A 288,358-nucleotide genomic window follows, 5' to 3' on the forward strand; every position below is an offset into this window, starting at 1 on the left:
TGATAAGCTACTGCTTATTAGTTACACATCACTGGAAGTATGCATCACCCAATGTTTACCCCTGTTCGAATATGCATCGCTATCCTTCAGATGGATACAGAACCATTATGCAATCACTACACAATGAGGAAAAGAGATAAACTACTACTTGTGAAAACAAGAGCTATACAGATCTGGCTAAACTTTATAATGACGTAGAAAAATAACATACATGCCTATGACGGCTTACAGTCGTGTATCCAACAATGTACTAAAATGTTTTCGTAAAACTAATTTTGAATTACGTTTTTGGATCGAGACACCACATTACGTTCAGTTACACCACAACGATGATAGTAGGAAGAGCCCTTATGTGTAGTCAGGAGTATACCAAATTAAGTATGGGGTTATAATAATAAATGGTATAGGGATGTGGAACTGTATTTAAAGATGATCTGTGCCTCTATTGTAATAAGACAGCTTTCGGTGGACACTTTGTGGAATGCAAACAATGTACAGATATTAAACTAGAAATATTAGGGGGTGAGAAAGTGGCACTAGGTAAATGTATTAGAAGAAATTGAAATTAACAGATGCATGATGCGGGATCTCGAAACTTTGCTGAATGATCAGAATGGTTACTACCAGAATTGCTTGATTCAATCCTTCAGTGCGTTATACCATGATGTATGATATAGTAGGTGGCTCTGTTGGAGCATGTGGGATGATGTGCCCTGGTGTACAGAGAACTTCGAAAACGTACACAGTAACATTGACGAAGTGAGTACTACAACAGCACAACGCCCAGTAGATGACCATAATGTCACCTTATTTTATTATAAATTACTTTTAACAGCTTCAATATTAAGTCATATGCCTTGTTTCATCATAGATATTTCCTTCACAAGTGGTTTACGGTAACGCTCACTTTTTATCAAAGACAACGTATTATAACAAGTGAATACGATTTTATTCCTCTAACCATTTTTATGTATATATTATTATGTACAAATTTATAGAATTTTCATTTGTGATTTTAACTTAGAGGGAAAGACCTTTGTATGCATAATGATCATATTATGATATGACAGTCGCTGTAGAATGCATATATATGTTTCACGTATCCTTAATAGAAAAATAAATATGATTTCATGCATATAGCAAAATAGTTTATTAGTATTAGATTTTAACTAATGCAAATAATAATAGAAATACGTTATTTTTATTACTATGAGTATCATATTAATAAATGTGGGATTTTAATTACTTCTGCCTTTTTATGAAGTCTACAAATATAGCTTGTCTATAATAATTAACATAAATACCACATTTTATCTATTTTCCGCGTCTCCTCACGAATGTGTGTTGCTTTATGTGAGAGGAACATGTATGCATATTTCTTATACCACTTTACATAAGGTACAGTGAGCATGTAACTGAAGTTTTTCAGATTGTAACGATATTATTTGGGGACTATTGTCATGTCAGAAGATGGAATTCAATATAATGAATCTGGAAATTTGAATATTTCTAGTAATTAGTGGCGATCCTGACACCTTAACTTATGTAAATCATTAAAAGAACTCACCTTTCTATTACACACTATGTCAGTCCTTAACGAAAGATGACATAAGACATCCATAGAGACGATCTTTGACTGTTCTGCTGCCAGCGCATTCTCCAGACCTATTTTATTCCACCCAGACCTGTGATTTTGCCATGACAGAAGCGGTGCAGCAGTAACGTCAACACGCCGTCACCACGTGCATCAGCACTACCACCGAACACTACACAATCCCTGTTCCGACACACGTATTTTTTAATAATGTTTACCTTCTCGCCTGTTGCTACAACAATGCAATTTTCAGTTTCCTTATAAACAGTAGCAGTGATAATACCAACGATACCACTAGCACTGTCATCTATACCAAACAATGCACCGTGAGCTACACCAACTGCAACGTAATCACCAGAATCACTACCAAAGTTGACGCCAACAGCAGAACTACCGCCACCATTAACACCGTCACCAGTGCATGACCGCCAACCACTTACACCACCACCCCTACGACATGGTCAGTTTCACTGGTTTCCGACTAGAGTAGAACGACCTAGTGGCATCTATGATCCCAAAAGTCGCATCCCACCACTGAAGAAAACCTGGCGGACACAACAGCATGTACACATTAATCAAATCAGATACAAAAAATTCAAAGCAGAATTGCAAGGGGAGAGAATGCAGATGAGTCACGCGTCCATAACCAAATCATCGTCGTGGCCAAGCCCACCGCCAAGTTCCCACTCCTGCCCAGTCTGATTTTCACCTCATCAAATCTCCCTACTCATTAAATAATTATTACCAGGTACTGAACTGTTTATCCACCTTAGTTCTCCCCAGACATACTTCTTTAAAGTTAATAAACGCACAACAGCAGTGTGACACCCTCTTCGCCAATATCTTGTCTACACAAAAGCTTACACAGTACCCTCAACCAACAACACATCCATACCTTCATTATAAATTAATCTTTCATCAATCTCACCATATCGTCACATTGTCTCCCTACAGTCTGACAACGATCAGTTGGAACGTCCATTGGTTACCTTAAACACATTTCATTTCAGCATTCCACCCTTTCGCTTAGTAACTTGCAACATTATTTGTCTTGCATCACCTATCTACATCCAGTCCCTTGGCTGTCCCAATATTCACACTAAATCCTTCCTTCCTTATATTATTACCACTCCATTCCCACCTCCACACAGATTTCACCCCAGGAAAATTTTGCCAAGAGCGCATAGCATAGTTACCGGTCTCAAGACCACATTCGTTCCCATCTCATCAAACCTATAGTCATGGTTCTTGTTCTTACATATTCAGTTTAGATCCAAAACCAAAGATCAGCAAAATGGGCATCCATCTAGAGGGGAGAAGGCTGCTGAAATTTTCGTATCATACTGAAATATTTCAATGGCATGTTGTGAAAAACGGTGTACTTTCTTGAGAATGTTTTTGGAGATCTGGATAGTTAGCGAATTACTAAAAATGACGTTCGTATTTACACATGTTAGTTTCCTTATATCTGGAACTTCACTATCCAGTTAATTGTGGAACATCCACTGACTTGAGGTGGATGGCAGGAGGATGTATAATACCAGGCTTCCTGTCATTGCAAGTCGGTTCGACCGATATCTCTTCCAGATCACGCGAAAGCCCCTGAGATGAAATCTATGTATCCTATTTGTTAAGAGCCTCATGTCTCATGCCAAATGAAACTTTCAAACCATACTGTTCTTGTCTCACTGAAACCCTGCAGTGTAAGTTCTACATTCCAGGTATCGGTTCTCTCACGCACATTTATCGAAATCCATTTCCTTGAAGAAATGCTTTAGTAAATGCAATAACATTATCTGATGCCATCACTAACACCATCACTGCGTTACACATATCTTGATTATTTCATTAGCATACGGAAAGGTTGAAGAGTTGTAATCATACCTAATACGAGGACCATAAATAAGTAAATAAAAGAGACCACTCAACATCCATCTTCTTACAATATAATCCACAATTGCTCATTGTGAAGGAGCTCATCAAGTATGTAGCAACGAACCACTACATATGTTCCTACCACTCCACGTGTACATTAGAACGTACGTTTCCTCTCTTATAATTTATCAGTACAGTAATGTGAGGTCATGGATTTTATTGCATTTCTTCCCAATATTTGACGCCATTTTAAGTTGGAGTAAGGATAATGTGATCGCCATCTTGTCAGTCTCGTCTCATAACTCTTAGTTGAATGACGATGTGATATTACTCAGTGGGAGAATGTAGAGGTAGTAATGAAAGTTATTGACGCCAACGTTTTGCACTTAACGTAAATTTTGTAGTAGTGTGTTTTTAATAAAAACTAGTGACTAACATATCGTTGACTTAGTATTCATTTTGCCAATTATTAGAAACTAAAACCAAAAATTAACTGTGTTCGTAGTGTAACGTCGGAAAAAATTTTGTTTCCGTGTGTTCGTGAATACAACTTTGAGATTATGAAACAGTCGTACAAAGATATACCAACAAATGTATAAGTGGAGTCTCCGAGGCAGTTGCTGTGCGCTGCACACAGCTGCTTCGAGTGTCTACTAAGGTCTCTATTGCAATGCTTCTTCATAGCTCTAGAGTAGACTATTGTTTCCACTTACATGAGCTTGGCAAATGAAAGCTGTCGTAAGTGCTACCAGGTGTGAAGATTCATTTAAGTTGGCTCGACTGTAGGAGTGTCATAGTAGTAAATAATAAATGTGCTATTACTTCACGTATGATGCATAATTTGTTTTTCGTGCATCTCAGTGTTTATAGTAGTAGAAATGGTGGTGGTAGTAGTAGTAGTAGTAGTAGTAGTAGTAGTAGTAGCAGTAGCTTTATTGATCTGTAGATATCTTTTTACAGGGATATAGGACATTTCAAAGTATTTACAGATTTAGACCAATTTAATATAAGGTAGTTCGTATACACATACATTTACAGACTTGTAGTTAGAGACATCCATTAGTTTACTCTTGGTATGCAATACTTACTTTACAAATAGCTTATTAAGTTATGTAATGCCACGCTACTTACTCATATCTTACTATCAGTATACGTCACTGCACACATTATACACACATTGTTTCATAACATTTCACTCACTATAGCCACAGACACACACACACACAGGTAATTTGTGGGCTATTTTCTGTACTGAAACTTCCCATTTGCTATCCCGAAACACTGAGTCAGCCCCCCTCTATAATGAGTGAGATGTTGAGCTCAGAAAGAGGAAGAGCTGTTAGTACTGTGCCATGCATAGCTTGGGGGTAAATTTTTCAAGAAAGGGAAGAAAGAAGGAAAATTACATGTGTGAAGATGTTGTGCGGAATGTTAGATGTTTTATAATCATTACGATGTATTCTTCTCGGGTTATCAGCCAAGTGGCGGGGTCTTCTTGTCGCATCGTTTCAATGAGTTTTGTAGCCATCATTTTCTGGCCAGAAGATGATGGGTACGAAACTCACTGAAACGTTGCGACAAGACGAAGCGACCTCTTGGCTGATAACCCGAGAAGAATTCATCAGTGGAACACGCCGAGAAAGAGTGCAATCGTATGTACATAATCATTATTATTATTCTTATTTATTTGTATGATTTTTTTTACTTTGGTAAATATAAGGTAATTCGTATACACATACATTTACAGGCTTGTAGTTAATAATAATAATAATGATTATGTACATACGATTGCACTCTTTTTCGGCGTGTTCCACTGATGAATTCTTCTCGGGTTATCAGCCGAGAGGTCGCTTCGTCTTGTCACAACTTTTCAGTGAGTTTCGTACCCATCATCTACTCTGTTTTATGTAAATAATCCTTCAGTGTATAAAATGTATTGCATAACAGGTACTTTTTAACTGCCTGTTTGAATAAGTGTGTTTTGGCAATTTCTTTATCCTTTTTTGGTAATCTGTTGTACTATTTTATCCCTTGGTAGAAAATGCTGTTTTGAAATTTATGTTTATTTTTCTAGGTAAATGTAAGTTTTGTCTATCTCTTGTTGCTTGGTCATGGACAGATCTGTTTGTGCAGTAAATACCAAAGTCATTTTTGATTTGTACAACTGACTGGTAAACGTATTCACATGGAACAGTTAAAATTCCCAGTGTTTTAACACATCTTTACAATGAGCTCAACTACTATTTTTGGTTATTATTCTTACGGCTTTTTTCCTGGAGTTTGAAAATTGTGTTCACAATTTGTGCATTTGTTCTCAAAAAGATAATGCCATAGCTATGAATAATATGTAACTAAAGACACTGTATATAACACACTGATAAGATTCCAAGGGCATAACATGTTGATCACATTCTGTTTGCAAGTACCTATGCGTGTTCACACCACAGCATCTGAGAATCAACATTCATTCGTAGAAATTTTGCATTTGTTACACAGTGTATAGAGGTGCCATCTACATTTAATTTAACATTGCCATTATCCCTCTTCAAACTGAAATTCATTGCATTAGTTTTCTTTATGTTCAATGCCCTTTATTGCTTGTAAACATGTCGCAAACTTTTTGATTCATTTGCTTTCTATGGAGGGAGTTCTCTTCTTTTCTCAGTGACTATAATATTGCTGTCATCGGGGAACAGAATTTTTTCACCATAAGTAACACTACTGGGACCGAGCTAGGTGGCGCTGTGGTTAGCACACTGGACTCGCATTCGGGAGGACGACGTTTCAATCCCGCGTCCGGCAATTCTGATTTAGGTTTTCTGTGACTTCCCTAGATCACTTCAGGCGAATGCGGGGATGGTTCCTTTGAAAGGGCACGGCCGATTTCCTTCCCCATCCTTCCCTAATCCGAGCTTGTGCTCCGTCTCTAATGACCTCGTTGTCGACGGGACGTTAAACACTAATCTCCTCCTCCTAACACTACTGAGAAAGCCATTGATGTACATTGGGAGTAGTGTTGGTCCTAATATGCTACCTTGCGGAACCCCTATATTCATGTATTTGTGTTGTGATAAAATGCATTACTAAATGTTTGGATCTATTCAGAGTATGTGTTTACTCAACTCTTTCTACCCTCTCTCCTAGGTATGATCAACACCAGTCATTATCTACCCCTCTCATTCCAAATCCTTCTATTTTATGTAATAGAATCTTGTGGTCAACTGTACCAAAGGCCTTAGAAAGTTACAAAAATATGTCTGTGACACATTCATCTTTGTCGAGAGCATCATGTACGACTTCTGTGAATTCTACTACTATGCTGACTCCATATATTTACACCTTTCAAAACCAAATCGTGATTTTGTTAAAAGATTCTATATACTTGGGTAATTCATTAATCTGTGTTTTATAATTGCTTGTATTATTTTTGAGAATGGTGACAGCAGGGATATGGGATATAACTTTTTGTATGTCTTCTACATTATCTTTCTTAAGCAAAGGTACATCTCTTGCCTGTTTTAACTGCTCTGGAAATGATCCTCATGTGAAGGACTCATTTATTATATTTGTTCAGGACCTTGTATAATCTCTATGCATTGTTTCAGTAGACACATTGGAGCTCACCATCTGCAGCATCTTCGATAGAGCCGTCTGTGGTCCTTTGGTGCAGAGCCGAGTAGAGGACCTGAATCAGAGGAAAAGGCGGTTCTGTGACCATGTAGACTGCAGATTCCGTGACTTGCGCCATCGGGTGGTGGGTTTCCGGGTCCCGCTTAATAGGTCAGGAGTCCACTACACACATGACGTGGATATACGGGTAGCGGAGGATGAGTGGAAGGCACTAGGCGGTATTTTAGGTTAGAGTATGTCAGGGAACCACCGAAGGGGCGTCATTCTAAAAGTGGGCAGATAAAACACAGTAAGGTAGTTGTAGAAATGATTGGTATTGTATTTGTAAACTGTCGTACCTGTGCTGGGAAAGAACCAGAGGGCCAAGACCTAATAGAATGCAGTGAGGCTCAAATAGTTGTAAGTACAGATAGCTGGCTAAAGCCGGAAATAAGTTCATCCGAAATGTTTTCAAACGATCTAACAGTGTTCAGAAAGGATAGATTAAATACAGTTAGTGGTGGAGTATTAATTGCTCTCAGAGGTAGTTTGCATTGAAACGAAACTGAAATAGTTACTTCGTGTGAAATAGTATGGGTAGAGGTTATGCCTGACATCGGACTAAACAATTAATTGGATCGTTTTACCAAACCCCCGACTCAGAAAATAATATTTGCTGAACAGTTCAAAGAAAACTTGAGTCTCATTTCAAATAAGTACCCCGCTCATACAATTACTGTTGGTGGTGGCTTCAATCTACCCTCGATATGTGGGAAAAATTACACGTTTAAAGCCGGCGGCAGGCATAAAACGTAATCCGAAATTATACTGAATGCTTTCTCAGAAATTTATTTTGAACAATTAGTTCATGAGGCCACTCGATGCGTAAATGATTGCGAAAGCATACTTGACCTTTTAGCAACAAATAATCCTGGACAGATAGTGAGTACTGTGACGAATACAGGGATTAGCGACCACAAGGCAGTTGCTGCTACCATGAATACCGTAACACGTGCAACAACCATCAAAAAGAAACGCAAGGTGCATCTATTTAGAAAACTGATAAAAGTGCTCTTAACGCCATTTTAAGAGACAGCCTCCTCTCCTTCCAATCTGATCGTGTAAGTGCAGAAAAGTTGTGCAATGTTTTTAAAGAGATAATATCGACAGCAATTGAGAGATATACACCACATAAATTAATAAGTGATTGTACTGATCCCCCATGGTACAAAAAACGGGTCAGATCGTTGTTGCAGAAGCAACGAAAAACGCATGCACAATTTAGAAGAACGCAATATCCCCAAGATTGTCAAAGTTTTACAGAAGTTCGTAATATAGCGCGTACTTCAATGCGAGATGCTTTTAATAATTACCACAACGAAATTCTGTATCTAAATCTGGCAGAGGATCCAAAGAGAGTCTGGTGATACATATAGCACACCAGTGGCAAGATGGCACTCAAAACCTTCACTACGCGATAACCACGCTGAAGTCACTGATGACAGTGCCACTAGAGCAGAGTTATTACATAAGGTTTTCCGAAAGTCCTTCACCAAAGAAGACGAAGTATATATTCCTGAATTCCAATCAAGAACAACTGCCAAGATGAGAAACATAGAAGTAGACATCATCGGTGTAACAAAGCAGCTAAAATCACTTAATAAATCCAAGGCCTCCGGTCCAGATTGTATACCAGTCAGATTCCTCTCAGAGTATGCTGATAAAATAGCTCCATATTTAGCAATTATATACAACCAATCGCTCACAGAAACATCCGTACCTAAAGACTGGAAAATTGATCAAGTCACACCAATACCCCAAAAGGGAAGTAGGAGTAATCTCCTGAATTACAGGTCTATATCACTAACGTCGATTTGCAGTAGGGTTTTTGAACATATACTGTATTCGAACATTATGAAGTAAACCGAAGAAAACGATTTATCGAACGTAGTCAGCACGGATTCAGAAAATATCGTTCTTGTGAAACCCAACTAGCTCTTTCTACTCATGAAGTAATAAGTACTATCGACAGGGGATGTCAAATTGATTCCATATTTTTACGTTTCCAGAAGGCTTTCGAGACCGTTCCTCAGAAGCATCTTCTAACCAAACTTCGTGTCTATGGAGTATTGCCTCAGGTGTGCGACTGGATTCGTGATTTCCTGTCGGAAAGTTCACAGTTCGTAGTAATAAACAGAGAGTCATCGAGTAAAACAGAAGTTATATCCGGCACTCCACAAGGAAGTTTTATAGGCCCTCTATTTTCCCCGATCTATATTAACGTCATAGGAGACAATCTGAGTAGCCGTCTTAGATCGTTTGCAGATGATGCTGTCATTTACCGTCTTGTAAAGTCATCAGATGATCAAAGCGACTTGCAAAATGATTTACATAAGATATCTGTAAGGTGCGAAACGTGGCAATTGACCCTGAATAAAGAAAAGTGTGAAGTTATTCACATGAGTACTAAAAGAAATCAGCTAAATTTCGATTACGCGATAAATCAAACAAAACTGAAGGCTGTAAATTCAGCTAAATACTTAGGCATTACAATCACAAACAACCTAAGTTGTAACGATCACTTAGATAATATTGTGGGTAGAGCTGACCAAAGACTGCGATTCAATGGCAGAACACTTACAATGTCCGACAGGTCTACTAAAGAGACTCCTTACACCACGCTTGTCCCCCCTATTCAGTAGTATTGCTGTGCGGTGTGGGAAGACATCGAAAAAGTACAAAGAAGGGCAGCTCGTTTTGTACTATCGAGAAATAGGGGGGATAGTGTCACAGACATGATATGTGAATTGGAGTGGCAGTCATTAAAACAAAGGTGTCTTTCGTTGCGACGGGATGTTCTCATGAAATTTCAACCGCCAGTTTTCTCCTCCGATTGCGAAATATTATCTTGCCACCCACTCACATTGGAAGAAATGATCATCACGATAAAATAAGAGAAATCAGGGCTCGTACAGAAAAAATTAAGTGCCCGTGCTCGTTTTTCCACGTGCCGTTCGAGAGTGGAACGGTAGAGACACAGTTTGAAGTTGGTTTATTGAACCCTCTGCTATTCATTTTATTGTGAATAGCAGAGTAATCACGTAGATGTAGATGTACTTCATCTATAGCTACTGACTTTTTATATTTTAGTTTTTGAACTGATTTATTGACTTCATCTTCTGTGGTTGCAAGCAACATCATTGTATTTAGTGCAACATTATTTATTTTATTTCTTTTGGGGAATTTTTGCTGTAGCTTCTCTGCTATGCATGAAAAATGATGGTCTACATAGTTTGCTAAGTGTGTGTATCATTTATTACTTTATCCCACTCCCTTAACAGTATGCAAGGAGCTCAACTTCTATGAATAGTATTTTATTTTTTATTAATTGCATGTTTTGATGGAGGATTGTTAAGTCTGTGAAATGCCCCATGTTGCACTTACACTTATTTTTCTTTGTAGCAATTTGTATGTGTGATAGAGTGTTAAATACTGTCTTGTGCGTGATTGTTTCAGTATTTTTTAAACTTCTGGAGATACATTTTAGACAGAGGAACCTGTTGTCTGGATTTATCCTAATAAAGACTTACTTTTCCTACCTATGACTACAGGTATTTGACCACATGTGGCCCAAAATCCATCCCCTATACTTTCATGAATCAATTGTACCAATCTTCTCTTCCCAGGACTGGTTACGTGTAGGACATGCCTAGTGAAATCCCACCTGTTGATATTCCCACGGGTACCAGAGAAACATGAGCAAAGTTGGATGCCCTCAGAGCCATCTCTAACCCTACATTGATTCGCCTCAAAACTCCATCAAGGTGTGTTCGATCATGACGCTGGAACAGCTCAACAAAGTGTACGCTGGTGCCTTAAGTCAGGAAAGCTATCTTGTCCAGGTCACCACCTACGTCATATGCCCCATTCCTGTCACCCTGTTTCTCGCCCCACCCACTGTCACTACATCCTCCTCTTTCGTAAAGTCCTTACAAAAGGACCCTAGATCCTCTGTCACATGGCTTAGCCCTGCATTTGGCTTGAAGATACTGCTGGCCTGATACACTTCCCTTAAACTTTGCTATACATGAGACCCTACACCTCGCCAATGGCTACTACCTAGCAGCAGCACTTTCTTCTTCCTAACAATGTACTTTCCTAGGCTCTTGGCTGCGGTTGAAATGTGCTGCACATTTCCTGCTTCTCGCTCCACCTGAGGCTCTTCTCCACTTAACTCTGGCAGTAGTTGATACCTATTTTTGGTGTTCATGATAAAACTGTCAGATCGCGTTCTCTTTCTTCCTAACCTCCGACCAGCGGCCAGTTCCCAAACACTGTTCTACGCCATATCTCCCCTGATCCTTGCGTGTTGCTTCCTTGCTTCGTCTTCTGAGCCTGTAGGGCACAGATTTTCCTTTCCTGCTCCCCAATCAAAATGTTCCTACTGCATACTCTACAGTTCCAGGAGAGAGCCTCTTCTGTTCTCCCTACATTCTCCCCACTGCATCCCCCCCCTCCCCCCAGTGAAAATATTTCCTACAAATTTGGCAACATATCCCTCTAATCACTACCCTATAACATTTGCCACATTCCTCACCCATTGTCAGTTTCGAGAGAATAATTAAGCTTAAGGGATGTTTTAAATTTGACGAGGACCCAAGATTGCCTGTATGTAAACAAAAAAGACACAAGAGTCTTATGTGTGGTTGTTGTTTTATTACTGATTTAGAGATACAGTGACAGAAGAATGAAGTAATAATTACTTCCTTTTAAAGAATTTACGTTATCAAGCGTATTTGGTTAGGTTTTTAAACGTTTATAATTCGGAAAATGTAGGTCTAGATCGAGTCTATCTAACCAGTAAACAAAACGAAATGTGTTTGTTAAATACGATTTAGAAAGTTTTAATTGCACTTATATTGCGACAATAGACACTGATGAAACTAGTAACTGTCTTTTTTAACGAATTTTGCACTATCAAGAACACTTCAATAGAATTTTTGTGTTTATGTCACGGGAAATTTCTGATTATGTCTCGATTATCGGGACTTCGTGTAACAAGAAGTTTTTTCAAGAACAAGCTCTGCTAGGACGCTAATATTCAGTTGTGTGACAATAACGGACACTACTGCAAGTATACGAAACTAAGAAAATTTAAATTTGACACTATTTCCTCTTAAAGAAGTTCTTTTAGCGGGCGATGAAAGTACCTGTGATCTCACTCGGCGGCCATCTTGCATGACTGACGTATCTTTCCACGTACCAACTATGATATATCTGTGTAGGTACATTCAGTGGCATAAGAGGATACTGTCTGTGAAAAATGTCGCGAATACAGTAGCAAAGAAGTAATAAAGGTAAACATCATGCATGATCCAGCAGTTTTCTACAAATTTCAGTGGTTATGACGTCCTATCACCTGATATACGCGTATAAATGATATAATTAACTGTAGCATGGTTCATCCCATTATAGTTTACATCGTTGGAGATGAAACCACATCTAGAAATTTTTCATTATAGAACATGTAAATAAAGGGACTTTGGGCTGTAGGTGGTCGACCTGAAAATACTTCATAGTCTGTCGAGGGATACCGAAACGTCGAAAGGAAGAATATAGAAGTTGGCTCATATTTTTTGTTCCTATAATGAATACTCACGTAGGAATAATTTTGTTTTTATTAAACGTCATAGATCTTCTGAACATATGTAATCTTGAAAAAAATGGCCAATGTACCGTCAGAGCTGATGATACTTACCGTTTGCACGATGTTGGGATTAATTTCAAGCGTTAATTTTGTACTGTATCAACTCTATGAGACAGGAGACCTTCTATACCAGTACTCTTAGAGTTTTTCCTTTGAACAGTTCCTCGTTATGTAGAATTATATCTCTTCTTTTTCTGAGAAAATACCAAAAGTATTCAGCAACTTGACCGCCTACATTAAAGAGTACGTAAAGTGATTATCTAGAAAATTATTAACAGTGAGGAATACAAATTTGGATAAGAAAGTAAACGATGAAATTAAACACGGGAACCTTGGTAAAGTTCGGAAAATCTCGTAAGTATTTCATTCAGTAGTGAGCGCTGAAGTAACTCTGACGAGTAAAGCAAGAGAATCTTTCAATTAGGCGAGCAATGTTAACATTAATGTCGGCCTTCTTCGTCTGAGTTGTACAGTCACAGGTCAATGTGGAAAGAGAGGATCCCATGATACAGCCATCTGAGGGCAGCCTGACGTCGATAGCGAGACAGAAATTTACCAATCTGATTAGAAATGTGTCACATTTGTCCGCTCTTTTTAGCACTGCATCAAGCATAATCATCCCTATTTTCTGATCAAACCCAACTTTCCACAATATAATCAAATACAGCACCCACCCTATACATCTTAAGAAACAAAACTAATAATTAATTTTGGCAAACAGTACATGTATCGATCAATTTTTGTAGACAGAGTTCATCAATTAAACAGAACTTCAAAGACCAAAAGTATTCTACTAACTATCATATTCAGTTCGGTCCAATTAGAATATTATTTTCTCAAATAGTGGCGCACACAGCAATCACAAAAGACGATTATAGCACCACTTTAATAAACGAAGAAATTATCACGAAATTTTATAAGAATAATATCGATTTTCTAAAATCTGGTATGTTGTGACGAGTGGACATATGTCACAAAGCGATCAACCTTCAATAACGACTGTGCTGTATATTGCATCAGAGTGAGCTTGACACGGAGTAATAATCAGATATCATCAGTCAACACTTCCGGGCTAAGTTGCCGTGGTCGATCTGTAGAACTTCTTCTCCCTGACGTTTCGTTCTCAACTACGGAGAACATATTCCGAGGTGAGTCAACAACTGGCTGCTAGGAGCTGGGGCCGCCGCTTATGTGGATATCGTAGGGGGCGCCACCACACGTCACGTGGCGTCGATGTGCAGCTATCTCTGGCTATCGTCTGTTCTCTCGATTGCAGGCAATCGATTGTCACGTGATTCACGCAATGTCGACCGCCATACATTATCCAATTTTAATCCTTCTTCTTTACGATTAAAATTGTATTGATGTTTGTGGATTTCAATTGCCTCTCTATACATACGTGTATAATAGTGCGACGTCCTCGCTAGCACGCTTGTTTCACCAAATTTTATTTCGTGATTTCCATCCTTAAAAACATTTTCCGCTACTGCCGATTTGTCGATATGTCCCAAGCGACAGTTTCTTTTGTGCTCCGTCAACTGTGTATTGATGCTTCTTTTTGTAGTTCCTATATAAACTCTGCCACAACTACACGGAATTTTATATACCCCTGGGGTGGCTAGGGGGTGACGAGCATCTTTTGTTGATCTTAGACTTTCACTAATTTTCTTAGTAGGTCTAAAAATGGCCTCTACCTGAAACTTGGCTAGTACTTTGCCAATGCGATCCGTGATATTTTGGATGAACGGAAGAAATACTTTTCCAGCTGATGGTTGTTGCTGTCTCCTATTTTAAGGCATTTTTCTATTTGAGTGAATTGCTCGGTTAATCTCGTTTTTCGTATAACCATTTTTCGAAAAGGCCATTCGTAAATGATTTAGTTCTTGTAAGTAGCCTGGTTCACAAATATTATTGGCCCTATCCACAAGTGTTTTTATGACCCCCCTCTTTTGCCTAGGGTGGTGGTTTGAGTTCTTATGGAGGTAGCGATCAGTATGTGTACCTTTCCTGTAGACCTTATGGCCTAAGGTCCCATCCCCCCGTTTGATAACTGATACATGTAGTAGCGGAACATGTTGCATCAATCACGTGACAATCGATTGCCTGCAATCGAGTGAACAGACGACAGCCAGAGATAGCTGCACATCGACGCCACGTGACGTGTGGTGGCGCCCCCTACGATATCCATATAAGCGGCGGCCCCAGCTCTTAGCAGCCAGTCGTTGACTCACCTCGGAAGATGTTCTTCGTAGTTGAGAACGAAACGTCAGTGAGGTGAAGTTCTACGGATCGACCACGGCAAGTTAGCCCGGAAGTGTTTACTAATGAAGACGCCGGCCGTGAAAGCCTACATGGAATGATTCGACGCTTCTGCGGGGAGGAAATGTCAACTAGGGTACGACGACTGGAGAACCTACGCAAGAAGAAAGGTCAACAACTTTGCTCACTCACTTTTCTGGTACGCTGTCGTGATACCGGTATAGTTTCCAAGTTTTTAAAAGTGGGAAGAATGTTTCATTCGGCACAAGCTAACCGTATTTACTCTCGTATGGAACTGGCATTACTACGTGAGCGGATACATCAGACACGACGAGCACTGGCGGTATGTGATGGTCAACTGCTAAATCTTCTTTTACTTATTAGCAATACTATGCAGTTTTGTCATTGGAACAAAGTGGACAGTTTAACATTTAGATCTATGGAGATTAGTGCAGAAGTGTCTTCCAATAGGCAGAAGGAGAAGTTTGATCGTCTACAAGAGGGTCGACAGGAAACACCGATTCCAAACAATTCCCAAACGGTTATTAATTTATCGGAAAAAGAATTGTCTAAGGAAGAACTTTCTGTTCTGTCTAAAGGAGGGAATTTTGCAATAACTCCATCCAAGATTCCTATGTAGGACATAATTGCTAATATAGAGGCAGGAATTCTTCAGTTACCATCATATTCTGCTGATGAAATTAGAATGGAAACCTCCAGGATATTACGCAAAGCTAAGCCACCCAGCAGCAATCTGTCTCAAGGGGAAACGAAGGCATTGCGGGAGATCAATGCAGACAAGAATGTTATTATAGTTGCCGCTGACAAGGGAAATGTTACTGTTTTAGTGAATACTGAGGATTATCACAAGAAGATCAGTGATCTCCTGGAACCCAGCACATACAAGAAGTTGGAAAAGGATCCCACAACGAATGTGCTGAATGCCACCAATCGTCTGATAAAACAGTCTTCCATTCCTACAGAAGTTACAAATTATCTTTGTAAAACGGAGGCTTATCCACCGAGATTATATGGATTACCAAAGATACATAAACCTGATGTTCCTTTGAGACCAATAGTCAGCGCAATTGGAGCTCCTACCCAAGAACTAGCCAGACACCTTGCCTCTTTGTTACAACCTTACATAGGCAAAACTGAGATATTAAAAACACTACATATCATTGAGAAATTGAGGGAAATTACTGTCGGTCCTAATGACATCCTTGTCAGTTTTGATATAGTGTCTTTGTTCACGATGGTTCCAGTTGATGAAGCTCTCCCCCATATAGCCTATATGTTCCCTACTAATATAGTAGGCTTGTTCGAACACTGTCTATCCTCGACCTATTTTCAGTACAATGGTGAATTTTATTAACAGATCGATGGGGTAGCCATGGGAAGCCCCCTAAGTCCAGCAATTGCGAATTTATTCATGGAATATTTTGAACATCAAGCACTGCAGTCGGCCAAAAAAAGCCCCTCGAAGTGGTATCGGTATGTGGATGATACCTTTGTAATATGGAATCATGAGGAAGAAGACTTGAATGATTTCCTGGTACACTTAAATAGCATCAACCCAAAGATTAAATTTACTATGGAGAAGGAGAAGAATGGACAACTTAACTTCTTGGATGTATCAGTTATCAAACGGGCGGATGGGACCTTAGGCCATAAGGTCTACAGGAAAGGTACACATACTGATCGCTACCTCCATAAGAACTCAAACCACCACCCTAGGCAAAAGAGGGGGGTCATAAAAACACTAGTGGATAGGGCCAATAATATTTGTGAACCAGGCTGCTTACAAGAACTTAATCATTTACGAATGGCCTTTTCGAAAAATGGTTATACGAAAAACGAGATTAACCGAGCACGTCATCCAAATAGAAAAATGCCTTAAAATAGGAGACAGCAACAACCATCAGCTGGAAAAGTATTTCTTCCGTTCATCCAAAATATCACGGATCGCACTGGCAAAGTACTAGCCAAGTTTCAGGTAGAGACCATTTTTAGACCTACTAAGAAAATTATTGAAAGTCTAAGATCAACAAAAGATGCTCGTCACCCCCTAGCCACCCCAGGGGTATATAAAATTCCGTGTAGTTGTGGCAGGGTTTATATAGGAACTACAAAAAGAAGCATCAATACACGGTTGACGGAGCACAAAAGAAACTGTCGCTTGGGACATATCGACAAATCGGCAGTAGCGGAACATGTTTTTAAGGATGGAGATAACGAAATAAAATTTGGTGAAACAAGCGTGCTAGCGAGGACGTCGCACTATTATACACGTATGTGTAGAGAAGCAATTGAAATCCACAAACGTCAATACAATTTTAATCGTAAAGAAGAAGGATTAAAATTGGATAAGATATGGCGGTCGACATTGCATGAATCACGTGACAATCGATTGCCTGCAATCGAGAGAACAGACGATAGCCAGAGATAGCTGCGCATCGACGCCACGTGACGTGTGGCGGCGCCCCCTACGATATCCATATAAGCGGCGGCCCCAGCTCCTAGCAGCCAGTCGTTGACTCACCTGGGAATATGTTCTCCGCAGTTGAGAACGAAACGTTAGGGAGAAGAAGTTCTACAGATCGACCACGGCAACTTACCACGGAAGTGTTTACTGATGAAGACGCCGCCCGTGAAAGCCTACATGGAATGAATAATCAGATATATCCACTACTCCACTATTTTTCCATTTTATTCACATGATACTAGTTATATGAAAAGCTGATGGTAAAACTCTTCTTCTTGTTTCAGTTCACAGCAATGTTGGAAGTACACTGCACATCTACTAAAATCGATTGTAATAACTATGAGTCCACTTTCTTACGATAGTTGCATACTTGTACAGCAAATTATATCAATAGAAAATAGTTTTGATTCATTGCCATTGTCGAAGAATGTTTATTCTTTCCTTTAAAATAACTGCACAATAAAGAATTTCTTCAGCGATTATAATTTAACCACTAAAGGACAAGCCACTGTATAGCCTGGTCGGAGATCATACTACTCAATCTTGTATCTCTCCATTCGTAGGCGTTACTTTTCCCTAACGTTGTATCATCAAACAAGATGTTGGCGTATGATATAATAGTGTGTACACTCAAGACCGTTCCACTGTAATTCAGATGTTGGTCAACGACATACTTTCCTTTATGGCGAAACCCAAGACCTCTCTCGCTCTCTCTCTCTCTCTCTCTCTCTCTCTCTCTCTCTCTGTCACTCACACACACACACACACACACACACACACACACACATACATACATACATACTTATACTAATATTGCTATTTAGCATCATCTACTGCTAAGAACATAAAAGTCTGCTAAACATTCATGTTTCGATCTGTAAACGAACAGTGGAAATTCATCCAAAATACTTTGACGTGTCTAGGCTTTCTTCTACTCTAGTTGCACTACTAAATATATTACCAGCTGCTAAATGCAAGAGTACCTACACCTGCGCTGAAGATCGAAGTGATGGAAGTCGCAGACCACCAGCCACTAATGGTTCAAAATATGGTGCAGGACAACGGTAGATTATTGAAATCTAAAATATATGAAATCACTCTGCTTCTAGCCACATCGTGTATTAGTAGAAAGACAACGATATGTTTTATATAAAGTGTTAACTCTGGGAACATTTTGTGTGAGATAAATACAAATAAGAGATCGAAGAGAAATAATAGAAAATTCACACTAATTAGCAAGATTTTTAAACGTTTTCTTCTCTGAGACTGCGACGAAGTAGCTGCAAAATATTCCTTGAAACACGTGTAGCCCCCACAGTGAGTTACACTCCACGGAGAACGATGTTTTCCACAAGAGAGATTGAAGTCAGGAAGACAATAACCAGTTAAGAAATAAGAGGTCCGCTTTCATAGGTTAGGGTCAAGTCTCCATCCTAAAGGAATGCATAAAAAGCATACAAGCTTAGTTCAGATATTTTCCCAGAGTACTGAAAAGCGTGCATGAGTTGTGCCATTACTAAGGAAATGTAATACAGATTGCACTGTACAGAACTGACCAGTTTTATTATTGTCGTTATTCTCAAATATAATTGAATCACTCATGAAAGAGAGACTTATGGCTTACATAAATAAATATAGCTTGGTACTCGAAGCACAATAATCGAAGAGGGAGAAGTACAATATCAGCCATTACAGTGTTGAATTGAAGCTCTTGAGAAGGATGGCTTGGTTACACGCATATTTTTAACATGACCATGGCTTTTGACGCTGTTGGCCGTGAAATACTCCTAAATAAGCTAGAAGCGAAATGTATTACATGAACAGTCAGAGAGTGATTCATGTCTTACCTGGAAAGCAGGATGCAGAGATCACAAATTTAATGAAGCAATTTTCAGACGGGAAACGTATTAACATAGGTGTTCCTCAGCGCAGTGTATTGGACACACTTCTGTTCTTTATATACATATCAATGACTTTCCACACAGAATAGGACATGGAGAAAAAGTTCTCATTGAAGATGACAGAAACAACACTGTCAATTATAAGTACCAGAACTCCAATTAGAGAAATCAAATGAAACCCTCATGGATGTTTACTACCGAGTAGTACGTAATAAATTAACCTTAAGCATTAAAAATGTAATATACACTTCAGCATTAGGAGAGGAAACAACTGTCACATTAACAATAGGTGGTAAAACTATAGACTTTGTAACAAGCATAAAGTTAATAGGCGTGAAAATTGATTGTCATTTACCATGAAATGAGCACACAGAGACATTGGCAAAAAATGTTTTTACATGTTGTGCCCTTATACTTTTTTCTTTTGCTTAGAAAAGGTAATGCCATATGATGCATTCAAATTCTAGCAATAGGATTCTTTTCTCGGGATCGAAGTCACAAAAATTGGACGCAGTATTAAACGGCAGAAGAGAGCCGTGAGAATGATAGCTAGAAATAGTAGTGGGGCTCATTGTAAAGAGCAATTTAAATAAATGGTCATCCTTCTTGCTCCAAGTGAGTAGATCTATCAGTCCATGATGTAGGGGAAAATATTACCAAATATTTCACTAATAGTTCTATAATTAATCATGGTCAAGAGCCAGTTTGGACTCACATACAACAAGGAAAAACCGACGTAATCAAGGAATAAACTTGTGTAATAAATTTACAAAGGAAATGAAAAATATTACTAAAATACATCTGTTTAAAAAATCAGCTAAATCATTCTTCATACATGAATTATACTACACAGTTAAAGATCAGTTAGAAGGCTCAGAGTAGAGGAAAGTAAGGAAAGGAGATAACTAAAACACGAATCACATATGGGGATGATGATTCAGTTTTTCAAATGGATTGAGGAGCGTAGTCGAATAAGTACGGACATTGAGTCAATTTTCTGAATACACTAGAGTTTTTGCAAACGTCTCAGCATATCTTCACAGTAGTGCATACCCTGTGCGGTCGGAAAGGAAACGGAACTACGTTTTATGTCACGTTTTGCCTGAAACAATGTGTGTGTAACTCAAGAAACATTGCACATTGGTAACAAACAGAACCTCCCCCCATGAACTATGGACCTTGCCGTTGGTGGGGAGGCTTGCGTGCCTCAACGATACGGATAGCCGTACCGTAGGTGCAACGACAAAGGAGAGGTATTTGTTGAGAGGCCAGACAAACGTTTGGTTCCTCAAGAGGGGCAGCAGCCTTTTCAGTAGTTGCAGGGTCAACAGTCTGGATGACTGACTGATCTGGCCTTGTAACACTAACCAATAAGGCCTTGCTGTTCTGGTACTGTGAAGGCTGAAAGCAAGGGGAAACTACAGCAGTAATTTTTCCCGAGGACATGCAGCTTTGCTGTATGATTAAATGTTGATGGCGTCCTCTTGGGTAAAATATTCCGGAGGTAAAATAGCCCCCCAATCGGATCTCCGGGAGAGGACTACTCAAGAGGACGTCGTTATCAGGAGAAAGAAAACTGGCGTTCTACGGATCGGAGCATGGAACGTCAGATCCCTTAATCGGGCAGGTAGGTTAGAAAATTTAAAAAGGGAAATGGATAGGTTAAAGTTAGATATAGTGGGAATTAGTGAAGTTCGGTGGCAGGAGAAACAAGACTTTTGGTCAGGTGAACATAGGGTTATAAATACAAAATCAAATAGGGGTAATGCAGGAGTAGGTTTAATAATGAATAAAAAAATAGCAGTACTTGTAAGCTACTACAAACAGCATAGTAAACGCATTATTGTGGCCAAGATAGACACGAAGCCCACGCCTACTACAGTTGTACGAGCTTATATGCCAACAAGCTCTGCAGATGACGAAAAATTGATGAAATGTATGATGAGATAAAAGAAATTATTCAGGTAGTGAAGGGAGACGAAAATTTTATAGTCATGGGTGACTGGAATGCGAGAGTAGGAAAAGGGATAGATGGGAACATAGTAGGTGAATAAGCATTGGGGCTAAGAAATGAAAGAGGAAGCCATCTGGTAGAATTTTGCACAGAGCATAACTTAATTAGAGCTAACACTTGATTCAAGAATCATGAAAGAAGGTTGTACACATGGAATAACCCTGGAGATACTAGAATGTATCAAATAGATTATATAATGGTAAGACAGAGATTTAGGAATCATGTTTTAAACTGTCCAGGGGCAGATGTGGACTCTGACCACAATCTATTGGTTATGAACTGTAGATTAAAACTGAAGAAACTGCGAAAAGTAGGAATTTAAGGAGATGGGGCCGGGATAAACTGAAAGAACCGGAGGTTGTACAGAGTTTCAGGGAGAGCATAAGGGAACAACTGACAGGAATGGGGGAAAGAAATACAGTAGAAGCAGAATGGGTATCTTTGAGTGATGAAATAGTGAAGGCAGCAGAGGATCAAATAGGTAAAAAGACGAGGGCTAGTAGAAACCCTTGGGCAACAGAAGAAATACTGAATTTAATTAACGAAAGGAGAAAATATAAAAATGCAGTAAATGAAGCAGGCAAAAAGGAATACAAACGTCTCAAAATTGAGATCGACAGGAGGTGCAAAATGGCTAAGCAGGGATGGCTAGAGGACAAATGTAAGCATGTAGAGGCTTATCTCACTAGGGGTAAGATAGATACTGCCTACAGGAAAATTAAAGAGACCTTTGGAGAAAGGAGAACCACTTGCATGGATATCAAGAGCTATGGTGGGAACCCAGTTCCAAGGAAAGTAGGGAGAGCACAAAGGTGGAAGGAGTATATAGAGGGTCTATACAAGGGCGATGTACTTGAGGTCAATATTATGGAAATGGAAGAGGATGTGGATGAAGATGAAATGGGCAATATGATACTGCGTGAAGAGTTTGACAGAGCACTGAAAGTCCTGAGTCGAAACGAGGCCCCCAGAGTGGACAACATTCCATTAGAACTACTGACAGCCTTGGGAGAGCCAGTCCTGACAAAATTTTACCATCTGGTGAGCACGAAGTGTGAGACGGGTGATATTCCTTCAGACTTCAAGAAGAATATAATAATTCCAATCCCAAAGAAAGCAGGTGCTGAGAGATGTGAAAATTACCGAACTATCAGTTTAATAAGTCGCAGCTGCAAAATACTAACGCGAATTCTTTGCAGACGAGTGAAAAAACTGATAGAAACCGACATCAGGGAAGATCAGTTTGGATTCCGTAGAAATGTTGGAACACGTGAGGCAATACAGACCCTACTACTTATCTTAGAAGAAAGATTAAGGAAAGGCAAACCTACGTATCTAGCATTTGTGGACTTAGAGAAAGCTTTTGACAATGTTGACTGAAATACACTCTTTCAAATTCTGAAGGTGGCAGGGGTAAAATACAGGGAGCGAAATGCTACTTACATTTTGTACAGAAAACAGATGGCAATTATAAGAGTCGAGGGGTATGAAAGGGAAGCAGTGGTTGGGAAGGGAGTGAGACAGGGTTTTAGCCTATCCCCGATGTTATTCAATCTGTATATTGAGCAAGCAATAAAGGAAACGAAAGAAAAGTTCGGAGTAGGTTTTAAAATGCATGGAGAAGAAATAAAAACCTGGACATTGTAATTCTGTCAGAGACAGCAAAGGACTTGAAGGAGCAGTTGAACGGAATGGACAGTGTCTTGAAAGGAGGGTATAAGATGAACATCAACAACAACAAAACGAGGATAATGGAATGTAGTCGAATTAAGTCGGGTGATGCTGAGGGAATTAGATTGGGAAATGAGATACTTAAAGGAGTAAAGGAGTTTTGCTATTTGGGGAGCAAAATAACTGATGATGGTCGAAGTAGAGAGGATATAAAATGTAGACTGGAAATGGCAAGGAAAGTGTTTCTGAAGAAGAGAAATTCGTTAACATCGAGTATAGATTTAAGTGTCAGGAATTCGTTTCTGAAAGTATTTGTATGGAGTGTAGCTATGTATGGAAGTGAAACGTGGACGATAAATAGTTTAGACAAGAAGAGAACAGAAGCTTTCGAAATGTGGTGCCAGAGAAAAATGCTGAAGATTAGATGGGTAGATCACATAACTAATGAAGAGGTACTGAATAGAATTGAGGAGAAGAGGAACTTGTGGCACAACTTGACTAGAAGAAGGGATCGGTTGGTAGGACATGTTCTGAGACATCGAGGGATCACCAATTTAGTATTGGAGAGCAGCGTGGAGGGTAAAAATCGTAGAGGGAGACCAAGAGATAAATACACTAAGTAGATTCCGAAGGATGTTGGCTGCGGTAGATATTGGGAGATTAATAAACTTGCATAGGATATAGTAGCATGGAGAGGTGCCTCAAACCAATCTCAGGACTGAAGACCACAACAACAACAGCCAACAGAATGGAACACTGCAGCTGTTAATACTGATATATTCGGAAGGATAAGGTTGATCTGTCTGGCTTACTCGATCTGAGGTTTCCGTGATTTTCCTAAACTACTAAGGCAAATGTCGGGACGGTTCCTTAATCAAGGCCACGGGCAACTACCTGTCTTATCCTCATAGACCTCGTCGCTTACACATGGAAAGCTCGTTACGTGTTCTGTGTGTTGTATATTTTGAGTTATCGATTTGTATTTTATTATTTTATTACCTTGACATTTCCTACATCGTTCCGAGATGAGCCCTCGATGAAAAAAGACGATAAATAATTTAAAAAATGCAGCACTTTTTGATTTACTGACAAGAAATGACGAGGAAATGAATTTTTAAGCGATGTGGGACCGTATGAGAAGATTTGGCGGTATTACGCACATGTTTGTTATTGCGAGTTGGCCCTGGGTATACAGCAGAAACGTGTCAATTGAAGAGCAGTTTCGAGAGTGTTTACAAGTAAGCGGGACAGTGCCGCAAGAGACGAAGTCTCTTTCATCCCCCATGATGGTTACGGTCAGAGAGTCTCCGATTCTACAGGGATTTCTTATCTATTGCTTTTAAACTCCATGAGAAAGATAAGATCACAGGTCTTAACACTAAGTAGCAAGACCCTGAACACACTTATACAGGTGCTGTGGGGAATTGAAAGAAATGACGTATGGTTCGAATTGTCACACTGTCCACATCGTTGGCAATATCTGGTTTCCACCTATCCCATTACCTATTGAAATTTGTAAAATGAAATGCTTTGTGTTATATGAAGTGGTTATGCATATTTTGCAAAGTTTCTAGTAACCCGCTGAATGGGAAAAACGTTGAAAAAACTGCCTCAATCTGAAGAATGTATCGATAAACAAATAAATACAATTTTCATTATTGAACCAAGAAATATTTAGCTTCTGCTAGAAATACCAGACAATGTAATCTAAATATCTAACATGTTTTAATGAGCTACTCTTCCGGTAAACTCTGTTGTATAAAGTTCTAACAAACGACTGTCAAAATTTTAGCTAATGTGAGGAAAATGAACTAATACTCTGATTCTGGCATTTTAACGTTGGTAAGAATATTTTCTTAAGTATCCCTCAATATCTGGGCAGTTACACGTAGAACTGAAGCTCCGTCATATAGAAACTGGTGACTGCAGTTGAGAAGTAATTATCTGTAGAGGAAGGTAAGGTGTTTGGAAGTCTTACATTACGTGTTTCTCTATATGGAAAGTTTTTTCCTGTAGATATAGCTTATTTTTTATTTATAAATCAGTTTCGTTGCAATTACATCATTATTGATACGTATAGTTTTCTGCCACATATATTGATAATGCAGTATAAAGCATGTTAATGTACGGTTCTCTTTTATAGGTCGTCTTAGGTTTAAGGAAGGGCTAGTTCACGAAGGAAGCCATTCTTATAGTTAGGGAGAAAATAATGGGGTTTCTTAACCCAAGAAAACTATTCATGTACTTAGCAGAACGTTTCATCGGTTAAGTAAATAACCTGATCTTCCTTCAGCTGTTGTGGCATGCGTTATGCTAAAAATTTGATTGTGAACGGAACAGTTACTTATTCGTTAACTAGTGTTGGAAGAAATATTGTACGGATACACCAAGCGTGACTGCCGACGCAAGAGCTGTCAGTTATTAGAATTCATCTGCATATTCCTTTAAAGTGGAATGAAGTTGGAAGAGCTTGGGCAAATATTATTCGCAAATGTTTCAAAGCTGTGCTTCATTATTTTGTTATTGAAAACTGTGTATGCTTTTCAAGTAAGTAAGTAAGTTTGACGGCAGTGTTGACTTCCATCTCCGCCTTTCCTTTGTCTGCTTTGCATTACATTTTTAGATAAATCCATATTCAACTAAGAATAAATACTCCCAAGTACTGAAACCAGATTCGATGTCGTCCACTCGTAATTTCATTATAGTATACTATGAAGGTGGTGTTATGTAACGAATTGTATAAGCTAGAGAAAAATGTATAGCAGTAAACCACAAATTTTCTGTATGTTGCCGAAGTGCCATTTTCTTATCCTCCAGTGGTACTCAAAATTTTCACTGCACAAAAAAAAAAAAAAAAAAAAAAAAAAAAAAAAAAAAAAAAAAAAAAAAAAAAAGATCGAATAAAGGAGGACACCAGTTCTTTTCAGACTGCGTAGTATGAAACGATGTGTGACTGTTCTTACATTTAAGAAGGGGACACATATTTACGTTTTGAGACGTATAATTGCTGCTCAGTATCCAAGTTGTTCGACATCGTATTTTGTGTTCGGCTCAACTGAAGGATACTTCACAAACATTCGCCTCTTGGAAGCTCTGTAACAGAAGTGTAACATACTTTCTTATTCCATCTTTAAGTTATGGCGTTTACTTTTTATATGCTGAAGTATTTCCCTGATATTATAAAAGTTACTGCCGAAAATTTAGGTTTCGCCAGATGTAAAAACATGTTCAAAGGTAAAACAAGGTCGTGCATCTACGAACAAATATTCTATTGCAATTTAAAAGCATTGTAATCGAGAAGACTTTGACAGTACTGTATTAAGTCGTCTATGCATTACATTAATATTTTATTACACAACAGTGATAAGTGAGGTTAGATGAAGACGTATTTTTAAAAATCAGTTACAACTGAAATACACTTTAAACTGGAACTATTGGAAACAAAAATTTCCATTTTCAAGACATGTAAAACAGTACAGACATTAAAGAAACTCAGTAAATTTGGAAATATTTTATTTACCGTAACGTTCGGAAATTGGAGAACTGACTATTTATACCAAACAGCAATAATATTCAGGCTTAAATATGTACATCTACATATATACCCAGCAACCCACAGTAGTGTCTCGCTAAAAGTGCGCCCAAAGCATCTTCCTAATACTTGTATGCTGATCGAACATATCAGTCGGAAATCTAGCAGCATACCTCTTAATTGCCTGTATGCCTTCCTTTAATACGACCTGGTAGGGATCCAAACACACGAACAATACTCAAGAATAGGTCGCAATAACTTTCTATCAGCTGTCTTCTTTATGTGGGTAAAAATCAAAGAAGTGGACCTGCTATTTACACAGCTTTCATACTACAACTACACTTTTCAAAAAAAGAGGCTTAGGATCAATGGAGAACCCAGTGGCACATATCGCTGTAGGCAAAGGGCCTTTTGTTCACATCAGTTAAGCGTGCTATAAAAACAAAACCGTAGCACAGTGATAAAAATCTCCCAAAGAAGTAAGTAACATCTACAATTAGATTCTCCCACATGTGCCGAACATCGAGAAGACAACAGACATCTGAATCATATGATCAGGACGGATTGGATGTGTGTCTGCAGTGTACTAACGCAGGAGGAGCTAGCCACTGTTCGCGAACAGTTGAACGTGCTGATGGCCGCGTCAGCCGTCTTCAGGCTGCTGCCTCGGAGTGTAGCGCCCGTGGGGAATCTAGTGCATCGCATGGTACACCCCAGGTGTCACATGCTTCACCCACGGTCCCTGCTATCGAGACATCTTCGCGGGTACCGGGCGCGGTTGGGCCACCCTCTCCCCAAGGGGAGTGGCGGGTTCAGCGGTGTTCGCGTCGCACGAGGCGGAGGGTCAATGTGGAGGCTGGCCGTGTGGCGTCGCCCACTCTGCCTGTGAGTGGACATGTGGCCGCTCCTTCAGCAAGGTCCGAGCTGGCACACGGGGGGAGGGGTTTATTAGTGATTGGGAGCTCCAATGTAAGGCGGGTGATGGAAGCCCTTAGGGAAAGAGCGGAAAGGTCGGGGAAGAAGGCCAGTGTTCACTTTGTCTGCTTGCTGGAAGTCTCATCCGAGATGTGGAGGAGGCCCTGCCGGCCGCGATAGAGAGCACTGGGTGCACCTGACTGCAAATTGTTGCTCGTACTGCCACCAATAACTCCTGCTGTCTGGGTTCAGAGGTCATCCTCAGTTCATATAGTCGGTTGGCGGAGGTGGTGAAGACGGAAAGCCTCGCTCGTGGGTGGAGTCTGAGCTAACTATTTGTGGTATCGTTTCCAGAACCGATCGCGGTCCTCTGGTTTGGAGCCGAAAGGAAGGCTTAAACCAGAGGCTCAGACGATTCTGCGGAGGTCTGGGGTGCAAATTTCTCGACCTCCGCTATCGGGCGGAGAAATGTAGGGTCCCCCTGAATAGGTCAGGCGTGCACTACACGCAGGAAGCGGCTGCAAGGGTAGCGGAATACGTGTGGAGTGCACATGTGGGATATTTAGGTTAGAGATTCCTTCCCTAGGCCCGACAACACGCCTCCTGAGACGCGACAAGGTAGTAGTAGGCAAAATGCAACAGGGAATAATAACATTAATGTGGTAATAGTAAAATGCAGAAGCGTCTATAGAAAGGTCCCAGAGCTGCTCTCATTAATAAACGGTCACAACGCCCACATAGTACTAGGGACGGAAAGTTGGCTGAAACCAGATGTAAACAGTAATGAAATTCTAAACTCAGACTGGATTGCATACCGCAGAGACAGGCTGGACAGTGAACGGGGATGCGTGTTATTAGCGATAAAAAGTGCAATAGTATCGAAGGAAATTTACGGATATCCGTAATGTGGAATAAATTGAGTGAAGGTCACGGTTAAGGCAGGCTCAAACATGGCACCTGAAGGAAGGAGAATACTTCGAGTAGATTTCCCGACAATGTTATAGTTCTGGGTGGAGATTTTAATTTACCTGATATAGACTGGGAGACTCAAACGTTTATAACGGGTGACAGAGACAAAGAATCCAGTGAAATATTGTAAGTGCATTATCTGAAAACTACCTTGAGCAGTTAAACAGAGGAACGACTCGTGGCGACAACATACAAGACGTTCTGGTGACAAACAGACCCGAACTATTTGAAACAGTTAAAGCAGAACAGGAATCAGCGATCATAAAGCGGTTACTGCATCCATGATTTCAGCCGTAAATATAAATATTAAAAAAGGTAGGAAGTAACAAAAACCATATTTCAGAGTACTTGACAGCTCAACACAAAAGTTTTGTCTCAAGTACAGATAGCGTTGAGGATCAGTGGACAAAGTTCAGAACCATCGTACAATATGCATTAGATGAGTATGTGCCAAGAAAGATCGCAAGAGATGGAAAAGAGCCACCGTGGTACAATAAGCAAGCTAGGAAACTGGTGCGGAAGCAAAGGGAACTTCACAGCAAACATAAACATAGCTAAAGCCTTGCAGACAAACAAAAATTACACGAAGAGAAATGTAGTGTGAGGAGGGCCATGCGAGAGTCGTTCAACGAATTCGAAAGTAATGTTCTATGTACTGACATGGCAGAAAATCATAAGATATTATGGTCTTATGCCAAAGCGGTAGGGGGATCAAAACAAAATGTCCAGACACTCTGTGACCAAAATGGTACTGAAACAGAGATGACAGACGAAAGGCCGAAATACTAAATATCTTTTTCCAAAGCTGTTTCACAGAGGAAGACTGCACTGTAGTTCCTTCTCTAGATTGTCGCACAGATGACAAAATCGTAGATATCGAAATAGATGACAGAGGGATGGAAAAACAATAAAAATCGCTCAAAAGAGGAGAGGCCACTGGACCTGATAAGTTACCAGTTCGATTTTACACAGAGTACGAGAAGGAACTTGTGTGTGTGTGTGTGTGTGTGTGTGTGTGTGTGTGTGTGTGTGTGTGTGGAGAGGAGTGGGGGGGGAGGGGGGTAGGTGTACTTTATGCCACCTTTTGAAAATATTGTCATCTAATCATCTATGTTATATTTAATTTTTTTTAAATTGTTGTTCACACGAATTCTTCTACTAGATTCCACAAATGTTTTATATTATTGAGTTGAATATAACCGCAAAATTTCTGTGTCAGAAGATATCGCCTTCCCTAGTGAAGCTTCAGGACCTTACTTACATATCAATCTCTCTTTAAAAAATACGTTGTGAATAATAGTCGACAACAAGTTATGAATATCGTAATTTTAAAATTTTATTTATAGTGTTCATAAAGTACTACCAACTTGGTAGTACTCATTATTGAAAGTGCGTTGACATTACTAAGAGAGTGCTGTAACAATTTTTCAGGATCTGGAGCTTATTTATGCCTCAAAGCCTGTTTAAAATGTATATTGTTAATACAAGCCAACAACAATTAACGAATGTTGTTTGTATGAGGTTTTTTGTGGGCGCGTGTAAAGCACCCCAACCCCTCTGTCTTGTCGTCTTTGGTAATGCTCGTTATGGACAACACGTTCGTATTACTAGGCTTAATTACGTGAGCTTAAAATGGGGGGAAAGGGGCCTTAGAAATGTCACCTATTTAAAAAATGGGGATGGGGGAGGGCACTGAAAAGCTCATATGAACTTTTTAATCCAGGGAATATAAATTACTACCTTAGCGCCCGCTGATTCGCGGGTGTAAACTGTATGGTCTGCAAATATGTTTTTCGTTTTCTCTAATCGAATTTTTGTGATCTTCTCATAATGCCACACCTAAGCTTTTCACACTAATTGAGACCACAGACTGATTGTCTTTTCCGAATATACTTCTGACCATAACCGATTCAGGTAGCTGGATTCCAAGGTTTTGGTTAATCATGCCTTTTGAGTCCTTGTGGTGTTATTTCCATAGAAATTAATGTTTCCTAATCCATATTTCCTTATAGCTAACCGACAAATGAAATACCAATTATCAGAGATTCTGTTTAATTTCTTTTAAATGAAATATTTTACTACAAATTTGCATCTCCTATTTCGCCCCCTTAGAGGTTGAATTTCCTAAAACAGTGAACCACGGAATTTTTTATATTTATAACAAAGAAGGCAAATAAAAATTTTCATAGATCTAGCTCTGAAAATCTCATAAAACTTTTCATCCCCTGAGTCACTTCCTTAGGGCGCTGAATTTCCAAAAACACTGACGTACGTATTACCTTTATTTCTGACTGAGAAACCCATATCAGTTTTCGTAGTTCAAAACTGTCTTAACAGTGACATATATTCGAAAAGCTTTTCACCTCGTTTTTCACTCTCTTAGGAGTGGAATTTCGAACAATCGCTCCTTAGTTGCTGTCTACACTAGAAGATCAACATATTTTACAAATTGCAAGTTTCTGCCCTTAGCGGTTTCGGTTGGCTGATGATGAGTCAGTGAATCAGTCAGGCACTATTTTACCGGCTTATGGGATGAATTTCCGAAAACAGGCAAACATGCTTTTTTTTTAACTTTCTGACCGACAGTTCAAATACCAGTTTTCACAGAGGAAGCTTTAAAATCACTTGAGTAGTTCTTTATAGTCTCACCAACTATTACATCCTCCTAGGTGTCGAATTTCTAAAAATGCTGAAGCACATAATTCTGTATATCTGCCTTAAAAATGCCTGAGTAGTGGCATTTTATCATAAAACCTTTCACACTCTCTTTCATCGTCATAGAGATGGAATACCACTAAACGCCTTCTTAAACGGCGCCTACAATACAAGCTCAACACCCTCTGCAAATATCAAGCTGCTGTCCTATGTGGCATGGGCTGAGCGAGTCACTCAGTCAGGACATCACTTATTAGATATAGAGGTGGTAACGAATAACGTTTTCTTTTATATACTCAATATGAAAGCAAGGACCAGTCCTTGGAATGACCTCTCTGTGCCTTACACGTGTAGTATCTACACGTGTAAGGGATTCCCTAATGAGAATCAGTTGTCTCGTAAGTATCAGATTTCATTCCTGAAGTTCCCTGACGTGCCGATCGAAATCACTGTGTGTCAGTTAGTGAAGTATTCAAGATGTTTTAAAACGCACAGAAAGCCGATGTTGTTGTGTTGAACATGAATTTGTGTGAAAACTTCTATAATGTGTATGTTTAGCTTCATGCATAAAGTCGAAACAAATTTGCCGTACGTCTACTGCTGTCTGTCTCTTTTGATTTATGATCATTCTATCCATAACAGATGCGGCCTGTACTGTGTATGTGTGTGTGTGTGCGAAGATGAAAAGTGGTCGGCGCTGCATACAACCCCGTGAGCAACTGTGGTCAGGGTTCGACCATCACATGTCGTCACCCATCGGGAAGAGGATCTTTTGTGCGCCATGGGCGATAGGCTGGGAATGTCAGGTGCCCAATAATCACAACAGAGGAAGCACATGAATACCCATGGAGTGAATGAACAGTTAGGGAAGGTGATGTAGCAGTTTATCTTAATTTTACTTATTTGCAGAACCATTTGGCAACTCTCAAGATAACTCGACATAATTAAACTAGTTGTAGTAAACCAAAAACACACTTTTAGTTTTAACCCCAGTATCATAGAAAAACTTAGAACATACACTGAGGTGACAAAAGTCATGAGACACTTCCTAATATGACGTCAGACTTCCTTTTCCTCGGCGTAGTGCAGCAATTCGACGTGACAAGGACCCAAGAAGACATTAGAAGAACCCTGCAGAAGTATTGAGCCATACTGCCTCTATAGCTGTCCATAACTGCGAAAGCGTTGTCAGTACAGAAGTTACTGCACGAACTGAGCTCTCGATTACGTCCCATAAATGTTCACGTCGGGCTATCTGGGTGGCAAATCCATTCGCTCGAAACGTCCAGAATGTTATTCAAACCAAGCGCGAACACCTGCAATACGGTGATATGGTGCATTGTCATGCATAAAAATTCCATCGTTGTTCGGAAGTGCATTAATAGCTGCCAATGGTCTCCTAGTAGCTGAACACAACCTGGCTCCAGTGCATTCCATGTAAACACAATCCACACCATTATGGAGCCACCACCAGTTTGCACAATGCCTTATTGACAACTTGGGTGCATGGCTTCGTGGGGTCTGCGCCACACCCGAGTCCCACTATCATCTCTTACCAAATGAATTGAGGACTAATCTGACTACGCCACGGTTTTCCAGCGGTCTAGGGTCCAACCGATATGGTCACGAGCCCAAGAGAGGCACTGAAGGCGATATCGTGTTGCCAGAAAAGGCACAAGTATGTCGTTAATGACAAATTTCGCCGCACTCTCCTACAGGATATGTTAGTCGTACATCCCACATTGATTTCCACAGTTATTCCACGCAGTGTGTCTTCTGTGTTAGCGCTAACGAGTCTACGCAATCGCCGCTGCTCTCGATCGTTAAATGAAGGTCGTCGGCTACTGCATTGTCCGTGGTGAGAGGTAATGCCTGAAGTTTGGTTTTCTCTGCCCACTCTTGACACTGCGAATCGCTAAATACTGAATGCCCTGACGATTTCCGAAATCGAATCTCCCATGGGTCGTAGCTCCAAACATCATTGTGGGTTCAAAGATTGTTAATTGCCGTTGTGCGCCCATAATCACATCGCAAAGTTTTCCGTCTGAATCATCTAAGTACAAAGGACACTTTCCCCAATGCACTGCCCTTTTGTACCGTGTATAGGCGATAGTACCACGATATGTACACTCCTGGAAATTGAAATAAGAACACCGTGAATTCATTGTCCCAGGAAGGGGAAACTTTATTGACACATTCCTGGGGTCAGATACATCACATGATCACACTGACAGAACCACAGGCACATAGACACAGGCAACAGAGCATGCACAATGTCGGCACTAGTACAGTCTATATCCACCTTTCGCAGGAATGCAGGCTGCTATTCTCCCATGGAGACGATCGTAGAGATGCTGGATGTAGTCCTGTGGAACGGCTTGCCATGCCATTTCCACCTGGCGCCTCAGTTGGACCAGCGTTCGTGCTGGACGTGCAGACCGCGTGAGACGACGCTTCATCCAGTCCCAAACATGCTCAATGGGGGACAGATCCGGAGATCTTGCTGGCCAGGGTAGTTGACTTACACCTTCTAGAGCACGTTGGGTGGCACGGGATACATGCGGACGTCCATTGTCTTGTTGGAACAGCAAGTTCCCTTGCCGGTCTAGGAATGGTAGAACGATGGGTTCGATGACGGTTTGGATGTACCGTGCACTATTCAGTGTCCCCTCGACGATCACCAGTGGTGTACGGCCAGTGTAGGAGATCGCTCCCCACACCATGATGCCGGGTGTTGGCCCTGTGTGCCTCGGTCGTATGCAGTCCTGATTGTGGCGCTCACCTGCACGGCGCCAAACACGCATACGACCATCATTGGCACCAAGGCAGAAGCGACTCTCATCGCTGAAGACGACACGTCTCCATTCGTCCCTCCATCCACGCCTGTCGCGACACCACTGGAGGCGGGCTGCACGATGTTGGGGCGTGAGCGGAAGACGGCCTAACGGTGTGCGGGACCGTAGCCCAGCTTCATGGAGACGGTTGCGAATGGTCCTCGCCGATACCCCAGGAGCAACAGTGTCCCTAATTTGCTGGGAAGTGGCGGTGCGGTCCCCTACGGCACTGCGTAGGATCCTACGGTCTTGGCGTGCATCCGTGCGTCGCTGCGGTCCGGTCCCAGGTCGACGGGCACGTGCACCTTCCGCCGACCACTGGCGACAACATCGATGTACTGTGGAGACCTCACGCCCCACGTGTTGAGCAATTCGGCAATTCGGCGGTACGTCCACCCGGCCTCCCGCATGCCCACTATACGCCCTCGCTCAAAGTCCGTCAACTGAACATACGGTTCACGTCCACGCTGTCGCGGCATGCTACCAATGTTAAAGACTGCGATGGAGCTCTGTATGCCACGGCAAACTGGCTGACACTGACGGCGGCGGTGCACAAATGCTGCGCAGCTAGCGCCATTCGACGGCCAACACCGCGGTTCCTGGTGTGTCCGCTGTGCCGTGCGTGTGATCATTGCTTGTACAGCCCTCTCGCAGTGTCCGGAGCAAGTATGGTGGGTCTGACACACCGGTGTCAATGTGTTCTTTTTTCCATTTCCAGGAGTGTATATGTGAATATCGCTCGGTTTCACCTCTGTGTAAAATATATGCTTTAGGTATTTTAATAAAATCTCATACATTTTAATTATTTAGTAAATTTAGTTCAAATCTCACGTGATGGGTAGGGGTGGAGTGTAGCACCACATATCACTAAGTCTCACCAAGGACGGGGATGATTGGGTCCAAATTAAAAAAAAAGGCCTCCTGCAATTTATGGGCGTTCCTTTGGGACATATACTCGGCAGGAAATCGGAACCTGTGTGTAACAAGACACGTAAAGCTAAATGACTTTGTTCCATTGCACCACAGTCCAAGTTTTATGGCTTTTCGGCTACATGTTTTCGTCGAATGTGCATTTGCATCGCTGACGAGTGGTTTTGTAATTCCAGCTCTCCCTGAAGTTCCTTGCTTGTGGAGCTCCCTTCGTGTTGTTTTGGAGCTGACGGAGTGCGCGGGAACTACATACATTTCCGCAATGAATTTCGCAGCTGTTATTTTTCGTCACGATCCTCCTCAATGACTGCCCGTCACGATCCCTCAACAAAACCTTCCGACTACGTTCTGATTTAGAGGATAATTGCTTTAAGATAAATAAGAAGTGGATGTGGTGCATAGTGGAAAAACAAACAATTTGGATACATTGGTTAAGGAGCACCCTTTATATAAGCCCCAACAGTGTGCCAAAGTTCGAAATTATGTAATCCCGATGTGATTTTCTCACAGCTATGAAGAATACTGTCCTGATCACGAATGACAATTGCAGGAAAATGAGGATAAAACACTACTGGCCATTAAAATTGGTACACCACGAAGATGACGTGCTACAGACGCGAAATTTATCTGACAGGAAGAGGATGCTGTGATATGCAAATGATTAGCTTTTCAGAGCATTCACACAACGCTGGCGCCGGTGGCGACACCACAACGTGCTGACATGAGGAAAGTTTCCAAGCGATTTCTCATACACAAACAGCAGTTTACCGGCGTTGCCTGGTGAAACGTTGTTGTGATGCCTCGTGTAAGGAGGAGAAATGCGTACCATCGCGTCTCCGACTTTGATAAAGGTCGGATTGTAGCCTATCGCGATTGCGGTTTATCGTATCGCGACATCGCTGCTCGCGTCGGTCGAGATCCAATGACTGTTAGCAGAATATGGAATCGGTGGGTTCAGGAGGGTAATACAGAACGCCGTGCTGGACCCCAACGGCCTCGTATCACTAGCAGTCGAGATGACAGCCATCTTATCCGCATGGCTGTAACGGATCGTACAGCCATGTCTCGATCCCTGAGTCAACCGATGGGGACGTTTGCAAGACAACAACCATCTGTACGAACAGTTCGATGACGTTTGCAGCAGCATGGACTATCAGCTCGGAGACCATAGCTGCGGTTACCCTTGAGGGGGAGTCTGCGATGGTGTACTCAACGACGAACCTGGGTACACGAATGGCAGAACGTCATTTTTCGGATGAATCCAGGTTCTGTTGACACCATCATGATGGTCGCATCCGTGTTTGGCGACATCGCGGTGAACGCACATTGGAAGCGTGCATTCGTCATCGCCATACTGGCGTATCACCCGGCGTGATGGTATGGGGTTCCATTGGTTACACGTCTCGGTCATCTCTTGTTTGCATTCACGGCACTTTGAACAGTAGACGCTATATTTCACATATGTTACTACCAGTGGCTCTACCGTTCACTCGATCCCTGCGAAACCCTACATTTCAGCAGGATAATGCACGACCGCATGATCCAGGTCCCTTACAGGCCAATATGGACACAGAAAATTTTCGACTGCTGCCGTAGCCGGCACATTCTCCAGATCTGTCACCAATTGAAAACGTCTGGTCAATGGTGGCCGAGCAACTGGCTCGTCACAAAACACCAGTCACTACTCTTGATGAACTGTGGTATCGTGTTGAAGCTGCATGGGCAGCTGTACCTGTACACGCCATCCAATCTCTGTTTGACTCAATGCCCAGGCGTATCATGGCCGTTACTACGGCCGGAGTTGGTTGTTCTGGGTACTAATTACTCTGGAACTATGTACCCAAACTGCATGAAAATGTAATCACATATCAGTTCTAGTATAATATATTTGTCCAATGAATACCCGTTTATCATATGCATTTCTTCTTGGTGTAGCAATTTTAATGGTCAGTAGTGTTTAAAGACACCATGTGTGATCAAATACAACAGCTCAATGTATTGGATTTGTTAGAATCTCCATTTGTGTTCAAGCTTGTATTTCTCGCTGTGATTCCATATATTTGTTCAAAACCTCGTACATTAAACCAATTTTAGCCCATAGACTACACCAGTAAGAAGAAGATTCCATAGCCACAATTCTGCCAGTTTTACCTCAAGCAATGCCTCCATCATGATAAAGTGGTTAATGGCAATGGGTCTTGAGCACATGAGTGAGTATGTAGGACAACGACAAGTCTCATCTTACGGTGTCTGTTATCAGAATCTTAAGTGGACGGGATCTGCACGCCCTCAGTTCTGTGGACTGGTCAGTGCCTCTCCCGAGGAACATCAAAGCTGAAATCGCATCAGAGAGTCGAGAGGAGGAGGTCGACACCTCTAACTACGTTCACACTATCCGAGGCAAGCTGATTTGCAACTTGTAGCGAGAAACCTGTAATTAGCTTATGCCAGGGAAGGGCGGGCGCCAGCCCCTCGGTTTACAAGCAACCACAGCCAAGTTTCCCTTAGCAGCTAAGAGACGATTTTCCCCAACCGGAGCCCACATTCACACTTAGGGCTTAGTACCACCAAGTTACTTGGAACGACGCGAGCTGCGCCCAGAGCGGGGTGTTTCAGACTCGTAGAGAACCGTAGCGTTTGCCATCCTGTTGCTTTTCACTGCAGGCAATTACATATTATGTTGCGCTAGTTGCAGCTGTTTTCCACTGGTTACCAATAATAGTAGCATAGCAGTAGATGGAAAATCGGTTTTCACTTCACGTCATGACGCACTCACATGCAGTGTTTAGCATATTCAGTCAGACGGGAAAAAACCACAACACCAAGAAGGAGTTGTGCGACATAAACGAAAGTTTGTTGGCGTGTTTTGCGTCTGAAAGGTGATGTCTGTTCAGATGTCAAGCCAGTTGTGTAAGAGTGGTACTAGTAGCGGCATCATGGGAATTAAAATCAGGTTTACGCTACGAACGCTTTGTAACGGTCGAGAGCATCAGTTACCTTTGATATCGGACGTTGTGAGTCGATGTTAGTCAAGAAAGGTGACAAAGGCGACATTATCAGCACCTCCCCGGGTTTGAATGACGTCGTGTAATAGCGCTGCCAGAAGCTTGATATCCCTTCAGCTGGGAGGAGCACACCACAGAACTGCAGAAACGTCTTAACAAATCTGTATTTGCAATTCGAGTGTTAGCAGACACAGGCGACATAAAAATGAAAAAGCTTGCATACTTTGCCTACTTTCAATCCATAATGTCATATGATATAACATTTCTGGGTAACTCTTCAAGTCAAACAAAAGTTTTCAGAGTCCAAATGCGTGTAATACGTATTAATTGTGGAGTAAATTCACGGGCGTCCTGTAGAAACCTCTTCAAAGAACTGGGTATACTAACTACTGCCTCTCAGTATATTTGTCCTAAATAATATATCTCTTTTTCCAACAAACAGCTCAGTTCATACCTACAATACCAGGAACAAAAATGATCTGCACAAGGACTTAAAAGCACTTACTTTAGTTCAAAAAGGGGTCCACTACTCAAGAACACTCATCTTCAATAATTTGCTAGCAAACGTAAAAAATTTAGTTACAAATAAAGATCAGTTTAAAAAAGGCCTGAAAGACTTACTAGTGGCCAACTCCTTCTACTCCATTGACGAATTTTTTAATAGAAGCTAATGATGTATTGTATATACTCATACTACTAGTATTGTTATTTCAGCTTAAAAAAAAGTGACATGTTCCACATCCACGAGGATCCCCTCAGTACGGATCTATGGAAGGAAAAACTAATCTAATTTAATGTAATCTAATTTAATCCTTATGTGACACTGCTGAAAGCTTGGCCATTGTACATGATCGCTGACAGCGGTGATCGCGGCAATGTACGGTCGCAAGAAGAGCTGGCTCCGGACGGCCACGTGGCACTACCGAGAGAGAAGACCATATTGCTCAAAGTATGCTCTGGCACATCATACTGCATCTACAAATCTGAGCAGCAGTTGGCACCAACGTGAGACAACGAACTGCTGCAGATCGATTACTTCAAGGACAGCTCCGAGCCAGAAGCAGTGTAGCGTGCATCCCACTGACCCAGAGCCACCGTCATTTTCGATTTCAGAAGTGTTAAGCCGGAGCTCATTGGAGGGCAGGGTGGAGGTCTGTTGTGTTTTTGATGAAAGCTGATTCTATCTCGGTGACAGTATTGGCCGTGTGGTGGTTAGGAGGGGCACCGTGAAGGTCGTGCAAACAATCTGCCTGCACCTGAAGTTTCTGGTGCGATTTCGTATGACACCAGAAGAACTCTCGCAGTCATCCAAGGCACCCTGACTGGATAGCTGTTGGTCAGTCTTGTGATTCGAGGTGTTGTGCTGCCATTCACGAACAGCAATCCAGCTAGTGTTTTCCAACAGGATAATTCTCTCTTAAATGCGGCTATTGTATGTCAAAATGCTCGACAGACTTCCAACACGTTCCAGAATGAGATTTTCACTCTGCAGCGGAGTGTGCGCTGATATGAAACTTCCTGGCAGATTAAAACTGTATGCCGGACCGAGACTCTAACTCGAGACCTTTCCCTTTCGCGGGCAAGTGCTCTACCAACTGAGTTACCCAAGCTCGACTCACGCGCCGTCCTCACAGCTTTACTTCTGCTGGTACCTCGTCTTCTACCTTCCAAACTTTATCAAAGCTCTCCTGCGAACCTTGCAGAAATATCACTCCTGAAAGAAAGGATATTGCGGAGACATGGCTTAGCCAAAGCCTTGGGGATGTTTCCAGAATGAGATTTTCACTCTGCAGCGGAGTGTGCGCTGATATGAGACTTCCTGGGAGATTAAAACTGTGTGCCGGAACGAGACTCAAAATCGGGACCTTTGCCTTTCGCGGGCAAGTGCTCTACCAGGAGAGCTTCCGCAATTTTTGGAAGGTAGGAGACGAGGTACTGGCAGAAGTAAAGCTGTGAGAGCGGGGCGTGAGTCGTGCTTGGGTAGCTCAGTTGGTAGAGGACTTTCCCGCGAAAAGCAAAGGTCCCGAGTTCGAGTCTCGCTCGGGCACACAGTTTTAATCTGCCAGGAAGTTTCATTCAAACACGTTGCTTGGCCTGCTCGATTTGCAGATCTCTCTCCAATCGAGCACGTATAGCACATCATCAGACAACAAATCCAGCTTCTTTCTTGATCGGCGCTAACCGACCCTGTATTGATCGACAAGTGCAACAAGCATCCTAACTACTGCCATCGATACCTGCATGACACAATGCATGCACGTTTGCGTCGCTTGCATTCAGTATTCTGGCGATTATTAATATACCTCCAATTCACATTTGCAGTGGCTCATATCGAACATTAACCTGTAACCTTGCAGAGTTGATCACTTAGACACGTTACCTAAACAAATGCATTGCCGAAATTTCATTATTGTGCATTAATTATTGTTTGGTGTTGCGATATTTTAGGTCAGTGTAAATACACTATCAAAGAAACTATGTTTCTTCTTAAATCATTTTTGCAAACCGTAATATCAGTCGCGTAGTATAATCTGAAATATCTTTATAATGAGGAGCTCTATGAACATAAGGTGCATAGATCGTGACAGGGATCAAAGTGGTACCGCACCCATCATTTTGTCGAAAATTGACATGCTGAGCCGGTGCCTGCGTGCTAATACAGTTTAATCTTGCAATCAAGGAAAAAATTCATTTGCCACTTTTTATGTCATCGTTGATTAAAATCGAACACCGGTGTCACCAGGTTAAACAGGATGCTCACGATTTAAATTGCATTTAGCTGTCGATATATGTCATGTTTGCTTTTTCGTTGTGGCGAAAAGCCATAGATGTGGTAGCGCTGTCTGAAATCAGCGTCTTTGTACAGTGCTGTTGATTGTCTCTTGAAGTCCATATTTCAGCGATTTGTGAGTAGGGTTCAGAACTTTTCTAAATTTTAATGATACAGTCAGAGCAAAGCACCGTACACCCGTCAGTACTCACATGGCAGAAATATTTATCCTGAGGAATATTTGCAACAGCGGAAGGCAACCGCGATCGTAAGTGCACCAGAAACTAAATCCAGAAGCAAAATGTAAACCTTATTAGCCGTCTGACAACGATCGTACTGGCTTAAAACTTTATTAAAAGTGTTATTAACAGTAGATTCACGGTGTTTCTACTTTATTTGAAGTATTAAACTCTGTACCACATTGTCGGAGCTATTATTACCGTGGTGACTAAGACTGCAGTGACGTTATATTGCATCATACTAGTGTTATGTGAGCAAAAGTATTGGCCAAGTGCGAGTAAGACCAGTGCTCTCGTGGTACCGTACAAACTTAATTCTGTATATAGACAGTTCATCCATCCCGGGAATCAGAAATCTGGACGATTTGTGTCTGTTATCGACACTGATACTGGCAAGATATCAGTTCGGGAATTCCAAGACTTTCGAGACTTTCAGTTTCAAGTCTGAAGTCGGATAACAAATGACAAACATGTTTTGAGTGTACTGTAAAACTTCGCTTCCTGCTGAATTTCATATTCAATGTCAACGAGAAGTACCCTACAGGTTTCAACAAGTCAATTTTCGCATATCAAAGTACGTTACATGAATGGCGGTACCTTTTGAATGCTCTGACTTAGAAGCTACAATTCTTTACAGCACCAAGGGAACGCAGACGTAAGTTTTAAATTGACACGTGTTTTCGTTCCTGAGAACAAGGGGTATTAACGGACGGACAGGTTTATAGTCGGACAGTAGATGAGAAAAAGGTATATTTTTCTAGGTCGCAATTACAAACTAACAATTTCCGGAAGTTTTATTTTACCTTTACTGTAGAAGCTTGCTGTTTGCCAAATTTAATTATTCTATGTCAGCTGGAAGTACCGTACAAGTTTTGATGAGTGGGTTTCCGAGTATCAAAATACGTGGCATAAACATGTTTTGACTGCGCTTACTTAGAAGCTTACATTTACTACACCGCCACATCGCAGTTATATGTCGATAACTGTAACAGCTTTGAGGACAGCTCTTTCTCCGCCGTAACGAGGGAGTTGGGAGAGATACTGCTGGAGAGAGTAGGTTCCACTGGCAGAACACAGTGGTGCAAGCTGATTACAAACCTCTACTGCACTCACAACAGCAGGAGGACGTTATCTACAGTAAAGAACTTATCCAACAACCCGCCCGCTTAGCCGTGCGCTATAAGGCACGGCTTCCCGGGCGGGAAGGAGCCCCTGGTCCCCGGCACGATTCCGACCGGCGGTCTTGTGTCGAGGTCCGGTGAGCCGGCCAGTCTGTGGATGGCTTTTAGGCGGTTTTCCATCTGCCTCGGCGAATGCGGGCTGGTTCCCCTTATTTCGCCTCAGCGGAGACGGAGCCTCTCAGTCGTTTCTAGGCCCACGGTTAACATACAACAACATACTTACCCAACGACCCTAATGAACCTGTACGATTTAACAACGTCACCAGAATTGAAATCATTCATCAACTTCTACTTAACAGGAGGTGGAGCGGGAAGCGTCTGAAGACTGTTGATAAGGTAACACGCGGTAGAAAATCAGAAACTGACAGCACAGCAGCCCCTTCGCAGCAGAATGAATCACGAATGGTATCCGAGCTCTGAAAGATGGCAAAGCTGTTGCGGTACACAGAGTACATGTAGAATTCGTAAAACACCTCGGGAAAATAGATGTTGATTAGCTTCACCAAATGTTCAACATCTTCCAGGAAACTTTCGACTAAAAATAAAAAAAAAAAAAAAAACCAAGGTTTAAATGGCTCTGAGCAATATGGAACTTAACATCTGAGGTAATCAGTCCCCTAGATGTAGAACTACTTAAACCCAACTAACCTAAAGACATCACACACATCCATGCCCGATGCAGGATTCGAACCTGCGACCGTAGCAGCAGCGCGGTTCCACGTTGAAGCGCCTAGAACCCCTCGGTCACAGCGGCCGTCCAGGATTTGCACCTCATTTATTTTTGCCAATATTTTGGCCCTCTCTACCCAGCATAAGACATTTGGAGGCATTGAAACTAACTTTATTCTGCTGTTGACGACATGGCCATATATTACGAGGTCAACAACCTGAAGCCGTATATAAGCAAAACAGTAGTTAGCGCTTTCCATCTCCGTAAGAAATATGATAACTACAGGTTAGAAGTCTCATGGCTGGGAACTTCTACGAGTTACAGCTCTACCCCTAAAAACCTCAGGTTTACTCTTGATAGGAGGCCGACATTAAGTGATGTTGTGACAGTGTCAGAATGAAGGTCGCCTTAAAAAATCTCAAATGCACAGGCTGGGAGGAAGCCCACATATACTTCGGACGTTGGTTCCAGCCTTGTGTTACTCAGCATGGGAATCCTGCCACTCGAAACAGGTTAATATTGCTCTTCGCCAAACTTGTCGTTAGGTGAAGGATGCCTGACACCAACGCCCGACGAGAAAATAGAGTTCCTGGATGGAAAAGCCCCATCCGATATCCGGCCATATTAACAGCGAAATTCGAAGGGGCAGAGTCAACAGTAATGATAGGCCCACTCTTCATGCGCATGAATCTGATGCTCGATGTTTCCGAAGCAGAAAAGGCTTCAAGTACCTCCCTCTTAGTGAATTCAAAGGCGGAAGAGAGACATCAACGCTGGCAGCAGAGAGCTAAAAGTGACTGGATGTTACAAAAAGAGGAGTGTCCCCGGACCATGGCCAATATGGAGATTACTTAATCGTCTTAGCGTCGGTAATTAAAACTGCCGTGTTAAAATGGGGACTCTGCTATAACCAAGATCTGTCCTGGGCTTTTGGTGTTGAGCAGACGATGATCCATTTCATTCACTGTCCTGTTTACACTGTCTGAGTGTCGTGAAGCAAGAGGATCTGGCATCAGAAGCGCAGAAAAAGTGGTGAGGCACTACACTTGATTTAAACGTTTGTCATTGACACGTTAAGAAGAAGAAGAAGAACTATATCGCTAGTGGACTATACACGTGACTATAAGCCACATATCTTAACTTGACTCGTCTACACGTTTCAGAGAAAAAATGGGTCTTGGCAAACGGATGGGCAGTCAGGTTACAAAATGACAAAATATTAATTTCCGTGTGAGATACATACAATTTAACAGTTTTCTGTTTTTTCCTTCACTTGTACTGCTTAACCTGTCTTGTTGCCTAATTTCATGATTCTGTGCCAAAGGCAAGTATCCAATAGGTTTGGATGAGTGAGTTTGCAGTATGAAACTATGTAAAACACACAGCCGCATCTTTTGATTACTTTGACTTAGAAGGTTACACTTACTACAACGCCAAGTGACCTAAGATCTAAATAAGTAGCATTAATTTCAACTTGATACGTTCATTCGTTGCTGAGAAAAGGGAAACTTTACTGATGGACGTACCCAGTCGAATAGCAAATGACAAATTTTTTTCGTGTGACATAAATACAAATTAAGCATTTTCAGAATTTTTCCTTTAGTTGTACTGTGAAACCTTGCTTTTTCCGAAATTTAATGACTCAACGAGAAACATCCTACAAGTTTTCACCGAGTTTTCGAGTATCAAAGTACGTGACATGAATGGCCGTAACTTTTGACTGCAATGACCTAGAAGGACCGGTTTTTTTACATCATCCAGTGGTCGTATTTCTTAGTATCTTACATAAATATTATCTTGATACGTTCACCCGTTCCACAAGAAAATCGTTTTTAACTGTTGGACAGGCAAACAGGCAGATAGACAAGAAAGTGATGCTATAAGGGTTCCGGTTTTACCTATTGATGCGTGAAACGCTGAAAAAAGCGGGAGCGCACTCATTGCTGTTCTATATCCCGTCGAAAGAGACGCTGTGGGAGACAATTCCCGTGTAAAGAGAGGACGATGCAGCACGTCAGCTTTGATCTTGCCAAAGAAAACATTTCCGCATCGTCTCGATCAATGTAGAAAACCAAAGAGAGCCTGAACGAGGTTTTGTCGCAGGGTGATTCGAACCTTGCTCATCTTGACTATGAGCCCGTTGTGCTCACCACTCCAGCTCCTCGTTCGACGTATGTAGTGAGGTCTGCAGCAAGAATTAATGCTGAATGTTTGAAACAGTGAGTAAAGTTGCTGGGAACATGGAATGTACAAGAGGGATATTAACACAGTGTTAAGAAGGTAACCCCTTACACCAACCAGAACGCTGCAATCTTAAGAATCTCGTACCACTCAATTAACCTACTTGTATAGATGAATGAAAGGAAAAAACAGAATGACCACTAATTTCACAACGGCGGAATCTCACTGCTGGACTTGTCCCACGAAGCACAAGTGGCGGACGGAAATATGAGAACACCAAAAACACAACGTGTTACCATGCCTAATACATTGTAGGATATATGTTGGAATTCGGAACAACTTCCATTCGTCCAGGACACATTCACCATCCTTCTGTCACTTTCCATAGATGCTGTAGCACCTGAATAGTCTATTGCCATCACCTTTTCAGACATGCTCTTTCCCAGCACCAGGCCATAACTATCTGCCCTTTGACAAAGTCCCTTCCGTCAGTGAATTTCCGCACTGGTGGACCATATCGTCATGTTCTTTACTTTCCTTAGCGCGTTATGTGCCCTGGTGGCATTCAGTTTTGCATCTGGCTTTGGCTACATTATTTTGTCTCTTCATCGTATTATAATACTGTAACCTCAAGTTTAGTGTTATGTAAATGAAGCATTACAGATTTCTCCAAATTAGACAACAAACTTCCAATTTTTTTGTGTTGACACAAGAACTTTTGCTTATTAAACAAAGCTCGCTTGACAAATAAATTACCCCACGTCCTTTAAAAACAATTATTTGAGTGTTTGCCGCATATTTTCACTTTTTTTTCTGGTGCCATAATCGGCCGTTCCCGAGAAACTTCATAACGCATCGCAGTTTGTGAAACATTGTTTTGGACGAGAGGACTGTTGACTTTATGTGTATGAGGATCTATCATTTCCTGTCCTAATTATTTCGCAAAAATTCAAATTAGTTTACCTTAATGGTAGTTGGGATCTTGTTATGAAACAAGTGTAGCCCATAAAAAGATAAAATACCGTCTCCTCACAAGTGTATTACAAGTGTAGAGAAGTACATCACTTCAGTCACTTCTGGTCTACAGGAAAAAAATGGCTCTGAGCACTATGGGACTTAACATCTGAGGTCATCAGTCCCCTAGAACTTAGAACTACTTAAACCTAACTAACCTAAGGACATCACACACATCCATGCCCGAGGCAGGATTCGAACCTGTGACCGTTGCGGTCGCGCGGTTCCAGACTGTAGCGACAAGAACCGCTCGTCCACTCCGGCCGGACTGTCAAAATGTAACTAACATCAAATGACGGGCATAAATTTCTCTGATTTTGCAAGCCTTCATTCCAAAAACGTTCAAATGTGTGTGAAATCTTATGGGACTTAACTGCTAAGGTCATCAGTCCCTAAGCTTACACGCTAGTTAACCTAAATTATCCTAAGGACAAACACACACACCCATTCCCGAGGGATGACTCGAACTTCGGCCGGGATCAGGCGCACGGTCCATGACTGCAGCGCCCTATACCGCTCGGCTAATTCCGCGCACAAGCCTTCACTGTTGGTTGAATTTCGGTTCTGTATAGTCTCAACGTTGCCCCTGATATACTCTTATCCTCGACTATGTCTTGAAATATCGGAAGTCTTCTGAAAAAATCTATTCATTGTGATATTTCTTACATACCGATAAATTCCTTCTTGTTTTTACTGTAGCATAAGCAACACTAGTTTACTTTGTCAAAAAATGGTTCAAATGGCTCTTAACTCTATGGGAGTTAACATCTGAGGTCGTCAGTCTCCTATAACTTAGAACTAATTAAACCTAATTAACCTAAGGACATCACACACATCCATGCCCAAGGCAGGATTCAAACCTGCGACCGTAGCAGTCGCGCGGTTCCGCACTGAAACGCATAGAACCACTCGGCCACCGCGGGCGGCTTTACTTTGTCAGATCGGACAGATTTTCCAGCCTATGGTTTATGAAGTCAAAAGTTCGATTAAGATAAATGTTTTATTTCTGTATTCGTATCGTTTACTGGGAATACACGGAATAAACTAGCAGCAGACACTGAAAGGAACTTCTTCCTATATTCAAAATACAGGGTGAGTTACTAACTGTTGCTACCTAGAGTAACTCCGAAAGTATGACAGTAGCTGAAACGTTTGTGGTTGACAAATGTTGCATGGGACCACGAGGGTCATAACATGACGTAGGTTTTTTGTTGCTGGGTGGGGTCGCAACAGAGATATGTAGATCAACTTTGTTTTTATAAATGGGATTCTTTAGGTTGGTACTTATTTTCTGATAGCGGCTATCGAGACGAATCCAATGATGTGTAACAGTAAGGTCTTTGAAGCTCAATGAAGTTCCAAAAGGTGGCATGAACATCCATTTACAGAAGGTGTTCGAAGTGATGACCATTGGTATCAATGCAGAGCTGCAGTCTTCTTATCACGGATTGAGTGGCATTCCTTATCCCTTCAACACTTATCGAAGAACATGCTCTGACAATTCTCTCCCATATTACGTGCAAATAGTAAATATTCACCGAATACGACGTATCCATCTAACGCGCCACAGACATGTGAGCACCATTCGACGGTGTCGCAATACAACACTAACAGAAACGGTAAGAATAGTATATTTGATTCAAGAGAAGGTGGATGACGTATTCCTTCGAAGAGCAAGTCGATATGCTTCTCATTTACGGAGAAAGCCAGCGAAATTTAGTGAGAGCTAGAGACTTATGCGCGCAAAGATGTCCTCAACATACTCATCCTACACGACGTACATTTAAATATGTGTATGATAAATTGAGAACAACTGGATCTTTAACGCTCGGAAACATATCATGCAAAGGAAAGTTACTAACGAGGAAACGGTAATTGGTACTCTTACCACTGTGGTTCGAGATCCACTTGTTAGTTCGCGTCAAACATCAAGGTAATCTGGTATGAGCCGGAGTATTGTTGTTCGTGTTCTGCATCGCCATAAATATCATCTTTACCACCTGTCTCCACCAACAATTAACTGGTACGGATTGTATGCGTCACATTGAGTTCTGCTGAAGGGCTCATTTTCAGATTCAGAGGGATGGCACTGTTGTGTCTAGACAAGACAGCCTAGACACAATGAGAGGAAGCCGAAAGGCAGGCGCTTAAACTCACGCAGGCTGGCGTGACGTCTGAAACAGGATACGTAATGAATGCTATAAAGAAAAGTACATAGCTTCTGGAATACTTAACTTTAATCCACAATTGGTGAACATTGGTCTTGTTGATACAGTATTATCACCTCAATATAACTTGGTGATGGCGCCTTGCTAGGTCGTAGCAATTGACTTAGCTGAAGGCTATGCTAACTATCGTCTCGGCTAATGAGAGCGTATTTGTCAGTGTGGCGTCGCTAGCAAAGTCGGCTGTACAACTGGGGCGAGTGCTAGTACGTCTCTCTAGACCTGCCGTGTGGTGGCGCTCGGTCTGCGATCACTGACAGTGGCGACACGCGGGTCCGACGTATACTACCGGACCGCGGTCGATTTAAAAGCTACCACCTAGCAAGTGTGATGTCTGGCGGTGACACCACAGGCACGACTTAGGGATTTGATTTTATTTACTGACGAGGCTACATTCACGAACCATGGAATTGTTAATTTGCAAAACATGCGTTATTGGGCAACTGCAAATCCATGTTGGCTGCGGAAAATTGCACACCAGAAACCGTGGTCGTTGAATGTATGGTGCGGGATTCTGGAGGACAGAACTGTAGGTCCCTATTTCATCGAAGGACATCATAATGGTAGGAAGTACACCACATGCCTGCAGGAAACATTAGGTCTGTTACTGGAGGAATGTGTTATCAACGCGATGGGTGTACGGCATATTTTTCGCTGATGGCTAGAAATGAGTTGCAGAGACAAATCCCAAATTGTTGGATTCGACGCGGAGGAGATGTGTCGCGGTCGGCTCGTTCGCCAGACTTGACGCCTCTGGATTTTTTATGTTGGGATTCGTAAAATACATTGTTTATAAAGACGTTCCAACAACACCTGAAGATATGCGACAGAGAATTGTCAGAGAATGTGCTTCGAAAAGTGCTGAAATGATAAGGAATACTACTCAGTCCATGATAAGAAAATTGCAGCACTGCATTGATACCAATGGTCATAACTTTGAACACCTTCTATAAATGGACGTTCATGCCACCTTTTTGACCCTCGTTGAGCTTCGAAGACCTTACTGTTCCATATCATTGGATTCGTCTCGATAGCCGCTACCAGAAAATAAGTAGCAAACTACAGCATCCCATTTTAGAAACAAAGTTGACCTTCATATCTCTGAAGCAACAACACCTAGCAACAAAAAAAACCAACGTCATATTATGGCCACCGTTGTCCCATGCAACTTTTGTCTCACTAACTTTTCAGCTCATATCATACTTTCGGAGTTATTCTTGGTGGCAATAGTTAGTGACTCACCCCGTATATTCAATTATTCCTAAATTCAAAATTTTATGAGGTCGCAAATTCTCTGGTCTTTTCTATGAAAATTTTCTAAATATAGTGCAATGGTACCGAGATGTTGGTCTCGCTCCTGGGCATATTGAACCATTTGTCATCGACCATCTACATCTACGTGACTAAATAGCCGTGCCTGGCAAATAATTCCTCCAACCACCTTCAAGCTATTACTCTAGCGTTTCGCTCTCAAACAGCTCGTGGGAAAAACGAACGCTTAAATCTTTTTGTGCGTACTCTGATTTATCTTATTTTATTATTATGATCATTACTCCTCCTTATGTTGGTGGATGGCAACAAACTCTTTTCGCATTTTCGAAATTTATGAGAAGATCCTGCAGCAACGAAAATCGCCTTTGTTTTAATGATTGCCACTCCAACGCAAGTATCATATCCGCAACACTTTCTCCCTTATTTCACGATAATGCAATAGGAGCTGCCCTTCTTTGAACTTTTTTAGTATCAGTCCTGTCCATTACGGATCCCAGAAAACTCTAGAAGACGACGCAGAAGCGTCACTTTAGTAGACCTGTTGAATTTTCTGCCAATGAATCACAGTCTTTGGTTCCATATTCCACTACATGATCGTTCCAAGTTCAGTTATTCGTGACTGTAATTCCTAAGTATTTAATTAATTTGGCCGGCTTCAGATTTGTGTGATTTATCGTGTAAATGAATATGGCAGATTCCTTTTAGTACTCATTTTTCGTTAGTTAGAGTCAACTGCCACTTTTTGCACCATACATATATGTAGACCATATTATTTCGCTAATGTTTTTGATCGTCTGATGACTTTACAAGAAGATAAATAACAGAATGATCTGCAAACAATGTAAGTGGGCTGCTCAGATTGTCTCCTAAATTCTTTATATAGATCTGTAAGAGTATAGGGCCGATAATACATCCTTGGGAAACGCCAGATATTATTTCCATTTTAATTGATGACTTTCCGTCAGTAAATACGAACTGTGACATTCCTGAGAAGAAACAGATCGCACACCTCCCCATTCTACACGCGGTCAGCACACTCAATGATACTACGTGTACTGTGCGAGTGTATGACCAGCAGTCATTCCTCTCCAGGTGACGCTGCTGTCGTCTCGACGGGTTTTTATGGGTAGTAAGTCGGTGGTCGTAATGATCGTTTCATCTAAAAGGTCAAAAAGACCCTGGTCACACATTAAACATATTGGATAGCAAAATTAGTAAAAATGGTTAATGTGACTTACAACAAAGAGAGTTCCTCTTGAAGAAATTCAGTTGTGTTTCCAAAGCTCACACTGCACATAAACAGAAATCAACTAATTTTAAGACACTTTACTGATGAAACGAAAGAGTGGACGGCTCTTATAAGACCCTTGTTATCCACCAAAGAGCTCGTACTGGTTTTTTGTTGTGACTGAGACATATGAAAAAGGAAGGGAGGATAGTAAAGCTGGTGCCAAAGTACAACCCCAATGACTCTACTGTCGCCAACTGGGTAGATGAGCGTGTAACCATTGGATAGCTTCTTGCTCAGCAGAATGTCACAACATTTAAGGAGGGGACAGGGGCGTTTCCACCTTGAGTCCAATGTGAGTCATGATCAAGCAGGGCCGTCGAGTTCGTTGCCTACTTGCAGGGGCTTCAAAGTTGACTAAGGGAAGGGGGTCATATGGTGACAACACACGAATGTTGTCACGTGTTAGAACCAGAAACTTCTATAAATAGCCATCACAAGAGCTAGGCTGGAACCAAGGGTTCACTGCAGACAGCCATACCAAAAACACTGATACTTAAAGAGAAACTGGCATTCTCAGTAAATTACGAAACAAGTAGAGATACAGAGTGGTGGTCAACTTGCTGTTACTCCCTAAGCTAAATATAGCCACAGCATTGCAGATATTGTTGGGGAAACCAGTGAGAAATTACTGCGCCAACGAGGCAACCGAGGAGAGTGGTTGAAATTTCTTCTTACAGCTTCGAGATTCGAAGATCCCTTGGAGCAATACATCGTAGCTCCTTCCCCCAAAACTTACTCTTGCCGCATTAAAACGACGACGATTTATTTCTGGCGTCAATATATATCTCTGTCCAACGTAATAAACACAAAACTGTAACGAGACCTTAGGTGGAAAGTGCCTGGAGCTGACAACCATTGGCGTCTTCCGAACGCGCCATCTATTACAACCGCTGACGTCCGAATAAGGGGAATATAGCCGAGTCGGCCGCATAGGGTGTATTATGATCTCGGAATAACATGACCTTACTAAACCTCCGAAGTACAAAATAGTGCATCTGCCAACTACTGAGAAATGCAGTGTTCAGCTTTTACCTCCTGGCACACAGAAATCAGATAATGACTTCGTATTCACAGTTTTCCCATTCCGTCTAGGAGCCAACCGATGCTATTAAGAACGTTTTCTTAATGAATTTGCCTCTTTGAATAAGGACCCATCCAGATTTACGTCAGATGTTAACGATTACCGCTGTGCTGCAGAATGTGCTAAGTTTTCTCATTATGACCGAGAACCGTGCGATGGCACGTATCGGTGGTCTTTACAATCACCTACACTGACCAGCCAGAACATTATGAGCACCGATCTGTTATCGATATACACTCGTTCACGCGATAGCAGCGTCACATGGCGACGAATGACTGCAAGTCAGAAACAAGCACGGTGTATGTAGTATCAATGAGCGTGCTGTCCGTGTGTAGAATGGAGAAACCGCGCAATCTGTGTTTGACCCAGGGTAGAGTGTAATGGACAGTAGTCTCGGTACGAGCATTTCGGAAACCCCACGATTTGTCAGGTGTTCGAGGAGTGTTGTGGTGAGTGTCGTCAACAAGTGGCGAAACTAAGGTGAAACCACGTCCATACTTTTCGGGGTTTAGTGTCCATCTCTCATTACAGATGTTGGACGTCATAGGCTGGGTACACAGATAAAACAGGGCAGGTGGCAAAATGTGGCATAACTAACGTCATATTTAAATGCTGGGCAGAGTACAATCGAGTCAGAACGCACAGTGCACCGAAAACTCCTAACGACTAACATCTGCTGTCGGCGAACCACGCTTGTGCCAATTTTAACACCACGACATCGCCAACTACGAATGTAATGGGCACGTGACCATCGGCAGTGGACGAAGGCGGAGTGGCAGAGGGTTGCATGGCCTACTGAATCTCGATACGTTATTCATCATGACGATATGGGACGCGAATCTGTCGTCTTCCGAGTGAACAGGTCGTTGACATCTGCACTGCGCGTCGGGGACAAACTGGTGGCGGTTCCATTACGCTCTGGGAACATCTACGCTGACATCCATGGATCCAGCAGAGCTCGTGCGTATCGGGCAAGCAGTATCGTACACTGGCTACAGATCACGTTCACCCCTTCACGACGATCACGCTCCCCGAGGGCCGAGGCATTTTTCAATAAGATTAAGCACATGACACTAGGTCAGGTGTGATGGAGTGGTTCGAGGAACACAATGGCGTGTGTGTAAACGTGGTGCCAACTGCCTTCAGCGACCTACTAAGTCCTCATTGCTTCCGTGCCACGTCGTGCCACCGCTGTTATCCGTGACAAATGTGGACATACTGGCTAAGAAGTAGGTGGCTATTCAGCGTACCTCTGCTAAGCGCGAAGAGAGAATTCCCTGGCCTGCCTACAGGTGGCATAGGCGGTGAAGACGAGTGAAGCGGCTCTGCAGATTCCATTAAGGAAATATGGGACTGCAGGGGGTATGATCAGTTTTTCTCGTTCCTTCTGGCTGGTGCAACACTGGAAGACGCCTTGGGTGGTGACTGTAAGGCCACGTGTCGGCATTGCATCCACGTTTGTGTTGATCGAACACTCCATAGGTGTACTGACGGTTCTTAGTGTCGAACTAGCACAGTATTTCGGCGTTCAATCATGCCGCCATCGTCAGGTGCCTGACAAAGTGAGCGCCTGAGGGCGCCCTGCCGAGAGCCGGTCCGTCCGCGATCCGCGCTGCGACTCCGCGTCGGGTGTCGCTGAGACGTTAGCGTCGGCGTCTGTAATAGCGTTTATGTAAGTTCTCTGTCCGTCGTGATGGCCAGATCGATTTGTTTGCTGAGAGTCTTCTTATTTAAACTCAGTACTGCTTCCCAAACGTTGCTAAGGCTATAACCACTATATCAGTTGATAAGATTGTCCGTGGTCTCTAACTACGCTGTCCCAGTAATTAGAACTCTGTACCAAGGACCTGGTACGGGCGTACTCCGTCACGTGATTCTCGGAAAAACAGTACTCTGCGTCTGCTGACTGTTGGAATACGTCTGTTGAATGTGCCTCTGGTGTTCTCGGCAATAATCTTCGAAGAAGCGCGCAGTCTGTCCAATATATGTCTTCTAACATCAAATGGAATCTGATATATGCCGGCCTCCCGCAGTCAGAGATCATCATTGATGCTTCCCAATAATACTATTGTTTTATTGGGCGAGCAAAAGACATGTTGTACTCGGTGCACCAGTGTACGGTATAAAATCACTGGCTCGCTCTTCCTCCATGACTCCTTCCGTCTCCTCAGCCTGTGCTACCGTAATGGTTTTTTTTTTTTTGGAAATACAGTCCTGAGGTGCTCTAGCTCCTGGGGCAGACTCTCTGCGTCTCAAATGTGTGCGCCCTGTGTACTACTCCTGGTAAATAACGAAACAACGTCAGAATTCACACTGATATCTGAGATTGTCACCCTGAAGTTGTCGAGAGGTTTTCAAAATCCACAGAATTGCTAACTTGATTTGCCCACAGAAGTTCTTAGTCTTTCCATCAGGTATTTTGCCAGCAGATACGTAGGTGCCCTATGTTGCTGATAATGAGGCACAACAGTATTCCATCTTTGTGAACTTTAGGGAGAAAATAAAGTCTTAGCGCTACACGTCCTTGAGGTAACAGTTTCCTGACGACCCCCTCTTGTAAATCCGCCTTCGTGAGAAGAGCCGTAGTCTTGTTCTCAACCTCCTTTGTTAGCTGTGGCGCCATTGAATTAGTAGGCTGTTCTATCTGGCGTCACTGGCTTAGGTGAAGAATCGACTATCCATCTTGTGGCTCCATTGCCAATATCTATGAGGTAAAGTTGGTATCTGTGGGTTATGTCCTTAGAATGTCTTTGCTATATACGGGGTTCGCTGGCGCGAGAGAGAGGCACAAAGTTTTGGAATTGGCGGTACCGTCGCGACTAGAAGTGGTCATAAGGTCCGAGTGGCCGAAGCCACGAGCTGAGCGAGGAGGCCCTGCACATAGCGAAGATACCGGAGTACTTCATCGGGCTCAGCGTCGACTACAAGCAGCATGCCGACGTCCCGTCGGTTGATTGGCGACATTCATGTCGGACGATCGCTCGTGTCGTGGCTGCCCTCTTCTAGCTGGCTTACGTTGGCACCACTCAGTAACCGCAGCGACTCACAGTGGATCGATGGAACTGCTTGCTGATAATGAGGAGTGACATTTGTAATCCTCGTGGTGAATTGTTTCAATGTCTACCTACCCTCCTTATTATTTTCTGGTTTGTACCCTACCCTCAAAGTTTTGTTTGGTTGGCTCGTTGGTGGTGAATATAGGTGGTAGTATTGTAACAAGAAACTAGTCGTCGTTGGAAAATTTGTCCCGCTATTACATTGCCTTTCCTTTCTGGTTCATACCCGATCATTAATGTTCTAATTAATCAACTCGTGATCGCAAATACAGCCGGAACAATTGTCCTAAGGCGCAGATAGCTGTTAAAAAAAGAGGGACCTTGTGGTTAGATTTAACCGTTAATCGGTTCAATTCATTGATTGTAATTGTATTTCACAGTAATTAGTCATAATCTCAACAACCTGTTGTACTAAGATGTTCGTTTCTGTGTTTGAAAGAGTGGGTCATTATTGATGTATTTCACCTGGATATTGTGGTTCCATCGAGCGAGTTCTCTTACAATAAGTGTTCACAACTAATGTATTAAGACGTTCCTTCAGAGCGGTCTTAATAACTGACAATCAGTTTAACTTTGAAAATATTAATAGCCAACTGTCACCAGGGTTCTTGTCAAAATTAAATTGTCAGAAAGAACGGGTTGGGATCCAGTCGCGCCTTGGTTGCCAATCGAAATTAAGAGGTTGGTTCTTTGAGGTAAGCTTTATAATTGTCATATTGTTTGCTAATCACTTTAAACTTTAGGCACAGTTGCGCATCTTAACCCCTAACCTTTCGACATGCAGCTTGCAAATTCAAACTTAAGTCATCTGTTTTGAGTAACTGAATCACTCTTGTCATCAGTGGTGCTTATACAATTTTCATGTGTTGCAGAATGGCTTTAATAAGACAGACTGTGTTCAGCGCTGTAGTAAACACCACTCTTTCATCCGATAATGGACGGGCTGCAGGTCCGGCCGTCTTGTAATCACTGTCATATTGTTTGGTATCCTGGAATGCAGCACTTCAGTATTCTTTTGCAAAGATTAAAATCTTATTCAATTTAAGGTTTAAGGTCAAAAGAATTTTGCAACTTTGTTCATTTTGTTAAAAAAAAATTATGGTTAAATGATTCGACTATCTGTAAAACACAGTTATATTGTTAAATAAACAGGTTGTTTGAAAAGAAAGTTATATTGGTGGGTCCTCCCTTCCACCTTCTCCTTAATTCCTGTAGCCACCACGTATCACTTTGTTTGGTCGGCGTTGATTTCGTGTAGTAGTAGTCATCTAGCAGGCTCTGCACCTGTAAAAAACAACAGTAACTTTGCTTTTGTCGGCAGGTAAGACGACAATCCCAGGGAACTCTCCCAGGTCCTGATTAACCATCCGCTCCCTGCTGGTAATGTTCGACTTCGTACGCTTAGCTCTCGTCAGAGTACGGCAGGTGTTACGACGTGCTTTTTCAGCTGCTTCAGGTGATAGCCACGCGGCAACTTTTTCAATTGCACTAACGATGTCTGCAATCCGTGTGGGAAAAATGTCAGTTTCCTTCAACCAAATGGAAACCCACACATTTTCTCCTTTATGTGTTTGACACGTTCGTCATCCAGCCCCATGCAAGGGACGAACTCCCTTACTTCCTTACACATCTGAACCCCATACACCCCAACATCAAATTCACTGTGGAAACCGAAGCAGAAGGAAGACGTAATTGCGTGCAGAGAGCTGCCACCTCTGTCCGCAGACGAAAGGGGTACTGAAAACACTACTACACGAGGTGCGCACCGTTTCCGAAGCAAAGAGTCCAAACCAGGAGCTGGAACTCCTCAGTACCGTGTCCCGAAAAAACGGGTTCCAGAATGGAATGTTAGGCGTGCTCTCCACCCCACCACAACCGTAAAGCTTGTCGAAATGGAAGAAGTCGTGACGGAAGACGCAGCTAGTAGTGCCTTTATAGCATGCACTGGCGCACTATCAGGAAAAATTGGGCTTGTACCGAAGCAGCACCGAGTGAAACCTGTCTTTTGACCGCCCAATAAAACACGAGCATTATTGAGAAGGATCAATGATGATCTCGGTTTGTGGGTTGCCGGTGTATGGGTCAAATGGCTCTGAGCACTATGGGACTTAACTACTGTGGTCATCAGTCCCCTAGAACTTAGAACTACTTAAACCTAACTAACATAAGGACATCACACACATCCATGCCCGAGGCGGTATTCGAACCTGCGACCGTAGCGGTCACGCGGTTCCAGACTGTAGCGCCTATAACCGCACGGCCACTCCGGCCTGCCGGTGTATGCCAGATTACATGTGGGTGTCAGATGACATATATTGGTCAGACAGTGCGTATCGTCGAAGAACAAAAATGGTTCAAATGGCTCTGAGCACTATGGGACTCAACTGCTGTGGTCATCAGTCCCCTACAACTCAGAACTACTTAAACCTAACTAACCTAAGGACAGCACACACATCCATGCCCGAGGCAGGATTCGAACCTGCGACCGCAGCAGTCGCAAGGTTCCGGACTGCGCGCCTAGAACCGCGAGACCACCGCGGCCGGCGTCGAAGAACGTTGGCGAGAACACAAGAGGCACAATCGAGTGTGGTATCCCATTAAGTCAGCGAACGTAGAGCACTGTTGGTCCAAGAATCACGCGTTGGACTACGAACGTACCAGGATCTTGGTACAGAGTTCTAAGCACTGGGAGAACGTCGATAGAGAAGCCACAAAAAATCGCACCAGGGACGTACTAATATACCGAGATTGCTGCTATAATCTTAGCAAAGCTTGGGAACCATCACTGAGCTTAAGTAAGAACACTCCAAGCTAAGAAAACGACCTGGCGACCAGGGCGGACAGAGAACTTACATCAACGATATCACAGACAACTATGCTAGCGTCAAACTACCAGCTCACGGCCGCTGACCCGGACCGCGGAAGGAATGGCTGGCGGGGAATAGGAGCTCAGCGAACTTGACGATGGTGACATGTCGGATCGCTGAAATATTGTGCCCGGTGGACTCTATGAATCCTCAGTACATCCGTGGATCCGTGGACAGATACTCCAGGAGAAACTGAGAAATCACGATTATGTTGCTGCTCAGGCTGCCCTGCTTATGTGGGATTGTTTCTCAGTGAGGAAGGCAGCCTGACTTCACTGATACTGGTGTACGTGCATAAGTTTGTGGAATGCGTACCTACCGAGAAAACTGCAAAGTGAGTGGTCTGTGAACTTTAAGCTTTCTCTGTGACGGAGACGGTTAGTGATGCTGATTTATAATGTTTTGTCGTGACATACATTTTTGACCACCGTCGAGGGAATAATAATAGGGCGAGCTTGAATATCGAGTGCCAAACTTTGCAAAGAAAAAATCTGTAGTTGGGCCTTTATGATAGTACTACTATTCACTGTCCGCAGCTCGTGGTCTCGCGGTAGCGTTCTCGCTTCCCAAGCACAGGGTCCCGGGTTCGATTCCCGGCGGGGTCAGGCATTTTCACCTGCCTCGAGATGACTGGGTGTTGTTGTCTTCATCATCATCATTCATCCTTCCTACGGATGGAGGAAGGCAATGGCAAACTACTTACACTAGGACTTTGCCTAGTACGGCGGTGCAGGTCTTCCGCATCGCTCCCCTACTCTCCGTTAAGGAGTATGGAGCATCATCATTATTATTCACTGTACTATGGTAAAAGTGTTGTTCGGTATCATCCGGGTGGTTCATTCATTTAAAAGTTTTGTGTACTATCTCAATGTATAAGAACTTGTCCGGATTTGTATTTAGTTTTTCTCTTTTTTTTAAATTTTGTAGTTTACGAGCATTGATGACTGAAAGCTTCCGGCATATGCAGTCACCCTCATTCTGCTAACGGACTTGTCAGAGGGCGCGGAGGAGAGGACGGAGGTTCTAAAATGATTTAAAAAATGTAAGCAACACAATTATTTTTATCAGTGTTATTTCCTCCTCTCGTCAAAAAGAACTATGTCAGCTAAACACGTACACACACACACACACGCACATTATGTTTATGGCAAGTGTTACAATGGTACGGAGACTGGACAGAAATATGGGAACAACCAGAGAAACCCATGCGTATATGAGATGAACGACACCTGAGCAATAACACCAGTTTGTTGCAGGTTAATTCATGGTGAGACGACTGAACTGTGTCGTTGTGCATGCGGAACTAAGTGACTTCGAACGTGGGCAAATTGGTGGTTCCCGTATGGTGGGTACTTACGTAACAAATGTGGCCGAAGTGTTTCGTGTTTCACGCGGTACCGTATGAAAGATATACACCGCATACACGGAAGAGAAAAAAATCATTTGGTAAGCACATGAAAGTGTGTGTTGTGTGGCAATGATAAACAGTCATTGCAGACGATTATCAAAATAAATAAAATGGACGACAGCTGCAAAAGTCACCGCAGAACGGAATATCGTATTCGAGAATTGCAGGGTGACTTGGAATTCCTAAATCACTCACCAGTGATGCAAATGACCGTAACAAAGAAACGTAGTGCTGAACCAATGGAACCTGGACTATGCAGCAGTAGAAGAAAGTTATTTCGTTGGATGAGTCTTGTTTCACACTGTTACCCACTTCTGGCCGAGTTTATATACGAAGAGTAAAACATGGCGTGGGTTTTGTGATGATATGGGCAGCTATGTTGTGGTATTCCGCGAGCCCAGTGGTTACTGTGGAAGGTCCCATTACTGCCAAGTATTATGTGACCATTTTGGCTGGTCAGTTCCATCCCGTGTTTCAATAATGGTTCCCCAGAGGTGACCCTGTGTTCCACGACGGCAGACCCCATGACCACATACACCGCATCGTTCAGGAATGGCCGCTACATTCAGCATACCTCAATATCATTCAGCCCTGGTGGTTCACCTTGACGAAAAGGATGCGTGATAGCTATCAACGTCCAACATCATTGCCAGTATTTGCCTCTATTTTGCAGGAATAAAGATGCAAGATTCCTTTGAAACCACACAGCACTCGTATTTATCCATTTTGACATGACTGAAAGCGGTTTTGAATATCAACGAGTTTTTGATACCATATTATGCATGGTAATGTTTCGTGCTTTTGTTTGTTTCATGTATCTATATCTCCATTTATGAAATACGTGAAGGTATTCACATTTCGATGGTTCATAGAGTGGTCAGCATTTGGAGTTCTTAGAAATTTTCAATAACCCTTAATTTTAGCAAGTGCAAGTTGTCGCTAGCTTTAATCGTAAATATGTGTCCAAGTGATGCTGAATGTTATTCTCTTTAATTGAAGAGAAATCTTAACTTCTCAGTAACCTTCAAATCGTGAGATACCCCCTTAATTTTTATGTATGCAATTAGTGAATTTACTCATGGTACTTCTGTTGCCTGTGTCTGCGGTCACTTTCAGAAGTCAAACTAATAATCAAATTAACTAATTTAATGAGATTGAACCTTGAATTTCTGTGCATCCATGTATCACCACAATAACATAAAAGCAGTGAATATTTGAAGGAGAATGAATGAGAACAGTGTCGTATTGAAATTTACAAAAAAAGGCAAGTTTTTATTAATCCTTTTATAACTACAGCGAGCTGAGAAATATTACAAAAAATATGAGAAACACAAATCTGAAGAAGGATGGTGCTTGATTGTCAAACCAATCAATGGGTTGGAACATACAAATTCTCCCTAGAACTAATCCCTTTCACTACGTAATCTGACTTTATTTACATGAATCCACCGTGAGGCTCAAGTCTACACAAATGGAATCACCTACGAGCAAGTACACCACAAACTATGATTCACGTAGAACCGGGAGCTGTGAATACCACTTAATAACCCTAAGCCGGTGCAACAATATTTTACCCTTTCATCTTGATTGAGGCAGCGTTATGGATCAGGAGTTGAGCGCTTTGGCAGCTTTAATTTTCTGATGCGTCCACGGAAATTCGCAAACTACGCGGACTAGCGTTCTGATTATTATAATGAGGGAAACCTTCGTATTATAGCCATGAGACCCAGCATATTTCGAAGTGAGGTGCACCCTTTCACTGGTCTGGCAGATCCAATTTGACTCAGCGGTACGACACTGTGTTCTGGAATAGTCAAACGTAAGACAGCCGACTCAGGACGAATAAGTTCACCCTCGTGACACACGACGTGCCCGAGACGATGAGATTGTATTAAGTCCCACTGTTGTTACAGTTGAAAACTGCCACTGGCTTTTATTACTCCGCAAGTTACAGAAGACAAATCTGACCCACTACCGAAAGACCTGGCGTTCTTCACCAGGGAAAGATCGGAAGACGAAGAAAGCAAAGAATCACCACCACTTTCCACCAAGCCCCGCTACAGGAGCAGAATTAGTAAAAAGTAAATTGCCTCGACATTGTAGTATACAAACCAATCAAACTATGCTAGACGCATTGAATCTCCCCTCTTGACTTTTCTGTTGGCCATGTAGCCAAGCTAGACACAGCACTTCGTTTCCCACGCTGGGGGAGCAAGCCTCTGCTTTGCATATCCTGAGAGGAGCCAATCAGTGACTCAAAACCAAGATTTTAGTATAGGGAGAGAGTGTCACAGAAAGGATGGGCATCATTAAAAGAAATGCGTTTTTCATTGCGACGGAATCTTCTCACGAAACTCCAATCACTAACTTTCTCCTCCGAATGCGAAAATATTTTGTTGATACCGACCTACATAGGGAGAAGCGATCACCACGATAAAATAAGGGAAATCAGAGCTCGTACGGAAAGATATACGTGTTCGTTCTTTCTGCGCGCTATAGATTGGAATAATAGAAAATTGTGAAGGAGGCTCGATGAACCCTCTGCCAGGCACTTAAATCTTAAATGTGATTTGCAGAGTATCCATGTAGATGGAGAGTTCTAATTTTTCCAGGCTGACCATTCCCAGCTTCTGAATGAAGGCTGTTAAGCTTCCCAGACAGTCGTGCCCACGTGTTTTTGCTGTTCGCTAAAAAAAAAAAATAATAAAAAAAAACTTCAGGGCGTCAATGTAGTTACATTCTTGCCGCTACTAAACACATGCATCAGCTGCTCTTTCCATATCGTCCGATCTGCCCAACGTTTGTACAAAAGCTCAGATTACAGCAGTCGTAGTTAAATGGCTAACGCCACCCACTTACCGCCAACTGGCTACCTTCGTAATGACTGTCACCTGCCCCAGGTAACAGGTTTTGCGACCCGGAGCCCTCTTTCTCTGACCCTAAAAGGTTAAGCGCAAATTGAGATGCGTATAGCACGTGTGACGTGACACGACACTACAGCGCGACACGCGCGTTCCACACGTGTCGCGCGGGTCCGAGGCATATTGAGACGTATACACTTACTTTGATCAGGAGGCTGATAAATAGCATGGTGTAGCGTGCTTCTGAGTGAGTGAAAACAAAAAAATAAGCATATATTGAGTTGATGGTTTGAAGCTTTAGAAGCCGTTCCCGAGAAAATTACGTTTTCTTTTGCATTTGTCCCTAAATCTCAGAAACCACTTCTAATAGAGTATTCAAATTTTCAGGGAGTAATAACTTACATACCCTGAGTCTACTGAACTAAAAGAACATCATGTTACGTACAGTTAAAATTATTTAGGATAACTTACAAGTACACTTACTTTGTACGCCCTGGTTGGTGACGCTCTGTCCTGACAGCAACGAAGCGCGCACACTGTAATATTTCTCAAACGATTTTACAGAAACTATTGAGTAGAAATATTTCATTTTTGCCTTGCTTGTAGCCTTATATGTCAGCTTCATGGCGAAGTGGCCATAATCTCGGTAAGGGTTTCACTTATTGTGGTATACACATTTTAGTGAGACGCTACGAAAAGTTTGCAATGAAAAATAGGGATCACTGTGATTTTGCATTTGGTGCGTATTACACCATATGTTGCTGCGTATGAAATGTAGCCAACATGTTGAATTTTTCTTTAGACTTAGGAGGAAGTCCCTATCTGCCTCCGACGTTGATAAAATGGATCCCATGAAGCGCTCACTATCTATATGAAGCCAGTGAGAATGAAATATTCACAACATCTCTCATATCTCCTAAATCACTCGAGACATCGACAGGAGAGTTTTTTGCCAATTCGTAAACAAACGGAACTTTCTTCTCTATGTCGATATACCAGTAGCTATTTTTTCGCTCCAGTCACCGTAATTTTTTAAGAGTTATCGACAGCTAGTGGAACAAGGGTTGCCTAGTATGAAAATAATCATGAATTTTCTTCTCTTATGTTACTGCAAGCCGACAGTATGAGGTTTTTCGTAAGCTATTGAGATGTTTGATTGCCAATTACTTGTTTCATGAGACACTCTGTTTCAGAATTCTGTCGCAGTAGCTACTGCGAGATGATTTTGTGCAAATTACACTGTGGTTTGGCAAAGGAAGTACAATTAAACCTGTCAACAAGAGAAATATGGCTGTTACTTATAAATGGTGAGGCTTCTTCGAATGAGAAAAAGTTAACAATTCACACACAAGTAAATTGCCAATTCTGTTGGAATTTTGGTAGAATCCCCGTAACGCATCGTATTTCTAACACTGAACGACTGGAGTGGAAACTTACCAAAGGATTTTATTCCTTCTCCTGATGTGAGCAGTATTAAAATAATGACGACCATTCCCTTCAGGTGGAATGATATGCCAGATGTCAGATGCCAGATGCTGGTTACTCAACTACCGCTTGCCAAACTGACAATGTGTGATTCGCGAATAAAACAGTTGTTACGGAGAAAAATAAGCAATTGATATGCGCAGAACACAATGGTCAGTGCATTGTCAGCAGCTGAGCATAATGCGCGCGAAAGGATGCGGGAGGTAGCCATGTGTGCCTTGTGAGCGGGAGTTCGGAAAACATTGTCGTGAAAGTAGAGCTGCCTTTGTCAGCTGTAAACTGAAAACTATTACGTACTAACGAAAAGAGATGGAGCGCTTAAACAGGGAAAAAGGGAACATTACTCAGTGATAATAAAAGTCCGTGTACAGTAAGGTCGTATTTTTGGGATGGGTAATACTTCCACTGCCCATACGCGCCATGCCGAAGTGAAGATACGGCAGGACTGCCTTCCCGCTCTCCGCCTCACCCCTCCCGCAGAGCTCGCGTGGCGCGCGGCGCTAGGAACTGTGCCGCAACCAAAACGCCGCGCGACCTGGCGCAGGCGCCTGTCACGTCCCAATCGCGTCGCGTCGCAGTTTGCGTGGCCCAATTGGAACCTTTGAAGTTACAAAATGCGAGTTGCTCTGCGTCGTGCCACACGCGCTATATGTGTCTCAATTTTCGCCTACCCTTAGGCCGCGTCCTTCGTAAGCGACAGAAGCGACCGACAGCGCGCTACAGTTTGAGACGAAGGAAAAACACCACCGTAGGTATGGTTACAGCTGTCCTTACGTGGGCGACGTCCCCGGCACTGCCTGTTCTCTGTTACAACTAGCGAAGTTTGAATTCAAACGTGTTTGAATCTTTTGACTGCTGCTTGCGCGACAGTGAGAGCGACAGCCACGTGTCTTCTAGGCAAAGCAGTGGAGCGGCCGTGACGGCAGCCATGAAATACTTATCATCCGATTTTAAATAAAATATTCGGTGAAAAAATTTTATTCTTCCCCATCTTATAGCTTGATATATGTGCTCGATCAAGATCTGAATTTATTTTCGTTACTCGTCATAGTTACTGTGCTGCAGGAAACTGAGTACATGGCAGCACGAAATTTGTAAGCAACTGCAGAGATAAAGTCACATTGCATAGACTTTCTGTATAGTTCGTTTAAGGCCATACATTATTGCGTATGAAATGTAACCAACAAATCTAAATTGTATTTATAGTTCAGACAGGATTGATGTCACTTTTCATTCTTGAGATACTGGCTGTTGTATCCGCGGGGACGGGTCGCTTGCGGCGCATCTGCATTCTTTGCTGCGTTTTAGCAATCAAGTGGTAATAAAAATCGTCGCACTTGTGACTCATAAAAGGTTCGAGATATCGTAACGACATTTTTTGGAAATGACAGTACGCAGAAAGGACTATTTTATCGTATGTTTAACACTTGATACGGTTTTGAAAACGCATGAGCCGAGCGAAAACAAGACTCCATATAAATTACACCGTGAAGTTTAGTCAGAATTTTCATAGCCCAACGAAGAGAGGGAAGCAGGCAAACGGACTATCAAAGTGATCAGTGTGAGGTCTAGTTCTGATGAAAATATTAAACTGCCTGAAAGTAATCAGCTCAGTTAAGGAAAACTTAATTAATAAGGTGAAGAAAAATTGAGATATTTCACGAAAAGATGCAGCCAAGCTATGTAAATGAAGCGTCAAATAATTTATCTGTTCAAGGACCAGCAATTTTGCGAGTAAGAAGATACACTGGATCGGTATTTAAATGTCAAAATGGCTTTCGTCGAATCAAGTACGAAAGTGAGGATTTTTGTGAACAAAATACATTAGGAAGGCAAACGAAGAGTCAGTATGAACATGCTATCTGAATAGAACTTAAAAATAAAAAATGAAAGATATCGGTCATGTATTTTTTTGTGGCGGCGTTCGTAGCGACAAGCAATTCGCTGTAGAAACGGCTTACGAAGTCACCGCCACACTTTTAATAGCGGGCCGACCGGTCCGCTGGAACAGTGAACAGAAAGATGAAAACCCAAACACTCTGATTAAATAAAAGTCGGCACTTATCTTTATTAACGAAGATACAGCAACACAGTAGTGAACTCCGTGTCTACAGAAATCTGTCTAGTTCGAGTCGGAGCGGCTAGGTCAGCGTCGGCTGATGACAAACAACAACTCTGCTGCGATGAACACACAACTGACTAGCAAGTACACAATTCGGTGGCGAGTATACAACTGAGCGGCGAATACAGAACTGGCCTAGCGCTCGCGACTCCAGCGCTTAAGAAACCAGAAGCCAGCGGTGGCGCGCGCAGACTTGCGGCGATTTCCTGTCTCGCTGGCGCTGCTTATGCGGACGGCGTCCGGACTTTGATGCTGCCAACCTTTTGGCAGCGGGCTCGGGTGGCATTACTGGCTAGGATATAACATATTTTGTGAAATAGTTAGTGTAAAAGAAATAAGTAGATCAGAGAAATGTTGTATATACCTTTGAATGACGCTCGAAATTATGAAAAGGAAATGAAGTACTTCAAACGTTTCCCTAGTATTTTTTATTTCATACTTTTAGACAAATCATGTCACAAAACGTTTGACTATCTCTTCAAACATTTTGTGTGCTTTACTTTTACACACTATTTGGATTAACTGAAACGCTTGGCCTTGACACTGACTGCTGATGAATTACGTTCGCAACATCAAATATCTCTAAAATTTCATGGTTGTTTATTGTAATTTATTATGAATTTAACGTCTGTGATACACCACGGTAAGTGTGTAAAAAGTTAAAGATCAGTTACTTTGGAAAGACCTTACAAATATACTTAGCGATTCAGTGCAATCATTATGCATAAAACATACAGAATTGTACCTGAGTCAGTTGAAATAATAGAAGTAGCCGGGATCGAACCTAGTTCCTTATGTTTAAGGTAGTCAGTAATTCTTCCTCATCTATCGGCTGTTAATAGTTCCTGATATTGTACAAAACATGCGTCTTTAATTTATTGATTAGATAGTCGAATGCTCCTCTGCTCATTCATTCGTATTCGAAAAATTTGTCTGCTGATCGTCAAATAGTTGATGAAATAAATTGTTGAATTCTCCATGAAGATTCCTCCATATGTAAATTCCATGCACAGCATTCTTTTCGCTTTGTTTTCCTAAGTAAAGATAATTTTGTACGCTTACTCTCCAGCTACCGTATTCTACAGTTTAGGGGAGCCATTTTATAGAAACAGTTATTCTGCTCTAAGCAACTATCTTATAGCGCGAGACGGTCGCTCGCACGCAGGACACCCTAGCTTTCCGCCCAATGCTGTTGCTCGTTGCTGGAGTGTCGCATATCCAGGCGTCTCTCGCTGTCTGTCCCTTCTGACGCTTATGTGTGACACGGAGTAAGTGGAAAGAGGGAAATACCATGGCCCAAGGTCCCTCTGCAGGTACAATCCAAAGAGCGCACTTTCCACAATCAAGCGCACAGCCATGTCGCTGGATTCAGCATTTATGTCCCTACATCCATCTTTCTGTTCTCTGCCGCCTCCACATGCAGTTATACGAACATTCTGCCCAAAATTTACTCATGTAAAAAAGTCATAAACAACACATACCAAATGTAGCACTGGGGAACACAGAGATCAGGACCTAAAATATGAGTATTAATGACTGACAGTGTTGTTAAAGTGAGAGAGTGGCATGCCACCTCTCAGAAGCACCAGTTTACGGGGCAACGGGGCCCACCGCTGCGTATTGAAAATTTGTTCTAGAAGTAATCCGTCAGGTTGCTGTTACGTCACGACTGCACAGTATAGTTTCTTGCTGGACAGATAGCCCCTCAAGGTATGCAGCAGAATTTCTGCGAAGTTTAGGTGTGAGATGAGGTATTGACAGAAGTCCCTCTTGGGGACAATGCAGATCATTTTTCCTGGTGATTGTCAATACCCACGCAGCGGAACTCTTAGTCCTCATTTTATGATCTTGTATTAATCACTTATCATCTTTAATCGAATGTGGCAATTTCCTGGGAATGACGGTTACAAATTTTCCATCATTACCCCTAAGTAAGGAGTGATGACCATCGTGTCCACTGACGATCATTTGCAATGGAGAGTGCAGTCCATAAGCATTCTAAATTTAAGAGCCATAGTGTGGTCATCTTGTCAGTCTTTGTTTGGATGTCGACCGAGATTGAAAAAAAAACATATTACAGATCGCAATTAATTGTCCGTTTTATTGCTTTGCCGGCCGTGGTGGCCGAGGGGTTCTAGGCGCTACAGTCTGGAACCGCTAGAACGTTACGGTCGCAGGTTCGAATCCTGCCTCGAGCATGGGTGTGTGTGATTTCCTTAGGTTAGTTAGGTTTAAGTAGTTCTAAGTTCTAGGGGACTGATGACCTCAGAAGTTAAGTCCCATAGTGCTCAGAGCCATTTGAACCATTTTTTTATTACTTCTTCTGCCACACTAACGATTACACGGCGTGAGGATAAGCCCTACGTCGCGCTACACAGATGTTTACTTAGAATTTTAAGCACATTACTCTTTAATAGCTCTCTAAAGTACCGGAGGGAACTAGGAAATGCCGTTAAGGTCCTAGACCCGATGAAGGGAAACTCCTGATCTACACCTCCATGACGTAGAGAGTGGGCAACGTCACTTCATGTGGTGGCTAACGTAGACAGTGACCGAGGGATGACCGAGATAAGTCATCACGTCAGCATTGCTGGACAGGACACCCTCTTGCCCTGAAAATGAGGAACCATTTCCAAAGGTGGAAGAGCCAGCTGATGGTCAACGGCATAGCATGTGGAAGGCAACGGGAAACCACCACATTAAAGACCCACGGTTATCCCAAGCATCAGCAGTAAACCATGTCAGTATCTTCTGTAAAATTTTACAGAGATAAAATAGTCTCCCAATCGAATCACTGGGTGGGGACTGCAAAATATACAGTCAACGTGAAGGAAAAGAATCCCAATTTTAACACAGCCACTTGGAATGTGAGAACACTGCTTCAGTGTAGCAAGCTAGAAAATGTAAAACTTTAAATGGAACGACTGGAAATCGATATCCTAGGCTTATCGGAGTTGAGATGGCCCCAACCACGTGATTTATGGTCTGGAGAATACAGTGTCATTCACACCGGAACTGACCAAGATATACCAGGAATTTTGAGGAAAAACTATAGCTCACGTGTCAAGGGATATGTGCAATATAGCTCTCGGATAATACCAGGCAGGCCGGCCGGAGTGGCCGTGCGGTTCTAGGCGCTACAGTCTGGAACCGAGCGACCGCTACGGTCGCAGGTTCGAATCCTGCCTCGGGCATGGATGTGTGTGATGTCCTTAGGTTAATTAGGTTTAATTAGTTCTAAGTTCTAGGTGACTGGTGACCTCAGAAGTTAAGTCGCATAGTGCTCAGAGCCATTTAGTACTAGGCAAACTGGGAACTAAACCAAAGGACACTGTGATAATACAAATATACAAGCCAACATCCAAAGAAGAAGATGCAGTCATTGACGAAATATACGAAGAAATAAGTAATGCGATGGGAAATGTTAAGGGAGATGAGAAACTGATTGCCATGGGGGACTGGAACGCGATTGTGGGTGAAGAACCGGTAGAAGGAATTGTTGGCAAATATGGACTTGGAAGAAGAAATGAAAAAGGAGATCGACTAATCGAGTTCTGCTCGAGGCACTAATTAGTTATTGCAAACACACTTTTCCAACATCACAAACAAAAAAGATACACATGGAAGGTCACTGAAGACCTGAGGAGACAACAGATTGATTACACTGTAGTGAAAGCACGTTTTAGGAGCCAGATAAAAGACTGCAGGAGCTATCCAACTGCAGACATAGGCAGTAATCATAACCTGGTCCTAATGAAAAGTTCACTGAAATTCAAACGTTTGAAGAAGAAGCGAGTAAAACCTAAATGGGAACTAGAAAAACTGAAAACTGAGGGACTGGCAAAACGCTATGCTCATGAAACAGACCACATAGGTAAAAATTTCAACACGGTGGAGTAAATTAAGACTGGGATCAAACTAAATCTATTATATACAAAGCAGCAGAAATGATAGTTGGAAGAACTGAACCCAAAAACAAGAGGAAATGGATTACAGCAGATGTTATTGAGCTTATAGAAAACAGGAGATTATACAGAAATGCAACTGATGAAGAAGGAAAAGCTGAATACAGAATACCAAGGAGTTAAGTTAATAGAGAAGCTAGGAAAGCAAAAGCAAATTGTCTTGAAGAAATGTGCAGGGAAGTGGAAGAAAATATGCAAAACGAAAGAACTGATTTAGCCTACAAACAGCAAATCAAATTTTTAACAAACGTAAAACAACACTCTCAGGCACGATAAAAAATAAAGAGGGAAAAATGCTGTTTGGTGAAGACATGGTGAAGAGATGGAAAGAATACATAGAGGAGTTGTATTGTATGCTGGAACACCACTTTCGGAGGAAGTAATACGAAGAGAATAGCAAGTAGACGAAGATGATAAGGGCGATGACATTCTGCAAGGAGAATTTGACAGAGCTATAATCGAACTACGGGACAACAGAGCGACTGGTATTGAGGACATCCCTGCAGAACTAATAAACAATGCTGGTGACAGCATGAAAATGATGCTGCTTAGACTTGTTAGGTCCATCTATAACACAGGAGAGTTACCGACAGACTTCCGGAAATGTATCATTGTTCCTATATCAAAGAACGCAGCATCTACAAAATGTGAACAGTACCGAACTCTAAGCCTAATATCACATGCATCAAAAATTCTCATGAAAATAGTTCTAAAGAGAATTGAAGAGAAGATGGAGGATATGCTGAGTGAAGATCAGTTTGGTTTTAGAAGGGGACTGAGAACAAGAGAGGCAATTCCGGCACTGAGACTCGTTATCGAAAAGTAATTACAGAAAAATAAACCAACTTATATTGGCTTTGTAGACATGGAAAAGGCATTTGATAACGTTATCTGGCAAGAGATGTTCAGAGTGCTGAGGAAAAGTGGAATAAAGTACAAAGACATCCGTGTGATACTCAGTTTCCATAAGAATGTGGTGACAGTGATTAGCAACTGTCACCAGGAACAGGAAGCAAATATTAGAAAAGGGGTAAGACAAGTATGTGCTCTCTCTCCTCTTACATTCAATGCTTACATCCAGGAAGCTATAGACCAAGTTCGAGAAACTACTGAGGTGGGGATCAAAATTTAATGGGCAGAAGATAGACATGCTACGTTATGCAGATTATATTGCTATAGTAACGGAGACAAAAGAAGATCTAGAGGAAGTCCTCAGAACAATGGAAAAAATTCTATGCAATCAGTATGGAATGAGAATAAACAATGTGTCGTATCGATAGCCACGATGTCACGGCGTAAATACAAGTTCATAAGTTGGTACTACTAGACGCCAACGACAGCGCCCTCTAGCAGGCGCTGTTGAGATCTATGAGCTCCGTTCCAGGTTACCCCCATTTGATGAAGAGCAGATGGCCGGGACACTTCCCTTCAGCTTCGCATCTACGTACAAAGTTGTGTTTGCCTCTGTAAATATTCATGCACCAGTAAACCACATTTACTCACTCGCAGTATCGATGTGTATTACCTTTTCCTGCTCCTATCCACGCGCCGCCTTCGATGCGGGATACAAAAGTATGCAGTACAGGAGCAGAATATGAAACTCTGAGAATGAGAATTGGAAGAGAGGAGCTGGAAGTGACGAGGAATTTACTCCCATGGGCAGCAAAATCACAAAGGATAGTAGAAGTAGGAAAGAAATTGCGAGCAGAATACAAAAGGCCAATACTGCATTTAATCGGAGAAGGAACTTACTCACCAGCAACAACATCAGTCTGAAAATTAGGAAGCATATCATGAAAGGTCTCGTTTGGAGTGTGGCCCTATACGGAAGTGAAACTTGGACAATTGGAAGAGAAAAGAGAAGATGGCTAGAGGCCTTGGGTATGTGGTGCTATAGAAGGATGATGAAGATCAGCTGGAGAGACAAAGTAACAAATGAAGAGGTACTTAGAAGAGTACAGGAAACCAGATCTCTGTGGAGGTATATCCAAACAAGGAGAGACAAACTTGTAGGGCACATCCTACGACACAACAACATCATTAGAACAATAGCAGAAGGAGCTATTGAGGGGAGGAATCGGCGGGGGCGACCAAAGGATCATGAATGACGTTGTATACACACAAACGTGGAAATGAGGAAGAAGACAGACAGAAGAGAGGAATGGCGCTCTGTTGCAAACCAACCTCAGGGTTGAACACTAAAAGAGACTCTTTTAATTGTTGAATAAAGCCTCACATTCAGGACTTAGATCTTACTCTATAATGTGACCATCACCGGCCTAAAAGTAAATAAATAAAAATTAAAAACTGAAAAGGGCAAAGTTTATCGTTTGTAAATGCTACAGAAAATTTGAAATATCTTTTAGCAGGCTGGGAATCAGATGTGGAAATGAGTCAGACCCAAGCTTAGGAAGGAAATAGGTGAAGAAATCAAATGGTTCAAATGGCTCTGAGCACTATGGGACTTAACATCTATGGTCATCAGTCCCCTAGAACTTAGAACTACTTAAACCTAACTAACCTAAGGACAGCACACAACACCCAGCCATCACGAGGCAGAGAAAATCCCTGACCCCGCCGGGAATCGAACCCGGGAACCCGGGAGTGGGAAGCGAGAACGCTACCGGACGACCACGAGATGCGGGCGAAATAGGTGTAGCTACAGTGTGATTAAAGATGGATGGAATTCAAGAAGTATCCACTTAAACCTCCCATCAGAGCAGTTTCTCATCCGCAAGGAACAGCTATTTTGAAATTAGAGGACTGACCAAGACGAAGTAGATAAAACCAAAGGAAATAAAGTATTTATGAAAGCAGAACACGGAAGACATGAATACGACGTTGAAAGTTCGATTGCCACTTTTGGCAACGTTCAGATATCTTGTCTAAATCATTTTACGACGGGTTTCGATTTTCTGATGACTTTACCTAGAAGTTCTGCAACTAATGTAAGTGGGCTGTTTAGACTGTCTCCTAAATTTTTGTATTGATTACGGACAGCAGAGGTCCTATAGCAATTTCTTGAGGAACGCCGGATATCACTTTTGTTTTACTTGATGACTATCCGTCAATTACTACGAACTGTGGCCTTCCTGAAAGAAAATCACGAATCCAGAAGCAGAGTTGAGACGATACTCCATAGGCACGCGATTATATTAAAAGTTGTTTGTGAATAACAATGTCAAAATCTTTCTGTAAATCTAGAACCAATATAAGATCCTCTACTCTTTCGATAACACTCATCACTTCATGCTAATATAAAGCCAGTTGTGTGCTCAGCAACGATACTATCTGAATTCGTAACGTTTGGACACAGTAATGTTCTGAAAGGCACCTAATTATTATGTAAGCTGCAATGTAAAATTTTAGTTTATTATTGTATGGTATTGAATCGTATGTTAACCGGGGCCCTAGAAACGACGGAGATGCTCCGTCCCCGCCGCAGCCGCAGTGGTCCACAACCCCAAGACCCACCCGACTCAGACGATATAGTTGCTGAACAGTTTAAAGAAAATTTGAGTCTCATTTCAATATATATCAATATATATCAACTAAATTAAGAAGTGATGGTGCCGATCCCCCATGGTACACAAAACGGGTTAGATCGCTGTTGTAGAATCAACGATAAAAGCACGCCAAATTTAAAAGAACGCAAAATCTCCAAGATTGGCAATGTTTTGTATAAGTTCGAAATACAGTGCGTACTTCAATCCGAGGTGCTTTTAATAATATCCACAACGAAACCCTATATCGGAATCTGGCATAAAACGCAAAGAGATTCTGGCCATACATATTGCACACTAGTGGTTCAAATGGCTTTGAGCCCGCCGGTGTGGCCGTGCGGTTCTAGGCGTTTCAGTCTGGAACCGCGTGACCGCTACGGTCTCAGGTTGGAATCCTGCCTCGGGCATGGATGTGTGTGATGTCCTTAGGTTAGTTAGGTTGAAGTACTTCTAAGTTCTAGGGGACTGATGACCACAGATGTTAAGTCCCATAGTGCTCAGAGCCATTTGAACCATTTTTGAATGGCTCTGAGCACTATGGGACTTAACATCTGTGGTCATCAATCCCCTAGAACTTAGAACTACTTAAACCTAACTAACTTAAGGACATCACGCACATCCATTCCCGAGGCAGGATTCGAACCTGCGACCGTAGCGGTCGCACGGTCCCCGACTGAAGCGCCTGGAACAGCTCGGCCACATCGGCCGGCCGCAACGGAAAACGCCTTTGTTTTGATGATTGCCACTTCTCTTCACGCATCATGACTGTGGCACTATTTCCTCTCTTTCGTGATAAAACAAAACAAACTGCCATTGCTTAAATTTTTTCGATGTCATCCGTCGGTCCCGCCTGATGCGGATCCCACACCGCACAGCAGTACTCCAGGACAAAGCGGACAAGCGTGGTGTAAGCAGTCTCGTTAGTAGACCTGTTGCACCATCCAAGTGTTATGGCAGTGAATCGTAGTCTTGGGTTTGCTCTACCCACAAAATTATCTAAGTGATCGTTCCAATCTAGGTTTAAGTAAGTATGAGGGTTATTCGGAAAGTAAGGAACGATAGGTCGCGAAATGGAAACCACAGCGAATATCCTGTGAAGTTTTGCACAGGTGAGTTGGGCAGTGTTTCTAGTATGCCCGTCAATCTCGGTGCGTCGGTCTTTTTAGTTCTGAGCACACAGGGAGCATATAAAGATAATACGTAGAATAATAGTGTCTCCCGCTAAGTACGAGGGGTTGGTGAGAAATTTCGGCTGAAGCTATGCAGCCAAAATTACATAACTATCGTGCGTTTTCTTCTTCAAGACAATTCTCAGCCGCATTCTGCAGGGGCAATGAAGATGCTCCTGCATCGTTTTCCATTTGAAATGTTTGATTACCCACAATACAGCCCGTATTTGTCTCCCTCTGAGTTTCGTCTCTCCTTACATGAACCGCTGGCTATGAAGACAACGTTTTGGCACAGACAACGAGCTGTAGGCCAGCGTAGAGAAGTGGCGGAAAGCACTGGCGGCTGCCTTCTATAACGAGGGTATCGCATAGTTGGAACAACGCTACGACAAACGTCTAAGTCGGATCCGCGACTATTAAGATAAGTAGCTGGAAGTTGTAGCTAACACTTGCAAATAAAACAGTTTTGATTTTCACTGTGCTTTCCATTTCGCGAACTATCGTTTCTTACTTTCCGAATAGGCTTCATATTTAGTTGAATTTGCAGCCTTCAGATTTGTGTGACTTACCGCGTAATCGAAATTTAGCGGGTATCTTTTACTACATACGTGAATAAAGTCACACTTTTCTTTATTCAGGTTCAATTCCCACGTTTCGCACCATACAGATATCATATCTAAATCATTTTGTATTTCGTTTTGGTCGTATGACGACAAGACGGTAAATGAGAACATCATCTGCAAACAGTCTAAGAGGGCTACTGAGATTGTCTCCTTTGTCGTTAATATAGATCAGGAACAACAGAGGGCCTGTAACACTTCCTTGCGGAACGCCGGATATTACTTCTGTTTTACTCGATAAATTTCCGTCTAATGCTACGTACTGTGGCCTTTCTGACAGGAAATCACGAATCCAGTCGCATAACTGAGGTGATACTCCGTAGGCACGCAGTTTGCTTAGATGATCCTTGTGAGGAACGGTGTCTAAAAAGTTCTACAAATCTAAAAATGTGGAATCAATTTGACATCCCCTGTCGGTAGCATTACTTCATGCGTATAAAGAGCTAGTAGTGTTTCACAAGAGCGATATTTTCTGAATCCGTGCTATGTCTCAATACATCGTTTTCTTCGAGGCAATTCATGATGTTCGAACACAAAATATGTTCCAAAACCGTTCTGCAAATCGACGTTAGTGATGTGGGCCTATAATTCAGCGGATTACTTCTATTTCCGTTTTTGGGTATTGGTGTGAAATGAGTAATTTTCCAGTCTTTAGGTACGGATCTCTCGATGAGCGAGCGGTTGTATATAATTTGTAAATATGGAGCTATTGTATCAGCATACTCTGAGAAGAACCTGACTATTATCTAATCTGAACCGGAAGCCTTGCCATCATTAAGTGATTTAAGCTGCTTTGCTACACCGAGGATATCTACCTCTATGTTTCTCATATTACCTGTTGTACTTGATTGGAATTTAGGAATGTTTACTTCGTCTTCTTTGGCGAAGGAGTTTCGGAAAACCGTGTTTCACAACTCTGCTTTAATGTCACTGTCATTAGTGACTTCAACGTTGTTACCGCCAAGTGAAGGTACTGATTGCGTCTTGCCACTAGTGTGCTGTCGCCCGTTGTGGTCGAGCGGTTCTAGGCGCTTCAGTCTGGAACCGAGCGACCGCGGACATGAATGAGTGTGGTGTCCTCCTTAGGTTAGTTAGGTTTAAGTAGTTCTGAGTTCTAGGGGACTGATGACCTCAGATGTTAAGTCCCATAGTGCTCAGAGCCACTTTCTTTTTCTTTTTTTTTTTCGTTGCGACGAGATCTTCTCGTGAAATTTCAATCACCAGCTTTCTCTTCCGATTGCGAAAACATTCGGTGGACAGCCACCTACATAGCGAGAAATGATCATCACGATAAAATAAGAGAAATCAGCTCTCGCACAGAAAAATTCAAGTGCTCGTTTTTCCCCGCGCGCCGTTCGAGAGTGGAACGGGGGAAGACAGCTTGAATGTGGTTCATTGAAATCTCTGCCAGGCACTTTATTGTGAACAGAAGTGTAATCACGTAGGTGTAGATGTTATCGGAACCACTTACGATTCAACTAACCTAAATAATTTTCGGATAGTGGATTTACTACAACTGTATGCCTAGCGCCGATTTCAAACAAGTATTTTCGTCAATGTATTTAAAGTAGATTGGATACACCACCAACTATACATGTGTGAGTCGGCTACCTGTCAATATGAGACGGAAATTTTCATTGAAGACTAAAGCACATATATTGTCTTAACAGGCAGGTCGGTAACAGGAACCAGTTATTAATTTACGAGATATCTATATTAGGTCACAGCAGCTATCTACTTCAGTTTCATTCAAAGATAAACTACGTCTAACAGCAACAAACACGCCACTACTAACTGAATTTAATCTATCGTTTCTGAAAATCACAAGTCCTTGACAAAACGGCTCAATTGATATCTGGCTTTACCCTGCTATCAGTACCTATTATTACGTTTGTTTCAATGCTTTCTATGAGCACCTGGAGATCTGAATCTTCTTAAGATAACTGGAAAAATCTAGGATGACAAACAGTATCCTCAACGACAGCATGAACAACTGCATGTTGACTTGCGGGCATTTCACCGGTCTCATTTTCATCGTCTTGATGTCATTATTATATCCGTGTGTGTATCTGTATATCCAGGTGGCAGAGTAGTTCAGCGATGACACACACAGTTGACGCCACGGCTCCTTTCCACAAATTTTTTCGTATATTCCACTTACTGTGCTGATCTTCCAATTCTTCTTGTTTCACCGTTTGTCTAGAATTATATCATTACTCAATCTGTTTATGATGTATACCTCTTCCCTTCGGTTACAAGAAGCGTAGTACAGCAGGCACGTACAGTTACACCTCGGTTCCTACACTTTTTTTTATTTACTATTTCGTTTACTAAGTGGAATCACCTGATACCGTGTTCTCCACAGGACCGGCATCACAGATTACTGGATGAATAAAGAAAGAGGCCATTAAACTGCTGTGTGATTTTCATGCGCATAAATTTACATATGCAGGCTACGCGTGTTCTGCATGGACACTGCCTTCGCGTCCTTGCCATGCACGGTTCGCCAAAGCGTGTTGCGCCCTCGGAGCACCACACAACATCGTACAGGCCGCCGGTGTGTGCATTTTTCACATTTGTCACCGCCAACAGCTGCGCGCGCCATCCGCTTTGAGTGACACTTGTTCAGTCGTCGCTATTTTCAGGGAGCATATGCGATGAGTTTCAACCGCCACTGGTTGTATGTCGTTCCCACGGTCGGTCGATGAGTTTGTGACTCAACGAACGTCGAATCAGACTCCACGGACCATTTTGATCTACCTGTGTTGGTCAACGCTACTTAGTAATTCTTTTTTAACAACATTCATATTTAATGCCCTAATTTTCTGTTCTTCAGTTAATAATTACACTTCGAGGCTTTGGTCACTTATCATATGAAATTATTGAACTATCGAGGTTTGTGGCAGCTACCTCTGGGTTCAGATCATTGCGAGAGGTAGCCCGCTTTGCCCACCCCGACTACCGAGGAGGGGATATTGCGGATGTCGTAAAGATAATGTTTTTCTTTGCCCTGCGTCTTTTCTTTTTTTATCTTTACAAGTAGATGCTAGAGTCAAGGTATCGGAAAAGCAGTAAGGGAAAAGAGATAAAGTTATCTCTGGAATAGATACACTGGACTAATGCATTGAACATAAACGGCTCTTCCCACTGTGACATGGAACTAAGTTTTACACACAAATGTGGAAGCGCTGACGTCACTGCTCCTGGCACAGAACAGTACAGCAGATCCACGTCTAACAAGCAGAGCAATGAGTTCCTGTGAATCCTAAACATATTGAAGGTCAGCTACTCCGACGCATTTACAGACTGACTGCTTGATTAGCAAAGGAAACGTTAGAGTTCCGGAAACGTCGATTTGTATTCATGAAAATTTCTGTAGCAATGAACTGGAATGGGCAAACGCAGTTTCTCCAAGTACAGTAATGAATAAGGTGGTGGTAGTTAGTGTTTAACGTCCTGTCGACAACGAGGTCATTAGAAACGGAGCGCAAGCTCGGGTTAGGGAAGGATTGGGAAGGAAATCGGCCGTGCCCTTCGAAAGGAACCATCCCGGCATTTGCCTGAAAAATGAATGAGGCTCTTTCTGTACTTTTAAAATCTTTAGTTTGAAATTTATTACTTACACCGATGTCGCTGTGAAGTTCCGTTTCTTTGGTATGACAGCAAATTTCTCTGAATTCCTTTGGCAAAAAATGATGCATAGGTTTTATTCTTACGTCATATTTGAGAGCCCTCTACAACAACAGTGTTCTTCTTTTTGTAATTCAATACTCATATTTGTGGAAATATTTACAAAATGGCTCTGAGCACCATGAGACTTAACTTCTGAGGTCATCAGTCGCCTAGAACTTAGAAGCAATTAAACCTAACTAACCTAAGGACATCACACACATCCATGTCCGAGGCAGGATTCGAAACTGCGACCGTAGCGGTCACTCGGTTCCAGACTGTAGCCCCTACAACCGCACGGCCAGGAAATATTTACCGGGAATAATATTGTAACTGAGAGAATGTAAATCGAAATGAATATATGTAACAGCAGAAAGTAAGACAAATTCGTAGACTGAAAATTATTATAAAGATTCATTCTGACAGATTACTGGACTTGAAAATAAAGATATAATAGAAAAGGAAGGCATACCCTAAATGATGTAGTTTCTAACCGCTAAATTTAGTTAATTGTTTAACAGTAACTGTAACTCACTAGACTCCGTTACAGAACAACAAATATTCCTAATAGTTTTTCACATGGGAATACTTAGGGCAGCGATATGATGGAACGTTACACTGCAAGGTATGAAAATTATAAACGAGGATTAGAGCTGGTTTTCCTCATTCAGCAACCCTTACGTCAGTACCAGATAATATTAGGACCTGAAATCCTTGTTACTATTAAAAGTATATATAGAAATAAACGACTACTTTTCAAATAATGTTCCCTTAACATATTTTCAGCTTGTTTGTCGAACAGAGCTATCGCATCTTAGAATGTTTATGGCAGGTTTTGTCTTTCGTAATAGAGTGAAAGCAATGAAATAGTCTCAGCTTGTTTTTGATTAAAATGTTATTTTCGACAGTCAAATTTATTAATAAAGATTTGAATTTATATCTAACTAGCTTATAACCTGCCGTTGCTGGGGTATCTATTTATTCTAACTCTGTCGGTCCTTCTCCTTGTCCAACTTTCATATGTCTGTCCCCTCTGCCACTTTCTCTGTCTAACTCCTTGTACCTCTCATTATTCACCTGCTCCACCCACTTCTCTCTGTCCAGCTAATAAAGCCTCTCTCTCTGTCCATCTGCTACTCCTCCCACATTCTCTCCATCTGCTACTCCACCCTTTTTCTGTCGATCTGCTATTTTGCATTCTCTCCGTCCATCTTCTCCTCTCAAAGTTTCTCCTTCTTCAGCCCTCTCTTCTTATTTCCTCCTCATTCTTTTCTATGTCTACTTCTCACTTCCTCTCTCTCTGCCCATCTTCTCCTCTTCCACACTCTTTCTGTCCATTTCCTCTCCCTCTATTTATGTTTATCTCCTCCTCCTCCACATTCTGTCCGTATCCTCCTCTGCCTCTCCTTCAGGCCATCCGTTCCTCCTCTCGTTCTCTCTCCACGTTATCACCGCCTTCCCAATAGGTTCATTTTGGTTACTACCCCCACAGTATTTCTTCTAAGGGTTCCAGAGGAGTTTCTTACTTGTGTCGTTGCCCTCATACGTACCTGCAACTTCTGTTAACACATACTGAACATATTTCACACATATCTGTACACAGATTTCACCTGTATCTCTAAAAAAATTTCACCCTGCAATTTCGTTCTCACGCAACTCAATGCTATGACGTCATATCGCCTAAAATATACTGCAGCGCAAAAGAGGCTGGTATAGGCAAGTGTATTCAGAGATATGTAAACAGGCAGAATACGGCGCTGCGCTAGGCAGCTCCAATACAAAACAACAATGGTCTGGGGTAGTTGTTATATAAGTTACTGCTGGTAAAATGGCGGGTTAACAATGTTTAAGTGAGTTTGAGCTTGGTGTTAAAGTAGGCGCACAAACGATGGGGCGCAGCATCTGCGACGTGGCGATGAAGTGGGGATTTTGCCGTACGACCATTTCACGAGTGTGCCGTGAATATCAGGAATCCATTAAAACATCAAATCTCCTACGTCGCTGTGGCCAGAAGGAAGATCCTGCAAGAATGTTACCAACAATGACTAAAGAGTATCGTTCAAAGTGACAGAAGTGCAACCTTTCCGCAAACTGCTGCAGGCTTTAAAGCTGAACCATCAACAAGTATCAGCATGCGAACCATGTAACGAAATGTCATCGATATGGGCTTTTGTTGCCGAAGGTCCACTCGTGTACTCTTGATGACAGCACGACTTAAAGCTTCACGCCTCACCTGGGCCCGTCAACACCGACATTGATGACTGGAAATGTGTTACCTCGTCGGCCAAGTTCCTTTCAAGTGGATGGACGTGTACAGGTATGGATACAACCTCATGAATTCCAGACAGTCATGTCGGTAGGGGACTGTTGAATCTGGTGGAGGATCTGTAATGGTGTGAGGACTGTACAGTTGGAGTGTTAAGGGAATTCTAATACGTCTAGATACAACTCTGACAGATTACACGTATGTAACCAATCTGTCTGATCACCTACATCCATTCATGTCCATTGTGCATTCCGATGGACTTGGGCAATTCCAGCAAGACAATGTTGCATACCCCACACGCCCAAAATTGGTGCAGAGTGGCCCCAGGTACATTCTTCCGGGTTTAAACACTTCCCATGCATGAATATTGTTCAGTATATGTGGGATGCCTTGCAACGTGCTGTTCGGAAGAGATCTCCATCCCTCGTTCTCTCACGGACTTACGGACAGCCCTGCAGGATTCATGGTGTCATTTCGCTCCAGCAGTACTTCAGACATTAGTCGAGTCCATGCCACATCGTGTTGCGAGACTTCTGCGTGCTCGCGGGGGCTCTACACGATATTAGGCAGGTGTACGAGTATCTTTGGTTATTCCGTGTACTCATAGTTGTCGTATAATGATATATTGGATTTTTGGATTGTTTGGGGAAAGAGTCCAAACAGCGAGGTCATCAGTCCCATCGGATTACTGAAGGATGGGGAAGGAAGTCGGCCGTGCCCTTTCAAAGGAACTATCCCAGCATTTGCCTGGAGCGATTTAGGGAAATCACGGAAAACCTAAATCAGGGTGGCCGGACGCGGGATTGAACCGTCGTCCTCCCGAATGCGAGTCCAGTGTGCTACCACTGCGCCACCTCGCTCGGTTATAATGATATAGTTTCTAGGTACATTCAGCAGCGTATACGGAAACTGCCAGATCAATGTGTTGAGAATAGAATTCATATGGATTTGATAAAAATTGTTCATTTCCTAATACCTGATTTCCTTCTACATAGAGTATCTTTGGTTATGGTTTTCTTTTCTTATGGTGATCGACCCATATCAATCTAAGAAGCTGTTTCCAACTAGCATTACCGAAATAAGCGTTTCCAACGAATATCACATGTTTCTCTTCAGACTCCGAGTCTGATCCAAAAGATTGTTTTGAGACGAATAGAAATGTAACTGTGTCAGCCTTAAGCTTCAAGTTACATGAACATTTTAGCAGTTTGGTAACGCTGGTCTAACAGAACAGGCAGGATAACAATGACTTAGGACTGATCGAAGCAGTGTCTGATTGCAGTAAAGGAGCATTTAACAGACTAATTGTTATATCATCGTATGCTGTAAAACTTAAAAATAAGTGATTTAGAGTCAGACAACGACATACAACCTATCACACGACGTGTAAAATTTTCAAATTTTCCCTCATCCCACGTAAATAGTCAGTCGTAGGACCTCGTGCTGGATCATTTGTCATGTGGCCATAAGCGACACATGTCCAGCCTGACATATGGCTGTGACAGGGGGAACACCTAGAAAATAATAAACTTCTGTCCCGTTAAGTGACTGGCCTTCTTGCCACCTTCTACCTGTGGAACATTTCACATTGGAGTAGTGTAGAGGGTGGGCTGCACGAAAAGATCGTGGAAGGTATACTGTTATCTCTGGAAGACACAGTTTAGTGAAAGGTCTACCAAGATTTATTGAGTATTAGTACTAACTTTTTTTTCATTTTTAATCTTCTGTCTTGCTTAGCGTAGCCGCAACGTCTACATGTTCTGTGCTGACCTGCTTCTATCAGAACAGCACTTACATCAAACGTCTTCTGTTAGTTGTCGGAAGCATTCCAACCTTCCTGTCATTTTTACCCTCTATAGCTCTTTCTAGTGCTATGGAAGTTATTTCTCGATGTCTGTACACGTAAGTTACCTTTTCCCTTCTTCTTGTCACGGTTTACTCATGTTCATTCCTCACAGGTTCTAATAATCTCCTGCACCATTATATTCTATATGCTTCGATTTTCTCCTTTTTCGGTTTTCCCACAGTACGTGATTTACGTTCGTACGACGGTGCTCTAAACGCATTTGTTTCTCAAATTGAGGCACAGTTCTTTTGGCCACGAATGCGCCTTTTGCCTCCGACAGTCTATTTATTATGTCGTCCTCGGTTCTTCCGTTGTATGTTATTTTGCTTCCTAGTGTAAAATTCCTTTACTTCGTTTATTGTGCACTATTCAATTTTTTGTACATATATCGCTAATCTCTCTTTCCGCTTTCCTCTGCCTTCGGTTTACTCCGAATCCAGGTTACATTGTCATTAGCTATTTTCTTCTGTTCTACAGGTCCTGTGATTCGTACTGACTTTCACTGAGGACAGAGGTATCGTCAGCGAGTCATATCATTCATATCCTTTAATCCCGAATCTTAGTTCCACTCCTCAGCCTTCCTTTCATTTCCATGATTGTTTCTTTAGCGCACAGTCTGAACAATAGAGGCGGCAGTTAGCGTCGCTCCCTGTCATCCTTTTGATGTAAGTACCTTATTCTTGGTATTCTGCTCCTACTTTTCGGCCTTGATTGTTGTAGGTTTTGTATGTAATGGCGCACATTTTGGTGGGAGTCGAGTGGGAGTCGAGTGGGCTGAGTTTTGTGTGTCAGTGGACTCTAAGTTAGATGAAGTTTAATTTCACTAACAATAAGTACCACGCATGAGATGCGAAACCAGATATTATCATTAAGTTTTATTAAATGATCGTGACACGTGATATAATAAAATAATAGTCTGCAAAATGAACTCTGGTCTCACAACAAAGAATAAAATCTTTAAAGGGGCACCAATGAATATGAAGGTAGCAGGGCTAAAATGCAGGGAGCGGCAGACTATTTGCAACTTGTACACAAAACCAGTTGAGGTTATAAGATACCAGAGGCATGAAAAGGAGGCAATGGTTTAGAAGGGAGAGGGACTAGGATGCTACCTTTCTCGGATGTTATTCAGTTTGAACACTGTCAAGCAGTCAAAAAAACCAAAGAAAAATTCGGAGTAGGAATTAAAGTTCAACGAGAAGAAATAAAAACATTGTATTTTGCCGATGACATTGTGATTCTGTCGGGGATAGGAAAAGATTTGGAAGAGCAGTTGCACGGAATGCCAATGTCTTTAAAGGAGGATTTGAGATGAATATCAACAAAAGCAAACAAGGATAATGGAATGTAGTCGAACTGAATCAGATGATGCCGCGGGAATTAGATTAGGGAGCTAGACACTTAAAATAGTAGATGAGTTTTGCTATTTGGTCGGCAAAAGACTGATGGTGGTCGATATATAGAGGATTTAGTACGTAGACTGGCAATGGCACATAAAGCGTTTGTGAAGAAGAGATTTTTTGTTAACATCGAGTATAAGTTTAAGTGTTAGGAAGCCTTCTCGGAAGATATTTGTCTGGAATATAACCATGTGCGGAAGTGGAAGATGGACGACAAACAGTTTAGACAAGAAGAGAACAGAGGCTCGTGCAATGTGGTGTTACAGAAGAGTGCTGAAAATTAGATTGGTAGATCGCGTAACTAATAAGGAGGCACTGAAAATATTTGGGGAGAGAAGGAATTTGTAATACAACTTGAGTAAAAGTAGGGATCAGTTGATACGACACATTCTGTGACATCAAAGAATCAATAACTTTTCATTAGAGGGACATAGGTGTCTTTGGGGAGGGGGAGTGTAGAAATAGTAGAGGGAGTCGAAAAGATGAATATAGTAAGGAGATCCAAAAGGCTTGCACAGGATAGAGTGGCATGGAGAGTGGCATCAAACGAGTCTTCGGACTGAAAATCACAACACGACAACACAGGTATTCAATGCGTAGACCTAAACCTAGTCTACTGCATCCAATATATATCGTTTGAATCCGCATCGACTAACTTTACAAAGAGGCAAGCAATTTATATTTATTTTAGCGAATTGTTTACATTTCTTGAGGCAGATTCTCCAAACCTCATATTCACGCCGCGCTATACTTTAAACAATTTTGGTTTCAATTTCTTCGTTGTATATTCTCCTTTACTTTATTAATTCAGAACAGGGTCTCCCCCTTTTTTTTCCTCTATGGTAGCTGATAACAAAGTCCTTCTTTCGGAATTCGGTCATGCCTTAACCCCACTGTGACCTACGAGCGGCTACAACGGATAGCTTAGCGCAGTATCAAGGCGAACAGTGGAGAGACGACTAGTGCTGTGTATGGCCAAGGGAGATAAGTCAGGAGAGTAGGATGGTGTAGCTGCGTAAACGAGGGGGCCGTAGGCCTGTAAATGTGCTGCCAGTCACTATGCTTATGTCCGGGTCCCCAGGCCATACTTCCTAAACCGATTATTCAGTGCCGCTTCAAGCTGGTCACGTAAACACTGCAAAATCTATTCTTGAAATCCGGCTACCACTTCCTGTATTCCATTTCTACAATCGATTCTCGATCCGATGCAAAATCACAACCGTTTCTGAAACGTGCTTGGGTTCTGAGGTTACGTTTTGTGTTTAAAAAGTTTCGGAGTTACGTTTTGTAGAGTAAAGGAGACGTAGAAATATTAGACTAAGCATGGAGCTCTCTACCTATAATATGTAATTGAACATAAAAAACCAATGCGCTGACTGAATCATAAAGTTGAACAGCTGTTTTGCACACGCCGTACTTGAATGGCCTGGAAAATGCGCCTCAGGCCTTCACATGTAAATACGACATTCTGAAATTCGGTTGTTATCTTTCGGAAGATGTATCGCATGTAAGTGGTACAGGTCCCCCACGAGTGGGGGATGTATACCAAGATGGTCTGTCGTCTGAAATCATCATCAAATATTCACTAAAACAGACGGAACTACTCACGGATGAGCTACAGAAAATATGTAGACGCCACTGAAACGGTCGAATTTCCTACAACCAAAGAAACTTGTCACCATGTATGTACGACGTTCTGTTGAGAATTTACTACAGTTTAAATATTTATTTATTTACAACTAGGTAATAAACATTTGCAGGCAGGCTACTGATACATATATGTGACACATCAACGGATAGGTCCTGACATCAGTTGCATCATCAGCAAGCATGTGCGTGTGATGTGCTCGATACTAAATTGTTAAACTAATTATTTATGTTATTTAATTCAGCTCAGCGAAAACAATTCTCCACATGCAAACTATCGATTAGCTTCAGCATGTTGATACTGTTATAGGGACTATGGTGCAATAATTTACATGCAAAGAGTTTGGTACGTTTTCTGAGACCAAAGAAGTGCACTTTTGATTATGTAGTGCTATAGAAAAACGTAATGCACTTGAGTAGGCTCTGTGACTTTCTCTCAGAACGAATGCCCATTAGTATATGAAAAGGATAAAACCTAGATAGTTGGATATAGGGCATGTTCCAAATATACATAGATTTATGTGCATTTTTATTGAATATGTATAATGTATTCATATCAATTTTAGGTGTTTCGCTCGTCTGAAATAACAGCCCCCTGAGCTCAGAAATGACTAGGGCAGGCCGGAATGGAGCTTACTCTTACAGTTTATTTATATGTATTTCGGCATCTGGTATACGTTTCGCGGCGTTGCAAATGGTTGTTAGCTATAGACAGTTCAGATGCGGTATGAAAGATAACAGTGTGCCCACTTATTGTATCGGGCAACGCAGTGCAGCGGTGTGTCCACGATGGCCATTTATGACCACGAGATGATGCCACAGTATTCTATTTAGACCCAGATAGTAGACACAGAAGAATGGAGAGTATGTTCACCAAATAAGCATGTGGGGCCCTGATTAATTTCATTCGCTGCAGCCTTGGGCATTGTGGAGCACAAAAATTCAAGATATATTATCTTTAGCAAGTTGCCTAGTAGGGTAAGGAAGCTTTTGGCTTTGTGTGCTAGATGTCTAAAGGTGAAACTTACCACTGTCGCAATGCAAGGGGAAATGCAGAACAGTATTGCTAGAAAAAATGGTGGACTATTCGGTACTGATTTATTTCGACCACTACCAGCAGGTCGAGTTATAGTGATGAATCGATTGTAAGTGGGAACGCGCGGAGAAATTTGGAAACTGTGGTAAGGTCTTATGCGACCAAACTGGTGAGGTCATCGGCCCTTAAGCCTACACACTACTTTATCTAACTTAAACTAACTGACGCTATGGGCAACACACACACCCATGCCCGAGGGAGGACTCGAACCTCCGACGGGGCGAGCCGCACGGACCGTGACAAGGCGCCCCAGACCGCGCGGCAGGATGTAAGACACTTAAAGCTAGTGGCTAGCTGTGAGAATTTAATTGTTGGTCTATGGACGCCACATAATACAGTTTTGTAAGGTAATGAAATTTTGTCTATTTAGTTTTAACTATCCACCAACGCAATGTGGATGCTACTAATTCTAACAGTACCGACCCTTGAACATAGGACCAAGTATCTTCCATGAGATTTAAGATATAGGTTGATAAGGTGTACCCGATTTGTAATATTTTCTATAATTTGTGAACCTGATACAGGGAAGTTAAATTTTGGAATCTGTTTCGTCAAACAATGTTAGACCATTTGCCATGTAACATTCCAAGTGTTTTAATTACGACAGTTAGTGTGAATTGTAGAACAGTTCAGGATTTCTCTGATTTTGAAGTTGATGTAAAATGTTTCATATTAGATTTTGTAAAGTAGAAACTTTATTTTGAATACAATTTTTAAACTGAAGCATTCGGCCTTAGCATATCCCTTTATCAGTAACTCGCCCTCTTACATGTCATGATTATTTAACCCAATGAATATTTTATAAAAGAAATACTTTTTCAATCAGAGTCAGAAAAATATTAATGTACCAGAAACACAAAATAATGTTTGTAACAGCTTCACTGCGTGCAGCCTTGCACAGCGCTGAGCCAATATCCAAAATTATCACTAAATAATTGCAAGGTTATTTAATTATCTACAAATCTACTAACATTAGTTATATGAAGCTATTTTGCACTTCGCTGAACCAAGATTGAACATTTTGTATGCCTAGTGTGGAGAGAACGGAATACCAAGATTACATCAATTGCTAAGGAAAATGTATTTCATTATTTATTTGCATAGGGAATTTTATTGCACAGGGCCATAGATCTCGGTGCTCTCGAGCCTGACTTAATTTCTGAGGGATTGGTTTCATTATAGGCATTGCATACTGGTTTTCCAGATTATGTTGTTTAATTTTTTTTGTTTGGAATGCAGTAAAACTGACTAAACACACCGTTTGTTCAACAATACATTACACAGTAAATTTCCGTAAGACAAACATTACGCACTGCATATTCATTGGCAAACACAAAATCACAATTTTTTTAAAAAGAACCTTACATTAGTAGTTACCGTGTCGTTGGCATTGGGCATTAGGGGCCGGAACTGGCAGGCGGCGTAGTGTTGAAATACAAGCATTGGTGTCCGTTACAGTTGCAGACAGTCAATATGGGTCTGGACAAGGTGAGTAGAGCTTTACTGGTAAAGCTGTTTTACCAAACCAACAACACTAGGGCTCCTGCTCCTCGAGAATATTGATGCATTAGAGAAATATGGAGAGATCCTCTTTCCACAAAGGGGTTGAAGAACGTGATTCCGTAGTCGCAATTAACTGACGATTTGGGAACTGCCCCGGAGAGACCGACGGCGAACTGCACCCCAAGTCGCTTAAGAAGTTACTGTTGCCACGGCAGGGAATACTGGACGCAATGTGCGATCTTGAAGCAGTGCACGATCTGTGTCACCACAGCTGAACATTCCACAGCCCATCGTTGGAAAAAAGCTGCAAATAACGGTGAAATTGTATATCTAGTGCAGGCTGTCGCCGAAGCAGATGGTCGTCACGCTGATCAACGTTTGTAACCTGGAACGTAAACATGGTAAGCAATTAAGAAACGTTATCCTCTCACCTGGAAATTGAAATGTATTTCTTTCAATTGTTTATTAGTTATTTCTCTTCGACATGTCCTTTCAAACATTCCCGCAAAGTTTCATTACCCTACGATCATTCGTTTTTCATGGGGGCCCTCTCAAATAGCTAAAGTGTATTTATAACGACTCTCTGTGTTCTACTGTCTGTTGATGTGTTTTCCAAGTGTGTTAAATTATATGCATTAAAATTCGCTAGTACCCTGAGCATATTTAATCAATTAGAAATAGAGTATACAATAAATATAACAATGCCAGTGTCTGACAACGGAGCACAGCTTGTTTCTGATGTATGTGATGCATTTAAACAAAGAACGGGAATGAAGCCCATAAGGATATAAGTGTATCATCCTGCTAGTAACTTGCTGCTGTATGGTAAATGAGAAAATGGGGTAGACTGTGTAGGACATACAGCGGTAAGAAACATAGTATATGGAGGGTACTTACATGTAAACGTGTTTCAAGGTATGACGAACACGCCATGCAAAGTTCTGCAACAGGTTTCTCATCATATAAGGCCATGATAGGCCAGTAGCCGATAACATAAGAGCAGAGAATATAGAAGTATAGAAGTTCCTCTGACTCTGAAACTATAAGTCAGGAGAGGAAACAGTTTCCAGAGTGAAAATGATTAAGAAAGCGCAGCAGAAAAAAATGTTCGTGAAGAAAGGGTAACAAGGTGTTCATAGGGACCAAAAGAAAGTCAGGTCATAATGATGGGGAAATTAAGAGGTTATTGGCCATGTAATATATATATATATATATATATATATATATATATATATATATATATATATATATATATATACTAGTGTGCCCTGCACCTAAGAATCCATTTTGACTGTGAAATGTCACAGTGCGAATAAAGTAAGTTAAGAAAGACTGAAAGTAAATTAGGAACAAATTACCATAGACTGCATTTATATGTAACAGTCGGTACAGGTATAAGTACTTTGCGGCTCATTTTTCTTATAGACATGTGAACCATGCATGTAAGTTGTTGTAGCTGGGAAATTATTTCTTGGTGCACATTGGTGGAAACATACATGTATGACACGTCCAGTACTATGGAATGGCCTAATATGGAAACATACATATGTGCTGTATACTACCGAAATAGGTGCGTATTCATATAGAAGCATTTTATGGGGATTTGATCCTCTAGTACATTAGAACATGTTTCTTCTCTTTCTTGTGCCTTTGTCCTGCTCTGGCGTAGGATCGGCATGGTTATTAACGGGTTTGGCATAGTTCGTTTTGGAGGAGGCTAGTTGCCCCTCCTGTCACCATCCGATCGCCGGCTGCAATTGTGTGAGTTTGGAGTAACTCATTTGAAAGCAGACAAAACTTCTCGAAATGTTTGCAAATCGTGTAACTGAGGCTTGACTTGGATACCAAAATGGTTACGTAGTTACATGCGGGGAACCTCCTAAAAACCAAATCCAGGCAGGCTGGCATACTGGCCTTCGGAGGTGGTGCATACTCCAGTTCCAGAATCAGAACTTTAACATGTTTAGCTATTAGGGTGGGTATACTATAGAATAAGCTAACGTTTGTATTTCTTATGTGAATCGGTCTGTTGCCTGAATGAGCCTCATTTGAGACATAAACAGACGGGCCACATGGTATTCCAGGAAAGACTGTAATAGTGTCACCACCAGGAGTCACGTGTCTGCCTTGTTTACTTACTTACTAATTTTTATTTATAGCTTTTTTGGAGACGATTTGGCTAGAAACTGTTGCATACTACTGCTGGTGTACTGATGGTTTTGTTGAACATAAAGCTTTGCACTGATGGAAGAAACCAAGAAACTACTACTGCAGGAAACCAATCAACAATGTACAGTGTCAACAAAAGTCAGTTATATGTAAATGTTTAGCATAAGAATTAAGCTGGCGGGGTAATTTTTACCACGTAACATGTTAATTCCCTTGTTGGGTAGATTCTACTACTTAAACTGATTAGTTTGATATGTCACTAGTCATACATCTAAAGCAATTAGGCAATATGCATAGTACAGAGCGTAATAATAACATACAAAACTGGCATGCACATGGTGCTAACAATTTCTGTCTCCTTAGAATGTAGATAAATACATAATATTTTTTGTAGTAAAGTGGTACTTAAGGGAAAGAGGTTTCCAGGCAGTTAGTGGAAAATGGAGGTGGCTCTTGGATTTTTGCAAGACGAAAGCACAAACTGCAGTGTCACAGACCCATCGTACACAGTAAAATCACGTGATACTGCGGTTGACAGTGTGTGTGCTCCACGTGCTGAGCACCTGATCCGGCGGAGCTTTTAACGCAACGAGGGAATCTGAAACGCTGGTTGGTCAGGAAGAAGCCAGCATATGCAGGAGTTAATTTCGGAGTTTCTCATTGGTGAAGAAAGGGATGATGGTAACAAGCACGCCCACTGGCCGATAACAGTTAAGGAAAGAAGCTGAATAGCAGTGGGGGACGTTAGTGACAAAGTAGTCAATTTTGTAGGGATAATTGAGGCAACTCTCTATCTGAAAGTGTCGTGTGTTGTACAGAGCACTTAATGCTAGGTGGTGACACCGAGAGAGATATTTTTCTGTAAGCATTTTGTTGATTCGCGAAGCTCTTCGTCAGCCGAATTTGTGCTGGATATCTCGTATATTTCCGTAGTGGAGGACACGAGAACAGTTAACCTTTGAGAAAACATTGTGCACGCCATCCAGCCTTGGCGAGTGTACTAAGTCATTTGTCTTGTCTAGGGACACAAACAGTTTTCCACTTCACGGACACATAGGAAAGTGGCAGAAAGTTGGATTCAATCAGAGACTAGCATAGTTTTGTCGGGTGAACAGGTACGAGAGACGACGAACGCAACAGCGGACTGCCGCCGGGATTATCGCTGAGTTGTGCAAATGGTAAATGATGCATTTCTCATTAGTAAGATGTTCAACTCACCATTGTGGTTTCACTTCAAGTGTGCATTAGATTGGAGTAATTATTCGAATTCCTCGCCTCCATGTCAGTCACGTGGTTCGTGTGTGATGTTGAGGTTCAAATGTAAGGAAGTGATACGGCACATAGGGATTGTTGCTCAGCCACGGTAGCGTAGTTTATATTCTAACAGTATACAGTTTTGGTTTTGATAGCAATGTCAACTGAAATACTTTTACTAGAATTTCTGTATTAAGTTGAAATCAGTATTTTCCATGTGTTGGCTTTTCTACTGGATATTTCTAGTTTGTATGGGATTTTTATAAGGTTACCATTTCCACATGTTGGACCCAAATGTGTATGGTAATTCATGTAATAAATTCTTTTGTACAGGGAATGGACTGATATTTGTCCTAAAGTAGACTTTCCCTCCATTACTGACTGACATATTTCAGAGACACAGGTACTCCGACGGCAGCTATTCTTCTGATTGTGTAACAGTCAGCGTGGCTGGTATCTCCAGACCTGGCAGGGGCTGGGTTCACCTGCTTAAGATTTAATTTTCCCTTTCACAGGATTCCTTGTGCGCTCAATGGCGGGGTAGATCACACTAAACCAGCATCGGCTAATTAGAAAGGACATACAAAGTGATACAAATGTCACACCAACAGATTAATAAATAGATTACAATAAGTACAGAATAAACTGTGTAAATATAAGTAAGTTTGTTAGTAGGATTACAGGTTGGTTCACATGGCTCTGAGCACTATGGGACTTAACATTTGAGGTCATCAGTCCCCTAGAACTTAGAACTACCTAAACCAAACTAACCTGAGGACATCACACACATCCATGCCCGAGGCAGGATTCGAACCTGTGACCACAGCGGTCGCGCGATTCCAGACTGAAGCGCCTAGAACAGCTCTGCCACTCCGGCCGGCTACAGGTTGGTTTAGGCGACGAACATGCTGACTAATTCAGCACTACCAACTGATAAAGACTCCACGCAGGATTCGGTGTCCCACGCGCAATGATCTGCTTTCTTCCAAAGCGCTGGGTCAAAACATTCGTTTGTTCGGAAAAGGAGGCTGAGTAGTGTGTTTCACCTTTCGGCCGGTCAGCGGTGACAGAATCGAGGCGGACTCTCTGAAGTCTTTCTCAAACGCTTACTCGGTAAAAAAATTTCGTTTCAGTTTTACTTACAGCTTTATTGTCGGGTTCACGATGATGTGCTCGCCATTTCGTTAATGGTCATAATTATTATGATATTTACTTGGAAGTAAGACACTACGCGAAATTCGGAAAAGTTTACAATGAAAAATAGAAGTTGGTATGTTTTTGCATTTGGTGCATATTACGTAATATATTATTCGGTACCAATTTTAGGTATCATATTGAATTTTCCTTTAGACCTGGGTAGAGGTATCTACCTGTCACCAATCTCGAGAAAATTGATCTAACGTAGCACATTCATTTGCGATCGCACCGCAACTGCGATGAAGTCAGAGTGAAAAATCCACAACATTCCTCATATTTCATAAACGGTTTCAGATATCAAAATGAGATTTTGCAAATCATAGAAGGCAAAGAAGAGAGTATTTTGCCACATCGTTATTATGCAAGGCTTCGTTATCTACCGTCTTATTCCACGAACTAGAGACTTTTTCGATGAAAGAATCTAATTTTTAAGTGCCATCGATAGCTGGTGAAACGAGAAATGCTATGGGTTTTGGAACAACATAAGCGAATACATTATACTTTTTTTGTACGGATAATGTGCTTTTTCATTACATACTGATCTTACTTTTCCTCAATTCAAAAATGGTTCAAATGGCTCCTAGCACTATGGGACTTAACATCTGAGGTCATCAGTCCCCTAGAAATTAGAACTACTTAAACTTAACTAACCTAAGGACATCACACACATCCATGCCCGAGGCAGGATTCGAACCAGCGACTGTAGCGGTCTCGCGGTTCCAGACTGAAGCACCTAGAACCGCTCGGCCACATCGCCCAGCCTTCCTCAATTCCTCACTTAATATACTTAATAAACGTCTGTTTCAGAATTTTCAGGCAATTGCGTCTGCACAACTTGTTAGTGAGTGAGACTGTGGTAACTCCGTTGTGTTTTAGAAAAAGAAGCAAATTTTAATATAACATGTAACGCCGGAAATGCATATCCTCCTATTTCCATCTATTGTACTATACAATTTTTTCCTTATTTTGTCACCTGAAGATATGACGTTTCTGTCTCTTTATATATTGTAATTGTTTTACTGTTTGTGTATTTATGTCGATGTATAATTGGATTGTTTTGTAAATATTATTTGTATTTTTATGCTGGGTCTGGCCTAGGGAAAACTATGCTATCGAACGAATACATCGATAGGTCGTGTGGAGAACAAAAGTGTTTAGGATCTTAGGTAGGGTTAACTCTGCCGCGTGGAGCGCGGGCAGAGCAGAGAGAGTCTGGCTGGAGGAGGGCAGTGGAGCAGGTGTGTTGTGTGACGCTCCCGCGAGTTGCCGCGCTTTCGGGGTTTGGCAGCATGTAATTGCGCTCGACTTGCTATGATAGTTTCTGACACGGTGTCGCGGACGGGAAGCGTTAGCTGGCACACATCAAGAGCCCGTTTCGCCTGGTGACCGTGTCGAGAAGAACGCGCGCCAACATCCAGCTTCTGCAAAAGCGACGGCCGACAATGAGTGACTGTCGCCACCTCCTCGACCGACGACTTCAAACCTTCAATCAACAAGGAAGACTGGAAGCACGTAAAGTTTTAGAACTGTATGGCAGACCTCAGCTTTTCAACTGTTGAATTTGTCTCTTTACATTACAGCAACGTAGCATGAACCTTTGTTGGTCATTGTCCCAATTGCATTACCAAGCAGGGTTCCTTCCTTTTCCGAAATGAACCCGAGTGTCGTTGAAATTCAGACGCCAGCATTAAAGTAATATCATTCGATTTCACTGCTTTAATTTCAAAGTTCAGTTAAGGTATTCATAGCTGGCTCTTATTTCTAAATTGCGTAGATTCAAGTAGCTTTTGAAATGATTGTTGAGGTAGCCCAAGACTATCCGCATTTTACTGAATTTCGATGTGCTTCGGAAACAAATCTCACTATTAATTTCAGTCACTAAATTAACTTTCAATTTTCCGGTTTTATTAATTGTGTTGCTAAATTAAGCAGAGTGTAGCGAAATTTATTACTTCTGACAAACTTTCAGTTTTCACACAACACGTGTCAACCTTCAGTTGCCACGCTTTTAGTGCTAATTATATGTGCAATAACCTTTCTTTTTCAGTTATTATAGTAGTTGTCCATAGGGCTGGCGACCGTAATTTTCCCCAAATCTCAAATATCTAACTAACGCCCATTAATTGTTAACGTGACGACCGCACATTTACTTTCTTTATTAATTTTTACTCTTTTCTCAAAATTAATTGCCACCAATTTCATTTGCATTTTTCCTTTCATTTAGATGTAACCTTTTCCTCCGTCTTTACCGCCAAATTAACTTCGGTGACGATTGCTTTTCCCAAATTTCCATTAGGTACACGCGGTTTAATTTTTCGCTGTCATTAAGGTCGATAAGTGAGGGGGAGGTTACAAACAACTAGAGAAATGTGTGGATTTTACTCAAAATTCTTCACTCATGACGCTTCTCTGATAGTTCCAAATGGTTGACAAGCGAGAAGAAAATAAATCGCTGCGGTTTCGTGGGAATTCCTTTTAGATACTAGCCAAAGTATAGGTGACAGTACGAGTGCGGTCGTGTAGGCTCGAGTTTACAACAGCACTTCCCCTCCATCGCTTGGCGTTTCACATACAACGCCTGCCGGAAACCCCCACCACTGCTGCACTCCTCAAACGAGCCCTGCAGTCAGCGCGTCTACCGGCCACGGCACTCTGCGCGTTCTGTTCACGAGTCTGGCAACGCAACTCATCGAACTGAGTGAACCGATAAGAATAAGCAGACGCGGTTCTGGGTGCTAGTTTGTGCCACACGTATCAGGCTAACGTGACGCAGTGTGTTGTCAGTGACAAAGGAAGCAGCTAGGCCAGATAATTTAGTGCAGTACCGAGGCAAGCAGGAGAGAGTAACTATGAATATCTGGGCAAGGTGAGTCAGGAAAGTTGGCGTAGCATAAATGAGGTGGCCGAAAGTAAGCATGTGTCGACATAGATTTTGGTAAAGGGAAAATCCCGTGGCTAGCACACCTGGTGGGAGAGGAACCGTGTGAGAGGAATATCAGATCAGCTGTGTGGCTGGATTGACGAGTTTTTAGCAAACAGAACATAGCATGTTGTACTCAATGGAGAGACGTCTACAGACGTTTAAGTAACCTCTGGCGTGCCACAGGGGAGTGTTATGGGACCATTGCTTTTCACAATATATATGAATGACCTAGTAGATAGTGTCGGAAGTTCCATGCGGCTTTTCACGGATGATGCTGTAGTATACAGCGAAGATGCAGTATTAGAAAATTGCAGCGAAATGCAGGAAGATCTGCAGCGGATAGGCACTTGGTGCAGGGAGTAGCAACTGACCCTTAGCGTAGACAAATGTAATGTATTGCGAATACATAGAAAGAAGGTGCTTTATTGTATGATTATATGATAACGGAAAAAACACTGGTAGCAGTTACTTCTGTAAAATATCTGGGAGTATGCGTGCGGTACGATTTGAAGTGGAATGATCATATACAATTAATTGTTCGTAAGGCGGGTGCCAGGCTAATTGGCAGAGTCCTTAGAAAATGTAGTCCATCAACAAAGGAGGTGGCTTACTAAACACTCGTTAGACCTATACTTGAGTATTGCTCATCAGTGTGCGATCCGTACCAGGTCGGGTTGACGGAGGAGATAGAGAAGATCCAAAGAAGAGCGGCGAGTTTCTTTACAGGGTTATTTGGTAAGCGTGATAGCGTCACGGATATGTTTAGCAAACTCAAGTGGCAGACTCTGCAAGAGAGGCGCTCTGCATCGCGGTGTAGATTGCTCGCCAGGTTTCGAGAGGGTGCGTTTCTGGATGAGGTATCGAATATATTGCTTCCCCCTATTCATACCTCCCGAGGAGATCACGAATGAAAACTTAGAGAGATTCGAGCACGCACGGAGGCATTCCTGCAGTCGTTCTTCCCGCGGACCATACGCGACTGGAACAGGAAAGGGAGGTGATGACAGTGGCACGTTAAGTGCCCTCCTCCACACACCGTTGGGCGACTTGCGGAGTATAAATGTAGATGTAGATGTAGACTATGAAGACCAAGTTCTCCAGGTGTCTGAAAGTGCTGTTTTAAAAATTATCGAACTTTCCAACAAAACAGTCAAAACAGTGAGCAGTTGAGCCACAAAAAAATATATGGATATCAATGAAATAGGCATAGGCCCTAAAACGCAATGAAACTGCCACCTTATTTGTACGATATTGTGTTTAAAAGTTGTTATAGTCAAAATATTTAATTACTTATAACAAATTAATAACCGACATGTTACTAGTTTGAGGCGGTCACCTCAGCCTTCTGGCTCGCTCGTGACTCGCTACCGCCTTGAGTCGCACTCGCAGCCACGAGGAGCAATTGGGCCGCTCGAGTCGCAGCAGCTCGCCTGCTACGAGTTTGCACCATGTTCATGAGACTCGTGTGGCTCGTAGACATTCCTGTGCCGTTTTTTACCGAGCTGTGACGACGAAAGAGGACATTCTGCGCAAGTTAGCAGACTAGACGTACGTTCTGCTGGACAGACCCAGAATAAGCCGGGCTAGACCCTTCTAGAATAAATCCAAGATACTACAATTTTATTAAGATTTTGTGTCATTTCATGTTAGATGAACGAGATGCCCACTACGATATTATCTGGTTTTTTTGAAGTTTACTCTTACCGCCATGTCAACCAAGAGTCCTCAAGATTTATTTTCATACCTTCTCCACTTGCTAATCAGCGTCGGGTAGAACCTTTTAGTACATTACTATAGCATTGAGTTTATTTGCGAATGTTATTACGAGTGCCGACTACGCACTCGTAACGGATGTGCTTTGCGAGTAAGTGAACCAAAGACGCTATGTTGAGTTAACAGTTTTGAAATCTGTGCTGCTAATTGCTTTCATTTGCTGACCGAAAAAGCAAGGAAAGCTATATTTCATTTGATCTCTTACTTATTTCTAGAGCTCCCTTCGTCTAGTTTTCCCAGGAAAGTACGATCTGTACTTAACAGTGGAAATAAACGAGTCTCCATCAGATATTTTGAATGATTTAAGTCATCATAAAAGATAATTAGCGACTCACTTCACTGAATTCAGAGTTTTTTGAACGGCCATCGTCTCCACTGAATGAAATTTTGTCAGAGATCCTTTACCTATCAAAATCTAAATTTTCCAAATTCCCCTCTGCTCTAATGAACTAACAATATTGTGCCATATAGTGCAACGTTTTATTGTCTGGCGTGTTTTTATCACGGTATCACGACACGATTTAGAATAGCGCTGTGTTTTTACTAGTCCGATGCCAAGTTTATTTACATTTCATTCAGAGCTTTAGGAAACGCTATTAACGCAAGATAGCCACGATATTGGACGTTCACATTACAAAATATTAAAACTGTTGCATTTCTTTCGCTCATAGTCTGATTCAAGTTAACTTATTTACACACAGAGCCGAGAAGGACAGTCACGGATGCAGGTCGCTGTCATAAATAAATAAATAAATATTATTATAGAACTAAAATGAAATAAAATAAAATGGACAATAGTTTTTGCGAATGGAATTAGAACATATGTTCACTCGACATTATCGAGATTTAAAGGTATTGTCCACCAGATCACAATTCAGACATTGTGAGGGAAAGAATCATATTTTCCACTTCACGCTTTGTTGCTTACGGTTTGTGGAAGAACTGCATCATTGTTTTTAAAGAGTTACGAGAAAAAAGCAGAAACTGTAGTCGACTGAAGAGATGTTTGTTATAGCCTTCCCTAGTTAATGATAGTGTTTGAAAGGGATATTTGAGATCCTGTAGGTAACTTTTAGTGCAGGAGAGAGGAATGCAAAGCTTTACTAGTATACAAGGGAAGCACCACGAGTAATGGATAGGCTTCCTGCAACAGCATCATACATTCGACTTATACAACGATTTCTAATTGCGATAAAGAGACAATGTGGGGCAAGTGTGTGAATATGTGTGCGTTTGTTCTATGGCCATCCATCATCATTAGTGGGGAATGGTTCATTAGTCTTTCACAAACATCAATCGAAGTTGGTGCCAAGTAGGGACAGTGAGAGCACAAGAGGTTTTGTCTTCTCCGAGAACTGTCTGTCGACATATACAAATAAGAAGTGAAATCTTGCCTCAAGGAAAGCTACTGACCAGAACGAATGTTCGACGACGTGTGATCTCTGGACTGACAGTTATTGCAAAATACATTGTCTGCCTGTCACAGATAGTATCGTTGTACACTCTGAGGACAGGTGAGAACTGAGAAACAATCTGCTCCACACAACTAAGTTTCGCGACGTTTTCAAAAAGGAGTGAAAATATTCTTAAAGAGTCATATGAAAAATTGTCTGAGTTAGATTAACCTTCTTTGGAACTAAACAAAGTAACATTAATGACAGACCCAGGGCCGAACATAAAGGAAACTCTTCAACACCACAAAGGTCTCCCATGGGCACTCCACTGTATAAACACAGCATTAAGGCACACGTTAGATGACAAGTTCCTTAACGAAAATTGCATGATACTTATGAATCCATCCAGCCAGTTGCCTAGAACTGTAGGATATATGAAACGCTACGGTTTGGTGTCAAGATCAGAAAAAACATTACGTCTAGATGTTCACTCGTGATGGAATAGCATTTGCAAGATGTGGCATTCGTTTTATGCACAGAAAAATGGAACTTAGAATTTGGTGTTGAAAAAAAAAGTAGGAAAGGATATCATCGTATAAGCCTGATGTAAGGGAGGGCGTAGTTAAAGCCACTGAATCTTTTCAAGAGGCCACAGATGGCGTGGAGAGTGAAACGGAACTGACCTGCCTTTCTGGCGTTTCTGGTACCATGGGCATTTAGTTTACTAGATACATGCCAAAGTAAAGTTGGTACTGCGATGGTTAAATTGCTGAAAGGACTTGCAGAAACCGACCTACAGTAAAAGTTTAAAAGTTGTTAATGATTTAAAGTATTCTCAATAGATGGCTATAGTTTTTCACATACATGTCTAGGAAGACTTGGTACAGCGTGAGGAGAAGAAGGAAAATAATTATCAGCCTGTTCGTGAGAAACAAAATAGTGTAGTTGTAGAAGAAGTTCCAATGCTCGTGCTTACAAACTTCTTAGCGAAATGATGAAACAAAAATATTTGAACGGGGACGTCCCAGGTGATAACGTCAAGAACTTTTTGTCATATTGAAAGGCCAGTGCCTGCGCCCTCCCCCAAGCTCTTTAAATTGGCGAAAGAAATCTGCTGCAAGCGAAAGAAATTTTAGCAGGGCAGGCTTAATTGTATCCGGGAAGTACTGCTGTATCTATCCAAAATGTGTCAATGATATTTTGTTAGTTCATAACAATAAGAGGAACAAGGGATTGTTTTATGAAAACTATCTTAGCATACGAGATGGAACGCAAATAATCTGTGTAAGTAGTCCCCACTTGTAAAATATAAATTTAGTATACAGGTCCTTATTCAAAAGTTCCTGTTAACAATAGATTTTTGCGTTCTAGTCATACAGATCTCATGTACGGTGTTACATTATCTTCAGCCTCTAATTCATTAACTCATTCCATTTATTCATTCTTTACTCCAGTAGGTTTAACCTAATTTTTTTAAGTATAAATAATACTATTTCTTCCATTAAACGGCCATGAAATGCCTTCATAAGTTAAGTTTTATTGTATTAGAGAGAAGTCTTACTTCTTGGCACATCCTCAAGAAATAAGTCGTGGGACCGTTTTCCGCTTCTAGGATGTTTCTGAACAGCGTAGCACGAAAGAGGAAGAGTCAAAATATTATGAAGATGAAATAATGAATTCATCAAATGTGTACACATCATACCTGCAGTTTTCATAGCAGGCCTTTGATTACCACACTTTGCCTATTTCCCTTCCTCTACGAGTGTGACCGAGTCGCCTCGCTCGTGAGCGGCGGTGCTCGGGCCACGAGTTACTCGCTGCCCCACTCACGTGCAGCTGCCATGGTCCAGAGTAACTCGCGAGCTTGATGCGCGAACTGACCGACACTATTACTGATGCATATGACACACCAGCGGATAGGTAACGCCTTCAGCTACACGATGAGCAAGAGTGGATGTGCAATATGCACGAAACTGAATGACTGTTAACCATTTTTTTCTGATATTTAATTCAATTGTGAAAAAACAATGAAGTTCCCACACGAAATCTGCCATCTTCATCATGCTGATATTACAGTAGGGTTACGATGTAATAGTTTATCTGGATAGAGTTTTCAAGTTTTGGAACAGTCAGATATGTGCTTGGGGTCACATAGTGTGGGTAGAATACTGACATGTACTTGTTTATTTTCTGTGACTTCGTCTCAGACCGAATGAAAACTAATATATGAAAAGGTCAAAACGTGAATATTTAGATACACGACAACGTGTAAAATTATATAGCTCTGTGAATGCCATCATTAAATATATATTACGTGTACATATCAGGGTATAAGCACATTATTTGGGTAAGTTGGCCCAGAGAAAGTAGCCGTCTTCACTGCAGTGGTTGGTCATGAAATGGTTCAAATAGCTGTAAGCACTGTGGGACTTGACATCTGAGGTCATAAGTCCCCTAGACTTAGAACTACTTGAACCTAACTAACCTAAGGACATCATTAACATTCACGCCCGAGGCAGGAACCGAATTTGCGACCGTAGCAGCAGCGCGGTTCCGGACTGAAGCGCCTAGAACCGCTTGGTCACAGCGGCCGGTGGTAGGTCATGAGATAGAGTTCATGAATAAGCGAGCAGAGCGTGCATTCTTGGTTTTTGGTCCAGTAGTCTTGTTCGATAAGCTTAGTAAAACTGGGTAGAACTCGAGCAAGATTTGTAAATGTTGCTCAATATAGCCGCAATTTCAATGTAACCCCGTAGAACAGTAGTGGAGAGTGTTGTAAATGGTGTACCTAGGACAACATGACGTTATTTGGTTGGGTGTTCAGTCTAGTGGTTGGTTTGAAAACACTGGAAGGAAAGTGCACCAGAGACCGCCATAACTACTGCCGTTTTCCACAGTTTCTGTTGTTGCTAGACATGAGGTTGAGTTTTGTTAAGTATTTGTATATATTTCTAGTTCTGCGTACTTAAGCGCTGTGTAATATACTAAAACTATTTGGAATATATTGTTAATCCTTCAATTACAACTTTTTACTTTTAACATTATTATATTTTTAAAACTAGTTATATAGCGTGTGGATGGGTAAAACATACTTCGTCGGCCATGCACCATCTAGTACTTTGAAACAGAAGAACGTCCTATACCATGCAACATTTTGTATCTGCAAAATAAGTGAGCTTCCTTAATATGTTACCAGTTTTACCTGTCTTGGATTTTTTTCTAGTTTAAAAGAACTTCAGTTGCAAAATTTACTTAACTTCTATCTAGTTATTGATAATAATTTTTTTCTTATTTAGGTTTTACTTAATGATTACTGGTGTGCAATAGAGTAATAACGTAACAGAAGGACGAATAATTAAAGTGGTGACAAGATTTTCTTGCCTGTAACACTTTTAAATTTCACTAGAACATTTGTTCCTAGATACATTACCACATTGTACCTTAAAATATGTCTTAACAAATGCCAAAAATTCTTAATTTTCTCGAGTAGCTTTTGTAATTTCAGAATAAGACGGCAGCACTCGAAAAGTGAATGCAGTCATTTAAAAATGGGATATGACATAAACCTTTATTACAGATATAACTAGATGCAAAAGTATGAAAAACGTCCGAACGTTGGACATTGTGCCCTAGCGTATTACGCCAATGAGGAGGAGAGCGTATAGCAATGACTGAATTAGCTTGACCCCTTAGCGAGTCGAGTTTTTTGAAACTTTTGTGAACATTGCAGATTCCTGGAACTATCTCATATGATAAGAACTGTAACGATATTTAGTATTCGGAACTTTCATACGACGCTATGCTGCTCCGTTCTGCACTGTAGATAGATTCGTTTAAATAATTGCTGTAAATTCATTTAATATTCTATGGCCACTTTTTTGTACTTGTTTCTTATTCTTTCATTTTTAGAAAATTTGTAAGTTGAATTTAAACCTGATCGTTATCCTTCGGTATTCTGTACATCATTTCTTTTTTCTTTATTTATCAGTCTGACTTTAAATGTAATTTGATAAACCTATGCTTAATAATATTAATATTTCACTAACCATCATGCCAAGATACATCAGTGTGTCGTTACTTGTGGCACAAGGCAGTATATAGACGACACTTAGGTATAGTCGAGTGAGAATAATCGTAGCTCGTGTGTTTGCCCAATCACTGCATTTTGCGATTGATGGGTCCAGAATGAGCACACAGTTGATTTAATCATCCGAAGTAATAGTCCAGTGAGCTCGCAACCTCGCTTGTCCCCTACTATTTAAAAGCCGTTTCTCCAGATCTTCGGTGAGTTTTCATTCACTTGCATATTTATTTATCTAGGATCCTCTCTCGTCTTAAGACTCTACAACTTCTCCTCAAAAAATCCATCTGCATTATCTCAGATCTTTGTATGTCTTGTTTTGTCACTTCCCAGGATTCAGTTCCATAAAAAGAAATGCTTTACATTATTGAATCATACAGTTTTTGTCGTTTTCTCGTGTTATTATAGCAGAGGACTGAATTTAGCTTTTTAATTTGTTGTTTGTTTGGATCCTGTTTTTTACTGCAACCCTGAATTTAGATTATAGCTCCCACATATATGCTATCTTTTAACATGCGTCAATAGTATTTCTATCTGCGATAATATCATGTTATTTACTTCCTACCGAATGATATTTTTTTTTTAAGAAAATAATTTTATTCCAGCCTTATTGTACGTGTCTAAGATTTTCTTCATTATATATTCTATATCACAGTCATCAGCTGCAATTATTATTTGGTCACTGGCAAATAGTAAACTCAATTCGTAATCCCCATTTTTGTCTACGCGCATTCCTCGCTAATTAATCCGTTCTTTAATAATTTCGTTCAGATAATGTCTAAGCAATGTAGGTGCTACGCAATACCCTTGTATAAGGTCGTTGATTTATCTCATTTCTCGGAAGAGTTCATCCCATATTTTATTTCTTATTTCTAATCTTTTAAAATCTTGTAAAACTGCAGCAACGTGAATTGTATTTATTTCGATCTCGTTGAACTATCGATAAAAATTCTTTTTGTAAATCTATGAATATTAGATACATGTCTCTTCAAATGGCTTTTCAGTTTCTGATTACCTCATTTATAGTAAATGTTTTATCTACGCAGGTTCATTCTTCCGTAGAGCCATTCTGTCCTTCTCCTTTTATGATTTCATTGTTCAAATGTTCATTTAAGTTTCGACCACATGTTACGCCCAAGTTCAGTTATATTTAGGCTGACATCTTAAGCAAAGGTCATGCAGACAACAGAGACATAATTACACAATCTACAATGACACATTAAGAAAATCTACATCAGATAACAAGACCCACAGATGGCAACTTCAGTTACATGGGGACTTATCCCAAAAGTACGTTTCTTCAGACAACTCACAGCTTTACAAAGTTCAGGCATCACAATGTACTTTTTCTGTTTCACCAAATTCAGGTACTTGCAGTATCCGTGAACTCATGGCCAATCTGCCTGCAATCCAAATCACATCCAAGCTATGCACGCTGCTGGCTTTCTTACTGACGAGATTCAAGGTCTGCCATTCTGCAAACAGCCACCAGGTGGCGATCGACGTGCCAGCAGAGATTGCTGACCGTACGGATCTCTTTCGTAGGCCAACCACATGGCAGGAAGCAACGACTGCTTCTTGGCGCCGAGGGCCCTGAGCAGGCAGTTCACTCCAAGTGCGTTTCCTTGGCCAGGTGCCAAATGCTTCTGCATTTCTTTAACCAAAAGCTCACTCCAGAGCCATCACTATGTTTCCAGAATGAGATTTTCACTCTGCAGCGGAGTGTGCGCTGATATGAAACTTCCTGGCAGATTAAAACTGTGTGCCCGACCGAGACTCGAACTCGAACCGAGTTCGAGTCTCGGTCGGGCACACAGTTTTAATCTGCCAGGAAGTTTCATATCAGCGCACACTCCGCTGCAGAGTGAAAATCTCATTCTGGAAACATCCCCCAGGCTGTGGCTAAGCCATGTCTCCGCAATATCCTTTCTTTCAGGAGTGCTAGTTCTGCAAGGTTCGCAGGAGAGCTTCTGTAAAGTTTGGAAGGTAGGAGACGAGGTACTGGCAGAAGTAAAGCTGTGAGTACCGGGCGTGAGTCGTGCTTCGGTAGCTCAGTTGGTAGAGCACTTGCCCGCGAAAGGCAAAGGTCCCGAGTTCGAGTCTCGGTCGGGCACACAGTTTTAATCTGCCAGGAAGTTTCATATCAGCGCACACTCCGCTGCAGAGTGAAAATCTCATTCTGGAAACATCCCCCAGGCTGTGGCTAAGCCATGTCTCCGCAATATCCTTTCTTTCAGGAGTGCTAGTTCTGCAAGGTTCGCAGGAGAGCTTCTGTAAAGTTTGGAAGGTAGGAGACGAGGTACTGGCAGAAGTAAAGCTGTGAGTACCGGGCGTGAGTCGTGCTTCGGTAGCTCAGTTGGTAGAGCACTTGCCCGCGAAAGGCAAAGGTCCCGAGTTCGAGTCTCGGTCGGGCACACAGTTTTAATCTGCCAGGAAGTTTCATATCAGCGCACACTCCGCTGCAGAGTGAAAATCTCATTCTGGAAACATCCCCCAGGCTGTGGCTAAGCCATGTCTCCGCAATATCCTTTCTTTCAGGAGTGCTAGTTCTGCAAGGTTCGCAGGAGAGCTTCTGTAAAGTTTGGAAGGTAGGAGACGAGGTACTGGCAGAAGTAAAGCTGTGAGTACCGGGCGTGAGTCGTGCTTCGGTAGCTCAGTTGGTAGAGCACTTGCCCGCGAAAGGCAAAGGTCCCGAGTTCGAGTCTCGGTCGGGCACACAGTTTTAATCTGCCAGGAAGTTTCATATCAGCGCACACTCCGCTGCAGAGTGAAAATCTCATTCTGGAAACATCCCCCAGGCTGTGGCTAAGCCATGTCTCCGCAATATCCTTTCTTTCAGGAGTGCTAGTTCTGCAAGGTTCGCAGGAGAGCTTCTGTAAAGTTTGGAAGGTAGGAGACGAGGTACTGGCAGAAGTAAAGCTGTGAGTACCGGGCGTGAGTCGTGCTTCGGTAGCTCAGTTGGTAGAGCACTTGCCCGCGAAAGGCAAAGGTCCCGAGTTCGAGTCTCGGTCGGGCACACAGTTTTAATCTGCCAGGAAGTTTCATATCAGCGCACACTCCGCTGCAGAGTGAAAATCTCATTCTGGAAACATCCCCCAGGCTGTGGCTAAGCCATGTCTCCGCAATATCCTTTCTTTCAGGAGTGCTAGTTCTGCAAGGTTCGCAGGAGAGCTTCTGTAAAGTTTGGAAGGTAGGAGACGAGGTACTGGCAGAAGTAAAGCTGTGAGTACCGGGCGTGAGTCGTGCTTCGGTAGCTCAGTTGGTAGAGCACTTGCCCGCGAAAGGCAAAGGTCCCGAGTTCGAGTCTCGGTCGGGCACACAGTTTTAATCTGCCAGGAAGTTTCATATCAGCGCACACTCCGCTGCAGAGTGAAAATCTCATTCTGGAAACATCCCCCAGGCTGTGGCTAAGCCATGTCTCCGCAATATCCTTTCTTTCAGGAGTGCTAGTTCTGCAAGGTTCGCAGGAGAGCTTCTGTAAAGTTTGGAAGGTAGGAGACGAGGTACTGGCAGAAGTAAAGCTGTGAGTACCGGGCGTGAGTCGTGCTTCGGTAGCTCAGTTGGTAGAGCACTTGCCCGCGAAAGGCAAAGGTCCCGAGTTCGAGTCTCGGTCGGGCACACAGTTTTAATCTGCCAGGAAGTTTCATCACTATGTTGTTCCTTCCGTCATTGCGAACTTTGACGCTTACTGGTGTCCCTTGAAGTTTGTTTTTGCACTATGTGTGCCTAGAATATTTTACAGGCCGACGTTCCTACACAAGACGTGCCAAGACCTTTCGCTTGGAACTGTGTTTATTCCATTACCAGCCCTTCTGCCTGAAGTGCTGTTTTGTGTGAAAACCAGAAAAAATTAAATTGGTCATAACTATTTCGTGAGTCATTCCCAAGAAGGATATTCGTGTTCTATTAATTCAAATAAACTTGGATTCATTTTATACCTGGGCGTTTACTTTCCGACCGCCTGCAGCAGAAACTAACTGGTAATGAGGTGTCTGTTTTTCTCAGTCAGTGCTCATGTGTGTACGTCCAGCTGAGGCAGACTATGTTTTTGTGTATGTTTTTGTTTACTTGTGTTGTTTTAAGTGTCTGTAACAACTTCTGCTGCTCGTACGAAGCTGTTGGCGACGTAGTATTTATAGAACACTTTTCACGCACTTCCCTCGCACACAGTTGATGTTTTCTTGTGTAGCTATTCTCTTTTATACAACCTTCTTTCATGATTCTTAAATCAAGTGTTAACTAAGATTAAGTTATGCTCTCTGGAAAATTCTACCAGACCTCTTCCCCTCTCATTCCTTTCCCCTAGCCCATATTCACCTACTACTTTTCCTTGTTTTCCTTCTTCTACTACCGAATTCCAGTCCCCCATGGCTACTAAATTTGCGTCTCCTTTAACTGTTTTAATAATTTCTTTTACCGCATCATGCATTTCTTCATTTACTTCATCAACTGCTGAGCTAGTTGGCATATAAACTTGTGCACGTAGTATAGCAACTAAAAACAAAATAACATAGAAAAATCCTTTTAACCAAACATAGAATAAATGTAAATGTCCGCGTTGAGTCAGTGCTTAAGACCGTCATTCACTACATTATTATTATTTGATCCACATCGAAAAAACTGGGGACACATCAGGACATTCAAGAAATATTATCAGGAAAATGTAAACTGCAACGTGGTTTGTATGAGAAGTGACAGTAGTTTCTGTAGCATTTGTCTTAGGGAGCTTGGTTTATGAGACAGGTGAAGAGGAGTTGATGTCATTTCGGGTAGATGACGTCAGACTGGTGGCTGTGTTGGTTCTGGTCGGCTTTGCTGGTCCTCTTCAGTTGACAGTGATGGTGTCGTGATTTTCGTTCGGAATGCCGTTTTCTTCATATCGGGGTATCCTGTATGAATTAATATTCACCACTTCATCTCTGTTTGCTGCAGTTACAAATGTCTGAACGATGTGGCTGATAAGGATGTATAAATTCAGTTCTTGGTTAATATAAAACTGTCTGGGTAGCGGCTTCATAATTATCATATAAAATCTCAGGAAAATCATTACACCACTCTTCATCCCTTTGAGCGCTCTTAATGCATAAACTGAGCTACTTAAAATTATTTCCTTTACTGAAACAGTTTTGTATTTCGGTGTTACGTTCATAGTTATTGCTAGTTCATCATTGTTGAACAAAGACTTGTTCAAATTTTGAAATAACAATCTTTTAACCGTCCATGCTTTCTCCAGTAAACTGAAACAGTCTTTTGATGTAATTAATCCCAGACCTTTGTATTTCCGTTTGAAAATATAAAACCTACTGAGTACTGCGATGTTCTCTCGCAATTCACTGTTGCTTGATTTTGTAACATGATCACCAGCATTATACATCTCGTATTTTATTTCGCAGCTTTTCACAAAAGCTCCGTGACATCTTTCAGGTAATCTTGCAGCAGCATGTTACATTACAGATAAATAGGCAGAGCAGAGCTGGACACCGTTATCCTTGTTGCACAGGAAAAAATTACATTAGGGAGTGACAAAATTTTATTCGCAATATTTACGGAATAGCGAACATTTGAAATAGTGGACGTTTACACACTGTTGCATACATTCAATTTGTATCAGTTAGTATACACGGTTCGCCTATATATCAGTGAATGTCACGGTCTGCTTGGTTGAAAAGTTATTACAGATGCTATTTCACGCTACATGTTACGTTTTGGAATACCGCTTTCAGAAAATTTGCTACCATTGCATATTAACAGTGTGTCACAGGAATGTTTCATATTAGAAAGTTTTACAGTCATATTACGTTCGTGTCACTCAAGCCACGTAAAGACTTGTCCCACTTGAACATATGGCGCGTATTGCTCCCTCATCTTTCCGCTTGAAGCTTGTGTGTAGTGAGGCTGTATACGCTATATCTGAACAGTGTGTTAGATACAGGTGTAAACATGGCGAGTTAACCAACCTGGAACTTGGAATGACTCTCGATGCAAGAAGCATTGGCTACGAGTGTAGGAGGTTGCACAGAATTTCGGATTTCCCAAGTCAAACAGTGACTCGAATGAAAACTGGCTTTTATTCAGGGACAAGATACACGAAGCAGAGATTTTAGATGTGAATACGGTCCGTTTAACAAAATATTACATTTTAAATAGATAAATACGATAGCTGATGACTTGTGAGTTGTGAAGCATGCTAGTGGTGATGGTACAAACAATTTCATTTTTCTATGTTTTGTATCGTTGTCTCTATGTATTTCCATGATTATAAGCGTTTGTTTCTTCAGAAAGGTCCACGCATGTCACTGTTTAGTCACCGCTCCCTCCTTGCACTCCGCACCATCGTTTTTCAGTTATTATATGGAGGAAATATAGCCGGTCGTACATTTTTAATCACTCAGAAAGTTTCAAAACGGTGCACACTCCGCTGCAGAGTTAAATCCCCAGTAACCATCCATCCAGCACTGACAGTCCAGTAAGTTATAGCTATCAGAATCTGTAAAGTTTATTAGCTAGAAGAGAGGAAGCCTTTGTGCTGTCCTTGGGACAGCTACCCGGAAGCAGTAAAGCATATCCTAACCCTTACGATCACACACTGTCTACAAGACAGCTCGCTCGCTGCAGGGCTCTTTTGATGCACTGCGAAAAACTATTACTGCCATAGTGGCTTAGGATAGCGTCACCGCGCTGCTACTCTGCTGCATATCCTCCTACGACAGGAATCGAAAATCCTTCAAGGCTTTTTTTAAGGCACCGAATGGGTGATAATCACGTGGGGAGAGATCGGGAGATAGGGTGGACGCTCTAATGTCTCCTACTTGAGGTGGCGTAACTTCTACGTTACGACATTTGCGCTATGTGACGTCCGTTATCAAGAAGCAGCAGCCACCCTGGCACACTAACTTTCTGTCCCATACACACTCTTCACTGATTGGACTACATGCCCTTCCATTCCGCTTCAACGGATGGCGGTATGTATTGCGAATACATAGAAAGAAGGATCCTTTATTGTATGATTATATGATAGCAGAACAAACACTGGTAGCAGTTACTTCTGTAAAATATCTGGGAGTACGCGTGCGGAACGATTTGAAGTGGAATGATCATATAAAATTAATTGTTGGTAAGGCGGGTACCAGGTTGAGATTCATTGGGAGAGTGCTTAGAAAATGTAGTCCGTCAACAAAGGAGGTAGCTTACAAAACTCTCGTTCGACCTATACTTGAGTATTGCTCATCAGTGTGGGATCCGTACCAGATCGGTTTGACGGAGGAGATAGAGAAGATCCAAAGAAGAGCGGCGCGTTTCGTCACAGGGTTATTTGGTAACCGTGATAGCGTTACGGAGATGTTTAATAAACTCAAGTGGCAGACTCTGCAAGAGAGGCGCTCTGCATCGCGGTGTAGCTTGCTCGCCAGGTTTCGGGAGGGTGCGTTTCTGGATGAGGTATGGAATATATTGCTTCCCCCTACTTATACCTCCCGAGAAGATCACGAATGTAAAATTAGAGAGATCAGAGCGCGCACGGAGGCTTTCAGACAGTCGTTCTTCCCGCGAACCATACGCGACTGGAACAGGAAAGGGAGGTAATGACAGTGGCACGTAAAATGCCCTCCGCCACACACCTTTGGGTGGTTGCGGAGTACAAATGTAGATGCAGATGTAGATAGTTCACGTTTTCTCTTTTACCTCACGCAAGGCGTAAAGAAACGAATATTAGTCTAAGCTTATACCTACACGAAGGCGCTTATGCAGGACGTTCTGAAACTGTTCCTTCAGATGAATACAAGAGTTAGAGAACATCAAAACAAATGTATTTAGACACGAGACATATGGTCTCCGAAGTCCACTTATAGCGTTAGCGACCATTTTGTTAGTGGTTCTGACGCAAGCTGTTGTGCCTGTGTCACCGACTGCGAAAGTATACTGATATTCAAATATTGACAATTCACATGTTTGGCCACTCCTGAATTTACCTCGTACTCGTCAACAACGATTCGGTGTTGATGCGTGGGCCGGCATTCTCGGTGCCAGGCTGATTGGACTACACGCCCTTCCATTCCGCTTCAACGGATGGCGGTATCATCGTAGAGCTTGTGTTGCCAGCACTGCTGAAGAGTGTACCTCTGAATGATTTGCAAAGGATGTACTTCTATCAGGAGTTGACGCCAGCGCATTTCAGCAGTGCTGTGAGGAGTCATTTGCTAGCCACCTTGAGGAATCGATGGATCTGCTGAGGTAGCCTTGTGGCCCGGGCACCCAGGTTTTCTGACATCACGCGTCAGGATTTCTTCCTCTGATGGTATATGAAGCAGCTGATGGATGAAACTGTTGTGGAAACAGAAGGAGACTTCATCGCTAGGATTGCCGTCACTGCTGATGCCATTGGGGACATCTCGGGAACCTTAGAGCGGACACGACAGTCAGTGGTCCAACGATGTACTGCGTGCATACAGGCCAATAGTAGCGAATTCGAACAGTTCCTATAGACACCACTGCTGTAATTAGCATGAAAACCACCTTCTGGGTAAACCTCCCCTAGCGTCAGATATTGTCGTCGAGGACCTTAACTTGGCATCTGTCCTTCCTCAAAGGATTATGGTGTAACATACTTGGTTCAGAGTCTACAACGTTAGATGTGCTACTCGAGATTGGCAGTTCCTCCTGCAGTTTGGACAAATGAAACGTGAGAGACTTCGAAAAAGAACCCTCTCCATCTTACCCTCTTCCTGATTTTTCCTTGTGTGCGCTCGTCCTCTTCGAGCTTGTACGATTTTCGCATAGTTAATCGCAACTTAATACTCGAATCATCAGTAGTTAGCGACTTGGATTAATACTGTCCTTTCTAAGATCTCACTTGTAGACTCCTTGAAGGGAGGATGCGATCTTCCCGCAGGCCTCAGACAGTCTTCACAGCTCTTTTTTTGGTATTGCTCAGGATCCGTGCACTTGACATTTGCCACCCATCTGTCCGTAGCTCAGGAGTGCATGAATGCTGGTTGTGATCACAAGCTGTAAGACTTCGGTTTTGGGTACCCTATCTCTCCAAGAGATCTGAAGGATCCTCTGGAGACAGCGGAGATGAAATGGTTCAAATGGCTCTGAGCACTATGGGACTCAACTGCTGAGGTCATTAGTCCCCTAGAACTCAGAACTAGTTAAACCTAACTAACCTAAGAACATCACAAACATCCATGCCCGAGGCAGGATTCGCACCTGCGACCGTAGCGGCCTTGCGGTTCCAGCGGAGATGAAAGCTGTTTAACCGAGATTTGTGTTATCCATGCCTCACAGCTGTAAAGAAGGATGCAGAAAACACTACTGTTGTATACTTGTAGTAAGCGGAACACGATAGTCTTGCGTCTCGGTGGTCCCAAGTGGCAGTCCAGAGCGCGGTCTTCTTGCGACCGAACATTCTCGTGACCACAGCTGCTAGCAGTCGTGTGTAATGTCTACAATCCTGCCAAGTATTTCTGAAATGTTGCAGAAAGCACATCCAACTTCTCATGATCCTGTTACACTACCTTGTTCAAACTCAGTATTGATAACGTTGCCGTTAAGGCGTGCTTGATTGACTACTCACCACGTCCAATCTCAACAGCAACTAAGGCTCACGGCCATTACAGCATGTATTTAAAGCAAACCTCATAATGAATGATGAATGAGACATGAATCACAATTCACCTTCCATCATTAACGTAGTCCATAATTAACGTAGACAGTTACTTTGATTTAATCCGAGACAACTATTCACAAAATAATTGAGACGCTGAGAACTATACTGACGAAAAAAAAATCGCAACCGGAAGGAATTGTTTGATAGTAGTGTTTCTACACGTGAAATGTTGCGCCACGAATAAGCAGGCGTTGATTTGGGGAATTCTTTGTAAATCTCGCGCATCTATGGCTGGAAAGCAGTAGTTAAGGGACCGTCTGGCATATCAGATGGCAGGCGCGGGCGATGTTGATATTTTACAAACCAGTCAGGTTTTCGATGCCGCTCGCAGGCTAGAAGGTACGGCCCGGCAGGCACTGTATACAATTGTGAAGTAATGAGGTCAGAACAGACACCGACATGCTGTGAAGAACTCATGCGTTGCAGTCACAGAGCCGAAGCGGCCTGAGGTAAGCTGAAATTGTAATTATCAAAGAGCAATCCACTTGCCCTCTGGAGAGAAACTAAGACAGATGGTAGGGAAAAGACACATAAATAAGCGTGCCGGAGGCTCAAAGCAGGCAGCCGTGTCGCCATTTTGTCTGCGTCTAGACCCAGAGACAGTGACGATTGTCTGACGTGCAGGCCAACCACGATGACCTCTTGGCTATGGATATCGGCGGCCAACCGGCCCGCTGAAGCTATCTCCAACCTCAGTTGCACGGACGTGTCTTTACTGTGGCGGCGAGCATCCCACCTTGGAGCTAGACCTGGGGGAGGGGCGAGAAGGATGCTAGTCTCCACTCCATGGGTGACATCGTCCGGCGGACTGCAAGCTGTCAGCTAGAAAAGTGGGGCCGTAGGGCGAACTCGCGGTCTCCAGGGTGCAGAGCTGTCTCCGGGCACTGAACGGGCTGCCCTGGGAAGACGGCAGGAACTGCTAAGGCTCACTACAACGACTGCGGTCGGCTGCTTCCCTTCGGCGCCCTACATGGCGTCGCGGAGTCGCGCTCGAGGGATTGTCAGCCCTGTTGTGTCCCACGGAGCGCAGCTACGGCACGCGGTGGTCACTTAGCCGTGGACTGAATGGGGGCGCTACGTCCGCAGGGCGGGGCGACAGCGCGACGACGATGGAGACTCCGGTATTGGCTAAGTGTAAGGCTCCATAGCCAAGTTCAGCAGAAGCCCCGCTGTGTACCTTCGATGCAATAAAGTCAGTGACTCACTTGCCTGTATGTCTGTGCACGCTTTGGCGTGAATCGTACCTTTTTTCCAAACCATACCTCTCTGTCGCTCTGACATATTACAACTCCTTAGCTCGGGAGCGGGGAGGGGATCGTAACAATTTGGTGCCAGGAAGTGGTCGTTTCACTTTCCAACACAATACTTTGTTTCAGAAAGTGTGCGTCCACGTCGAAGACTACGTTTTGGTGCCGGCCGAAGTGGCCAAGCGGTTCTAGGCGCTACAGTCTGGAAGAGCACGACCGGTACGGTCGCAGGTTCGAATCCTGCCTCGGGCATGGAGGTGTGTGATGTCCTTCGGTTAGTTAGGTTTAAGTAGTTCTAAGTTCTAGGGGACTGATGACCTCAGAAGTTAAGTCCCATAGTGCTCAGAGCCATTTCAACCCATTTGAACTACGTTTTGGTGAGATACATGGTTCTGCTGAGTGCTGAGTGAGGCAATGGCATGTGACGTAGGTACCAGCTCAGCACAATGTGGTGCGGTGAGTCTAATTTTTATTTATATTATTTTTTGTGACTGTTCTAGTCGTCATAGTTGTGTGAGCTAGAGTACAAGATTTATAGAGTTATTTTTGTGATTGCACAAGATTCCGAGGACTTATCTTTGCTTAGAGATAATGACGGACGTGATAAATTAGAGCTAGTGAGGTGTCCACTTTGCAATTTGTCTGGGCGCGAGTTGCCGTGTACCAGAGCAGTAGCAGCTGTTCCTTCTGTATGTAGGCGTATTGGTCTTCTGTCTAGTAACTTTATGGAGTGTAGATAGGCGATGATTCGCCGGAGAAATTGTGTAGAGCTGAATGGGAGTTTGTGTTCTGTTGCATTAAGTTTGAAGGAGAGTACGCACAATCGTGTAAACAAGTGCTACTACAGCAGATGCAGTTGTTACTTTAATTCGGCCATTGTAAGCGGTAACAGAGCAGTTTGAGAGCACGAAGGAGAGAAATTTATAACTTAATCGTGAGTTACAGGCTAGTAAGTAGAGTCACGATCATTCACAATCAGAGTCTAGGGAAAGTAAAAGTGAACTGAGTGTGCCTGCTGTTTAATATGATCCGGCAGTAGTCGCACCGATTAATCCCTTACCGGCATGGCCACGGAGGAAGTGACACTTTGCATCTAGGATACTAGGGTCGCTGCGGAAGCGCGTCGGTGGTCAGTTGACGCAACCCTATATGTTGTTAATATGTGTTTCGAGGGGTACGCCAATGCGTATGTGGTCTACCACGAGAACAGTGCGTGAAGCACGTACGTTTCAAGAGTGGGCCGAGGGATTGCGTCAGCGGTACCAAAAGCAGAACAATGCCCGATCTTTTCGACAGAAACTAAGTACGTTGTCGATGCAGCGCAACGACTCTTTGGGAAAGTTCTCGGACAACATCCGTAAGCTAAACGCGAAGAAATGCGTACAGACCCAAGAACGCAGGAGCTAATAGGGTACTGTTACAGGAGGCAGAAAATAGAGCGTTGAATGTTGTTTTGCATGATGTACCAGCTGAAATGTCACGGAGGGTATGAATGGAGAACCCAGTCGCCTTTAGATCCGCAACACTTATAGAGGAGATGGACATGGCCACAAAGCAAACCACCGCGTGTACGCTTCGCAAGTCAAGAGTTACAGACGCGGTCTGATGGGGCATGTAATGAAGCACTGTAAGCAAACAGAGTGCTATTCCTGTGGGATAGTGGGCCACCGGGCATTTGAGAGTAGAGGTAGGAAGGGTGGAAAGCACCGGCAAGGGAAGCAGCTTTTAAACTCAAACGGGATTGGTTCAACCATCGGAAGGCAGTCCCGATAGATAGTAAAATGGCACAAGTTAGTGCACAGACGGAATGTAGCTTGGTGGGTTTCGTGGGTGGCAGGTCACAGAGATTTTTGGTGGACATGGGTGCGAATGTGTCCGTTATCAGTGTTGACCTCGTGGGAAAAGGGAGACTGGGGCCACCAAAGTATAGGTTACGCTGTGTTGGCGGCAACAGGGTGGAATATTGAGTACGGCAGTACTGGTGTTTTCGGTCGGGAAAACTAAGTTTGGCGAGCGCTTGGAGGTGTTGGCACGCGAAGGCGAAGGCTATATAGTGATTCTCGGGTTCGACTTACTCGACAGACATCAAGCTAAGATTGAATTTTTGCAAAGTACAGAGTAGTGGGGTTTTGTTTCAGATGGGCCATATAGTTACAACAGAGGCAATGGCGCAAGGCTAACTTACTTTTGAGAATAACACACAAACACATCCATACCCGAGGGAGGACTCGAAACTCCGGCGGGAGGGGACGCGCAATCCGTGACATGGCGACTTTAACCGCGCGGCCACTCCGCGCGGCTATGAGATAGAACCGAGTGATAGTTCTTGGAGTGCAAATATTGTCATCGTGCCAAAAAGTCGGACAAGTAGATACAGCTTTTGTTGTGACTACAGATATCTAAACTCAGGAATCACTTCAGGTGTTTATCCAGTTCCAAACATCATGGTAACTTTAGATAATCCCGGTGAGTGTCGGTCCTTTACAGTTATTGTCCTCAGCAGTGGATACCATCAATTGGAGGTGGCGCCTGAAGATAGGCCGAAAACAGCGTATACCACCCCAGCAGGACATTTTCATTACATATGCATGCCATTTGGACTAAAGAACGCACCGGAAACTTTTCAAGGCTATTACATGGTGTGCTGGGAGGATTAAAGCCAAAAACTAATTTATTCAAAGGATTTACCGGGGCACCTGAAACGTTTGGAGGATGTCTTTAGTAGACTGCGATCGGTACGTTTAACGTAATGTTGGGACAAGTGCCATTTTGCGCAAACTCAAAGAAGCTATCTGGGGTACGTGATTCGTGATCGTGGCGTGCAGACTGATCCTCTTCATACAGATGCAGTTCAAAATTATTCGATATCACAAACAACTAAAGAGGTACAGTCTCTCATTCGCATCTGCAAAAAGAATTTGCGAAATAGTCAGACCTTGCTATGCTTCATATGAGGTAGTTCCCTGTGTACTGGGAAAGATGGTAGATCGTCAAAAACATCCGGTATCTTACACTTCAAGGCAGTTAAACATGACAGAGCGTAACTACACAACAATGTAGAAAGAGATGTTGACGGTCATATATGGTATTACGCATTTTCGGTGTTATCTGTATAGTAGGAAGTTCAAGGTCCTGACAGATCATGCCTCCTTGAAATGGTTACTTGGTGGGCACTTACGCTTAGTGAATTCGAGTGCGAGGTAATCCATAAGCCAGGGAAATCACATGCAAGTACAGATTCGTTACGCTGTGGGCTAGCAATGTTAAGTGTGCTATGGATGAGCGCTGAAGAGTGGCGGTGGGCACAGGCAATGGGTAAGAGTGCCAGGCACTTAATTCACAGCCACAATTCATCATGCACAAGGGTTTGTTTTGTAGAACGACGTGATGTGGACCTCGTGTGGGGGCTATAGAGGGTTTCGAGAATGAAGTTTTACAGCAAGCTTACAACCATATGATGGGCGACGTGCGATGGACAGACGAGTAGCAGAGCAGTTTTGATGGAGGAGCAGCAAGCGTAACATGGAACAGTATGTTAAGGCCTGTGTGACATGTGTACAGAGGACCGACATTTCGCATCAGAAAGAGCCATTGCTAAGGTTACCAGAGGCGTGCAGTCCATTTTCTATGTTGGGGTTGGATGTTCTCGGGCCGTTTAATAAAACGCCTGCAGGAAATAGGTAATTTCTCACGATCATCAATGTTTATTCTCGGCTTTTGGCAATGTTACCGATGCCAGACCAATGGTGTAGTACTGTAGCGCAGGTGTTGGTGAGGAACTTGATATTAAAGTTTCGGGTGCCTGAGACCATAAATACGGATGAACTTTGTCTCGCATTTAGTGAAGCAACTATGCTGTATATTGTGTACAAGGAAGTTACGGACAAATCCGTTTCATCTGCGGATCAATGGGAGAGCGGAACACAAGAACAACATAACTGCAAATACGTTGCGCTGTTATGTAGATTCCAGACTCAACGATTGGGTTACCTATTTACCATATATACTGTGTGCATATAATTCGAAGGTTCATACTGCAACAGGCTTGTCACCATTTTTGGTGGCGTACGGTAGGAAAATGCCATCTCCCTTTGATGTTTTGGTGAGTTGGTGGGGAAGCTTTCCAGGAGAAATGTGCAAAAGGCAAACACGAAGGCGCTAGAAAGCGAGGAACAATCATAGAGACGCATGATCAAATTGCCGCAATATGGGTATGGCAATGGGTAATCGTCACTAGACCCTGTACGTGAAAGGGGAAAGAAAGAAATTTTTAACAAAATAACATGGACCATACCACGTCGTGGAAATGACTTCACTGGACAGCGTGAATGCACAGTTCACCTCGAAAACGTCTGTTACACACGTCAGTCGCATAAAACAGTCTAAAGGGATGATAGAGGGGATAACACAGTTATCGACAACCAATCAGGCGATGAAAGTTACGCCGGCCGGAGTGGCCGTGCGGTTCTAGGCGCTACAGTCTGGAGCCGAGCGACCGCTACGGTCGCAGGTTCGAATACAGCCTCGGGCATGGATGTGTGTGATGTCCTTAGGTTAGTTAGGTTTAATTAGTTCTAAGTTCTAGGCGACTGATGACCTCAGAAGTTTAGTCGCATAGTGCTCAGAGCCATTTGAACCATTTGATGAAAGTTATGAAGGGTAAAAAGAAGGAACCTGGAATTGGTGAGCAACTTAAGCTGCTTGTTGTGCCGTGTAGGTTAAGGTCGCTTAAGTGAATTGTATAATTGTAATTTGCTGGTTCTTTATTTTGGTTTAGTATGTCATGGCGTATGTAATATTTTGCCGAAGGTATATTTGTTGTTTCTCTTTTAATGTAGAGTTGTTAGTTTTTCGTAGCTTGATTACCGATATATTAATTCTTTCTTGTGGATTGCGTATTCTTGGAAGGAGGGAGGGGGTGACAGAGTAATTTGTGGTCCGTCTGGGTGGCCAAGTAAGGACTGATATGTGGACATGTGGAGCGAGTTTGTTTCTGGGGGAGTAAACGGGACGAGTTGTGGGAAGGCGCTTCTACCAGTTCGAACGTACCTCCAGAGTATGGGCACTCATTGTTTATACTTTGTATTTATGCCGGAAAATGCATGGTTGTATTGCGAAGAAAGAAGCAGACCGGTAGGGTTGGAAAAACTGGAGCGTCGGGAAAGCAGAATGATCGTTAATGGCACGACTTGTGAGGCACTCGGGACTGATATTCGTCATCTGACTACGCTCACAGGTTCGACTATTATGACACTGTCGCGGAATACGCTGTATTGGCCAGAAGGATCTCTGAGGGTATTACGCATTCAAAATTTAACGTATTTAAATGACACACTCAATTCAGAGCTTTCGCAGTCCTTGGACAGGTTAATAGAGTCCGAGGAAGTGGGACTGCGATGGAACAAATGTGGCAACATGCACACCATTTCCGGGAAGAACAGAAGTATAAAGTATTGGTGGTGAGCATGTCAGCGACCAGTTGTGACGTGTTTCTAGCAGGCTTCTTCCTGCTGCAATTCTGGCATAGGCTGTGCACGTGCCAACACACCAACGACCAGTAGAATGGGAAGCAATTACTTTTAAGGTCTTAATTAGTGTATAATGATAAGGGATACATGGTCTCTGCTATAAAATATGGGCGTAAGTCCTCTAAGGTGACTTTGGGAATTGTCTTCAATGTGTAAGTTACTAGAATTAAGGCAGATGCGTAGGAGAACGATGTTAAAGATTCGGAGTGAATCTTCTCGGATTGGAGGAGGTACGCTGCGCCACGAGTAAGTAATTTGGAGAATTCTTGTAAATCTGGCGCAGCTATGGCTGAAAAGCAGTAGTTACTGGACCGATTGGCACATCGTATGGCAGCCGCGGACAATTCTGCAAACGAGTCTGCGAAACAGGTTTACGACACCGCTCGCAGGCTAGAAGGCACGGCCCGGCAGGCACTGTATACGGATATCAAGTAATCAGGTCAGGCGCCACTGACGACATTGTCAACACGTCACTGAGTTTGAACGAGACAAGCTGGATTTTCTTCTGGAATATTGCAGAAAGACTTGGCACGAATGTAGCCACTGTACATGATTGCTGGTAGCGATGGTCACGAGAATGTACGGTCGCAAGAGAACCAGGATCCAGACGGCCACATGACACAACCAACAGGGAAGGCCATCGTCTTCGGTATACAGCTCTGGTGCATCCACTACATCTGCAGTAGCAGTTGGCACCACAGCGATACAACGAATTGTTACAAATCAGTTACTGCAAGGACAGCTCCGAGCCAGATGCCTTGTATCGCGCATTCCACTGACCCCATACCACCGCTGTTTGCGACATCGGCTGTGTCAAGGGAGAGCTCATTAGAGGCCAGGATGGAGCCCTGTTGTGTTTTTTGATGAAAGCTGATTCTGCCTCAGTGCCAGTGATGCCACTGTGTTCTTTAGAAGGAAGACAGTTGAGTGTCCGCACCCAATCAGTGCTAACCGCAAAGGACCCGTGATGTGATTTCGTATGAGAGAAGGAGCATTGTAGTTGGTTTCCCACGCACATTGCCTGCATATTTGTGCGCCAGTCTGGTTATTTGACCCTTAGTGGTACCATTCATAAACAGCATTCCAAGGCGTGTTTTCCTAAAGGATAAGGCTCGCCCACATGCCGCTTTTGTAACGCATCATGCTCTTCATGATGTCGATATTTACCTTTGCCGGCTCGACACGAGATCCGTCTCCATTGAAGCACATGTGGAACATCATCGAACGGCAACTTCAGCACCATCCGCAACCACGATTAACCGTCCCTGTATTGATCACCAAGTGCAACAGGTTTGGAACTCCATTGCACAAACTAACATCCGGCACTTATGCAACACAAAGCATGCACGTTTGCATGCTTACATTGTACATTCTGGTAGGTACACCGGTTATTAATATACTAGTTTTCATTCTTTCCATGACTTATGACGCTCTTACATTAATGTGTGATCTTGCGATGTTAATCACTTAAGTATGTTACCTAGACAAATGTAGTCATGTGATTTTATTACTCGATATTAATTATTTCTGGTGTTTCGGTATGCCCCTAAAGCACAGCCTCACAGAGCCCACATGTAAGTGAATATCAGAGAAATCCGTTGGACAGCTTCTCGTGAACGTTCGTATATACAATGTAGGTCTACTCCACAGATACATCCGACCCACTGTAAGATCGACATATGTGAAAAGTATGAATAAATTATTGAATAGCAAAATTCACTGTTAGGTGCTTTAGGTTCTTATGGTTCGCAATGCGTCAATTACTAAACAGTGGCGACATTATTACAATAGGACCTTGGAGTATTTGACATGGGGGTCTCGGGGAAGATGTTAATAATCGCGCAAGGAAAATAATTGTAACTGTGAAGTGCCCGGTGATAGTCGCGATGTTAACAGATAGCCAATGGTACTACAGAAGGAAATAAATCACACCTGTGGATGAAGCTGAAAGCAGTCTGTGAATTGATTCGAAATATAAGTCTTCAAAGTGAAGCTTGGAGTCATAGAAATGCTATAAAATTACTTCTGTTTCCCTACACATCTTCTCGCGCTCGCGGCTTGATCTCACCATAGCATTGTAGGTGGAGGCTGACGTGGCTGGAAAATCATCGGCTACGTCAACGGTCTCGCCAGCAGCAAAGTGCAAATCACCATGAAATTTCTCTAAATCGCCCGATATATCAACTCTTTTGGCAGCACTCAGCAGCAATAAGTCGAAGACGTAACCTCGGATGGAAGTCGAAGGAAAATACGTAGTCAAAGATGAAGTGATTTCTGCTGTAATGTTTACTACGTCCTCCATTGAATTCATATTGGCTGGTCTCGAGATCTTTTGAGCGCTGACTGACAAATGCTCCCTGTAGCGCAATACTCCCCTTGCTGGGGCTCTCCTGTTTTTGGTTAACCAATAACACTGCTATTACAATCTTGCACAGAAAAAGTCGCTTCACTCTTTATACCTCTCTGTTACCAATTAGCCGGTCTTCGGCGGCACAGCAGAACACGGTCTAACCTACAGATTATTTAAATGAGTCAATCCCTGTAATTCTTGTACGGCCTAAACATTTGTTTTTTGGGGGTGTCAGCACTTTCAGTGGTGTCTCACGTCTTCAAAGGTCCAAAACTGTGGGTCCTCATTCCATTTTAGAGATGTTTATTTGTGGCGTTGAAACACGTATGCAGCGATGGCGAGGCATGACAGAATCTTTGACCAGAGAGTTATTTATCGTGGCTAGTCTGCGCTTGACCGCGCGAGAGTTGCGAGCAGCAGTCTGTCGGCAGTAGTAGTCTTGTACAGTTGAGGGTAGAGTCGCGAGTGGGACGCAGTCCGCGGGCGTCGACATGGGTCTCTGGTCAAGATGCTGAATGAGGTATATTGTTAAATAAGGTAACGAAGCTGCATTGCGCACATCAGATAATGTAATGTATATTTATTGTAATTAATTTTCAAGAAGTGCCCCAATAATAATTTTGCTTTCAAAGCATTTTTTAACAAAAGAGCTATTTAATTGAAAGAATATTTCCCTTGCATTTCCTTCCACAAAAGATTCAGTTAAATTCAAAGAATATTTGCGATGCATTTCCTCCCAGCTATGGCGAAAAATAAGAGCAGATGCAGTTTTGATGAGGTAAGAAATTAATTCTGATTTTTTTTTTTTTTTTGCACAGGGCCTAAGATCGACATTTTGGTCTATTTGCGTTTTCATTGTCACTGAGATTTCATTATCATTGAATTATCTTTCATTTTTGTGGGGAACTGATTTTTGGAACATTTTTAAGTCTTCCAATTTTTGTGGGGAGCTTACACCTGGCTCAGAGTGCTATTTATCATTTAATTGTCTTCGTCCATAAATTATTTTATTTGCTGGGAGGTTACACTAGGTTCTATTCTCGTTAACATTAAATTATTGTCCTTACAAATTTCTCTGGGGAGGTTACACTTGGCGACATCCAGTCCAGGATCGTATTTCTTTGGGAATCTTCTAAGAAACAGTCAGATATCTGCTCTTATTTGCGCAAATATAATTAGCATTTGGCGCAACGCTTTTACTAATTTTGTGAATTTCTTTCCTCAGATCATCGGCAATTCTTTGCTCTGTTGTATTTGTGTTTGTTGCTTTTTGCATTGTGCTTATTTGTTTTGTGAATAATTTTGACTATTGTAAAAATGCCGCGAAAGACTGTGAATAGTGTATCGTGAGGTATTATGAATGAAATTACCGACTTAAACAACGTGACCGATAGTAATTGTGACACGCAGTGTAATTATGACAATCCTGCGTTCACCGACAATCAGTGCGTTCCAACCTCCAATGATGATTATTATCTTACTGATGAACAAACGAACTCAATTGTATCCTCTGTTAATTTGACGACAATTGATGACGCGGGGCGTTCTGTTAGAATGAGCGCTGCACAGCTTAACACAACCGGTTTGGAAAATTCAAGTAACGTACAGACAAATTTTTCGAATGAAAATGGTCAGTGTACTGAAAGTACGACGGATTTATTTGATTCCGAAATAGTGACTGACAGTGTACATTCGACTGGCAAACCTTTTTGTAAATCACAGAATAACGAAATGGTTACAGAAAGCGTGACAATTCCAGATCCACCATTAAACAGCACTGAGAATAGAAATGCTAATTTTAGCTTGGATCAAACGACGGCATTATTGCTACAAATTCTTGAATCAAACAAACAAAATAGTGAAGAAAACAAACAATTTAAAGAAGATCTCAAACAACAATTTAGTGAAGATTTCAAACAACTTAGAGAACAGAACAAACAAGATAACGAAAATCTCAAACAACACTTAAATGAAAAATTATACAACAATTCCAGGCAGCTTAATGAAAAATTAGACAACAATTCCAGACAGTTAAATGAAAAATTAGACAACAATTCCAGGCAGCTTAGCGAACAAATTAGAGCCGTTGCCGCGCAGTGTCATGACACTAAGGAACAGTTACGCAAGGAAATTGAGGCTTGTTCTAGCGTCATGTAAAATTTGCCAGAAAGCTAAATCAGACACGACTTCACATATTCCTCCATTATATCCCATTGTACCTGTTAAATTAAGACACATGGCCGCTGTAGACATTTTTGGTCCGATTCCGTGAACTAACAGAGGGTTTTGCTACATCTTTGTCGCTGTTGAACTCACTTCAAAATTTGTTACTTTCACTCCGTTACGCAAAGCTACTGCTAAAACTGTTTCGAAAGCATTTGTAAAACATTTTCTATTTCATGTAGGGCATGTGATGAAAGTAATTTCTGATAATGGATCACAATTTCGTTCTGCTATATGGACACGCATATTACGAGCTAGAAACATTTCTCCGACCCATATATCCAAGTACCATGCTTCTTCGAACCTCTGTGAACGATTAATGAAAGAAATTGGTAAACTGTGTAGAATATACTGCCACAAAAGACATAGGGACACACACATATTCTCGTTCCAAGATGTAACTAATTCCATACCAAATGAATCGACAATGCTATCTCCGTCTGTTATACTGAAAAATACTGAACCACCTAACAAAATTAAAGAATTAGTAACATATCCTACATCTCGTCGATTACGACACCATGAGATAATTGACATTGCGCTGAACAACATCAAACGTGCCGCAGAGCGCCGGAGAAGACAGCAAAAACAGGTTTGTACACGCCGAGACTTTCACGTGGGACAGAAGATATTAGTACGTACACACGATTTATCCAGCAGAATAAAAGGTAAGTGCAGTAAATTTGAACTTCTATACGCTGGTCCATATCGGATTCGCAGCATTCCTCACCCCAATGTCGTAAACGTCGAAACTCTGAGAACCAGAAAATCGAAAGGAAACCAACACATATCCAATGTTAAACTCTTTATTGAATGAAACCACTTTATGATGTAACATGCTATGATGCCATTTCCTAATCTTTATGACCACTTATGCAATTATATTCACATGACTAATTACTGATGATTATCGTATTTATCTTGGCAAGTGCCCGGCAAGGTAAAGTTAGCAGGTCGCTTTTCTTGTCGTTACATATCAGACTGTGCACATTTTTTCCAGAGACACTTACGTATTTTATGAATAATTATGCAATGTTATCTAATGACATGATAATTTTGTTACATTCTCTCTCCATTAAAATCTTTAATTCTCGCCTCTATTAACTACACTACATACAAGCTGAAGAAAACGAACGTCACATTTTGTCTTTCTTATGTATGTACGATTGTTTTCATGTTTTGTTGTATGCAATATGAAATAGTTAAGATATAACACACGCCAGTTGACTTTGACATTTTTTGCCCTATGACATCTTAAGATCGTGACTGTTTTACATTTGTTGCTGCTGCATTGTATTATTCTGTGTACATTTTTGCATCTGAACATTGTCAATGTCTTTGACATATTACGTTTTCTGTCATGTTATGCTGTATGCTTAATTATGTAACCATAAACCAGACATTATTTAGTGAGTATATGATGTAAATGCAAGACATTAATCTCTGTTCATCAATTTCAGAAAGAAATAATCCGTAAAGGAAATAAATTAAACAGAAATGGGAATTTCACCTTCGAAGTGATCGAAAGAAGATGCAAACTTAGTGAGGAAGAGTAAATGGATCAGGATTAACAAGCATTAACAAGAATATACTATTCACATCGTAAAATAGCAGTCTTAACTAATTTTTTCTTTCAGAATACAAGGCGATTGATGCAGGCTGTCAGACAGAACTACACATCTTAGTTTTAGTGATGAAATATGCTAGAGATAAGGAATAGTTGTGTAATGAGTAATGAAGTGATTTTTTGCAGATGATAATGAATGCTGATGAAGAGTAATGATGAAGAATATGCTACTATGAATAATGAAGTTTTTCTTTACAGGTGATGATAATAATGAAGTTATGATAATATGGATAATGAAGTTTTTTCTTTACAGATGAGGATGATGTTGAAGTTTATGTATTTATGCTATGTAGTTATTTAAGTATTTGTTGCAGTTTGTTTTGACAGTATGTTTTATATCGTATGGTATGATGACTGAAGGTTTAGGAAAGGACAGCTATGGAACACATTTTTTATACACATTTCACTACCTGTTAATTCGAAGTTCACTACTTTTCAGCACACTATGCGTTTCTTATTTCAGCTTAATAATCCATTTCGTATTTTTTCCAGGAGAAGCCTTTCATGATACTTACTAAACTTGTTACTTATTAAACCTATACTAGTACTTGCATTTTTTTTACCCAGTTGTGTCACAACCTTGCTATAGGTGACTCATGACGAATGACGTTACACATTTTTCATTTACAGGAACAACCTAGAAGCATTTTCTTTTCTTTTTCTCTTCTTGCTTTCCCTTATAATTACCCAAAGCAATGCATTGCTAACAAAAAAAAATGTATTACCAGTCCCAAATAATGATACCAGTTTAAGAGAGTTCTGAGTAATGCTGATCAGCTATGAATAATATGTCACCTGAAACATGACTACTGATTATTACTATATTGAAATGACAAATGATTAATTAATTATGCTTTGTAACAGGAAAATGAATACTATTAACTCATAATGCTTTGTAACTAGGAAAAGAATGCTACTAATAATGCTTTGTAATTAGAAACTGAATGCTATTCATTATGCTTTGTAACTGGGAAAAGAAAGCGATTATTTAATAATGCTTTGTAATTAGAGAATGAGTGCAAATATTCTATGTCAAACGATTAATGAACATTATTCTGTAATACTAAATACATGGTACAGAAATGTTCAATAACTGGGCTATAAATGCCGCAAACTACGAATGTAGTTCTCAATGAAGACTAGTATGTGACTTAATGTCCCTCAACTACTGACCTAACTACCCTGAATTACTGCAATGTCCATTTGTCCTGTCTATCCTCATGATCATGGAGCACTATATTTGGTTTTGCACTAATTCAACGTTGGTGTGTCAAAGGAACCATCGCGTAAGGTACATGGCGTACACACGGCTGGAAGGTCATCCGCTACGATGGTTTCCACGTAATTGTGAGCAGTTTGAAACGATTCGTGTCGCTTACTGGTAAGATAGCGAAGCACGGAGGAAGAAGACATTTTTTATGTACATAGCGTGTCAGTGATATCACTTGTTTGTGTTTCTTTTCTTTCATCTCTTCAAGAATAGACAGTTAATCTGACAAACGGCTTCTGACTGTTATCGATATAAGCAAGCACACATTTTAGAAAGTGTGAAACAATATTAAACTGAAATTGCTTCATACACAGAACATGAACACGCTGAAAAGTTTGAAATTAATATCTACACAGTCTGTTATCGTGACCATGAGAAAGCCCGCATCTCGTGGTCGTGCGGTAGCGTTCTCGCTTCCCACGCCTGGGTTCCCGGGTTCGATTCCCGGCGGGGTCAGGGATTTTCTCTGCCTCGTGATGGCTGGGTGTTGTGTGCTGTCCTTAGGTTAGTTAGGTTTAAGTAGTTCTAAGTTCTAGGGGACTGATGACCATAGATGTTAAGTCCCATAGTGCTCAGAGCCATTTCATTGACCGGGAGAACATATCACATTGCGACATTCGATGGTGAGCTTTTCCATAAAAAAAAAATTTTAAAAAGTATCGTTAAACATCTCTTTATGAGAGTTTAATGAACTTTATATATTTACTGACTTGATTGTTTTATGAACTTACAGATCGTGGAAGTGATAAGTAAAAACAATTTTCAGCCTTTTGGTAAACGTTTTCTTCTTTTATCTGTAAAATTTTACACACCCCAGTAAGAAGGAAAGGATGCGTTCTTCATCTACATATAGTATATTCGTCACTGGGAGTAAGTATTAACTTTAACAGCAATTTGGTTTTGTTGCTAGTCACACTGAATGCTCTTAAAATAATAAAGGTGACAATGTCATTCCACTTGAGACTACAATTAAGAAACCCTGGGATATGTTACATGTGCTGTTGGGTAGCCAATACAAACATCCTTCAGTACTAATGTCCTAATGAAATAGCGTTGACTACTCTGCCTGTGCCTGAAATGCAAGCTACGTAAATTCCCAGTGTGGAAGAAGTATTAAACTGGGAGCGAGCTGTTGGACGATATTACCGGGTATCTATTGGAATCGGATCAATTTACGGAAATCTATGGCTTTCGTAAGATATCTTAGGATATCCTGGACTGGATAGTGAGAGTCACCAATATACGCAAGACTAAAACCTATCACGATACACAGTAGCTTCATTATGTAAACGTATACGTACGACCAAGTTCTAATTTTTCAACTCACACTAATTTCTATGTAGTGATATAATTAGTATATAAAAGAATATATCCAAACCGAATCTCGTTTATACATGAAACTAACTTATGTGAGCGACTTTTATGTTATTACCCATCAGAAAGAATTAGAATAATGTATTTTGCGTACAACGAAAAAGTTTAAGCATTAGAATCATCACTATTGTGAGCAAGAATAACATCATTCCATTTTTAATGAAAACTTACATTCATACTACGTGTCTAATCGTTGAAAATATTCAGCTCACAATAGCGAGAATTCTAAAATTTACAAAAAGATTGTTTAAAATATGTCTTCATCTACTAATAACCATGATGCCGCATTTGATACTATTTAAAGTTTTTTTCATTAAAATCTACGTGTAACGTTAATTGCATTAATCTCTGATGTTGTATGGATTGTGAAGGTTTTAAGTAAGTGAATGTAGCTCTGACTGCGTGGGTTTTTGTAAGTGTCATTGTTGAAGAGAATCGAAGTGTAAGTGGCAGTCAGAGTTCTTATAACAAGTCCCAGTTTGTGAAAAGGAAAATAAGGGGCTATTTTTGTAGGAGTTCACATTTAAAATGGTAGAAACATGAAATATGCATGATAATCAAGCAAAAACCAAAAACATACAGTCCTTGGACATCTGCTTCGAACAAGAATAATATAACAGCTATGTCAATAATAATGCACAACCTTAATGCCTGGAGGTAAGTAATAACGCAATAGTATGTCATTTCCTGTTCGAAGAACTGCTTCCATAACATTTGGATATAACTCTTTTACAATTATCGTAAAATGAAATGGCTAAAATGATATCTAAGTTTCTGTGTTTCATGACGTCAGGAGTTTTACAGTAGACTACAGTTTTTTCCTAAACTTCTCTTGCAAGGACAACAGTGCACTAGTGGAACTGGTGCATAACAAGACTCTGAACTTGTTACTTTGTTGCACATAATGTAGCCAGCAAGACAGCAACAAATAACTCAGCTGTTATTGTGGACGTCTTTTTAGATAGCAGGGGGAGGGGAGGAGGAGGGGGAGCTGTATATCAGTTGTAAATTTATTTTACACCTGCTGCCTTTCTAGGAACGTTCTGGAGCATATGATGAGACAGTTATAAATTGATGTAATGTATCAGGTTAGTTACTAATTCAGTGCGGAGTGTATTTTCAGTGGTCAGTAAATCGGTGAAGTATGGCATCAATGACACGTTGAGTCCAAAGTTACTGGACGCAGTAACGTATAACGAATGGGGAATTTGCAATTCAATAAAACAAGATAGTTTTAAACCATAACGTTTTCAACACTTCTCATCTACATTCTCGGCGTCAGTGTTTGTGAATTACGCCTTATAGACGTAATACGTGCAGTGAACATCGTTATGTACCAGTGCTCTATACCCTTGAACATTACAACACCAAATAAATTGAAATGATCTCGTATGCTAACTAAACACCGTCTTCTTCGCCACAACAAACACTAAAATAATTACTCTGTTGAAGGCAGATCCTTTACTTTCTTCGTAAAATATATTAACACTGTTTCTAATTCTCAAGTGAACGAGAGTCGTAACGGATCCCATGTGAAAATTTAAACAAAGATTAGGTGAAATGGAAAATAATACCGTAAGAGTCTCAAGTTATGTGAGAGGAGAATAAACATTCATGTATTAAGCAGGAAAATAATGCAGAACTTCTACATACAAATCAAGTTCAACAGGCGTTGCGATAAACTGTTTGCAGATTTGGATTAATAGATGGAAAACGGGTGTCAGTTCTCATGTGCTCTAACCAAATCGTGAAACCAAACAGTGGAAGTAACATCGCTCACATTATCTGCAGTTCAAAATTATCTCACGGGAATAAATGTAAAATCAATAAAGGAAAATTACGCCAAGCAACAAAAGCAAACAACTATCTCACCAAAATACTGAGCGTTGTCGCTTCACTTTGTACATCTCTGTATCACAAGACAAATGACTGTAGTAAATATTTCGGAACGTCCGACCAGTAGGAAAGCAGAGATTGTTCGTGGCAGCAAGAGGAAATAAAAAGTGTCATTTAGCTCCACAAGCCAGGTGGGTCTCTTTAGCTGATCTCCGTCCCAAGCAGGACTATTGGTTGGTTAGACTCAGATTTTAAGCAGGTGCGTAAGACATGCCTTTGTTCTCAACAAAGTATGAAACTACTCTAGTGCACAGAAGACTATGGGTTCTCTTATCGTACGGATACATACCATGAAAGATGTCAACAGCCAACAGCAGACGACATTCAGTCTATCCTACGAAGACGAGATTTGAAACTTAATGAGTTAAAGAACAAAGGCGACACAATGACAAAACAGATCGACAAAGTGCTCATTTGATCAGATAAAAAGGCAGGAAATCCCATAGAGCAACTTGAACTGGTTAGTCGAGCACGTAGGACGGGATCTCTACAAGACACCAGTAGAGATGCATGAAATGGTACGGCTTCGTATTTACGAGGAACCCCTATCTTGAAACCGTTACAGATAAATGCAGTAAGGAGCACGCTGGTGGCTGCCAAGCTTACTGGACTGATAAGGTGAGAGTGGGCGAAGGTGATTCTAAGACCTCTACGCCCATGACGCTCGACTGAAATTCATTCCGCCTTATTTCCTGGATGATAGTATGAGTCGTGATGCTGTGGTGGAAATCATAGAAACCAACACAAATTGAAGTAACCTTGAAGTGTTTGAACTCCGTACTAAACACAAAGCAACATTGGAATTGATGAGCATCACAGTATGCGGGTACTACAATCAGCGTCTCCTCACTGCCCTTACGAAACAGATTCTGGAGAATAATAGTAGACTTAGTCTACTAATGAAAGCAGACCTAAACCTAACGTAAGTTTTCGACCACTCTGGCGAATAGGGAAAAGCTGTAAAAGTCCTGCCAGAGGAAAATGATTTGTATGAACTGAATAGGCCTGGCCAAGAACCAATCCTTTAAGGAAGAGCAGGTGCGTCAAGTTATATCATTATCTCTGTGTCAGATAGCAAGTGGTTGTTGGAAATCAGCATTTGGATGGTGTTAGAAGTACTCAGTTCATTGATCATAATGGTAGATACATACGTGCTAATGCAGCACCATCAGGCATGTTGCGTCGGAGATTGGTGGAAGGAGTGCTGCACTTAAACGAGGTAGCCTGGTACCAAATGTTGGAATATATAACAGATTATAACAGCGGATAAGGTCTACAGTTGTCAAAACTCGGAAGGCAAAGGAGGATTTCTAGGAAACGGCACCACCGCGCCGCCCATCTTCAAGCAGATATCTTTGGAGAACACAACAGACATGTCACATGTCACGACTCACAGTCTTGGCAAATATAGTGATGAACGAGGCAAATTCAAAAAAAGGATGGAGCCGTACTGCTGAATAACTGCTGCATAAACACCTCCTGGACGATGACCCAAAAACAGATCAAAACTAACAAACACAAACCAGTGTCATCTCAGACTAAGATATTTAAACTTACACCTTTGCGCCTGATGAGGCTGAAGTGGCGTTGGTCAGGCTAAGGAAAGGAGAACCATTACAGTTTGATAGTACCCGCACAAAATTCCTGCTGCAACTAGCGCTGCAGATAGTATATTACTTAAGATTTGTGCTGTATGAAGTATTATTACTGGGTTGGGTACCTGAACTGACAACCGTATTAGCAATTATCAAAAAATGTGAAAGTAAGTATCTGTCGAAACTTAAGTATTACGTATGAGTTGATTGAGCTACTCTTTATCTGTGGGTTTTATGTAACCTGCAACACCTTTAAAAACCATGCATGAGACTTTAGTACTGTCTCGTTCAATTCGTGCAAACTATTAGTCTCACAGAAACAATAAACAGGACCCTTTCTTAGGAAATTTATCTAGATAAATTTTGTGTTGGAGTACGTTTTAGCTGGAGGCCATCGTTTTAGAGTTATTCAAGGTAAACACGTTCAGGGTCACTTTTCTACGTTTTTCTGGAATAATTCGAGAACTACAGAATGAAGCGAAATCGATCTACAGTACAAAATTTAACTACATTAAATATTCTACAGAAAGGTGCTGTTCATTTCTTCTTTAGGATTAATAGTTAGTGCGTAGCAAGAAAGAGAACATGAAAACCATGCGCGTAGTATGTAAACGTCGTGAGTTGCATAAAACGCATGGATACGGGCAGCTGAATCGTCCTGTATACCCTGGTATACATCCAGGAACGCCTCCCGTGTTACCGACTCCTGGCACGTAGGTAGTTTCATGAATTTAGCCAGCGCAATTGAGTTTAGAACAGAGTCGGTCGATAGACCACCTCATAAACGAACCATGTTTAGCAGACAAAACTCTTCATGAATATACTAGTACCAGTGACGATAGCAGATATCGCAAGCATCCACTGATCATCTTTGGTGGCCTGCGTCGATTGTGCAACAGAGAGATAAAGATACTTGTGTCACTCTCACAGCTTCCGATATGGGCGAATGGTAGCGGAGCTTCGATGGAAACGAAAAATGATTCATAATATCGTAAACGTATTTCCAAAAGCGTCCGGCTTTGAATTCCTATTCTGAGATCTTATTGTTACACAGAGGTTCTAGTAGTGTGGTATTTGAATCTGGTAGTGGTACCTGAAAACCAAACAGTAGCTCGTGGGGATGAAATCTTTTGTGTGCAGGAATGGATGAAGAGCTAGCGTGAAAGAAATAGACGACAGAATCCAGCACACAAAACCAATGCCGCTCCAAGCCGGATACAGTGCCATTGCGAGGGCCACGAGCTGGCGGCGATGCTTCAGGCGCTTGGCTTGGAGTAGACTACAGTTGGAGACCATGATTGCCTGAAGCATTACTCGCGTAAGTAGGCAGCTATCAGCAGGCCAAGGAGAATTACTGCCAGTGTTACTACTGCTGGTAAAATTCAAACGTTTCTCAGTTTGGACATGAGAGGGAAAGGCCCAGAGCTGCTATAAAGATGAAGTTACAGATAAATGAAAGAAAACTATGTATTTGCCTGTAGGTAATAAGATTATCCAGATGAGTCCCTGTCCATAGAAATCGGCACATATTAGTTTTATGGCGTTTGTAGTTGCACTTTCCTTGGGTCAGAAGTAAGCTGTAATAACAGTGGCAGCTGTAAGATACAAAAACGAGCATCGTCCGCCTAAAAGTGTTACCGTGGCCTCAGAAGGCATATGAAACTCAAGTTGCTGTTCAGGCAAAGTGAAATTATTTTGTATTAAGTTTAAGTAAGGCTGATACTAACACACGATGGTGAAACATAGACAGTAACAAAGTTTTATAAAAAGGAACTGTGCATATCTTGGGACAGTGGAAGAAAATGGTGTCTCAAGGAGAAGAAAAATTATTCAGAGCAGTAAATGAAGGAACTAGGGCAGTTGGAAGACCAAAGCTAATGTGGGAGGAAGGTGTCAAAGAGGACATAAGGAAAATTGGAATATAGATTTGGAGGAGTTAAGCTCTACATTGGAAGGAAATGAATAATCTTATAGAGACCACCAAGGCTCAAAAAGGGGCTGTTTCGCCAATGATGATAACGGTGGTTATTATGGAAAACTAGATTGAGGTAGCTTTCTACAATCTTATTTATTTCATCATATTTGTAAATATTCCGAAGACAACATTGAAAACCTAGCAGAACCGTAGTCTAGTCTGATCTGCTGCATGTCTACGCATGGCAAATGTAAGAGGAATATGATTTTGATAATTGTCCTTGACGCAGAGAAACTCTGTTTCGGGGCCGCCGATATTTCTCTACGGTGACTCTGTTGTTGTATGTTACACATGACAGAATTGTGATTTTATATGCAGCAAGTACGCTTTGTAAGAGTAGGAATTTTTGTAAGAACATTCTTGGCCTCTCACGTGCTGCCTTGTCCCACGCTGACATCTACCGCCATGCAGCAGCGCTACACAGTCACTGTTGGAGTGCTGGTTATTCTTGCTGTTTTACCGTCGCTATTAATACATGTATAAAAGATGTGATGGGCTTAATAACCGCAGCAACACGCTCCGAAAACCAAATTGCAATTGTCTACTGGAATACCAGACAAAATACGTCTGGAGACTCTTAGGAGGGACACTAGGTAACACGGTATAGGCGGGGGTGACATACTATAGAAACAATTGTCTTCCACGATCCATTGTTTAACGCCTTTAAGTCTATACACGGCAGTAAGAGACAATGACATGCTGCGAATAACTGACGACCTATCAAACAAAATGTCAAATCCATTGTTTGCAGAAAGTAAAGAAAGACGTCTCCCCACACTTCACAGGCTGCCACAGATGCAAAACAAGGAGTAGGAACCTACAGTTAGCGTGAGTGAAGAGAGAGCGCCAGTTACTGCGTGTGAAGTGTTAAGTGACGATGTTAAGCCTGTATAGCGCATATCTCCATCATAAGGTAAGTGTGAGAGAAGAGAGAGCGCCAGTTACTGCAAGTGAAGTGTTAAGTGGATAGCGCATACCTCCATCATAAGGTGTCCGCTTTCTCGCCAACACTCACGCTTACAACGCTACCTACAGAAAGACAAATTGCTGTTTTCACATTTGGAGTATGCTGAGTGCTTAGGTATATATACTTGCTAACATTATATTACTATTATAGTAACACTCAAGTATAGAGTACTAAGGTTTAATGTAGCATACATTATAACTTACATAGTATTAACAACGGCACTGTAATCGGGAGAGAAGAATCTAGACCTTTAGACCTTGAACCACATTTGTAGGATCGTGTGGAAGTGAAATTGTGACAGAATACAGGCAAGTAGCAATCTGATGAGGAATCGATGTCCAGGGTGTCCCAGTAGGAATGGTGAATATTCAGGGATATGACAGTATCGCTCATTTGAAGCAAAAATGCTATAATACTACGTACTGACACAAGCCTCATTCCGAATCATTTTCGGGATAGAACTCATATAATGTACATTTGGTTGTGCGCTTGTAACGCGCACATACGTGTCTTACCTACTCCACCTCTTTGATATTTTATTCTAGCCCAACATAACTCGCTGCTTTCAACCTCTTTGCTCGGGATGTCTTTTTGCCACTAAACTAGATCGTTGAACGCGCAGCTGTTTATGGTGTGTTGTGGGTCAAGTCGGGCGAGGGACTGTGCGTGCATCACGGAGAAGCATCGGTTACCTGTGTTTGTAGAATCGCTAGTTGAAGTTCAACACATCTACACAAATGAGGAATGTGCATATTTGACGCGTATGTATGTCTACGGCTTCTATGGTGGTAGTGCTCCTGCGCTAACAGACACGTCGAATTCCTGACCATATAATGTTTACCACAGTTTTCAGCACATTACGTAACACAGGTACTCTTCCAGGTTCCCACTTTTCTTCTTATATTTTGAACGTATATTTCAAAAAACTGTGCAGAAACGGCAACAGTGTTGAAATAAAATATCGAATCAATCACATTCAGCCAACTAAATTTCCACTTTCTTTCCCCAACCAGTTTCTTCAGCCTTACTTTACGCTATCTTCAGGCAGCCTGACCATCGTGTAGGAAGAATGCCACATATAAACCTAATGTTTGTCTAACAATTCGCAAATGATTATCGAAGAGATCGCTATGTTAACAAAAAATGTACGGATGCCAGTGAATGTATGCTGGCCCCCGTTTGGACTGTAAAGAGGTAGGATTTTTCATAGACGTCGCTCAGGGGGGGACTGATGGTGGCGTAATGTTACACTGAAACTCGGGGCACAAATACAATAAAACTGGAAATATAGGCTGTTGAGGGTGTTTCTATTCGACATTTTACACTGAACAACCGAGTTCCGGCAACCATCTTGTGTATGTATGGACTTCCAGAGACGTTGCTGAAACGGTGCAATGTTGCCATGCTACCATCATACTACGAGGCGACTTCAAGCACGTACCAGTATCTCATGAATGCTTCCATCGCCAAAGTTACATGCCGAAAGCTTCTACCCATTTCACACACACCGTATCCAAAGTTTTAGCTTTGACGACAATACCACACGATTCGAATTTTGTCACTGATGAAATGACAGTCGTCTTTTGCCTCCACTAAAGCTGTTGAGTGATAAAGCCACTTTTACATGGAATGGAGTCAGTAACGCATGAAACAATCATTGATAGTCGCAGGAAGCTCCACACGCTACAGTGGAACCTATTCCCAAGTTTGCTTTTCGATTGATGTTTGGTGCTTCATGATGGGTAAAATTTTGATAGGTTCAGTCATTTTAGAAATTACATAGGTTTTTTTTGTAAAATTTGTTTGTTGAATACTTTGAGGACGTTGCTTTGGCATCGCGAAGTGCAATTTACTTCCAGCATGATGGAGATCCTCCGCATTTACCAGACGTGTGAGAGAACGTCTCAACAGCACACAACCTAATAGCTGGATTGGTCGTGGTGTTACATTTAAGTAGCTACCAAGATCGCAAAATCTTACTCCATTTGAATTTTTTCATTGGGGTTGGATGATGTCTGAGACGCACAAACGAAAGTTGAATATGTGAATGAACTGTCTGGTCGCCCTGCCACTATTAGGCAACGTGCAGAGGCACTCAAGAAAGCGGTACATCTTTTACCAGCAGTGCACAAATGTACTGAAGTTGACGTTGTGATATTTGAACATTTACTGTGAGCTGTACAAAAGCTGTAAAGTGACAATACAATAGTGCCTAGAAGTAAATGTGTTAAGAATACATACTTTTCGATTTACGAAAATCTCATTTTGTTTTGTTTACTAATTGTTGTACATGTTTACATGTGTAAACCTCACTATGACTGAATAAAACAGAAAATAAATAGCAATGTATATTAAATGTGTTCTATTTCCGAAACCATTCGGAACAGATCCTATGTCCACATGAAATTTTTTCTTCAGATTATCGTTCCCTCCTTATCCCTGAATCCTGAAAATTCCTCCTGGGAAATCCTGCGTACTGAAAGGCTGCAACCTACGCCACTGAGATGAGGACTTAGCCATATCTCGTACTACTTTCTTTCATCTTCTGTGCCTTTTCATTGGGTTCATGTAATTTTCCACATTGGAAGCACAATGTCGTTATTTAGATTATTAATTTATTATGTTAACTGAATCTTCCATCGATTCTTGGTAGAACATCGTTATAATAAGCGAAAAGCGCTAGTTTGCTTCTGTTCTATAGTATTACTTTTATTATGTTAACCTGTTTTCGGCTTACAAGGCCATCTTCAGTCATTTACTGACTATTGTCATCAAAGAAGTCATAATATTTGTAAACAACATTGGAAGAGAAGTTACACATCTAGATAGGACAGAAATGTACAGCAATTAACGTCTTTGACACTGTGATGGTAATGCGACGTAAGGAGAAGAAAGTTGAACAGTAAATAAATACTCACAGAGTAACAGGGAAATACTTTAACACAAAACAGGAATAGCATATTGACATAACAGTTTATATTAATAAAGTTTAGTACCATATTCTGACAGTGACGAAGGTATGAGTTCGCCAATGCAGGTAGATTCAGGTAAACGACAGGCTGCAGCAGGTCAATCTGGTGTATCTAAGAAAAAAAAAGCGTTAACAGGCACTGCAGCACCATCTGTTTATATTAATAAAGTAAAGCAATAAAATAAAATTAGTACTTGACAAGGCTACTTTAGAAGGTATAAAACATGTAGAGTGATACACATACCAATTAACAAAAGAAAGAATTTTCAATTGTAAATGCAGAATACATAATTAACTTCAGCAATATCAATAACGTAAACAGAAATGAATAAATACAGGAAAAAGGAGGAGTGTACGTAAATATATAGTAAATGCAATCTTTGAAAATGTGGGGTACTGCATCTTAAAAGGCAAAAAAGCTGAACAACACACAAATACAAAAGGAGCAAACAGAAAAATCATCAACACTCTACTCAAACTGTGCCTATGTAACACTCTGCATGAAATAAATGAACCAAGTAATATAAAAACGATATTTTATGAGACAACTACAAGAGATATTAAACGTGGAAAATAATACAAGTACTACCTAAAACATGGCCTCAACAACTGAAAATACTGTTTATACAGTCTAGACAATTTCAATAAAATAAAAGAGCTCAATGAATACAGAAAAATGTGGAATATGTAGTAGCAATGTGAGAAGTAACGAAAATCAGAAAGGATTGTATGGAATTTAGGACAGTTGAAGTGTTAAGCTGTATCTGGTCATTTAAGATTAGCTCTGGACTGTGAACTACATGATTGTAAATTTCCAGGGCTTCCAGGAGGTTGATTTTATGGCCTTGGCTTGCTAAGTGAAGGACATGGGACTTTGGCTGGTGGTTGTGACCCTTAATCAGTACATTCTCAGCAAATGTGGTCAGAATTTTGTAACCTCCAGCTGCGTTCATGTTTTACATTGGTCAGTCAGGCATAGACATAGAAACTACGCTGGCTGAACATGAACACAGCTGTAGCTTCTCTAAATTGATGGACATCGTTCGGTACACGTAAAGAAGGCTGCGAAGTTTCACGAAGCTAGATAAGCAGAAAATGGTTTCTAGAAGACGTGGAAGAAGAAAATCGCAGTGAAAGGTGCCCTCGACGGGGATTTAACAAGAAACGAGTACCCAAAGTGAAAATTTAACGCGAAAATTCGAAACTGTGAGAGTGGAGTAATCTTTACTTAGAGGTGGCGCGCAAGAGACGGCCGCGCGGCTCACGGCGATACTTTAAAATTAAAGCTGGCGTCTTTCACGGTGCCGGCAGCCGCATTACGGACTTGGAAAGAGCTTGACGCGTAAATGGAAGATGGATGCTAAGTGAAACAGGTCGCCATAGGGTCTCAAGTTCGCGGACGGCTAGAGCACGGCGGATAGGAAAACTCTACATTGCTTCAGTCATCCCATAGATACTATTTTTTTTATTCAGTTAGCAGTGATGTTTACTGTTTTACATATATATATATATATATATATATATATATATATTGCTTTCTTTAGAGCTCAGTATGTTTTGGCTAGCAAATAATTTTAGTTTACGTTTCTTACCTCACGTACATCAGAAGCATTTATTTTATACTTAATATCGAGTGAAGCAATTACATATACTGGAAGTATCTACATTATTAATTGCTTGCTGTTGCAGCTAATTGTCTGTAAAGAACCTTATTCTAATATTTGTACTTTTGGAGAGACTGGGTTACGTACAGGGCAAACTTCCTAGAAAAAGTAGCTGCGTACTTAGTGTGCCTTTAGCAGCTTGTATCGGCAGAAGGAATATGGTAGAAGTGTTTTCTTTTTCTTTATCTTAATGTTTATCATCAAGCGAAGGATGGTAGCCATTGATTCTGGCTGCCCCCTTAATAATATTAATTTCAGTAAGTTTCTATGGGTTATCAAGCGGGATCATGCGCGTCTGATTCAGTATTGTTCTTGCATATCCTGTTTTGTGTTGGTCTGGACGACAAGAACTGCTATTCATATTTATGTCCGTCGCTGTTGATTTCCTGGACTCGTTAAATTGCTGTCTGTAAGTTTTATCGTAATTGTAATGTTAAGGAAATATGTGGTATTATTGTTTTTATTATATTCTCGCCCTATTTGCGAGTTAAAAGGAAAGTAAATGGCTAGTAGTGGAACACTCCGCTGCACACTGTACACTAATTTGCCTAGTAGGTGTATACATGGAGATGTAGATGAAGATGTTCTACAGGGTAGGTGTTACTTTTGTGCATGCTGCTGAACTGAACTGCAAGGGTGCATGTTTCATCACTTGTACCACTGAATAAGTTTACTGTATAATCGACATGTCCAGTGCAATTGGAAACTCTGTCACTAAGCTGATGATTTGTTGCGAGAAAATATATATATATATATATATACAGGGTCATTCAAAAGTAACTGTACACACTTTGTGCGTGTAATGTGTGGATCAAAGTAAGAGTAAAATGTGAAATAAAGTTTTGTCTGAAACTCATTTATTTCCGACTTGCGTAATGTCATTTGTGGTAGGGCCCAGTACGGGCTTTTGGCGTATCGTTCCCACCCGCATAGAGACTCATGCTTTGTCAGAGGTTCTCCTGCACATTTCAGCCCGGAGGAAGAAGAGTATCTCAAAGTGGCACATCCTGATAAGTAGACGGGGCGGGCAGGACCACATGCTTGCCCGCCCGATCTCCGAATCCTTTCTACTTTTGGGACCATTTCAAAGAACTAGTGTATGGCGTTGCACTTGAGAATGTAGCGCAACTGCTGCAGCGAATTGAAAACAGCTATGCAACTGTGCAGAACGATATGAACCGAGATCCGAAAAAAGTCGAGTATGTCACTGTCTTCGTCTAAATGGACATCATTTTGAATATGTGCATGTCCAGGGGTAAACGTACAGTGCATAGCTCTGTTGATATTCACTTCACGCCGTTGCTTTATAAGAATAATTAATTTCCTGCTGCACTTGTGATCCATACTCTTCTGCATAACTCTGAAATAAAGCCATTTCAGACAACACTTTATTTAACGTTTTACTTTTATTTCGATGCATACGTTGGACCGTAGTGTAGCAGGCGATCTGGTTTCTGAATTTTTCGTTTATCACAGTGCAGTCACATATTTCAAACTTTGCGACTGAAACCTTCATTTATTAAGTGCAATTTTTAACTTGCTGTGAGAAATACCAGACTCCTCGGGTACACTCATTACACTTCATCCTTCATCCAGTTTCTCTCTTATTACACCCCACATGAAGTCATTGAGATGTTGTCTCCAGGCCATGTTATAATGAAGAACAGCACCACAGTGCACTGTAACTGCTCGCTGACTGACATACACTTTCTCCTGTTCCTTCAACAAACGCTTGTAGTAGGGCCAGCTTCATTTGGTGCTTCAGTCATGCTGGCCTCACGCCGTCCACTTTCCTCTGCGCTACTGAGAGATCGCTGGCAACATATTCCAGAAATTTCATTCATTTCCACCTAGTAACTTCATGTTACCTTAATAATCTCGCCCTTAAATTTGGCAGTTCAGTACAGCATTTCCATCGGGACCTTCATGGCAATAACTTTGCAATCTGTTCTCCGAACTGTGCCCACGAAGACTTCGAAGACCTGCCACGTTTGTTGGTAAGATTTTGTTCACGGATGAAGCAGCTGAAACTGAAGAGAAGAATTTCTTAACTACGACGTCCTCGGCTCATCGGGATGCTCCTCAAACTCCTTCACTTTAAAGCTGTACATGGAACAACCTTGTCTATTACATACCATAGGCTAATCAGTCTCCGCTGTTTTGCGCTACTCCTCAGTTACAGGCCCACGATAGCTGAGTAAATAACGACCTTGGTTATTCAGTGTATGTCATAGGCTTTTCAAGAATGGCATAAATGGACTCCGTTTTGCGGATAGGTCTCTAAATGACCACAGTATATACTGTTCCTAACAGACATAATCCAGCAGTTACTGGCGAACCTCATACAACACACGTGGTATCACAGTTGTGGATCTTTTAAAGAGAACTCTAAGAGATCGTAGGATCGGTCGTTCGGCGAACAGAAAATGACCAGCACACACAGACTGAACACGTCTGGTTTTTGTCTCCGAGGAAAATTAAAACTAGGGATCTACAAGGAAATATCGACGACTCCCGAAGAAATCAAACGCTTTTTAACACGGATTGTGCTGCGACAAGCGCAGATAATTTCAACGTGCAGGTTTTCTGTCTGGAATCAACTTAAAACATGTATCAGTGCTCGTGGGCAATATTTTGTACACTTGATACGACATTCGATACAATAAAGACACGAAACGTGCCTTTGTTAAGTGTTTACTCATATTTGGTACAGTAGAGCAACGGCAGTGGGACCACCCCGTAACGGCGGGACATTTGTTTGTGGTGCTATTGTCGTTTTACTACCTGAACAATTTGCACACCATTTATATCGATGAGGCCGTCTCTGATGACACATTCCCGTATCGTAGAAGAAAGGGCATAGTTCCACAGAAAAAAAACATAATTCAGTAGCTATAAATCATAAAATTTATTAGCGGGTCAGAAAATTCACCACTGTTTAACGAGAACCAAATCTTGATTGTGTTGTATTTATTCGTACGTCATGAATTTTAGATGGCCTTTCTTAGATGCAACACCCTGTACTTTGCATTACCTAAGTCTGGTTAAAAGAACGAACATATTCAACAGTTTGACGGAAATATGGAAACACCAAAAACACAACGCATTATCACGCTTCATACTATTTAGAAAAGCCGTTGAAATTCATGACAGCTTACAGTTCTCCCGAATTACAAGTTCTGCATGGTTTTCAAGGAAATATTATACATTCTCCCTGTAAAACAGTGTTCAGTTGAATGACGACGATGGTGGTAGGTAGTGATAATACTCTCTTCTCTTCAAAGTAGACCACACATACTCAACAATAGTGAGATCTGCTGATGTGGTGGTCAGGAGAGATGCCACAATTCATCTTCGCGCTGACAAACCAGCCCGGGACGGTGCGAGCTCTGTGGCCAGCGGTTCTGTCCTCTTCGAACACTGCATCACCACCGGCGGACAAGCGTTGTACCATGGGGTTGGCCGCGAAACTGGGCCTACTGATTGGTTGTCTTGAGGATGGGGTGGCTGAGCAAACAGGAACTGGACACCATTTGCAACACAAATAAATTTTAAGTACACCTTATTACAGTAACCAAGTTTCTTGAGAGTATGGGATTATCAGTGCAAATGGATAATGACAGCTGAAACTGAAGAGGAAAAATTTTAAGCTCCGACGTCCTCCGCTCATCGGGACGCCACTTAAACTAGGCTGGTCAAGAAACTAAGGCACTCTTTCACTCTAAAGCTATATATGAAACAAACTTGTAATACATACAACAAAAAAAGAAGAATTAACATCGCACCTGCATTCAAAAGTAGCGAACAAGGTACATACATTAACACAGTTACCAACAGATTCAGAAGGAAAATTAGATATGCACCAAGATTAATAACGCAAGAGTTAAAATTCGGGTGAACGCTTTCAGTCAGGAATTAGAACACTCGCTTCAGTCGCATAACAATTTTGACCGGCATAAATGCATACTTAAAACTGATTTAAATCACCAGCAGTTTTGATGAATACGGATGCTCTCCTACTAGAAATAGAGGAAATTGTTGATAAGGCGGGTGCCAGGTTGAGATTCATTGGGAGGGTCCTTAGAAAAGGTAGTCCATCAACAAAGGAGGTGGCTTACAAAACACTCGTTCGACCTATACTTGAGTATTGCTCATCAGTGTGGGATCCGTACCAGGTCGAGTTGACGGAGGAGATATAGAAGATCCAAAGAAGAGCGGCGCGTTTCGTCATAGGGTTATCTGGTAAGCGCGATAGCGTTACGGAGATGTTTAGCAAACTCAAGTGGCAGACTCTGCAAGAGAGGCGCTCTGCATCGCGGTGTAGCTTGCTGTCTAGGTTTCGAGAGGGTGCGTTTCTGGATGAGGTATCGAATATATTGCTTTCCCCTACTTCCCGAGGAGATCACGAATGTAAAATTAGAGAGATTCGAGCGCGCACGGAGTCTTTCCGGCAGTCGTTCTTCTCGCGAACCATACGCAACTGGAACAGGAAAGGGAGGTAATGACAGTGGCACGTAAAGTGCCCTCCGCCACACACCGTTGGGTGACTTGCGGAGTATATATGTAGATGTAGATGTAGAATTACTTTAAAACCATTCTCTGGAGGCAGAAACTAAATAACAAGGCACAGGCGCCGAAGCTAACATTACAATAAGTAATTTGGGTCCTATAAGGGCCGGCTGGAGTGGCGAAGCGGTTCTAGGTGCTACAGTTTGGAACCGCGCGACCACAACGGTCGCAGGTTCGAATCCTGCCTCGGGCATTGATGTGTGTGATGTTCTTAGGTTAGTTAGGTTTAAGTAGTTCTCTAAGTTCTAGGGCACTGATGACCTCAAAGTTAAGTCCCATAGTGCTCAGAGCCATTTGAACCATTTGAATCCTATAAGGATAAATCTCTTTAAAAACGAGCTAAATCCAGACACAGCTTGCATATTGTGCCAGTACATCAGGAATGAAAATGCTGAGGCACTTAATCGTATTAACTACACATGACACCTGCAGTGCAGTGAGTTACGGTGCTAACAAGGGAACCTCCCCATCGCACCCCCCTCAGATTTAGTTATAAGTAGGCACAGTGGATAGACCTTGAAAAACTGAACACAGATCAATCGAGGAAACGGGAAGAAGTTGTGTGGAACTACGAAAAATATAAGAAAATATACAAACTGAGTAGTCCATGTGTAAGATAGGCAACATCAATGATAATATGAGCTCAGGAGCGCCGTGGTGTCGTGGTTTGCGTGAGCAGCTATGGAACTAGAAGTCCTTGGTTCAAGTCTTCCCTCGAGTGAAAATTTTAATTTTTTACTTTCAGATGATTATTATCTGACAAACTGTTATGTTTTCATCGCTTTTTTTGGAGTGATTATCACATCCACAAGAAAACCTAAATCGGGCAAGGTAGAAGAACCTTTTACCCATTCGCCAAGTGTACAAGTTAGGTGGGTCGACAACATATTCCTGTCATGTGACGCACATGCCGTCACCAGTGTCGTATAGAATATATCATACGTGTTTTCCTGCGAAGGAATCGGTTGACCTATGACCTTGCGATCAAATGTTTTCGGTTCCCATTGGAAAGGCACGTCCTTTCGTCTGCTAATCGCACGGTTTTGCGGTGCGGTCGCAAAACAGACAGTAAACTTATTACAGTGAACAGGGACGTTAATGAACGAACGGACAGATCATAACTTTGCGAAAATAAAGAAAGTAGACTTTTCACACGACGGAAGACTTGAACCAAGAACCTCTCATTCCGCAGCTGCTCACTCTAACCACGGGACCACGGCGCTCCTGGGCCCACACTCTCCTTGATGTTGCTGATCTTGCGCATGGACTACTCAGTTTGTATATTTTCTTATTTTTTTCATAGTTCCACAGAACTTCTTCCTGTTTTCTCGATTGATCTGTGTTCAGTTTTTCAAGGCCTATCGACTGCGCCAACTTACAACAAAATCTGAGGGCGGTGCGATGGGGGGGTTCCCTTGTAAGTAAGGACGGCAGCCGCCGTCAACACACAGAAAGGGAGCAGAATTTACTCTCCCTATTTTCACAAGCTACCCTGATTGAACAGTCCATTAAGATGAAGCACAAGCGGCAAGTGCATCACGAAATTTAAAAGGGAACAGTTCTTAAGAAGCTTATTAACTGCATAGCCCAGAAACACTTTAAGAGAAGCTTATTTCCCCTGCACACATGTTTAACTGTTTAAAACTCACTTGTCGGCCTCGGATAATCAAATTTATAACAGTTAGTAACACGAGGAAACGAATTAAGAGAATTGTCGGTTAAAACCTCCAAAAGGATTGAGACCATTGGTTCCACAGCAAACTGTTTTTCCCCAAGGTCACACCGTGCGGTAAGACGAACTTAACCACAGAGAAAATTTCTAAGCCTGTAATAAGTGTCTCACAATCTACTAGAGAACATAGGTGGACGTTGGTATAGGCGCCCTTTTGCGCCAGTGGTAGAACTCTGCCGCTGCTAGCTGCTGCTCACAAGGAGGCTTTTACGGCGCTAAGCGCCAGGCGCCTTGCCCCGCTCAGCCAGCCCTACTCTCATTCGTGCAAGTCGCCACGGTCAGCACGCTCCGCTTGCACCAGACGGACTTCGGCGAAGGACCCAAAATACGAGGCCACAGGAGTCAACACGAACTGTGACCCACTGCCGTCTCTGCTCCACAACGAACCTCGCTGTCTGATGGGCGAACTTCAAGAGAGCGATCCCGCTTACCGAGTGGCGTACCAGGCCATCAGCCAAGCCCTCTGGTCATAGATGAATACAATTGAAAGCATGGCGCGACCTGTCAGTTCGCGACGCGGCACACACCTGTTCAGCCAAAATGGTCACGTATTGCTTGGTAGGAACGTGGCATTGCAGAGTAACCATGGGGCCCAATTCAACACCGAATCCTTGCCATGATTCACGCTGGGGATGTTGAAAGGCGACAAGCCCTTCGGCTCGTCTCTTTTCATTTGCTAACCTCTAATAATGCAACAGAAGGAGAGGCTGGTTGCTTAGCGTGAGTCATGAGATCACAGTGACAGTATGAACTCATTTACTCTTCTTAACCTTCTGTAATATAACGTGGTATTGGGTAAATCAATTTGCTTTATAGGCGGGCATTGAAACTGAGACGGGGTGCAGAAGTCGCAGACTGCGCTCTCAAACAGCGGAGTCGTCTGGACTCCCGTGTTAGATTCCTCAGTCGTGTGACAGTTGCCCTGACCTTTGTAGCAATAGAGGCGTGGTTTCTCCACTGTGGTTGTATCACGTAGAAGATTATCGTAAGCATGGCTTACAGCACCGGAATATTAGGGCACGCGAAAACTTGTAATTAACATTCGTCATGTGTCTCGCTGTCTCGTATTTGTCAGTGCGTCCTCAGATCCTTTGGGTTCTTACGGTCTAGCTGTACAAAAAAGTAGTCACTATGGTCCTCATAGAGAGTGATTCACATGACCATACCGATGCCATTTCATGCAGCACGCAGTGTTATGCTTGGTTTTCAGAAACCAAGACCAAGAATTTTATGTTCTCTCTCTTGCGAGCGCCAACCATTAGTCCTGCAGAGAAAATGAACAGGATTTGTTTTATAGGAAATATGGTGCAGTTAAACTTTGTAACGGGATAGGTTTTCGCTAGAGGCCACAGTTTTCGAGTTATTCGAGAAAAACGTACAAAAGTCAGCTTTTACCCCACTCGCACGCTCAGTCCCCACCGGTCAGGAGGTCTTGTATGTTGCTCATGGCACTCCCTTCTACCAGTGGACAAAAATTTGCGACCTCCCAAAGTCGACCTTTTTTCTTCTTCATTGACTGGCCTCATTACGCCAGCGGCTTAGTTCAGCACATACAAAACGTAAAACTGGCGTTTGTGTAAATTGTACCTAACAATTTTGTGAACAGCATAAAGTAAACTGTTACATCGTTGTATTCGTCAGACCTTCTGGCTATGGAACTACTATGCTTGTAAGGTTAAATTTGGATGGAACTGTCAGCTCAATTAGTTTCACTGTAACGTTTACAAAATTCATTTTTCTTTCATTTGCCCCACAGGGACATTTAACGAAATAGTCCACTATGCATGCCTCGGGAGCCAGAGGCGGTAATCATGTGCGCGTAAGTTATGTTTACGTGATTGAGTGTGTTGTCTACATCAAAAGAAGGCCTTTCGACCGAAAGCTTAATTGTTTAGCAATCCTTTTTTTTTCTTTTTTGTGCCCCTCTGCGACTCGACCTTCACACTATATGGTGAATAGCAGTCTATTGTTTTCATAATACTGTCATGACATAACGCTGTCCGACCCCGGTAGCTGAATGGTCAGCGTGACGGATTGACATTCCGCTGGGCTCTGGTTCGATTCTCGCCTGGGGTGGGGAATTTTGCCCACCCAGGGACTGGGTGTTGTGCTGTCGTTATCGTCATCCTATCATCCTCATCGGCTGCAGGTCACCGAAATGGCGTCAAATTGAAAGGCCGGCACCCGGCGAACGGTCTTCCCGACGGGGGGCCATAGCCATACGATTAAATTAAATAAAATTACATAACACTTTAATTTATATAAATTTATATGCCTTCTCGCGGAATGTATTTTTCTGAAAAACAGCTTGCACTACTTGCATTAGGATATTTAGCGCTTACTTCATAATTTGGTATTTCGTTTGCAGTAAGGATTCTGTTACTAAATCGGAACAGTGCCCATGCAAGAATGATTTTATGGGTTTACTAAAAAGTGAGAATAACGAAATAATATTTATCTTACGTGGAAAACTAGTCTAAATTTCTATCGCACTATTTGTAGTGGAACTTTCATAAGCTGGTGTCCTTATTGCCCAAACATGGTATTTTCCTTTTCACCTTATGAGGTGTGTTCACGGGTATTGAGGTTTTTATTTATGTGTTTTACAGACAGAACAACACGACTGGCGTATGGACAAGGGAGCGAATTTGCGTTTTAATAGAATTAATACAGGATTTTGTACGCTCGTCCATTTCGTAAACAGTGTGATTTGCGCAGCAGACACAGCTGACAACTGCCGCTGGAGCGCGCTGAGATCGCGCATACCACATTGGGGCCCACGCAACGTATGCACAAGTTGCATCGTTTCTCAGTGTTTAGCAGCACGTTGACCTCAGCACGCTCAACGTTGACGTTCTAAAGCACGGTCTGTGTGTCGACGGCCTTAACGTCTGTGTTGTTCTGAGTGTGTTAAATCTGCTAAGATGAAAACCGTTCATCATCATAGGAGTGGTTAATCTTTGAATATAAGGCGTCTTGAACCTTCTCTCGAAAACTTAGGATCTACTGTGTTTCTCCTACCAGCTTATCTTTAGCGGATCAGGTGAAAGGCGACCTCCATTTCCGGTAGCCGCACGTAACGGTCGAAATTTTGACGGCTCTGAGGAAGGCAATAGCCGAAGTCCCTTTGCCCATAACTGCTCATTGCAACTTTGTCGTCCTTATCCACAATTGCACCGACTTTTACGGAGTCTAGTGACATAGAAGCCAACCGACTGCACGTGCCTGTTTTGTGCGTGTGACTGCTTGTGCTGATTGTGTAGAAGTGTAACGTATTTAAAAATTATACAGGTCTAATATAATATCAAGCGGCGCTTAAGTGAGATTCGCGAGATTTTGTTGTTATGCTGATAAACAGGTGAGAAAAATTTGTATACAGTGCTACCCATATCGGTTCTCAATGTCTATAAGGCTATATATGTTTTGAGAGTATCGCTGATTGTTCTGGGTAAAAAAAGGATCAAAAAATTTGTATAAAATTTTGCAGTAAAACCGAATAAAGTGGAGAGAAGTCTTAGAAATATTAAATATTGCTTGGTTGGATTGTCATGAGCGAACCAACTGTCAACGAGTGGGAAAAGCGTTTCGAATAATATCATGAAGTTAATGAAGATACTTAGCGTTCTAAACACTCCAGCAGATCATCAGCTTACGATATCGTGGAAAACGTGAAAGAAATGATTACAAACGTTCGCCGAATCATAGTCAGAGCTTGTTTAACGATATTGGTATATTAACTGGCTGAAACCGTGAAATCATTTCGAAACATTTCAGTATGAAACATCCGTCAGTAAAATTTGGGCCAGCTTTGTTGAATTGCGAACGAAACACACTGGTGATTGCAAGTTACTCAGGAGTCTCAAAATGAAGTAACAACGATGCAAAACTACTGAAACGTCTCGTTTTAGCTAAAACACTGGTTTCGTACGTGAAATAGAAATTACGCTCAGTCATAATAGTGGAAGCAGTGGATTACAAATGTCGAAAAAAGCTAGACAAATGAGGTCAAACGTGAAGGTCATACTCACTGAGTTCTTCGATTTTAACGCGTCAGTCCACTATGAGATTTTGTCACACTTGAATTTGCAGCGAAGCAATTCAGAGCATTTGTACTAGGTTAATGCAATAGAAAACGCTTTTTACGGATGTTTTTGGACATACCAATAGTGTAGTGATATCCCAACCTTCACATTTGTAATGCATGGTCCCACGTGACTTTTTTATGTTGACGGAAATAAAGATAACTTTACAAGACTGTCATTTCAAAGGGAAGATGAGGTTAGAGATGTATCGCTGCAGAGATAAAAGCTATCGCATACCAAAATCGAGTTCAAGAAGAGATTTGTTGTTTCTTAGGAAAATAATGTCTCACGAGTGCTGTAGTAAAGTGACTAACACTCATGATAGACAAGTAAATAAATTTTTTCAAAAGTTCTTCTTTTTTTAAAAAAAACACGCCTCCCTACCCATGTACGTAAGCTTTCTATAAAAAATTGTCTGCATGTGTGAGTACTGAATATTTTGTTTCTTAAGACTTTCTACTCGTGTGACGTTTACTTTAGACTTCGATTCAACTGCTGAGCAATACCGATTATTGGTTGGCCCTGCGTTGCGCTTGTGGATGGTGTCATGTAACCAAACTTTAAACTTAATGAAATACAGAATATGAAATAGTTAAAATGAATCTAATTAACTACCATAATAAACTAATTGTATGCTCAGTGGAAACTATGCAACTGAGACTCAATAGCGAAGTACGTCATGAAAGCTGCATGATATGAGGGGCAATGTTTGAATAACCACAAAAATAAATTACTGCTCCAATCAGAAAAAACTACTGTATTAAATTGCCATCATTGTTCAGTGAAAATTAATCTGATTGCTTAGAGCAACATTTGATAATTTTGAATCCTCTTAAGAATGCATGGTCAGATCTGCAATGAAATAAATGTGACCAACCTCTTGCTCGGTGTGCTATTTTGAGTGTCACATACTGGCGTTCTCGAAAGCAAATACAAATCGGCAGATGCAAAAACTAAAGAAAAATTATCTACTCTATTTTTCGTTTTACTTGTGAGGAACAGCCTGTTGCCGCGTGTGGCGTAAGGTGCAATGCACACACAACAAAATATTCGGAACTTTACTAAGAATGATGGAGGAGGGTTTTACTTTAAAGAAAATTGTTGTTGAAAAATTAAATTCTGATTATTGACAGAAACGACTGTACAAAAGGAAAACTCTAACAATTCCGAAATTTCCTCATTACAAAAATTACAGCTATCTCAACCAGTTACGCAATTTGTGACATAATGAAGAAAAGAGGCCAATTTAACGCTATCATAAATGTTATTACTAATCTGAGGGACAAAGACTTCTTGCAGTTAATAATTCTGACAAAAAAAAACACATTATTCCTGCGAGTGCATGGGCAACCTTCAAAAAATCCTCCTGGAATCTTCTCCGTTATTATAAAGAAAGAAATAGCGTTATAAACATCTCTATAATAAAGTATTACAAAGAGTGTCTCCCAGATTCACAAATAATTGATCTCGTTCTCTGGAAAACTCAGCTGCTTGCTACTATACCTGAAATGAGAATGGTCCAACGTTACACAACTGGCTGACTTGCAAGTGAACCACAGATAAAGCTAAACATCGAGTCAAGGATCCTATTCTCTATTTGTGCAGTGAGCTCATTCCTCTTTGTCCCAGTACAGTAAAGGTGAATTATTGACAATATCAGGAAACTTATGAAAATGTTACATGTTTTACGACCGAGTCTTCAAAAGAGGGAGGGCTAAGTAGAAGAGCTACTCACTAAGAGAGAGATAAATCGTCATCTGCGGTCGGGTACAGTCTAGAGAACCGCATCAAATGGAAAAACACCGTTTTCAGTTCTTCTCAGCGTTTCTCATATCTTTCTAACACACCGCTATGACGCATTTCAGTAGCCCACCAAATTAGGCATTAGGACTATTTGTAGATGGCGAATAGGGCCTCAGCTGCTACTCAGAGTTGATTCCCAAACTCACCTGGGCTTCATTATTAGCAATACAGACACAAAATGTGGTCCAAGGAACCACATTGGGTCCATCAATACACCATCAACGACCCATTTTGAAATAATGCGTTTGCTACGTGTTACGTAAGTGCGCCTACGTAGAACCACAACACATTTAAGATTGGTGTGTCCGCAAATGACTAACGACACCATCAGCGACCTATTTTGCAATAATGCGTTTGATATGTGTTACGTAAGTGCGCCTATGTAGAACCACAACACATTTAAGATTGGTGTGTCCGCAAATGACTAACGACTCTGCGCTTTATAGAATATTAGTGCTCTTATGTCTCATATACGTATTCCTTACAAATCTGAATGTGTGATGATTGTCATTAGTTGGTTTATTTGTGTCCGCCAGCTTAGCTGAGTGGTTACGGGCTTGTCTACCATGCAGTGAGCTAGGGTTCGATTCCCGGTCGTCTTGGAGATTTTCTCCCCTCGGGGATTCGGTGTTGCGCTGTCATCATCGTCTCATTACCACAGACGCACAAGTCGTCCAATATGGCGTCACCTGAAATAAGGCTTGCACCCGGCGGCCGAACTCACCCGAAAGGGACGTCCAGGCGAACAATGCCATACGATCGTTTCATTGTTTTTGTTGATCTGTAATTCGATTTTCGTAAACCAAGTGGACACATCGGCCGAAACTTTAGTCAGCCCCAGGAGATAGGCTACCGTATAACAATGTGTCTAGTCTTAATGAAGGTCTCTAAAAGGCGATGGAGATATTTCCCAGTTCCTTCAGGTTCTTACCCAACTGAACCAACTCACTGACGATTCGACACCACAGCGGAGCCAAATAGCGGAAATATTGGTCGCTATGTTCCAAACACTGTTGCAAGTCCCACGGACAGATTATGTGTCTTTAAGATGTGGATGATTAAGTGCCCCATTCTAGATACAATAAAGTACAACATTGTATATCTAACGAGAAACATAAACGTACAGTTCTGTAAACTCGACTGTTGTCTTCTTAGAAGAAATAAGTGTCCACAGCATAGTCATCAAGAAGATGCAGAACAAAGGTTATCACGCGGTTAACGAGAATGCTGAAGTGTTCGTTCGGAAACTGGTTGAGAAGTACCTGTATTGATCAACAGCACCAATTCATTCTATGTTCGAAACCGATTGTCGTCGACAAGGCGTGACCAAGGTCACCGGTGCCATTCGGTTGGCATGGGAGTTTACGGCCACTGTCGTTACACCGTCTTCCATAAATGGAGTGATGCACTGCTGGACACTCCACGATGATACAGAAACCAATAGAGGAACGTTCATACACGATAGCTCCCAATGTCATTATGTATTACCTCGACATCAACCTCCTTTCAAGTCATATTCCGTGTGACCGTCTCGCACATACGCACCACTACTACTTAGTACCATTTCTAAGCCATCCACAGTACTGGAAAGCGGTCAATATGCTTTTTAAGAGGTAACTACGACGGGGTGCTGAAAAGTAACGCCTCCGGATATTTTATGTGAAACTTCAAAAGCATTTTAAGTAAAACAACATTTCTTAACGTCCTACATCTTTATTCTTCATGTCTACGTACTTATTTGTCAACATATACACCCTGACAACGAACTCACTGCTCCCAATGAGAGACCAGTTTGCTGATAACCGTCACAGTAGAGTGGTTGATAGTGTTGACGGAGCGACAAACTCTCATCTGCTTGCACTGCTTCATCACTATTAAGGTGAGGTCCTCGAAGGAGTTCTTTAAGTCTTGGAAACACATGAGAATAGAATTGGACTGTGTGGAGACTGATTGATGAAGTGAACCCAAGAGGTCTGACTGTTGCAGACGTCGCAGCGCTAGTGTGTGGTCTGGCACTTTTATGTGAAAGAGCTCTCCAGTTTTCGAAGTGACACTCAACCACCGACGTAGGTACGTTACTCGTCACCAAGTTACAAGCTACAATTCGGTGCCCTCTAGTGGCGGAGGGTTGCATCTTTCGTCAGCGAAGCGAAAAAGTTGACCATGTAAAATGCATGACACCTAACACAATACTTTTCTGCAACCCATTCCAAAATTTGTGCTCCCATTGCATACCAATCTTACACACATGCACCTCCTATCATCAGGAAATCATTCTTCATTGCAACGTCGTTACAAGAAGACATGGTCAACTTCTAAATTAATATCTCTTAGAGTGATGATCATTTCTGTGAGTGACATTTACGCATGCTTTTTAATCGTTTTTCCCGTCAACATATCCAATGAAAGAAGTTTATTAAAAACGTTCTTTGTAGGTTTCTACAGACATAATCACAGCAGAACAGTGAAATGTAGATTAATAAATCCACCGTGTTTCCTATAACTAAGTTAACAGGATCAACAAAACCGTTGGTTCAGAATACTATCCACTCATAAGGTACATTTTCATTTCTACTTATTATGCTCGTGAGCAAAATGTTGAGCGGGCTATTTAAAAAGCAGCCCATTATAGAGTCTGGGTCCTCCTCTGCCAAATTCCAGGTATACCAAATTACCAATCGCTAACTACAACTTCCGGCATTTACATTATAATCAAGGGATACTTCCCAACAATCTGGGTAAATTAAAAGATCGAAAATTTCATTTTATTTGCGGAGATAAAAATGAAATTATAGTGAATGAAGAAATTATAGAATATTCACCTTAGTTTCAATGGTCTGCATTAGTTTGTGCACAGAAAATAATCAACCTAATTTTCATTAGTGTCTATCGCACGACTTTACTAAGCTTTTAGATCGTTAATGATACTTTAGTGTTAAACTTCTTGGGATCCGTTAATATTTTCGATTTCAGATTGGTGTGGCAGTTTATTTTAGATAACGTAAAGATCTGTTTCCTTGTCATCTCTGGGGAAGGCATTTCTCGTTGTACTGCTAGGTGCTTACAGCTAAACTGGAGCGCCGATTCGCTCTCTAATTATATTATTCAGCGCCTTTAATTCCAATAGTTGAAAAAATACAAGTTGTTATATTAATTTGTCAGGTGCAGACAGTCTCCTGACAATGAATTTCCTGGTTTTTAATTTAAAAAATAGAAACAGAGTGACAGACTCACAGTCCGGTATGTGGCTGGGAATTAATTTCGCAGACAGGAGAACTCACATACCGAAATTTATGGTATGTGCAGAACAATGACATTTTATAAATTGTACCTGCAAGTTAATTTAGTAAAAAACTAATCTAAATCATAGACCAGCCCCCACCCCCCACAAGTTTCTACAGTAGTTCGTACTCGATTCTATGTCTCGTAAATACACTTTACTCGTTGTATTTTAACAGCGCTGATTTCCACTGCACAATGCCGCCACCTCTTCCTACTCCCATCTACTGCTTGACTGAACAATTCCGTCACGGAATTCTCTGGTTTTGCAGTGAAAACTTCACAAAAACGATACTGTTTTGGTTGATGCTTCTGTTTCTCGCTGGTAGATCTGAATTGAGCTGTCCCTGTCTCGCTTCCAAGCTTATCTAACACATTAGACCTAACACATTAATTTCTCTGGGCATGGTTCATTGACGTCTATGAGAGGATACTATATATTCCTAAAGAAAGTTATTATGACAATTCAAATAAAAATTAGTACACAACCAAATTTACATGGATTCTATTGCAGTGCCAAGTAGCACACTTCCACTGATCGCCAGGAGACAGATTTTCAGAGAGTTGAAGACGATGGAGATCGTTACAGCATACAGTATCGACATTTACATTTTTCGTTTGAAGTGAGTCATTTCACAAGATTTTATAGTTTTACAAAAATCTTTCCCATCATTTAGATCTCGGGGCTGCCGGTGCGTAGTCAGGGAATGGACGGCCAGGCTTGGTTCCCGTGTTTGCCCATTCCACGCCGGCGACAACGTCGCTTTGCATGTCTGCGATAGCACCTCCAACAGCTTATACACCTCGGCAAATCGTTGTACGCGGCCCGGATCCAGACGTGTCTCCCATTCTGTGCACTGTTGACTATGTGGCGTGGACAAGTCTGTACAGGCAGCGCATTCTCATTCTGTTACATAACATCAGGACGACAGTGCTGTTACTATTGAACGTTGTACCCGAGACCTCCAGTAATTACTCTTCTAAGAATTATACATCTGGCTCTCACATTCAGCCTTGTATAGCGGCAATGCTACTCGTGACATACACATAATTTTCATGTGGTGTACTGGCCAGCTGTACGCCTTACAATGAGACTTTGAATTACTGAGTTACCATTGTCCTGTCTCCACGTACAATGGAAAGTACGCAGCTCGATTTGGAGAGGACGTGTGTTACACAAATTTTTATTGTAACAAATACTCATCTTCAGAAGCAATTTCACATCTTGAAAGGACTTAGCTTGAGCAGTTAGAGCGCTGTCGTCTCCATAACGAAATCTCCTGGTGTTCTATTGATTGTCTGGTTATCTGTTTGGATTTTAAAAGCAAGCGGCTTACTTGCTATAGTTCGACTGCATTCCTTCCCAAGTGTCTGATCTGTTCCGTCATGATGTTAACATCGGCTGTTGCTTCAACATTCCTGCAATATTGTCACGGACTACGTACGATTCAGCTGTACTAATGGGCAGTTCATTGTATTCACGTTCTTTATTCCACTTCATGTTACTGTATGAAACTCTTACACGTTTTTCAGATTAGCTTTTCATGAGGGTTAACATTATAATCAATTAACTCGAGGATTTTCGGGCTCTATAATAGCTCCTCAATCGCCACGGGATGTCTTAAAAGTCTCCAAATCCTCTATTCGTTCTTGACGAGCTTTCTTTCGTCCATCACAATGGCTTTGTATTGGTATTTAGATACACACATCAAAAAAAAGTTTGCATCACCCTGGTTCCCAGAACTCCTAAAGATAAATTTTGGCTGTGTATATTGTATCAGACACAGTCGCTTTGACTGTTAAGAGATGTCACCAGCCGCGCGGAGTGGCCACGCGGTTAGAGGCGCCATGTCACTGGCTGCGCGGCCCCTCCCGCCGGAGGTTCGAGTCCTCCCTCGGGACACTGGACTCGCATTCGGGAGGACGACGGTTCAATCCTGCGTCCGGCCATCTTGATTTAAGTTTTCCGTGATTTCCCTAAATCGCTCCAGGCAAATGCCGGGATGGTTCCTTTCAAAGGGCACGGCCGACTCCCTTCCCCGTCCTTCCCTAATCCGATGAGACCGATGACCTCGCTGTCTGGTCTCCTTCCCCGAAACAACCAACCAACCTCCCTCGGGCATGAGTGTGCGTGTTGTTCTTAGCACAGGTTAGTTAAGTCAGATCAGAAGTGTGTAAGCCCAGGGACCGATGACCTCTGCAGTTTGGTCCTTAAGAACTCGCACACATTTGAACATTTAGATGTCACTAAACCTGTCCAAAGATGTAAACAACCATACCTGAGCAGCGCCTATTAGACGGAGGTGGTCCGACAGCCGATCGATTCCAGTCATTCCACCCAGAAGGAGGTACACGGCTCGTGTTGTCTGTAGTTCAGTTATGCCTAAGCGGCCAATACCGCGGTTAGATTGCGTCCGCATTGTTACTTTGAGCCAGGAAGGGCTCTCAAGAGGGGAAGTGTCCAGGCGTTTCGGAGTAAACCAAAGTGATGTTGAGCGGACATGGAGGAGACACAGGGAGACAGGCTCGATGAAATGTCTCGCTCAGGCCGTCAAAATGCTACTACTGCAGAGGATGACTGTGACTTACCGATTGAGGCTCGGAGAAAAACTGACAGCAACACCACCATGTTGAATAATGCTTTTCGTGCAGCCACAGTACGTCGTGTTAGGACTCAAACTGTGAGCAACAGGCTGCATGATGCGCAACTTCACACCCGAACTCCATTGCCATGTCCCCCATCTTAGCAACCACGACACCATGCAGCGCCGTAGAGGTGGGCCCAATAAGATGCCGAATGGATCGCTCAGGATTGGCATCACGTTCTCTTCACCCATGAGTGTCGCATATGCCTTCAACCAGACAATTGTCGGAGACGTGTTTGTAGGCAATCCGGTCAGGCTAAACGCCTCACACACTCTGTCCAAAGAGTGCATCAATGTGGAGGCTCCCTGCTGTTTTGGGGTTGTATTATGTGGGGCCGACGTAGACCGCTGGTGGTCATGGAAGGCTCCGTAACGGCTGAACGATACGTCAATGCCATCCTCCGTCCGTTAGTGCAACCATATCGGCAGCATAATGGCAAGGCATTCGTCTTCATGGACGACAATTCGTGCCACCGTCGTGAACATCTTGTGAGTGACTTCCTTCAGGGTAACGACATCTCTCGGCTAGAGTGGCCAGCATGTTCACCAGACAGTATCGAACATGTCTGGGAGAAGTTAAAAAGGGCTGTTTATGGACGTAGTGACCCACCAACCACTCTGAGGGATCTATGCCGATTACCCGGTGATGAGTGGGACACTATGGGCCAACAGTGCCTTGATGAACCTCTGGAGAGTATGCTACGACGAATACAGTCGTGCATCAGTGCGAGAGGACATGCTACTGGGTATCAGAGGTACCGGTGTATACAGCAATCTGGACCACCACCTCTGAAGGCCGCACCATATGGTGGTACAACATGCGATGTGTGGTTTTCATGAGCAATAAAAAGTGCGGAAATGATGTTTATGTTGATCTCTTTTCCAATTTTCTGTACAGGTTCTGGAACTCTCGGAACCGAGTTGATACAAAAATTTTTTGATGTGTGTATAATTAGTGATATTTCTTACAGTGTTACAGCACTGAGAGTTTTTTAACTGTAGTAGTCTCTACTCAGAGCCAAACGATAAGCTTTTTATACACCGTGTCAGAGACCTCGAGGAGTGGCGAAATGCGAACAGTACTCCACCATATTCGGAGAGTAATAATATAAATATTTAAATGCTCACAAATTGACTATTATTCATTCGGAAACGAAGTTAATTTTCTTCAGATTATGTCTATCACAAAGGGAAAGTCATCCCTCAATGCTGCTTTTATTTCGCTTGTTACTAGGTGATAATGGGTGCCAGGGATGTCTTGCCAAACTTTTTTTAGAGTTGGAGGATTTTCCCGTCCGCAAAGATAAGATGAGAACCCTTTCAAAAGGGTACTGTAATCATGCAGCCTGTTACCACGAAGCCAGAGTCAGGTTAATTGAACCTCCCAAATCAACAACCTCATCTTTTGCTTAAGGGTTTCAATTTTTCCATATCCAGTTTCGAGTGTTGAAATATCCCGTCACAAACTTGCTGGGTTCTTCAAAATAGAAATGAAAGTTGATGTTGTGTCAGCTGAAGTTAGCAGTGCAATTACTCTCCTTCGCGGTTAGGATTTCCATATCCTATGTTCCTTATATTCGTGTGAGTAAAACCTCTATGTTAGCCTATAGAGATAGCGACACCACATTCTCGTATGGACGATCCGCCGTTACCCATCTGGCTCAGCTAGTCTTCCTTATTTTATGATAAGGCATCAATATTTATCGCCATTGGTGCTTCGATGGAACATTGTAACGTATGTTTAGACATGATAATGAGGCTGTAGTGATGTATCAGTCGGTGATTAGCACGGTTGCTATGGAATGCCCGAAAGGAATATGATATTATTTTATGTTTCCGTACGCACGACTGAAGATTTAGGAACTGAAACGCATACCTCTGTAGCCTAGGCCTATAACTGTTCATTTCAAGAAAATCGAGTCAATAGTACAATATGTCTGTAGTGCTGTCGTCAATTATTAAATACAGATAAATGTCACAGCGATCATGTAAATTTGTTGGAACTGAAATATAAATAGTGTAAAAAGCACAAGTTGTCGAAGTAGTAACATGAATAAAACTTAACTGTATTTGTCAAATACAAGAAATTTTTCCTAGGGCAAAAGACCAAGATGTAAGATCAGAGTAAACTGTATACGTTGTGGAAGGAACTTTACAGCGAGAAGGTTATTATAGATATTTTAACCTACTTCCACAGAGTATGATATACGGTTTATCAACAGCGTTGCATACCGGAATTTTGCTTAGTTTTAGAACTATTCTCTACGAATGCTACATTGTAGCATTCATTTCACACCTCAAGAGCTTCCTGTGCGTTTTGCTTTACATTTTTCAGTTTGTTTTCTAAACCTAATTTTCAACGGCTTTCCTTCTTCCTGGAAGTGGATGCAATTATATATTATATTGCTCGTTATGCTCTTTCCGCTTAAATGCTAGATTTTATTCCCGAAAATAAAATATAGATACTCTTTTTAAGTAAATGTGTACATATAAAACGACATCGAAAAGTGTACATTAACAGTAAATCATATTAAATTCCTCTGTAACTTGGTACCACGTAAATACACTGATCAACCACGACATTATGATAACCGGCCTACTACCGATATAAATCCGTCCAAGCGATAGCAGCGTCGCCTAGCGAGGAATGACCGCTGGTCAGACACACGCACGGTGCATCTCGTGTCAGTGAGCGTGCTGTCCTTGTGTAGAATGGAAAAGACACGCGATCTATCTGAGTTTGACCGAGGGCGGATTTGGCCCGGATGATCGACACGAGCGTTTCGGAAACGGCACGATTTGTCGGCTGTTAGAAGAGTGCTGTGGTGAGTGTATTCAACACGTGGCGAAACCGAGGTGAAAACACCTCCAGACGTCGCTGGGTTGATCGGTCGCCCCTCGGATGTCTAGGGTTGGCAGACTGATAAAACTGGATAGGCGGCGAACTCTGGCGGAACTAACATCAAGCTTTAATGCTGGGAAGAATATAAGAGTATCTGAACGCAGCGTGCACAGAACACTTCTAACGATGGGCCTCATCAATCGACGACCCAACCGTGTGAAAATATTAACACTGCGACATCGGCGACTGAAATAGACACTTAACTATCGGCACTGTACATTGACACAGTGGCAGAGCGTTGCATGGTCTGAAGAATCCAGATACCTGTTTTATCATGTCGATGGGAGTGCGCGGATCTGTCGTCTTCGAGGGGTGCAGCTCCTTGATTGTACTGAGGGACTGAGACAATCTGGCGGGGGTTCCATTATGCTCTGGGTAACATACAAGTGGGCATCCATGGGTCGAGGGGAGCTCGTGCAAGGCACCATGACGGCCAAGGAGAATCGTATAACAGTTTCAGACCACGTACACCCCTTCATGACGATCTTGTTTCCCTACAGCAGTGGTATTCTCAACAACGTAATGCGCCATGTCAGAGGGCCAGGAGTGTGACGGAGTGATTCGAGGAGCACAGCTGAGAGTTCCCGTTGATGTGTTGGTCTCCCAACTACCCAGATCTGACCCGATCGAACACATTTTGAATGCGACTGAAGGTGGCGTCAGAGCTCATGCCCCACTTCCACAAAATTAACGGAAAATAGGTAATTTGTGTAAGTAGATGTGCTGCCAGTTGTCTCCAGAGACCTTGTAAGACCTCACTGCTTCAAAGCCATGACGCGTCGCTGCTATTATACTTGCCAATGATGGACATACTAGCTATTGCGTAGGTGGTCATAAAGTTAGAGATGATCGGTGTAAACTGTTTGCAACGTTGTGTCAGAGAAAGTAGTAAAATTTTGAAGGAAATGCTACTGGAAGCTATGAAACTGACAGTCCTGTCTAGTTTTCATATACATGGTATGATTGTGGAAAAATTTTAACCACCTACTAGTTAATCTTCAAAATCGCTTACGACGATCAATTTCTTATACAGAGCAAGTGACTAACTACTGCCACGAAGAATAACTCCGAAAGTATGATAGTAGCTGAAACGTTTGTGGAACAAATGTTGCATGGGACTACGGGGACCATAATATGACGTTAGGTTTTCATTGCTAGGCGGGTGCCGCGGGGCGTGGTGGGTCGTCTGCGTTCTCTCTTTCACTTCTCGAAAGTCCACCTACCTCGATATGCCCCTTTCTGACGTCCCTTCACTCTGTAGTAGCAGATACGTGCTAGGCAGAGTAAAGCAGCGTTCATGAAATCACTACTTAATACCTACCACACAGAGGCTACGTAACTCTAGTTGAATGTCAGTTACTGAAAGTTCATATTTAAAAAATCGTGCATTCGGAGGATGCAGTCTACTTGCAGAAAACATTTAAAAATCGACTTAATATACATTTTTTTCATATGTAAACATAAGAAATGGCTATCAAGTCAGCATCTAGTATGGTAATACTCTATGATTCAAGGTTCACTGTCTGTACAACATAGTTTCACCCGAAAACCAGCCAGAATTTTTGCAAGTCCGACCGACCAATTTTCACGTTCTAACAGTCACAGACCCACAACTATTCTCGAGTTAAGCATTCGGTCGTTTCAGTGGTGTTCTTTGTAAGTAGGCACTCACCAAAGTATTCCGTACAGAGCAGGAAACATACCACGCGGAATTATTACCACGAACAGAATGTTCACACGCTTATAACTATCAAACTATTTAATTTAGGAACACCAAACTTTCATTAAAATGTTCGTAACACCTGTCGCTTCAGTCACGACGTATTCGAACCGCAATTAACTCACTATTTCTTCATTTTTCAGAGTATTTTTATGGACCTATCTAACATGGTGTTATTTATAGGCCGATTAGCAAGCGACTATCTCGAACTATTCTACCCACTGCCCACTCCACTATATTCGCACGGGAACAGCTTGATTCTTACTGGCTGTTGATCTAAACGACCAATCAGAATGTTCCTTCCAGATCATTCTCGTGGCAAAACTTGCCTTATCCAATCAATAATTTGGTAGTAATTAACGTCATTAAAACATCAATTTATAGTAAATTGTTTAATTAAAATAAGCGAAGTGCGAATTATTCTCCAAATTGATAACTAAACTTATTCCGTCTCCAACTTTCATTCAGGCTACTTTTATACAAAAGCAAGCACACACCGACGTACGTCATCTCAGTCGTGGTTGCACCATATCTTTCCCACGGTCTATTTGTACCAGATTTATGAAAAGTGACATATTAAGGTGTAACGTATGTCCTCCATGCACTGTGTCAATCAGTCTCATGCACTCACATAACAAAATATAATCAAATAATAATTTTGACCGATTCTTGTATTTAGTAATGCACAGTGACTGAAGTGCTGAAAACAAAAAATTCTAATTAATTTATTTTTATGCACTGGTAACTTCGTAATGGCTTCAGATGATAAAGAAACTTAATCTGTATTTATTCCTAACTTGGTTTCAAAAAACAAGAGTCGGTTTTAGGACTGTTAAATAATTATCTCTATCCCCGGAACTATAATAAAAATATCTGAAATTTTGACAGCATCATTAGTAACAAAAGGCTGTGTACCAAATTTGAACAAAATCTGATAATATCTAATATTGATCATTTAGCTTCGTAGAGGGTATGAATCTTTGTATTGCCTGACTGTCACGCTATCCATTTCTCACGGCAGGCACCGTAGGCTGCGCTGTGAGCAAAGCGACCAAAAACATAACCATCCTGCAGCCACCGCACCAAACGGCTGCGCGCCTTTACTGCAACGAACGTCATCTCGTAATGACGTGCTACGTTACAGTGGGGATCGGGTCAGGGATGTTAAGGTCAACTTCTTTTAAGAGGGACGCTATAGTTTGGTACTTATTTTCTGATAGCGGCTATCGAGACGAATGCAATGATGTGTAACAGTATGGTCTTTGAAGGCAACGAAGGTCACAATGGTAGAATGAATGCCGATTAACTGAAGGTGTTCGAAGTGATGACCATTGGTATCAGTGCAGTGGTGCAATCTTTTTATCATCGGCTGAGTGGTATTCCTTATCACTTCGGAACTTACCGAAGAACATGCTCTGACAATTCTCTCTCGTGCCACTGATATGTAAATACAATTCGACGGTTTCGCAATCTAGCACTAATGGGAACGGTAAGACTAGTATCGTCGAATCAACCGAATGTGAATGATGCATTCCTTCGAAGAACAATTAAGAATTCGATATGCTTCTCCTTTACGGAGAATGCCAACGAAATTCAGTGAGAGCTAGAGACTTATACGTTGAAAGATATCCTCAACGTACTCACTGCACACGTTGTTCAAATGGTTCAAACGGCTCTGAGCACTACGGGACTTAACATCGGAGGTCATCAATCCCATAGAACGTCGAACTACTTAAACCTAACCAATCTAAGGAGAGCAGGATTCGAACGTGCGACCGTAGCGGTCGCGGGGTCGCAGACTGAAGCGCCTAGGACCGCTCAGCCACAACGGCCGTCTACACATTGTACATTTAAACATGTGTATGATAAACTGAGAACAACTGGATCTTTATCGTATCGGAAACATATCTGGCAAAGGAAAGTTTCTATCGAGGAAATGGAAGTTGGTAATTCTGCAAGTGTGGTTCGAAATCCTTGTGTTGGTTAGCGTCAAATTGCAACGGAATCTGCATCGCCACAAATTTCATCCTTATTCTTGTGGTTGGCAGGAGAGCCAACACCGTGTTTCTAGAGGAAGCCGAAAGACACGCGTTTTAGCTCACGCAGGCTGGCGTGAGGTCTGGAATAGGACAAGGAAATTAGAATTTAGAAAAAACGGACGTAGCTGGTGGAATACTTAACTTTAATCCATTAATGGTGAACGTCGTTCTTGACTGTACACGATTCAGTGTCAATAGTAACTGGTAATGGCGCCTTGCTAGGTCGTAGCAATTGACGTAGCTGAAGGCTATGCTAACTATCGTCTCGGCAAATGAGAGCATATTTTGTCAGTGAACCATCGCTAGCAAAGTCGGTTGTACAACTGGGACGAGTGCTAGGAAGTCTCTCTAGACCTGCCGTGTGGCGGCGCTCGGTCTGCAATCACTGATAGTGGCGACACGCGGTCCGACGTATACTAACGGACCGCAGCCGATTTAAAGGCTACCACCTAGCAAGTGTGGTGTCTGGCGATGACACCACATTCCTCCCTCGCAAATCGGCGTACGGTTGTGGCATAAGGCTTCCGCCCGCCGTGGGGAGGACCCCATGTTGACGTATGCTACGAGGTGGGGAGCCTAACAGCAGGCGAGGGTGTGCCACCCGCACCCTGACATTCGGACCGCGGGGAGCTAGGAAACGCCTGAAAACCTGCTCCAGGGTGCACGCTAGCATGTGGTGTATGCGCCCGCCGAGAGACAGCAGGGGCCGAAGGGTCGACCTCCATCGGGCCGGGGCACCCGACGGGCGAAGGCGACATACGGCCCGGAGTGGGCAAGAGTTCCATGTCGGAGGACAACTGGTCACGGGAAGCGATCGGCGGCGCGTGACCCAGGCAGGCGCCCGGCGGTTGCAGCAACGCGTCCACTGCGGGCGTCGCCGGCGGGAGAACAGGCGGTGGCGGCGGCGGCGGCGGCGGCGGCGGCGGCGCCGTGGGACAAAATGGAAGGTAGTGTCGGTAACACCTGGGGCCGAGGCGAGCCAGTAGATGGGTCCCCAGGGCGCTGACCGGACGGCACCGTCGCTGAAAGTAGACGGGGAGCGGCAGATCCCGTGCAACGACAGAGGCGCAGCTGATTAAGATGCCGACTCACCGCACCAGAGGCCCCCAAAACCAGATACATAGCGCGGCCGAGGCAGCGAAGAATGCGCCCTTCGAGCCAACGCAGTAAACCTCGATAGTGGCGGTAGTGGACAACGTCGCCTGGGGCAAAAGCAGGTGTCTGAAGCTGCACAGGAACCTGATGCGGCGGATGTAGCAAAGACATCAAGGTTCGATGAGGGCGACAGTGGAGCATCTCAGCCGGCGAGCGACCATCTCGGGGCTGAGAGCGATATGAGGACAAAAAGGGCAATAACGCATCCTCCCGAGAATGCGACTCTTGCAACTTCAACATCTTTGACTTGAAAGTCCTGACCAATCGTTCAGCGGCACCGTTTGACTGTGGCGAAAACGGCGCAGACGTCAGATGTTGAATACCATTGGCTTTGCAGAATGACTTAAATTCTGCGGACATGAATTGTGGGCCATTGTCGGAAACAATAGTCTGTGGAAGACTTTCAATGCAAAAGATAGCAGATAACGCTTGGATGGTGGCAGATGACGTAGTGGGAGTCATCTGGACAACAAAAGGAAAATTACTGAATGAATATACCACAACCAACCATCGAGCATTCCAGAATGGACCAGCAAAATCGATGTGTAAGAGTTGCCAAGGGGAAGAGGCTTTTGGCCATGCAAAGAATTGGTGTTCGGCACACACCATGCAAGAAGAGCATATATTCGTAATCGCTGCATCGATTCCGAACCAAGTACAGTGCTGACGAGCAAGTTGTTTCGTTGTCACTATACCCCAATGTCCTTGGTGAAGAAGTTGTAAGACAGAGGACTGTAACGAACGTGGTACCACGACCATGGACTGATCATTATCTGAACGCAACAGCATAACATCACGTCGTACAAAAAGTCTTTCCTGGTGAGCAAAAAATCGGCGAACCAACGGATCCCCGATCCGTGACATTGACAAGGGCCATTGCGTAGCAACAAAACGCAGAACGTTAGCAAGAACAGGGTCGGCAGCTGTGGCTGTAGCTACACGACGAAAATCAATCGGAAACGATTCGACGAATGAACATGCAAGCAAGTTCGGAGGAATCGAATGCCCTATCCTCAGCAACAGGCAAAAGGGACAACGCATCGGGGTTTCCGTGTTTAGCAGTGGACCGATACAAGATATCGTAACGGTACTGTGAGAGGAAAATAGACCAGCGAATGAATTTCTGCGCTGTACGTGGAGGTACAGGCTTGGTCGGATGAAAAAGCGATGTCAAAGGTTTGTGGTCCGTAATGATGGTAAAGTGACGACCATACAAGAAATCATGTAACACCAAATACGAGAGCCAATGCTTCTTTCTGGATTTGTGAATAATTTCTTTGGGCAGACGAGAGCAATTTGGACGCAAAGGCAATAGGGCGATCATGCGATCCATCTTTGTGCGCAAGCACAGCACCGATCCCGGAATCCGATGCATCCACCATCAATAAAAGGGGCTTCTGGGGATTGAATGGAATAAGGCAAGTATTGGAGAGCAACGCCGATTTCAACTGGCGAAAACCGCGTTCGCATTCCGTCGTCCAGACGAACGGAACACCTTTACGGCGTAAGTGATGAAGCGGAGCTGAAATGGAAGAGGCATGTGGAACATATCTGTGATAATAGTTAATTTTTCCCAGCACACTCTGTAGCTGCTTCAAATTCTGCGGCGAAAGCAAGTCTTGTATGACACGGAGGTGCTCGGGATTGGGATGTATACCTTGGGCATTGAGTACATGTCCCAGGTAGGGCAAGTCACTAGCAAAAGACACACATTTGTCCTTCCGCAAGCGAAGACCATTTTGTCGCAAGACCTGAAATACGTAATTTTCTGAGATTGGCTAAATGTTGTTCTTCCGCCTTTCCGGAGATCACAATATCGTCCAGATAGTTTGCTGCAGTAGGGACTGACGCCCAAACAGTTTGTAGATATTGCTGAAACAATGCAGGGGCGGATGCACACCCGAATGGCAGTCGTTTGTATCGATACAAACCAAGATGTGTGTTAACCACCAAAATGCGCTGGGATTCTTCGTCCACCGGTATTTGCAAGTATGCATCTGCTAGGCCCAACTTCGAGAAATATTTACCCAGGCACAGTTTGTCAAAAAGATCTTGCGGGGGGGTAAAGGAAAAGTTGCAATCACTAGTTGTGGATTCACTGTTGCCTCGAAGTCCACACAAAGTCTCAATTTTCCGGAAGGTTTTGGCAAAATTACTAAGAGTGACGCCCAGAGAGAAGCCTGCATACTTTCAATTACACCTTGTGATTCCAAATGGTGTAACGTTTTAGCGACCTCATCACGCAATGCGTGGGGAACATTGCGCGCCCTGAAAAATTTCGGTTGCGCGTTTACTTTCAGTTCCAAATGTGCTTTATAGTTCTTAGCGCAACCGAGGCCCGGTGCAAAAATGTCTGCAAAATCTTCACATAGACGAGAAACACTGTCTGAAGGCACAGTCTGGTTCACTGATTTACTATAGACAAGTTAAACAACTGAAATAAATCGAAACCAAACAAGTTTACTGCAGAAGAAGAACGATGGACGTAAAATGACACAAGTTTTGTTTGTCCCTTATATGTTGCAAGAGGTCTGCACTGTCCTAACACAGGGATCGCTTGACCTGAACAGCTAGTTATCTTAACAGTTGTGGCACACAACAGAGGTGTGCCCAGCAGTTTGTAAGTGTCTTGATTGATCAGTGAAACTGCAGCCCCGGTATCAAGCTGGAATGGTATCACTTTGCTGTTAATGTCCAAGTCAACAAAAAGTTTATTGCCCCGCTGACGACAAGAGCGACTGTTTCATGCAACGTGAACTGACACTGGTACAGAATCACTTGCGACTGGACGGGAGGTCCGGCGATGTCAATGCACACTATTTGTGGGACGAACTCAGTCACTGTTAGAGAGAGTGGCACTGAGCAGAGTGGAATGAACTACATGAATTTCCATGGGCGAAGTCTCGCGAGCCTGAGTGTCCTTGGTTCGATTCCGATTCTGGCGCGAAGCAAAGGGCCTGGAATTATTTTGAGTTTCCGATCTGAGCTTTTTCTGGCAAACACTTTGAACATGTCATTTTTTATTACAGTAAAAGCAAATAGCTTGGCGTGACGGGCAATTCTCACGCAAATGTCTAATAGCACACCGCGGGCATGATTTTAGCACTGCATTTGCTTGCCGGCATGGTACACGTGGCTGAGAGCCTGGCGGCAGCGGCGCGGCCAGGCGCAAGGGCTGTTTACTGTTCCGTGCAGCTCGCCCGGCGGGCCGGTTAACCTGACACACGGGTGGCGAAGTTTCAAATGAGTCCTGAGCAAAGTCAAGTGTGTCCTGCCGATCCAATATGTCCGTCACTTGATAAAGGGATGGATTGACTAGTTTCAAAATCTGTTCCGTTATACGAACATCAGAAACGTTCTGTGCAATTGCATCACGTACCATGGTATCTGAATAAGGGAGTCCACATTGACACTCAAAAGCACAATCCCTAATAAGGCCTTGCAAGGTTGCAAGCCACTCCTGATTAGTCTGACCTGCCGTACATTTTGTACAAAAGAAGGTACACCGTTTGGCAACTACATTGACTGATTCTTTGAAATATGCATGTAATGCAGACAAAATTTCGTGGTAGGACAGAGTTGCTACATCGCGTCGGGGAAATAATTTGATTATCACACGGTACGTTTGCACACTGACCGAAGACAACAAAAACGGCTGCCGCTCGTTACCTTGAATTCTGTAGGCGGCGAGATGGAATCCAAATTGGCGTGACCACTCCGTCTAACTTTTCAGTGCAGCATCAAAAGGACGAAAAGTTGATGCAACTGCATGTTGAGGCTGTAGTACCAGTAGTAACTGGTAATGGCGCCTTGCTAGGTCGTAGCAATTGACGTAGCTGAAGGCTATGCTAACTACCGTCTCGGCAAATGAGAGCGTATTTTGTCAGTGAACCATCGCTGGCAATGTCGGTTGTACAACTGGGGCGAGTGCTAGGAAGTCTTTCTAGATCTGCCGTGTGGCGGCGCTCGGTCTGCAATCACTGATAGTGGCGACACGCGTGTCCGACGTATACTACCGGACCGCGGCCGATTTATAGGCTACCAGCTAGCAAGTGTGGTGTCTGGCGGTAACACCACACTTATCACATCAGTCTTCACCAGGAATTAACTTCTACCGACTGTATGCATCGCATTGAATTCTGACGATGTGCTCAACTTCAGGTTCAGAGGATGACATATTTATTAATTTGATTTTATTTACTGTCGAGGCTACATTCACGAACCATGGAAATGTTAATTTGCATAACATGCATTACTGAGCAACTGAAAATCCATGCTGGCTTTGAATAGTTGTACACTAAAAACCGTGGTCGGTGAATTTATGGTGTTGGATTCTGGAGGACCGAGTTACAGGCCCCTATTTAATCGAAGGATATCTTAATGGTAGGAAGTACACCAAATTCCTGCATGGAACATTAGGTCTGTTATTGGAAGAAATACGTTTTGGAACAAGGAACACAATGTTGTATCGACACGATGAATATCTGGCACATTTTTCGTTGATTGCTAGAAATGAGTTGCAGAGGAGATTCCCAAATCATTGGATTGGACGCGGAGGAGATATGTCGTGGCCGGGTTGTTCCCCAGGCTTGACGCCTGTGGATTTTTTTCTTGTGGGGATTCGTAAAAGACATTGTTTATAAAGACGTTCCAACTACATCTGAAGATATGTGAGAGAGAATTGTCAGAGCTTGTGCTTCGGTAACTGCAGATATGATAAGAAATACCTCTCAGTCCATGATAACAGGATTACAGCACTGCATTGATACCAATGGTCAACACTCCGAACACCTTCTGTAAATGGACGTTCATGCCACCTTTGTGACATTCGTTCATATTCAAAGACCTTACTGTTGCATATCATTGTGTTCATATCAATAGCCGCTATCAGAAAATAAGTACCAAACTATAGCGTCCCATTTAAAAAAAGACAAAGTTGACCTTCTTATCTCTGAAGCCACCCAACCTAGCAATAAAAAAACCAACGTCACATTATGGCCCCCGTTGTTCCAAGCAACTTTTGTCCTACAAACTGTTCAGCTCCTATCATACTTTCGGAGTTTCAATAGTTAGTGACTCACCCTGTATAAAACTGTTTCCGTTTGAGAGAGATCGCATAGACAAAAGGAACTGTCTATCTAACTGGTTACTGTGTATTTGGCATATACTTCGAAAATAATTAGGTGCTATTTCCCTGACGCTTCCACTCGTTCCTCCATTCCTTACTCTTTCTCATTTAATGTCTTCGCTCTGTATCTCCTCTTTCTTTTATTTCTCTCTCTCTTTCACTCCTTCTCGGAGGAGGAAGACTAGGTTAGTGTGTAATGCCCCGCCGACAATAGGTAAACTACAAATGCAGACGAATAACTTACAGCATGTACGAAAATTAAATGGAAGTAACAAATGTGGAAAAGTGTAAGACAAGGTTTCATCACATTCGTTGTTTTTTGTTTTGCTTCAAAGAAGCAATGTGGTAAGTGAAAGTGTAGAAGGAAAGTATGTCAACGAAAGTCTGAAGATTCCATGTCACTTGTGGGAGACTATGGCAGATGTTTTGGAGATTTTAGAAGTCTTTACGAAACGTTATGCGATAGTGTAATTCGTAACTGTCACAAAACCTGTTTAATAATCCAATACACAGATCCGTCTAGAAAATCAAATAAAATAACGAATGCGCCTGAAAACTGAGAGCATTTACTGACGAATATTAATGATGGAAGTTCTAAATATGTCTGTCTCTTTTTTCTTTTGGTGTTCGCTTCTTGTAGTTTGATGCATTCTGGAGCTTTTAGCTGTCTGGGTACTGGTGAGGGGAACCGCATAAGTCGTAAAAATACTTGTACTGCAAATGAGTGCTCATTCCAATCCACTACAAGAAGAGGGTTCTGCGGAACGGATACAGATGGGAAGGGATTGCGGGGGTGACAGATCATTGCAGCCAAGCCTCTTACAAATTTTCACTGCGTGCAAGGTGCAAACAGCGCCTTTTAACAAAGATAGTGCCTGAATTACAGGAGAAAAAATGACGGTGCCAGTTTGGGACCACCCATTAGGCCCAAAGGAGGCCAACTGCAACTTTCGTTCAAAATTTAGTAAGGAGATTCCCGATTAGCTCAAAGTAATTGTTTTGGTAGAGGGTGAGAGTCACTGTGTAGGTGTACGTGCACAGCTTTTCACAGATTATAATCAGAATTCTGTCGCAAAGTAATATAAACCTTTTGCCTTCCACCCCATTCCAGGAGAGAAATGTACGATTTGGTTGTGTTTAATGTGATGGCGTTCTGAATGCTGCACTGAAGGCTGTATAAATTGCCGACGCCGAAATATTTTAAGTGTGTTCATTAATCAATGTGCTTTTGAAGTATGGTGAAAAAATAGTAGTTTTAATGTTCTACTACCAGATGAATATAAGTTACTGTTAGCTGTCCGAATGTGGTGTGGGTGCAGGGAAAGGGTAGGAGCGATCTAATAAAAAATAAAAGCAGTTCTGTCCCCACTCAGAAACACGCTGCATCCATGGTATGGTTGACAGTTATCCAAAGGACATCCAGTGTAGTCAGAGTAGTATGTTGTCACATGCTATCCCTCAGATAAGGAAGAGTCCGGATAATTCACTAACTGACACGAGTTTCCATATAATACCACTACCAGAAGTCTCATGGATTTAGGTCAGGGAATCTGGAAGGCCACAAATATCGAAACTGTCTAGAGATGGTGCTGTCATTAACAATGGCTTCTCCAAGCAAATCTTACACCTGGAAAGTGACATGTGATGTTGCCCATTTTGCAAGATGATAGTGGCGTGGACATAGTATCGTTCTTGCAAAGCTGAAATCATGTGCTGCGCAATGAGGTCCTTATAATGTGTAGATGTCACTGCACTCCTAACCTAACAGGCCCATGAAGTGCCATCTCCTTGAAGAAAGAAAGACTGAGAATGAAGCAGCTTGTTAAACCACACCGCAAAGCCACATACGTTGAGTGCAGTGGATGTTCCCGCACAACTTGTGGCGGATTAGAACCGCGTGGGTGAAGTTCTGTGCGTTCACGGCGCCATGGAGAGTAAAATGTGCTTTGTCCATCCAAAGAATATTTCTTCGCCACATGTCATCCATTTTCAAGCATGTTAAAAGACGAAGTTCATTGTAGTCTATTTTGATGCACATTCTGAATTTAGTAAGGATAGCAGTGTAAAACGTCCCTCAAAATCTTTGAACTCGAACACTGGACTGTACAACCAAATTCACTTGTTTCTTCCAACTTCTTGATCGCACTCTTTGGCCCATTTATTGACATGCGGCTTCCTTGGAGGTGTTTCTGTTGGTGATATGCCCGTAAAGGAGCATAGCTTTTACGGATCTTCTGGTAAAACAACTATCAGTAGCGCACGGTCTTACCTCTCAATAACCATTTCGTTTCGTGTCGAAAACTTCAGCTTTCTTAACCCTTTACACCAACAATCATTTTACAAAAGAAACCAACATTCGTCCCTAAGCGACAAAGAGCATACGGATGACGAAATAGGAAACATTTCACATTTTGAGTGCTTCCAGCACCATAATTACACTTGGTAGAAGAGAGTGGAACTATTAATTTTTTCCCATTATACTCCACAAGAACAACGCTTGATGAACATGCCTACGATATTTCAGTACCATGCAATGTATACAGCCTGCACTGCAGCTCTCAGAACACCGTCAGCCTACAAAACGCCAGTATTTCACTGGTTAACCACGACAGGCTATGTAAGAGTAGTGAATTTGTTAGTATTCCTATTAAATTATCGTTGTTTGGAACTTCAAAAGTTTGTTGCAACTGACTGGCGACATCTGACAGACGATCCAACTAAATTCCGTATCAGAGAGTAAGAAAGCACTTGCCTCAGGGGTTTCATAGAGAGGTCTAGCTCCTTAGGCATCATAGTGAACACTAGCGCTGCAGAGCGAGGTGTCTCCAGCTTAGAACATAACTCAGATGCTGGTGCTCAACTTATCACTCTCAGCCATATCTTATCTCTTGTCGTTTGGTGGATCCTGTTATCAATTTGCGTAAGTGAACTGTGGTAATCATATTTTCGTTTAATCGGGCAGCGCCTGGTAATTTCTTTAGACAACCTGTTTTCGAATGATCGACCTTGTTTTCTTTTAATTCACATGATCTTATGGGGAACTGTCAATCAATGTCGATCACAAGGGATAGATTCTGTAGCATCTCTGGGATATGCTAAATGCTCAGCCGCTATCTCAAAAAAGGAAAGAACAAAATAAATTTCACAGACTGTTGGATAATGAGAAAAGGTACAAAGTTTCAGTAGATACCGAGAAGCAAAAAGGAAGACAGTGAATTAAAAGGGCAGTTCTTCTATCAAGTACTGATATGTTATTGAGAAAAAACTCAGAGAAAATAGATGTACAGAGCACGCTGTGTGCAGAAATTGTGTATCAACCATGTTAAAGTCCAAACAGAAAAGAATAAATGTGTGAGCGAACAAGATACAAAATGAACAGACGAGGGAGTAAATCAACAGTATATCCTTAGAAGGAAAAGAGGAACATTAGAGCCACTTTTCTGTGGCATCTACGAATGGATTACTTGGAAATAGTAGTAGAGAAATAGCTTTGCAGTTAATGACGAAAAGACGTTTGTTGTTCTTTACCTGAAATGTGTTTTCAGGTTGTGTTGCAAACTAAATCTTTTACTCTACTTTTAATTCATTAAAGTTTTCATTAACCACCTGAGCCGGGGAAATAATAACACATGCAATGCTGTAGCGCTCTTTTCAAGGGAAGTTATTTCGAATACAGGTACGACAGTGGTCGAAATTTTCACCGCCTGTGGTTGGCCGGCAAGAGAAGGAGAGATGGAGACATAAATGTCCTAATCACTTAAGTATTTTCTGTGTCCTGAATTAAAATGCCAACATCTGAACAGTTCCTCACGTTGTGAGGACATGTGACACTGTTAATCGTCATCCACCCATCAAGAGACCCCTTGGTGCTATTCGAGAGGTGTAGGTTATCTGTCAGGTACCACATTGCACCTTATCCCTTCTCTCAACATCATACACTGCAACAAATGAAATGCTCCCTCTCTCAAGTCAGATATCAAAATGTATCCTATATTTATATTAGACACGTTACAAATGTCTCGTGCACTTCACACTCTTTCTTACAACATAGCTCATGTAACAACACTATTTGTCTTGATCTCAGTAATAGTAGTATAGCAATACGATTAAATAAACTGAGATATGATTTAATGTTTTAGAAAAGCCAGTTACGTTGGGAAGCGAATGGATTGATGATGTGTCGACTATGATCCGCACGCCATTATATGCACATTTTTATTGTTTTTAAGTCGGACTTTGCAATCTAAATTACTTGTCACAAAGTCTGATTATTGCTTTCATGTAAGGTAAAACCGTTTATCGAACTTTATATCATATTATCATGAACTGCTATCCCCGAGATTTCATGCTCCCCAATGATGACTCAACACCTGATTCCTAGAAAAATCATAACAGCAAGAAACAGAGGCTTTTAGGGCAAGTAGGTGGTGGTACAGCTAAGACAATTAGATCTGCAAAACAAATCCTTCACGCACAATAAATGAGTTTGACCTTCTGAACCCTTAACACCAACAATCACTCACAAAAGAAAGAAATCAACATATGTCACCAAGTCACAAACAACATAATGACATCAAAAGAAGGAAACATTTCACATTCTGACAGTTGACCACATTTCCACTTGGTCGCCGAAAGTTGAACTATTAATTTCTTTCAGCATACTCGATGAGCACGCCGATTTATGGACATACCTAAATTGAATCAGCATTCTGCGGTGTATGCAGCCTGCATCGCAGCCCTTGTAATACCTTCAGTTTCGTTATAATGAGCTGGTACATCAACGGTTAACCACAGCAGAATCCTAAATGTTAGGCACTATCATTAAATTATCATTGGTTTTAGCTCACAAGGTCTTTTGCCACTGGCTGGCGAGATTCTGGTGCTGGAAGAATCAGTTTAGTTCGCCTTGTCTGGGTGAATGCGTGTATGGCCGTTCAAAGTTGGAGACATCTTCTTCTGCAGCCCTAGTGTTCGCTACACTGCCTGTGAAGCATGTTCTCTCTATTATGCTCCTGTAGTAAGTGCTTTCTTATACTCCTCGCCCAACTTAGCAGGAGGCTGAATGTTAAATGAACAATAATATTTTAAAAGCACGCATTTCTTTATTGTACGCCTGCTGTGGTTACTGTGATGTATCTCAGCTCTGAACAATTAGTTTTCAGAGGATTGAATTGCAATCATTATCTTTCACAATAACTGTTCATTTTGTGGGATACGTTGCAACGCCATAAATATGACACCAAGCAATACACTTACCCATTATATTCACTTAGAGTCAACAAATGTGTTTAAGACACCTCTTTCATACACCGTGTGGAGTAGAGTCTACTTCTCTCAGCGAACAATGTCATACCACCTATGTGTCCTTCATATTCGTATGACGTCCTACATCTAACATAGTTAAAGTATTTTACCTGTATTGTTTTGTTGTCATCAATTATTAGTTCCCACTGAATAATTCTCAAAAAAAGCCATTTACTTAAATTTGCTAGATGATAATTTCATATTATTTACTTTATAAATTTGTTTTCGTGAACAGGCTTCTCGTGAAACAATCAGTTTAAGGTCATGAGCACCAAGTGTGATTTTACCTTTAACAAACTGTTTAGTTGTACCCCAAACTGTACCCTACCTTCCATATCTCAGATTGCCGATGTTTCGTTGTATCAACTTTTGCTAGCTATAAAGGACAACCTCTGTACTCCAATATTACTTTTAAGTGCATTAGCAATTTACTTCTAAGAATTTTTAAGAGCGGTATGTGTCTCTTCGTTAAACTCTTTCTGCTTTTCTGTAAACTGCCGTAAAATAAAAACCGTGTCAGTCGTTATTCATCCCTTTTAAAATCGGACCTGTTCCTCCACAAGCCAACATTCTGCTATTGATTTCAGTCTTGTGGTTAAAATTATTGGATATGGTATATATGCTGTTTCAAGTAAGGTTATCCTTTCATGTTTATTTTTTTTTTTGTTCGTTTCTTATTATGGGTACTACTTTGAACTCTTCCAAATAAGTGTTACATGATTTTGCTTCCAGCACACGTTAAAGGGATGTAACAGTGTAAGGTGTAGCGACAGTCGTCGATACTTAATTAACTCAGCACTAATTCGAACTAAACAAAATGTTTTTCGTTTTTTTGTGATTTTCTAAGGTGCTGTGAGTTCCTGTAGTGTCATGTCATCTGACCCTTTTACTTTCTGGTTCTCTTTCTTTCTCCTCTTCTATGTTGGCATCACAACATAGGTTTTTAAATATTTTGTCCACTCTGCTTTTGTAACGTTATTCAAACTAACTGTGTTTTTTTCTGTTATCTGTAATATTTTTAAATCCCTCGTCTGCTGGTGGCCTGAGTATCATTTTCTTTTACTAATCTATATGTTTCATACTTGCTGCTGGCCTCTTTTCACTATTACTTTTGTGTAATTCATTTTCTGTTTATATTCCAGAGTAGAATTTGAAAGATATTTTTATATGCTCTTTGTTTTTCTTCCATTGCTTTCACGATTTATCTTGACCAAGATTTTAATTCATGCCTTTGGCACTATTTGTTTCTTTCATAATACCCTATTCTCAAATTTTTTAAAACTACTTTTTCCATATTTTTTCATTCTCCTTCAATAGTGCCCCAGGTAGTTAACTGTTCTAATTCTTTCATAATCTATTCAAATATAGGCCCTTAATACTTTCATTCTGGAGTGAACATATTTTGTAGACTCTCCTTGTTTCTGCGCGGTAAAACTTTACTTCCTCTTCCATTTTGCATAGGTATCAGTTTGATGCAATTGAAGGTAGGCCCGATAAAAAAGCTTGTATATGTCCTTGTACCTTTTACTTGACCTTGTACTCACATAAACACTATTACAGAATCTTCCAAGTATACTTGCAAGCACCATTTTTTCTAAAGATTATAATAGTTATTTTCAACTCATTGAAAGTGGGAAAACCTACATGCAGGTGCCCATTCTGATTACAAAGTTGTTTCTCCATACAGTCCAACAACGTAAGGTATTCAGTTGTTTCCACTTTTGTGTTTAGATCACAAAACAGGACCACTTGACGTTTTTCGCTATAAAGGTCCATAACTGTTTGAAGAGTCTGATAAAAGGTAAGTGATTCCTCAAGGTTACAATCCTCTGGTGCATAAGCTGCTATCAGAGTTAGATTTCCTCTTCCTGTTTTTATCGTCACTGTTAGTGTTACTTCGTTTATATTTTCATAACTCATGATATATTTTTCCACTTTCTGTTGATGTATATCACAACAGCATTGCATGCTTTTTCCCGCTGTTGTACTTCACTATATGACATTATATATTTTCCAACATACTTACAACCTTTCATATTCTTCTTAATTCCTTTCATAACTGTGAATTATACCTGTTGTTGTGAGAATGTATTAGCTGATTTTTTCTTTGTAAACTATTTATCTTGCATTCCATATAATTATTTTTCCTTGTTACCATATTGTTTGTTCTTACCTCTAGGTCCAGTCGTCACAGAAAATCCATGTTGCTTTCTGTAGAAAAGTTGGAAACATCGACTCATATCATCTTCTTGAACCTCAAACTAGGAGAATGTGTCCGGTATGCTAATGGGTTGGTGTCTCAAATTTTGATCAACAAATCCAAAAAGAGCGTCATATCGTGTAGTACGTCAAAACTGCAGTTCAAAATTTAGACCTAGAACGTGGTTGTCTGGAGCGTTGTCAGTGTTGTAGTTGACAGAGTGAGGACATGCATTCAGAATATCAGTAAAGGTGTTAATTTGTGTGTAATGTCCTCATGTGAATTACAATGTCTTCATCATACGACATAAAAAATAACCAGTTTCAATATTCGACAATCATGGTGGAGATGGAGCAAGTTCTAGGAATCCATTGATTTGGGTACGTGGCATAGAGGTACATTTCCAAGAAAATGAGTTTGAAATCCATTCGCCAAATGAATTACTTTATGACACAGTAGTGGCCACTCCACCAATAAGGTAGGAAGGATATCTCCGACTCATGTGGACTATAAAGGTCTTTAATATATAGCTAGCACTAAATACAGACCATTGTTTGTACATGCGCACTTATCCCTGCACAAAACATGAGTGTTGTACCAATTCGCAATGCTCACTGGAGTGACCTTGCATTCGTCAGCAAATAGCACAAAAGTAAGGGCTTGTGGATGGAATATGTAACCCTGCGAATGCAATTGTGAAGAACTCATCGTGCATAGTCCACCTCTTATACTACCTGGTCTCTCTGTCGATGATACAGACAGCAACTCTCTGCCCGTCACAATGACCTACCCCCAAACAACTGCCCCTCTTTGACAGTGCTCGTGGACAGTTCTTCTTATCAGTGTTCCAAAACGTTCTTTTCAAAGGCAACAGCTCGACCCGGCCGTGGCCAGTATTTGTTAAGCTCTAGTTTGCCATCAGGTCCCGTCGCATTTCAACAGCAGTATGTGCACAGATTCTACTCGCCCATCATTACAGGTTCTTCTTAGGCTCCTGTAGAATTAAGCTAATGGGAGGAGAAAATTTGTCGTTAACATCAATGTTTCTGCCGTATTCAGATGTCTGCAGCTATGGAATCGTTCAGCGATTGTCTGACGTCGTTGTTTCAAAGGTATTGCACATACCATATATTGCAGCTAATAAGTTATTGATAAATTTTGGTTAATAAATTGCTTATAGGTTTCGCACGTGCGAATGTGTCTTCGTAAAAACGAATATATAATGATATACTACTCACTTCTTATCGTTGATTAACATTTCGTTTAATCACTGCAAAATTATTTCAATGCTCATATCAGTTAAGACCAAACCAATCCGCCACTAATGTTCATTAATAGCCTTACGGCCTTCTTTTTAATAAATTTTAAATTTTCTCATATTTACTCGTCACATAGTAGAAAAATTTCTTGAATGAACTTTATTAGATTGTTTTCCAGTACTTGCATATAATATACAGGTTGTTAGGGGCATAAGTACAGATTTTGTGGTCACTTATCCCTTAGTATGCACGCAATTCCGCGTGTTAGTTGTTTTTTCTCTGCGTTTAACCGTATTTCCGAAAACACATTACATAATTTACTACCTGACATTTTTTGCAACGTTTGAACTACACCACAAAGTGGTCTACGCCTGTAGGCATAGAATAACAGTTTTGCATCCACGATTTCACACTTCAACACTCGACTTACTGCCCAGGTGAAAATAAGCATTAACAGATTGCTTTTGCCACACATACTTGTAGTTACCAACAGAACTGACAACATACTACTCCTAACAGCTGTAATTATTAATATGCAAATGAAGTAAATTATGACATAATGTTGTTCAGTACACTGTCCTCAGCCAACAATAAATATATCTGTACTTACACCCCTAACAGACTGTGGAACGAACCTTGCTTCCGATAATCTAATGTAATTTTTGCAATGCATTTAACAACTTGTCGAATATAATATTACACTTCAGCAGATGACCATAGACTGATTACTGTCCCAAAACATTTCATATATTTGGAATAGTACTTGCTGTTTCTGTAAGAAAGTGCAATTTTTACACTTAGACAAATGAGTCCAGCAGCGTCTGCTTCTGCATTCTGGTGCCCGACTGGTAGTTTGCCACTACCGGTGGTAATCAGACCCGATAAAAAGGAAGTATACGATGCTTGAAAGCATGAAGTGTTAATGACGGCTTAATACTAATTTAAGCTGTTGAGTACCGTTTCAAATCCGTTTACTCGTTATCTGTTCAATCTTTATCTTAATCTTCTTGAGACCAGGAATACTGGGGTGTTAGACATACAATAGTGATAATGATACATTTGTATGTTATATGGTTTTTAATGATAGGAGTAATGTATGGACGCCTTAGGAGATAAGATCATTACAAAAATGGCAGCATTTACTAGAGGCGTTCCTCACTGTAATGCCGAGTACGTTATTAGAAAATCAGAGGAGATGGGTCAAAGAAACGGATAACTTTTGCTGTCAAGCAGCCCAAGCATACAGTTTGTGATGCCTGTCACTAGCCGTGATGAAGGCAGTTAGAGATTTTTCTTAAGACGCGTCTGAATATCAAGGAAGACTTATCTCTGTTTCTATTTTGTAACCGAAGTTTTCATAAGAAAACAGTTGTCTTTCGGCGGTAATAATTGGACGCAGTAAATAATTAATTCAAAATTTAAAACCAATTCTGTACATCACTTGTAGTGCCGTAATACCAGGACTTTTTAACACGAAAACTTATTGTACATCCAGTGAAATAGGAGTTGTGTTTTTGCAAATAGAATTAATCATGCATTATATTACTAATATAATTAATGTATGTTTCTACGCTTCCATTTAAATATATATACATATATATATATATATATATATATATATATATATATATATATTACACCTCTAGTTCCGTAGGATCAAATTAAACTAATCAGTATATTAGATTAACAATAGAAAAGTAATCTGTACTACTAATAAATCGGTAAAACTGTCGTGTCTGTCTGTTTCAACACGCTTCTGAAAAGCCAATTTTCATGGGGCTTTTGCATGTAACTTAAGCATTGCTTGGGTGCTCCGTACAGGATTTAATTCATCAAAATCGAATCGCTAAAAATAGATATCGTGATTTATTTACTATACCCTTCTTGTCTGCCTCTCGTTTGAACATGATAATTTATAAAACTACTAGATTAATTTTCATTGGGTCACAGCAGGTAACTTGAATAAAGCTTGTGGCACCGAAGAGGGCTTAGTTCATCAAAATCGGATCACGAAACAGAAAAGATGTCGTATTAGAAAGTTATACCCATACTAACATTATAAATGAGGACGTAACGCTGTTTGTTACGTTTCACGATTAAGCTGTTGATTTAGATTGAATTTAATATGGAGAGAGCTTGAATACTGAATACTGAGGAAGAACATGGGTTACTTAAGAAAGATGTGAAGAATGTTACTCGAAATAGGGAAAGTAATTACCCTTTAAAATAGCTATTTGCTGTTTGTCTTTTCGTCTTTATTGCATTTGTGAAATTGCTTTTATTGGTTGATGTGTGCTATGTGATACGATTAAAAGTAATGAATACAATGCTTGTACAATCTTAATTGTATTTAATCTACATTTACACATTATCTGTTCCATAACATACAGTTGTACAATTAATAGCTACTTCAGCAGCTCAGTGCAACTGTTCATGCCCCTGTGATCGTCAGCGAAGCAGTGGATGCCCGCTCATCGTGCACTGTGACAACATTGGTTGGGGGGGGGGGGGGAGGTGCACATTGCACATCACGAATCACGAACTATACCTATCTAAAGAGGTGAGGTGGACACGTGATAGCAGCTGGTGCTATTGCATGCGTAGTTGCTCATTTACTTAGCATCACGCGTCGTAACAAAACTATACGTATGCGAACTAGTAACAGATAAAATAAAATGCACACAAATCCTAGGAGGACAAGCTGCGAGTATATATCAGTACAATCTACAACATAACAAAGGAACCTCCTTACAGAAATGGAATGAATCACGAGAAAGTTCTTCATTTTGGAAATGAAACAGTGAAAAGTACTATTGAATTTCTGTTAGTTCTTGTGGTGACATTGATAACAGACGCAGCACCATGCTGTACGTCTTTCTGAACGACAGTCAAGGAGGTGAGATTCAAATGCAGACTGGATTTCTGCCTAATATTAACTAAGTGAAAGCAGCTAATTCTTGAGAATGACCTCCTATTGCTAACAAGAAACGACATTAAAGTGTATATCGTGAGCCATTGTCAGAATTCCCTGACTACTGAACAAAGGTCGTCAAGAGTTTCGCGAACCCACACCACATATTGCTCGTAATTTCTGAGCCAAATACAACCCTTTTGCATGCGAAGAACTACCTCAAACCAAAATCCCGTATGCCATAAGCGGATGAGAATAAGCTAAACAGACCAATTTCCTTGTTGAACTATCACTTACTGCAGATGGTGTTCTAATGGTAAATATATCAGCGTTCAGTATTTGAACAAGATAGTAACATGAGCTTCCTGTTACAGTTTACTATACATCTAAATACATATGAATTTGAATTGTTCACACTCATTAGTCACCTGACACTTTTGTGCAAACAAAATGTCAGTTTTGGTTGAAATGTGTGTTAGAAACTGTAAAAACTAAGTCATACTGTAATTTGTTGCAATTTATTTCCTGCACCCTATGAACTAATGTATTGAATCGTTATTCAGTACCAAACCAGTGTGATCGGTGAACAGAAATATTCTAGAATCACCTGTCATATTAGAAGGCACATCCCAGCACTGACTCCTGAAGCACCTCCCCCTTAACAGGTGGCACCTCGTAGCCGTTCTCATTACTATGAAGAATGATATTTTGCCGTCTATTCTTAAGGCATGAGAGGAACTAACTGTAAGCTACTACACTTGTTCCATAATAATCCAACATCTACAAAATATTCTTTGATAAACATAGTCAGATGTAAAATTTCTTTAATCCCTGTTAGCAAAATTTGTTTAATCCCTTCAGTGTCTCACAGAGAAGGGAATATAGCGTTTTAAGAAGTTGTAAAACCGAAATGTAACTTTGACAATAAGTTATTCGCTCTGATATGATCAGTTACCTTATATGAATATCTTTTTCAGAATCTTTTGCAAACACCGGCAGCATAGATATAAGTCTAATATTGTCTACATTATCCCTTTCTCAGTTATTATAAAGCGGGTTCACTGTTGAGTATTTCAGTTATTCAGGAAACTGACCAATATAAAGGAAACATTAAAAAGCTTGCTAAGTAGTGGGCTAGCATGTGCAGAAAAGTCCTGATTATGAAAATAGCTCGATTTTCTTCATCCCTAACTTTCTGATATAATTTCCACTTTTTTATGCATGATGCCTTTACACCGCAAGTGAACCATCCATGTTGTCTGTGAGTGCCAGCACGCTGTTTTAAACGTTGTAATGGAAACTGTTTTTTGAAAGAACATGAGAAATGAGTTCAGGAAGTCACTACACTTATCACCTGTACTGTCTGCTCTATAAACTCCCTCCGACTCGTGTTGTATAGTGCTGTTTAAAAAAATCTGTTTTTACTGGATTATCTTTTCTTAATAGAAATTCTCACAGAAAAATATTGTCTACAGCTGTGTTAGTGTTCCCCTGCACTTTGGTTGGAAAGAGTACAGTCTACATAAGATAAGATGAAATTTTGAGGTCTTTCAGCATTCTCTTCCTATCACAGCCACATTTGCCTGAGTGGTTCATGACATGAATTTCTGACCTTCATATTTCTTATGCAGAATAGATTCCATCAATTCTCAGTCAGTTTATTCTGAAATGCGTAACTGCAGATAATTAAGTACCAGCTGACACCATTTTTTCACAGCAATAATTCCGGAAAGACAAATGGTAAATGTGGTGTTAAATGCAATCGACCTGGATGTTGCTAATTTGTTGAATAAATGTTTATTTGCGTTCAGAGTACCTCTACAATTCCTTACTGGCACCGAAGATACTTCGAGCTTTCAGAGGACAGACAAATATATTTTAGTTTCTTTGACACAACACAAATGTTCATTTGCAGGCATTTGGTTCCTGCGTTCGTGCACTTAAGAAATGATTGAACAGTGCGAAAAGACTCACTGCGCTTCCTTCATTTCCACACCAATGATGCACAAGCACTCAAGGTAATAGACACAAAAAGTCTTTTATCATTTAGAGTAGCAAGATGCAATTCGTTCCACTTGCTGAGGATACTGACTGGCTGAGACAGACAGGCACTCAACGTGGCGATCACCACTTACGTGGCCCGCAACACAGGAACTGGTGCTACGTGTAGCCCACAGGCAGTAGATTATTCTGGACTGGTTGACTTGCCTAGACGAAACTAAAGCACATGTTGCCGTAGGAATGGAAAATGTGACTAGCAGAACCTAGCAGACACCTTTAATGGTTTCAGTATAACAGTAATTTGAGAGACGAGGCTGTACGGACTGAATTTTCGTTTCGGTGGTAGTTGATAGTGAACAGTGATTGCTGCTACCACTAAAACGCTTCATTTTTCACGGGGGATTTTACCTACCATGAAGATAAATTTTCTTGGTTTAACTGTCACAAAACTTACAATTGCTTAAATATCATTAATTGATCATTAAAAGAGGGCGTCGAACGAAATGAATGGTAATTTTCGATGTTTTCTTTAAGGGGAAAACTATGTTATGTAATTAGTGCATTGCGTAGTCTATCGAAGTCTTAAAAAGAAAATACTGACTAAAGTTATGCTGCTAATATGTTTCACTTCGGTCTAGGATTGCAGACTGTGACAGTCGTGATTGCCTGCATTCCAATCCCTGAACTCCAGTCTGTTTCATCTGAAACGAATTCATTATACTCTTCCCCTCTGGTTCTGTACATATCAAGATGAATGTCTTTCAAATGGTTTTAGCCAGCTGGAGGGTACATAGCATCCCACAAAGAATTATAATTTTGTGCTACATCTTTAACTAAGTAAGGAAGCAAATATTGAAAACAGAAACTTCCTTCGTTAAGAAACCACTTCAGCAGACTCTTACCTACTATACTGTCTCCTTTTTTCTTTCCTATCCTCCGACGGCCAGGTTCAGAGGTAAGGAATCTGTAGGCAGCGGGCTAGACGTTTATGTGGCAGTGCAGGAGCAAAATTATGTCCAACGATGGCTAGTGACAGCCGCGTGAAAAGGCTTACTGTGTGGATGGACAGGCCTCGTAAGCCAGGTGAGGGTAACTTCTCTATGGGGAGGAAACCCTAAAACAAAACCCCTACTTCTCTGGGTCAGGTGGTGCCTCATCTAAGAAAACCATTAAAACACTCATAGGCTACACAGGGAAATGCCGGACGGTTCTAATGAAAACAACCAATGCAAGGAAATAGGCAAACGGTTTGGCAGAATAAATACCTTGAAGGTCGCCGTATGTAGTGCAAGAGGTGCCAACAAGAAGGAGCTTGTGTTAGAAACGCGGGTATAAAGCAAAAACATAAATATGGTGGTGATTAGTAAAACTGAGGAAAAATTAAAAGGCACCAAATGTGGTTCAAATCAAATGGCTCTGAGCACTATGGGACTAAACATCTATGGTCATCAGTCCCCGAGAACTTAGAACTGCTTAAACCTAACTAACCTAAGGACATCTCACAACATCCAGTCATCACTAGGCAGAGAAAATCTCTGACCCCCCCGGGAATCGAACCCGGGAACCCGGGCGTGGGAAGCGAGAACGCTACCGCACGACCACGAGCTGCGGACCCCAAATGTGGATTGAGTGCATGCTAATATGCAGTGGCGCAGACAGCACAACAGAGCAACTGCTGAAACTGTAATGCCACTAGACCAGAAATGGAAAGAGACGATCACATCTTACAGATACGCAAATGAGAACATAATTACTTCTCAGTTTAAGATAAACAGAGGAACAAATGAATAAATATATGCAGTAGCTCTATCATACAGTGCAGGCAGAAATAGGTTAAACGAATAAGGAAGGCAACTCCATGTCGACAGGGCATTTAAATGATAAGCAGGGAATTCTTAGTCAAATGACTATTGGGCAAGGTGAAAGCGAAACAGAACAAAGGAGAAACAGGGAACGACAATAGGAAGCGCAATATAGAACAACTACAACATTACAGTATAGGAGATCTTTGCCAAAGGCGACTGACTACGTATATGGTAGAAACACATAGATATAGATATAGAAAGGAACAATACCAAATAACGCATTATAAGAACAGCTATAGAAGTATTACAGAAAAGTAGAATAAATAAAAATAAGAAATGGCCGAGGACAAACCAAAAATAACAGAGAAAAACAAAATGTCTACTTTAATCTGATAGAAAGTAGCTCAGAAAAATCAACAGAAAAATACAGACAACAATGAAACGAAGCTGAAGTTTTAATAAGAAACGCACGAAGGGAAAGCTGTAATAGGCTTGCACACACATAGAAAATTATGTGCAAGGACGCATGGAGTTCTTGTAAATTGTTGAGAACCTGAATAAGTAGGAGAGATATTGTAGAGAGGGATACAGCAGAAATTCAGGATTGCGTGAAATATTATAAATGTCTTTGGTGCAATGATAATCAGGCGATAGACAAAGGGAAAGTGATGGAAACAAAAGGCTTGAATCCTATAACAACAGAAAAACCGAAAGGCTCCTGCTTCAGAAGGATTTATTGCGGAAATACTGAAATACAGAGGAATACTACTGAAATATAGATTTCAGGATTTCACAAATACATGTTGGCTTCGAAAAGAGATATCGCAGCTGTGGAGCGTAGCAAATGTAGTGCTAGTCTCCAAGAAAATAGATACAACTGGCACAAACGATTATAAAAGAATAGGTATCTTCACAGCTGGATACAAATTATTTACTATGATACATGTAGCTCATGGCAGAGGTGGTTTTGTCTGAAGTTCCAATTGGGTTTAGGAAAGGAAAATGTAGCTCAATTACTGTATACACAGGAAATGAATTCTGAAGTAGCGGAGAGAATATAACCTTTCGCAATACAGCGGGTTTGACGGCTTTGAAAAGGCGTTCGACAAGGTAGACAGGAAGATACTAAAGGAAATTTTACAAAGACATATATACACTAAAGAGCAACAATGAGTCTGTATCTGAATATATAGATAGTTCTGCGACAAAGGAAGAGAGCAGTAGGTTATTATTTGTAAATGAAAGTGTAAGTCAAGGATGTAATCACCCTCTGAGACTGTTGAAAATTTATTTAGAATGCACCGTAGTTTGTGGCAAAGCACATTTCCAACGCAAGGTATTAATCTAGGATAAACCGAATTTACTAATACGTTCCTATTTGCTGAAGACCTAATGTTAATAGATACAACAGAAGATGTGTTCCAAATAGCATTGCGTAAGTTGCAGATGTGCTAATATCACTACAATCTAAATATTTCCATAAACTAAAGAAAGGTGATGCTTTTTTGTGAAGAAACCCCTGAGAAACATAGTAACGCTCAATAACAGACGAATGGAACAAATCTCTATCTTTGGCTTCTTCGGATATAATATATCCTTTCGCGACAGCAGCGACATAGATATTAAATTTAGTTAGTTCCAAATGGTAAAAGGCACGGCAGAAACAACATTAAAAATCAAAACTTTAAAGGACATCCATCTGAGTTTTTCCATAAAACAATGTAAGTGAGTCATGGATAAAGGGAGACAGTTTTAAAAGCGGCGTAGAAACTGCGGAAATGAAATTCATCGGGTTAACTTCCATTCGGAACGCGGTTGCACTCAGCGAATGTTACATTGACTTGCAAATTATAGATTGCAGCAATGAGTCGTCCTTTTTAAATTTTATTACGCAGATCTAGATTTCGGCTAGAAGATAACCATTCTCAGTGCATTACTATTTACGCTCAATGCATGTGAGTCCCTGCTGCTCGGGATTCACCCACATTTCATTGAATACTGGTAGTATTTACAAGGAAATAATTTTTTATGCTAAGTAAAAGGAAGTTCTGAGCAATGTCGAATTATAAATGACGAACTAAGAGAAGTGGTGCAAATTTATAACCTAAACGATAAAATAAGTGACCTTCTTCAACGTAAGAGTCAAAGAAGAATATGAAAAGCACCAAGCAGATGCTAGCCAGTCGAAATAAGGACTATGGGAAGACCAAAAAAATGCCGGGAATAAAACTTATGAAGCCGGCACTGATCCGCTAAGGAGTAGTTCTTATTGGGAAGAACGAGAAGGATAAAATCAATGGGGTCCCTCATCCTCTGATACCAACATATTCTCAGACGACATACATTCGAAGTAGTGCAGACTTTAGAATCGTGAATATATTTGTTATTCACAGCAGGCTGATCTTAAATAAGTCCGTTGTGAGAGCGGCCCCACATCTGACGGCTCTGCAGTAGCTCTCGAAAGAGCACGTATCCCATATCACATCTCACTCTGAAAGACACGTGAAATACGGATATGCGTTAGGTAACGAGAAGCAGTGGAAATGAGATTAGCGTCAAACCATCAACACTGGCCACCACAAAATAATATCTTCATCTATCTTGCAAGCAAAATAATACATAACAAAAGAAGCAAGGAGAATATAAGAAGCACACTAGCATAGGCAAACAGAATGTTCCTGGCAAGAAAAGACCACTAGTATACGACTTTGACTGAGAAGGAATTTTCTTGGAACGTACATTTCGATCACAGCCTCATGGGGAAAAAAATCACAGATAGTGGAAAAACCAGAGGAGAAGAGAATAGATGCAAATGAGATGTTGTGCTACAGATAAATTCTGAAAAGTGGGTGGCCTAATAAGAAGTGAGCAGGTTCTCCGCAGAAGGAAGGAATTTGTAGGAAACACTGTATGGATGTAAGATATTAGGGAATAATTTCCATTGCCGATAAAGGAGATGTAGATGGTAAAGGTCGAGGGGTTAGCCATACGAATAAATCCAACTGATAATTGAGGATGTAGGGTACAGGTCATATTCTGGGATGGACAGGTTAAATCAAGAGAGGAATTCGCGGCAAGCGGCATCAAATCAGTCGTAAGAATAAAAAAAAAAAACAGGGCTGGGGAGTGGGAGGAGAGGATCTACTTTCACTTTGTCAGTGCTCTGCGTGATGTATCAACACATCATGCGATCGCAGACCTACTCTAAGACTCAGTTTGTCACGAGATTCTCTCACTTTTCCATTCTCTTTAGAGGCCACGCTATGGTTCAGTTAGATTTGCATCTCAAGGGCTAGGTTGCAACGGAGAGGTAGGATTATTGGCACCCTTAAGGAGAATGAATTTTCAAACTCAATTCCTTGTGTAATTCGTGTTTATTAACACGATATTGAACAGAATTAACATTTCACTCTGAAGTGGGGAAGGCTCTGATATGAAACTTCCTGGAAGATGAAAATGCTGTGCCCGACCCAGACTCGAAGTCGGAACCTGGAGAGGGCAAGTGCTCTACCATCTGAGCTACCCAAGCACGGATAACGACCCGTCCTCACAGCTTTCAATACGCGTAAGTTTTCTACCTACCAGAAAGTTTCAAATTATTGACCGGTTAAAACCTTGTTCCCGGCTGGAATTAAAACCCGAATTAAAAATTATAGAGTGCAGCAATCATTCGTTCTTTTTTAGACTTTATTACTCAAAGAACTGTAACTGACGCCCGAACAACAGGGACTTACATGCATTGAGCATAAAAAATAGTGCATTGAGAAGGCTAGCTACTAGCCGTAATCTGGATCTGCGTAATAAAATCTAAAAAAGGACGACTGATAGCTGCACTCTATAATATATGTCACATAACAGTCGCTGAGTACACCCACTTTCCGAATGGAAGGTAGCCTGACGTAGAACCCGAATTCCAAACGACAACCCTGAGCCTGACCGTGAGATATATTTTTACTCTCCACGATATCGTGACTCCTGATTCGTTGCTCTGACTGTATAACTGAGTTTGGAAAGCCGACCCTGGATCAATCCATGAAGCATGCTCAGTTGGTATATCTTCTTGAGCACTCTTCTATTTGACACATGTGGCGGAGCAGTTTTAACTTGTGACGAACGCATCATGTCCACTGCAAATGATAATTCACTGTCGCAAACGATTATTTCTTCTTTGGCCGAAATAACGCACATTATTTTTCATCCTGAAGCCTTATATGGTTATGACTGAAAGGAAATAAAGTTGCTAGTCGGCACTGAAATACATCTATGTGGCAAGTTGAAAACTTACATCCGAGCGCGTACTACGACCACTATGCCATCCGGTCACAGTGGTCGTTGTAACTCTACGGACTTCCCGTCTGATCCATGCACTAGTAAGGCAGTGCCACTTCCCCATTACACTCAATACCCGCGTCATTTCGCTGATTCCCGTAAGACTTCGAGACCTGGTGTGCACGTGCTCCGAAGAGACCACTGACCCTCTCGCCTTCATTATATACCGGGTGATCAAAAAGTCAGTATAAATTCGAAAACTTAATAAACCACGGAATAATGTAGATAGAGAGGTAAAAATTGACACACATGCTTGGAATGACATGGGGTTTTATTAGAACAAAAAAAAAAAAATGCTAGACGCGTGAAAGATCTCTTCCGCGCGTCGTTTGGTGATGATCGTATGCTCAGCCGCCACTTTCGTCATGCTTGGCCTCCCAGGTCGTCAGACCTCAGTCCGTGCGCTTGTTGGCTTTGGGGTTACCTGAAGTCGGAAGTGTATCGTGATCGACCGACATCTCTAGGGAAGCTGAAAGACAACATCCGACGCCAATGCCTCACCATAACTTCGGATATGCTTTACAGTGCTGTTCACAAAATTATTCCTCGACTACAGCTATTGTTGAGAAATAATGGTGGACATATTGAGCATTTCCTGTAAAGAACATGATCTTTGCTTTGTTTTACTTTGTTATGCTAATTATTGCTATTCTGATCTGCTGAAGCGCCATCTGTCGGACATTTTGTGAACTCTTGTATTTTTTTGGTTCTAATAAAACCGCATGTATTTTCCAAGCATGTTTGTCAATTCGTACCCCTCTATCTACATTATTCCCTGATTCATTCAGTTTTCAAATTTGACTTTGATCACCCGGTACATGTATTGTCTCTGTTCTTCCTGATAACTGGGACGAGACGGCACAATGGTATTGAATCCTCTTGGGTTAACCCTCCAGAGACGGTGTCCTGATAAAGTCTTTCAACAGGACATGGCTTGTCTTCATGCTACTCGGTACACTACTCTACGGGTTACCTAAGTACTCCCTTGCCAGCAAGAGCTCCATGTCCGTCGATATAGACGTTTTGTAGGATTGGGTCGAACGCAGTTCCATTCTAGTCTCAGATTCCGAAGGTAGATTGCACCAGTTGGGGGCCACTTTACCTAACGAGGGGATACAGTGACAGTAAGACATCCTTAACTATCAAATCAATGCATGCAAATCGCAGTGATTAGTGATCAGCTGTGTGTTTTTACTGACACTTTCATTGTTCATTTAACTGTCAACAGTATAAACTGTCAGAATATGTGTGTGTGTGTGTGTGTGTGTGTGTGTGTGTGTGTGTGTGTGTGTGTATTCCATCTAGTAAGTAAAAAGTTTTGTAAAAATATAAAATATCTTCTGTATGGAATTTCAGATTCAAATCAAGGATAATCAAATAATTGATAATTGTTGTTGTCGTGGTATTAAGTCTGATGAGCGACTTGATGCAGCCCTCCATCCTACCCCATCCCGTGCAAGCCTCTTCATCTCAAAATAACTACTGGAACCCACATCTATTTGAGCCTGCTTACTATATTCGCCTTACGGTCTCCTTTTGCAATTTTTAACCCCTACACTTCCCTGCAGTAATAACTGATGATTCCTTGGTGTCACAGAATTTGTTCTGTTAAACGATTCCTTCATTTAGTCGAATTATGTCACTTTTTTGTCCCAATTCTGTTCAATATTTCCTCATCAAATGTCTCCAGAGAAGGTTTGCTAAAAATTAAATTTCTACTCGATATTAACAATTATTTTTTCAGAAACGCTTTTCTTCACGTTGCCACTCAACATTTTGTATCTTGTGTACTTCCACAGTCATCAGCTATATATCTGTCCAAACTGCAAATTGCTCTACTACTTTTAATGACTCCTCAGCATCATCTGATTTCATTCGATTACGCTCCATTATTGTTATTTTGCTGTTGTTAACGTTCATATAATATAATGCTCGGTAGACACTGTCCATTCAATTCAACTTAAACCCTTCTCCTATTGTTTCTTTGTTTTCCTTTACTGCTTGCTCAAAGTACAGACTGAGTAACATGGGTAACAGGCAACAACTTTCCGAACCAATGTTTTCCTTTCACGCTCCTTAGAGTCTTGTGACAGCCGTCTATACTTGTACAAGTTATATATAACCTTTCGCTACTGGTATTTTACTACTCCTACCTTCAGAATTTCAGGGAGAGTGTTGCAATCTACACTGCCAAAAGCCAAAAGCTTTGTCTACATCTACAAATGCTATAACGTTGGTTTGACTTTCTGTAACCTTTGTTTTAAGGTAAGTCTAGTATTTTTACATTTCTCTGAAACCGACACTGATCTTCATCGATGTCGGCTTCTATCGGAATTTCATTTCTTCTGTAGATAATTCCTAACAGTACTTTGCAATGATGTCTTAGTAAGCGGATATTTCTGTAATATTCACTTCCACTGCCCGTCATATAAAGGACAAACACACAGCTCTAAGTGTCACTATAATAAAAAATCTTTTCTGCTTCTAGTGCCAAATTTGTTACAAGAAATTTAGCTATAATGGCAGATTGCATTGAACTGCCATCAAGTTGCCAGTAAACAATCGACAAAATTGCTAGTGAACTAAATAATTTGGATAATTATAACCGTAGCCTCATGTCAAAGACAGCTGGTTCAAAGTCGCACATCATCAAAAGCTTTCGCACACGATGCAAGCGAGGGCACTCATCTACACAAGCAAGTAAGTAGGGAGTGAGAAGCAGAGAGAGTAACAATAATCTGCTATGCTGAGTGACAGAAAAGTTGCCAGTCCTTCCGCATTAATAAAGACTGGCTAAAGAGCCAGCAGGGCGTCGCTTGCGAGTTAAGCAGTTTGCGTGAGCCCGTTTTTGTCACGGGCGGCTGCATTGCGCCGATTTGTCGCATCAGCTAAAATCCTCCGTGGCACGTATGTGGTAGATCTCTGCCAGAAAGTACCGCTCTACCAGAATATTAAATTTTACGTCTTCTAAAAGAATAAGCTTAGTTGGATTGTACAATAATTTCATGGCGGAGAGAGTCATATGTCTTTCATAGAATAACCCCCTGTCAAGGGAAAAAAACATTTGGAAAAATCGAAGTATTAATCGTGCAAGGGAAATAAATGTGATGTACCATTCTAATTATGGAAGAGAAGTCTTAACATTATTAAGGAACTGAAACAGCCGTGTTAAATGTCAGTTGGCTGTTAGCATCTGCTTCTGGTATTTTATGGATATGGAAAACATGAAAATCAAAATCGTTTCGAAACATGGCGACCACAGTTAATCCACCACTTTATCTCTATGCTACTGCATCAGAAATTTATTTGTCGTTCATGACTCTCTAGCCAACAGTGAAACCTAGTTTCCCACTGCAATCATTGCCAAACAAGTCTGACATTGTCTGACATCCTTATTTGTATTTTAACCTGAAGTGATTTAATTCATTACGACAAAAGTGTGTATTACCCATTCCGTAGCCGAAGTCGCTAACGCACGCCTATACCTTGGCACACGACTCTGAGGTGTACCGGTTCGGATCCTGGTAGTGGTGGTGGTGGTGGTGGTGGTGGTGGCAGTGTTCACTACCAATGTTTGAAGGGCTAGCAGCGGAGAATTGTTGAATAAAGTTCTCGATGAGGAGCCCTCGCGCCAATGTCCAGGATTAAATTCCTAAAAAGGATAAAATGAAATAAGGAAATTTTTGGAAAGTTACTATGGGACCAAACTGCTGAGGTCATTGGTCCCTAGGCTTACACACTACTTAATATAACTTAAACTTTACGCTAAGGACAACGCACGCACTTACGCCCGAGGGAGGACTCGAACCTCCGACGGGGAACAGCCGCGCAAACGGTGGCAAGGTGCCCTACACCACGCGGCGAACCCGTGCGGCGTAAAGTAGTATTTTACGTCCGGTCACCAACCATGTCATATAAACGATGCACAAGCTTGGAATATTACTAGATTGGAGGAAACACAGCTTTTAAAGGAACCATCCCGTCATTTGCCTAGAACGATTTCGATAAATGACGGAAAACCTAGGTCTGGGTGGCTGGACGGGGATTCGAACAGTTCTCTCGAATGCAGATCTTTGTGCCAGCCTCTGCGCCACCTTGCTCGGTGATTAAATTCCAGACCTGTCAGGAGTGTCTCATTAAACGTGGGGATAAGTCAGCCGTATGGGATTTTAAGCTCGGTGGCACACTTCATGCTATTTAAGTGGAGTAGGTTATTTGATGGCACCGTTTTCACACTCAGCATCATACAACACAAACACAACACCACTGTACGCATGTATTCGTTACACTCACCTACACTCCAAAAATAGATAGTTCCCACATTTCCTCAAGGAAACTCGATCAAAGTGCACGGCGGAACAACTCCTTTCCCGCTGGGCAGATATACCCATGCCTTCGGACATCGCAGTCAACGATACCATGTTACGTTTACGTTTCTAGAGCTTTTGTTCAGCTGTTGCTGATTCTGTGCAAAGATTAACAGGAGCGTTTTGGAATAAAATTCTTTTGTGTTACTCTAAATACCATTTCACACATGTAGAGTCACCGAAAAATTGAGCTTTGCCTGTTAGTATGTCTGTAACAGTAACGTCAAGAAATGTCTGTCTGACACATTTGTGCGACACAGTATTACTAAACGCAGATTAGCTATCACGTTTGAGAAAATACAGGGTGAAAAGTATTTAAACCGACAAACTCTGGGAGGTTGTAGGAAACATCAAACTAAATATTTTTCCCTAGTGTCATTTTTTCCTATGAGAATTATTTAAACTGGTGGAGGCCGTACTATGCTCTTTTGTTGTTATAGGCCGTATTACGATCTTCAGTTGTTAGAGGGCGTATTACGATCTTCAGTTGTAGGCAACTGCTGTCCACCAGTGTAGTAGTGCATTGTCTCTGTTTACTAATGGAGTGATACACCTGGAGTGAGTACACTGACAAGATTGGTGCGTACTACGTAGCGCACCACAACGGACGAGGTGCACAGCGGGTTTATCAATATCCTAATCGCTGTATCCCGCATCATACGACCTTTGCTGCTGTGTACCAACGTCTGTGTGAGACAGGGTCATTTAGCAGATTACCTGGACAGGGACGCCGTCGCAAGAACGCTGCAATTTGAGGAAGCTGTCTTGTAGCATGTGGAGCGGGATTCTTCAATCAGCACTCGTGCAATTGCACGTAACATGGGGACGAATCAGACGAATGTAAGAACAGTCCTTCGAGAGCAATTGTCACGTCCATTTCACTTACAGCGTGTCCACAACCTGCAACCAGTTGATTATCCACCCAGAGCACAGTTTTCGCAGTGGTACCTGGAACAATGTGAAATGCATCCTGCATTTCCATCCTCTGTGTTGTTTACCGATGAAGCAACGTTTGGGAGTGATGGAGTCTTCAACACGCACAATTCGCATGTTTGCAGTGAGGATAACCCACGTGCCACAGTTACTAGCACTCATCAAGTGCGTTTCTTCGTTAATGTGTGGGTCGGTGTTGTTAAGGACTGTTTAATTGGGTCTTATCTGATACCTAAGCCATGAAATGTCAGACACTATTACAATTTTCTCGCCAGAGCATTGCCAGAATTGCTGGAAGAAGTCCCACTTCCTGCAAGACAACGCATGTGGTTCCAATACGACGGGGCTCCGGCACATTTCAGTCGTCGTGTGCGTCGATTCCTGGACCGACGGTTCCCAGAAACGTGGTTTGGCAGAAGTGGTCCTGTACCATGACCTGCTTGATCCCCAGATATGTCCCCTCTGGACTTTTTTTGTGTGGGGAGAGAGGCTCAGCCTTGTTGAGCAACTCCTGTTGCATCAGAAGAGGACACTCCTGGGGTTTTTGCCCGTGACAGACAGAACGTGATCCAACGGTGTAACCATTGTTTACATGTCAATGGAGGCATTTTTGAAAATCTACTGTAATTGAAATTGGGTTGTGTTGATGTGTTTCTCTTGGTCATAAAAAATGGAAAAGTGTTTGTTGGTTTAATTAATTTGCCGCCAGAGAAATCTTCCTCTACCGGTTTAAATACTCATAGGAAAAAAAAACATTAGGGAAAATATTTGTTTTGATGTCCCCTACAACCTTCCGGAGTTTGTCGGTTTAAATACTTTTCACCCTTTATAACAAGCCCCCAGGAGATACGCCTACACTGCAACACCAAGTAGTGTGGGATGTAAGTGGAGTGGAGGTTGGACTAGGGAATGAGAAAGCGTGGCTCTCAATTTAACAGTTGTTTCATTGAACATAGAAACTCCAAATAGCGTAACGGTAATCCACTAACAATTACATATAAAATAAATTTATATGTACACTATGTGATCAAAAGTATCGGGACACCTGACTGAAAATGACTTACTAGTACGTGGCGCCCTCTATCGGTAACGCTGGAGTTCAGTATGGCGTTGGTCCGGCCTTAGCATTGATGACAGCTTCCACTCTCGCAGGCATACGTTCAGTCAGCTGCTGGAAGGTCTCTTGGGGAACGATAAGCCATTCTTCACGGAGTGCTGCACTGAGGAGAGATATCGATGTCGGTCGGTGAGGTCTGGCACGAAATCGGCGTTCCAAAACATCCTAAAAGAGTTCTATAGGATTCAGGTCGTGACTCTATGCAGGCTAGTCCATGTCAGAGATGTTAATGTCGTTTAACCACTTCGCTACAAGCCGTGCATTATGAACATGTTTTCGATCGTTATGAAAGATCCAATCGCCATCCCAGAATTTCTCTTCAACAGTGGGAAGATAAAAGGTGCTTAAAACATGAAGGTAGACCTGTGTCGTCATAGTGGAACGCAAAACAGCAATGCCTGCAAGCCCCCTCCATGAAACACGCGACCACACCATAACACCACCGCCTCCGAATTTTACTGTTGGCACTTTACACGCTGGCAGATGACGTTCACGAGGCATTCGCCATACCCACACACTGCCATCGCATTGTGTACCGTGATTCATCACTCCACACGACGTTTTTCCACTGTTCAATCGACCAATGATTAGGCTCCTTACACCAAGCGAGGCGTCGTTTGGTATTTACCGGCGTGATGGGTGCCTTATGAGCAGCCACTCGACCATGAAGCTTTCTCACCTCCCGACTAATTGTCATAGTACTTGCAATGGATCCTGATGCAGTTTGGAATTCCTGTGTGACGATCTGCATAGATGTCTGCCTATTACACATTACTACCCTCTTCAATGGTCAGCGTTCTCTGTCAGTCATCAGACGAGGTCTGTCTGTGCGCTTTTGTGCTGGACGTGTCCCTTCACGTTTCCACTTCAGTATCACATCGGGAACAGTGGACCTAGGGATTTATAGAGTGTGGAAATCTCGCGTACACACGTATGACACAAGTGACACCCAGTCACCTGACCACGTTCGAAGTCCGAGAGTTCTGCGTAGCGCTCCATTCTGCTCTTTCACGATATATAATGACTACTGAAGTCGCTGATATGGAATACCTGGCAGTTGGTGGCTGCACAATGCACCTAATATGAATAACGTATGTTTCTGAGGGTGTCCGGATACTTTTGATCATATATATCCGCACACCCTCAATACATACAGGGTGGGCGTAAATTCCCGTTAAAGACTTCTAGGACTTGTAGAGGGGAGTGAGTACTAGGAACCCATGTCCGGAAACGTCATCTAAGGAGTCTACAGAACGTCAAAGTTATAGGTGCGGGCGTCTGTAAATATACGTATACACGGGGTGATTCCGTGATGATGTTACAGACTTTCTAGGACGATGGAGAACGACAAATGTATTATTTAGAAGTAAGGATCCCTGTACCGGAAACGAACGAGTCGAAAGTTATAAACGAAAACCGTTATGATACGTCAGTTGAATACATGCACCGGTTCTTGTGTTGCGAAGAGTGTAGGGTTGGTAACTTTCAGTGGTGGTAGTGTGTACAAAATCGAGAAAAAAGTCCAGTAAACGCGAGCTCTAAAGTTCGTACCTTAACAGCTATGAAATTAGCGAAGATGAACGATTGGTCATAGCTCCTCAGGTATACAATCATCACGGAATCACCTCGTGTATACGTGCATTTACAGACGCCGGCGCCTATAAATCTGACGATCTGTAGTCTCGTTGGATGACGTTTCCGAACATGGTTTCCTGTTCAAAATACGATATACTCACTCCCCACTACATGTCCTAGAAGCTAACGTAACATTTTCGAATCTCAATGGATAAACCGACAAAAAGGTAAACCATTCATAAAGCCTCTTTATACAACACGTCTGAAACGATCCAAATGTTTTCTATTAACAATTATGGCAACATAACTGAAGTGGCCTCACTAAAACAGCCAACATCATAGGCACCACTTCGCTTCGGCTCCCAGAACAGAGGAAGAATTCAAATACACACGGCCACATGGCCATGTCGACCGCACACCGAGCACCTCAGAGAGATGTTGCTATGCAGGACTAATCGATTCTGATGACAGGATATCTTTGCACAATGTAGCATACACTATTTCGCGAATGATAGAAAATCGAAGCTGTGGCTAAAAATAAAAGTGCACTTTAACATATAACTTTCAAAGTGAATAAACACGATGGTTGTTAAACGCCCTCGTGTTCTGTCAACAGGATTACTATTTTCTCTCTGAAAACTTCCTTTAAATATTTAGTATATATTCCAAACCCTACTTTTTCGCTCGCTTCACGCACCTGTCGCCTAAGCTTACCCGATTTGTTGGACGTTTACTTGAATTGGAACGATTTCGGAATGAGGTTTTAAGTGTCATGTTAGCTATATGCTAAGAATAGCTCGAAACGACATAAAAAATTTCAATGGCTTTTCTTCTCATTGCATAGCAAAGTTCAGCCTGACCTGGTCTATGTATACCTCCACATCTATAGTAATTACTAAACTATGAAACCGTCGTGTCTCTCTGCTTGAACAAGCTAATCTCCAAACCTTCTACCCCAATTTTCAACGGGCTTTTACAGGTAAGTTGAGCGTGGTTTGCGGTAAATCACAGACTTCGTTTCATGAAAATCGTATCATGGATGTATTCATTTAATGTTTTATTGAAAACCGTTGTCCCGGTCTGGCTGAACATGCTCATCAACAAAATTATGAGGCGTATATTCACGGAGCATTCACATGCACGTTTAGCATAACGTGGGGCAAAATAATTGCTCTATTTCATCAAAATCTGACCAAGGGAGAAAAATATAACGTAAATTAAAATTCTAGGTGTCTACTCAGCTTAATAGTTCGGTTCATCACCTTATTGACGGCGAAGAACCAATAGACGGTACTGCTAGTTTCGTAGTACATAGAAGACCCAATGGTGCTGTTACTGTTCCTTACCACAGTGACAAAAATATTTTCGTAAGTTTATGTCAGTAATAGAGTTAAACGCCGCACTATTATCGTTACGAATTCAAACTAACACTGGATTTACGGATTTCGCGTTGTGTATTAAGACCACGGCGAAACTGCTTTGCTTCTTTCGATATGTTTCATTTATATTTTAGTTCTTGGCACGGAATAACGAATTTACTGACAAAATGATGCTATAAAGGGTCTGTCTTCACCGACTGTTGCACGGAACTGTGAAAAACGACGGTATGAAAGATGGTTCTATAACCTGCATTGGGAATCAAGAGCATATAACTAGTTTAGCAACATTTACCTTAATGTTCACCTGTTTAATGTTTGCAACTCTCTTCTCAGCCAGTGTGCGTCTTTACGTTTTTTGTACATCACTCTGCCTGTATGTGCCTGTCCATCTGTCTATATAGAGTGAAGTGCCAAAGAAACTGGTATAGGGATGCTTATTCAAATACAGAGACATGTAAACAGGCATAAACGGCGCTACTGTCGGCAACGCTCATCTAAGTCAACGAGTGTCCGACGCCGTTGTTAGATGGGTTACTGCTGGTATAATGGCAGGTTATCAAGATTTAAGTGAGTTTGAACGTGGTGTTATAGTCGGCGCACGAGTGATGGGGCACAGCGTCTCCGAAGTAACAATGAAGCGGGGAATTTCCCGTACGACCCTTTCACGACTCTACCGTGAATATCAGGAACCCGGTAAAACATCATATCTTCGAATCCTTCAAGAACGGGACCAACGATGATAGAAGAGAATCGTTCAACGTGACAGCAACCCATCCGCACAATTTCGGCAGATTTCAGTATTGGGGCATCAAGAAGTGTCAGCGTGCGATCGATTCAACGAAGCATCATCGATATGAGCTTTCGGAGCAGAAGGCCCACTCGTGTACCCTTCATGACTGCACGACACGAAGTTTTACTCCTTATCTGGACCCGTCAGCACCGACATTGGGCTGTTGACGTCTGGAAACATAATGCCTTATCGAACGAGTCTCGTTTCAAGTTGCATCAAGCGCATGGACGTGGACGCGTATGAACCTCATGAATCCATGGACTCTGCATGTCAGCCGGCGACTGTTCAAGCTAATGGAGCCTCTAGAAAGTTGTGTAGCGCGTGCAGTTGGAGTGATATTGGACCCCAGGTACGTCTAGATACGATTCTGACAGGTGACACGTACGTACGCATCTTGTAAGATTGCTTGCATTCATTGATGTCCACTCTGCATGCCGACGGACATGGGAAATTACAGCAGGACAAAGCGATGTTTCACCCGCCCAGAATTGCTAAAAACTCTTCTGAAGTTAAACACTTCCGCTGGCCACATGAACATTATTGAGCGTATCTGGGATGCCTTGCAACGTGCTGTTCAGAAAAGATCTCCACCCCATCGTTCTCTTAAGGACCTATGGACTGCCTGCAGGATTCATGGTGTCATTTCCCTCCAGCAATACTTCAGACATTAGTCGAGTCCATGCTATTTTGTTGTGGCACTTCTGCGTGCTTGCGTGGGCCCTACACCATATTACGCAGGCGTACCAATTTCTTTGGCTCTTCAATGTATGTTGTGATGTCAGCAATTTCTTCTGCAGAATCGTATCTACTCTTAGTTTAGTGATAATATTAAGGGTTTTTGTGTGTGTCCATTGCTTGATTTTCTGTTTGCACTAGATGCAAAACAAAACAAAAAAACTGTACTTTAGAGATTTGAGGGATAACTTTTTCCGTAGTTGCAGCGGAGTACTTCCCACCAAGTTTTAATCTTTTCGTTGTTGCCTTCGTGATCACAATCTGATGAATTCTCGTCAATCAACCAATCCAAAAAAAATTACTGTCTAATAATTGCTGTTATCACTCGTGGGAGTGGCATAATTTTCTGTGTCTAGTTCCTAGTGAGATAATTGATAGTACAAGAGCTTTTATAAATTTCCTTTCACTCCAATGAGAGTTACCAAATACAGATTAGGAGAAAACGTTGATTTATATCAATTCTCCGGATATTATCACACAAAAGCTTCTTATAACTTGTGTGTTTATTATTGATTGGATTTTTATTCCATTTTATGTTGTTTTCTTTCAACTTTTTAAACCCTCCAACTTCATGTCGTACAGAGAACGACGTAAGCTATGTAGATGAGCGAAGTAGCATCAACAAAGTGCTTCGCTACCAGCATAAGTGATTTATAATCTTTCCTTCCAAGACTTCATCGAGAAGTGTAGCAGTAGTTTTCCATTTCTCTTAATATTCACGTTACGTTTTCACACACTTATTATTTCTCGTACTATTACGTTTCTCTTCACTTTGCGAAATTTCATGTCGTTGTCGGCATCATCTTCACAGTTTACCATCTTTTCTCCTAATGGTAGGCGTCATTGGATCCTTGTGTACCTTAAACGCAGCATGCTGTTTGAAACTTATACGCAATACAGTGGGTAATGTACTCTCCGTCGAGGGCACTGCGTTGCACCACGACAGCTTTTGTAAGCCACAGCCACTTCAACATCTTGCAGTACTGTGCTGAAGAAGAATGGTTTTCAAATGGCATCTCGGTACTGCAGCCCTATATTCCCGAAGCAAACGCATAGATTACGGGTGGGATTTCGGCCCCAGAGATTTAGGAGGAGTTTATCCCCGCGAATTTATTGCAAGCTGCCGGTATCGAAACACTCTGAGAAACGGCCGTAACACATTGACCTCTAGAAGGTGGCTGGCAGTAAGACCAAGACCCGGATATATACCGCACCAACTGCTGCGCGGCATTTACTCGGTACTGCAGCGATTCTCTGTGTGGCACCAGTGCGCCAGGATCCTCCGGTACACGCAACATTAAGCAAGTATCAATAGGATCTAATCGAACTGGTTTTCCGGAATCTTTGCGAGTGTTCTTTGATACATGTGACTGTTTATAAAGGACGTTTCACACAGGATGTAAGTGCATTGTCCGTTGTTGCTCCGGCCAGGAGCCCTCTGGAGTGTTACTACTAGCTGGAGACCGCAGGAGAGAGCACAGGCAGCGGAGGCGCTGCGTCTGCAGTACGCGATATTCCACTTGATACGTTTATAGGAGTTCCAATTAGTTTCAGTATAGGTACAGAAGTACTAAACGAGGCAATAATTGTTCTCATTTCGCCAAATTGAGTGCTTTTCTAGGTCATAGCAATAATGTCTTTGTAGTGGTAAGAGTAAACAGCTCTTGGGGCATTAAGACGAACAGCAGATAGAAGTACGGTTATTTTACGCACTAGTAGAAACAATTTCCGATTCCGCCCCCCCCCCCTCCCCCTATGTATCATGGACCGCACCCTTGTTGGGGAGGCTTGCGTGCCTCAGCGATACCGATAGCCCTACCATAGGCGCAACCACAATGGAGGGGTATCTGCTGAGAGGCCAAACACACATGTGGTTCCTGAAGATGGGTAGCAGCCTTTACAGTAGTAGCAGGAGCAACAGTCTGGATGATTGATTAAACTAGCCTTGTAACAATAACCAAAACAGCATTGCTGTGTGCTGATACTGCCAACGGCCGAAGGCAAGGGGACTCTACAGCCGATTTTCCCGAGGGCATGCAGCTTTATTCTATGGTTAAATGATGATGGCACACTTTAGCTTCTCAGGAGGACGTCGTTATAAGGAGAAACAAAATTGGCGTTCTACGGATCGGAGCGTAGTGTCGCGTGACAGCCCGCATCTCGTGGTCGTGCGGTAGCGTTCTCGCTTCCCACGCCCGGGTTCCCGGGTTCGATTCCCGGCGGGGTCAGGGATGTTCTCTGCCTCGTGATGGCTGGGTGTTGTGTGCTGTCCTTAGGTTAGTTAGGTTTAAGTAGTTCTAAGTTCTAGGGGACTTATGACCACGGCAGTTGAGTCCCATAGTGCTCAGAGCCATTTGAACCATTTTTTTTTGTGGCGTGACACGCTATTTTTTACCGCCCTGCCAGTGTCCAGCAATGTTCATTTGTTTAGCTAAAGGCTGTAGTAGAAAATACTAGACCACTACTGTCTATTGCAGGTCGCAACATACATAGAATTGTCCGGTAAACGGGATGTGGCTAGCTACTGAAATAAAAGTTTTAAGTTGGCAATGTAAATTTTCAGGTGTATTTTTACGATAAAGATCACAGTTAATACTGCCAAGTCCGTACTAAATGGCAACACAATGTAAAGTTCACGTGCTAACCACAATGACACACATAGCCAGTTTATGGTATTTACATCCGTTACCGAAGTTAATAGAGCTCACCGGATCGTTTGGTTATGAAAATGCTCGCTCAAATGTTGTGCACTCTGCTCTACACGTAATACCTGTTCCAGTCTTACATCGCACAACACGCCACGCGGTTTTAAGTAACAGTCAAAAGAAATAATTTTGATATTCCGTCCGACATTCCACACGACTTCCACTGTACCGTTCACTTAAATACACTTTGTACTACTTCGCTAACTCGTAATTAGCATTTTTCCGCGATTTTACAGTACTTTCGTCGGAACTACTTTCAATGAGATGTCACTAGTTCGAACCCTCAGCCGCGACTTCCCTAGATCACACCAAAGTCTTTGTGCCCAGCGTAGATTGGCGCGAGCCTGCATCTTTCTAATTGGCTGATATCACAAACAGCAAATCAGGTAGTTGCGAAGAAACCATGGGTAACAGAAGAAATACTTCAGTTGATTGATGAAAGGAGGAAGTACAAACATGTCCCGGAAAAATCAGGAATACAGAAATACAAGTCGCTGAGGAATGAAATAAATAGGAAGTGCAGGGAAGCTAAGACGAAATGGCTGCAGGAAAAATGTGAAGACATCGAAAAAGATATGATTGTCGGAAGGACAGACTCAGCATACAGGAAAGTCAAAACAACCTTTGGTGACATTAAAAGCAATGGTGGTAACATTAAGAGTGCAACGGGAATTCCACTGTTAAATGCAGAGGAGAGAGCAGATAGGTGGAAAGAATACATTGAAAGCCCCTATGAAGGTGAAGATTTGTCTGATGTGATAGAAGAAGAAACAGGAGTCGATTTAGAAGAGATAGGGGATCCAGTATTAGAATCGGAATTTAAAAGAGCTTTGGAGGACTTACGGTCAAATAAGGCAGAAGGGATAGATAACATTCCATCATAATTTCTAAAATCATTGGGGGAAGTGGCAAGAAAACGACTATTCACGTTCGTGTGTAGAATATATGAGTCTGGCGATATACCATCTGACTTTCGGAAAAGTATCATCCACACAATTCCGAAGACGGCATGAGCTGACAAGTGCGAGAATTATCGCACAATCAGCTTTACAGCTCATGCATCGAAGCTGCTTACAAGAATAATATACAGAAGAATGGAAAAAAAAAATTGAGAATGCGCTAGGTGACGATCACTTTGGCTTTAGGAAAAGTAAAGGGACGAGAGAGGCAATTCTGACGTTACGGCTAATAATTGAAGCAAGGCTAAAGAAATATCAGGACACTTTCATAGAATTTGTCGACCTGGAAAAAGCGTTCGACAATATAAAATGGTGCAAGCTGTTCGAGATTCTGAAAAAAGTAGGGGTAAGCTATAGGGAGAGACGGGTCATATACAATATGTACAACAACCAAGAGGGAATAATAAGAGTGGACGATCAAGAACGATGTGCTCGTATTATGAAGGGTGTAAGACAAGGCTGTAGCCTTTCGCCCCTACTCTTCAATCTGTACATCGAGGAAGCAATGATGGAAATAAAAGAAAGGTTCAGGAGTGGAATTAAAATACAAGGTGAAAGGATATCAATGATACGATTCGCTCATGACATTGCTATCCTGAGTGAAAGTGAAGAAGAATTAAATGATCTGCTGAACGGAATGAACAGTCTAATGAGTACACAGTATGATTTGAGAGTAAATCGGAGAAAGACGAAGGTAATGAGAAGTAGTAGAAATGAGAACAGCGAGAAACTTAACATCAGGATTGATGGTCAGGAAGTCAATGAAGTTAAGGAATTCTGCTACCTAGGCAGTAAAATAACCTATGACGGACGGAGCAAGGAGGACATCAAAAGCAGACTCGCTATGGCAAAAAAGGCATTTCTGGCCAAGAGAAGTCTACTGATATCAAATACCGGCCTTAATATGAGGAAGAAATTTCTGAGGATGTACGTTTGGAGTACAGCATTGTATGGTAGTGAAACATGGACTGTGGGAAAACCTGAACAGAAGAGAATCGAAGCATTTGAGATGTGGTGCTATAGACGAATGTTGAAAATTAGGTGGTCTGATAAGGTAAGGAATGAGGAGGTTCTACGCAGAATCGGTGAGGAAAGGAACATGTGGAAAACACTGATAAGGAGGAGGGACAGGATGATAGGACATCTGCTAACACATGAGGGAATGACTTCCATGGTACTAGAGGGAGCTGTAGAGGGCAAAAACTGTAGAGGAAGACAGAGATTGGAATACGTCAAGCAAATAATTGAGGACGTAGGTTGCAAGTGATACTCTGAGATGAAGTGGTTAGCACAGGAAAGGAATTCGTGGCGGGCCGCATCAAACCAGTCAGTAGACTGATGACCAAAAAAAAAAAAAACTCACCGTCTTCCAGCAGAAGCTGAAGTCTATCCTCTAGCTTGTAGAAAGCGTACTGACAGCTTTTCAAACATCCTAAATGGATAGACGGCATCACACGAGGATTCTTAGCTTCTGCATTTGGAATGCCAACGGCCTGAAACTGAAGAAAATAGAATTCACGGACTTTTTACATCGCCACAGGATAGACATAGCATATGTCTCCGAAACACATCTCCACGAGTCAACCGACCTCCGCTTCAGGAACATGCACATCTACCGGACGGACAGACTGGACCATCGGGGTGGACTGACCGCAGTTCTGATCAATAAATGCATTCGTCACCACCAAGAACGTTTACCCCAACTCCAGACTTCAGAGGCCACGGCAGTAACAATCCACACGACGCTCGGAAACATTACCTGTACTGCTGCTTACCTTAGCCCAAAGAAGCCTCTCCACCCAGAAGATCTTTACGCCGTTACAGAGGGTTACGACAAGATCCTCCTTGGAGGGGATCTTAATAGTAAACATATTGCCTGGAATTCCCGTAAGACTAACCCAAAAGGACATATGTTGTTTGCACTGGCTGAGAATTTACATGTCTACGGCCCACGGGAACCGACGAGGATATCTTACGTCCAGACACAAGCCCCTGATGTTCTTGACATCGCCATAATCAAGAACATCAACCCGAATCTCCATCTGCCGACGCTGGATGATCTTTCGTCGGATCACAGACTGGTGTTAGGACTCGTAGAGAGGGCTACTTTGCAACTCCCACTGCCGACGACAAGAACTTACGACTGGCAGCAGTTCCAAACGTACCTCAACAACAATGTGCGACCAACCCAGGTTGTTACTACCAGAGAGGTGATTGATGTGGCAGTCGCAGTATTCACGATGAAGATTAACAGTGCGAAACAACGAGCACTCATGGAGCGCCTGCAACCAGATGTCAATTATGACGAGTTTCCACCACCACTGCAGGAACTTAAGACAAGGCGCAATCGATTTCGGAAACGATGGGTCCGTTACCGCCATCCGGATGATAGACGGGAGACTCACACACTTACCCGAGAACTCCGACGGAAGGTCCAGGACTGGAAGCAACACACGTGGGAACTCCGAATGGACAACTTTCTATTACGCACCATAGATGAATGGAGAATAGTTAAAGGTCTCAGACAGCAACAGCCCCCCAAAAGGGCAATTCGAGGACTCCATTGCCTCTTGTACGACTCACTGGCGCAGGCGGAGCTGTATGCGGATACGTACCAACAACAGATGACTACGCCCCCCCACGGAGTATGGAGATGATGCACTCCACCGTGCAGAGGAGGACACAGTGGCGGAATGGGAAGCTATTCGGGACGCCGCGACTAACACTATGCCCCGGCTGACAACGCCGGAGGAAATTCGGAGGATTATCAAGTATAGCAAACACACCTCACCTGGAACAGATAGAATCTGCAATACGGAATTGAAACACCTACCGAGAAAGCCTATTATGCTTCTCACCCGGACAGTGAACAGCTGCCTCAGGACTGGATACTTCCCAGAGGCATGAAAGATTGCCAGAATAGTGCCAATACCAAAACCGGGCAAGGATCTCTCACACCCTGACAGCTACAGACCCATAAGTTTACTGCCGACGCTGGGAAAGGTACTGGAACGTGTCCTACTGAAACGCATGCTGGACACCCTTGTGGCACACAACATCATCCGACCGGAGCAGTTTGGGTTCCAGGCGAAGCTATCGGCTGAGTTACAACTACTGCGCATCACGGAATCTATCCAAGACAGTTTCTACAAGAACAAGCATACCATTGGAGTCTTTCTCGATATAGAGAAGGCTTACGATAAAGTATGGCGACGCAACTTGATCGTCAAGCTCCGACGTACTACTCCCCTACCAGACTGCTATTTAAAACTTCTCGACAATTTTCTTCAGGGTCGCAGATTATATGTTCGCATTGATGACAAGAATTCAACAACACGGCCTGTCCTTGAAGGACTTCCACAAGGATAGGTCATATCTCCACTGCTGTTTAATTTATACATTAACGACCTCCCGACGGTGCCACATGTTACTGCCAGTTTCTATTCCGACGACACAGCGCTCCTGACTGCAGGCACCAGAATGGACCACCTCGTCACACGGATGCAGCGGCAACTAGACTTAGTGAACCACTGGACCCACAGGAACAAAATATCGGTCAATCCAGAGAAAACGAAAGTTATTGTCTTCACACGTCGGAGACTCATCGTCAATGAACGCCTACAGATATCAGACCAGCCACTCCCCTGGGCAACAGCTGTAAAATACCTTGAAGTGCATCTGGACGCCAAACTGCTGTATAGTCGTCACATTATGGAGAAGAAGACGTCTGGCCTCAAAATGCTGGGAGCTCTTCTCCCATTTCTGAAGAGCTCGTACCTCAGCCAACGCAAGAAACTCCAGTTGTACCACGCCACAGTCGAACCAACTATTTTCTATGGATCGACCTCTTGGGGTACTACGTGTGCCACTAACTACAAGAAGTTACAGGTTGTACAAAGCAGATGCCCACGATGGATCACTGGAGCCCAATGGTGCATCCGGAATCATGATATTCATCGAGCCTTAAGCGAATCTTACCTCTCAGAAAAGGTCAAGGAAAAGGCACGAACATTATTTCGGAAGTTGGACATGATACGTGACAGTACACCACAACTCACCACAGTAGGTACGGAAGAACCCTTACGCACCCACAAATATAAAGTACCGAAGGCGGTAGCATTTGAGCCTCTGTAAATGATATCCCTACGTAATTCTCCATAATTTAAGGACATAAAGTACTTTAGCACTTCTACACACATGTTTTCAAACACACACCAAAAGCAGCGAGTTAAAGGACCCTTCTGTGTGCCCAAACTAAAGCTGAAAGAAGGATAAATAAATAAAGAGAAAATTTTTACCCTTTCCATTCCTACAGAAGTAAAAATCAACGAAGTTGGTCAGACTTCAGCACCACCACCACACACAAAAAGAAGAAAAAATGTCAGCTGGTGACATCTGTCGATGACTCATGCCTATAACGATATTGTCGCTCAAGTGACAGGAGCGATGCGAAGGCGTTACGCCTCAGTAGGATGTCAGATCTCTTAAACTTAATCGGGCAGGGAAATGGACAGGTTAACGTTAAATAGAGGGGAATTAGTGACGTTCTTTCGTAGGAGGAATAGGACTTTTGGTCAGGTGAATACAGAGTTATAACTACAAAATCAAATATGCGTAATGCTGGTTTAATAATGAATTAAAAAGTAGGAACGTGCATAAACTATTACGAAAAGCATAGTGGACGCATTATTGTAGCCAAGATAGACACGAATTCCACGCCTACCACAGTTGTACAAGTTTATATGTCAACAAGCTCCTCAGATGATGAAGAGGTTGAAGAAATGTATGATGAGATAAAATAATTATTCGCATACTTAAGGGACGTGAAAATTTAATAGTCACGGGGGCTTGAATTCTATGGTAGGAAAAGGAAGAGAAGGAAAATTAGTAGGTGAATATGGACTGGGGGGAAGATATGAAGGAGGATGCCGCCTGGTAAAGTTTTGTACAGAGAATAACTTAATCGTAGGTAACACTTGGTTTAAGAAACTACGCTGTAAACGTGGAAGACACGTGGAGCCACCGTGAGGTTTCAGATTGATTATATAATGGTAAGACAGAGATTTAGGAACCAGTTTTCAAATCTTTCCGATATTTCCAGGGGTAAATGTGTACTCTGACCAAAAGTTATTGGCTATGAACTGTAGATTAAAACTGAAGAAACAGCAAAAAGGCAGGAATTTAAGTAGATGTAATCGGAACAAACTGAAGTACTGAAGGTTGTAGAGAATTTCTGTGAGAGCATCAGTTTACGATTGACAAGAACAAGGGGAGACGAATACAGTTTCAGGGAGAGCATAAGGGAACAATTGACAGGAATGGGGGAAAGAAATACAGTAGAAGAAGAATGGGAAGCTTTGAATGATTAAATAGTGAAGGAAGCAAAGGATCAAGTAGGCAAACAGATGAGGGCACGTCGAATTTCCTGGGTAACACAAGAGATACTGAATTTGATTGATGAAAGAAGAAAGTACGAAAATGCAGTAAATGAGGCAGGCGGAAAGGAATGCAGATGAGATCGGCAGGAAGTGCTAAATGGGTAAACAGGAGTTGCTATAGGACAAATGTAATGATATAGAAGCAAGTATCACTAGGGCTAAGTTAGGTGGCGCCAACAGGAAGGTTCAAGAGTCTTTTGGAGAAAAGAGAACCACCCTTATGAATACCAAAAGCTCAGATGGGAAATCAGTCCTAAGCAAAGAAGGGAAAGCAAAAAGGTGGAAGGAGTATGTAGAGGGTCTACGCAAGGGCGATGTAGTTGAGGGTAATATTATGGAACAGGACATAGATGAAGATGAGATGCGAGATATGATACTGAGTGAAGAATTTGACAGAGCACTGAGAAGACCTAAATCGAAACAAGGCCCCGGGAGTAGACAAAACTCCGTTAGAACTCCTGATACCCTTGGAAGAGCAAGCCATATCAAAACACTTGTACCTTGTGAGCAAGATGTATGATCCATTCAAAATACCCTCAGACACCAAGAAGAATATAATAATTCTGATTCCAATGAAAGCCTGTGCTGATAGGTGTGAGAACTACCGAACTGTCAGTCTAATAAGTCAAGGCTTCAAAGTACTAACACGAATTCTATAAATGGAAAAGCTGGTAGAAGTCGATCTCGGGGCGATCAGTTTGGATTCCGTAAAAGAGTAGGGAAACACGAGGCAATGCGACCCTACCACTTAACTTAGAAGAGAGGTTAAGAAAAGAAAAACCAAATTTTATAGCATTGTAGAATTAGAGAATGCTTTTGACAAAGTTGACTGAAATATTCACTTTCAAATTCTGAAAGTGGTAAGGGTAAAATACAGGTAGCGAAAGGCTATTTACAATTGTACTGAAATCAGATGACAGTTATAAGAGTCGAGGGCCGCGGAAGGGAAGCAGTGTTTGAGTAGGGTATGATCGTTGTCGCCTATCCCCGATGTTATTTAGTCTGTATATTGAGCAAGCAGTGAAGGGAACAAAAGAAAAATTAGGAGTAGGAATTAAAATACGTGGAGATGAAATAAACATTTTGAGGTTTGACGATGACACTGTAATTCTGTCAAGGACAGCAAAGGACCTGGAAGAGCAACTGAACGGAGTAGGCAGTGTCTTGAAAGGATGATATAATATGAACATCGACAACAGCAAAACTGGAATAATGAAATGTAGTTGATTTCAGTCAGGTGATGCCGAGGGAATCAGATTAGGAAATGAGACACTTAAACTAGTAGATGAATTTTCCCATTCGGGCAGCTAAATAATTGTCGATGTGCGACACAGAGAAGATATAAAATGTAGACTGGCGGTTGGGGGGCAAAGCGTTTCTGATGAAGAGAAATTTGTTAACAGGGAATATAGAGTTAAGTGTCAGCAAATCGTTTCTGAAGTATTTGTTTGGAGCGTACCCGTGTGTGGAAGTGAAACATGGTCGATAAACAGTTTAGACAAGAAGACAATAGAAGCTTTTGAAATGTGGTGACCCAGAAGAATGCTGAAGATCAGATAGTTAGATCACGTAACAAATGAGGAGATACTGAAGAGAATTGGGGAGAGGAGGAATTTGTGGTACAACTTGACTAAGAGACGGGATTGGTTGGTAGCATACGTTCTGAGGCATGAAGAGATCATGTTTAGTATTCGAGGGAAGCGTGGAGGGTGAATATCGCAGAAGGAGACCAAGAAATGAATACACTAAGTAGATGCAGACGGACGTAGGTAGCAGTAGTTACTAGGAGATAAAGAGGCTTGCACAGGATAGAGTAGAATGGAGGGCTGCATCAAACCAGTCTTTGGACTGAAGACCACAACAAAAACATAAATGATTTAAATTTCTGGTATAAATTTTGTGAAATTAATATTTTATGGTATTTCATTTGTGATGTGTAATCGCGGTGCAAGTTGGCACACGTTTCCATGTGGCACCTTCAGTGTCCACAGGAATGCGTTCTGTGAGCACATAAAGATAGAGAGTGGTGGAGATCAAGGACAGGAGTTGTGTTTCCGTAAGTTTCACTCAGTTTGAATTTTGATGTGTTTCTTTATGTATTGTGTTCATACCATGTGTCGTGCGGCACTATTAACCCATTGCTGGCCATTGTCCCTTTTTTGGGACGCGTATATTTTACTTATTTGTACGTAAGCAATGGAGCTTTTAGCCTTTGTTGTTGCACCTGTAGGTTCAACTAACTGCTACAATGCCTGTCAATGTAAAATAAGTAACTTTTTTCTAAGTACTTCACGTCAGGAAAATTATAAACTTGCCGGTCTTTTGTCCTCGCACTTGGTAGCACTGTATGTCTGCTGGTAGTTCCTGGACGACAATGAGCTGTGATTTAGTTGTCTGAGCGTGTTTGTTATGAACATATGGATGTCCATGTAAGATTAAGTATACTTAAGATTTTTTGAAGTAAGTGGACTATCGATATATTTTATGCGTCCCAATAATGGGACAGTGGCATGTTACACTATCATTTATTGTTGATGTGCCCTATTCTTGTATACACGTATTATACAGAGAAGAATTGAATTTTACGTTCTTTATATCTGCTTCTTTCATGTTCTGTTGACATTTTAAGATTCCAACAGGATAAAAACATGCCGCGTGGACTCACACTTGAAGAAATTGTAGCAGAACTATCGAACCTTTAAGAGAGTGACGTTGGAGATGATGACGTAGAACTGGCGATTATTCCATCCGATGCAGATGTAATAACAGATGAAGAAGACATTGACGAAAATGTATTGAACAATGAGTCCGTTGTACAAGATGTAGCCGGTACTTTAGAGAGAAGCTCTCACTTTTGGATGTCCGACAGAGAATAATGATGTTTTACCTATCAAAGAAAACAGGATCAGTATCAAAACGCAGGCGACTACAAGGAAGCAAATTGATGGAAGGACGGGTGAGCACAGATGTTCGACTAGATCCAGGAAATCATTTCATTGTGCCAAGTGAAACACAGAAGAGAGTAAAACATAGAAAAGATGTGCTTACTGCAAGAGTAAGAAACAACAAAAATTTGTGATAGGTGCAATGTTCGTCTACACGACACGTGTTTTGCTTCATTTCATACTGAATAGACATTCAATAATATTAAAACATTCTTTATTTATTGTTTGTGTTGTTTCTTACAGTATTATCAATGGAGAATAAGGTTGTGAATTTGGATAGCACATTTGGCCAATGTCCCAAAAATGGGACCGACTGTAGTTTTTGTTCTAATAAACTAAAAATTTTCAGAACAACTTTTTGTTCAATTGATCACTCAATGTAACGTATTTATGTATAAAAGTTTGCAAAAAATGTTCCGATATAGTTTTGGCCAATAATGGGTTAACAGTATTTCACTTTTATAATGTTCTTTCCCGTTAAAACATTAAGATAATTTTTCTGAAACGAGAGGGGCGGGTTTTCTGCAAGCTTTGTTAATTTCCAGGTGATTTTCTTTGTGCGAACACTAACATTCATTACTCACGCCGCGTGGTATGTGAGGGTGGCTCCTGGCTTGGTAAAGATATTGGCACTATGCTTAACCACTACGCGAACTCATTAGTGCAATTCTTAATGCAACCATTTTATTTTCTCTCGTAATTTTTGTAAATTTTTTGATAGTTTTGTGCCCGAGCACGCCACGTTTACGATACTGGACGATTAGACCACGTAATCAGTTTGTGCTTTCTTTGGATAAATACTCAGTGCTAAATCATTCCTAATGACGTAGACTTCAGCCATCCCCGTCGTGTTAAAACCAGAGCTTTAGCCGTACTTTTTCCATGAGATAAGCGCCTTTGGTCCCTTCCGCCAACTTGTGCTGGAATCGGCTGAGGCGCGACGGCACCGATCACGGCAGTTGCAGTAGAAACTCACTGTAATTGGGTTTTCCAACTATTAACTAGGACAACGTGTAATTTTTTCGGTCAGGTCTTTGTTTTTGCTTCTGGAACTCTCAACTTGCAGCCCATTCCGTAGTCTATTTGGTTTCTCGCATCTGCTCTTTGCGTTGCCAGTAGAATTGCGGTGCTTTGAGAACATTTGTGTGTGTGTGTGTGTGTGTGTGTGTGTGTGTGTGTGTGTGTGCGCGCGTGGGGGGGAGGGGGAGGGGGGAAGAATTATGTTTTAAATGCAGTCATCGGGTCCATTAGAGAGGCAGGAGAACGTTAATGCCGCCAACTCCCACATAGTGTGGCCCAGAATAATATGAAAATAGAAGACCATTTGCACAGTTCATTTGGATTTGTGTTTAGATTCAAATGTGTGTAGAATAAAATGAAGGAAAATTTTTTAAAGGAATAAACGTAAAATATGTCTTAACCAAAATAGAAAATTAAACCCTCCTGCCAACTAAACCCACACAGTATCAATCAACAAGTAATGAAAGATAGTTACTGTCCCCCCTAAAACAATTTCAAAGAAAGTAGTTCTCATAGGCAGTATTCTTATCAGGTTCAGCCAGTAGTTATATCCGTAGGTGAGGTATGTAGGTCAGGCATGCTTATAGCACGCGGTTACCGCCTACCCCCGCATGCGTTGGTTTGGTGTGTAAGAACAGTTGCCTGTTGAGCAAATTTTTCCTGTAAAAGTGATCAAATTAAATGGAGGTTTATATGAAATGTCTTGCACGCATATCCTCAGTATGAGGTGCGGGAGGTGCTTTGTAGTACAGTACAATAATTAAAGAGAATTAGAACCATCGAACGAAGATACAAGCTTTCGCTGTATGTCTGCCAAATTAAAATTTAAGAACTACGGCTAGAGGAGAAACATGCACACTTACCTAAATGTCGGTGCTTATATATCCGCACCAGAGTCGGGTTACATGTTGTAGACGATACAGCAACGCTCTCCGAGTGAAACTTTTTATCGTGGCTTATACAACTGGGATACCGCAGATTGTCAGGAGGATCACGTTGACGACTGTTTCTCCTAAACAGCAGTACACAACATAGCAGTTTGGTTCACATTGAAGGTGAGAGGTTTATGCTGCCCATGAAATTGGAGCAGATAAAGACAGTTACAAGTTCGCTGTGACACAGAATAGTCCATTGTAACTCCAAACTGTCGTTATTGAAGCTTTCTTAGAGCTTTCAGTTATTGAAGCTGTAGACTGGTTATTGCATAAATTAAAAATGCTGGCTGATCCAACTACGTTTGAAAGCACTGATGTAATTTTAATAGAAGACGGCATCAAAAAGACAATTGTTTGGAAAGAAGTGTGCTACGTGCTTTAATGTGCTAACTATTATCATTTCTACGTAGGCGCACAAAGTAGGTAGATATAATGTCGTGTACATTGTATATACGGGGTGAATATCAATAAAATTGTCAAACCATAAGGATGGATTCCTGACTGGAAATGGAGGAAAGAAGGTCCTATTAACACGTGTCCGGCAATGCATCGTTGCCACGGTAGATGGAAACGGTGGAGGGGCAGCACAGCTACACGAAAACAAGTACCCAAACAGAAACCAACCACATCACGCAACATTCCAAGACCTTTTAGGGCGTGTGTGTGATCGTGCGTCCTTTCAGACGAACGTGCAGGGATGCGGCGGACTGTGCGTACAGCAGATTTGCAGAAAAGGGTTCTATAGGATATTGAGACGAACCCTAGTACAAACTCCAGGCAAGTTGCTCACCAACACGGTGTAAGCCAAAGTACCATTATGTGTATCCCCTATGACAATCGATACTACCCCTATCGCCTGCAACGAGTGAGACTATTATCAGCAACGGATTTTGATCAACGGAAAAGATTTTGTCGATGGTTTTCGCGCCAGACCATCACAACTATGGGATGTCTATCATCAGGTCACTTTTCCGATTAAGCAATTTTTACGAGAACTAGCATCGTCAGTCCGCACAACCGTCATCTACAGACAATCCTCGGGGAATGGTTGAAGCCTCTCATTAGCGTCAATGTGTGGTCATGGATTCTTCGCGATCGCACGGTTGGACGGGTTATTTATGGACAACGCCTTGACAGAGGACCGTACCTGGACTTCCAGCGGAATGCTCTGCCTGGGCCGCTTGAGATTGTGCAATACGGAAGGTTACGTGGTTTCTCTATGACGCACTACTCAACTCCCTCATTACTCTTAACAGACTCCTCAGCATCTTCCCGGACGTCGAATAGGACGCAGAAGCGATGTAGCATGAATCCTGGGGAGACATCTGAAACGCGTTATGTATGACGAATTAGACCCTGGCGTGCAGACCTTTCTGTAACGTGTTCACGGCGCCAGTGACACTATTCAGAGAGAGGTCGGAACGTGCGAAAGAGTGCCGCAATCCACGAAGACACATGTGAAGGCTTACATTCGTCCCATTGAGCCCAGTTTGAATATCTGTTGTGAGGTGGATGCGATACAACTCTGTACTGTGTTCTGGGATGAGTTTTTGTCATTTCGCGCACACCGTCCACTTCCAGGTACATGTTCGTTGGTCATTTTCACCTCCAATTCCAGTCAGGAACCCGTCACTCCAGTTTCTCGATTTAATTAGCGTTCACCCTGTAGATAGGAAAATTACGCAGTGAGTTTCTCCTTCAGAAATCGCTTCTGAGTGTCTTTTGTTTGTGAGAATGGCTTGATATGCCTCGTGTAAGAACGAGAAACGTTTACAGAACGTTTTGGATTTCGGTAGTAGCAGGATCGTGACCTCCAGGAAGTGAGGCTTCTCTTTCCTCAGAATTGTTGGCTGCAACTGCTGGAACTGCCACTGAGGTCACCTGGCTGTTCTACGCATCGTCAACTTCAGCTCACGCTGCTGTCTGAAGATGGTCGAAATACAGGCCGGAACCGGTCATTTAATAAAGTACCATCGCCATCTAGACTGTTTTTTCATTAATGTTGTATAGACTACACGATCGTTGCGTCCTGAAAATGTAACCAAAAATTTCAAATAATTTATTCTGCATACCCCGGCGGGATGAGTTTTCGTCATTTCGTGCACACCGTCCACTTCCAGGTACATGTTCGCTGGTCATTTTCACTCCAATTCCAGTCAGGAACCCGTTACTGCAGTTTGTCGATTTAATTAGTGTTCACCCTGTAGATAGGAAAATTCCGGAAGAAAGGGTACTGTGGAGATGTTGCTCAGGAACAACCTTTGGGTCCCAGCTTTGGGAACAATACAGCCTTACTTCACGTGGAAAACCGGTTGAAATTATCCACTTTTTCTGCATTTACTGCAACAAAACATCCTACGTTACGAAACCGGAGTGCCTAAACGAGATTTTGTGTTATGTTTATGTGACTACACGAAAAAGTGCAGGCTCTCAACCGGTTTTCTACGCGAGAGAAAGCTTAGTAGTTTTCTAGTAATGAATTTGATGCTTTGCGGTAAGTACTTATCTAATTTGTTATAAAAAGCTTCCATAATTTTTTTAAAGTCTATAACCGATTCTTTACAACGCAAATATCTGAAACTTTATAGCTGATTGAATTTTTAAGCCAGGCTATGACTCGAATCTGAGACTCCAGTGCTGTGGATAACGTAAGACATGTCGCTGGAATATCTTTTCCTCCAGGAGTACTGGCACTCTGAGCCATAAGGTGCAAGGTAGCTTGCGCTGTACAGATGCTGATGTAGCCGTAGTCCTAATATGTGAAAACGAAAATATCATGAAATATTCCACGATACAACCATATGATGCCTTGCTAAGAAGACGAAACGCGTGTCAGTGCACAAATAAAATAAAAATTGGTTTCCAACCTGACTTATCAAGTGTTTAAAACTTAATGTGCAGCCTGCTAAAGTTGTTTTTCTTGTCAACTATTGCAATTTGTTTATTATCTCCTGTGAAACTGATTAGTGTGTCTCAACAACAATCGTTATTTCACTTCCGGTTGATAGATGCCTCTGGTACTAGCCATTGCTTGCTGCTTGTACTGAGAGAGTCTGCAGTTCTGAAGCCGAGACTGTAATTACTCTACCAGCTCTAAGGATTGGATTGTGACCCCTTGGGCTTGCACTGTTTCTGCAGAGATTTATGTTCTCTATTTGGTGACAATTTGATTTATCGTTATCCTGTGCTACTGCGAGATCTTGACCACTGCAGTGTTCTGTCAGATTTCTCCATCTCCGTTCTCAGTAAATTGTACTGCGATTTGAACCCTTGACACCTTGCGTGCCCGTTTGGACCGTTCTGTGTTCAAATAATGTGAAGAAAGAACCCCTTGCTTTGCCAAGATCCGTGTTTCCACGCAGGCAGGTTTAATTGTGATGTGATTAACTTCCTTCAATTCATTAATTATGGCCTAATGGCTGAGTAAACCAAAAACTCCATAAGTTATGTTCTGGTTGCGATCAGTGTAAATGTATTCCAGTTGGCCAGAAGAACCACTGACGTTTATTTAGGCTGGCGTTTAACTTGTTTAAGACATAGAGACTTGGTGTGATTCCGTCGTTCGCTTCGAATATCGGTCAAATTGATTGCAGTTTTGAAAGCTAGTGAATCATAAAATTAATTATATTATTGATGTTAAACTTGGTTCTATTCAATACATCAATTAAGTATTGCTCATATCTTTAAATATTTTGGTGTCCTGCACGCAGATTTGCTGTAACGTACATTAGAATAGATGAAACCGAAAGTGGTTAAGCAGAGGCCGTTGCTTTCCGAAATTGCTGTCTGTAACTGACTGGTTGTTGCCCTACTCAAACCGAGCCTTCACGAATTGATATCTAACTTGCCTAAGAGATTAGAGCTTTAATATTAGTCACTTGTAACAGTTGTAACTTATTTTGCCGGTCTGAAGGCGAGTAGTTTTCTATACAGCGTGTTAGGGGTATAAGAGCCGGTATTTTTATTCGTGATTGAGGGCGGTGTACTGAACACATAACATCAAAAGTTACATCATTTGCAGCCTAACGATTACAGCTATTAGGAGTAATATGTTTTTAGCAAGGTTAGTACCATCGAGTTTATGAGGCAACAACAAGTCATTGATGCTTACTTTCCCCCGAGCAGCAGGGGCTAATCCCGCGCGGCCCTACCGTTTCATATACTTAACGTATCAAAGAAAATGTTATGTTGTTCCATGTCCGAGCCATCATTTTCTGAGAAGTAAGAAGGTCTTCACTCATCACAACAACGGAGAAAGCATATGGAGCAAAATAAATCGTAGAGTGTCAAGAAACGTTATGCAGCTCAAGCAACCCTCGCAAAGCTATGTCAGTTACACCAGAAAGGTGTTCGCAGGAGAGACAGATCCTGATGTGTGACAAGTACGTAAAATGTGCCTTTCTGCTACCTTGACAGCGTTGTCAAAGCGCCACTTCGCAAACGCGCTAGCCTAGCGTGGTGGCACCCAGCCTAGTCTCGGGCGCTATGCTGAGACAGCAGAATTCGTCGCGCGTGCGTCGAGACGTCGAGACACGGCTTCACTCGACTCCCGCAAATTGGAGCGCTGTGCACTGCGTCTCCTGCCGCTTCACCTCCGTTCGTCTCCACCCCTTTCAGTCCTTTATCCCTCTTCATCTTCCCTCCCTTCACTTTCTGCCCCTCATCCTCCACGAGAAGGGCGCTATTGCACGAGTCCACTGGAGCGCGTCGCGCTATAGCTCATTCCGCCGTCCCGTCGTGCACGTTAGCTGGTTACGCATGTGCTTGCGCACACGCGCACTGCCCTCGATTGAGCCGGCGCGGCAGGTAGAGGCGGGTAATTGTGCTTCCGGCGGCGCCGCTGGCCGCACAGCGCGCTCCCCAGGCGCTATCGATACGCGGCCAGCGCGTTGTGACGTAGCAGGAGGAGGCCAGACCGTAAAGCCGCCGGCAGCCGCCGTTAAAAGCGCCGCCCCTGTTTACGACGCCGACGGCGGCAGATGACCCGCGTAGAGCAGCGATGCCTCGAACTCCACGCTGGTAGCTCGGCTCCGACGGTTCGCTGCCCTCAACTTTTATCAGCTTCTCTTACAGGAATCATAGTATGAGGCACCAGTTCGGCTTAAATATCGGTAGAAGAAATGTGAAAAATATACATATCGTGGGAAATGTCTGGTATGTTTCTCAGTTAATTTGAAATGAGTAAAACTTCGAGGAAGTACAAAAACGTTCATGGTAAGTAGTACAGGAATATTAACCACTTGGGAATGAGATAAGCAGGAAGTCCCGGGAACCAAGGCGAAATCGTTGCACGAAATATGTGAAGAAACCGAAAAACTAATTTTTGTCTGAAGGCTGGTTCAAATGGCTCTGAGCACTATGCGACTTAACTTCTGAGGTCATCAGTCGCCTAGAACTTAGAACTAATTAAACCTAACTAACCTTGAAACACGTATGTAACGTAGCAGCGATGGTGAGGCATGATAAAATCTTTGACCAGAGAGCCTTTTATCGTGGTTAGTCTGCGCTTGACCGCGCGAGTGTTGCGAGCAGTACGCTAGTAGTCGTCATGCAGAGCAGTCGGTCGGTAGTAGCAGCCCAGTGCGGTTGTGTGATGTAGTCTGTCGGCAGTAGTGGTCTAGTTCTGTCACGGTCGCGAGCGGGACGCAGTCGGCGAGCGTCGACATGGCATTCTGGTCAAGATGCTGAATGAGGTATATTGTTAATTAAGGTAATCATCAGATAATGTAAAGTTTATTTATTGTAATTAATTTCCAACAAATGCCCCAATAATAATTTTGATTTTAAAGCAAAAAAAAAAAAAAATTATTTGCAATGCAGTTCCTCCAAGCCGTGGCTAACAATAAGAGCATAAATTTGACAAGCAGTTTCAATGAGGTAAGAAATTAATTCTGATTTTTGCACAAGGGCCAAAGACCGATATTTCGGTTTAATTGAATTTTCATTGTCACTGAAGTTTCATTAGCACTGAATTGTTTTTCATCATTTTCGTGACAGCTTATACTTTCAGTCAGATTGCGATTCTCACTTTTATTGTCATTAAATTTAATTGCTAGGGAGGTTACACTTAGCGCAATGTCCATTAGCATTCTTAAATAATATTGTCATTTTAAAATTTTTGTGGGGAGGTTACACTTGGCGACACCCAGTCTAGAATCGTATTTCGTTGGGAATCTTTTGAAAAACAGTCAGATATCTGCTCTTATTTGCTTAGATATAATTAGGATTTGGCGCAACGCTTTTACTAATCTTGTGACTTTCTCTCTACAGGTCAACGGCAATTCGTTACTCTGTTGTATTTGTGTTTGTTGCTTTTTGCATCTGTGCTTATTTCTTTTGTGAACAATTGTGACTATTGTAAAAATGCCGCGAAAGACTGTGAATAGTGTATCGCGAAGTATTTTGAATGAAATTACCCAATTAAACAGCGTGACCGATAGTAATTGTGACCCGCAGTGTCATGATGACAATCCTGCGTTCACTGACAATCACTGTATTCCAACCACTAATGATGACTTTTGTCTTAATGATGAGCAAACGAACTCGGTTATGTCCTCTGTTGATTTGACGACAATCGATGACACGGGACGCTCTATTGTAATGAGCGCTGCCCAGCCTAACACAACCGGTTTACTAAATTTACGTGATGAACATACAAATTTGTCTAATGAAAATGAACAGGATACACAAAGTACGACGGATTTATTTAATTCCGAAATAGTGAGTGACAGTGTAGGTCCGACTGACAATCCTTTTTGTAAATTGCAGAATGACCAAATGGTCACACAAAGCGCGACAATTCCAGGTACACAATCAAACAGCACAGATAATGGAGTAGGTAATGTTACTTTGGATCAATTTATAGCAACAATGCTACCGTTTAGGAACGAACAGAACAAAAAACAAGACAAACTTAGTGAACAGGTCAAACAACAGAGCGTAGATAACAAACAAGGTAACGAAAAACTCAAACAATACTTAAATGAAATATTAGACGACAATTCCAGACAGTTAAATGAAAAATTAGACGACAATTCCAGACAGTTAAATGAAAAATTAGACGACAATTCCAGACTGTTAAATGAAAAATTAGACGACAATTCCAGACAGCTTAGTGAACAAATTAGAGCCGTTGCCGCGCAGTGTCATGACACTAAGGAACAGTTGCGCGCGGAAATTGAGGCTTGTTCACGAAAAAATAGCGAAGAAATTAAGTCTGTTGCGCAAGAATTAAGGGAAATGCAAACAGCCGCAACAGAAACACTCAGAGACGAAATTAGCGGAGTCGCTAAACAATGCTCTGAAAAGGCTACACAATTACGCGACGAGTTTAAAGCAATGACAGCAGAACTTTCGCGCACAATGGATGAAAAGATAGACGCGAAATTCGAACAACAGAACACTCAGATTGACGAACGCTTTAATCTCCACATACAAAACAGTGATACGCGTTTCCGCAAATTTATTGAGGATCAAAATAAAGTAAAACGTCAAGTAATGGAAACAATCACTGCTCAGAGACAGGAAGACAAACGTAAAATGTTTGCGAAGGCAAAAACGTATGTAGATAATAATATTGCCACAGTGTCCGACGAAATTAATACCATCAAACATTCGAACTCAGAATTACGTGACGAAATTTCGGATCTTAATTCGAAAACAGACACATACACAACCGATTTTCAAACAGTGACTGACAGACTCGAACAATTAGAACTAACACAGGATTCCGATGTCGTAAAAAGCTGATGTTAAAAAACTGAGCGAAACTACACGTAAGTTGAAAAAACAGATTAATGCGTCCGATTCTAAAACCGATGAACTGGCAAAAATACTGACTGAAAAATATGATGAATTAGCCAGTCGTATTGATGCTATTGAAAGTAATAATGATAATAAATCAGACGATACTGCACCGATTTCATTTAACCAAATACCTGAATTTCAAAATTTACAGCAGACAATTAATGAGATCGATTCGTCTAATAACATTTTGCGTAGAAAATTGTCGAGTTTACAACAAGAAGTGACAGAGATGAAAAGTATTTCAGTTAATAACACATCACAGCAGACGCCACTTTGCGAGCATCTGGCAGACTTGCGCAACGCGTATAATTTGGGTACTCTACAGAGAGTACGGGACTTAGATTCCGAACAACCACAGTTCAATAGATTCTCTTACAATCCTGAACCTGTTCCATCACACAGAGACGATAATTTTGATTACAAACATTTTCTGTCAGTGAGAAAGTTTAAAGTGTTTAAAAACGACAGAACACAGATTCACCCACTGGATTGGATACAACAGTTTAGCTTTGCTTTTCCACCGACTTGGCCTGTAACACATAAACTTGAATTTATTTGCAGTTTTTTGGAAGGCGAACCGGCAACTCGTATGAGACCGATCGCGAGACAGTGTTACTCGGTAGAGGAATTTCAGAATGCTTTTCTGTCAGCGTACTGGTCGAAGACGACACAGCGCGGAATTAAAGATCAACTAATTAGTTTGCCAAATTATGAGAACTCCAATTTTCCCAGTGTCACGCAATTTTTTGAACATATGGTACAACAGAACCAGTACCTAAGTGAACCGTACAGTGAATCTGCACTTATACAATTATGCATTTCCAAATTACCACGGTCATTACGAGTGTCACTTCTAACGGGCCAGCAAAAAGAAAACATTTCAGCATTCAGGGATCTGTTGCAGCTTTTAGAAGTACAGCAATCTGATTATTCATTTGTAAACAAAAACTTTTCGTATAATAACCAAGGTCAACAAACTTACAGTAATTATGATCAGGGACGTAATTTCAATAGGAAAAGTAACAGACGCTTTAGGAACGACAACTACCAAAACTTTAATAACAGCCAAAATCCTAATTATCAATACCGTCAAAATTTTCAGCAACAGGAACCACACTTTAGTAACAATAGAAGTGTTTCACAACAACAACATCAAAACCAGCCGGTTAGCATACCTAACCAACAATGGAATGCACAAGGTCAACCAGGCTTTAATGTTTCGCCGCGTGCACGTGTAGTCCCTGATACAAGAAATAGTAACGTACGGCAGCAAGGAAACAACTACGTACAAAGAAGACAGTATTTCAATTCCTATCGCAATGCACCGTATAGGAATGACTATCATGACAGACGTAAAAACGATGAGCATAATTACCAACATACGTTTAATAACAGTCGGTCTTACCAGCAACAAAATAATCAACAAGAACATATTCTCATGAATGAACCCGACAGTAGGTATCATCCAGAGCGTAACACGTCTGGAAGAAGTAATAGAACAGTTCAAATAGTAGAAATGCCACAGAATCCTCCTAATAATAATAACACGTCAGATAGAATCTGACTAGATACTGCACAGGACGCATCTTCCAATAACACAAGCACTACGTTTGACACGCAAAATGTTGTTCACGAAAATGTAATTACTTTTGACGATATCAGAGACACTCTCTTGCAGGAAAGACCATTTGTTGAGAAAACTATTTCACATCCAGTCATCGAAATTAAAATTGGTTCATCGAAATTCTCAGCAGTAATTGATTCCGGATCACCTATATCAGTAATAAATGAGGAGACTTTTAACGAGTGTAACAAAGAGAATACTTATCCGACATTACCTTTAGGCAAAACAAAAGTGAAAGGAGCAGTACCGAGTAAAGGAGTAGACGTTAAATTACAGACGCATTTATCATTTTGTATTGCAGGTCATACCTTCCACTCAAATTTTTGGATTGTTCCTTTATTGACAACAGACGTAATTTTAGGTACGAATTTTCTGGTACAACACGACGCAGTTATTGATTTTCAGAATTCTTATTTAATGGTGAAGGATGAAAATATACAATTTGCTATAGAATTTCAGCACTCACTATCTGCGGAAGAGCAAACAATTAATTGCACAGAGGTCATTTCCGCGTCACATAACATAGACTGTAATCCCACATTGTTCACGGATACGTACGTACACAACTATAATACTCCAGACGAAGCTGACTACGACGTAATACAGATGATTTCTGATAAGGTTAAAGAGAGCAGTGCAACTACACACAACGAACGAACGCAATTACACGAAATTCTTTTACAGCAAGCTCCAGTTTTCGACAACATTCCTGGTACTATGTCCGGATTAATGTATGAATTTCAAGTCAAACAGCACGACACATTTAAAGCAAAGCATTATCCCATTCCATATATCCACAGAGAACAGGTTAAAAAGGAATTGCAGAATATGCTTGACCAAGGAATTATAGAACCAACATTTAGTCCGTACATAAACCCGCTACATATTGTTAAGAAAAAAGATGGCTCACTTCGCCTCGTACTTGATTCACGTCACATTAATGACATTATTATTAATGAAACAGATCGACCACAGACACTAGAGGAACTTTTACAGAAATTTCACGGTACAGCTATTTATTCTACATTAGATTTGAAATCGGGATTTTGGCAAATTCAACTTCATCCGAATTGTAGAAAATATACAGCTTTTCTCTGTTTTGGCGATTGTTATCAATTTTGCAAATTACCATTCGGCTTAACTATTTCCTCAGCAGCCTTTATTCGCGGTTTGAACACAATACTTCCGACAGAACTTAAGGACAGAATTACGACGTACGTAGACGATATTCTTATTGCAGAAGCTAACTGGTCTGAACACAATGTGATTTTAGAACGTCTGTTACAAACTTTCCATGCACAAGGACTCACAGTTAATCTTAGTAAATCGCACTTTGGCAAAACTTCCATAAAATTTCTGGGACACGTAATTTCAGCAGAAGGGATTGCACCTGATCCGGAAAAACTTCAAGCTCTACGTGACATTACTATTCCTACAACAAAAAAGCAATTACGCAGTTTTTGGGTTTAATTAATTTTTTTCGTAAATTTATTCATCACTCTGCTTTAGACACACCCAGATTATGCCAATTAACAGGTGAAAACAGAATTTGGTCTTGGGATAAGCAAGCACACTCTGAATTTATGAACCTGAAACATGCTTTGTTGAATGCTCCACTTTTATCGCACCCAGATCTTACTAGAAATTTTTCCATTGCCACTGACAGTTCGAACACCGCTTTGGGCGTGCATGTTTTCCAGGAAATTGATGAAGATGGTTCAATAGTAATTAAAAACATCGCATTTGCAAGCCGCATTTTGTCACCTGCTGAACGAAATTACTCCGTTACAGAACTGGAAACATTATGTGTTGTATGGGCTTTTACGAGATTTCGGCACTTTCTTTATGGCAGACATACCACCGTTTACACAGAAAACAGAGCGATACAATTTTTACTTTCGGCCAAATTTACTCACGACAGATTAAGTAGATGGAAACTTTATTTACAGGAATTTAATTTTACAATAGTTCACATTCCCGGCACACAAAATGTTATGGCAGACGCACTATCGCGTTCTCTCGGCAACAATCAGCAAGACGTAGCAACCAACATCTGCAAAACAAATTTCAGTGTCATGTACATTCAGCAAGTTGCATTTGAAAATTTTATTTCATCGTCATTACAGGACATAGCACAAGAACAAAATAAAGACAACGTGTGGAAAGAAATTAAACACCTTTGGGAAGATAAGAATAATGTTACGATTAGAAACCATTACACTGTACGCAATGACATTCTGTTTCGCCGCTCTCATCCTGACAGCAACAATTGGTTGTTATGCATTCCTGACGAACTGGTTAACAAATTAATCTGGTACACTCATTTAAGTTACGCACAATACGGAGCACGAAAATGTTTTCTTATACTGAGACAGAACTGTTATTTTACTAACATGGAGAAACGTATACGACGAGTTTTAGCGTCTTGTAAAATTTGCCAGAAAGCTAAATCTGACACCACTTCACATATTCCTCCTTTATATCCCATTGTACCTGTTAAATTAAGACATATGGCCGCTGTAGACATTTTTGGTCCGATTCCGAGAACTGACAGAGGTTTTTGCTACATCTTTGTCGCTGTTGAGGTCACTTCAAAATTTGTTACTTTCACTCCATTACGCAAAGCTACTGCTAAAACTGTTTCGAAAGCATTTGTAAAACATTTTCTATTTCATGTAGGGCATGTGATGAGAGTAATTTCTGACAATGGATCTCAATTTCGTAGTGCCATATGGACACGCATGTTACGAGCTAGAAACATTTCTGCGATTTATATATCCAGGTACCATGCTTCTTCGAACCCTTGTGAACGGTTAATGAAAGAAATTGGTAAGCTGTGCCGAATATACTGCCACAAAAGACATATTGATTGGGATACACACATACTCTCATTCCAAGATGTAATTAATTCCATTCCAAATGAATCCACTATGCTATCTCCGTCTGTTATATTGAAAAACGTTGAACCACCAAACAAAATTAAAGAATTAGTAAACTTCCCTAAATGTCATCGACTAAGACACCACGAAATAATTGACATTACGCTGAACAACATCAAACGTGCCGCAGAGCGCCGGAGAAGACAGCAAAAACAGGTTTGTACACGCCGCGACTTTCACGTTGGACAGAAGATATTAGTACGTACACACTATTTATCCAGCAGAATAAAAGGTAAGTGCAGTAAATTTGAACTTCTATACGCAGGTCCATATCGGATTCGCAGCATCCCTCACCCCAATGTTGTACATGTCGAAACTTTGAGAACCAGAAAATCGAAAGGCAATCACCATATCTCAAACATTAAACCGTTTATTGAATGAAGACACTTTATAATTCAACACACTATGATGCCATTTACTAATGCAATTATATTCACCTGACTAATTATTGATGATTTAAATATTTTTCCTTGGCAAGTGCCCGACAAGGTAAGGTTAGCAGGTCGCTTTTCTTGTCGTTACACATCAGACCGTGCATATTTTTCCAGATGAACTTACGTATTTTATGAATAATTATGCAATTCTATGTAATGACGTAGTAATTTCATCAAATTCTCTCTCCATTAAAGTCTTTAATTCTCGCCTCGATTAACTACACTACATACAAGCTGAACACAACGAACGTCACATTTTGTCCTTTTATGTATGATTGTTTTCAAGTTTTGTTTGTATGCACTGTGAAATAGTCAAGATATAACACACACCAGTCGACTTTGACATTTTTTGCCTTATGCCATCTCAAGATCATGACTGTTTTACATTTTTTGCTGCTGCATTGTGATATTCTATGTACATTTTTGCATCTGAACACTGTCAATGTCTTTGACATATTACGTTTTCTGTCATGTTACGCTGTAGGGTTAATTATGTCACCATAAACTAATCATTGTTTAGTGGGTATATGATTTAAATGCAGGACATTAATCTTTGTTCATCAATTTCAGAAAGAAATGATGCGTGTAAGAAATAAATTCAACAGAAATGGGAGTTTCACCTACGGAATAAACGAAAGAAGATGCAATAACTATATGGGGAAGAGTAAATGGATCAGGATTGGCAGGCATTAACAAGAATATATTATACTCATCGTAGAATAGCAGTCTTAACTAATTTTTTCTTTCAGAATACAAGGTGATTGATGCAGGCTGTCAGACAGAACTACACATCTTAGTTTTAGTGATGAAATATGCTAGAGATAAGGAATAGTTGTGTAATGAGTAATGAAGTGATTTTTTGCAGATGATAATGAATGCTGATGAATAATGATGAAGAATACGCTGTTATGAATAATGAAGTTTTTCTTTACAGGTGATGATAATAATGAAGTTATGATAATATGGATAATGAATAATGAAGTTTTTTCTTTACAGATGAGGATAATGTTGAAGTTATGTATTTATGCTATGTAGTTATTTAAGTATTTGTTGCAGTTTGCTTTGACAGCAGGCGTTATATTGCATAGTAGGATGACAGAAAGTTTTGGAAAGGACAGCTATGGAACACATTTTTATACACATTTCACTACCTGTTAATTCGAAGTTCACTACTTTTCAGCATAGTATGCGTTTCTTCTTTCAGGTCAATAATCCATTTTGTATTTTTTCCAGGAGAAGCTTTTCATGATACTTACTAAACCTGTTACTTATTATACCTGTTCTAGTACTTGCATTTTTTTTACCCATTTGTGTCTATCATTTATAAATGTGATCACATATACTGCCTTGTTACATAACCTTGCTACAGCTGACTCATGACGAATGACGTTACCTATCCTCATTTGCAGCAATAGGCCAAAAGCAAACAGTGTTATGCCTCAGCAATTAATTATCGATCCCAACGCAATGCATTGCTGACAAAAAAATGTATTACCAGTCCCAAATAGTGATACCAGTTTGAGAAAGTTCTGAGTAATGCTGAACAGCAATGAATAATATGTCACTTGGAAAATGATTAAATAATTATGCTATGCTTTGTAATTGGAAAGGAATGTGATTGTTTCATAATGCTTTGTAATTAGGAGAAGGCTAATAATTCTTACTATATTCAAATGACAAATGATTAATTACGCTTTGTAACTTGAAAAGAATGCGATTGTTTAATAATACTTTGTAATTAGGAGAAGGCTAATGATTCTTACTGTATTGGAATGGCAAATGATTAATTAACTATGCCATACCTTGTAACTGGAAAAGAATGCGATTGTTTAATAATGCTTTGTAATTAGGAGAAGGCTAATGATTAATACTATATTGGAATGACACATAATTAATTAACTATGCTATACTTTGTAACTGGAAAAGAATGTGATTGTTTCATAATGCTTTGTAATTAGGAGAAAGCTAATAATTCTTACTATATTGAAATGACAAATGATTAATTATGCTTTGTAACTGGAAAAGAATGTGATTGTTTAATAATGCTTTGTAATTAGGAGAAGGCTAATGATTAATACTATATTAGAATGACAAATGATTAATTAACTATGCTATATTTTGTAACTGGAAAAGAATGCGATTATTTAATAATGCTTTGTAACTAGGATAAGAAGGTTACTGATTCTATGTAAAACAATTAATAAACATTTTTCTGTAATACTACATACATGGTACAGAAATGTTCAATAACTGGGCTATGAATGCCGCAAACTACTAATGTCCTTTACCTTATGAGCTAACTACCCTGAATTACTGCAATGTCCATTTGTCCTGTTTATCCTAGTGATCATGGAGCACTATATTTGGTTTTGCACTAATTCTACGTTGGTGTGCCTTGTAAGAGCGTGGTGTTGACACGACATGCTGTCCACCATCGTGAGCGATGAAGACATTATTATGGTCCCACTGTTTGGTGTACCTAATGTACTGCCAAAATGAAAACATGGAACATTACTACGACAGTTCAGTGTCTTGGCTACGCTGATAAATTCTGATGGGAAAAGAACTTCAAATTGTGTCACTTGGTGTTGTGCTTCTGTGGAAAGATATGGACTTTCAGAACAGCTGTGAGCAATCTAAAGTGCTACAACCATGATGCAATCCTTCCCTTTCCTTTCCTAATTCTTGTCACATAGTGAAAATCATTTTTTTGCTAACATCATTTATGTTCATGGCTATACATTTTTTTCGATTCGACGAACTCCAGTGCGAGTACATTTAAGTCACTTGTCGATATGATTTTTTTGCCATTATGTTCATTTGTTGTGAAAATGCTAAAGACATTTTTTCGATTTGTTCTGAAGTACAGTATATGTGCACTCTTGTCTTTTATATTGTATATACATTTTTTATTTTGATGATATGTTCTGAACTACAGTGCATGTGCACTTATGTTAGGTATTAATATGTTTTCTTCTGAACTTCAGTGCCTGTGCACTTTTCTCATTTTTCAATATGATTTGTACTCATTCTGTATATTCAATACTTCAGTGCGTATGCACTTATGTCATTTGTTACTCATTGTATATACATTTCGTCATTTGCTAATATGTTCTCAACTCCAGTGCGAGTACACTGATGTCACTTATCAACACGATTTTCTGCCATTCTGTTTATTTGTTCTGAAAATGCTAAAGAATTTTTTCAGTGCATGTGCACTTTGTTTTCTGTCAAATAATTTGTATATACAGTTTTCTGATTTACTACTATGTTTTGTACTCACATCCTGTCTTTGTCTGATATATTTTGTACTCGGTGCGTGTGCACCACATTTAATTTATGTGCTAAATTTGAATATTCTGTAAATTGTAAAAATTTCTTGCGATGGCAAGTCCAAATGACTCACCATCGCTGCCAAATTTTTGCCCCCCCAGTGGAGGGTTATGAAACACGTATGTAACGTAGCAGCGATGGTGAGGCATGATAAAATCTTTGACCAGAGAGCCTTTTATCGTGGTTAGTTGCGCTTGACCGCGCGAGTGTTGCGAGCAGTACGCTAGTAGTCGTCATGCAGAGCAGTCGGTCGGTAGTAGCAGCCCAGTGCGGTTGTGTGATGTAGTCTGTCGGCAGTAGTGGTCTAGTTCTGTCACGGTCGCGAGCGGGACGCAGTCGGCGAGCGTCGACATGGCATTCTGGTCAAGATGCTGAATGAGGTATATTGTTAATTAAGGTAATCATCAGATAATGTAAAGTTTATTTATTGTAATTAATTTCCAACAAATACCCCAATAATAATTTTGATTTCAAAGCAATTTTTACAAAAAAAATTTATTTAATTGAACTAACGATTTCCTTCCACTTCCCTTAAAGAAAAGTTTCAGTTAAATTTAAAAAAAAAAAAAAAATATTATTTGCAATGCAGTTCCTCCAAGCCGTGGCTAACAATAAGAGCAGAAATTTGACAAGCAGTTTCAATGAGGTAAGAAATTAATTCTGATTTTTGCACAAGGGCCAAAGACCGATATTTCGGTTTAATTGAATTTTCATTGTCACTGAAGTTTCATTAGCACTAAATTGTTTTTCATCATTTTCGTGACAGCTTATACTTTCAGTCAGATTGCGATTCTCACTTTTATTGTCATTCAATTTAATTGCTAGGGAGGTTACACTTAGCGCAATGTCCATTAGCATTCTTAAATAATATTGTCATTTTAAAATTTTTGTGGGGAGGTTACAACCTAAGGACATCACACACATCCATGCCCGAGGCAGGATTCGAACCTGCGACCGTAGCGGTCACGCGGTTCCAGACTGAAGCGCCTTTAACCGCACGGCCACACCGGCCGGATTGTCTGAAGGGTCGACCCTGCATGTAGGAATGACAAAACCACCTTTGGTGAAACTAGAAGCAGTGATAATTCCGCTGTTAGATGCTGAGGAGAGAGGAGATGCGGAAAGAGCACATTCTGTGAGGGGTGTACGTGTCTGACGACGTGACAGGAGAACAAACAGGAGTCGACAGCGATGAGACACGCGATCCAGTTCTGGAATCGGAATTTAAAATCGCTTTGAGGGACTTAAAATCAAATAACGGAGAAGGGATCGACTATATTCTGTCAGAATTTCAAAAATCATTGTGGGAAGTGTCTACAAAACAACTATTCACGTTTGTACAATTTATGAGACTGGTAATATGACCATCTTTCGGAAAACCATCATTCACACAGTTATGAAGACACCAAGACACGAGATGTGCGAGAATTGTCGCACAATCAGCTTAACAGCATCCAAGTTGCTGACAGAAATGATATACAGAAGAATGAAAAAAAATGAGAATCAGTTAGATGACGATGCATTTGCCTTTAGGAAATGTCAAGTCACCAGAGAGGCATTTTTGCGTTGCTGTTGACAATGGAAGCTAGACTAAAGATCAATCAAGATACATTCATATCGACATGGAAAAATGCATTAGACAATGTGAAATGGTGCAAGTGTGACAAGCCAAGAGCGAAGTGCTCGGTTTAAAAAGGGTGTAAGGCAGGATGTGTTCCTTCAACCCTGTTGTTCAGTCTGTACATGGAAGAAGCAAAGACGGAAATAAAAGGAAGGCTCAAAAGTGGAATTAAAATTCAAGGCGACAGGATATCAATGATAAGATTCGCTGATGGTATTTCTATTCTCAGCGAAAGTGAAGAAGACTTAGAGGATTTGCTGAACGGTCTGATCTAATCAATACGGACTGAGAGTAAAGCGAAGAACCGCGAAGGGAATGAGAAGTAGCATTAATAAAAACAGGGAGAAACTTAACATCAGGATTCGTGATCGCAAGTAGTTAAAGTTAAGGAATTCTACCACTTGCCCAGCAAAATAACCCATGATGTACGAGGCAAGGAGGACATAAAAAGTGGTATAGCTCTGGCGGGAAGGGTCTTCTTGGCTAAGAGAAGTATAGTGGTTTAAAATATGTGCCTTAATGTGAGGAAAAACTTTCTGAGAATATATATTTTGAGCACAACATGGTATGGTAGGGAAACATACACTGTGGGAAAACCGGAAAAGAAGAGAGTGGAAGAATCTGAGATGTTACGCTACAGGAAAATCTTGAAAATCAAGTGTTCTGACGTACTGACTGTAGCTCGTTGTCGTGTCAAAATGTTGTCATCACAGCTAGCGGTTCATGTGAGTGAAGAGATCGTCGGAGACTTGTTTGTAGGCAACCCGGTCAGGTTGCTCGCCTTAGTCACACTGTCCAGCCAGTGCAGCAAGGAGAGGTTCCCTGCTGTTTCGGGGTGGCATTATGTGCGGCCGACGTACGCCGTTGGTGGTTATGGAAGGCGCCGTAACGGCTGTACGATACGTGAATGCCATCCTACGACCGATAAAGCAACCATATCGGCAGCATATTGGCGAGTCATTCGTCTTTATAGACAACAATGCGCGCCCCCATCGTGCACATCTTGTGAATGACTTCCTTCAGGATAATGGCATCGCTCGACTAGAATGGCCAGCATGTTCTTCAGACATGAATCCTATCGAACATGCGTGGGATAGATTGAAAAGAACTGTTTGTGGACGACGTGACCCACTAACCACTCTGAGGGATCTACGCCGAATCGCCGTTGAGGTGAGGGACAATTCGGGCCAACAGTGCCTTGGTGAACTTGTGTATAGTATGCCGCGACGAAAACAAGCATGCATCAATGCAAGAGGATGTGCTATTGGGTATTAGAGGTACCGCTGTGTACAGCAATCTCGACCTCATGATTGTGGATGTGCTTACTCTCTCGGCTACGGATGCCTTAACTGCAGGTACTGGCAAGCATACGAAATTGAACGCAGGCCTAAAAGTTTCTAACTCGTATTTCTCGAAAACTGTTAAGATATGTGTCCTCCTGTCTACATATATTGATATCCCCGTCGTGCCCTACACACAATGATGATATGAACCAGATCCCTTAGAATTTCCTGAGGTCCCCTTGTTAATGTTGACACCTTTGCTTTTAATTTCACAGAAGACTGCTTTTACTTTTCTGCATGTTGAATCATTTCTTCCGACAACCATCCCTTTCAGATTTTTTTGCACTAACGTAGGAGAGGAATTCGTGGCGGCCAGAATCAAATCACGCAGAAGGCGGGAGTAAGTTCTCAAGCCGTTTAAAAATAGGAAGTGGCAGAGTCATCTCTCCAAAGCAAAGTTTTTGTCAGCCTGACGAAGGTGGTGTGCAGATTAAGAAGCAAACTCACAACTCCAGGAAAATACAGTGTCTGTTTTCCGAATTTAGATAGATTACAAGTCGTCTGGTCTGCCTCCTTCCATTTATATTCTAAATTGATCTGTCTCTTGTCATGACTGGCGATAGGCGGGACACCTTAGTTTCAACATGATTAAAGTGTCATATACGTTATTTAATGCTGGGGAAATTATTTTATAAAATTGCAGTGGTTGTCAGTCAAAGCTTATGTTTACATTCTAAGAGTGTGTGAGAACCGCTCAGATCGCACCCAGTTCTGAGAGGGACAGGGGAGACCAAACGGCATTCAGAGGCTTTGTTGCGGCTTACACGTGTCAAAGAGCCACATGAGGAGGCTCATGGAACTCCCCTGTCAACCAAACTAAGACGGGGTTCACTGTATTCGGCACGGTTCGGCTCTGTAGCAGGCTGAGGGCGGTAGTCTCAAGTGCTGGCTGCCATTTAATAATTTATGGTGAAAAATCACAAGTCTCGGAATGTCTGGGCTACATGGTTGGAGGAGAAGCCTCGCGGAGTACCGGTACCATTGGTTAAGGTTCTGGAAATTTAGAAGCGTATAAACAATGCTCTGATAAGCCTATATCTACTGATGTCAGACGGGTATTCATAGAGCAAACTGGCGAGAACGATGTGCAGCCATCACGCTTCTGTCGGAAAGAAGTAACATTTTTACTGACTGGAGATTTCGGCCGGCACTGCGCATATAGTATGGCTGGGAGCAGGGACACCGGAAAATAGACATTATGGGTTCGGATGTGGAAGGTGAAGCGTCGCTGGTCTTAGACGTCGAGGACTCTGTCAGATGGTGGGTGCAACTCCCCACCCAAGGTCTGACAGTGTCCTCGACGTCTAAGACCAGCGGCATTTCACCTTCCACACGGCGTCCGAGTCCTGACTAGCGAGATTCTGGTTCTTCACTGCAACCGTGCACGGCCGACTTAACGCCACAGCAGATTGGTGAGAATATGCATCAGCTCCGACGATTTGTGGGCGTTGATATTTGCAACGCGGAAGTACCGTTGACACAGTACCCGTGAGCGCCGGCACAGTGATAGAATCGTTTTCATTTGTCACTCAATCAACCACAAGAGTAACTAAAACGTTTAGTGGGTTTCACTCGTATTAGTGATTGAATGTGCAACTAGGATACCGTAGTCCTCCGCTTAATTGCTTCATACCTTGTGGATTGAAATCACCTTTTAGGATAGTCATGTCACTGACACACATGCGGTGTCATTGTCTTCAATATAGTAAAACAACAGTTTAATGTTATTTGTATTTCGTTTGAAGTATCTCGCAGTTTCCTTTGATTCGTTATTGTTATTGTTACTATTGTTATTATTATTACTTATCGATTGAGTAAAAATAGTCATTTAGCCGGATTTTAAACAACTTCCTTAGCATTTCATGTTAGTGTCATTTCTGAGATAGCTACTCTATTGGGCAATTAAAATTTACCATCGGATCTTAACGGGTGTTTGACGGAGTCTGCGCAGTTCTAGCATTCCGGTACGATTTCTCAACCACACAGCGTGGAATTTTGCATATTTTTAAAGAGTATCATTTCAAAATTTGGAAGGTAAATGTTTAGATTTCGTCTGAAATATGCAACATTATGAGAACTATGAGACCGCATTGTGTAAATCCAGGAGGGAAGCTACTGGGACGACCGAAAACCTTGTGACTAGTTCGGGGATGAATACAGTCTGGGATTAACTTAATGTAATAGTTTTTTTTTAAATTGACGACGGCTCTGTTTCTGACAAAATAATCCTAGTGTTCAGTTGTGAAGACGTGAACATTCCAAGGCTGTTCGAAACAACTGAAATAAGTATACACCGTACACACTACTATGGGAATCGCAGAAGAAGAGATGAAGGTGTTTTCTATTTTGTTTGCTCTGCTCTCAGACAAAAGCCAAAATACATATAAAAGTTTTTTTCTGCACTGAAAAGTAAATACCTGAATGCGCATCAAAAATCGCCATGCTTGTTTCACATGGCTACAATTAAAGTTATGAGAAAAGTGTTCCTCGAAGCATCCGTTTCAGGTTGAAGTTTTCCGCTTACGCCAATGACTGTGAACGAAAATGCAGGCACTAGGATTAACGGAGGAATACAAGGATAGAGAAGAAGTCCGCTGTTTGATTACATGCGTGCCCAGTGGCACATATTCCACGAAACGGTGTTCATGAAGCGTGAATGATATTACTGGATGAAATGTCCGGTGGAGATAAGGTCATGAAATTTGCAGACTATGTGTCAATCAAAGGATGGAAAATCTTAGCGTGCCAATGAAATGTGGAATGCTTTTAACCAGAGACACAATGCTGTCGAAGTTTGATACACAAAACTGCTCAGTAAACCATAAACACCCGAAATTATACTTAGTGATATATAAGCTGAACGAGGAAGCAGTAAAAGCTACATTTGAAATAAAAAAAAATCCCATTTGCCCACCTCTTCAAAAAAGAAGAAATATACATAGATCTTCAAAAAAGGTTCTGCTTTTGTGTTCGTGTGTGTGTGTGCGCGTGCTTATGCGCGAATTTGTGTGTGTGTGTATGTGTGTGTGTGTGTGTGTGTGTGTGTGCGTATGTGTGTGCTTATGCCCGAATTTGTGCGTTACAGATGCTCAACGACAAAGTTATCTCAGCGCCCATGCAGAGGTTAACAGACAGGAACGTAGTTAGAATCCGAGAAAAAGTCGCTCTCTCTCTCTCACAGTGTCTCACGTTCACGCCCACAGTCACTAGCTCACACTGTGTAAGATTGGGTTAAAATGGTCAAAGTTCTAAAACTGTCAATTAAAACACAAGTAAGACAAGGGAGAATTTAAAATATGTAGATTCGCAGGAATGCATGGCTGGTTGATCACTTTCAAAACACATGGATAAGCCAGCCGCTCTGGAAAACACATTATAATTATCACTCTAAAATTTTAGGGGAGAAGAAGAGCACTGCAGAAAACTTAAGAAACGTACCACATTCGTGTCATTGTTATGTAAAATAGAGGCCTAATAAGTTGATAACTGAGCTGCTGCCCTCTTGTCTAAATATAAAACACGGTGTACTAAAATGTAGCGCATAGTGATCTGCACGCCACAAGCTCCACACTGTGGAGGGCTCTCTCGCAGGAGGAAGGAGCTACGCCTGAGAAGACTCGAGCAAGAAGGAGCCCATACCGTTTGTGAGGTTGGGATAAGATACGCTGTGAACGAGTTGTGGACTGTCTCAGACGCAATTTGTTGTCTCTCTCTTCTAGCCGACAATATATGAATATATAGGCTGAAGCAGAATTTCACCGACAAACTTTTTGTGGTGGTTGTATGGGTCAAACCAAGAAGAAACTGTCTAGTAAACACGAGTTCAAAAACTGTCTAGTAAACACGATCTCAAAACTGTATACCTTAAGAATTATGCACACTTTTCTATTTTTGCTACTGTGAGACATCTCTCATGCAGAAGGCAAGAAAATTGTCTGATAAACATGCCCACTAAAATGCACTCCTTAAGAGCTGTGAGCACTTTTTCATCTTAGCTACTGTGAAACAAATCTCTTCTACTGAACAACTGCTTAAAGCCCTTAACGTATGCATATAACAGCTGACGTCTGCTAGACATTTTTACTTGTTGTGGTCCCTACTAACACGTCTTAACATTCGTCGGTGGAGTTCAGGTTCGCCCTGCATAAAGACTTGGGGATTTAAGATGTTTAAAATCTCTGCCTTCCTCACAAACAGTTGCGTCAGTAATTAAAATTGTCTAGGTAGGAAGTTTAATCATTTGCTGCAGTAATGGTACAGAAAGAAAAAAGGTAAAAATAAATCGAACATAAAAAATTGCAAAATAAAAATAACAAAAAAATTAGAAAAGCATTTAAACATGCATTGTACTATGTTCACGGAGGGTCCTACGCCCTGTTGAAACATATTGGGATGTTTTTATCACAAAACAGTTGGCAGAGTCTCTCCACTGTTGCACCTAAAATATTGTCAGCGGGAAACCCACGTTGAGGTCATGCTCCGTGAAACCCATGATCGTAAACTCCATGACATCCGGAAGGATCTGGGTGACGCTTGCCTCAGGTGTAGCTGTTCCATACTGCAGGCCTACAGCGGAAAACACATGAGGCGGCTCTAGGATGCGCATATTTCAGGACCTCAGCTTTCATTCCATGCCCCTGTCGGAGACATGGCTGAAGCAGTCGTCTCGAAATATGTAGATATTGACAACTACGTTCTTTTTTTTATCAGACTTGGCAAATACACGATAGGGTCAAGTTAATGTGATCATCTGCCAAAAGAGGGAATAACTACATTTTGGACCTCAGACATGTAGGAAGAAAGCAAATGAAATTCTGGATAGTCATAAGACTCCAGTACCGTGGCCAGCTAACTGTGCTATGATTCGCGATGGAGGATCCATAGCCTGAACAATCCGATCGAGATGGTTCCACAGACTCTACATTTTGAAGGCCAGGGGAGTGCATACACTCACTCCGATGCTTTTCGAAGCGAGCATGTACACTACGAGCTGTGTGACACATTAAACTCTTCTGCTGGTACATCATCTCATGCCGAGGAAAACTAAACTACATTTGGGGGTTACATGGTCTCAGAGGATAGATACTCACTTATGTTGATACAATGTGTCTTCCAGAATGACTAGATCACCAAAGTAATGTCACGGAAACGTGCCCCAGACCATGAAGCTCGCTCCTCCTTGCCAGACCCAATTGTCGTTGCAATACCATACTGCGAGCTAAGATCCCATAGATGTTCGGGCTCACACGCCGTTCCTCTTCGTCGAAATGCCTTTGCTGAAACTCGTCTATGGGTTGAACCGCACGTGTAACACTACACGCCCTAAGTTAGACACTTTATCCTCTGGCTAAATTGTCTGGCTGATGGCAAGTTTGCGAAATTGTATGAAAGAAAATTAATGTAACATGTAATTACAGTGATAATAAGATCGGGAGCTAAATGAACGACCCATAAATGACACAATGCGATTTTCTTAGAATAACGTTTATTCATAAAGAAAACTAATAGCGAAAGAGGTCGCATTTAGATCTACTATTACACTCGAGCGCATATCCATTTGACACAGTTCGATCATTTACAATCTCATCGCGAAACACAAGTGAAAAACTCCAACTCGATATTTACGCGAAAAGTTAAGAGTTCACACCAGACGCGCGGGTACTCACCACTCAGAGACTAAGTCCCGCGATACCACACAACGCGAAATTTTCTAAGTCGATTCACTTCCTAGCTGCCTAAAGACCGACTGCCCGCTTCCCCGTCTCAATCCGAACTGTACCCTTTCGTGTGTAGACCAAAATTGTTCCTCTGCCAGTCTCCGGCCGCGTTCCTGACTCGCCCAACATCTTCGCTCAACTGATTAGTGCAGTTCCCTTTCCTGAAGCCGTCCATCTGATTGGCTACAGCTTATTCTACATCGTTTTACATTTTAACATATTTAAAGAATCAAAGCTTGACCACTTACACGTTCTAATTAAAGGAACAATTATATCCATTACATCGCTATGGATCGGAGGAAATCCTCTCTGGCTTCCGGCGGCTATCTGATTTGGTGAAGACTGCCAGTCTCGCTAGCGGGATGAAAGCAGAGCTCACCATCTGCAGCATCGTCGACAGGACTGACTGCGGACCTTTGGTACAGAGCCGAGTGGAGGGTCTGAATCAGAGGCTGAGACGGTTCTGCGACCGTGTGGGCTGCAGATTCCTCGATTTGCGCCATAGGGTGGTGGGGTTTCGGGTTCCGCTGGATAGGTCAGGAGTCCACTACACGCAACATGCGGCTACACGGGTAGCAGGGGCTGTGTGGCGTGGACTGGGCGGTTTTTTAGGTTAGATGGCCTTGGGCAAGTACAGAAAGGGCAACAGCCTCAACGGGTGCGGGGCAAAGTCAGGACATGCGGGGACCAAGCAGCAATCGGTATTGTAATTGTCAACTGTCGTAGCTGCGTTGGTAAAGTACCGGAACTTCAAGCGCTGATAGAAAGCACCGAAGCTGAAATCGTTATAGGTACAGAAAGCTGGCTTAAGCCAGAGATATATTCTGCCGAAATTTTTACAAAGGTACAGACGGTGTTTAGAAAGGATAGATTGCATGCAACCGGTGGTGGAGTGTTCGTCGCTGTTAGTAGTAGTTTATCCTGTAGTGAAGTAGAAATGGATAGTTCCTGTGGATTATTATGGGTGGAGGTTACACAAAACAACCGAACTAGGTTAATAATTGGCTCCTTTTACCGACCTCCCGACTCAGCAGCATTAGTGGCAGAACAACTGAGAGAAAATTTGGAATACATTTCACATAAATTTTCTCAGCATGTTATAGTCTCAGGTGGAGATTTCTATTTACCAGATATAGACTGGGACACTCAGATGTTTAGGACGGGTGGTAGGGACAGAGCATCGAGTGACATTATACTGAGTGCACTATCCGAAAATTACCTCGAGCAATTAAACAGAGAACCGACTCGTGGAGATAACATCTTGGACCTACTGATAACAAACAGACCCGAACTTTTCGACTCTGTATGTACAGAACAGGGAATCAGTGATCATAAGGCCGTTGCAGCATCCCTGAATATGGAAGTTAATAGGAATATAAAAAAAGGGAAGAAGGTTTACCTGTTTAGCAAGAGTAATAGAAGGCAGATTTCAGACTACCTAACAGATCAAAACGAAAATTTCTGTTCCGACACTGACAATGTTGAGTGTTTATGGAAAAAGTTCAAGGCAATCGTAAAATGCGTTTTAGACAGGCACGTGCCGAGTAAAACTGTGAGGGACGGGAAAAACCCACCGTGGTACAACAACAAAGTTAGAAAACTACTGCGAAAGCAAAGAGAGCTCCACTCCAAGTTTAAACGCAGCCAAAACCTCTCAGACAAACAGAAGCTAAACGATGTCAAAGTTAGCGTAAGGAGGGCTATGGGTTAAGCGTTCATTGAATTCGAAAGTGAAATTCTATGTACCGACTTGACAGAAAATCCTAGGAAGTTCTGGTCTTACGTTAAATCAGTAAGTGGCTCGAAACAGCATATCCAGACACTACGGGATGATGATGGCATTGAAACAGAGGATGACACGCGTAAAGCTGAAATACTAAACACCTTTTTCCAAAGCTGTTTCACAGAGGAAGACCGCACTGCAGTTCCTTCTCTAAATCCTCGCACAAACGAAAAAATGGCTGACATCGAAATAAGTGTCCAAGGAATAGAAAAGCAACTGGAATCACTCAATAGAGGAAAGTCCACTGGACCTGACGGGATACCAATTCGATTCTACACAGAGTACGCGAAAGAATTTGCCCCCCTTCTAACAGCCGTGTACCGCAAGTCTCTAGAGGAACGGAGGGTTCCAAATGATTGGAAAAGAGCACAGATACTCCCAGTCTTCAAGAAGGGTCGTCGAGCAGATGCGCAAAACTATAGACCTATATCTCTTACGTCGATCTCTTGTAGAATTTTAGAACATGTTTTTTGCTCGCGTATCATGTCATTTCTGGAAACCCAGAATCTACTATGTAGGAATCAACATGGATTCCGGAAACAGCGATCGTGTGAGACCCAACTCGCCTTATTTGTTCATGAGACCCAGAAAATATTAGATACAGGCTCCCAGGTAGATGCTATTTTTCTTGACTTCCGGAAGGCGTTCGATACAGTTCCGCACTGTCGCCTGATAAACAAAGTAAGAGCCTACGGAATATCAGACCAGCTGTGTGGCTGGATTGAAGAGTTTTTAGCAAACAGAACACAGCATGTTGTTATCAATGGAGAGACGTCTACAGACGTTAAAGTAACCTCTGGCGTGCCACAGGGGAGTGTTATGGGACCATTGCTTTTCACAATACATATAAATGACTTAGTAGATAGTGTCAGAAGTTCCATGCGGCCTTTCGCGGATGATTCTGTAGTATACAGAGAAGTTGCAGCATTAGAAAATTGTAGCGAAATGCAGGAAGATCTGCAGCGGATAGGCACTTGGTGCAGGGAGTGGCAACTGACCCTTAACATAGACAAATGTAATGTGTTGCGAATACATAGAAAGAAGGATCCTTTATTGTATGATTATATGATAGCGGAACAAACACTGGTAGCAGTTACTTCTGTAAAATATCTGGGAGTATGCGTGCGGAACGATTTGAAGTGGAATGATCATATAAAATTAATTGTTGGTAAGGCGGGTACCAGGTTGAGATTCATTGGGAGAGTGCTTAGAAAATGTAGTCCATCAACAAAGGAGGTGGCTTACAAAACACTCGTTCGACCTATACTTGAGTATTGCTCATCAGTGTGGGATCCGTACCAGATAGGTCTGGCGGAGGAGATAGAGAAGACCCAGAGAAGAGCGGCGCGTTTCGTCACAGGGTTATTTGGTAACCGAGATAGCGTTACGGAGATGTTTAATAAACTCAAGTGGCAGACTCTGCAAGAGAGGCGCTCTGCATCGCGGTGTAGCTTGCTCGCCAGGTTTCGAGAGGGTGCGTTTCTGGATGAGGTATCGAATATATTGCTTCCCCCTACTTACACCTCCCGAGGAGATCACGAATGCAAAATTAGAGAGATTAGAGCGCGCACGGAGGCTTCCAGACAGTCGTTTTTCCCGCGAACCATACGCGACTGGAACAGGAAAGGGAGGTAATGACAGTGGCACGTAAAGTGCCCTCCGCCACACACCGTTGGGTGGCTTGCGGAGTATCAATGTAGATGTAGATGTAGATAATAAACGTTAAATTCTTTTACATAAAACCAATACAACTTCCTTCTTAACTTTGAATGTCACGGCCAGTAGCCTTGCACCAATGTGCTTTCTGATAAATAAATAAAAAACAGAAGTTACTATTATGCACTAAACTTTACGACAAATATTCTGTTACCTAATGATTCAATAATGTGTCATGCTGTCATCGTTTAATTTGTTTTTTGTGGAGGAAGTGATGATCAGATGCTTAACGGAAAATACCGATAATTTAAATTTACTACACCTTTTAAACCAATAAAGGTACATAATTGACATTTCCAACATTTGTCATTTTAATGATGCGTTTCTATATGAAACGTCGATCATTAAGATTCACCAAAGTGTTCAGATTTTAGCATTCAAGTCTTTGTTATAAACTTGTGAATTTCACAACTATTATAGATATGATCAGTATTCAAATTTTATTGGGTTCACCATGAAACTTCATGAAGGATGGTAGATTAAAATTACTGTAGCTTCATTCCCTTTATTACTACAGAATTAAATAGGTTTCCATAGATGTTTCCCTTTATGGCCGATCTTAGGTCCGCCATATCTAACACTCCCTGGGCACAAACGCCTTCAGCTGGGCTTCCCTATGACGTAGGTTCTCGTCTGTCTCACTCGCACACTACTGCGTTTAGGCATCAGTAGACAATAGATGGCTGTGTGTGTGTCCCCATCTCGTGGTGAATCGGCTCCCTTTGTGGCACGCGGTCCTGGACGACAGGGTTCGTTTCACAATTCGTGAAAGCTGACTCTTTCGGCCATATACTTAAATGAGAGGTTAACTCACAACATGACAGCTAATCCATGATGCATATAAGGTGATTCATGTGAAAAGGCCACCTGCAGCCAGTCAGTAGACGTCGAGTTGCGCTACTGGAGTGCTAACTCCAACCTTCATCGCCCATGAACAGCAGTCAGCATGGGTGCACGAACCAGGCGCCTGCTGCTGATGACCATAAGCAGCAACGGTCACTGAACGGTCGTTGAGGAAACCCTGTTCAGCAGTCAGTTGCTCAGAAGTTGATTAGATTACTTTAATGTGATTGGACCGTTTATAACAAGCGAGGAAAGGGGGGCAGTTTATACACACGCAAACGTATGTCTCGAAGTCGAGCTCATATCTAGAAAGGAGGACAAACGGACCGAGTACATCTTCATTCAATTGAAACCATTCAGGAGCAACGCTCGTCTGTGTACTGTGTCACCCACAGTTTGACAGCTTTTATGTATTATCATTACACTAGTTCAGTCAACTTGTCTTCCGTATCGAGAACGATCTTAGACTTGCAGCATTCTGTGAATGACAACTATTAAGAGCACGCTGAGATGCTGTGTCCACTTTCTATGTGGGACTTTGGTAAATTAAATCGATTTGTTAGCTAGAAAGTCTCCGTAAATTAAAGGCGTTGTTGCAGAAATTTTGGTCTCAAGAAAGATTGAGTTGTTAATACGAAGCAGTTTTTCGCTGTTCAGCACACTCCTAAAACAAGAAAATGTATTACGGCATTGACGTCTTTGAATATAACTGAATTTCCTCATGCCAAGAACTGTTAGAGTCAACAAGTAAACAGTTAACTGAAATTAGGTTAATTTTTTTATTTCCGTTCCTCTCGTGAGAGCCAGTATACTCTGTAGCATTGAATCCGCAGTATTAGGTCTTGAATCGTTGCATGACTACATAGCACAAGTCTTCTAAAAAACTGTCCCTTAGTTCCTAATTGCTCTAGCGTTACCCCGATTCGACTTGAGCCACCCCTCTTTTTAATTATTGTTACCAGAGTAGATTTATCAGTGTCGGTCACATTACTGATACTTGTATCCAACTTGTTTTCGTCAAGTGCATTAAGCAGCCGGCCGAAGTGGCCGTGCGGTTAAAGGCGCTGCAGTCTGGAACCGCAAGACCGCTACGGTCGCAGGTTCGAATCCTGCCTCGGGCATGGATGTTTGTGACGTCCTTAGGTTAGTTAGGTTTAACTAGTTCTAAGTTCTAGGAGACTAATGACCTCAGCAGTTGAGTCCCGTAGTGCTCAGAGCCATTTGAACCATTTTTTTTTTGCATTAAGCAGCTCCATCTTCATTTCAAGTAAAACATTGCTTGGATTTTCTCATGATTTGAGGAGTGAAAATATTCTGTGCAATATTTCGAAAATAACCACCATGTGAAACAAAGATCGCTCTGTTCGCCCATGAGAAACACAATGCACTGAGTAACAGTGCCCAGTTACTGCCATGTTCCTTGACTTCCAGAAGATGTTCGACGCAGTTCCACACTGTTATCAAATGAAAAAAAAAAAACGAGCGTACGGAATATTTTATCGTATTTGTGACTGGGTTCCCCGCAATTCTTAACGGCCAGGAATCTTCAGATGTTAAAATAGCTTCAGACATACCCGAGGGAACATTTATAGAACCATTATTGCGTATTTCCAACATGACGCTATAGCAGAACTAGAAAATTGAAAAATAAATTCTTTATTGCAATTCCACACAACTACATTTTGTTAAGCGGACGACTACTTTTCAATAATCAAGTTCATTTTGAAGCCAGGACTATTAAAGCTAAAATACAAAATATTTATCAGAATTTAAAAAAAATTGGAAAATAAAATACAGTTCTTGAGAGTTCAGGAGAAGTTTACCGAAATGAAACATACCTGCACTAACAACGCTTCGCTAGACGACAGTAAGTTCATACATAGGTAACATATATACATGATACATAGTTACAATGTGAACTCTTTTCAAAATGAAATGCATTCATAAACTGCACATGAACTAGACTAAGGGCTAGCGCTGGAGACGGTTCCATAGAAAAACAGCTGATGTCGATAACGTCTCGTTTGCTATCCCTGCGCGCGCCTATAGTCAGCGGCGCGTCGTGTATAAAGTCCAGACAATTCATGCCCACCTTTACATAGCGCCTCACTTACCTTACATGGCAAATGAAAATGATAGTGTCTGCTGCTCCATTATCAAAATATACAGTTGACTGTACATATAAAAAAATTTGCAACGTTAGTAATGAAACGTCTCCTTAGAATAATCTGTGAATTACTGTGCTGATAAAACCCCTTACGTCATTTGATTTTCAAACAGCTGAGCGAAACTGAACGTACTCAGACATTTCTCTCTTTACTTATTCTGATCATCACTAAACTGACACACAATATTTTTTGCGCAACGCAATCTCACTTTCACTAATCCCTACAAAAGAATGGCCCTGACTGACGATAACCTATACCTTTCATGAATAACTTACCTCACAAAAATCTTCATTACTCGAACTACTGCAATACAGCGAGCGCCAATAGTGCCAGCTAAATAAAAGATTCTAACTACTGAAGCCACTAACTACTGATAGGCATAGGTAGCAAATGAAAGATTTTGATAAAGAACAAACAATGTATTTTACTTAACAGTGTTCAAAAGTCATTTTATATATATATATATATATATATATATATATATATATATATATATATATATATAAGTTAATGACATCCTGTCTTACAAATTTACTGTCTCTGATGGACGCAACGCTACGCACTGTTCACATCCAACTGCCCAACACTACAATAGCGACTATTCGAACAATGCCACCCAGCCACAGACTGCACACAGCACAGCCAATGATTTTCATACGGAGCGCTACGTGGCGTTACCAATATAAAAACCTAAACAGCCTACTTACAGAAATAACCAACCTAAGTACGTTTGCACAATTGTAGTTACTTGCTGTACAGATACTTACTAACAGTTAATTCTTTAAAATAACGAAACTATATTGACTACAAGGACCTCAGTGCTTGCAGTCTTACACTGGAAAAATACCAGTAGAACAAGTTCGGCATACGCGTCTCAAAACCATTATTGTTCTCAAGTTACATACATGAGCTAGTGTAAGCTCCACGTAGCTGTTCGAAGACGATGACGTTATACACGGTCTAGCCACATTAATGCGACCACCACCTTGATCGACATTGACGTGCAATAACCACCCATAGACAGCAGGTGGCAGTACTTGCAGTGGAGCTTATACAGTGTGTCCCATTTTAGTCTATACCGGCCGATATCCCTGCAGCGGCACAATTCTGCAAAAAAGGAGTCTGTAGTAAAAATTGTAAGGTTTGAAGGTGGTCATGGAATGGTTACCTCGAAATGGCCTTTAACCCTGTTTTCAAGGCCAATCCAAGATCAACTTCATTTTTGCAAATGGCAACCCCTATTTTTTATTCCATATTAGCATTCTATGTGAAAAAGCAGGATACGTATTGTTTGTAGAGAACATTTTTTTCAAAGAACCGGTGGTCTGTTGCCAGGGAGCACTTCACTGTAACTTTCCCAGGTTATCAGTATCTCGAGAACGAAGCGAGATCGGGAAATATTTAAAACGAAAATATTTTATGGTTTCTGATCTCTGTACACTGGTGAAAGTTACGTAAACTTGAAATGGCCTTCAAATTCTTCAGTAGGGATTAACCTAACAGCAAATGCCGTCGGCATTAGCGGAACCCAGTGAGCACCATTTGGACGGTGCCTAATCAGATACTAGCATCAGTGAAGAGAAGGTTGGAGCTTTGAGGCTAACTAATATGCGTCATTGTCGGGGAATTTGAAATCATGACTGGGAGGGACGGGGTTCAGAGAAATTTACCTTTGGAGACTATGAAAATTTCGCGGCTGTGCTCTTGTCTGGCGTGACTGTCAATACTTTTTCTCTTATGGACTTACAAAAAATGAGTGTTAATGAATTTAAAAAAAACCACCTCGTCGGACGCAGATGAATTTCGCCTTTTGGACTCAGAACAATCACGTCTCTCGAGACTCTAACGAGTCCTGCGAAGTTAATTTTTTTTCAAATCCGTACAAGCAAAATTATACTTAAAACGAATGTTTGGAGCCCGTAAGAGAAAAATTTATCTGAGTCACCCTGACTCGCAATCTACTTTCTCGGGCCCGTCTTTCATTTCTGCGCTGGCCGCTGTGGCCGAGCGGTTCTAGGCGCTTCAGTTTGTAACCGCGCTGCTGCTACGGTCGCAAGTTCGAATCCTGCCTCGGGCATGGATGTGTGTGATGTCCTTAAGTTAGTCAGGTTTAAGTAGTTCTAGGTGTAGAGGACTGATGACCTCAGATGTTAGGCCCCATTGTGCTTAGAGCCATTTGAACCATTCATTTGTGCCATCTCTTCGTATTTGAATAGAATGGATTACCGTGGGGTGTTCCATTATTTTATTATTTACGTCAATATCGAGATATGTAAAGGTGCCCTCTTGAAAGACACACATCCATTAGACACCTAAGTAATTTTCTGAAAGAGCGTCGGGATTCACGTTGTGGCGTAAGCAATAGCACGTGTAAACAAGCAGGTCGCGTACGCTGTAATAAGTCAGCTGTCCTGCAACACGCTTCCCGGATAGTTCGTCGAAGGAAAAACCTAATAAAACCAATAATAGTGAAAGTGATCAGTACATTTTATTTTTCGACTCTAATGTGTCCGAAATGGCTGATTACACGCCTTTCGAAATGGTGAGAATGATAAATATCGTTAGCGAGTGTCGCGACATTTATGCAGCTGCGCAAAGTTATCCCGTAGTCCGTCATCCCACGAGTTTACAATTAGGTCTCTGGTAGGACGAGCTGAAAGAGGGACCTTGAAAAGGCAGAGACGAAAGACGGCACAAGAGAGGAGATTGCGCTGGGAGTTCGTGCTATCGTAGCTGAAGATCCACACCTTTCGACTCGTCAGATTTACAGAATGCATGACTTGGCTCGATCAACGGTATCTCGTGTTTTAAGATACTTTAAATTCCACCTATATCGCTTACAAGCAATTGAGGCTGGGGATCTTGAGAGACGCCTGGTTTTTTGTCTATGGGCTGATATGCAAATACATTGTGATACCTTTTTATTCGCATGCACTCTCTTTACATACGAGGCAAACTTCGACAACATCGGAGGAGTTAATCTCCATAACGCACACCACTGGGAGGAAGCAAATCCTTTCTGGCGACGAGATCACGGATCACAGGGACTGTGGTCAACAAAAGCCTGCGCGGGTATAGTTGGAGATTACGTGATATGTCTTGTTTTTTATTGCGAAACGTTGAACGTCTTGCGCTATCTTGATATTCTCCAGAATCTGGTACTTCCTATACTAGAAAATAGCCCCCCAGACATACGAGCACGTATGTGATTTCCACATGATGGCACCCCTGTACATCAAGCCTTATCTGTCAGAAGGTACCTCAATGCAACTTGCCCGAAGTGATGGATTTGTATCTGTAGTGCATTTCGTGAATTCCCTCCAAGATCGCCACACGTAACACCATTGGACTTCTTCTTACCGGGAGATGTGAAGTAGAAGGTGGACTCGACTTCGCCGACGACGCCAGAAGATACAAGAGAAAGAATTGCGGCGGCTTTCCAGGCAGTCACCCATCAGACATTGAATGATGTCGAGACTATTTTCCGATATAGAGTGCAAATGTGTATCAGGCAAAGTGGGCGGTTGATAGAGCATCTGAGATCCTAAATTTCCAGTGAGAACCATCTTAATCAGCCCTTTCCACGGCTAACGATGTGCGAAGCCCGCTGGGCAAACTTCACGTGTTGCAATTTTGTTTCCGCTAATGCGGACGGTGTGTGCTTACCAGTTAATCCCGGCTGAAGAATTTCAGGACCACTTCAAGATCATGAAAATTTCATCAGTGGACAGAGTTCAGATAACATACAAAATTTTCATTGAACGTTTTTCCTGATCTCGCTTTGTTTTCGAGATACTGGTAACCTGGGAAAGTTACACTGAAGTGCCCCTGGCGGCAAACCATTAGTTTTCAAAAAAAATATGCCCTACAAACAATGCATATTTTTTTACGTAGAATACCTTGGTTTGACCTTGAAAACAGGGTTAAAGGTCATTTCGAGGTAACCACCCCATGACCGCCTTCAGACCTTACAACTTTAACTAGAGACTTTATTTGCACAATTGTCCAGAGATTAAAATGAGTCACCCTGCATAAAACACGTCCGAGAGACGCGGAAAACTGTGCAGACGTTGTCTTAATGCGGAATTTGGTTTGGCAACAATCAGTTCACACATAGCAATATACACATGATACATAGTTTCATAGGCTGGCTTTCGAGCCAAGGGCGGAAACATTTCCAAAACGGCTTAGTTTGTAAACTATTCACGTGCTGCCTTGGTTAAATTGTACCGAGCTATCCAAACTTTGGAGGGTAGGAGACGAGGTACTAGCAGAAGTAAAGCTCTGAGTACCGGCCGTGAATCGTGCTTCGGTAGCTCAGATGGTAGAGCACTTGCCCGCGAAAGGCAAAGGTCCCAAGTTCGAGTCTCGGTCGGGCACACAGTTTTAATCTGTCAGGAAGTTTCATATCAGCGCACACTCCGCTGCAGAGTGAAAATCTCATTCTGGAAACATCCCCCAGGCTGTGGCTAAGCCATGTCTCCGCAATGTCCTTTCTTTCAGGTGTGCTAGTTCTGCAAGGTTCGCAGGAGAGCTTCTGTAAGTTTGGAGGGTAGGAGACGAGGTAGTAGCAGAAGTAAAGCTGTGAGTACCGGCCATGAGTCGTGCTTCGGTAGCTCAGATGGTAGAGCACTTGCCCGCGAAAGGCAAAGGTCCCGAGTTCGAGTCTCGGTCAGGCACACAGTTTTAATCTGCCAGGAAGTTTCAAGGTTTCTATTGTTTTGCTAGCTCAGTTCTAGGCATTGCCTGGGTATGTATGAATTCCAGTATTCTATTAGTATATATTCTAGAGTTCTATTACTCCATCTCGTTCTTTCCCATCTCTCTGTCCATCTCTTCCTTCATCCCCTCTTTGTCTTCTCATCCTCCCCCTATCTCTACGTTTCCTACCCACTTTTCCCTGCACGCTGTCTCCATAATCACAGTAGGAGGTTGCTGGTTCTTCGCCTTACACTATTTATCTCCACATTGTAAGAAAAATGTGTACCAAATCTGGTTGAAATAGTTGTAGGGGCTTAGGATGAGCTTTCTTCCCGTGGATTAATTGCGCGTACGCACACGTACTTCCACACAAATTTCACCCGTACTTCCAGCGAATTTTGCGCTGCAGTTTCATTTTTATGAGGTTCAGTTAGTAGTACAGAAATAATATATTAAAGTTTCACGCTTCACGAGGCAGTTTTATTGCATGAACAGCGAAAATCTAGTAAACTACAAAATTCTTCCTTTCACCATTATGTAGGGGTTCTCAGCAAGAAAAGGTTTCTTTAAAGTTTCAAATTATACGCTATGTGATAAAAAGTATCCGGACAACCCCCAAAACGGACGTTTTTCATATTACGTGCATTGTGCTGCCACCTATTGCCAGGTACTCGACATCAGCGACCTCAGTAGTCATTAGAGTTCGTGAGAGAGCGGAACGGAGCGCTCCGCGGAGCTGACGCTCTTCGAACGTGGTCAGGTGATTGTGTGTCACTTGTGTCATACGTCTGCACGCGAGAATTCCACTCCTAAACATCGGCAGGTCCACTTTTTCCAATATGATAGTGAAGCGGAAACGTGAAGGGACACCTACAGCACGAAAGCGCTCAGGCCGTTCATCTGTTGACTGACAGAAACCTCCGAGAATTGAAGACGGTCGCATTGTGTAATAGGCAGACATATATCCAGACTATCATTCAGGAATTCCAAACTGCATCAGGATCCACTGCAAGTACTATGACAGCTAGGCGGGAGGTGAGAAAACCGGTCGAGAGCCTGCTCATAAGGCACACATCACACCGGTAAATGGCAAACAACGCCTCGCGTGGTGTAAGGAGAGTAAACATTGGACGATTGAACGGTGGAAAAACGTTGTGTGGAGTCACGAATCATGGTACATAATGTGGTGATCAGATGGCAGGGTGTGGGTATGGTGAATGCCCGGTGAACGTCATCTGTCAGCACATGTAGTGCCAACATTAAATTTAGGGGGCGATGGTGTTATGGTGAGGTCGTGTTTTTCATGGAGGGGCTTGCGCCCCTTGTTTTTCTTGGTACTGTATTATCACAGCACAGGCCTACATTGATGTTTTAAGCACCTTCTTTCTTCCCACGGTTGAGGAGCAATTCGGGGATAGCAACTGCATCATGGCAACATGATCGAACACCTGTTCATAATCCAGGGCCTGTGGCGGAGTGGTTACACGACAATAATATCCCTGTAAGTGGCTGGCCCGCAGAGAGTCCTCACTTGAATCCTATAGAACGCCCTTGGGAAGTTTTGGGACGCCGACTTCGTGCCAGGCCTCACCAACCGACATCGATACCTCTCCTCAGTGCAGCACTCCGTGAAGAATGGGCTGTCATTCCCCAAGAAATCTTCCAGCACCTGCTAGAAAGTGTTCCTGCGACAGTGCAATTTATATATCAAGGATAAGGTTGGGCCAACACCATACTAAATTCCAGCATTACCGATGGAGGGCGCCACGAACTTGTAAATCATTTGCAGCCAGATGTCCGGATACTTTTGATCACATAGTGTATGTAAGTTGATGGTGGAGGTTGGGAGGAAGATGGGAAAAGGAAGGGATGGGACTAGTGAAGTCAGCTGCTTGGAATCAGCTGCGATGATTGAAATTGTGTGCCAGATTGTGATTCAAACCAAGGATCTCCTGCTTACGAGGCAAGTGCGTTAACCTACAACGCCACGCGAACAGTGCAGTTACCATAACTACGTGGAATGTCTGCGCCCGCCCCTCGGCCAACCCACATCCCCACCTAGCACTCCCTATCCGCAGTCCCGGTCCATATCCTGACATTCCAGCGATAAGTTCGGACGTATTTGTGCATCCTCAATGCAGAAGGTGGATTCGTTGCCCCGTCGAGGCGAATCAATTATATGAAATCCTGAAGTCTAGGCGCTACAGTCTGGCACCGCGCGACCGCTACGGTAGCAGTTTCGAATCCTGCCTCGGGCGTGGATGTGTGTGATGTCCTTAGGTTACTTAGGTTTAAGTAGTTCTAAGTTCTAAGGGACTGATGACCTCAGAAGTTAAGTCCCATAGTGCTCAGAGCCATTTGAACCATTTTTTGAAAGCCTGGAGTCTGTTGTTTCGGACGCGTCCGACATAATAGACACAACGGATTCGTATGTTTGAAATTATGTGTAAAGTTGTTGCAAATTTCTTAACCTGAATAAATCGATGACTAAAGTACGGGCGTCAATGCATTGTGGGCTATGCTGCTTTTTCGTCCCTCTCCAACCGCTTTCATGGGTAAATGGGTCTTACCCCTACAGCGATTTTTCCTGTCAGTAAGTGATATCTGTGCCAAGTTTGGTTCCAATCGGTGCAGTAATGTAGGAGGAGATGTGAAATACACATACATACACATATGTATACGTACATACATTTTTATAGTATGTATGGATTTAGTTACACCAGATTACGGCCTTAAAGACCTCCATTACATCAGACTAGGAACAAGGCGAGCAGAAATTTTTATAAAACCATCACAGTATTAATAATTGACATTAATACTAATAATAGTAATAATAATAATGAACGACAATATTAATAACAATAGTATTGTTTAGTATAGCACTGTGAAGTCGTGTTTAGTATAATGAAAAATGGAAGGGATGATGAAGGCGGAAAGACTGAAACTATTGTGACAATGGCTGTCAAGAAAGAAAATAATTGCTGTAAAGGACGCTACAGCCAAGAGACTGTGAAAGTGCTTTGGTAGGGGGTTCAGGTTTGACGACTGTGAGCTGGTGTGCGGAGTGGCTGTGCGTTTGAGAGCGCCATGTCACGGATTGCGCGGATCCTCCCGCCGGAGTTTCGAGTCTTCCCTCGGGCATCAGTGTGTGTGTGTGTGTGTGTGTGTGTGTGTGTGTGTGTGTGTGTTTTGCTCTTAGCGTAAGTTAGTCTAAGTAGTGTGTGAGCCTAGGGACCGATACCTCAGCAGTTTGGTCCATTAGGATTTCACACGCATTTGAACATTTGACAGTGAGCTGTCTACAAGTATATGGAAGTGATAGCTCCTGTTATCGCAACTCAACGACTAGTTGTCTGTTTAAGTTTAAAAGGAATTTCATTTCTCTGATATTTTGAGGAACGCTATACCAAAGTCGAGTTCCTGACACAAGAAATTATTTTTGAGGTCACTTTGTTTTGTGGTGCGTCAGAGAGGAATTTGCGTTGTTCACAACGAGTAATGGTACACTGATCACGAACAATTCAGGAAGTAGTGTAAGCATTGATTATGAATTAGAAGGAGTGCAATGGCTGAGAAAACAATAGAAAATATTTTTTCTTTATATCTACGTAGCCACTACATCTGTATAAATTATTGTCCAGAATTGTGCCGAATTTATTTGCTTGAAGAAAATATTATTTCCGTGCCGCATGCTACTAAGGGCGAAAGAGATTCTCTGAAATGAGGGGTAATACGTCTTTTGTGGGTGGCTTTCTTTCGTTTTTGACGGGCTAAATTTCAAACACAGTTTCTGTTCCAACGCTGACAAGGCAAGTAAGACAGAATTTATATCCTGGATGTATGTGCACAGGTTTCATTGAAGGTCGTTATTGTATAACATTTGAAATGGAAGAAAATAGTAGAAGCTTCATTAACATATAACGAAGAAGGTAATGGAACTCCTAATACTACATCTCTCTATTGCGAACTTATTGTTCCGATCACCAAACGCTGTAGGTATGATGTTAGGTATAAGTAGAACCATTGTACAGTATGTGAAGCAAAATTTTGAGCTGTGAGTTTAGCAAATAGAGCGTCAGACTCAACAGTGTCAAAAGCTTTGCTGAAGTCCAAAACACAAATGGCAATTTGTTCGTGCTTAGTTTGTTTCAGTTATGAGCCCCTTTAATGAGAGCAGTCGCCGTCCAGCGTTTTTTCTGGAAAACGGACTGGTGTACGTCTAAAAGATTGTCTGTGATGGAGTAATTAGCAAACTGATCGTGAACTGTGTATTTTGAAGCCTTAGATGATACTGGTAGAATGTAAATGCGCCTGTAGTCGGAGGTTGTTAGCAGATTCCTTTTTGTTTGATGGTTATGTGAGTACCTAGCTTTAGGCTGTTGTGAAGTTTCTGAAGGTTAAATATTCAAATGTGTGTGAAATCCTAAGGGACTAAACTGCTGAGGCCATCTGCCCCTAGACTTACATACTGTTTAAACTAACATAAACTAATTTATGCTAAGAACAACACACACACCCATGTCCAACGGAGGACTCGAACCTCCGGTGGAAACGACCACGCAATCCGTTACATGGTGCCTCAAACCACGCGGGCACTCCGTTCGGCCACTGAAGGTTATTGGTTTATTAATAAGTTTCGTTAGTTGTGGCCTTAATGTTATGTGCTCCCCAGCTGCCCAACGAATTGGTGAAATATACTTCCTTATCATACTGAAATATACAGGCGGCAGTTTGAAATAATCGTTCGTATGACCCATTACTTCTTTAAGGGAATTTTACGTTGCAGATAAAGATGTCAGCGTGACGTAGTGCTGATTTGTATCCTCAATAGGAAGTTGTGCTGCAGTTGTGGATTTCGGTTTGGCTATTCCTAGACGTCATAGATTTTGGCACAAGACTGTGAACCTTTGAAAGCTCTCAGTTAAAATATGAGTTTTCCTGAGTTGCAGTTCTCACAGACTGTCTAAATCTGTTCCGTTTCCGTCTGTAGGGGAGATGATTGTTGGAGGTTGGGTGTAGTTTACATGTCCTGTATGTTGCGTCTCTGATACTCTTAAGGATTAGAAGGTCGCGGGTTTTGTCTTTCAGGTTTCGTCTTTACACCCACTGTTTTTAGTGACGTATTGTTTGAATTGTTGAATATCTCTGCAAAATTTGTCAATTCATAGTTTATGTCGAACTTGTTTCCTGCCATTTCCTGCCAAGGAGTACCATAGATGTCAGTTGCAATATCAGACATAATCGTGCGCTTTAAGTCCCTAAATCCTTACACACCGCAAAGAGTAAATCATGAAATTTTCAGCATTAACAGACAGGTCAGGTGCAGAGATTCCATCAGTGGGAATTAGTATACTTGGAAATTTAGTGGCAAATAATATGTTGACAAATGTATTAATGAGATTAAAATAACAGTACTTTAAAAAAACCTTATAATTATACCAATAGCATACACAACAAACAATAAGGCGTGTATAATGGCTGCTACGTTCACCTATTAGAACCTGCGGTAGGATAGACGATTTTTACGAACAAAGCGTAAAGTCACTGTTATTGTTACTAATTGACCGCAGCCCACAAAAGTTCTTTCCTCGCGGTTTGTGAGAGTTGTGTCTTACGTACCTCTGTGGAGTGTAGCTGACTGTTTGTGTCTGTGATGATGAGAGAGGGAAAAACCTGTTGCTGGTATATAACGCGCTTCTCTCGCTAGCACCCAGAGAGCTGCCGAGCTTAACGTCCCTACTGCTCAAGCTCCATGACTCAGTGAAGATGTTTGGAGTATAATACGGGACACTGATTCTAAGACGGGTGAACCCGAACATAAAGATACCACATCTCTTCCCCTTGTCGCCGAAATGCTGGTGGCGGGATTTTCTTCCGCATACAGGATTTTAACTGGCTACCTACTAGTCAAGCGCCACCCCACAGACTTCCGTTAGCAACCTCCCCCAGGGCGGCGGGTGTCTAGGCGTCATACATGGCGTATCAAAGAGATTCATCTGCTTTCAAAAGATTGTGTCCCTACATGAACGAAGACAGAAACCTACACTGAGGTTTAATTTACACATGAGACTACTCAGTTATTATTTTCAAAAGGTCTATACCACTTTAAAAGGTGTATCACTTACATGTATCTCATACAGCCTTCGTTAACCTTTACAATTAAGTTTAGGATCGAAGTTTTCTTCGCGTGGCTCCGGCCGTCGAAGTTTCGATTCGTCCGTTGGGCATGGGTGCCTGTGTTGCCCTTAGCGTAAGTTAGTTTAAGTTAGATTAAGTAGTGCGTAAGCCCAAGGACCGATGACCTCAGGAGATTGGTCCCATAGTCCTTACCACAAATTTCCAAATTTTTTTTGGAAGTTTTCATTTACCTTTCAGAGAATTCAGTGTGCTCTTCTTTGGACGTACGAAAATTATTCCTATTACGCCGCAGTTCACCCAAACATGTTGGAAGTGGAAATGCATAGACGGTGTCGAACAACTTAACAAAATTAAAAATAAAAGTAAATTAAAAGACAACCTGTTGAGAGGAAAGTTATCTGTCACAGTCGCACGACTATTTTTACTGATTCTTCTTTCTCTTTTTTTTAAACGTAGGTACTAAGCACTTTAGAAGTATGCTCTCTGTACCGAGAAACTGATCTCTGAAAACATAATTGCATATGTATTGTCTTTGACCCACTAAGTAGGAGTATGAAGAAATACTTTCGCGAAGCGTAGACGGCTCCCAGTAAGGGACAAACGTGCCACCTGTTCTACTAGGAAAGTTTTGCTGGGATGCAGAATAGGAGTAGCGCACTAGTTCGAGGTAAGAGGTCTAGATTGGCTGGAGTGCAGAGACGGTGTTATGGTTGAGTCATTTACTATGTGCCGGCCGGAGTGACCGAGCGGTTCTAGGCGCTTCAGTCTCGAACTACGCGACCGCTACGGTTGCAGGTACGAATCCTGCCTCGAGCATGGATGTGTGTGATGTTCTTAGTTAGTTAGGTTTAAGTAGTTCTAAGTTCTAGGGGACTGATGACCTCAGATGTTCAGTCCCACAGTGCTCAGAGCCATATACTAACTGTAAACAGAGTTGAAGTAATTTTCTCTAGTCCGTTCTCGGATTTCGTGCCTACAAATTTGTGTCTATTTTCTGATTGTCGTTGTACGTTTTGCTGTGATGGTGATTACAGCATTTTCAGAACTTTAACGAACACTTATCTACATTAATCCATCCGAATATTAGTATCTATAGCTTGTTCTCAGATATCGTGTCCGGAAAGGCGTGACTACTTTCTGGTAAGGCTTGCTGTAATGGTTTCAACAGTATTACCAGTTCACTAACGAACGTTTATCTAAATTAAAACATTCGAATATTATGTCTGCTGAATTCATCACAACTTCCCCAAGTGACTCTTTTCCTGTACTTTCTTATACGTATGTAATTCTTTTTGTTTAAATCGTTCACTTGAGGTGATGTGTTGTTTCGTGGTGTACACAATAAAGCTTGAAACGCAATTACATTTAGTCAATCAAGGATTCTGATGGTTATTCGTGATCCCTTTCCATATCTGATATCCTTAAACCTGAGTATGCACTTTGCAGTAGTCTTGGAGTAATCTCACGTAATGTACTTGGTTTCAAGCCTTCGACAGAGATACTAGTTTTCCTGATGCATTGCTACACTCAACGTATGTTTATAAAACTCCAGTCATAAGGTAAGCAGACATTAAAATCAGGCAGTTTTTCACTTAATATACGACGTAATTGCCTTGTGCTTTCAGTTTCAGATTCCTCAGTACAAGCGCTTACACACTGTGCCTTGCCTACAGGCTGGGTATTCACACGGCACTGACGTTTACTAACATCCTTATCTCATTTTAGTACAAGATGTGAACAAAAATATGGCAACACCACAACCACAATACATTACTGACACGGCATAGGAAAACCGTTAGGATTCAGAACTTCGTCTTCGAGTGGGTAACTGCAGTTATATTTTTCAAGGGAATATCATCCCATTCTTCCTGTAAAACAATGACACCTTCGAGTAACGATGGGTGTGGATAGCGATCGCGCACCCTTATCTCCGAAGCAAACCACGAAGCATTAATGATATTGACATCTGCTGACAGTGATCGCCAGGAGAGATGCGATAGTTCATCCTCGTTTTAATGGAACGTCCTGGACGGTGCGAGCTGTCTGAGCAAGAGACCGTGTTGTCCTGGTGCGCAGTACCATCGTTAGGGAACGAACACTGTACCGTGGGTCTGACGTGAAGAGTGACGCGATCTTGTACAGTAAGCATGCGAACAACTGAACACCTGGGATGGGGAGCAATATCATCAGCGAATTTTCGTCATGTTTCATTCTTAAGGACGTGAACTTGGACAGAATCAGCAAGCTTTGTGAATACTTACGTTCAGGTTGTGAGTTGTTTTTCCGCTTTCCCTGTATGTTGTACAAATCTTCGATACGGTGCCCCTTGAGACTCCAAACTCTTCGGATTGCTTGTTTATGGAAGCACCCACCATTATGGCACCAAAAACTTGCCCACGTTCGAAGTAACTTGGAGCCTACATAATACATCTACAACTACACACATCACCTTTCTCATTACGACTGATACTTGCAACGAATCTAGGATATCGCACCGTTCGTCAAATGCAACAGCGCAAACAGTGATCTTGGCTAGCATCTACATTTGCGTTCAAGTATTCCTTTCTCTAATTTTTTCCACATTTTGCAACAAGTCCTGTACGTTCAAGGAGTTCAGTCAAGACCTTATTTACTCCCGTTAATATTAAGTTGTGGAAAGGAAGCTTTTCCTATCCCTTACAAAATGTGGTTAGGTAGCATTATCATATGATTTCGTGGGCATAAAGTTAACACAGAGGAGGATCTGCTTCAGGATGAATATTTACATACAATACAAATAGAAAAAGAGATTAGATGGCTTTCGACTTATAAGTGCCAGTGAAGTGGTGCTACATACAATACCTTTGGTAGCTGGGCTATCACCAACACGACATGATGCGCATTGTGAGATTAACAAGAGAGTTATGTAACAGGATCTATGAGAACACCCAATGGCAACCAAATGAAATGCAATCTTTTAATTGCTGCAACATAATCTCTTCGTTTTGATGTGTCATTTAACTTTTACGGCTGGTATTTGTCATCATTCATGTACAAGATTTAGTGTTGTGAAGTAGAATGGCTTTCTTTTCTTTTAAGTACCCAGTTCATCGACCTTTCCTCCAAGGCTATTTCACGTGTTCTGGGCTATTCATAAAGATGGCCCCAAATTAATTTTTTTATTAAATTGCATTTCACGTCATACACACATCATAAACGTTTTGCATTACCTCGGATCCTACAGTTCCAGACCGGTACAGAAAATTGGAATTGAGGTCAACATAAACATAATATCCGCCATTTTTACTGCTCATGAAAACCACACATTGCATGTTGTACCACCATACAACGAGACCTCCAGATGTGGTGCTCCAGATTGCTTTACACACCTTTACCTCTAATACAAAGTAGCACGTCCTCTTGCGTTGACGCATGCCTGTATTCGCCGTGGCATACTATCCAGTAGTTCATCAAGGCACTGTTGGTCCAGATTGTCCCACCTCAACGGGGATTCAGCCTAGATCCCTCAGTGGTTGGCGGGTCACGTCACCCATAAACAGCCCTTTTCAATCCATCCCAGGCATGTTCGATAGTGTTCATGTCAGCAGAACATGCTGGCCACTCTAGTCGAGCGATGTCATTATCCTGAAGGAAGCCATTCACAAGATGTGCACCATGGGCGCCCGAATTGTAGTCCATGAAGACGAATGTCTAGCCAATATGCTGCGATATGGTTGCACTATTGGTCGGAGGATGGTATCCACACATCGCACAGCCGTTACGGCGCCATCCATAACCACCGGCGGCCTACGTCTTACCCATATAATGCCACCCCAAAACAGCAGGGAAACTCCACCTTGATGCACTCGTAGGACAGTGTGTCTAAGGCGTTCAGCGTGAGCGGGTTGCCTACAAACACGTCTCCGGCGATTGTCTCGTTGAAGGCATATGCGACACTCATCGGTGAAGAGAACCTGATACCAATCCTGAGCCGTCCATTCGGCATCTTGTTGGACCCATCTGTACTGCGCTGCATAGTGTCGTGGTTTGCATAGATGGAACTCGCCATGGACGTCGCGAGTGAAGCTGCGCATCATGCAGCCTATTTCGCACGCTTGAGTAGTAATGCGACATCCTGTGGCTACGCGGAAAGCATTATTAAACATGTTGTCGTTGCTATCAGGATTCCTCTGAACCATATTCCGTAGGTAGCGGTCACCCATTGCAGTAGTAGCCCGTGAGCGGCCTGAGCGAAGCATGCCATCGACGGTTCCTGTCTCTCTGTATCTCCCCCATGTCCGAATAACATCGCTTTGGCTCACTCCGAGACGCCTGGACACTTCCCTTGTTGAGAGTCCTTCCTGGTACAAAATAACAGCGTGAACGCGATGGAAGCGAGGTGTTGACCGTCTGAATACAGACAACACGAGCCTTGTATCTCCTTCCTGTTGGAATGACTGGAACTAATTGGCTGTCGCACTCCCTCCGTCTAATAGGCACTGCTAATGTATGGTTGTCTACATTTATGGGGGGGGGGGGGGGGGGGGCGTCTGTGATATCTCTGACTGTAAAAGGGACTGTTACTGTGATACAATTTCCGCAGCAACGTCTATCTTCAGGAGTTCTGGGAATCGGCGAGATGCGAAACTTTTTTTGATGTATGTACAAATCATCGGACATGAACAGTCCACATACCGAAGGAAAGATGAGGTCCCAATTATTTTTTTGGTCTTTTGTTAAGCAATAATTGCGTGAACGGTCCCTTGGGCGGTGACAGTTGTGTAAATGGCAGCTAGATTAGTCGCCCCAATAGGCAGCTGTGAGTAAGATGGTTACGATGCGTTCTAGAGTTTGCACTAAAGGAGTTCGCAGTTACAGCGCAGCAGGTATTTCGTCTCAGATATAACAGCTTAATATACACGTTCAAAATATCGGAAGAGCTATAATGCGTGATTGTACCTGAAATTCCTTCAGCTGTGTTTCAAGGAGTGCTGTTATATGTTAAGGCAAGTTTACGTCGAAAAGTTGTCAGTAAAGTCTTTAATTTATTTTTCGCATTGGACACATCACTCTACAAAAGCTTGCTTATTTCCCTCCAACTGTCTAATCCTTTCAATTTTTTTTTTATTATAACAGTTCGTACGGGCGCGGAAAATTTCTCGCACATGATAAAAAATTATCAACCTTAATTTTGTCTCTGTATTCTACTTCATCGGTACGTTCAAACATAATAAATAGACCACTGATTAGCTTCTGAAGGTCGAGGTTCACAATCACTCACTCCGTAAATCACTAAAAATTTTTGTTCAGACACGTTGTTTACATATAAACTAAAACTTTTTTGTTGATTGGCGACTCCATGTAGTGTTCTGTGCACCACGACCAGATAATGGATATAAATGGAAGGAGAAACAGCATTGGTCGTATTTTTTTTTTGTTTTATTATCCGCAAAATCGATTTTCGTTCACTTAGTGACCACCCTCAGTGCTGCAATGTTTATGTGATCAAAAAAATGGTTCAAATGGCTCTGAGCACTATGGGACTCAACTGCTGAGGTCATTAGTCCCCTAGAACTTAGAACTAGTTAAACCTAACTAACCTAAGGACATCACAAACATCCATGCCCGAGGCAGGATTCGAACCTGCGACCGTAGCGGTCTTGCGGTTCCAGACTGCAGCGCCTTTAACCGCACGGCCACTTCGGCCGGCGTTTATGTGATCGCTCTAAGCTTGTTAATAGCAGTGCCTAACAATTTTAATTGTATCTTACAGCACTGAGGATGGTCACTAAGTGATCGAATATCGATTTTTGCGGATGATAAAACAAAAAAACTATACGACCAATGCTGTTTCTCCTTCCATTTATATAAAACTTTTTTTTGTACGATGACATGGTTACATGTTGGAGGGTTTTAATATCTGTCCATAGGCCGAAATTTGCAGTTCTGAAATAAATAAATAGTACAGTCAACAGTGAATGTGATGTCCCTAAAAAAAATACACACTCGTTAACAGACACAAGGAATGGCTACTGAACCAACGAACACTGGACCCGACATCACAAACATCCATGCCCGAGGCAGGATTCGAACCTGCGACCGTAGCGGTCTTGCGGTTCCAGACTGCAGCGCCTTTAACCGCACGGCCACTTCGGCCGGCGTTTATGTGATCGCTCTAAGCTTGTTAATAGCAGTGCCTAACAATTTTAATTGTATCTTACAGCACTGAGGATGGTCACTAAGTGATCGAATATCGATTTTTGCGGATGATAAAACAAAAAAACTATACGACCAATGCTGTTTCTCCTTCCATTTATATAAAACTTTTTTTTGTACGATGACATGGTTACATGTTGGAGGGTTTTAATATCTGTCCATAGGCCGAAATTTGCAGTTCTGAAATAAATAAATAGTACAGTCAACAGTGAATGTGATGTCCCTAAAAAAAATACACACTCGTTAACAGACACAAGGAATGGCTACTGAACCAACGAACACTGGACCCGACATCGACACCTGGAGAGGAATCCCAAGCCAAACGAACTCACAGCGCTTTTGTGTTACCCACTGCAGTCCGAACCCTAAAGCAAGGTAAACCGCTTCGTTTGCTCCTATTTGTTGCCCTTACATACCAAGCAAATGTCTGCGAACGAAGCAGTTGATGTTCGTTGCGCTCTTGTGTACGCATCTTCATAGTATGACGTCAGGCGAATACAAGACAGCTGTGTTTGTCGATGTGTGACACTAGCAATACCTCAACCAAATGCATGGGAGGTGGCGATTGCTCTACAAAACCTACTGCTCACAGCTTATGCCGGCTTTTCTTTAGAATGACGAAGAAGAGAATGCTGAGTATCATAGTGATACACTAGAAGTGATTGAGGATGATTCGTCTCTACAGCGCTTAAATTTTAGGGAAGAAGCTACGTTCCATATTAGTAGACGAAAGCTTATTCACCATTCATTCTTTCGGAAAGCACTGTAAGTGGAATAACGTAACTGGAGATGGTGGAACAATAGATTCTGCCTCAAATTACCGAAGATTCACGAGGCTTCCTGTTCCAATAGGATGGAGCTCCACCCCATTGGCACAGTCATGTCCGAAGTTGTTTAAATCAATCCTTTTCTAAGCGATGGGTATGTTACAGGGGAAATCAAGACCTGGCCCTACACTTCTGGCTACAGAGGCCTCCAGATGTCAAGCCCTGTGATATTTTTTGTGGGGCTATATTAAGGAAGAAGTTTACGTCCCACCTCTACCAACAACTCTGCCCCACCTACGGAACTGTGTCACTGCTACGGTGAACTCCGTAACACAAGACATGCTTCTTCATATTGGGAACGAATTTGGATATCGCTCAGATGTTTCCCGTGAGCAAAGAAGTGGCGCATTGAACATTTGTAATCTGTCTCAAGGAACTTTGAAACTTCCTCTTTTCATTGATACGTAGTCTCTTTATATATAATTTATACTTAATAAAACACAAATCAATTACACTGAGTCCACATTTTTTAATAACACTTACGTCTTGGAGATTCAGTGGAAGTACGCTTCCTTTCTGTAGTGTCACCATAACCTAGAAACGACCAGGACGCTAACCTCATAACAGACGATCTTGAGGCGACAAATAGTAGATGAAACGATATGCTACCAAACGTTACGAGTAATTGCCTATTACTTATACATAGACATTTTTGGATAGAGAATTTCTCTGTGATTCCTGCTGATTTTTGTGGTTTTCTTTCTCTTTAAGTGCTCAGGAAATATTCATCGCCTTTTGCAGTGTAGCATCTAAAACACAAGTATTTCACGTTAACTGATACCTTAAATTTCATAATATCTCATACTTGATCGTCTAGTGTACATTAAATTGTATGAGAGTGGGAATTCTTTATCGGAACTCTGTTCTCTCTAAATGCATTAAAGATAGAATCCTTTTCTCTTCTTGTTCTCTGCAACAGATTCCTTTCCGTAGGCTATATTAACCACAGAATAGCTTATGCGCAAAAAAGGAAAACTTTTTAAAATATCTAAGGTCATAAGTAATAAAATTTTGTTTTTTATCTCGTAGATTGATCTATATAACCTCAGATTCATAAAATCAGTCATATAGCTCGACATATAACAATTGATTGATGCCAGGAAGTCCATTAGTCTTGTATTACTATGATTCGGAGAAGAATTTTAGAAAACGAAAAAGTTGGCTAAATTGGTACAGTAGTTTCCGTTCTATAAGCAGCAGGTTTCGCTGTTCGCTCGCACCGGGAAATAGAAACAGAGGCGGCTCCGCAGCCAATTTTATTAGACGACGCGGCCGGCCGCGGGTGCAACAGAACCCATGTGGACGGGTGGAAAGAAATGTGTCAGGCTTCATAATACGTATTTATATGTGTCGTGTATTATGCATTTCTTGTACGTGGATGTGAATCTGCACATGAACTTTCCTAATCCTCCTCACACCTTTCCGTAAAGCGTGGCCAAATCTTTGTTGGGAAGTGTTTCTGTAGTATAGTAGTGCCAACCTTACTCCTGACTAGGGGATCAGAGAGACAGCACAGACAGGTAAAAGTCAAACACTTTCCAGTGTCACAAGATTTGGGGTGGAGACGTTGGTCACGGCCAAGTGGTTCGACCACCCCCTCCACCGGGGCCCAGGAAGACCTCCGGGTGCCCGCCATATTCTAGGAGTGTTACAGAAGACGGGTAAGTGAGCAGACGTGCCCTCAGTGCGTCTGTCTCAATGTTCACGCATGGAAGAGAGGTATTTGAATATTTGTACTAATTCTTCTACTTCCAGGTTCGGATTTTGTAAGGAAATGAATGATCTCGTTAATTTAGGAAATTTGACCCCCTGTGTTGCATCTGGTCCTCAGTTTTCCCGTTATCCTCCTTATATAGTGGATGTCCTGCGTAAAATACTGGGAGACTTTGGTGGTATACATTTGGCCAACGCAATTCTGTCTTACCCGTAGAAATGTGCTTGCAGATTAGTATATAATATACCCGAGCTATAAGTTGGAAAATTGTAATATCTTTAAACTGAAACAATTGCTGCTATTGCTATAAAGTCGAGTGATAATGTTTAAAATAAATAGGAAATCAACTGTCATCAATCTTTAACATACCATAAAAATCACAAAGAATTTATGTTAAAGGAATTTATTTTAAGTAAAAGCTATAGAATGCAGGGACCCACACATCAGCGTGTGAACCCTCCAGCCCCTAGTATCGTAGAGAAAGGACATGCTCTCTAGGTAGCGCTCTCAAGCTCCCCTCCCCAATAATCCGTTGCGCAGTTTTGATTCAGGGCTTGACGACATCAACTTTCATCGGGCGTCCCTAGGCAAGGAGGTAAGACGGTAATCTTTCATGGTGTCATGTATTCAGCTACTGTTCCTTTTCATAATGTCCGTCTGTAATTTCACCAGTTGAGATGGCATTGTGGAGTTTATGCACAATCCTCTGGGTACGATGTCAAACAAAACGTGTTGCGCTAACAATAGCTAGTTAATACTGTCACATGTCGTATGGAAAGAAATCGATATTCTGATGAGCGATCGTCTAATACCATATAGGGGTTATGTAATATTCCACTAAATATCCTCCGATGTGTTATTGTTGAAGGACCTACTGTGATAATCCAGTGGGCCACCTGTTACTTCAGGCTGTTTCAGTTACACTGGACGGTAGATAGCCTGAACGATGACTGTAGGGGATAAGATAGGAGCTATGTGTCAACAGATTTTGAAACCGAATTCCAACAGTTCAGCTGTCGTTTCTATTCTCCATGATTGCTCTCTGTCTTTTCGATATCGCTCCTTCCATGACTGACCATTAGCCTGAAACATATTTCATGAATTCATCTGCGGTACGGGAATTTAGCATTATGTTTCTCCACCACTCGGAAATTCGACATACAGAGAAGAATATGTAAAACTAGTTTTACAGCAACGCAAGGATGCTTCACCAAGAAGTAATTTTAGACTTACACCATTCCTGTATTATGCCCAGTGTTTTTTGTATATCACTACAAATTATTCAGAAACGTAAAATGGTGCAAGATCTCTGAAAGATGAGTAATATGGTGTCATAAATAAGCTCTGTAACCTCACGCTTTGAATTCCCGTCTTTTCCAGCAAGTTGGGTCGTGAAACCCAGTTTCGAGAGAGGGCGTGGGTATCGGAAAACAGACAGACGCAGCACCATGTCGAGGCTGTCTGTAGAACTGTAATTCCATCTTGGGCTGGCAACCAGCACTGGGTCGCTCTGAGCAGCGACTGACAAACTGACAAGTCCTGGTGTGACGCTGGGGCCTTGGGTAGCATGACAGCGAATCTTGTTATGCATCACGCACGCCTGACCTCGTCTCGTGGAAACCAGCACTTCATCGTCGTGGGAAGCAGCTGACACGAGAAACTGAAGGCATGAGAATGATAAGTGGATAAAGACCACTTTTTTAATTTGAATTATTAGCAGAAAATACAATTAGAATGCATGCTCCATCTATTGGTGTGTGAATGTTGCTAAAATACCTCCCACAGAAGGCGCTCGATGGCTCTGCAAGTTATCACCTCATAGATATCCACTTTTCATTGAGAATGAGAAGTGGACGAAGACCAGTTAAATCCTGTTCTCACTCTGAATGTGATATTTATACCATGGCTACATTTACGTGTTCCTCTGATGAAAGTGTTGATGATCCTAGTTATGTTTGGAAGATTTTAGTGACAGTAATGTAAATGTTATTCACGAATCTCCTAAGAAAGCCTAGAAAAGATCTAGAAATGTCGCACAATGGGAACAAGTCAACAGAAAACAACGCAATAATGGACAAGCCTACATGTCCACCAGTGGAGAATTAGTTCCAGAACAGAAATCGTCAAGTATGGGTTTAGAACCAGTGTATATTTTCTTGCTTAACTAATGAACGCAAGATGTATATGTACCATGAAGTGACGGGAAACAAAGGCCGTAATGACACAATCTCATTTTTTAAACATTATAGAGATAACATTATACCTCCAGAGGTACAAGCTTTGTATCTCTACAGCGACAGCTGTGGAGGTCAGACTAGGAACCTACTCATGGTGAAGTTTCTATCTACGTTAGCTGCTAGTGGAAAATTTGACAAAATAATATATCACTATCCTGAACGTGGCCATTCATTCTTACCTTGTGATAGGGCGTTTAGACTTATTAAGAAATTAAAGAGAAAGAAAGAGTATGTCTTCTTCCCAGAAGCCGGCCGCGGTGGTCTAGCGGTTCTAGGCGCTCAGTCCGGAACGGCGCGACTGCTACAGTCGCAGGTTCGAACCCTGCCTCGGGCATGGATGTGTGTGATGTCCTTAGATTAGTTAGGTTTAAGTAGTTCTAAGTTCTCGGGGACTGATGACAACAGATGATAAGTCCCATAGTGCTCAGAGCCATTTGAACCATTTTCTTCCCAGAAGATTGGTATTCTCTAGTAAGGAGTGCCCCAAAGCAATTCCAAATGGTCCTTGCGACTCAAGATTTCATTAAGGATTTCAAAGCCCACCTGTAACCACTTTTTAAGGAATCTGTCAAAAATTATAAACCACCATTCACAATATCCAAATATAGAACGTTTGTATTTTCAGGAGGTAGTATTTCAGTGTCTGAACCACACAGTTCGTTAGTAAATCAGAAATTTGTCGCTTTGAAGAAAGAAGTGCATCCTAATGAAATTAATTTGTATTTAGCTACAAATTTATGCAATTCACCATTGCTAATAAATCAGAAGGAACTCGATGATATTATGATATTGGAAAAGTTTATTCCTCCAAAGCAGTGGTATGACCCTACTGAAAAATTGGTGTGGATGATGAAAAGAATTAATGAAAAGGCTACCATGTATAATAATGTGCCTTATATTTTCTAATTAATTTGTTAATTTTTTCCATACAGCCACATAATACACTCCTGGAAATTGAAATAAGAACACCGTGAATTCATTGTCCCAGGAAGGGGAAACTTTATTGACACATTCCTGGGGTCAGATACATCACATGATCACACTGACAGAACCACAGGCACATAGACACAGTCAACAGAGCATGCACAATGTCGGCACTAGTACAGTGTATATCCACCTTTCGCAGCAATGCAGGCTGCTATTCTCCCATGGAGACGATCGTAGAGATGTTGGATGTAGTCCTGTGGAACGGCTTGCCATGCCAGTTCCACCTGGCGCCTCAGTTGGACCAGCGTTCGTGCTGGACGTGCAGACCGCGTGAGACGACGCTTCATCCAGTCCCAAACATGCTCAATGGGGGACAGATCCGGAGATCTTGCTGGCCAGGGTAGTTGACTTACACCTTCTAGAGCACGTTGGGTGGCACGGGATACATGCGGACGTGCATTGTCCTGTTGGAACAGCAAGTTCCCTTGCCGGTCTAGGACTGGTAGAACGATGGGTTCGATGACGGTTTGGATGTACCGTGCACTATTCAGTGTTCAAATGGTTCAAATGGCTCTGAGCACTATGGGACTCAACTGCTGAGGTCATTAGTCCCCTAGAACTTAGAACTAGTTAAACCGAACTAACCTAAGGACATCACAAACATCCATGCCCGAGGCAGGATTCGAACCTGCGACCGTAGCGGTCTTGCGGTTCCAGACTGCAGCGCCTTTAACCGCACGGCCACCTCGGCCGGCACTATTCAGTGTCCCCTCGACGATCACCAGTGGAGTACGGCCAGTGTAGGAGATCGCTCCCCACACCATGATGCCGGGTGTTGGCCCTGTGTGCCTCGGTCGTATGCAGGCCTGATTGTGGCGCTCTTCTGCACGGCGCCAAACACGCGTACGACCATCATTGGCACCAAGGCAGAAGCGACTCTCATCGCTGAAGACGACACGTCTCCATTCGTCCCTCCATTCACGCCTGTCGCGACACCACTGGAGGCGGGCTGCACGATGTTGGGGCGTGAGCGGAAGACGGCCTAACGGTGTGCGGGACCGTAGCCCAGCTTCCTGGAGACGGTTGCGAATGGTCCTCGCCGATACCCCAGGAGCAACAGTGTCCCTAATTTGCTGGGAAGTGGCGGTGCGGTCCCCTACGGCACTGCGTAGGATCCTACGGTCTTGGCGTGCATCCGTGCGTCGCTGCGGTCCGGTCCCAGGTCGACGGGCACGTGCACCTTCCGCCGACCACCGGCGACAACATCGATGTACTGTGGAGACCTCACGCCCCACGTGTTGAGCAATTCGGCGGTACGTCCACCCGGCCTCCCGCATGCCCACTATACGCCCTCGCTCAAAGTCCGTCAACTGCACATACGGTTCACGTCCACGCTGTCGCGGCATGCTACCAGTGTTAAAGACTGCGATGGAGCTCCGTATGCCACGGCAAACTGGCTGACACTGACGGCGGCGGTGCACAAATGCTGCGCAGCTAGCGCCATTCGACGGCCAACACCGCAGTTCCTGTTGTGTCCGCTGTGCCGTGCGTGTGATCATTGCTTGTACAGCCCTCTCGCAGTGTCCGGAGCAAGTATGGTGGGTCTGACACACCGGTGTCAATGTGTTCTTTTTACCATTTTAAGGAGTGTATTATCTGATGCATATTACAAAACAATATAAGTTAAATAATTCAAATCGGTGGTGTTTCAGTTCACACATCAGTGATTTTGTGGTGGAATAAATTCTCAACTTTGATTGAATATGAGAACTGGATAAGTCCATCGATATTTCCTGTTAATAACTTACTTAAGTCTGGAATAATATTTCTTTTATTACTAAAAAATGATAAAAGATATCGATAACATTGCTGACACTACAAAAAAATTGTAAATGGTGAACTAAATTAATTTTTATAGTATTCCTAGATTTTGTCAGACGTAGTGAATTTGTCTTTATCCACTTATCATTCTCATGCTTTCATTTCTTCTAATTACTTTCACGTAAAATTACCTTGGCCAGCTAACTTGGGAACCGGATCGTAAAAGTAATATGTTATATTTACTTGTCACCAGGAATCCCGAACTTAGTTGGCGTAGAACAAGAAATCAGTGATCATATCGGCATACCAGCGCAGAATACCAAAGTGATCGCCCCCTCAGCGATCGAGCACGTGAGATTGCACCTAAAACAATCGATCCCAGACTGGTCACGATGGTGCGTCCATGCACCTGACTCCGCCGTTTCCGCCAGCAGCAAATACCAATCAGGATGAACGTTGCTTCAGTGGTTCACGGGTATCGCATCGGATAGTGATGTGATGGCTGCAAATTGCGCAACATTATCGAACGCGATGTCCGTCAACCACTGAAGCAGTTTTTAGGTCCGGCACGTCTCAAACAGGCAAACTGTTATTTATTTCTATCCATAGGCGTAATACTACAGTGTTAAATAATGTCGCACCACGGAATATATCTAGTAGAGGGCCAACCATGACCCATTCTCCTCTCAGTGTTGGTTGCAGAAATTCCTAAGAGCCTGTAGGCTAATAAGAGCATTGTTTATACAACTGAGAACTTCCTACACGCCAGTCGAACGCGACAGAAAGAGCACCAGGTTCTGTTCGCGCTGCAGTAGGAGTTTAAGAACAGTGTGTTCCCTCCATATTTTATCAGGTGGCGGGCCAGTCTTTAAGACTAAAACTCGCCATCCGGGCATCGGACAGTACCATACGCCACAATATCGAAAATCCTGACTTTCCTTGATTGACACGAGAGTCCCACGAGGGTCACTCGAGTGTCTCTACATCCACGCATTCGTGGAAGCCTGGGACTTAATCCCCCGAGTAGCGAGCTGTCTGTCCCGTTCTTAGCAGCGTTGTGCACCTCAAACGATACTCCAACTCCCGGGGAAACGAACTGCAAGGTTTCCCATAATTATCTTGGCTGAAGCGAGATAAGTTGAGATAGAACACACCGGCACTTCTTATGAGACACAAACTCAAAATCAAGTACGGTAATAAGAGATCAATATATTGATTAGAATCATGTGTCTCGCATATTTCCAGTCATGATAAGAAGCAGATAGTGTCAGCTTATTAATAGAAGAAGGCAGGCCAGGCTCCTTGTAACGTTTCAAGATATTTCAGCTTAGCGAGGGAGACAACAAACATATTTCAGATTACCTGAGCGGCCAACGTGAAAACTCTTCTCCAGCTCCGAGAATATTGAGCAGCCATTAACAAAGATCAGGATCGTTGTACAATCGCTTTGGATAGGTATGTCCGAGAATATTATGAACGATGGGAGACATCCGTCGCTGTTCGACGGCGGTGTTAAAAACATGCCACGAAAGCAAAGGGAGCTTCACTGCAAATTTAAATGTAGTCAGAGCTTCACACATAACGAAAAACTGAACAAAACCAAAATAAGCTCAAGGAGAGAAATGCGTCAACAGTTCAACGAATTCGAAAGTAAAACCGACGTAACAGAAAATAGTAACCAAGTTTGGTCTTGTGATAACCGTATCGAAGCCATCTGTCCACGCACTCTGTGACAATAACGACCTCGAAACAGAATATAACAGAGAGAATGACGAACGATAAACCTCCTTTTCCAAAGCTGTTTCGTTGAGGCAAATGGAACTGTAGTTCCTGCTTTAAATAGTCGTACCAACGTCAGAATGACTGTTATCTAGATAAGTAACTATGGGATAGGAAATCAACAAAAAACTGAAATGAGGATAAACCGTCGGGCATCATGTGATACCAATGCGAATCCACATAATATGAAGGGATATGTTCCTCTTCTACCAGCAGTGCACTGTAGGTCGCTGGAAAAACGAAGCGTTTCTAGAGATTTTAAAAACGCACAGATCATCTCTGATTTCCATATGAGACGTAGAACTGACAAACTATAGTCCTACTCGTATACACGTGACGTTGGACTGCTGTAGAATTTTGTAAAATGACATATTACCGCGTATTATGACATTTGTCGAGACCTAAAATCTGTTTACGAATAAAAAAGGAGTTCCGAAAATAACGAGCGTTTGAATCTCAGTGTTGTGTACATAGTTCCCCATAGTCAGCGCGTACACAACTTTCCCACTAGAGCGCGCACCGCTAAGCACAACAGTGCAGGCGCAGCACTCATCCATCTCCGCACTACGAGATGGCGTTGCCTTAGAGACGGACCAAATTCTGCTTCCGCCGATCCGCGTATTAATATGTAACGTAGCCAATGAGATTGCTGCTAACGTAGAATCTTTTCTCCTCGCAGATCACTCTCGCGCAGTGATACCTGAACGCGCGAGGTATTATAACGAATGTACAGACCTCCGATCAGTCAGTGTGCATTTATCTGCACCTGTCTGTACCAGTCTACATTAGTCTGAACCAGTCTATTGTCAAGTTTCAGTCTGCCCCTAATAAGATTACCATATTCCTGTACATAGCCACGAAGATAAATGAATAGACACTTTGTCAAGTATCTGAGATATGTGAGAATAAGATTAATGTACCAAGACCAAAGGAACTTCAGATTGTCAGTTTTGGTCACCGTCAATCTGCTACTCTAAGCATGCAAGTGGCATTTCTATCGTCTGACCTAACGGCAGAAGATAAACACGCCACAATAAGACCACGAGACATATTGCTGACACTCGCCTACTTCGTTAGAGCGACAAGTCAAAGAATCTGATGGTGTGTGTACCGAAGGTCTTACAGTAAGCACACCACACTCAGCCAGCTCTCTTCGCCCACAATACCCAGTAGATACGGCCTCCTAGGCTGACGACATGTTCGTAGAATTCTTGAAGCCATTCGACACGTATCCACACTGCCTCCTAATGAAGAAATTACGAGCTTACGAAGTACCTGAGCAGCGCTGTTATTGAACCGAAGAGGCGGTGGCCCACCACTGTAGTGTTGCCTAGCGTGGTTTTTTAGGCAGAATTCTTTACAAGTCTTTAATGTGCCAACCTGCTGTGATCCGGAACTCAATGTGTAACATCGATTACATGTGTAGTAAAGGACATCTGGAAATGATGTGTGAAGTCTCAAAGTCGATCACGCAAAAAATTTGTAAAACCATAGCTGCAGTCTGATGCTACTTTATTTTTTATTGTGATTGTACACTGCAGCAAAAAAAAAAAAAAAAAAAAAAACAGTACACTATTTTAGAGGTTTGCAATTCACTCAAGATTTGTTATTGCAACAGTGCATGTGGAGTATATGAAAGGACTACATTTATAGATCAGTAGCACAAGCGGTTCTGAGGTAGCAGGTATTGATCCACGTTGCAACACCCATATTATTACGTGGTGTAGCCTCCATGTGCAGTCAATGCAGGGGCTTACTCAGGCATACAGTCGATCGTATAGATCGGAAACGTTATGCCACCCTGCTCGATGTGTTCACGTAGTTCTGTAAGAGTTGTTGGTTGACGAACGGCAAGAGTCTCTTCACATCTCACACGTGTTCGATTGGAGACAACTCCGGAGAGCGCGATGACGAGGGATATTGCTGAAAGCCTTGCGCGGCACGTTGACTTTCTCGGGCAGTGTGTAGGTGAGCATTATCCCGTTGGAACAATACACCATCCTCGTATTGCGAAAACGGCGAAACATCGACTCTAACAACCTTCTGCACGCGGCAGGCGCTGGGTAGCGACCTCCACAGAAATACCAAACGTGTACGAGAGTTGTAGCATATAGCACCTAAGACCATAAGGCCCGTGATATGGCAGTGTATGCCTTGGACGAATGCATTCTACGAGACAGCGCTCACCAGGTCTACGTCGTACGTGCGAACAAGCATCACTTGCGTATAGACTGAATCGGCTTTCATCACTGAAGACCCTTCCACCTCCCAAGTGATCTTCTGACGCCAACAGTCATGCCGTGCAAGTCGATGCTGCGGCATGAGTGGAAGACGGGCAGGAGGTGTACACGCTCTTAGTCCCACTGTTAATAATCGAATCGAAAACAGTCACTGCTACGCATAAAGTACGACGATCTGGCAGATGTCCGTGCTGGTCGGACGTCATAACATCATTTACATGTGTCACAATGTTGCAAAAGTTACGCAGCCGATCCAACTTGTGTGAAAGGACAATCCCGCCATTTGGAAGGCCACAGTTTAAACCCTTCCATACTTGCTCAAATGGCTGTAGGAAGCACGAGTGCCTGCTTGCATCGCACGTGTGCACCGCTCTGACCCTTCTGGCTGTGAGCATTCCCTATTAAAGGGTACACAAATAGCGCTCTAGTAGCTATGCCACTATGCTATCTGTTGTTGGATAACGTTCAAACCACTATCAGCACATCAGCTATCCTTCATGGGATGAAAATCGACTTCGTCTTTCCTGGTATACAATTGTTGAGTAGCAGTGCATTTTGTACCCAATACCATCCTCTACGTCGCACCAGTTACTGGGGCCAAATCTCGGTGACAGATAAAAGCTGGTAAGGTTCATTCTTGTCGGAGTATCCATACAATGATACGTCCATCGCCGGCCGAAGTGGCCGTGCGGTTAAAGGCGCTGCAGTCTGGAACCGCAAGACCGCTACGGTCGCAGGTTCGAATCCTGCCCCGGGCATGGATGTTTGTGATGTCCTTCGGTTAGTTAGGTTTAACTAGTTCTAAGTTCTAGGGGACTAATGACCCCAGCAGTTGAGTCCCATAGTGCTCAGAGCCATTTGAACCATTTGATACGTCCATCGCGTTGCTGTGTAAAGGACGTGGACTGTCCAGAAAAAAAAATTACATGGTTCCAATGTTGCCATTGACCACAGCACTTCCAGGATTCCTCTTTCTACTAGCACCGCAAGGGATGTGATAACAGTGGCCGCTTAACTGAGAGCCCTTGGTTCTTCAGGCATTGTCGGGAAGTCCATGAGTATATTTTTCTCACTGAAAACAGTTTCCCTCAGTTTGTTTAGCTCCTGTACGATCCTGCACGACTGGGCGAACAATAGGCCGATCCTCTCGAGCGCTAATCGCGTGTAGTTATTGAAATCTTATATCGCATTGGAAATGACACTACTTATTTCATTGATTCCAAAATCACATGAGGACCATGAGATCCTTACCTAGAACGACCATGGGACAATAAACTGCATAATTAATAGAGCTCATTCCTGCTGCTTTAGAAACCATACAGCAGCTGGTAGACGTCCCTCCTTCTTACATGATGCATAACACTTTTTTTAAAATCGTCAATCTTCTGACTGGTTTGAGACAGCACGCCATGAATTCCTCACCTGCGTCAACCTTTTCCTCTCAGAGTAACACTTGCAACTTATGTACTCAATTATTTGCTGAATATTCCACAATCCCTGTCTTGCTGTACAGTTTATACTCTCTGTAACTCTCTGTAGTACAGTATAAGCTATTCCATGACTGCTTAACAGACGTCCTCTCGTCCTGTCCCTTCTTCTCGTCAGTGTTTTCCATGCATCCCTTTCTCCGATTCTGCAGAGAACCTCCTCATTCCTTATCTTATGTGTCCACCTAATTTTCATCTGTAGTACCACATCTCGAATACTTCTTGTCTTTTCTACTCCGGTATTCTCACTGTCCATGTTTCACTACCAGACAATGCTGTGCCCCAAACGTACTTTATCAGAAATTTCTCCCTAGGTACATGTTTGGCACTAGTACAATACTTTTGGCCAGGGAAATCCATTTCATCTGTGCTAGTTTGTTTTCTATGTCCTTGCTCCTTGCTCCGTTTGTCATGTCTGTCCTAAACTTCATCTACTCCGGGACCATCAATCCTCATGTTAAGTTTCTCGCTTTTCTCATTTCTGAAGCTTCTCATTACTATCGTCTTTCTTCGATTTACTCTCAATCTGTATTCGGTACTCATTACTGTTCATTCCATACAGCAGATCCTGTAATCTTTCATCACTTACACTGAGGATAGCAATGTCATCAGCGAATCTTATCGTTGGTATCCTTTCACCTACAATTCGAATTTCACTCATGAACCTTCTTTTATTTCCGACATTGCTTATTCGAGGTATAGATTGAAAAGTAGAGGCGAAAGACTACATCCATGTCAAACACATTTTTTAATCCCAGCACCTCGGACTTGTTATTCCATTCTTATTTTTACTTCTTGGTTGTTGTATATATTGTATATTACCAATGTTTCCATAGGGCTCACGCCGAATTTCCTCAAAATTTCGAACATCTCGCACCATTTTATACAGTCAAACCCTTTTTCCAGGTCGATATATCCTACGAACACATGTTGATTTTTTTTTTTTGTCTCACTTCCGTTATAAACCGCAACATCAGAACTGCCACTGCATAATTTTCTTTATTTGCAGAACTTACAAAACGTTACTCGAACCTGGCTTTTACATATGGGCAGAGACGCATGTAGTAACACACTTGTGAAAATGACGTTATTTCATATGCAATTTAATTACCAACAATACATATGGGGTGTTTTACAATTCATGTTACATCCTTCTAGAGACTGTAGAGGGGACTTACTGGATTAAGTTTTACCCAGGAACCTGTGCTCGGAATTGTCATTCGACGACACTACAGAGGCCGGCCAGAGTGGCTGAGCTGGTCTAGGCGCCACAGTCCGGAGCCGCGCAACCGCTACGGTCGCAGGTTCGAATCCTACCTCGGGCATGGACGTGTGTGATGTTCTTAGGTTAGTTAGGTTTAAGTAGTTCTACGTTCTAGAAGACTGATGACCATAGCAGTTAAGTCCCATAGTACTCAGAGCCATTTTTTGACAATACAGAGCGCCAAAGTTATAGGCGCCAGCACCTGTAAATGTATGCGTACGCAGGGTGATTTCGTTTTGATGTTAGAAACTTTCTAGGCTGATGGGAAAGATAAATGTACGAATTTGATGGAAGGGTTGCTGTAAAGTAAGCGAAAAGCCGAAACAGTTCTGATGCCGCATATAGTGCAATACATATAGTGGTACTGTTGTTGCTAACACCGTAGCGCAGACAGCTTTCGGAGAAGGTAGTATGGCCAAAACAAGGCAAAATTATCCAGTAACGCGGGCTGTAAAATGTATAACTGAGGAGCTGTGAGCACTTGTTCATCTTCGCTATAGTGAAACACTTCTCCTCTTCTTAACAAGTGCTCATAGCTGTTACGGTATGCATTTTGAAGCCCTTGTTTAGCAGACAAATATCCATGTTTTGATTCATACTACCCCCTCTGAGAGTTGCCTCTCTACAATCCTAACAAGAACAGTACCTGTGCATGTCAGAGGTAACAGAACAGCTTTTGCGTATAAGTTACGAATCGTTACTTTTCGGTACATTGGACCCTTATCTCAAATTCGTACGTTTATCCATCATTCTAAAAATTTTGTAACATCATCACGGAACCACACTATGTATACATACATTTACAGGCGGCGGTGCCTATAGCTTTGACGCTCTGTAGTATTGTTGGGTGGCGTTTCCGGAGATGGTTTCCTATGCAAAACTTGATCTGCAGTGTCTCTGCATCCGGTATAGCCTTCTCTCTTATTCTACAAAGAGTGGTCCGGGAAAGCGACAGCTCTCTAAGAGCGCCTTGCTAAATGCAATAATACGCGATTCCGTGTCCTCTGGTAAGGGGGCCGCGTGTGACAGATTGGCCTGCCCTGCGCCACGCCTGCCGTTAGCGCACTCAGCGGATGAGCGCCGCCTGGAGCGCTGCCAGGCCGGCAACCCGCAACGCAGCCCCGGCGTGCTGTGGAGACCCGGGCCGGGCGTTGCAGTGAGATACAGCCCCGCGTGCAGCCACCACTTGTTTTTCCGAACTCAGGTAATTATCGGAGAACGTTTACTGCCAAGGGTTAATTCATCAGCGTCTGGAGAACAGGAAACGAGTGCCGTCGTCGCCGCTACTGCCTGCTTGTCCCTTACACACAATGGAGGAACTCGCGAGTGCAGCCTATCTAAAGTTTCTGCGCAGGTATACAGCCAGGGTACTGTCATGAAACTCTGTAGATGACCTAATACACCAATTTACAACGGGTGTTATAGCGAAGGATATGAACATTACCCAAGCGTAATCTTACGTGACGTGCATGATATTCAAAACAATATTGCGGCGCATGTGAATTTGTCGCCATGTTCTTTGGTAGACGAACGGATCGGTCAGTGCAGTAAGTGGCCTTCCTCAGGACGATGAACTGACTATCTCTTAAATAACAAAATATGCCGATAAAGCCTCTTGTAACATTTTGTGTACAGAAGAACATGACCACCAGTCCACATACACGGGATAATATTATGGATTGTTAATATTTTTTCCTTCTATTCAAGTGAACCCGTGCATCGACTGTGAATACAGCGAAATAATGCTGAAGGTTACGTTAAAAGTATAGTGTGTTGTACTGTAACAAGAAACACAGGGCACATCGTAATTCGGAATAACACAGACGCTGCAATATCGTATTTATCCACCTCAACTGGGCAAGCAACTTTTAAGTGAATTGCCTCCCCTGTAAATGGATGTACGAGTACAGTTTTTATGCACATGGCTGAGGGTATACGAAAGTTTGGGTGTGGCGCTGCGTAGTGAATGGATAGCCAAATTGTGAGGTGACCGCTTGCGGTAAGTGGGAAATCCAGTTTCGAGTCCCGTTGCGATACAATATTTCACTTTTGTCATTCCATTCTCCAGCTGATGGATGTCCTCATTCGCAATTGCGAATGCATGAAATGTATGGAAGTCTGAGTATGGCCTGGATCTCGGCGTCAGTCGCGTCCGGATAGCCGAATCATAGGGCGACCGCAAGCGATAAATAGGAAATCCGGGTTCGAGTCTCAATACAGCACAAATTTTTACCGTCTTCATTCCATTATCAGCTGATGATTGTTCGCATTCGCAACTGCGAATGCATTTCATCAGATTCTTTTTCTGTGTGTTGACAGTTGTTGGAAGCCACACTGATAATACCAGATTAATGTATGGCGATTGTGTTTAAATAATGAAAAGCCCAGAACAATGAGTGTAAGAAATAGAAGGAGGCCTATTTAAGCGTATTAACACAACGGGGATATGTGGTAAGTCACATCTCAATGAGATTACAAAACGTGTTTATTTATTCGTTGTTAACAAGTGACGCAGGAATTAATTGGCATCCGATGGCAACCTTCACCGCCGCACGAAAAGGTGCAACTGGATATATTCGCCACTGTGTTGACCACGTGGGGATAAAGGATATGGCAAGAGACAATTAACTGCTGTGACCACTATTCGTTAATAATGAGTAAAAGTCAAAATACGTTTTGTTTCACTATAACTTTTCAATTATTGTTTGAGACATCTATAAATAGCAAATGTATGGCACATATTTACAGCCACGATTGATTACAATATAAAACTGTAATTATTTCAAGTTACTGCAGTGCAAAATTTTTTACTTTAGTCTGTGGAGTAAATCTTTCTGATATGAGCTTCACGTGTTGGTAACGTGATTTGAAGTTATGTGAAAATTACCTACGAAAAGAACCAGCAAATAATTTGAAAATACTGATTTGAAGTCAACAATAATTACAACACTCAAGTAGTTGTGAAAGGCTGCCTCTGGTCACTGCATATTACGTACGTACGAAGTAAGCTCTGAATATTATGGATAAGACATTTCTGAATTGTGGAAAGTGGCTTATAGCATATCATTCATAAAGTGATCGTAGCGAGTGTATATTCCAAGAGCAATCTGCAGTTAATTGAAATTAACTGTCTCATGCATTAGAGAGTATTGGATTCAAGTCGCGATATTTAGCAGTTAATCCTACTTAATAGACATTACTACTATTCTGAGTTCAGTATTACATATTTAGAATGCGAACGACAGAATAGAACAGAACGTGGCCTGCCGGTGATCAATGCTTAAATTTGGTGAATATCCAATTTACTCGAACGTAAAAATCGCTTAATGCAGGGGTTGTGACATTTTAAGAAGTGGCAACTAAGATTTATCGCTTGACACGGTAACAACGAAAAATCAACAAAGTCGCCACAATGCATTACAAATCTACATTTGACTAAATATGGTTGAATACCTTAACAAATACACTCTAGATTTACTGTCCCTAGTACGACGCCAAAATCGGGTAAAACCACAAAACAATCAAATAATAATTAATTTCTTCTAGGATTTTCATAAGCATGGTGAGTGATAAAGTGAAGCGAAGATTCGTAGCTAAACTTACGTATTGCTGCTTCATTACGCTACTGCACATCAGAAGCCCATTCTGCGACAAATGGTGAACATGTGCAGTACATCACACCATTGAAATATTGGATCTAATACTTAGAAACAGTTCGAAATGAAAAGAATGGACAGAAAAAGCTTGTTCGGACGGCCATCCTCGTTAAAGCGCCCACTTCGGGCCCCAGTTCGGATCCACCTGCCGCATTGAAGATGGGGGCTGATGTGCCGATGAGCCTGGTTGTTGTTTTCAGTTGGTTTTCTACGTAGTACTGCGTTAATACAGAACTAATAACTATTTTACCATGTTATGCTCTTTAATATTACAATCATATGTGGGACCATAGTCTTACTACAACTGGTCATCTAAACAAAAAATGTAATAGCGATTTTGTCCGGAATTTTTCCAGACTTTATTATATTGCAGATCGCCCCTATTCTAGCAATTCAGGATTGTAAAGATGTGATTATTCTTACCAGAATCGACGAAGAGATAAACAGAATGTATGAGGACGTTGAGCGGGCAATACAGTACGAAAATGGAGACGAAAAGATAATAAAAGAAGAGCAGGGACCTTGAATTCTGCGAGAGAGGATGGAACAGAAGACAGAGTTATGGTACACTGCAGAAATGGTAGTAGGATCGAAAGAGCAGAAATAATTCTTCAGTTAGCAAAAAAATTATGTTAAATGCAAACGCATTGTACAAGGATCACAATAGGAGGAGGTGGTCTGGGAAAAGACCCGGAGACACAAGGATATGCCAGTTATATGACATCGTGATAAGACAGAACCTGCAAAATCAGACACTCAACTGTAAGACATAACAAGAAGCAGGTTTCGACTTAGTTACAATTTAGTTAGGATGAAGAATGGGTTACAGTTTAAGAGACTTGTAAAATGAACCAGTGTTTAAAAGGGAATACTCAAGTAGTGAGGAATGAAGATGTGCGCCTGAAGTTGGCAGTAAATGCTGTCATTATTAATATCACTCTAGGAAGATCAGTTGAAGTGGGATGGACAACCTTACAAATGTTTATTTCTGTAACTGGAGGGAAAAACATAGGTACAACAAGTTAGGTACGCAGAAACAGTGGTTACCAGAAGAGCGAACGCAATTGATCGACGAAAGAAAGAAATACAAAAATGTTGAGCAAAAACAGGCTCATAGCAGTAAGAATGAAATAACTAGACAGCACAGGGAAGTTCAAGTGGTATTTCTGCAGGGAAGGAATCGGCATATAAAAGTGTCAAAATAACCTTCGGTGAAATTAAAGGCAAAGCTGCCGCCATAAGCGTGGAATTCCACAGTCAAATCCCAAAAGAAAGGCGCAAATTTGTACAACGGAAAAATAACACAGCCAACCGGTTGCAAAAAAATTTTTTATGCATTGACCTAGGTTTCGACAGCTCTAAGCGTGTTTTTCATCAGAATGAAATTTTTACCACCGTAAAGTTATATTGCGAGAAGGCAATAGCTGAAGATTGGACCAGACGTTCTCAGATAAAAGATTAACAATTGAAAATATTCCACTCTTTGCTACCTATACCTTACAATGGAACAGTAACATATAACATCGGTGCGTGGGTGAACATTATCTTGTTGGAAAGGATCCCGTTGAATGCTACTCATGAATGGCAGCACAACAGGTCGAATCATCCGGTTGACGTACAAATTTGCAGTCAGTTTGCGTAAGATAACCACGAAAGCGCTCGCGCTGTCATGCGAAATCGCACCCCAGACCGTAAGTTCAGGTGTAGGTCCAGTGTATCTAGCATGCAATCATGTTGGTTCAAATGGTTCAAATGGCTGTCAGCACTTTGGGACTTAACATCTGGGGTCATCAGTCCCCTAGAACTTAGAACTACTTAAACCTAACTATTCTAAGGACGTCACACATATCCATGCCCGAGGCAGGATTCGAACCAGCGACCGTAGCGGTCGCGCGGTTCCAGACTGAAGCGCCTAGAACCTCTCGACCACACCGGCCGGCCAATCAGGTTGGTAGCAGGCCCTCAACTGGCCTCTTGATAACCAACACATCGCCATAGATCCCGCCACGATAGAACCAGATTTCTTCAGGAAACACAACAGACGTTCACTCTGCTCTCCAATGAGCTCTCACTTCTTTCATCAGAAAACACAACAGACCAACCACGTTCCCTTAATGAGCTCTCATTTGGCACAACTGAAGGCGAAAATCGCATTGGTTTTGGGTCAGTGGAATGTACATTACAGTGCGTCTGGCTCGGAGCTGTAGTTGAAGTAACAGATTTGCAAAAGATCGTTGTGCCACTGTGGTGCCAACTGCTTCTCAAATTGTTACATCAGAAACAGTACGATGCGCCAGAGCCGTACTCCGAACACGGTGGTCTTCCCTCTTTGTAGTGCCACGTGGCCGTCCGAAGCACGGGCTCCTAACGATCGTACACTCTCTTGACCACCGCTGCCGCCGATCATGTACAGTGGCTACATTCCTGCCAAGTCTTTCTGCAGTATCTCAGAAGGAACATACAGCCTTCTGCAGCCTCGTTCAAAGTGAGTGACGTGTTAATAGTGGAGTCTTTGTCGACTGAAAGATATCCTTGATTTACATCAACTCACCGAGCGAGGTGGCGCAGTGGTTAGCACACTGGACTCGCATTCGGGAGGACGACGGTTCAATCCCGTCTCCGGCCATCCTGATTTAGGTTTTCCGTGATTTCCCTAAATCGCTTCAGGCAAATGCCGGGATGGTTCCTTTGAAAGGGCACGGCCGATTTCCTTCCCCATCCTTCCCTAACCCGAGCTTGCGCTCCGTCTCTAATGACCTCGTTGTCGACGGAACGTTAAACACTAATCTCCTCCTCCTCCTACATCAACTCACAAGGTCAAACCTCAAAGGTAACTAACGCTAATTTTCGTCTTCATCCTCAAAATGACGATACTAGCTCCACTCTTATGTGACTGGCATGATGTCTGAATAAACATCATCTTTCAGTTGTAGAAACACGCCCACTAACTTTCCTTTAAGTCGCACAACTCCTTCTTGGTGCTGTGATAATTTTCCGTCATTGTATATTCATGAGTTGTAGATCGGTACGTATGCTACAGTATGCGCTACGTAATATGCTCCAATACGCCGCCCACAAAATCGGAGTTTTTGAGGGGCTCATGTCTTGGGTCCTGTAAGTTATAGAAAGATAGGGTTAAGTGTTCTGAGTAGCCCTTGAGACCGTACAGTACAGGATCAAAGTATGAAAATTTTCCTCCTCCTTAGGGAAATGGAGCAAATCGTTTGGTTGTTTTCGCATTTGACATGATCTACGATTTGCCTCAACGGGATTCATGGGGGGCCATTAGTTCGTAGACAATCCTACCATCGTCCAAGAAAAAGGTTATTATTACCAAAACTGAGCCGCGAATTACAAGGTAACTATACAGAGCAAATGGCTCAGATTTTTACTCTATGTCCCCAAGATCCCATTTTCAACTGACGTTGAAAAATTTCTTGATGCGTTTATCCGTTTCCCAGATGCAATTTACGCTACCTATTCAAGTAAAATACATGTCTAAAACCCGTTATGAAGCAAGACGTTGTACCTCATGATGCAGTCAGGCAAGTCTTCACATATTTTACGTCTTCATCTGTTTTTATTTTTCTTTTTACAGCTCATAAGTTGGTGATAAATCAAAACACATTACAAAGAAAAAATCAAAGGAAACAAAACGCATCTTTCTTTTTTGAGTTTACAACGATATCGTCCACCGGGCACTCTTCACAAAGAAAATGATAATGTGTTCTCGAATAAAAAGAGGGACAAAAAAGAAAATGTCCGTTGGTGTGTGTGCGTGTGTACGTGCGGTCCTCGCTGGCGCTTCTGCTCCGGGAACATTGTCTTATAGAAATAATGGAGATAACCGTTTTCTTGTGGCCAGCGAGTTACTTTTCACCGTGTTCAACATCAGCTGCTCATACCCGGGACATCCAGCTGGGCGGGGGATCTCATAACGCACTCGCCAGGAAATTAGAAAAATAATGTTGGTGTTTCAGGTTGCACGCAATCGCTGTATGTCGGTCACGCAGGTGGGAATGGAAGTCTAGCACATTCGTCGGGCAGTCGTGAAGCACGTAAGGTACCGGATGGGCTAGTATCCATGTCACCGTGATCGTCGTGGTTCTTGGGTGGTAAGTTCTGTCCGGAAAAAGAATAATGGCTTGTGGTCCTGCATGGGGAAGGAAGGAAATCATTTTCGTCACTGATGCCACACTTCCGCAGACGGGCCGCACATAAAACAGAGGGCGTCGTCAACTGTAACCTGACAAGCTTGACATAATGGGGAGTTCAGCATACTTATGGCGCGGAGACGGGATTCGGTGACTTGGTTACCGTATCTCGTCGTTCGTGTTTCTTTGTCCTTATGGTATGACGAATTGTCCGCAATGTCGCCGTCTAGTAGACTTTGGGTTGACGCACTTCCGCAGGATTGGAGGGGAAGCTACTCGTGAGTATACGATAGATGCTGCGTCCTGCCGACAGTCTGTTGGACCGGAGATCGGTCATAACGTTGTTATATTCGAGAAAAATATCTCTGATATGATGAAATGGTTGTGTAATGTTCTTCACCGTCACCGGTGCAATTCTGGAAGTTGCTGCCAGTTCGTCTGTCAAGAGTGCTGACAGACTCGGATGTTTTCTATCCCATATTTTCGGCATCGCGCTGAGACAAAGGGCCAACGTACGTTCGTGAGGGTGTACAAGAAGTGGATTCAGGGCGTCATATAGGATCTTGAAGAGTAATCTCGCGCTAACGAAGTATCCAGATGCTGCACATAGAGGAGAATACGTGACGCCAAGAAAGTATTTATGTAGATTAGCCCTTAAATGATGTCCAAGGCGCGTAATCTGATCGCTCTGACAAGATTCCGAAAGACTTGGGGCAACCTCTTGAAGCTGATCGCCTCTGTGCGTCTCACGTTGTTGGTAAAGACGGACCCCAGTCACGTTGTACTGTCCCGCGTTTGGAAAGGTGCAACGCATTCCAGTTCCAGTACTCGAAGCGGCAATTTTGTCTACGTTCATTGGGCTAACCTTAGCAGCGAATTCTCTATTGTTCCAGTCCAACGCCGCATTTGTGTCGTTGCAAGACTGCACCACCTGTAGTAGGTCGTCTGCACACACCTTGCGCTGAAAGCGTGTAAGCGTATCGTAAGTCCTGTCAAGTGTTGGCGAAGGCCGCTGAGAAGTGGTTCAAGGACCAGTGTATATAAGATCGTGCATAAGGGACAACTTCATCATATCGAACTCGTAATAGTAAAGGGCCCCACCAATTGGCCATTCGTAAGCACTTCGAATGTGGCTCCTAGTGGTATCCCCACCATCGTGGCGATATAGGGCTGCGGGAACCTCATTTGTGTCAACAATTCGGTAATACAGGTATCCTGTCAAAAGGTTCGGTCGAAGTCTATGGATTTCAGAGCTCCACGTAGTCCACAAGCTTTCGCCAGTGCGATCGAATCCCGCTATTCGCCGAGTGTTGTCTGGATGTTTCTATCGCCGCCTAGGGATATCTGATAAAATAATACCGTGCCGCCATCAATGTGGTCTTGTTCTTCTTCACGTAATGTATTAGGCAAATTGCCTGTTACGGTACCCATCACTTGCAAGGTCTTCCTATATTTCTTCTTCCAGAAAATATATGATTTAGAGCATTTACCTGGAATCTTTATCCACCCATCTGGCCTACATATTCCTTCTATTTTCTCTAATTTTCCTTTAGTTTTTCATTTAGGTTACGTTTTTCTAAAAGTTTCCCTGTATCTTCATTTATTTTTCAATCTTCTCTTGCACATCCTTCTACTATTTTTAGAAATCTCGTTTATTGAGACTGTATTCTACTTTGTTGGTGTCTTGTGGCCCATGCTTCACTTCCATAGGTATGGGTTGGTACTGCTATTGTATTATAAAACTTAAGCTGCGTTACTTTCCTAGCTTTATTCTGTCAAATTTTTACTATGGTTGCACATATGGAAGCACATTTATTAAATTTTTGGTACACATCACGGTTATATTTGTGTCGATGCCGCTTCCTAGATATTTACAATGTATTACTTGCTCGAAGATTTGATTGTTCAAGAATATTTTAGATCATAATGTGTCTCTGTACTGAAATGCCATCACTTTCGTTTCATATACCGACAATGTTAGGCTGTAATCTGTGGCTAACTGCTACAACTTGTAGACTCGTGTTTGAAGGTCATCTTCATTCTCTGTAATCAGGGTTAGGTCATCTGGATATAACATTACATTTAGTCTAAAGTCACGATCTAAAAGAACTGCATTTATGTTTAACATTTTCCATTTGCTGATAATTTCATTTATATAAGTACTGAATAGCGTTGGAGAAATACACCATACTTCTCAAACTTCTCTGTTTGTTTTCACTGGCCTTGTTGATATATTTCCCACATCTGTAACCATTTCGGTGTTTGTGTATAGACTCTCAATAACATTTATGTGGTGAGATGGACAACCTTGTTGAGCAATGATATTCCACAGCCTCTCTCTCTTCACATTATCGAAAGCTTTCTCCAAATTCACAAAAGCAAGATGGTTTTTCCGATCGAAAACTCTTCTCTCGTTTCCGTAACTTGTTTCAGTGTAAAATCATTGTCAATAGTTGATAGTCCTTTTCGAAAACCTAATTGCAATTCAGATATTAAATTTTCCATAACATTCCTAACTCTTGCATTTAGAATTTCGGCACATAACATATAGGGTAAATGCAGGAGGGCTACTTCTGGAGAGTTGCCACATTTATTTTTATCGCCATTTTTAAAGACTGATACT

The sequence above is a fragment of the Schistocerca serialis genome, chromosome 4, assembly GCF_023864345.2.
Source record: "Schistocerca serialis cubense isolate TAMUIC-IGC-003099 chromosome 4, iqSchSeri2.2, whole genome shotgun sequence".
Classification (NCBI taxonomy): domain Eukaryota; kingdom Metazoa; phylum Arthropoda; class Insecta; order Orthoptera; family Acrididae; genus Schistocerca; species Schistocerca serialis.